The sequence below is a fragment of the Plecotus auritus genome (assembly GCF_963455305.1).
Source record: "Plecotus auritus genome assembly, chromosome: 6".
Classification (NCBI taxonomy): Eukaryota; Metazoa; Chordata; class Mammalia; order Chiroptera; family Vespertilionidae; genus Plecotus; species Plecotus auritus.
The window spans coordinates 77,901,202-78,189,559 of record NC_137773.1 but is presented as its reverse complement, the minus strand read 5'-3'; the positions used below and the strand labels follow the sequence as shown (position 1 = coordinate 78,189,559).

At 46.1% G+C, this 288,358-nt stretch overlaps 4 protein-coding genes and 2 pseudogenes across 9 annotated transcripts; 5 read left to right on the top strand and 1 right to left on the bottom strand.

Annotated features, from left to right (window-relative positions):
- Positions 1-121,129: 121,129 nt before the first annotated feature.
- Positions 121,130-180,683, top strand: GATA4 (GATA binding protein 4). 2 transcript variants are annotated; one of them, XM_080673944.1, is made up of 7 exons: positions 121,130-121,235; positions 124,786-125,858; positions 165,743-165,909; positions 168,094-168,219; positions 173,207-173,294; positions 177,420-177,568; positions 178,852-180,683. In XM_080673944.1, exons 2-7 carry the CDS (start codon positions 125,243-125,245, stop codon positions 179,032-179,034), a joined length of 1,329 nt encoding a protein of 442 aa, XP_080530070.1. In that variant the 5' UTR covers positions 121,130-121,235; positions 124,786-125,242; the 3' UTR covers positions 179,035-180,683. The 2 variants fall into 2 exon arrangements, with proteins under 2 accessions (XP_080530070.1, XP_080530069.1); XM_080673943.1 differs by having other exon boundaries at positions 165,740-165,909.
- Positions 180,684-187,788: 7,105 nt separating this feature from the next.
- On the top strand, positions 187,789-203,004 carry NEIL2 (nei like DNA glycosylase 2). Its single transcript, XM_080674315.1, has 5 exons — positions 187,789-187,925; positions 191,120-191,259; positions 192,255-192,595; positions 199,804-200,000; positions 202,037-203,004. The coding sequence occupies exons 2-5, from the start codon at positions 191,122-191,124 to the stop codon at positions 202,348-202,350; spliced, it is 990 nt and encodes a 329-aa protein (XP_080530441.1). The 5' UTR covers positions 187,789-187,925; positions 191,120-191,121; the 3' UTR covers positions 202,351-203,004.
- LOC308250581 (citrate synthase, mitochondrial-like) lies at positions 192,660-197,187 on the top strand (annotated as a pseudogene). The gene is made up of 2 exons: positions 192,660-192,671; positions 195,904-197,187. The product of its transcript is annotated as a citrate synthase, mitochondrial-like (transcript).
- Positions 203,005-205,762: 2,758 nt separating the features above from the next.
- On the top strand, positions 205,763-238,723 carry FDFT1 (farnesyl-diphosphate farnesyltransferase 1). 3 transcript variants are annotated; one of them, XM_080673167.1, is made up of 8 exons: positions 205,763-206,023; positions 218,169-218,266; positions 219,039-219,222; positions 222,254-222,382; positions 225,980-226,171; positions 231,569-231,745; positions 233,339-233,491; positions 238,178-238,723. In XM_080673167.1, exons 1-8 carry the CDS (start codon positions 205,925-205,927, stop codon positions 238,397-238,399), a joined length of 1,254 nt encoding a protein of 417 aa, XP_080529293.1. In that variant the 5' UTR covers positions 205,763-205,924; the 3' UTR covers positions 238,400-238,723. The 3 variants fall into 3 exon arrangements, with proteins under 3 accessions (XP_080529293.1, XP_080529294.1, XP_080529292.1); XM_080673168.1 differs by having other exon boundaries at positions 205,789-206,023; positions 233,339-233,519; positions 238,138-238,707; XM_080673166.1 differs by lacking the exon at positions 205,763-206,023 and having other exon boundaries at positions 217,236-218,266.
- A 3,067-nt stretch (positions 238,724-241,790) lies between these two features.
- Positions 241,791-269,235, bottom strand: CTSB (cathepsin B). Its single transcript, XM_080676537.1, has 10 exons — positions 268,946-269,235; positions 255,708-255,858; positions 254,669-254,754; positions 253,820-253,934; positions 246,996-247,114; positions 246,146-246,231; positions 245,693-245,839; positions 245,081-245,197; positions 243,201-243,329; positions 241,791-242,736 (listed from the first exon to the last, which is right to left on the bottom strand). Exons 2-10 carry the CDS (start codon positions 255,831-255,833, stop codon positions 242,639-242,641), a joined length of 1,023 nt encoding a protein of 340 aa, XP_080532663.1. The 5' UTR covers positions 255,834-255,858; positions 268,946-269,235; the 3' UTR covers positions 241,791-242,638.
- On the top strand, positions 258,406-258,878 carry LOC308250010 (large ribosomal subunit protein uL23-like; annotated as a pseudogene). Its single transcript has one exon. The product of its transcript is annotated as a large ribosomal subunit protein uL23-like (transcript).
- Positions 269,236-288,358: the final 19,123 nt, after the last annotated feature.

The window sequence follows — 288,358 nt, the reverse complement described above, 5'->3', positions numbered from 1 at the left end:
CTTATTTATAGCCCCCCAGTTCCAGCCCATTTCCTCTCCCGATAGCACCCCCCGACCGCCACCAGGTTATCAGCGGTCTCCAAGCACAGGGAGGCAGGGCCCTGCACCACGCCTTTAATGTGCCATCACGGGCTGGCTTATCGTCCCTGCGCTGAGGGAGGCTGGTGGGAGGTCTGGGACCTGGGATCACAAGCAGAGGTGACCAGCACTGGTTGAAAGTGACTAAGCTCCTCCCTTCAGCACAGGCCAGCATCCTAATGGGGTGGGGGTGGGGGATAACTTCTGAACGCCAGCATCTCCTCCCTCCACCACTGTGACATTCTTCAGATGGTCCTTTTTGCATAATAACAGGAATGGCAGCTAGCAGGGATTGCATGCCTACCACGTGCCAGCCACTGCACTCAGCAGTGAGTGTGCTGTTTTCTTCTGAATCTTTACACCATCCTAACAGGTAGGTACAGGGATGCCCACTTCACAGGTAAGGAAACACTAGAGGTTTTTTGTTTTTGTTGTTGCATCTACAGGCACATCATTGATGGCCCTGCCTCTTAGCAAATAATGTATCTATTCAGTCACCAAATAATGACCACTTAAAATGGTAACAAGGATACTATGAACACGTCTAGTACCTATTACAGATTCATTATTTGCTTCGAGCCAAACAATATGCTAAGTAGTTTTATATCCACTGTTACATTTAATTCTTCAAATTTCCCTATCACACAGATATCATTTTTACTAATTTTATAGATAAAAAGACTAAAACCAAGACTAACACCGAGTGTATATAGCTGAACACAGTCTCCCCCCTCGGTCAATGGTTGTAATCCCAGCTGTACGTTAGAATCATTCTGGAAACTTGAAAAAAAAAAAACCACAATGTTCCACCTCAAGAAATTTTGGTGTAATTAGCTGGCTCACTCACTGCACACAGTGGCATTTAAAATGTGCATTGTATTATGTATTGAGATGCTGGTTAAACAAAGACCAAGAGGGACTGGCTTCAAAGTGTTTTTAGCATCACAGAGGCAGGGGTGGACAGGCCCAATGGTAGAATATTACACACCCAGTAACAGTGACATGCAAGCACTTCACTGGGAGAGGGAGTGGAAATGTCATTTGAACAATTTATTTAAACTTGGTTTATTTTTTTTATCTGTAAATGAGGGTACAAATAGCTGCCTCCCCTCCCCCCCCCCCCACTGCAAGGTTATTGAGACCTATGTGAAGGGTCTTTAGTACTGCCCTTGGCACAGAGTACATGATAAGAGGGGATTCTCCTTTCCACAAAGTGCTATAGAGACCCCATCTGTGGCATGGTGGCCCTAATACCTACTTCACAGGCACCTCTAGGGATCAAACAAGATCCAGATCTGAGCTGGCAGACATGTCAGAGCCTTCTCCACACATCGGGTTCTCCTGCCATCCGGCCCCCTCCCGTGGCTGGCTTTGGGGTATCATGGAATTTTTAAAAACACTCTCTTTGAACTTTCCAGAACCATGTCTGTGCATTGGCTTCTTGTCCTGAAATATTTGTCTGTGGTCAAAATAAGGAACAGCAGGGCTGGACTGGATGCCGTCCCTTGGAGGACTGAGATAGTAAGTGACCAAGGTCACCAGTAAATACATGGCAGAACCAGGGATTTGGACCCAGGTTACTGCAGGGGGTCCCCGTGGAGCTCGTCAGCTCCATTCCTGGGTCCTCCCCAGGTGCCCCTCACTCCAGGGGAGACTCCTTCTGCCACCTTATTCATGGCAGGGGGTGAGGGACTGTCTCCATTGGGGGTGGCTCACACAAATGTCATTAAACTTGAGCCCCGCGCTAACTGAGAAGTTGTGTCTCCTGGGTTTTTCAGGGAGTATGTGGGTGGAAAGAGCACTTCACAGGGGCAGAGACCTGGCAGGCTTCCCTGAACCTCAGCCATGCCACTTCCCAGCCTCACTTTTCTCACCTGTAAAATAGGTACGGTAAAATTCCCTGTGGGAGTAAAGGCGGTGCCGATGTATGTCACACCCTTGGGTGTCAAGTAAATGGTGTCAGGAACTGTGCTATCATCCCTTGTGCCAATCTTTGGGTCTCAGTTTCCTCATTTGTAAAATCAAGTGGAAAAGTTGACAATCTTTCTGTCCAACTCTACCTTTAATCCTGATTAGCCAAGGTAAAGTATCCTTGGACCCCTCCCCAAGAGTCCAGAAAAAAACATCAAAGAGTGGTGGGTGTGTCATGGGGATAAGTGGGCTCTGCAGGAGTGGGGTGTCACAGAGGGATGGGTGTGTTGTGGGGTGGTTGTACCACGGGGATGCAGATGTCAGCGTGGGTGGGTCATGGCGTGGACATGATATAAGGGGTGGGTTTGGAGGAGGGGTGGGTGGATCATGGGGATGTATCTTACAGGATATGACTTGAGCCCAGGGCAGCTCAATACAGAGCCCCCCATCAGCAGGCTCCAGCGTGTTCGTGTGGTCTCTGCCAAACACGACCCAGGCGAGCTGGTAGAAAAGATGAAGCAGGCAAAGGAGCGAGATGGACAGGCGTGGCAGCCAGCCATGGCTTTTGGCACGTACAGGTGTCTGCAGCAGTAGAGCTGGGGTAGGGAAGGCTGATGCCCACGTGTCTGCTCTGGGGCTTGCATCTTTCTGGGGACGTTTCCTGAGCTGAACATTGCTCTTGGTGACTTAGATTCGCCAACTGTCTCCATGACTGAGTGTTCCGTGGCGCAGAGCAAGACACTCCAATGTATCATGGTGTTCAGTGGCATAAAACTGCGAGAAGGCACAGAGGAAGAAGCTGAGGCTCAGGGGAGTCGGGTGACCTGCACAGCACCGTTTCAACTGCTCTGCAGTTGGAGAGGTTGGCAGGACGGAAGACAGCTGCTCACACACTTGGCTCTGGAGACTGCGCCAGGAACAGTCAGCTGGGTGAGAAAGGAATCGGAGTCAAGCATGATTTCAGAGTTCCATCGGGAGCTTTCCAGCAAATTCTACTGGGTCAGTGTGACCCTCTCACGTATGAACTTGGACCAAATAAAACGGTCATCTTTGTTGGATGTTAGCAATAATTAGCAATGGATTAACCAAAAATTGAATATTAGCAATTTAGTATTCCTAACAGTATTTGAAAAAATCTATTTAAAAATATGATGGAGGTATGGTGCTGGGAGAAATGGCCTCTGTCCAGCTCAAGGATCCTACGATTTGTCCCTTGAATCTAATCGCAACTGTGATCATCCTTCCTGGGATGATGACAGGGAGTCAGGAGACACTACAACCACTACCCCCCCACCACCACCACCACCCCCAGGGGAGGTGCCCTATGGTTTTGGACGAGTGCCTTCTCTCCTGACTGGGAGGTAATGGTGCTCCCGTGGCAGTGGAGCTGGGAGGGGCTGGTGGTGGGCAATCTACCCACCAACACCGGAGCCCTCAGCCCTCTCCTCCCCTGTCTCTCCCAGTTCCTATGTCCCACCAGGACTCCGGGCCCCAGACACTTGGCATGATTCACATGGGATTCAGGCCAGGGCAGGAGAGTGAGGCCAGGGCTCTGAAGGCCGACACTCCTGGATTACAATACTGGTGCTGTCACATCTCAGGTGAGAGTGAACCCCAACAAGGGATTGACCCTCCCTCTGATGTGGGCCTCCGTTTCTTCTGCTGTAGAATCTGGATAACGAGGGTACTACCGTGGGGATTATTGCTAGAATAAGCAGGGTCATGTTTGTAAAGAGCGCAGTAGGTATGAGCCAGTGTTTGGATTACCGTCATTCAAGCAGCGGACATCTATTAAGCACCACGTAGAGCCAGGACTGGTCCAGGGGCCTGAGGGGTCCTCCCCTGCTTTTCCCTTTGCTCCACCCCTGCCCTTGTCTTTGCTGCGTTGTTGGTGGTCCTGGGCCCACCACAGTACTGTCTCCTGTGATGCCTCTAGGGTCACAGGGTCAGTCTGGGGCCAGCAGCTGGTCAGGCATCCGTGATCTCTCCTAGCTCCCTGTTGATGGAGAGCCGTGTTGGAGGCTCACAGCTCTCATCTCAAAGACAATGAGGTAAACACCGAGATGGCACGACAGCATCGGAAGGATGAGCCAGGAAGCACCTTTCCCTCCGCCAGGAGCCACAGGCCTGGGGAACAGAAGGGCCTGGCTGAGGATGGCAGCATCCCAGCATAGGAGGGCCTGACTCAAGGACCCAGTGCCCCACAGGTGTGCCCAAGGCACCTGGTGCATATGGTGGGTTAAGGGGTGATCTCTGAGGCTTCCTTTCCCAAAATACTGCCCTCTGGCTTACTTTCTCCTGGCATCCCCCCGCTGCTTTGAATTCCACAGGACAACTGTGGACTTTGGTCTCGTCTTCTGCAAGTGGAGGATAATTCCTCCTCTCTGGTTATCCAGGAACGGTGGTGAGCATTGGATTGTGTAGTGCCAGTACAGCGCCTGGGCAGAGAGAAGCATGCAGTACCAGTCAGCATCCCTCCTCCCCACCCCCACACTGTGAATTCTGCCCTTCACATTTCCTTCCTTAGACTGCCCCTTCCCCTGAACTTGAATGCTCCACCTCAGATGAGTTCAGGATCTGCCTTAGAGTATCTTACCTTCTATTCTTGTCTCTCAGAGCTGCCGGAATAAGGCTGCAACCACAGAAAAACACTTGCGCACAATTGACCTCCCTTTGACAAGTGACATCCTAACTTGGCTGGTGTGATTCAGCGATGCCACCTCCTCCCCCTTGTACTCCTGGAAATGATGCATGCCTATACGTCAAAGTAAAATTAAAGTTGGTTGTGCATCCATGTTCATAGCAACATTATTCACAATAGCCAAAAGGTGGAAATGACCCAAATGTCGAGCAACTGGTGAACGGATAAACAAAATGTGATATACACATACAGTGGAATATTATTTAGCCTGAAAAAGAAAGAAAATTCTGACACATGCTACAACATGGATGAACCTTCAGGACATTATGCTAAGTGGAATAAGCCAAACAGAAAAGGATAAATACTGTAGGATCCCATGTATAGTGGTCAAATCAACAGAGACTGGCAGCAGAATGGGTGTTGCCAGGGGCTGTGGGGAGGGGAATGGGGAGATGTTGCTTAGTGGGAACAGTTTCAGTTTGGGAAGATAAAAAGTTCTGCAGATGAACGATGGTGACGGTTCACAATAATGTGAACTGGGTGCTTAACAATGATTAAGGCAAATTTTAGGTTATGTATATTTTATCACAATATAAAAACTAAAAGTTGGCACCTAACTTGACATACAGTAGCCCTCAAAACTGCTGAACAAGTTATCTTTGTTTCAGAATTTAGAACAACCCTACAGGTGTTTGGAGATAGGGGGCCATATTGTTCACAGCTATATCCCCTGGGTCTTAATATTTGTTGAATGAATGAGTGAAGAAGCCCATAGTGGAAAACTTGCTGGCCTTTAGTCCCACCTCCCACTCTATCCCCCATTTCCCTTCCCCATCTTCATCAGAGAGTATTGGACAACCGAGTCAGTTCTGATTCCCATGTTCAAGGAGCCTTTGGGAGTCATTTTGCTCACACTCCTTCCCCCAGAATAAATGTTCCAGGTAATTGACACCTATGCTCTCAAAGGCCGCCAAAGAAGGGGTCCCTCTGATCCCCCAGGGTTATGTTTTTAACACTCTGATTGATGAGACATTCTTCCACGTCTTTTCTGCTCGGATTTAAGCCTCCCACACCCACCCACCCAATTCTTTTCCCCTGAGACATGTGAGAGGGAGCTCTGGGAGACAGGTGGGGGCTGCTACACAGGGCTGAGGGAGGGGGAAGGGGGCAAGAATAGGGCTCAGCCACCTCTTAAATACTATCAGCCAGACAAGATGTTAGGAGGATTAATGAGGCCTCGCCTGGAGCAGAGATGAATCATATGACCTCAGGAAGTCCCTTTACCAAGTCTTGGAATTCTCAGAGTCTGTGGGGCCAAATGAGGGTTGTAAGGACCCCAGGCTGTGTGAGCCACTATTCTGAAACCTCTTTCTTTTTGCTTTTTTAAAGATTTTTTTTAAATTGATTTTTAGAGAGAGAGGAAGGGAGAAGGAAAGAGAGGGAGAGAGAAAACATGTGAGACTGAAACATTCCTCAGCTGCTTCCTGCGTGGCCCCCAACCAGGGATCCAGCCTGCAACCCAGGTATGTGCCCTGACTGGGAATCGAACCAGCTACCTTTCAGTGCGTGGATCAACACCCCACCAACTGAGCCACACCAGCAGTGTGTTTCTAAGAGGCTAAGGGTGGCCAATTTGTGATGGCTGAGTCTCACTGAAACCCAGAGAAATAATTGTGCAGCAAAAAGACACATGTGAGAGGGAGCTCTGGGAGGCAGGTGGGGGATGCCATGCAGGACTTAGGGAGGGGGAAGTGGGTAAGAATAGGACTCAGCCACCTCTTAAATACTATCACCCTTTGGGGAAATATGAGCACATAATGTCAAAATTCACAAACTAGGCAAATGAAGGAAGAGGTTTCCTGTTTGGTTGAAAATATAAAGAAACTAGAGGCCCGGTGCACGGATTTGTGTACTGGTGGGGTCCCTCGGCCTGGCCTGCAGGGATTGGGCCGAAACCAGCTCTCTGACATTCCCCAAGGGGTCCTAGATTGCTAGAGAGTGGTTCTCGGGTGACACACCCCAGAATTGGGTTCCCTCCTCTCTGGTTCCGGGTGCGTCACCCAAGAACCGTAGCTGCCAAGTCACCACAGCTCGGCAGCTCCTGCGTTGAGCATCTGCCCCCTGGTGGTCAGTAACCATCATAGCTACTGGTCAGAGTGTCTGCCCCCTGGTGGTCATTACACATCATAGCTACCAGTTGGATGGTCGGACGGTCAGATGGTTGCTTAGGTTTTTATATATATAGATAGATGATGAGTTGGCTTTATCTCCCAATGTTCTGTTACTTCGTTTGAAGTTCAGTAAGTTTTCCACAGATCTTAAAGATTATGAATAACTAGTATTACTGGTATAAGAAGGCAGTATGTATAGCAGATGCATGGTTAACTAATCATATACACAGAATATATGTCACTATGACCATCACAACTTATTCCCACAAAAATGATCACACTGCTGCCTTCCCGCTAGTGTGCTGTGTATGAGAATTGATGAGGGAATTATATCAGAGTTTCCCACAGGATGAGCCCTGGAGCCCTCTGTAATCACGGACTCCTCAGAGACAGTAATACAGGTTAGTGTATTAAGAGATGTGAAAAATAATGTAATAAAGAAATCTGTTTTAGCTCTAGCTAGTTTTGCTCAGTGGTTAGAGTGTCAGCCTGTGGACTGAAGGGTCCCAAGTTCGATTCCGGCCAAGGGCATATGCCCGGGTTTCAGGCTCGATCCCCAGTAGGCAGTGTGCAGGAAGCAGCCGATCAATGATTCTCTCTCATCATTGATGTTTCTTTCTCCCTCTCCATTCCTCTCTGAAACCAATAAAAATGTATTTTTTAAAAAAGAAATCTGTTTTACTTTGCTTAACTAGCATTTCTCCAAATCAATCTTCTAAAAATCTTTGGCCAACAATATCTATTCTTCTGTGGAAATAGAATTTCTTTGAACATGCATAGGAAAATGCATTAGTATCTCACTCAAATACCCTTGGCTCATGCCACCCTTCATTCATAAAGACTGGCTGTGTTGTCCAGGCACTAGAAATGCAGAAATGTACGAGATCCATTCCCTGTCCACCAGAAAGTCACACCATGTAGGGGGCACTATGGGCAATTGGCTTAGTAGGGACTGTGTAAGCCCACAAAACAATTGAATGGGACCTGGAATCGAGGAAAGCATAGGGTGCTAGCGAGGCCCGGGAGAGGCCATTAGACACGCTGCCTGAGCTGAGCTTTGAAATCAAGGAACTAGCCAGGCTCATATTGGGAGAAGAATGTTCTAGAAAGAAGGAACATCTTATGGGGGACTCAGAAACACAAGCAAAAAGAGCCTCCACAGGGGATGACTAGAGGAAAGGGTGTGGGTAAAGGAATGTGGAGAGGGGAGACTGGAGAAGAAGGTGGGAACAGACCATGGAATCTACTGTCTTAAGGAGTGAGGACTTCATCTTGAAGGCAATGCAGCCTCGAGGGAGGCTCTAAGCATGTAGTTGTCTGGCCTCCTGATAGTGCCGGCATGAGAGGCTGAACTGCAATAGGGTGGGGACACCCCAGCACAGTGATGGAGAGACTTCAGACAGGACCTACCAACCTGGGCAAATGCAGCATCCAGATAAGCCGTGTTTGTCATGTAAGTCAGCCGTGGGAAATCCCACAGCGGATACCATACTCCACACAGTGAAGCGGTGATGATCAGGGAACTCCATCACCAGGGTGTGAGGCCTCTGGCACGAGGCTGGAGCACAAGACTCTAGTCCTGGGGACAGGGAGGAGAGAGGAGATGGAGAGACAAGGGCAATCTGTGGAAGCATTTCTTACAAGGGTGAGGAGTGGTTACAAGGTACAAGGGGGTAGTTGGAATTGAGGTACAAGTGAGAACCAGGTGTCAAGGACAAAAATCAAAAGCGTTTGTGATACAAAAAGCAGGTCAGAGGCTAAGCATGAACACCAGAGTTCCTCAAAACTGGTGGCTTGGAGAGAGGGTGCCGATTGGCCGGCCTTCGCTGAGATGTGGAGGAGCTTTATGAAAGCTGGAAACCAGGCAGGGCCAAACCAGAGCTGTACCTGCACCCCAAAGGTCTCACCCATCTGGAGATACACCACGGAAAGCAACAAAACTGTCCTGGTTCGGTGCTGCCATCTAGTGGCTGGTATTAAAAACTGGAAGACCCAGATCTCCAGGCTTGGCATCTCCCACTTCTTCTAGGAATTCCATCATACTCTGCCCTCACCTCTTTACAACTTCTGTGGTTCTCTGTCCAAAACTTAGTACCCTCCAGATCAGACACGTGCCCACATGCAGACTCATCCTCTCTTAACTCCGCATCTCTCCCTCAGCTCTCGCCCAGTTATCTCAGGAAAGCTCTCCCCTCCCCGATCTAGCTTTCCCGTGTGTTATTTTGGAACATGGGCAGGTTTTCTTAAATGACCCCAATCACGATTGATAAAAGTTAGCTAAGGATCTGTATTATTGAAAGGAAAATGTGTTCGGTTTGAAGCTAAGCACAATTTTTTAAAAAAGAACCATGTCATCAGTGTTGATCACACAGCACATATTGATGCCCGGGAGCCCTGGTTGGGTGAATACCCCGGTGTTCGTCTACCTCTCCAGCTTCCTCTGATCAAACCTATCTCTCCTCAAGAACCAGCATTTGGGGAAATAAATTATTGTTTTGTCAAATTTGTTATTTTGTTCATTTACATTGGGTTTGCAACCAGAGCTTTAAGGCTGAGACATGGTCTAGGGGAGAAACGGAGGTTAAAGAGGACAGCAGGCCCTGGCCGCTTCACTTTAAGAAGACAGAAAACTCACCGGTTGAACTTCTCTTTCTAGAACTGCTACGATGAGCCCTGTATTGGACGAAGGGGCCCAGGGCCAGAGGAGCAACGCCCGAGCAGTGGTGGGAACCACGGACTCTCAGCAGCTGTGCTGTCTTCGCCCCTGAGCAGAGCGCCTTTCGGAACTAAAGGCAGGGCCTCCCTGACAGTTTCACAGGTGGGGCTCCCACTGCCTGCACGCCGAGTGAGACTTCCGGCTTGCAGCCAGGTCTGATGAGCCAACAGAGACCATGCAGTTACCCCGAGGCTCCCTGAATGCACACAAGCCAGGAAAGCAGAATAATGTTTGCAGCCACCACTGCAGCTCAGCAGTTTCTAAACCTGTGTGACTGGGCTTGGGAGAGCACAGCAGGCTTGGCTCCTGGGTTCCAGTCTCTCTCTCTCTCTCTCTCTCTCTCTCTCTCTCTCTCTCTCTCTCTCTCTCTGTCCCCCCCCCCCCCCCCCTCACACACACACTCTCACCCAAGCCCTTTCCTTATTTGGGGAGGAACAGTGGAGAGCGAGCTTCGGGGACACTTTGCTCCTCCATTTGTAGAGTGACCCCCACCCCATTCCCACTCCAGGAAGCTGAAGGACATGGTCGGATTCCACTTGAGCAGAAACTTCTGGGAGGCCTTCTCCAGAGGGCTCACGCGTGCCCTGTAATGGGAGAATTGGGGTGCATGATGGCAGCCACGATGGTTCCGGTTGGAGGACAGGGGAACACTACACTCTTGTGAATTTTAAAAAAAGAGAATATTGAAGCGTCTTTTCTTGCCATTTTCTTTCTTGTCCCTCTTCTCTGCCCCTCCTCCTCTCGAGATTTTCCGTCCCTTGCCAAGCCTGTGGGTCCGCACAGAAGGGCCTCGGAGGTTTCAGACGGGCCTTTTGAACCTGCTTCTCCGCACAGCACTTTTCATAAGATTGAAAAAAACATCAATTGATCAGATCAAAGACTGGGAGGTGCCGAGGAAGATTGGGGGGCCGGAACCCCGGCTCGCCCTGGCCCCTGCCTCCCCAGTCCCTCTCCCATCCCGGCACCCAGGTCGCCTCCCCGGCTTCCCTCCACACAGCAATCCCGGCCCGCAGGGTGGCTATCTGGCTGCCCGTGAGCTGGACAAAGCATTTGTCAGCTTTAATGGATGTACAGCTCCCAGCCCTGACATGTTTTATGCCTCCCCGGGGGGGCTTTGATCTCCTTGTCTGCATACATAAATGAGAGGATTACCGCGACATCCAGAACAGGGCACCAAAAGCGTCTTTCACCGGGCGCTTTTCCTCCGCAGATAAGCGTAATAGGCTGCAGTGCTGGAGCCATTAGGGCCCTGAGCTTGAGGCAACTCCACTCAGGGCGCAGTGGGTTAGGAAGACGGGCCTAGAGGATCTCCCTGTCATGATTCCCCGATATTGTTTATATCTGGGTGATGTGGATAAAGAACCCGGTCGCTTCTGGCACCACCTCACCTCCCTGAAGATTACAAGCAACTGTGGCTGACATTTGACAAGGTTGCTTTGACTGACTTGGCGCTGGCATATGGTTACTGTCAGGGATTCCTGGACGTGGGGGCTGGGAGAGGGCGCGGGGGTGGGGACGGGTATTTTTAGGACACTCGGAGCCCTTGGCTGGATTTAGGCCAGCTCTCCAGACTGCTACGAAGCCGCAATGTCACCCCAGCTTTGTTCCGTATCCTGAGAGAGAAAGGAAGAACGGAAGGTTGTCTGGGGACTGTGGTCCTGACCACTTTGGGTCCAGGGCCAGTGTCTGGAGGTGGGGTTCTTTGAATGCACACCCAACGTTTCAAGATGGCAGGTAGATAGGGTCAGAAGCAGAGAGATCGGGGAGAAGGTAATCCACGGGGACGTGGGAAGGGCCTCATTAACCACCAGTCAGATGGGAGGGACTGTCGTAAGTTGCTCAGTTGAGCAAACAACAGCTCTCATCCAGTTCTCTGACTCCCACTTGTTGACTAAGGCGCCTACATCTAATGACATATTTATCACATGTGCCTATATGTTCTAGGAGCAGGTGAGTCAATGACAAAGAAGGCATATTTCTTCCTTCAATGAGCTCTAGATCTCATCATCATTTCCCTCTTAGTCAAATAATCGTATAGGCTCTCTGGGCTGGAAAAGATCCTGAAAGGCTAACCCAACCTCATCTAATGTTTGAGGACTTTCTGCAGTATCACTAAGAAAGAATCATCTGCCCAAGCTTGAATACATCTGGTGACGGGCACCTCGCTACCATACATTTTGGGCACCTTTGATTATGGTAAAGCTCTTTCTGGATCAGACCAAAACTGGCTTTCCCACGCATCTACTAGTACTCCTTGGTGTCTGTCCTTGTCTCTGGGGTCGAGTAGAATGAGTGTAACCTACTCCACAGGTCCTGTGTGGAGTAGAGTCTCTCACCCACTGGCAGGTCATACTCCACATCTGTCAAATGGCGAAGGAAAGTTAGGTAATGTCTAAATGATGCCCTTCACCTCCACCCCAGGCCACCCACTAGCCTACACAGGAGTTTTGTGTGAATTAGAAAATGGTGTCTTACAGCATGGTGATTATCAGAGGGGAAGGGGGGACAGGTAGAAGAGTGTAAAGGGGGGCTAAATGGTGATGGAAGGAGACCTGACTTGGGGTGGTGAACACACAATATACAGATGATCTATTATAGAATTATGCACCTGAAACCTATATAATTTTATTAACCAGTGTCACCCCAATAAATTCAATTTTAAACATTTTATTTTTAAAAGAAAGAAAATGGCCTTTCTCCAAGACACATTACCGCCACCTGCTGGAAGATTGCCACAATGCTCTGATGCAGTGCCCAGCCTGTGGACCAGTCCCTGGGGACTCTGGATCTTCCCAGGCCCCAGCACTGGGGTTCTTGACTTCCTTCTATTCACCATGGGACATGAGAAGAAGGAAAGCTCAGGCATCTCAACATTGGAAGGAGGTTCTGTTGTGCAATGTAAAGCCAAAAATTAACACTATTTTTTAAAGAGAAAACAAACAATTCTTAAGCATCTAGAGCAATTCTCTTAAATTTCAGAAAATATCTCACACTCCCAGATGCTTTTGGCCTCCATATCTACCTCTCTTATTTTCTTTGCTGCCTTCTTTCATGTTCTTTCCTGTGTTGGTGCCTCATTCCCAGGACCCCAGCCTCTTCTAACTCATTCAGGAGTGGATGGGATGATGGACGCTTGCTAAAGAGTAAACCAGTTTTACAATCTCCGCCCCCCCCCCTCCCCACTACCACGCACCGCAGCCACCAGGAGCTTTCAGGAGAGTCAAGCTCAGTCATCCTTGCTCCCTCAAGGTCTGGGGGCAAGAGACCCAGCCCTCCTCTCCAGTAGCTTCCAACCCAGTCAAGGGTCTAATTTGAACCTGACACAGACATTTTCTTCTTGGGAGAAACAGTCACTCTATCTGTCTGAACTATTCAGTTGTTTCCAACAAGTGATGTTCCTATTCAGTTGTTTCCAACAAGTGATGTTCCGTGCCAGGAACACAGTACCAAGCCCCGATTTGGCACAGGCTTTGGGCAACATGCAGACCTTTGCTCTCTGTCCTGTACAAGCCACCTGGGAATGCTGGCGTGGGAGAGGCTGCCTCCCCAGTGCAAGTTCCCAGGTGACTATGACCCTTCATTCCTGATGTACTCGGCACTATGTGCTACACCGGTTGTGGAGGAGGCGACATTTGAGCTGGGCCTTAAAAGGCAGGTAGATTTTGGACCCTGGCTGGTGTGGCTCCATTGGTTGGAGCATCGTCCCATGCACCATATGGTAGCGGGTTCAGTTCCGAGTTGGAGCACATACCCCAGTTGGATTCCCAGTCCTGGCATGGGGTAGAGGGGGGAGCTGATCCCTATTTCTCTCTTGCATGGGTATTTCTCTCTCTCTCTCTCTCTCTCTCTCTCTCTCTCTCTCTCTCTCTCTCTCTCCCCAATAATAAATAAATAAATAAATAAATGAATGAATAAGTGGCAGCCAGTTGTTGAACTCGTTAACTCTGGGATCAGCACTTTGTTAAATGATTCTTTTTAAAGGTAGGTAGATTTGGAAAGGCGGAAACAATCTAAGTTACTACCTATGGATCAACAGATAAACAAAAGGTGGGAGAGCCATACAATGAAGTATTATTCAGCCTTAAAAAGGAAGGAAATCCTGACACCTGCTACAACATGGTGAGCCTCGAGGACTTGGTGTTCAGTGAAAGAAGCCAGTCACCAAAGGACAAATGCTGCAGGGTTCCACTCATGTGAGCGACCTAACGAGTCAGATTCAGAGAGACAGAAAGTAGAATGGCTGCCAGGGGCTGGGGGAGGGGGAATGGGCAGTCAGTATTTAGCGGGGACAGAGTTCCCGCTGGGGATGGCAGGAACGTTCTAGAGGTGGATGGTGGTGATGGCTGCACAGCGCTGTGAACGTGCTCAATGCCACTGAGCCGTGTATTCAGAAAGAGTCAAAATGGTAGATTTTGTGTTAAGTATGTTGGGCCACAACTTTTTGAAAAGATAGGTGTATTTAGAGATTGGAGACGGGCGGGTCAGCGTTCCGTGTGGTGGGACAGCCTGAGCAAAGGCGGGGCATGACTGTATTTAGTCCCAGATGTGGAGCCTGCATTCCTCAGTGGGATCATTTCTAAAGAGAAAATCACCCCACATCTAAGTCACCCCACATCCTTTCCTTGGTAATGTGTGATAATATTAATCCCTGCTCAGTGTCTCTGGTAAAGGGTCGGTGAGGAGCAAATGGCCCGGCCTCGTCACTGAGCTTTAGAAAACGCAGGAGCGTGAGGTGGTCATGGTGACGCTGTTGCTGGCAGCTGTGATGAGAAGGACGTGGGCTACACTCAGACCCAGGTTCAAATCCCAACTTCTCCACAACTGGTTTTGTCATCAAGTCACTCAACGCCTCGTCTGGGTTCATCTCACCTGTAAAATGGGGTCCACATGACTGCCCCAGGAATGAGAAATCCACTGTGAAATGTAAAGCAGTGGGTTTCGATCGGAGGCCTTGGTTACTCAGGTGATGGAATGGCTGAGGAGCCTACCGAAGAGCAGTGAGGCCCCCAGAGAGGAACCGTGGCAGGGAGAGGCCCCCTGGGGCACAGGGATGAGGAGGAGGCTGTCACTCAAGTCCAGACACCAGACAGATCCAGAAGAAACGGGAACGAGGGTGGGCCTGCTCAGAGAAAGCACAGGGCTGGGTCTGAGGGACTTAAACCAGCACTGAAAGCGGCACCCACACACGCCTTTCAGCAGGTATTCGACTCACAAACAACTGCCTCACACAGCAACCTTCCCTGAGGGCCAAGGCCAGCCTGAAGCCTGAGGGCACAGGAGGCCTGCAATGTCCACTCAGCCTGGGCCTGGCTGGGGCGGGGAGGGGGAGGGGGCAGGCGGGCCAGGTGGAGAGGAGAGGAGGGGAGGGGGAAGGATCTTACATGTCATGCCCAGGAGAGTGCACTGGGCCCTGGAGCCTGCAGTGGAGGCTCGAACCCTCCAGGTCCTCTGTGTCCTCACTCTTTAGGTCAGGTCTGGGGACCATGAAGGTGAGACCAGGTGAGTCTGGTCCAACCCCTGGCATAGTCTGGGGCTGATGAACTTTCAGGCCATTCCTGGGCTCACTCAGGGCCTGGTGCGCCCTGCCCCGCCTCCACCCTGCCTGGGCGTCTGACTCCTGTTCAGTCCCACCCAGTGACACACCCTATGGGTCATTTCAGCCTCGGCCTCAGCCTGGCCACCTCTCTGGCACTCACCCAGCAGGACTCTCGGCCACCCTCCCCCACCTCTGGGTGCTTTCTGTACCACACAGAACCCAGCCGGGGACCTCTCCAGCTACTGCCCCTGCCTCTGGCTTGTCCCTGGTGTGGCTTCCCTGGGTGGGCGCTGTCACCCCGATGGGCAGTCCCTCCCACAGCACCACAGCGAGGCAGAGCACAGGCCCTTACAACTTCCCTATTCTCCTCAACCTGCCTAGCTTGCCAGCCCCTGCAGGGGGCACCAGGTAAGGAGAGGCTGTGACACTCAGTCTCACCCCCCTCACCCTCCCACTTCTCTCTCCCTACCCCAATCCTCCAGGAGCCTGGAAGCAGGCAGTGTTGGCTTCCTCCTGTTTGACCAGGACACTGCCTGGGGCCATACCCTCTCCCCTCCTGAGATGGCAGTGCCGCCCCGTCCCCCAGGCCTGGCGCTCCTGAGAGTGGGGGCAAGAGAGGTAGGCCAGCTGGCCAGTAAGCAACAGAATTCAGGAGGAGTTTGGAAAGGTGAATGGTGACTCAGGTGTTGGCACTTGTGCTGAGCTTGTCAGCTCTTCTGGGCTCAGGTGAGAGGGAGTAGCTCAGGTGAGGGCAGGCCAGAGGGCGAAGGCACGGGCCTCCCGGATGCCAGAAGCTGCCCGCTCAGCAGTGGGGGGATTCCGAAGGGGAGCAGCCTCCGTGCGAGGGCCTGGGAGCTTCAAAAAAGCAAACGGGGCCCAGCTGGGCATGGCTCAGTAGTTGAGTGTCAATCTATGAACCAGGAGGTCATGGTTCAATTCCTAGTCAGGGCACAAGCCAGGGTTGTGGGCTTGATCCCCGGTGTGGGGTGTGCAGGAGGCAGCCAATCGGTGGTTCTTTCTCATCATGGATGTTTCTACCTCTCTCTCCCTCTCCCTTCTTCTCTGAAATCAATAAAAATATTTTAGAAAGAGGAAGGAAGGAAGGAAGGAAAGAAGGAAGGAAGGAAGGAAGGAAAGAAGGAAGGAAGGAAGGAAGGAAGGAAGGAAGGAAGGAAGGAAGGAAGGAAGGGAGGGAGGGAGGGAGGGAGGAAGGGGGGGAAGGAGGGAGGGAGGGAAAAAAAGGAAGGAAGGAAGGAAGGAAGGAAGGAAGGAAGGAAGGAAGGAAGGAGGAGAGGAAGGGAGGGAGGGAGGGAGGGAGGAAGGAAGGAAGGAAGGAAGGAAGGAAGGAAGGAAGGAAGGAAGGAAGGAAGGAAAGGGGGTTTGTGTTCTTAGATTTATATTGGGTACTTGGGACCTAACCCTATGGAGGCCATGAATGGACAAGTTAGTCTGATGGGGTGGTCTCCTTGAAGGAAGATCGTGGAGGAACAGGAATTACAGGCAGCCTGCAGCTTCCCCAAGACCCTCGCCCACAAACACATGCGCCGGCCCTGCCAAATCTGCTTTCTTGGTTGCCTGAATACCCTGCTACTCCCCTGGACACCCCATCTTCCCCTCCCTGCCCTGCCCTCCTCATTCCCTCTCTGCACCAGCCAGGCCCCCAGGCATCCCACCCACCCTCGTCGGAGTCTCCTTCCTCCCACTGAGATGTGCTCTGAGCGGGAACTTGAACTGAGGGTCTGTTCCCTAGAAGTTGTGCCAACAACCACGGTTGGGGACCACCGCACACCAGACACCCACCCATGTAGCTCCTCCGTGGGGTGAACAGCTTTGGAGGCCAAACCCCGAATGCAGAATTAGAACCTGGATTTGAGTCCCAGCTGCGGTGCCGAGTGGCCTCCCGGAGCTGCCTGTCCTCGTCGGTGACACGGGAAAGGTGTGCCTAACTTGCCTCTCCAGCCAGGTTGTTTCTGAGGCCCAGGCGGGATACTAAATGCAACAGGGTGTGGCTGGTTCTGCGTCAGGCAGTAGGTGAGGGAATGCTGCTATTCTCTTGGGCACTTTAGCAGCGTCCATATTGTAGTTACGCAGGCAAGTCCTGAGTTCCACACCAACTCCCCGACTCTCTCCCTGTAGACACCTCTGGTCCCTGCTGGCTGCCAGGCTCCATCCACAGGCAATGGGATGAATTAAGAGGGTCTTCGGATGCCATGGATTCTTTAAAATATGTGTATTTCAGTCACTGCATATTATTCTTTTAAATTTCTGAAATGCCAAGAAAGCAAAAGCCACCTCTGGCTACGTGCTACTGCCTCCCTCCCACCCTGTCAACCTCCTGGGGAAGGGCAGGCCAGGGCCTCCTGCAGCCCACACTGCCGCCCGCCCGAAGCCTGGCGCTTGGACCAGGTCCAGCCCCAGGGCCAGGATAACAACGCAGTTCTCCTCGGAGCATTTGAGCCAATTAAAAAGACAAATGACTGCAGGCTTATCTTCCCTCCTCCCCTGCTCCTCTCTCCCTTTCCACCCCCACACTCTGGGCCCTCCCCTCCAAGGGAACGGGCGGGGCAAGGGACCTCCGGGCTGTGAATCCCTTCTGGAACAACTGTGTGCCCCCAGCCTCTCTCCCACCCTCCAAACCTGCCCTGGGGCCTTTCAAGCTCTTGATGGATGACAGATGGCGTGTTTCTGGCCTCCTCCTGGAGCTTCTGAGTGTCCCTGAGATCGCTGGCTGGTGGGAGAACCGTGGGGGCACAGGAGCAGATGGGAGAAAGCAAAGAAGAAAGACCACAGGCTCAAAAGATTTCTATTTTTCTTTCATGGAGAAGCTTTCAAGCTTAATTTTAAGCTCTGGCCTTGGGGCTCTATGTCTGGAGGGGCATTGCATTCATTTACTCCATGGTTAAGATGAACATGTCTGCTTTGAAAGAGAGCCAGGCTCCCCAGGAAAGAGCAGGAGCTTTGAAGGTAGAAAGCCCTTGGTTTAATCCAGCCTCTAGCCAATGAGGTCTGAGACCCCAAGCAAGTCGCAAAAGCCCTCTGAGCCTGCACTCGCATTTGTCAAAGGCCTATCTCACGGGAGGGTTAGAAGGAATAAATAAGACATCATGCATTAAGTGCCTGGCACAGCACTGAGCATATACAAGGCATACTATCACTCTGTCCATTTCCTTCCCTGTGTGACAACCTCAAGGCATTTATTCGAATTTCTGTATGGCTCACCCGTACACCTCCTGTCATAACTTATTTAAGGGTCTCGTAATTATCATCAATAGGAAGTTTATCCTGAAATGTAACTGAAGAAGGGAAAAAACCCTTTGTAACCTTCACTCCCTGATGAACTCCTCTTCATCCTTCAAAACCCAGTCCAATTGTCTCCTCTCTGGCTTTTATCTTCTCCACCATTGTCCCAGCACCTTGATCACACTTCCATTTTTACTTTGTAATTGTTGCAATTGTTTCATTAAGTTAATGAGTATTTTTTTTTGCCATGAAAAACAATATATTTTTTTATTATTTTTATTTTTTTTCTTTTATATATATTTTTTAAGGTATTATATGTGTACATATCTTACCATTGCCCCCCCCCACCCCACTCCCATACATGCCCTCACCCCCCAATGTTTTGCATCCATTGGTTACTCTTATATGCATGCATGTAAGTCCTTCGGTTAATCTCTTATTTCCCCCACCTCTCCCTAACCTTCCCGCTGTAATTTGACAGTCTGTTTGATGTTTTACTGCCTCTGTATCTATCTTTTTGTTCATTAGTTTATAATGTTTTTTATTATCCACAAATGAGTGAGATCATGTGGTATTTTTCTTTCATTGACTGGCTTATTTTACTTAGCATAATGTTCTCTAATTCCATCCAGGTGCCTACAAATGGTAATAATTCCTTCTTTTTTATGGCAGCATAGTATTCCATTGTGTAGATGTACCATAGTTTTCTGATCCAGTCATCTGCTGACGGGCACTTAGGCTTAATGAGTATTTATTTAGTGTCTGCCGCATGCCAGGCACACTGCCAGTTCCAGGGAACATCTTGGTGAATAGAACGAAGAAAATCTCCATTTTCCTGCCACTTATATTCAAGTTGGAGGAAACAGACATGAAAATTTTTCTGAAAAATGACTGGCCGGTGTGGTTCAGTGGTTGAGCATCGACCTATGAACCTGGAGGTCACGGTTTGATTCCGTGCCAGGGTTGCAGAATCCATCCCCAGGAGGGGGCATGCAGGAGGCAGCCAATCAGTGATTCTCTCTCATCATTAATGTTTCCAGCGCTGTCTCCCTCTCCCATCCTCTCTGAAATCAATAAAAATACATTTTGCTTTAAAATTTGCTGAAAAATAAGCAATATATCTGTCTCCTAGAGTGGACTCCGTGTCCTCTTCCCCTTTATGGTCTGAGGAACTGCATGGTGCCGACAGAGTGGAAGCCCAGCTGGTGGCATTTCTCCTCATCAGGCCAGGCTTGGTTCCCCACGTTTCTCACCTCTGGGAAGATGACGAAGGCCTGTTCATAGACCCCGCTGGCAATCACGGTCCACTGCACTTAGGTCTGCACGGCTCTGGGCGCCCTCTTTCATGGACGTCCCAGTAGACTCAACAGCCGGTGCTGCTAGAACAAGTGCCACCAGACTCTTGCTGCCTTTGAGGCAGAAAGCACAGCAGAGAGACTGGACCCACTTCTCCCCACGGGCTGGCACCTGGGCACAGGTAAGGGCTCGCTCCGTGGTTGTGTGTGCAGGCTGGAAGGAAGCCCCGCTGGCAGCCAGGAACCGCCTTCCGAGTCCTGCTCCGCTTCCCAGGGGACTGAGAGGCAGGAGCCGGCGGGAGCTGGTTTCCTTCCTGTTCCTGGTTGCAGCCAACTTTCTGGAGAGGAGCATTTTGGGAAATGTTAGGTTCAGCCAAGGTATGGAGTCATCAGGGACCTAGAATAATGAAACTAAAAAGGAATTCGGAGATCAGCCAGCCCAAGTCCCTCATGGATAGAGAAGACAGCTGGGACCCAAAGAGGGGACGAGTACTATTTTCAATGAATAGGGTCTTAGAGATTGTCTAAGGTGATCCGAGACAAGGCCTCCAATCCTTTCATGGACCTCCAGACACAGACTGGTGAGCCAGCCCATGAGATAATGATGATCATGATGGCTCATAGATATAAAACTTGTTTTGTGTTGAGTCTCCATAGGCATGGCCTCATTTGATTCTCAACACTGCGAAAAAGGGACGGTGAGTCCCAACCAAATGTTGTCGGTAGGTTCTGCAACTATAAGTGAAATAACATAACAACAACCAATTTAACCAGAGGCTAATTGATATAAACAAGAGTTAAGTCCTATGGCATCCCATCAACGTTACAACAAAACCATGTTGAACAAAACAACATTATTTGAGGACTTGCTGCACTTTTTTTTTTTTTTATCCTCACCAGAGGACACACTTAGAGAGAGGAAGGGAGAGAGAAAGAGAGAGAGAAAGAGAAACATCCATTGCCTTCCATATGCGCCCCGACCAGGAACGGAACCTGCAACCCAGGCATGTGCCCTGATCAGGAACTGAACTGGCAACCTTTCAGTACATAGATGACACTCAACCAACTGAGCCACTCCAACCAGGCAGACCTGTTGTATTTTTATTACCCGTCTTGCAGATGAGGAAAAGGAGACGTAGAGAGATAAGTAACTCACCCAAGATCCCACAGCTAATAACTCTAACTCTTGTACTGCCTTTGGCCCCAGGTTGGCAAGTAGAGAGGACAGGTATGCAGAGAGATGCACCATCAACCCAAGAGTTTTTCCGGGCCGTGGGCACCAACGCATTTTTCAGGACTGCACTCAGCCCACCATGCCCATCATCATAATATTAGCTGCCATTTACTAAGCACCTGCAAGTCAGGCACAGTGCTGGAGAATTGATTAGCATTGTCTCTTTTTTATCCCCAAGGCAGTGCTACAAAGCCCATTTTACAGATAGAACAACTGAAGCTAAGAGAAAGTAATCAGTTTCTCATCCATGGACACATAAGCATTTGAACTAGGATCTGCCTGACCCCCGAGCCCATGTTCTCTTTTTCTATGACATTGAGCCTCCTCCCTAGACTGTTCACCACAAGTAGAAGGTGTTGGTGGAAGTCAAGATGCCCCTATGTTTGTGGGCCCAAAAGCTGCTGCCAGCACAGTCCATGGCTCACAGAGGAGATGTGGCACCTGAAGCAGGGGATGGAGGACCCGGTCCCCTCGCCTGTGTACAGTCCCACCTGTGCTCCCATCCATCTCAAGCAGCCAGACTGTGAGCACAATGCATGCAGGGCTTTGTCCCAACCCTGCTGGGTCCCACCAGCCCCAGGTACAGTGGTGTGGGGAGGGAGAAGTGCCCCAGATCAGAAGGGAGGAGAGCTGGTTGAAGTCAGTGTGGCTAACAACAGGCTATGTGGTCTTGGGCACTCACATAACCCCCAGCCGTCAGCTTCACCTGAGAAATGAAATGTGTCAGATGGTGAGGGGATCCAATGAGCTCGAGCAGGCACAGGCACAGTCTCAGAAGCCAGGGGACTTGTTCTCAGAGGCAAATGCCATCACCTACCAGCCAAGCAACCCTGTGCCAGTCATTCCACTCTGCTGTGCCTCAGTTTCTTCACCTGCAGGATGGGGGTGTGGACAGTCAAATCTGCCTCACCTTTTCCTGTGCAGATCCAGTGGGGAGCTGTCTGTGAGGCAGCTCTGCAGACCACTGAGCCCCACGCAGATGGGACCTGGCACATGCTGGATAAATAACCCCCGCCTGACAAAAAGAACCCTTGTGTCCAAAGCAGCAATGTTGATGGCACAAAACCACAGTTATAAAATGTTGCCAGCTGCCCCGGGTCCTGCCAATGTCCTTGTGCTCCCCCAGGGTCCTAGATAATCGGCTGCAGTTTCCCGTGGCAGTTGTTAGGACATCCCCTTCAAAGCACAACAAGCAACCAGAACTTTCTGGGTCTCCCTGTGCAGCCGCAGCTGCTGCCTGAGACATCTCTGTGCCCTTGAAGGTAGCTGGCTGTTGCTAGTTTAGTCTGAAATTCCATTCTGGGGCCTCCCCCAGCCTGGGAGCAGGGAACGTGAGGCCTTGAAGATGCTGCGTGCTGTGTGGGCTGGACCAGGGGAAAGTAACTGTGTGAGAGAAAGGGGAGCAAGAGAGGGAGAGCCTGAGCGCAGTGATAGGGGGTCAAGGCCAGGAAGCACAGCACAGACCACAGGCTTCCAGGATCCCACTTCTGGTTGAAGCAGTTGTTCCTGGTGATAAATAAAAACAAGCCTTTTCTGTAGCAACTTCATCTCATGACCTCAGATCTTTTTGCAAATACCAGTTCCTCACTAGCACCCTTTGTCCTGGAATAGCACAAATACCTTTGTGACTCTATCACATTTCACCTGCATCTTGTAAAGGGTAGACCCTTGGGGTCATTCCCCGCCACCCTCCAATCCCACAGCCTTCCCTGGCATTGTTATGGGCTGAATTGTGTCCCCACCAAATTCCTGTGTTGAAGTCCTAACCCCCAGCCTCTCAGAGTGCAACTGCATTGGGAGATAGGATCTTTAAAGAGGTAATTAAGGCTAGGTCAGTGGTCGGCAAACCGCAGCTCGCGAGCCACATGCAGCTCGCGAGCCGCGGTTTGCCACTCTGTTGACTAATGAGTTTGCCGCCCACTGGACTAGACTAAATGTTACCGTGTAGTTGGAAGCTGTGAGGATTAGGCAATTGTGGCATATTGTGTGCAAAGAGGTAAAGGGTAGTATATGACAGTAGTCGGCAAATTCATTAGTCAACAGAGCGGCAAACCGCGGCTCGCGAGCCACATGTGGCTTGCGAGCCATGGTTTGCCGACCACTGGGCTAGGTCATTAGGGTGGTCCCTAATCCAAAGTGACTGGTGTCCTTATAAGAGGAGGTTATTGGGACACAGACACACACAGAGGGAAGGCCACCAGGTGAGGACACAAGGAGAAGATAGCCACTTACAAGCCAAGGTGAGAGACTTTAGAAGAAACCAACCCTGCCGCTACCTTGATCTTGGCCTTCCAGCCTCCAGACGGTGAGACAATAGATTTCTATTGTTTAAGCCACACAGCCTGTAGTAGTTTGTTGTGGCAGCCTGAGCAAATAACACTGATTTCATGTCAGCTACAGTGCAAGAGGTGCAGATTGCCCAGCCACTGTTTGCCAGGGACCAGGCCAGACAGGGCAGGTGCAAAGCTGAAAAAGACACAGTCCCAGCCCTCGAGGTGCTCATGGTCCAGGGAGGGCTCAGACAATGTCAAGGAGAGAATTCATGTTGAGGGGGTTTAGAAGGAGCGCTGAGTATGTATGGGATGATTAATTATGTGGAAATGTCAAGGAAGACTTCTCAGAGGAGGTGAAATCTGAGTGAGTTTTACAGGGACAGAAAGGCTGGACAAGTGACCAGGCAGAAAAGAAGAGGGAGGGTATGCTTGGCAGACACAGATGCACAGAGACGTGTGGTGAGTTTGTGAAATTATCCAGATTACAGGAGCAAATAAAGCACAAACTGGGGTGGGTAGTGGGAAACCACGTAACCTCTCTGAGCTTGGTTTGTCCAACTGTAAAACAGAAATATTCATATATCGTGCAGGGTGATGTAAGGGCCGACTATGAAAAAAGGCAAAGAATGCTTATGGCAAAGGACACAAATCTTACTTCAATTAAAATAATCAAAAACGCTTAAGTTTTTAATTCTATTCACCCCCACTATCACCTATAACCTCTTTTTCCTTTGGCCTGGGCATCAGTTAAACCAGGCCAGATCTGATTTTTCTTGTAATTAGAAAAATTAAAGCCCTGGCCTGTGTGGCTCAGTTGCCTGGAGCGCCATCCCATGCATTGGAAGGTTGCCAGTTCGATTCCCAGTTGGGGCACATACCTAGATTGTGGGTTTGACCCCAGTTGGGGCACATATGAGAGGCAGTCGATGTTTTTTTTTTTCTCTCTCTTTCCTTTCCCCTCTCTAAAAATAAATAAATAAATAAAAATATATCAATAAAAAAAATCCTCAGGTGAGAATTTAAAAAATAATAATAAAATGAATAAATGAAACATTCTTAAATTTATTTTTTAATTAAAATTTACAAATAGATTTAGGTTTGCAGAAAAGTTGCAAAGATATTACAGAGCATTCCCATATAACTCCACCCCATTTCCCTTATTGTTAACATCTCTATTAATATGATACACTTGGTACAATTAAAGAACCAACACTGATACATTCTTATCTGAAGTCCATAGTTTATTCAGACTCCCTTAGTTTTACCTTTTTCTGTTCCAGGATCCCACCTAAGATACCCCATTACATTTAGTCACCATGTCTCCATAGGCTCCTCATGGCTGTGACAGTTCTGGCCTGATTTTTTTATTTCAAAGATACAGCGTTTGCAAAGAAAAGTACTCATGCACAGAAGTAGAGAATGGGGGAAAGAGTGGGAGGATTTTCTGAGAAAAATGTGCTGTGTTTCAGCATTGTATCATTTGGCTTATCAACAGCCTACATTGGTTACAAGTGAGACTTTTCTGTTCACTGAAGGAGACCTAAAGGGACTGGGCTTGTTATATTCTCAGTTCATTTTATCCTTCGCACTGAATAATTATGACTAATTTAAATTAGTAAATGCACAATTTTAGAATTCTCCCCCAGGTCCTTTTCCCCTTCCCAACAGCCCTCTCTGGTCCCAGGTGTCTTGTACTCTTTAGACCACCTGAGTTCTCGTGCCCTTGTTTCTTGGAGGTGAAGGACTGCCTCCCTCTCTGAGCTCTGGGGACCAACGGGGTGGGGGGAGAAGACAAGGATAGCACATGCCCAGTGTGTCCATTCTCTCCGAAGACCTCCCCTGGAGCCCCAGTCCACACACACACACTGCACGGTCGGATAAGATGCTTCCACTCTAAACCTAGCTGGTGGCCTGGGCGGTGGGGTAGGCTGGGTGGGGCTGTTATTGGCTGTTCCTTATATGAGGGTGGGGGAATGTCAGTGCAGGCCCTGCCTCCAGGCTGCTGCAGGGAGCAGCTCCCCAGGTTGCCTGCAAGAGTGGCCGTAAAGGGAGAGTGTCCCCCTGGTTTGCCAGGACTGTCCTCTTTATCTGCAACGCTAGGTTCTAGGACTCTGTCCATGCTCAGGTTTCACATCAAGGCCCCCTGGAGGAACCAAAGAGGAGAACTCACAGTAAAAGCAACATGAGCCTGGACTGTCAGAGAAGTGCAAGTCCACCTCCCCACCCCCACCTTCTCCCACTCAGCTGGCTACAAGGCCACAAGAATACAACTCACACTCTTGGCTGAGCTCATTCCTTCTCATCTTTTTTTATTTAAACAAAGAAAACGTTTTTTAAGTCAAGTCATTCTAAAAAAATTCAGACAGGCAGATGAAATATCCTCTTGAACACTGCTCAGTCCCCATCCTGTCCCCAACGATAACTGATGCCATCAGCTGAGCATGTGTCCTTAGAAACCCCTTATGACTGATTTGCATGCTTACATTTACATGGCACATTTAGAAATAGAGTATATTTCTAACATGCTATATTAATATACTAGATATGTTAATACTAGTACACTGTTCTCATATACTAGAAATAGAGTAGAGACTTCTATATTGGGTCTCTAAAATAAGGATCTATATATATAAAAGGCTAAGCAACCGTCAGACTGCCTGACCATCCGACCAGTAGCTGACATGCACTGACCACCAGGGGGCAGATGCTCAATGCAGGAGCTGCCAAGCGACAGCAACTTTGCAGAGTGCCCTCTCACACTCTAGCACCCCTCAGGGGATGTGGGAGAGCCAGTTTTGGCTCCATCCCTGCAGGCCAGGCCGAGGGACCCCACCTGCTGGAGGGACCCTGCTCACTCCTCAGACGCCCTTCGAGCCATGGAGCCACCCCAGGTGTGGCTGGCTGGGGAGGACCGCGGGAGGTTGGCTCCAGGGAGTGTCCAGCCCATCTCACCCAGTCTGTCCCTCCAGCAACCTTCTAATTAATTTCCTTTCAATGTGCACAAATCTGTGCACCGGGGCACTAGTACAGTATAATTTATATAACTATTTACTTACAGAAATTCCTGTTCTTTCTTATTTTTTTCATGCTGTAATGAAAACGTGTGGTTTTTTTTAATTTGGTAGCCAAGGCTAGTGGGTGTCCATGTCCCCACCGAAGCTAGATGACCGTGCATCTTTCTGTTCCTCCTCAGAACAGCAAGAGAACACCCTTGTGCACAGTTGTCCAGTGCGACTTGCTTATGCAGCGTGGCCAACAGCACCTGATGTCCTTCCCCAGTTGCATTTACTTCTACAAACACGACTGATGGATCATTGAAAAGGTTGGTGTTGTTGAAAGGCATCTCTAGCCCTAACTCTTATTTAGGCTTCAGTCTTTAGGCCTGAAGATGACCATAGAGGTAATATCAAGATTGCATCCGTACACTGTGGCTGTCATAACAAAAGTCTGGCAGCTTCAAAGAACAGACACTTATTCTCTCACAGTAATGGAGGCCAGAAGTCTGAAATCCAGGTGTCTGCAGAGCCATGTTCCCTCCAAAGGCTCTAGGAGAGAATCCCTCCCAGCCCCTCCCAGCCTCTGCTGTCTCCAGGTGTCCCTTAGCTTGTGTCTGCATCACTCCTATCTCTGCCTCTGTCTTCACGTGGTCTTCTCCTTTGTGCCAATGTCTCTTCTTCTGTCTCTTATAAGGCCATTTGTCATTAGATTAGGGTCTACTCAGGTAATCCAGGATAACTTCATTTCAAGATTCTTAACTTAAGCACATCTGCAAAGACCCTTTTTCCAAATAAGATCACATTCACAGGTTCCAGGGGCTAGGACAGGGATACATCTTTGGGAGCCACCATTCAACCCACCACTGGGATCATTAGCTCAGACCCCTACTTCACAAATGAGAGTACCTTCTCTGACAAGGTGATAAGTGCTATGGAGAAAAATAAAGCAGAAGAGAGATGCAGGAAGGTTCCAAACTAGGGGTGGGGTTCCTATTTTAAATAGGGTGGTCAGGGAAGAACTCTCTGATAAGATGAAATTAACTAAAGGATTAAAGGAGTGAAAATGTGACTCAGACAAGTGTTGGAGGGGAAAGTCTTCCAAGCAGAGGACACAGCTAGTGCAGGTCTGGTCTCTGCATACCCTTGGCACTTTGATCCTATTGTTGTAATAATTTACCAGATTACTTTTATTTTAACTGGATTAGACTGTGAGTTCCTTGAAGACAGAAACTGTGTCTTTCTCCTTGGAGCATCCCCAGTACCTTACCTAGTGCGTGATGCATGCTCAGCAAATATGAATGACAGAAGCAAATGAATGACAGAAGATATGAAGGGATGCATGGCTTAAATTATTTGCCTGAGATCACACAGATGTTCAGGAGCAATGCCAAAACTAGGACACCAGAGCTCTGGTTCTCATGATAAATTAAGATAGTGCATTTCAATGGAAGCTCATTTTTTTACTCAATTCTCGCTAAAGAATCAATTTGCTGTGTTGACACACATGGAGTAGAAGTGACTACATGATGGGATAGAGCCACAGTCCTCCTCAAGTCATGGGCCTTATTGAATAAGAACATCTCCAATGCTCTAACCCCAGAAAACATTTCATAAATGGCTGGACATGGGGCCAGAAAAGAAGAATGAACAAAATCAATAAGTTGGGTATTTCTTGGGAGTCAACCAGATTCCAAGTAATAATCACCCATGAATCAGGTGGCTATGGCAGGAGGTGTGGGACAGAGTGCCATCAGTGCTGGGCAGTGGGTCAGCTGACAGAGATAATGATAGTTAAGAGTGAGCCCTGAAGGGACTAGGAGGCCCTCATGGACTGGGTCGAGTGAGCTCAGGTCAGTAGGACCTAGAAAGTAAGTAAAAGAGAAGAGTATTATAAGTCAGACAGGCATTATTAGTGAGATTTAAAGTCAGGAAAGGCCAGAAGGCCAAGGACACAGGTAGAAGAATGGAGGGTCCATTGGTAACACAAAACACAGGTCAAAGGACTTGCAGGACCTTGGATAGCTCCACAGAAGGCTCTACTGAGGGGCACTGGATGATTGAGCTTTCAGCCTCCAAGTCTCAAGGTGAACAAGGGGATCCACCTCTCAGAGGGAGCTCTGACACTTAAAGGACCTTGTACAATCCTGGTGGCTCCAACCCTTTGGTTGTAAGAGACAGAGGGCTACTACTCTCTGAACACATTTTCCAAACGTGGTGGCTTTTCAGCCTGTTTAAAGTGTTGTGGTGACATGACTGATGGTTGTTAAAGCCAGCATGAAGCGTGAGAGAGGTCAGAAACCGAAGGAGGCCTTAGCTGTGTTCTAGATCCCCGCCCTCAATGATGCCGACCCCACCCCTGGCATGGTTTGCCTGCTTCAAATGTTGGACCCTGGCTATGCCCTGTGCGAGGAGTAATGTCACCTATGCAGGGATCCCCAGGCAACTCCAGGCCATGCCAGTGCACCTACACTGTGTCAGAATGACTATGGACTTTGGAACCATTTAGCAGCAGAGCAAGTTACTTCTCTTCTTTGAGCCTCTATTTGCCACCTTTAAAGTGGGGGCAATAACCTCTTGCAGATGATTGTAAGATTAGTCCATCTATACACAGTGCCTGGCATGCAACAGAGGTTCCACAAGTAATCTCTGCAGTTAGAGCCACGCGCCCTCCTTCTTAGGGTCACACTGGAGGTCTAGTGCACACCTCTCAGAGGTGGCATCATCTTCTTCTCCATAGTTTTCATCCCCTGCCACATCTCACCCAAGTTTGAAGCTTGAGTCCAGGCAGGATATTAATACACTAGAGGCCCAGTGCATGAAAATTCATGCACTGGAGCGGGGTCCCTCAGCCCGGCCTGCCCCCTCTCACAGTCCGGGAGCCCTCAGGGGCGGGAAGTGACCCTGCGATCAGGGGAAGGAGACACCCCATCACATCTCTGCTGCTGCCACTGCCGGCAGCACAGCCTCAGCTGACCCTGGTTACTTGAGCTTCAGGTAGCCCTGCGCGTCTGGGCAGCCACCAACTGAGGCTTGCCTGTGCCTCAGGCCAGCCCTGGGCGGCTGGGGGGCTGAGGGGACTGGGTGCCGCCATCTTTGAGGGCGGGGCAGTCAATTAGCATATTTCCTCTTTAGATAGAATGAGATAAACAGATAGTCAGGAGACCAGAGTAGGATCTTGAAAAACCTGTAGAAGGAGTCAATTGCTTAACAGTCGCTTCATACACTAGCAAACATAGCATTTGTGGAGACTCCAGCTGCATAGCCATGGAGACTGGCTGGGAAGGAACGCAGTAACAGCACAACCAGGCCAGCCTCTCTGCCCCCAGAATCAGGCGGTGCCATTGCCCTGAGGCACCCACTTCTCACCAACATAAAACTGCTGCTGGGATTCTTTGTGATTTAAAACCTCATGCCCTATGAGGAAGAGAAGCCAGGATGCTGGGATCAGACATCTCTGGACTCAGGCCCTGTCTCTGGCTCTTGGTCTGTAACCTTGGGCAAGTTACAGAGCCTCATAGGCCCTGGCTTCCTTCTCTGGGGTGGAGGGTGAATGCCTACCTCAAAGAGCTACAGTGAATAGTAAAGGAGGAAACAAATAGTAAATGGGAATGTGTGTCTACAGTTCCTGGCAGATAGTAAGCACTCAGTAATTGTTAACTCCCTATCCTTCCTGCCATAGAACTGAACATCAAAATTTTGAGGGGAAAAGAAGTCTGGTTTTTTAGAGAATTGGACCGTGTTTCCTTGTTTTCCATAGGCAAAAATTAAATCACAGAATGGGAGAGCTTTAACAATCGCCTAGTACCGTGGTCGGCAAATTCGCGAGCCACATGTGGCTCTTTGGCCCCTTGAGTGTGGCTCTTCCACAAAATACCACGGCCTGGGTGAGTCTATTTTGAAGAAGTGGCGTTAGAAGAAGTTTAAGTTTAAAAAATTTGGCTCTCAAAAGAAATTTCAATCGTTGTACTGTTGATATTTGGCTCTGTTGACTAATGAGTTTGACGACCACTGACCTAGTACAATATCTTTTTTAAAACCTCACCTGAAAATATATTTTACTGATTTTAGAGAGAAGGGAAAGGGAGGGAGAAACATTGAGCAACTGTCTCCCGTTTGCACCCTGACTGGGAATCAAACCAGCAATGTTTCGATGCACAGGACAAAGCTCAACCAACTGAGTCACATGGGCCAGGTCGCAATATCTTTGTTTTAATGTATAAGTAACTTGGAGACACAAGATCATCCAGACTGCCTTCCATTTTATAGATGAAGAAGCTGAGGCACAGAGAGAACCAAGTTACTTCAGGACAGACATTTACAACAACATTTCTACAACATATATTGTTGTACAAAACATAGGCAATGCCAAGTGCTGGCCTGGGGGCAGGGCAGCCACCACAAACAGAACTTGGCAGCCACAGCGCATACTTGGACTTTCCATGTACGTCTCCCAGGCCACTCAAGTCCTGGGGTACAGTGGACCTGAAGTGCTTCTGTCTCACAAGGACCAGCACTGGGAGAGTTGGCTGGCCTGGAGGGAAGTCCCAGCAAAGTCCTGGTGTCTGGGGTCCCCTCTGCTCTGAGGGATCCCCTCCCACCCATTCCCCACACCAAACAAACTATTGGAGCACTCGGGATACCGGCCTGGACAGCTGTTCCATGTCTATCCCAGGAGCTGAAATTCTAATAGGGATGATTTATGAGTTTCTGAGAGAGGGAAATGGGAGCCGCACTTTCCCCTGACATAGAGCCTGGTCCCGCGGGTGCCAGATGAGTAATGCTCTCCCATGGGGCAAAGGGCTCCTGTCTGAGTCAAGGGATGATTTAACTCAGGGAGCCAGCATTCCCTCCAATAACTCACCCTCCTTGAGAAAGGGAGTGGCGTCCCCCTGTCCTGGCGGCGTCTGTGCCCACTCAGGGCCAGGAGGTGCCTCACAAGCACTCAGCAGGGAAACCCAGTGGTTAGCATCCTACAGGGTAGGTGGGGGTCAGCAGGCACCCAGGGAGCCAGTCAGTCGAGCTCAGGCAGTGGCTGCTGCGGGGACAACCAGGGGAAGAAGGCTGATTCCCTGGGCCTGGCCAGGACATTGTAATGTAAAGGATACAGGAGGATTTGAGCTCGGGATAAAAAGAACTTTCCAACAATCAGATTTGCATGCGCACCCCCCCCCCCCCCAATTAAAGCAATTGTTTCCTGAAGTGGTTGGCAAGGATGTGGAGAAACTAGAATCCTTGTGCGTTGCTGGTAGAATATAAAATTGTGCAGCTGCTGTGGAAAACAGTTTGGCCGTTCCTCGTAAAATTACCATTTGATCCAGCAGTCCCACTTCTAGGTATATACACAAAAGAAGTGAAAGCAGAAAGCCAAGCAGCTCTGAGTGCACCCATGTTCATAGCAGCATTATTCACAATAGTCCAAAGGTAGAAACAACCCAAGTGTCCATGGACAGATGAATGGATAAATAAAAGTGGCATGTCCATGCAATGGAACATTATTCAGTCTTAAAGAGGAAGGATATTCTGACAGTGTACAACATTCATGAACCTTGAGGACATTATGCTAAGTGAAAGAAGTCAAATATAACAAGACAAATACTGTAGGATTCCACTTACATGCGGTACCCTGATTAGTCAAATTCATAGGGACAGAAGATAGAATGGCGGTTGCCAGGGGCTAGGGAAGGAGGAATTGGAAAGTTGTTGTTTAATAGGGACAGAGTTTCAGTTTGGGAAGATGAAAAAGTTCAGTAGATGGATGATAGTTATGGTTACACAACAATGTGAATGTACTTACGGCCATTGAACTGTGCCCTTAGAATGGTTAAAATAGTAAGTATATGGTATGTGATGTGCATTTTATCACAATTTTTTTAAAGGAATAAATGGAGCTCAATAATTGTAAGAGAAGGGACTCTGGCTTCTTAAGAACCCAGGTGACTTAATAGGTTGAGCACTGAGGAAGCGATAGGAAATGGGAACACATATGTGGCCAGTGCAGAGCCGCTCAGTCTGAGATGAAGATGCCCAGGGCAAGCGTTGTGCAGTCCTTTGAAAACACAGGCAACACCTTCATCAACCCTGACAATCAGCTTCCTAAATCACTCTCCTGCAAAAGGCTTGCCCCTAATAACTTCCCTGCAGCAGAAATAAGAATTACAAAATCATTATAGCTAACATTTATGAAGAACATACTCTGTGCCAATCCCTGTGCTGAGCACATTATGCACACTGTTCCTTTAACACCCACAGCAGACCCAGGGGATAGGCACTGCCATCACCTCCTCTGGCAGGTGAGGAAAACTGAGACTCAGTGCAATTAAGCATCTTGAGCCAGAGGTTTCTCCAGAGCTCACTCCCCCACCAGCGCACTCCACAGACCAAAGAGCATGAGAGGCGGGGATGGAGATGGTAGGAAGGTGGCATTTGAGCTGAGCCTTCGGGGGGAAATGGGGCTCTGGCTATGACTCCCGGTGCTGGACTCGCTGGCCATTATTTAACATCTCTACGCCTCAGTCTGCAGAGTGGGAATGAGAATCACCCTGCCCCATGGGTTGGCTACAAGGACCAAATGAGGCAACTGTGGCGAGTGCCTAGCACCGTGCCTGGCACAGAGAAAATGCTGATCAGCATCAGCTCCCCTTGTTAGCATCCACCTCTCCCTCTGAACTCTCAGAGCGCTTGGTGTTCACTCCCCTTGCTGCACTTAGCAATTTCTGCCATGCATTAGATAGAGCGCTTTACCTCGGTCCAGGGACCTCCCCACACCCCACAAATTATACATTATTTGAGGGCAGAGGTCGCATTTTGCTCATCGCTGGGTCTCCAGCAGCAGCGTAGGAAGTGCGCAGTAATGTCTGAGTGGATGGTGACATAATAAATGGATGCATGATGCTCTTTGACCAAAAACAAAACCCTCCCGTGGCTATAATCAGAGCACAGCCACCCCTTTACTGAGGAAGGCCAGAGCACCGTCCCACCCCATCCTTGGCGCAGACAGCCAGACGGCCATGTCAGACCGGCTGATCTCAGAGAGGATAAGAGGGGGCAGGCGGGCTTTGTGAAGGGACAGCCTTGGGCCTCCTGGCAGACAGGCCGGGAGGAAGTGACAGCCCTGGCCCTCAGGCCTCGGCGCTCAGCGGCTCCTGAGGACAGCCTGCAGTGGAACAGTGGAGACTGAAATAATGAGAGTGGGAAATGGGAGTCAAGGAGCCAGGGGAAACGGCAGATCTGTTAACAGGCTGTTTTTGCTTTTGTCTCTGGAGAAGGAAGAGGATGGAGAGCAAAGACAGGAGAGTCGCAGGCGGCTTCCTGCCCGGCCTGGCCAGGGTGGGATTGCTCTAGATAATGGCTGATAGCAGTGGAAACTGGAGACAAGATAAAGGGGAGGCCTGTGGTAGCAGACCCACGGAGCCAGGGAGGGATGAGGAAGACGTGAGGAAGTGCAGAGGAAGTGCGAGCAGAGAGAGAGAAGAAAGACCTCCGTGAGGCACCAAGACTGACCAATAGCTACCAAACTGGCCCAGGGCCCTTAGAGATCAGACGCTGAGCTATCACTCAGGCCTGGGGCAAATGCCACTTTCTCCAGCAAGTTCCTAACCATCCTGAGTGTCCGTTCCTCAGTGGTAAAGATGGTGGCTATGGAGGTAGGTTCTTAGAAACCTAACTTCTCCCAAGGGTGTTTGCTAAGAGATTTGAGATGCCTCAAGTTAAGTGGCCAGTACAAAGTAAGTGCTCAATTAAAGGGTCTTTTCCTCTCTTTCCCTGAAAGTGGCTTCAGAGATGACTCAGTTCCTCCCTATAACTCTCCAACCTTGGGAGCAGGTATGGGAACGGGTCTTTGCCCCATTCCCTCTGTGCCAAGAAGTCTTGTTCAGTAGCCCCCTTGGTACCAGGGCTTCCTCTGGCTTTGGGTGTCAGCAGTGAGCTGGGAAGCCTGCGTCTCTGTGGGAACAGCTTCTTGGTGAGGTGTTTTCAGTTCTGCACATGCCGTTCTCCTCTCTACTTTCCCTCCTGAGAACTAGCCTAGTGCTGCTGGTCCATCCTGGGCACAGGCACTGTGTAGACATCTGAGCTTTCTGACTCAGTCACCTGGGAATGTGACACTCCCCCCACTGCTTCCTCCCAGAGCCAGGCGGGGCACTCAGAGAGACCTCAGCTTGGCCCTAAGAGACAGCACGGAGCCAGAGATGGGAAGAGCCCCCATAGGCATCTACACCTATACCTGCACCTATACTCAACCCTGGAAAATCCTTTCTCTTTTGAGTGTCAGCTTCCTGCTCTATTCTTCATGGTCTCCACATCTCCTCCGGCTCCTGAGCTAGGAGGCTGGAATGTGGGAGAGAAGCCATCTTGCTGCTTTGTCATCACAAGCCCATTTCCTCCGTCCAGAGAGGCCTCTCTGCTTGAACTCAAACCCTATCGTTTCTCAGGACACAGCCCGCTTTCCCCAGAGTCGCTGGTCTTTGCCGAGCACCCAGGCTTCGTCAGCTCATTCATTCATTCCACCCTTATTTACGGAACACCGTCTCTGTGTCAGCTCTGTGCTGAGATGTGGGACCCAGTGGGAACAAGAGTGACCTGCTCCCTGCCCCCATGGGGCTTGCGAACTAGAGGTGAAGACAAGAAATGAGCAAATGAAAATTACAAAGCACAGCAAGTGCTAGTAAAGGTCCTGTGAAATAGAAAGGTTGGGGAGGAGGTACTGATCAAGGAAAAAGATATATTTTCTCATCTAGGCCACAGGCTTCTTGAGTGAATTCTTATTTCTCTCTTGCAGAACAAGAGAGAGAGAGAGAGAGAGAGAGAGAGAGAGAGAGAGAGAGAGAGAGAGAGAGAAGAAGAAGAAGAAGAAGAAGAAGAAGAAGAAGGAGAAGGAGAAGGAGAAGGAGAAGGAGAAGGAGAAGGAGAAGGAGAAGGAGAAGGAGAAGGAGAAGGAGAAGGAGAAGGAGAAGGAGAAGGAGAAGGAGAAGGAGAAGGAGAAGGAGAAGGAGAAGGAGAAGGAGAAGGAGAAGGAGAAGGAGAAGGAGAAGGAGGAGGAGAAGGAGGAGGAGGAATGTGAAGGTCAAAGGCAGAAAGGGGACAAACTTAAAGGGATGATCTGGGCATTGTATGCTAATGCACTATTTGTAAAGCTCTGATTACTCTAAACTAAATTGTTTATCTGGGAAGGGAGGAGGCACTTCAATGTATATAAGAATTTTCCAAGAAAACCAGCTGGATTCTCTAACACTGAGATCATCAGAGCTTAAGCAGCACAAGTCATGGTTGAACAAAGCGACACCCAAGAAATGCTGCCTTAAACCAAGGGAACTGCAGGAAAACGTGCTCCAGTCATGAAACTGGAAAGGAAAGGCTAGCCCACCCCATGAAGAAATGTGACTAGTCTGGGAAAACTGTCACGGAGATGGCTTGTCTTCTGTCCTAAACCCCTTTCCTCTTGCTAGTGCCCCCTCCCCCTGCCCCCGCCCCCGGATTTTTAGTCCGCACCTAGCACTGTCAGAAGAGAGGGTGTGAGTTATTCATTCACACTAAGATATTCATGACTGTGTTGGCCCACTGGGAGATATTTGCACCTTACAATGAGGCAGTTGGAAGGTTCCTTGGTGGAATTTGACCTAATCTGTGGAAAAAAAAGATGTGAGATCTATAGGAGCCGTTCAAATCCTTCGGGGTAAGAGAATTTATTTCTTGAAGCTGCCCTTGAAAACGCCATCTCCCATCCACATGGCCCATTATTTCTGCCTCCCTCTCATTCTCAGTCTTTGACCTTTACAACTTCCAAACGAGAGTCCTCTCGGGAAGGAGAAGGTGGAAACCAGGTGCTCTGGAATCAGGACCACGGATGTGTGCCTGTGTCCTGGACTTCTGGTCTCGTGAGTCCTAGTCTCTGGGCCAAGATCCCCAAGGATGGCAGGGCTCATGGGAATCTGACAAGGCCCTGATGAATGAAGATCACGTGGTAACACAATGGCAAAGCAGACAGACCCTGCCCGGTTTTCTAAGCCTCTTTTCTCCCCAAGAAGATGTATTTGAGAGATGCCAAGTGCTTTATCTGCTGTCACTCGATGTCATGGGAAAGGGACTGGATGTGGACACACACAAAAGGTCCAGGTTTGACTTCTAGCTTCTGTGGGCCTGCTCCTTGGTGTAGCACACGTGCAGCGATTCACCCCTAGAGAGCCTCACAGGGTCTGGTGAGACCAAAGGGGATAAGATTCCTGTGGACCCTGACCCTTAGGGGCTGCATTTGTTATCAGCCTGGGGGTCTGGAGCTGTGGGAGGGGAGTGAATGGATGGGAAGGGGTGCAACAGCTGTGGTAACAGCTCCTCCATGAGCCGCGGGGAGGGTACTGGACTCCCAGAGACCATCAGCCCTGCTATGCTCTGGTGTCCTGGGCAGGCCCTGAGCCTCTCATACCCTTTCAGAGAGCAGGCCCTGCTTGCAGGGTGTGTGTGCGCGTGTGTGTGGATGAAGTTAGGTTAATATGTTGAGGCCACTTTGCACAGGTGAAAACTACCTTCCAAGGAGCGTCACAACCATGCTCCAAATGACATTTCCTCAGGAACACACTTCAAACCTAACCCCATTGTATATAAACATGGATTCCACGGAGACCAGAAGTTTCCACATGCTTACTATATGCGTTTATTTTCTTTTTAAAGCTGAGGCAAGAACTGGCGGCCCAGTGGGCTCCTTTTTCCTCTAGCAGCTCCACACAGGCTGGCCTGGCCCGCGGGCCCACCTCCTTCTGTCCGCCCAGCTCTCCAAGGAGCGGCCAGGAGAGTGGCCTCCACCCCCACTAGCACCTCTCCTCTGTCCTGCTCACCAGTCCCCACACCAGAAATAGCTCTACTGAGAAGAGCCACTGGTTGCTGAGGGCAGACTCTGCCAGGCCCCCAACTAAACACCTCCACTATTTCAACTCCGGCCTCAGGCCAGTCCCTTGAGAAGCTACCCGACAGCACCTGTTTAATGGATGAGTCTAGGAAAGGTTAAGTCATGTGCCCCCCAGCAAACTGCAGGGGGACCACTTTCTGTCTGAACCAGATTCTCTGAGGGGCTTTACAACAACGGTGCCCACCACACGCGGGCGCGCACACACACACACACACACACACACACACACACACACCAGTGTCCCCATCTCCTGTGCTCTGCTTTCCACTGTGACAAATGGGATCGGAGAAAAGCTGAGCAGCACAGAGGGGAGAGCACAGACCATATTTTGAGGACTTTCCTTAGGAGTTAGTACAGTTGTGGGGTGTGGGGGTGGGGGTGGGGATGGGGGATAGAGATGCAGTTGGTCATGAGTTTTCTCCCTGCTCTCAGACTAGACCTTCCCAGCTGGCTGCCCTGTGGTTCAATCCTGCATCTGTTTACTGAGTTTCTGCTAAGAACAGGCTCTGGTGGGGCCTTTAGGGGCATTAGGAGATTCAGAAAGGGAAGCGCCATGGCCCCTCTCCACCCAGAGCTCACCGGAGAGACAGGGCAGGTCCCCAAAAGCCCTGAGCCCAAAGCCCGAGAGGAGGAAAGCGGCCCCCATCACCCTCATCACCCTCCTCAGCATTCCAGCTCTGAGAGAGGCCAGCGGGTGGAGTCCCAGGGACAGAGAGAAAGGCCAGGAGTTGGGGCTGGGAACCCCACCCCACCCTGGCGCCCTCTGCGGCCCCATTGGAAGGAGGCAAGGGGTGAATTCTCATGAGAATTCTGATAAAGGGGCTCCTCCACCCCTCCCCCTCCCCCAATTAAAGCGGAGCTGTCCGAGCGCCGAGATGCAGAAACCACTTCCAAGCCAGGCATGACATCAACATTTCAGTGATAAGAGCTGGACAATGGGGTGTTAGACTAATAGAAAAACACCGCTGGATAAGGCCGGCTCCTGATATCCAGGCTGATGGGAAATACCATTGTCTGTCCGCTGTCAGCTGAGTCCCGAGGCGACAGGGATTCCAGTGGCTACAGGCAGCGGCAGGAGCGGGGGTGGGGCGGGCGGCGTGGGGCAGGCAGGGTGCCCCTGGAGGTGGTGCAGGCAGGGTGCAGCGGGGGAGGGGAGAGGGCTCTGAGCGCCCAGGATGCTGAGGGTGCTCTGAGATCGGGGTAGCCACCGGGTGTGACAAATAGAGAAAGACCACCCCTGCCCCCGCGAGTCCTTTGGTTTGAGTGTTTCTTTCCCTCGCCCTGCCTGCGGTTCCCTGACCCGCAACACCCAAGAGGAACCCACCCTTCACAAAGTCTTGGGCTCGCAGTAGCAAGAGAAACCGGAGGGTTAGGCCTCTATTGGGCCTTGAGCTGAAGATTGCCCAGCCCTTATCACTGAAATGTTTTTTGTTTGTTTTCAGTTACAGTTTGCTTTCGGTATTATTTTGTACGGGTTTCAGGTGTACGGCATAGTGGTCAGACAATCACATAGGAAGCTGAAGCCAGTTGAATTCACCAGGCGGGTGGTGTTCACTTTTGAAGGAAAACAGCACAATTAGAGAAAAAGGTGTCATTGGACAGTTTATCATCGTTTTTCGATCTCAAAGAATAGAATTCCTTTACAAGACATGAAACTATTGCTTCATTTTGCACATTTGGAAATGTCTGTAGTTGGTTTGATTTTGAATTGTTTGTTTTACTTGACTTATTTGAAGAGAGAAAGTGGATGAGACAATGGGATTGTTATGGTCTCGGTCCCTGAACATGCTCCCAGGATCAGCATTCCCCTCCACGCCCACCCAGCGTCAGCAGCTGGGCCCACACAAGCCCACGGAGAAAGTACTTATTACTTGGAAAGCACGTAAGTGCAAGCATCTGTCCTCTCGTCCAGGCCTCTGGACAGTTGGCTTCCCTCAAACTATGGTGCTTGGTGCTGTTTCAGAAGAGGGCTTCCCTGTGGAAACCACTGCCTATCTGGACCACCCACACTCCTGTGATCCAGGAAATCAGGGTGTGGTGGTTGGGGTCAGACCAGGAAAGGCAGCCTGGCCTCTTCCTAACCCCTACCCCATTCCTTCACCCTCCACAATATCCCAACAGTGTTCTCCAAGTCACTAAGCCGAGAGCCTGTAAGCCATCCTCACCCTCCAGCCTCCCACCCAAACTTTTGCTACATCCTGTCAATTTGACACCCAAAGCCTCCCTTGAAATCCCCACCGCTACTGCCCTGGTACAGGCCGCCACTGGGTCTCACCTGGGCTATTTCAGTCATCCCCAGCTGGTCTTCACTGCCAACTTGCCCAACTCTAGTCCATCATTCACCCTGTTGCTTAAGTGATCTTTCTAGAATACCACTCTGATCTCCTGAGATCCTCATTAAAACTTTTCCAGGCCTCTTTATTGTCAGAGTCCAGACTCCTTACAAAGCATTCGCCCCACCTGCCTCTCCAACCCTTTTTTCCACCTCCCACTCTATAAGCCCTTCCTATCCCTTCTCTGGAAGAATTAGTTGCTCCTTCCTCTGTTTCTACAACTCTTAAAAAGTATCTACTCTCTCTTTAAACAACCCAGTATTGTAATGATCGAATCACCTCTCTCCTTCACCATAATCTTCTCAAGACAATACAATGGCTTCCATCTTTCTATTTTTAGTGCCTAGTCTAGCCTTGGCACATAGTTGGCACCTAATGTTTATTGAATTTGTTTGGTTAGACTGAAGCTATGTAGCCCCTAACCAGGTATGGTTTCCTACTTAAAAAAGAAAAAAAGTGGTTAGAGAACTGTTTACATAGAATCAAAGATATGTTTCCAAATACCAAGACAAAGACATTGCTTTTAAAATAATTTATCAGCAGCAAGGGTGGGTGGCCACTCAATCACTGAACATCTGAGCAATAATGACTTCAGGCAAAGCTGAAATGTCAAACATTACCAAGCTGTTTGCCTCCCTCTCTCCATAGCCAGCCTTTGCTTGCCTCATACAGTAGTCCCGATTCTCACAAAAGACTCTCGATGTATTAAGAAATATGCCTATGGGAAATTCCCCCTGAGCCCATGTCCTCATAGCTCATGATACAAACGCAAAAAAAAAAAAAAAAAAAAAAAAGACTTCTCTGGAGTTCATGTGTCAAATCTCATGGAATTATTCTGATTGGTTCTGCTCAGGTCACATGTCCATGTCTGAACCAAACACTACGTGGAGGGGAGGTACATACTTAGAATTGGACCCGCCTAGGTCATATGCCATTCCCGAGGCCTCTGTGTTTGATACCCATCAGACCTATATGAGGGTCATACTGTGTTTCCTCCAATTAAAGCTTGCTGGTAGACACAACCTGCCCTCTATAGCCCTATGCATACAGTAGCCATCTCATGAGCACCCTCTCAGAATAAAGTACTATATTAGGCTTAGTCAGACTCCTACTAGCCATAAGAGATTTTGTTGTATACGTACATATCTACATATATATAGTAGAATGCAGTTGGGCCCTCAAGGTACAGAGTGCCCACAGATAGAAGGGAGATACCTGAAGTGTCACCTGTGGAAGCCAGTGCAGAAGAATAATCCAATAAATGTGGTGGTTAATTGGATGGTAGTTAAGGGTGGGGGAGCATCAACCCTGCTTACTCAGTCTGAGCATGACATTCTGATATCCTTCCAGGCATCCAAAATGCTGTTTTCTTCTGGGTCCAATCTCTCATTCTTCTTCCATTCACCATCATGTCCTGAGTCACTCAGCTCACCTGAGGCCCCTGATTCTGCCCTTTATAATATACAAAGCTGGTCCATCTAATGGCCACATACTTCCTGCTACTAATTCCTGAGCTCCGTTAGGGAACCTGGTTGGTGATGGTCTTTAGGTCACATTTGGCTTTGTTCTAAGGGCCTCTTCTACCAAATTCTTTAGCCTCTCACCACTGGACTTGTAACTGGTCCTCAGTCAGTTGAAATCTGCTGCCTGTGGAAGCTCAGTCCCTGGATATCACTCCCTTTTCGTTTCACTGTACCCCCAGCCCAGGATCCCATTTGAAGGTTGACTCTGTAAAAGAGAGAAAGTGGATGCGGCTAGATTGATGGGGAAAATGCTGCTTGGAGGCGGGGACACATCTGGTTTGAAGGGAAAACCCAAGCCAGCTCCCTAGATTGGCCTCTTGGGTTCAATCGGTTCATAATTTCAGTTTATTCAGTACATGTGTTTCACAACTCTGCATGCTCCAGAAAATACATGTGGTTTTTTCCCCATGCTGGCTGGCATGTGCAAAGTTGTCAGTCAAATAGTTATTTGCTCCATAAGAAGCACACAGTGGGCTGAAATATTTTCCTTTCTTAATGATTCTCTGAGTGAAATAACTTTTTTTATTGAGGTGAAATTTGCATAACAAAATTAACCACTTTAAGGTGCACACTCAGTAACATTTAGTACCGTGGTCGTCAAACTGCGGCTCGCAAGCCACATGCGGCTCTTTGGCCCCTTGAGTGTGGCTCTTCCACAAAATACCACGGCCTGGGCGAGTCTATTTTGAAGAAGTGGCATTAGAACAAGTTTAAGTTTAAAAAATGTGGCTCTCAAAAGAAATTTCAATCATTGTACTGTTGATATTTGGCTCTGTTGATGAATGAGTTTGCCGACTACTGATTTAGTACATTCACAATGTTACAAAGCAAAGACTATCACCACCATCATTTCAAAGCATTTCCCCAGCATCTTAAAAGAAAACTCCATACCCATTAAGCAGTCACTCATCATTCCCCCTTGCCTAAGCCCCTGGCAACCACCAACCAACTTTCTGTCTCTATCCTGGATATTTCATATAAATTGAATCATACATTATGTGACCTTTTGTGTCTGACTCATGTTTTACCTAGCATGATGTTTTCACGGTTCATTCATACTGTGGCATATATCAGTACTTCAATTCTGTTTCTGACTGAATAGTACTGAATTGTATGCATAACCACATTTTGTTTATTTGTCTGTTGATAGACATTTAGCTTGTTCCCTTTTTTTAGCTATTGTAAATAGTTCTACTATGAACATTTATGTGTAAGTATTTGTTTGCATACTTTTTAAAAAATTATTTGGGGGGGAGAAACCAAGATGGCGGCATAGGTAAACACCTAAACTGCTGCCTCGCACAACAATTTCAAAACTACAACTAAAAGACAGAACGGACACCATCCAGAACCACAGGAAAGCTGGCTGAGTGAAAATTCTACAACTAGAAGGAAGGAGAATAGCTCTCAGAGAATTGGAGGTACGGCAAAGGGGCTTTGTGCGCGCAGAGAGGAAGGGCGGCTGAGAGCCTGGCTGACTTTCTCTGGCGGAAGGGGAAAGGAAGCCTCCGACCGCACTGAACCCCAGTTCCGGGCGAACCCCTGGGGACCCATGCTCTTACGGGGGGAGTCTGGACTCTCGGGCGGAGACTCGAGCTGGGAAAGGCAGAAGTCTGAAGGCGCACGCGGGCCAGTGCGCACAAAGGCTGCGGAGGTTGCCACAGGCTTTCCCTAGTGGAAGGGAGTCAGAGGATCCTGACTCCACTGAGCCCCAGTTCTGACTGCAGTGAACCCCAGTTCCAGGCGAGCCCCTGAGGACCCATGCTCTTGTGGGGGGAGTCTGGACTCTCAGGCGGAGACTCGAGCTGGGGAAGGCGGAGGACTGAAAGCGCACATGCGCGCAAGGGCAAGGCTGACAGGAAGCCAAGACTGAGACTCCACCCCATCCAAGCTGAGCACAGAGGCTATTGCAATTTAGCAAGTCTAATCCTATAAGGCTGTCTCCAGCACCGAACTTCTCCCAGCATAGACACAGCTGATCCTTACAGCCAACTGGCCCGGAGGTCAATTCTTCCCAGAGATACCAACAACAATAAAGACTTAATTACAACAAGGCTGTACACACAGTCCACAAAGGGGTGCACCAAGAGTGTCCACCTCAGGTTAACTGGGGAAGCAGACCCACTGGGCCATATTGGAAACCTAGCACAAATATCTACCTTACCAACTCAGGGAATCAGTGAAAATGCGGGGTCAAAGAATCAGATCACAAACGAAAGAAATGGAGGAAAACAAACGACTGGATATAGAATTCAAAACCACGGTTATAAGACTTTTTAAGAATATCCTAGAAAAGGCCGATAAATATAACGAGACCCTCGAAGATATGAAAAAGGACCAACTAGAAATTAAACATACACTGACTGAAATAAAAAATATTATACAGAGACCCAGAAACAGAATAGAGGAACACAAAAATCAAGTCAAAGAATTGAAATACAAAGAAGCAAAAAACACTCAACCGAAAAAGCAAAAAGCAAAAAAAAAATCCAAAAAGTTGAAGATAATGTAAGAAGACTCTGGGACAACTTCAAGCGTACCAACATCAGAATTATGGGGGTGCCAGAAGAAGAGAGAGAGCAAGGTACTGAAAACCTATTGGAAGAAATAATGACCGAAAACTTCCCCCACCTGGTGAAAGAAATAGACTTACAAGTCCAGGAAGCCCACAGAACCCCAAACAAAAGGAATGCAAAGAGGACCACACCAAGACACATCATAATTAAAATGCCAAGAGCAAAAGACAAAGAGAGAATATTAAAAGCAGCAAGAGAAAAACAGTTAATTACCTACAAGGGAGCACCCATACGACTGTCAGCTGACTTCTCAACAGAAACTATGCAGGCCAGACGGGAGTGGCAAGAAATTTTCAATGTGATGAATAGCAAGAACCTACAACCAAGATTACTCTACCCAGCAAAGCTATCATTCAGAATTGAAGGGCAGATAAAGAGCTTCACAGATAAGAAAAAGCTGAAGGAGTTCATCACCACCAAACCAGTATTATATGAAATGCTGAAAGGTATTCTTAAAGAAGAGGAAGAAGAAAAAAGTAAAGAGAAAAATTATGAACAACAAATACATATCTATCAACAAGCGAACCTAAAAATCAAGTGAATTAAAAACCTGAGGAACAGAATAATCTGGTGAATATAATAGAATCAGGGGCATAGATAGGGAGTGGACTGATAATTCTCAGGGGGAAAGGGGTATGGGGGGTTCATGAAGAGAATGGACAAAAATCATACACCTATGGATGAGGACAGTGGGGGGGAGGTAAGGGCAGAAGGTGGGGTGGGAAATGGGTGGAGGGGAGCTATGGGGGGAAAAAGGAGAAATAATTGTAATAATCTGAATAAAGATTTATTTAAAAAAAATAAAATAAAATAAAATAAAAATAAAAAATTATTTGGGACATATACCTAGAAGTAGAATTTTTGGATCATATGGTAATTCTATGTTTCATTATTTTTGAAGAAGCACCATACCATCTTCCACAGCAGCTGAACCATTTTACATTCCCACCAGCAGTATACAATGAATTCAATTTCTCCGCACTCTCTCCAACACTTGTTATTTTCAGAGGGTTTTTTTTACAGCCATTTTTGTGGGTGTGAAGTGGTATCTCATTTTCTAAGTATTAATGATGTAAAGCATCTTTTCATGTGCTTATCGGCCATTTGTATATCTTCTGTGAAAAAAATGTATATTCAAGTCTTTTGCCTATTTTTAAGTTGCATTTTTTGTCTTTTGTTATTGGGTAGTAAGAGTTCTTCATCTATTCTGAATATTACCGTGTTTCCCCGAAAATAAGACAGCCTCCGAAAATAAGATCTACTTACAGGTTTCCTTCTGAGTGAAATATAAGGCATCCCCTGAAAATAAGGCCCCCAGGCTCTGTCTCAGAATGAAAATTAATTTACCGTAAACTGGTCGCTAGGGCCACCCCGACTGGCGTCTAGCAACCAGTGACGTTACGCGGAGTCCTGACATCACTGCTGTGTGGAGGCGGAGCGGAGGTCGGAGTGAGCGGTGAGCGCGGGGCAGGAGAGAGGAGGAGACTTTCGCAGATGCGTGTAGAAGAACAGGAGGATTAGAGCGGACAGGACGCGGCGAAGGTGGTGAGTGCTGGTCTGTCTCTGGTGACACTACCTGATGCTCGCGGCCGCCTTCATGATGACTGAAGGTTCTCAGTCAGTGGCAGACCCTGCTCCAGCCCAGATCCAGGCCCCAGCAAGCCCAGTGACAGTCCCCAGGCAGGCCCTAGGGGGTAAATGTCTGATAAAGGGGTAGGGGGGATGTCTGGTGAAGGTGTTCAGTGGCACAGGGGTAGGGGGAGGGGGATCACTTAAAATGACACAGGAGGATCAGAGGGGGCAATAAAAATGACACAGGAGGATCAGAGGGGACAATCAAAATGACACAGGAGGATCAAAAGGGGTTACTAAAATGGTAATCCCCCCTCTGATTCTCCTGTGCCATTTTGATTCCCCCCTCTGATCCCCCCTGTGTCATTTTGAGTGATCCCCCTCCCCCCACCTTGATACCCCAATTCCTTTTTTTTTACCCCTAGAAATGAGCGCAAAAAGAAAAAGCTACTCCGTGGAGTACAAGAAAGGAATCGTGGAAGACTCTTGGGGCAAAAATCTTACTGCTTTCTGCAAAGAGAAGATGTTGAGTATCCAATTGGTCCGAAAATGGCGAGCAGAGTATGGTAACCTCATTGAACAAGTGGACAAGGGAAATGCTAAAAAGCGCAAGTGTGGATCAGGTCGGCAACCATTATTTTCCGAGCTGGAAGACCTGATCTGTGAATGGGTTGTTGACAGGAGAGCAAAGACTTTGGTTGTGAATAGGGCTCAGATTCAAGAATTTGCCCTTGCAATGGCACCACAGTTTGACATAGCCCCCGAAGACTTCAAAGCATCACAACACTGGCTGGATAATTTCCTTCAGTGAAGTGAACTGTCTTTAAGAAGATCTACAACATTGTTTAGGTTGGAAGATACTCAAGTTATTAAGCGAGCACTTGCATTCAAGTCCTTTATTGATGATGCTGACTTCTCTAAATACAATCTTTCCAACATGATTGCTATGGCTGAAACTGCAGTGTTTATGGGCCAATCATCTCAAACAACAATTGAACAGCGGGGTGCCTCCTTAGCGTACATTCCCTCCACTGCTTACGAAAGTGCACGTGTTTCCTGTATTTTGGCAATTCGTCTGGATGGCACTAAAATCCCATCTTTAATCATTTCTAAGGGCAAGAAGGAAAAGATTGAACGTGTTTTGGGCGTTTTTATTCCTGAAACTGAAAAAGCCTGGGCCACACAAGCAGTTATAAGGAAGTGGGTCGATTTAATGCTGCCGCTTGTTATGCGAGGGAGCCAAAGAGGTCTGCTAGTCTGGGATGCAGCCAGCACTCACCGTGCTAAAGACATGAAGACATTTCTTCACCAAAGAAAAATAGATCAGATAATGATTCCCGCAGGAATGACGGCCTGTCTCCAGACTCTTGATATTGCAATAAACAAGCCATTCAAAGACAATTTGCACATGGAAATTAATGACTACATTGAAAATAGAATGGAGAGAAATCAGCGTGGAAACTTTGTGAAACCTAAACTGCAAGAAGTTGTGACTTGGGTGAAGAATTCATGGGAGAAAATCACTGACAGTTGCATTGCAAATGCACTGCGAGCAGGCTACCTTGACAAGAAGTACTCGTTTAAAGACAGTGCTATTGCTAAACATGAGAGATTTGGTCCACTGATTCTGAAAGAAATGGAGTCACAAAAAATTCACCAGGAAATTCAGGAATTGGATTGTTATGATGATGTTCCAGAAGATGATGACATGATTATCATTGAATAAATGAGTAAATTCTTGATACTGTAGGATTCACAGTTTGTCTGGTTTGTGTTGACAACTACCATACTACCGTACCGTATACAGGTAATAAATTTCCTTTATTTTCATTTAACAATAAATGTGTACCATATTCTTCTTCATGGAAAAATAAGACATCCCCTGAAAATAAGACCTAGCGTGTCTTTGGGGGCAAAAATTAATATAAGACACTGTCTTATTTTAGGGAAAACAGGTAGGTATTTATCAGATAGATGGTTTGCAAGTATTTTCTGCAATTCTGTAAACTGTATTCTCACTTTCTTAATGCATAAATTTTTATAAGATGTTATCAGTCTAACATCTTTTTGTTTGTTTGTTTTTTTGCTGCTCATGCTTTTGGTGTCAAAATCCAGGTTCATGATGATTTATCTGTCTCTTCTATAAGTTTTATAATTTTAGCTCATATACAGGGATAGGCAATTGTAGGTTTATAGTTGTAATACAAATTAATATAATAATTAATAAATAATAACATAAGAATAAACTTTTGTTTATTACTCAGAACTGTAAACCTATTTTTGCTCACCCTGTATATGAGTCATTGATTCATTTTGAGTTAATTATTATATATGGTGTGAGGAAGGGGTCTAACTTCATTCTTTGGCATGTAGATATCCAGTTGTCCCAATACCATTTGTTGAGAGACTATTCTTAACCCCATTGAATAATCTTGGCACCATTGTTGAAAATCAATTGGCCATGAACATGAGTTTATTTCTGGTTTATTTTAGTTCAATTCTATTCCATCGGTCTATATGTTTCTTTATACCAATACCACACTACTTTGATTGCAAGGTTTGGAGTAAGTTTTAAAATGGGGAAGTGTGAGCCCTACAACTCTTCTTTTAAAATTTTTGTTTGTTTCAACATTGTTTGGGTGAATTAACTCATTTTAATTACAGGAAGGCTTCTGTGATCTGGGAGACTCACCCAAGTTTCTCCAGGAGGCAACTTGGAGAACCTGGAGACCTGGGTTGTGGTTCTGGCTTTGCCACCAACTAACTCTCTAGGTGCCCTTTGCAAACCACAGTTCCACTTTAAGTCTTCCTTTACTCTTCTGCAAAATGGAAACAAGGGGGCTCAAATTTACATTTTCTACTTGGAGTGGGACCTGAACCTTTTTAATGAGTTCACCCTGAAAAATGCTTGAAATCCTCAAATTGAGATCCTTGGTACCAGAGAAGTGACTATCAGCTCTCCTTCTACAACCCCAACACCTGTACCTACCTGGTTTCCCCCTGTTCCTTTTTGGGTCATTAGTAAAGGTGCTGTTCAAACAAGCACTAAATTGGCAGAGGGGAGAGAGAAGTCTGGGCCAGGGAGAAAGTTAGAGATTGGGTCACCATTAGTTCCTCCTCTAACTGTCATCGAATTATGTTTGATATTTTTTTGCACTTGACTAATAGATGAAGTCTGATGTATTTTAGATGACAGGTTCATTTATTTAAAAATATGTATAGAGACTAGTATGTGCTAGGTATTATGTTGGGTACTATGATGATACAGAGATAAATTAGCTATGAATCCTACTATCTGGCAATCAGTTTCACATTTGAATAATATCAAGGAGAATTATAATTATTTTGAAAGGTCCTACTTTTTTTTTTTTACTTTTATTTGGGTATTGCTTTTAATTTTTTAAATTGATACTGCACGTGTAAATGGCCTTACAGGAAATCAAAGCCCTGAGCATAAAAGGTTATCTACATACACACCTGGATGCCACGTTCCATACTAAGTAATTTAGTACAAACTGCATTACATGGCTAAAATCAGGGTGTATTTGCTACCATGTGTTGTCTTTCTTAATTTGATGTAATTTTATAGATTTTTATGCAGAGATACAGTCCAAATTCTAGAATATGTGCTAGAATGCCATCACCTCAATAGTCAGTCTACATCTGTCTCATGTCCTTAGTTCTATTTTAACTGCCCTGTATCTCATGTTCTAATGTTGGAGTATGAATAGATCATCAGGAAGCTACAGAGGAGATGATGGTGGCTTGCACAAGGGTGGTGAGCTAGGTAGTGGATTGCATATGATGGGGGAGAAGGAGAAAGAGGTATCAAGAATGACTCCTAGATTTCTGACCTGCAATACTGTTTGGTTGGTCCTATTCAGTGAGTTCAGGAGCACAGAGAGGACCAGGTTTGGGGAGAAGAACAGGATGCCACTTTGCTCAATGGTGCCCAGAGGAGTTGTACAACACGGGAGTCCTAGAGAGGATCACAGGTGCAGTTTCAGATAAGTTAAGTTTGAGGTGTCCTTGAGGCATCCAAATGACATCAGTAAGGAGGCACTTGGAATGCAAAGAAGTCAGGGCTGGAGACATGTGGGTGATGGCAGAAATAGTGGGTCTGGAGGAGAGTGCAAAGGGAGAGGGTGTAGAGAGGGAAGAGAACCAAGACCTGAGCCTTGAGTAGCACCAACTTTCCTACCACTGGAGGGGAGATTTCCTGAAATGGAGACTATGAAGTGACCAGAGAATCAGAGGAAAACAGGGAGCATGTGGAAGCACAGAAGCAAAGAAAGAGAGTGCTTCAAAGTGGAGGAGGGAACTTTCAACAATGTCAGATGCTGCTAAGAGCTCAAGATGAAGAGAGAAAATGCCCCCCACACTTAGTGGCACTGGGATCGTGGGTGACCTTAAGAGCTGTTTCAGGTTGTGATGGGAACAGGCAAAATTGAAGTGGACCATGGAGCAAGTGAGGAAATAGAGAAAGTTGATCAAGGCAACTCCTTTGAGAACTTTGGTTCCCAAACATAGTCTATTCCCAGTCATTTGCCATCTTCACTGAGCCCTGTCATCGTAGGTAAATCTCTTCACCTTCTGGATCTGTTACTTCCCAAAGAAGCCGGGGGAGGGGCTATACTGTATCTCCAACTGCATGGATAATCTATTGCAAACCAAAATCAACATATACAGTCTGAGACAGAAAACTGGACAACAGTGGTATCATTTCTCTAGGGACCCCCCATTTTCTCTGACTAAGGAGGGGCACAGAGCACTCTAGGGAACAGAAAGCTTAGAAGGGTCAAGTGGGGAGTGAGTCTGCATAAGGAAGACTCAGGAAGTGGGGAATAAGGGGGCAAGAGAAGATCAGAGACAGACCTGATCCAAGAAGCCCTGGGGAAGGGATCCTAGTTTATTCAAAGGAGCGGGGAGGCCTGGCAGAACGGCTCCCTTGCATCCACTGCTGGCTTGAGAGAAGGCAGGGCTGGGCTGGGAAAGGATGAGGAAGGCAGAGAGGAAGGGCAGCAGGAATAATTACTTGAGTTGGCAGCGGGCCCCAGCTAGGGGGTGACCCCTGGGACTCCCGGGTGGAAAAGAGTGAGGGTTCCTTTAATGGCCACAGGTGTTGGAGTAGAAAATTTTCCATGAAAAGGGGGCTGTTCCACATGATTAAAATAACCACTTGGGCCCTCTTGGCAAGCTCAGGCCTTGTTTTTTTCACACTTTGCAGTGTGTCCTTCAACTTCTTTTGGAGGTTGTTCCAAGGATAAACGGCAAAAGAAATTCCTTTTCTTCTCACACACGCTAATAAGGAAGGAGTGGAAGAAAGTGGGCCCCCCAAGGGCAGTCTAGGGGGGCAGAGGCAGGGCCATTGGGATGAGGAGGGGCATATGGGGGTGAAACGCTTACTGTGGATCTGGGAAAACAGTCGGGGTGAGGTGGGGGTTGGTGAGGAGGGATTGTCTAGTTGGAGGCTGCTTGGCAGGAAAGCTAGAAATAGAGTGACAGGGACCGAAGCCCATCCAAGAGTGAGAGCTTAGGGCCTGGTCCCTCGTGGTGGTCTTGTGGGGAAGCTGCCCACAACAATGTGTCGTGAGAGGCTGGGAGAAGACAAATTTGTACCTTCTGGGGGTTTTGAGGCTGTCTTGCCCAGATGCAGTCTAAGGGCATGCTTGCACGCCACCTTCTACCATCTGAGCAGGTGATTGGGTGGCTAGCTCTTCTGGCTTCCCCTCCATAACATGGGGCTGCTTGAGGATTGAATATAATGTGAAGGAAGCACCAGGCACGTGAACAACAGATAATGTTAATGATAATGATGGTGATCATCTCTTAGTCCTCATTCAACCGGAGAACTCCAGGATTTACAACCATTCTGGTCTCCACCCCGGCCTTAATTGCGCTTGGTTTTCTTTGTTTCTTTAGGCCTGGATTAGTGATTAGGTACCACCCCCTCCCTCAGCACCATGGAAGGTCCATGTGGCTCCTAGGAATGAATGCAAAAGGTTACCCACTTCCACTGCAGCAAAGTACAAGGAACTTATTTATTACTGCTATTGGTGACATTATTATTATTATTATTATTATTATTGGGCAAAAGCCAACCATGGCCTTTTCCAGCCATTTTACTTTCCACAAAGTGCCGTCTGCCCCTGTGAGTATGCCTCTCACTATCACAGGAAGATGCTAGGCCCTTGCTGGGTCCTTCTCCACCTGCTTGTATACATTCCTCTCAGGCTCCCCAGGCCTTCTCAGCAGATGTCAGAGCACCTGGCCTTGACCCCATGTGGCCTTCCTGACCATCTTAGGCCTCACTAACCCTCTCCTCCTCAGAACAACACTCTCTAGGCAGCTGTTTTCCAGGATGCAATCTGAGAGTCACCTACAACAGACTCCCTTGGGGAACTTGGAAAAGCAGGTCCCTGCTTGTTTCCCTATTCTGAATTAGGATCCCTAAAATGGAGCCCAGGAAATCTGCACTTGTAATGGACCCTTCAGGGGAATCTTGAGAGACACACACAGCTTGACACCTGATCATCTGCTGTCCATTGTCTGGGCCAAATCGGCAGGACTGAACCACATTGTACTTGTACCTTGTACTGTGAAGGGCTTAATAATGGTAGATAGAAAGATAGATATAGCCCTAGCCGGTTTGGCTAGTGGATAGAGTGTCAGCCTGCGAACTGAAGGGTCCCAGTTTCCATTCCGGTCAAGGGCACATGCCTGGGTTGCAGGCTCAATCCCCAGTAGGGGGCATGCAGGAGGCAACTGATCAATGTTTCTCTCTCATCATTGATGTTTATATCTCTCTCTCCCTCTCCCTTCTTCTCTGAAATGAATAAAAATATTTAAAAGAAAAATCCATTCATCCATACATACATACATAGATGATGGATAGATAGGGATATAGGAAGATAGGTAGGTAGGTAGATACATACATAGATAATAGATGATAGATAGGAAGATGATAGATCAATGGATGGACAAATAAATAAGGATTTAAAAAGATAGATAATAGATGATAGATAGATAGATAGATAGATAGATAGATAGATAGATAGATAGATAGAGCAAAACCTTGATACAGCTTTGGTTTCAGTTCTGATGTCTCATGGAATTGAAGTATGGGATCCATAGAGCAGAGTCTCATAAAATGCAGGGCCTGAATCTATGAAGCTGTCAAGAGGAAAGGCAGCAGGAGGGTTCCCTTGGACTCAGCAATCCAGCAGGATGACATTCAAGTCCGCCTGTTACTGGTTGAGTGTGTTTTGGGGAGTTTCTGAATCTCTCAAAGACTGATTTTCCCTCATAAAGAGGACATAACAGTCCATGCTCTCAGGAGCATGGTGAACAGGCCTGGTAAAAGGGCTATGTGCTTCAGTTCCAGCCTCTGCACCTGGGCAGGCGCCCCCAGGTATCTACTGTGACTCCCCCAAAATAAACATCGTCCCCAACCCTAACCTCACGGCTGCCTTTCTCTCAAAGAGCCTGACTTCCACATCTTCCCGGGATAGACTGCTTCAGCGTCAGAGCTGCTCACCTCTACCCCTGATCCATCCCTGTTCCCTCAAGCCCTCCCCAACGTATAATCCTCCCAAAGCTACCTGTGTTCCCTCTACTGGGGTGGAGAGGTGTCCCAAAGTGTAAGCCCTACTCCTCAGAGTGCTGACAACCTAGTTGATGATTTGAAGCCAACACATACAAACTGATTGGAGAAGTGTCAGATACTAAGCCATGAACCATGCTCTGAGGGCACTAGGAATCCAGAGAAGGGAGAGTCCCACGTAGGCTGGAGTGATCAGGGAAAGCTTCCTGGAAGAGGATGAATCAAGGCAGGAGCTTAAAGGCTGTGGAGGTTGGAAAGAAACTGGAGGAATGGAAAAAGGCCTGCTGATAAGCGGGTGGCGGGAAGGACAGGGAGAGGAAGCCAGCTTGGCAGGTGCTGTAATTGTGGAGGGCCTCAGTTGGCCAAGCATGGGCCTTCAACTGCATGCTGCATGGGTGAGCCATGGCCTCTGTCCAACCCTGCTCAGGCAAGCTGGCCATCAGGCCTCCCACAGGTCCCGGGGCTGCCCCATTGATTGGCCTGTGAAAGGCCACTTGGTGGGCTGGTTGCCGAGAGACGGCCCCAGAGGCCAGGGCTGGGATTAGTGAGTGGCCCTGTTTGCTCTTCTTTCTGGGAGGCAAGAGGACTTTGGTCTCAGCTTATCAAACTGCCCTGGGTTTGAAAGCCCAGGAATGCAGCCTTGGGCAAATGTGCAGGTTCACAGGACACCCATTAATCAAACAGTTCCCTTCCCTCCACCCCTAATAACCTGACACCACTATACACACACACACACACACTCACTCATTTACGTTGACTGCACTTTTATGCGGTCTTCTGGAGGTGCAAGCCTAGCTAGCAGCTGAGCCAGGCCCCAGTGGAGGGACTGCAGGAGATGGGGCTGGCTCAGACACTGTGTCTTTCCCTAGTTTGCTGTGGGCCTACCAGAGGCAGCCTGAAGTCTAGTTGGAGACTTCCAGAAAGGTGAACGGATCAGGCTCCCCTTGGACCATGCATTACCATCTCTCTACTCCGCCCTATAGTCCCTGAGCTCAGGCACCCAGCACCTCTGGTCTAGATACCTCCAGCAGCCCCTCCTGGACTCTGCCCACGCCAGAGGACAGCCCCAAGAAATGCCTTCTCCACCTCGTAGACAGAGTGGGATCCCTAAAATCCACACCTTTCGTGCCTTTTCATCTTAAAACTCTTCCACCCACCTCCCCTGCCATCGTCTCAGGATAAGGTCCAACTGATGCCCTGCACATCCTGCAGCTGTCTGCGACCCACACAATCTGAATTACCTGCATTTTAGGGGTGCTATGTTGCGCCCCCACCTTTGCATGTCCTGCTTCCTCTGTCTGGAGTACTTACCGCCCCCACACCCTTGTCTGACTAACCCCTGCACGACCTCCAGCACTCAGCTTGCTGTCCTCTCCGCTGGGCAGTGCAGCCCCCACATGCTCCCCAGCCCCACAGGCTCGTTACCCTATGGCAGTGGTCGGCAAACTCATTAGTCAACAGAGCCAAATATCAACAGTACAACAATTGAAATTTCTTTTGAGAGCCACATTTTTTAAACTTAAACTTCTTCTAATGCCACTTCTTCAAAATAGACTCACCCAGGCCGTCGTATTTTGTGGAAGAGCCACACTCAAGGGGCCAAAGAGCCGCATGTGGCTCGCGAGCCGCAGTTTGCTGACCATGGCCCTATGGGGACTGCTCTCCTTTTCTCTCCGCCACTCCACTAGACCCCCACCCCCACCTCCAGCTCCCAGCAGTGGGCCTGGCGCCTAGCAGGCACCCTATCAATATTTGCTGAATGTATGAATGCCAGCTGTTTTCAAATATTTGAAAGGCTGTCATGTGAAAGGAGGGTTAGTCCTAACCTGAGTGGTTCAAGAGGCACAATCAGGACCAACAAGTGTAAGCGACAGAGAGGCAGGAACTGGGTGGGGTTCCCCTATAACATAGGCTGCTCTGGGAGGTAGTGAGTTCCCTGCCACTTGTAGTCATGGAATGGCACAGGATGGCCCCTCGAAGGGGGTGGCAATAGAAGGCATTCTGTTTGGATGCGATGACCTCCCAGGCCTTGTAGCTCAGGATGCTAAGGGTTAGTTTGACTTTGGGTTCTCCTCTGCATATACACACCCTTCACGGTGCAGACTTGAGCTTTCCCAGGCAGGGCCCAGCCAGGAATTCTGTCACCATACTGGGGAGGCCTACTTTGTGCTTTGGGATTGAAGTGTGACCATGAGGACATGGCCACTTCTCCACTCCAAACCTGCAGGAACAGCCCTCTGCCCCCACCCTCCTCCTTGAGAGCTGGGCAGTGTGTTCCTGCCCAATGCTGGGACCTGGCTCTTTGACATCAGAGCCAACCCAGGTGCAGCGGGGGAGGAGAAGTGACCTCAGCTCAGTCAGTGTGGCTCCTTGGCCTCAGCTGGGCTGTCCTCCCTCACCAGCAAGGTCACTGTTATCTGCTCCCTGAACGAGCAAGCTCGCCGGGCCTGGATGCCCTCCAAATATGTAGAGGGAGTTTTAACATAACCCAAGACTAGAAGGCCTCCCACGCCTGCCATTTTCCATGTGCTATAAACTCCAGGTAAAGACACAAAAGAAGGCTCATGGCAGCACTTCTGCAGCCACAGGCCATCAACGTTACCTGCACATGTGCACACGTGTCTGTGTGTGTCAGTGTTTGCCTATGTATCAATGTGTGTGTCTGTGTTTGTTGATGTGTGTCTGGGTCAATGTGTAAACATATACCGTGTGTGTATGTGTGCATGTGTGTTCATATGTCAATGGGTCCTTGGAGATACAAGCACACTATGATTAGTGGAAACTGATTGCTGACAGTCTAAAAGTGAGTTTACTAAACTTTAACCCAGGAAAAGCAGACCAATGTGATAATTTAGCTTAAGGGCAAATGGCTGTATACATCTCAATGGTCTTAGAGGACATCGCTATGTCATGATAAAGTACAAGAAATTATGCTTATCATGATGACTCTTTATCATCAAGAAAACATTTAGAGTATCCTTCATTTAGGGAACCAGGTACCAGTTTTAGGGTCATCATACATTATTAACATTTTTTAAAGTTTTGTTTACAAGGAGTGTCCTTTATCAGAATATCAGTACTACAGAGATCGCAGGTACAAATGCCACATAACTGAAGGTGACTATGATAGAATAACCTGAATGACTTGATTCCCAGGGTAAATCAAAGCTTTTAAGAATACATATTTTTTATGTTCCTACATTTCAATACCTTAGCAATTCTTGAATCCAAAGAAAACTAGGAAAAACATGAAGATATATTCTTTATCATTATCAGAAATTATTAATGACCACTCAGGTCCTTAGAGGTGTATTTAGTTGGTACCCAAGAGCCCACTAAAGACAGACACTTTTGAAAACTATGTACGTGTGGACTGAAGTACATTTTTCTGGAGAAGAACATATGTGTGTATTATCGGGGTTATTCTTGGAATAAGGAGTGGGGGTAGATGAGATGCTATCCATCCCATTTTATAAATGAGTTTTTGTGTCCATCCTGCCATCTCCAAATGCCTGGTGTGCTGAAGCCCATGATGTGGGCCTCGCCCTCTCTGAAAGCATTCCTTTCCAGATTTGCAAAGCTGTCTTCAACACCCTTCTCTAGATAGGGTGCAATGCATTTCCCCAGACATCCACCTGTAATCCAAGTGGGACACATGAGAAAGTTAGGACTCTAGGTTTCATCTTACAGAAATCAGCTGAGCTTAGGCAGAAGGAGAATTTATGATAAGAATCTCTCCCAGGGTCTCCAGACAGAAAAAAACAAAGGCAAGTATAAGAAAGGCCCTGGGGCTTATCCATCTCATGGTCCAGTTTTTCTAGATGAGTCCAATCACTCTTCTTTTGGGCTACAGCAAGCATGTCAAATTCAAAAGCTAACATGGGCCAAATAAACAAGGTTTAAGTTTATGTGGGCCGCAAAAAAACAAAAGCTTCAATTTTCATAGAAACATAGGTTTATTTCGATAGAGATACGCTGAATACAAAGGGCTGAAATAAATGAGTAATTGATAACATAAAATAATAGTACATTTTAATAAAAATTAATATTTTTTCTTGAACATTAACTTACCAGACACTGAATAACTGCACAAATTAATAAGCATAACACAAATAAACCTATTTTTCTTGTTCTCCAAAAGTGAAATATTTCCTGTTGCACACACCAAACAAGTCAGTACAAGACTAATGATGTGGCAATCGGCTGCTAAAATATTTGCTGCTAGTATTAGTGGAGAGAAATTAGTGGAGAGATGCAAATGTTGTTTTGCATCTCTAGAAAATATATTTTAATCTCTTTTTATGTCTTTCCTGTTGTGCTCACGTTTTTCTCTTTTTTATGTATATAATATATTTTAATAAGTATTTTAGTGTGCTTGTCTACTAATTCTATCACCTGTGTCATCTCTGGGTCTTTTTCTATTGATTAATAGTTCTCTTCATTATGGGTCATATGTTCCCACCTGTACATAAGGCGTGAAAGGGAAATGAATACAACACGATTAGTGAATGTTGTAGTTTGTTATTAATAATTATGTATAAGAGGATATTGTAAAAATTAAGTTACAAAATTTTTATTAAAACGTTTCTTACATACCGTTATATTGGCTGGGCCACAAAAATATTCATTGTGGGCCGCATGCGGCCTGCGGGCCACGTGTTTGACATACTTGGGCTACAGTGTCCCAAAAAAAGATGGGGTGAGAAAGATGGCTGTCCAAAATCACAGTTCCAGATCTACAGAAAAATGGACTCCCAATCTTGCAGAACTTAAAGGTGTCTAATCCTCCTTCTTCATAACAGCACTTCAAATACCCATGCCCAGAGTCCTGTGTCCTTTGAATCTTCTGCCAAAAATTTTTCAATCATTTGTTGCTTGACCTGGCTATGTGTCCCCTCCCCATCCTGACAGTTATCCAACAGTGCTTCAGTGATTGACAATGCAGGTATTTGTAGATACTTGACAAAATTACATTTTCCCCACATAATGCTTGTTCTCATGTGGCCCCAGGGAAAGTGAGCTGGTCTCTGGATTTCCACACCACCCAAGAGGCACCTCTCACCCAAGTGAGCTGTGGGGGAAAGGAGCACAAGTGACAGGAACCAATACAAACAGCTCAAATGTTCACCCTGGAAGGGCCCTTGAAGAATAATTTGTTCCAACATTCTTATATTGTAGGATGGAAACATAGTAGCCAGAGATAGGAAAAGATTTGCTATGTATACAAGTTAATTGAGAGATAAATCCAGGGATGTTCCCTGATTCCCACTCTTCTAGCTCAAATCATGTCCAGGGTCCAGGGTCTCCGCTTCTTGAAAAACTATGTAAATCCAATTGGGTCACCAAGATACTTGTCCCAGCTATAACTTCATGGCTTCATATGCCCATTTCCTCATCTGTAATATGAGGATAATGACCAATTTCATAGAGTTGTTGCAAGGGAAAAATAAAAGATTATACAAATTCTAGAGAGAGAAACATCAATGGGAGAGAGACACATTGGTTGCCTCCTGCTGGGGCAACCAAGGTATGTGCCCTTAACCGGAATCAAACCTGGGACCCTTCAGTCCACTGGCCGACACTCTATCCACTGAGCCAAACCAGCCAAGGCAACAATTGAGCATTTTTCATGCACAAGTCACTATCTACCTGGCTCTCCCTCAGCAACTCCAATTATATGTATATCTGGCCACTTGAAGTTGCCCCACAACTCACTGATGATCTAGGTGTTTCATATTGAACAGTTTCTAAAGATATTTCTTCAAGTTCACTAATATTTTCTCCTGCAAAGTCTAATCACTTAGTCTAGTTTTTATCTCAAATGTTGTTTTGCATCTCTAGAAAATATATTTTAATCTCTTTTTATGTCTTCCCTGTTGTGCTCACATTTTTCTCTTTTTTATGTATATAATATATTTTAATAAGTATTTTAGTGTGCTTGTCTACTAATTCTATCACCTGTGTCATCTCTGGGTCTTTTTCTATTGATTGATAGTTCTCTTCATTATGGGTCATATGTTCCTGCTTCTTTTCATGCTCGGTAATTTTAATTAGCTGAGTGACACTGAATTTTACCTTCTCAGGTACTAGATATTTTTGTATTCCTTTCAATGTTCTTGAGTTTTGTTCTGGGATTCAGTTAAACTGCTTGAGGGCAACTCCTTTAAAGGTACGATTGTAAGATTTTAAGTCAGGACCAGGTCAGCCTTAAGTATAGGGCTTAATCAGGCTTTGTGCAACTACAAAGGCCATAACTTTCAAGTACTCTACCAAACACTCCAGATATTAGTAGGCTTTCTACTCTGGCTGGTGGGAACACAAATTATTTCTGATCTGCATGAACTCTGAGGATGGTTATGCCTATTCCTTTAAGGAGTTCTTTCCCCTGCCTCCAGAAGTTTCCTTGTATGAATGCATCCATCAGTGCTCTGCTGAGTGTTTGAGGGGGGCCTTTTGCAGGTCTCCAAGGCCCTCTTCTCCTTTCCACTCCTCCAGCTGCCTTGTCCTCCTGGTGGAGACTGCCCAGACTCCACCTCAGTCTCCCCTCCCCGTGCTACATCCTAGAACTCTCTCCCGTTTCCCCTCTCTCACAGATCCCTGTCTACACTGCCTGTGAGTCATTGTCTAAATACCATTGATTCATAATGTTGTGCCCTGGTTTTTAATTGTTGAATCTGGTCCCTGCCACTCCATCGGGGCTGGAAGTGGAAGTCCTGCTTTGACTCTTAGAGAAAAGGGTTCTTCCTTGTTGAGTGTGAGCCTAGGAAGACACAGGGATTGCTGCTGCTTTTGTCATTGTCCCTCTTCAAGGAGCCTGACCCCAAAAGCCAACCCAGCAAAAGTCAGAGCCAAGAGATGGAGAGGAATGGTGGCATTGTTTGAGCCCTGAATCATGCTGGTGCGACAGACATCTTAGCTATATAAGAAAAGTAATCTCTTTGCTCAGACTGGTTGGGAGTCATGGTATTCTAGCATTTGAAGTGAACAGTTGTAGTAACTTGCTTCTCTATTTAAAAGCACAAGTGAATAATAATAACATGTACCTTTTAGAAGTGGGGCAAGGGTTAAAGAAAATATCCTGTATCAAAGGCTTGCCATCTTTGCACACAGTAGGTGCTCAGTCAATGCTGTTCCTCTGTCCTGTCCTCAGATAGCTGCTTCTTCCTTGTTACTATTAATCTGGCCTTCAAATTAATTCAGTTCTCTCTCTTGCCACCTCCCCAACTCCCCTTTCTTTCCAGTAAGTAGCCGGTCTGTTCCTGGGTTTTCCTCTGAGCAGAACAAGGGCTTTACAGTTAATATCCTGCCGCCTCTGATTGCAGCTTTAAGAGGTGTAACATTTGATAAGCTCCATTTAGCTTGGCTGTGCTGCATTGTTTAAATTATTCAAAGACAGATTGCTCCCCTGCCCTCCCCTCCCCCGCCCCAAGGATTTCTGCTCTACTGAGCCTGCCGCCTGCACGTTACCAGGAAATAAGGAAGGGGAATCAGCAGGGCAGTTTCTCACTGTAAGGCTGAAAATCAGTTCCAGCCGTTGTTCTACACCCATCACACCCCATTATTTCTTGCTAATTGCAAGCCTGGTATGCTGGTTAACTCTTTGCGAACAATACTGGCTTTGATTGCTAAGGAGGCACAGGGCTGCCCCTCCATCCCTCTGCCTCCCTCCCCTCCACCTCTCCCACCGTCCTCAGCTGACTCTGCTTGTCTGGGATTCCAAGGATCTCACTTTGAGGAAGAGGAAATCTAAAAGGGTCTATTCCCCAGGCATTCTGATGAAGGGTGGGGGCTGGGGGATGTCGGGGAAGGGGGCTAGGGGGTGGCAGGCAGGTGACAGTGGGGACAGAGCCTGAGCAGCCTCATATCTAAAGGATGGCTGGGAGCAGAAAACACTTACTCCTCCTGGCTCAAAACAAGGATGGAGAGCTCTCAGCCATAGTCCCAGGACATGTCTCAGTTGGTCATTCACCAGAAAAATTTGCTTAAAATACACTGAATAAATACAGATGGTTGTCAGGTACTTTGAATGAGGAAATACTATTTGGAGATTATTTATTTCATCTACAGAATCCATTGGCCTACATTGGGAGCTAACCATTTAGAACAAGTAAAAATAATTGTAAGAGAGGAGGCCCAGCGTACAAAGCCTAAAATATTTACTATCTGGTCGTTCACAGAAAAAGTTAGCTCACCCTTGACCTAGAATCCGGATTAAAAGAGATTAAGGAGACGTGGACACTAAATACAACCTATGAGTTTGTCTTGAGTTAGATCCTGGGCCAGAAAAAGGGCAATAGTGAAGCAATTGGCAAAATAACACCTGCCAATTAGAGGATAAAGCGCTTCAATGGCAGTTTCCTCGTTTTGATCACTGTTCCGTGGTTCTGTCAGATGATGACATTTGGGGAATCTGTGTATGTGGGAATTCTTTGTACAATTTTTGCACCTCTTTTATAAGTTTGAATCACTTTGAAAAAATAGAACTATGTCCCACTGGCGTGGCTCAGTGGTTGAGCGTTGACCTATGAACCAGGAGATCATGGTTCCATTCCCCGTCAGGGCACATGCCGGGTTGCAAGCTTGATCCCCAATGTGGGGCATGTAAGAGGCAGCTGATCAATGATTCTCTCTCATCATTGATGTCTCTGTCTCTCTCTCCCTCTCCCTTCCTCTCTGAAATCAATAAAAATATATTTTTTAAAGAAAAAAATGTAACTGCAAAAATGATCATAAGAAGATGGAGAGTCTTCTTCCCAGAATTCCAGGGCCTGGGGTAGGCAGCTCTAGAGAAGGGAGGGTGGGGGAAAAGGAATACTCAGAGCAGAGGACCCCTTCCCCGAAGGTCCTGCGTGTGAGCCAAGGGACCCAGACACTCGTCTAGAGGACACAGGTTTTTGGAAAGAACATGGAGTGAGGAGGGAGGGAGAAGCAAGGTGGCAGAAGAATCACCATGTGGTGACCACTCCCCATAAAACCTAAAGCTTTAGTAAATTCACTAACTTATGAAATATGTGTGATTAGAGTTCTCATTCATAAAGTGAAGAAGTACTGGCTGGCAGGAGGCTGCGTGGAGCTGGCACACCTGGAAGCAGGGGCAGAGACGAGGGCCATAAGGAAGTGAGGCTGGCCATTCACAGAAATATCAGGAGGTCACGGGGCTTACCCAGACTGGGAACAGGATCGGAGCCAACATCACCTAAATCACCAAGGAGCAGAGGTCCTCAGTGCTGGGTCACCGTCTCAGGCACCATGGAACACAACACGTGTGTTACTTCCTTGCAAGGGAGGTGACCCCTGATCTGCTCCCTTGAGAACATGCAGCCCAAGCTGATGATAAATGGGGCACCAGGAACGTCACCCCATTGGAACTCAATAATACTTTGGTCACACACAGCCCTCCCCATGCTATTTCCTTTCTCCAGCTATCAGAACCTGCTAACCAAACTCTGGAGGAGGTCTATTTGCTAGGTGGAAGCAACACAGTTGATCTGTGGGTTGTCCGCAGTTAGTAACTAATAACAAAACAGAAAGACCATTCCTACTGCAGAAGTATCCTTAAGAAGAGAGGCTGTGAAGAGGGCAGAAGATTACCTATCAAGTAGGTACAAAAACAGTCAGATCAGGCAGTGTGGCCATGAGAATGCACCTTGCAGACTCGCCACTTCAGAGAGCTTAAGTGATGGGGGTGGGCGGGGAGCGGGGGGGTGGGGGAGAAAACCTACTGTGCTCTGAAATCTATGGCAATGTTTCCAGGAAGGTCCGGATCCCCACTCCCAGGGGCTGCTCCCAGCCAATGACAGAGTGCAACAGGATGCAGGTCCATATTGCTGGGGCACCTGGGACCCCTCTGATGACCAGTGTGAGCTTTCCCAAACTTGCCTATGATTGCATATTGGTCTAGAAATGCCCAACCCACTTCTCTCCCTCTCTCCTTCACCCCATTTAGATTTGCTTTGCACATCTCTCCCAGCTTTCCTGGCTCCCTCCTGTTTTCTCTCCCACAGGCATTCATCCTATTTATTTATTTATTTATTTATTTATTTATTTATTTATGAATCACAGAGGATGGAGCTAACCCAGGTGGCTCTGGCATGGCCTGTTCTGTCTCATGAATGCCTTCTCTCAGATGCTACCTCTGAGATGCCATCACCCACCCAATCCAGAAGAAAGGGAGGGGGCAGGATGAAACGGGCCTTGGAGAGAGAGATTTTTTAATGCCATTTTGTTAGTAGATAAAAGCATAAAATTTCAGGAATACACTCCTTCCTGGGATTATAAGAAAGGATGGTAAAGTAATTCACTCTAGAAAAAAGCCACCAAGCAATTGATCTGGTTACTACCAGTTGAGGTGGTTATACTTACGTATTATTTGGTGGCTATGTCTTTAAATGGTTTGATAGACAATTACTAAAGGCAAGAAATTATCATCAACCCACCCCCATCCCCACCTCAAAAGAAGTGAGAAATGATTCCAGATGAATGAACCCCATATTTAGGGATCTGATTCATCATAAGAAGTCAAAAAGCACAGTGTAAGAACATCAGAGTGATGTGACCTCTATTTCAACAATTACATAATACTTACAGCATGCAATTATCAAAGCAATGCCATCTTACAGATTTTATTTACGTCTCTGCAAATGTTTTCTCCATAATAAAAATATACCAGCTAAGTCTGTTGACAAAGTAGGAAGCTGCTTCACAAACAGCATGACTAGATGGAAAGTAGAGGAAGAGTAGGAAGGGAAGTGAGAGATGAAGACAGAGAAGGGGAGAAGAAGGGAAGGGCCTCCACTCAGCTCTTACACCTGGGCCATGGAAGGACCACTGACGCTGTGGCTGGGGAGCCCCTTTGGAGGACAAAGTCAGAGACATCTGGGTTTGCCAATTCTGCCGCTGACGGAAGTCCCAGACAGAATTGTCCAAAATGTCCCCCACATTATTTGAAGCAATGAAAACTGTCAGCATAGAGGAAGAATCTTATTTTTTTGAGAAGCAGAGGGAAATATCTGGGAAACATCTCTAGCTCCGTGCACTGAGAGGATGTCGGAGGCACCGTTTGGGAGCCCCATAAGGAGGGAGTGGAAAGTGGTGATGTGGTAGGTGGTCGTCCCCAGACCAGGGGCCCTGAAGTGTGAGAAGACTCAGGTTTAGCTCCTTCCCACACCGAGGAAGCAAGCGCAAATGGTTCCTAAGAACAGAGAGGTAGCCCAACTGGCGTGGCTCAGTGGTGGAGCATCAACCTATGAACCAGGAAGTCCTGGTTCCATTTCCGGTCAGGGCACATGCCCAGGTTGCGGGCTCCATTCGCAGTGTGGAGCGTGCAGGAGGCAGCTGATCAATGATTCTCTCTCATCATGGATGTTTCTATCTCTCTCTCCCTCTCCTTTCCTCTCTGAAATCAATTAAAAAATGTATTTTTTAATATATTTTATTGATTTTTTACAGAGAGGAAGAGAGAGGGATAGAGAGTTAGAAATATCGATGAGAGAGAAACATCGATCAGCTGCCTCCTGCACACCTCCCACTGGGGATGTGCCCGCAACCAAGGTACATGCCCTTGACCCAAATCGAACCTGGGACCTTTCAGTCCACAGACCGACGCTCTATCCACTGAGCCAAACCAGTTAGGGCAATATATATATATATTTTTTAAAAGAACAGAGAGGTAATGAGCCCCAGAACATTAGCCCTGGAAAGGCCTTGGAGCTCATGGAAGCCAGCCCGCTGTGTGGAGGGCTAGGAAATGGCTCAGCGAGGCTTAGAGCTAGCTACTAAGTGAAGAGCTGGGATTAGAACCTGTCTGATGGCACAACACTGGTGTCATGACACCAGTCCTGTGACTCAAATCAAGAAGGCGTTTCTGGGCTCCTCGCCTCGGGGATTCTGTCAGCACTCACCGCCTTGGCTGGATTTTGGACTCAAAACTGTGCAAGTGATGAAATCATATTTGTCTTTGCTAAAAGAGCACTTCTGATTTTGTTAAAACACAGGAAGCAATATCTTCTTTATTGCAGTTTGCCATGTGTGTGTATAAAATATTTGAAACAAACGTTCCACAAACTGATACTCACCCTGACTATGTGCAATGCATTCCACTATTTTGTCTTCCTGTCCTTTCTTTTCTCTCTCATTGAAAAGAAATGCTGCTTGTCATCGAACAAACACTGGTTCAAGGGAAGACTGTGGTGACCTGAAGAAATAGCAGGTCACTAGAGCCACTGTACTCTCAGGTGTGGCTGAAAGTCATCATAAAGCCTTTCGGAGAAGATTGGAATGATGACCCGAAGAGGTCCCCATAGCCTCCGTGGGTCATCCCACTGCACTAGGTCCAACAGACATGCCTCAACTCAGATGCCCATACAGCCTCTGACTACAGTAACAGTGATTCATACTTCACTTACAAGTACTATCTCCCTAGGAATGATCTAACAGAATAGGTAATGTTATTCCCTTGTTTAACAGATGGGAAAAAGTAAAGATCAGACCACCTAAGTGACTTGCCCAAGGTCACTTGTGGTCAGGACTAAGGCCTGGGTCTTCTGATACTCTTTCTATCACAGCCCTCCCTCAACCCACCCCAGCATTTTTATGATCCTCTGTTAGGATTGGAGGAATTCTCTAATTCTGGGAACTCTCAGTCCTTCTCTCTCTACCCTTAGAAATCTCTTCTAGTTCTCAAGCTCTGTCTGGACTAGGAAGGCTCCTGAGTAGGAGGAATTTCCAGTAGTCACTCTACAGCAGTCTGTCCAACTGACAGCCCCTCCAACAAGGGCTTCCACCCAAGGTGGCTTCCACAAAGTGAGTGAGCAAATGTTTAAGATGTAGGCAGAGACGATGGATGGCTCGAGAAGAAATATGAAAAAACCACAGTGCTTTCAACTCTGCCTGGAAACTCTTTAAAACTGTTGAGGTCAGGAGCGAGTTGCAAAGCCCTACAAGGAACTTGACCGAAAGACACTGTGTGCTGGGGGTTAATGTTTTTATTAATTGATTATGTTTGCAGCTTCTTAAAAATATTGTATATCCACTGGCATCCCCCAACACCGCTGTAACAACCTCAACCCAGCCCTCCATTTATCAGTACAATTGCATCAAGGGTAGCCTCCCGGCCTCATCCATCAAACAGGCCACTGTCTGCAGACATTCCAGGGTTTGTTATATTTGGGATTAAATGTGGGGATGGAGGTAAAATTAACGGGGTTTCTATAAATATAACTTTTCTGGCTCTTGTTAGAACTGGGGGTGGGGGAGGTCACAGGAAATCTCTGGTTTCAAACAACTCCATGTGGAGTGATCCTGTTTACTTGAAATGTCTGGCCAAGATCTAATGATACCCCATTAATATTAAATAAATAATTTCCACAGAAGCTATTTTTTTGGTCATCTTTGCCAAATTTTTTGAGAAAGGGGGCCAACACAGAAGCCTTACATGCGTGTCTCATGTAAAAGCCTCAGGATTAGTGGAAACTAGGCTTCCTTATTTTTTTAAGCTGTTTCATGTCAGATAAAACTCAGCTGGTGAACCAATCTATCCATATAAAATGACCCAGCTGGGCTACCGTACTGGTGTTAAAGAAAACTAATCAATGACACTTGTTAAAGATGGTAAGGCAGACCTTATTCAGGACCAGGAGGATGGGTGCAAGGTCATACAATGGGGTTTTATAGTGGGGGTGGGGGAGAAATTTGGCTCAGCTCTGAGTACAGCAGGGGCAAGTGGGAGCTTACAGCCAAGGAGACTGGGGCAGGGGATCAGTGGATGGGAAATAACTCAGAGGAAACATCAAGGGTGAGAGGGGTCTCAGCTAAACAGACCTAATAAGATTCTTGCTCAAGACAGGCCAGGGTGAAGAGACACCAAATGGGGGTTGGTGGAGGATGAGGAACCTGATCGAATATCAAGGGTGATCAGATGTGGGGTAGAGGGAATGTTCTAATTAAACTGACTTAGCAAGGTTTTTGCTAAAACTAAATTTTACAAGGAAGTGCACAGATGGGCCTAGGAGAAGGTTCAGGAGCCTGACTAAAGGTTGGTCAAACCAAGAGTCTTTGTCACTGGTTACCACCAAGAGGTCATTCCATGGCATTCACATTCTCTTCCTGCCCAAACCAGCTTTCTGAAAAGCATCTAATAAATGGATTTACCCAAGATGTCAACAGCTAGGCAGTAGGGTTGTCAGATTTAGCATGTAAAAATACAGAACCCCCAGTTAAATTTGAATTTCTGATGAGCAATGAGTAATTTTTACCATAAGTATGTCCCGTGCAGTATTTGGAACGTACTCATGCTGAAAGTTATCTGTTGTTTATCTGAAATTCAAAGTAAATTCAGTATTTTATCTTGCAACCCCACTGGTAAGACCCAATATGCTACTCTTTCAGGGAAATGCAATTTTTAATAGGGATAAGAATGGACAGTGATGTGGTTAGAAGGGGAGATCTGGGAGCCCATACTAGTTTGCCAGGTAAAAGGCCTTCCTTTCCAAGAATTTGCTTTGTATCAGAAAGATCAGCATCTCCAGCTATCTTTTACCTTGTTGCTAAATAGGAAAGCTTGTGCCTTGGCCTGTAAAACTGATAAGAGCTGACATCATTACTCATACAACTTAACAAAAGGAAGATAAACAACCCAATCAAAAAATGAGCAACGGACCTAAATAGATACTTTTCGAAAGAAGACTTAAGGAAGACCAAGAGACATATGAAAACATGCTCAGAGTCACTAACCATATGAGAGATGCAAATCAAAATGACAAAGAGGTGTGATCTCACACCTGTCAGAATGGCTATCATCAACAAATCAACAAATGACAAGTGCTGGCGAGGATGCGGAGAAAAAGGAACCCTCGTGCACTGCTGGTGGCAATACAGACTGGTGTGGCCACTGTGGAGAACAGTATGGAGTTTCCTCAAAAAACTAAAAATGGAGCTCCCATTTGACCCAGTAATCCCACTTCTAGGGATATATCCCAAGAAACTAGAAACACCAATCAGAAAGGATATATGCACCCTTATGTTCATAGCAGCACAATTCACCATAGCTAAGATTTGGAAACAGCCTAAGTGCCCATCAGCAGATGAGTGAATTAAAAAACTGTGGTGCATCTACACAATGGAATACTACGCTGAGGTAAAAAAGGAGTTCTTACCATTTGCAACAGCATGAAGGGAACTGCAAAGCATTATGCTAAGTGAAATAAACAGTCAGAGAAAGATAAATATCACATGATCTCACTCATTTATGGAATATAATGAACAACATCCTATCTAATAAGAGAGTAATATGCAAATTAACCATCACTCCGCTACACCCACAAACCACACCCACAAGCCAATCAGGAGTGAATATGCAAATAAACCCAACCAAGATGGCTACCGCCACAGAGAGCAGGAGGGAGGCATGGGTTTCCTCGGCAATGGAGGAAGCCAAGCTTTCTGCCTGCCCTTGCCAGCCTAGGCCTCCACTCAAGGCTACAGAGTTTCAATGATAGAAGATACATGAATCCCAACAGAAATGGCTGCCGCCACAGAGCAAGCAGAAGGCTTGGCTCCGCTCCAGGCTACAAAGTTTCAATTGTAGAAGATAAATAAACTCCAGGCACCAGGGCCTCAGCTTGGGTTGCCAGGGGGTGTGGCCGGCCTGCAAACCACCAGAGGCCCCTCGCCCAGGCCTCCTCACGCCCCAAGGGAACCCCCACCCTGATCCAGGACACCCTTCAGGGCAAACCAGCTGGCCCCCACCCATGCACCAGGCCTCTATCCTATCTAATAAAAGATTAATATGCAGATTGACCATCACTCCAACACACAAGATGGCTGCCCCCATGTGGACACAAGATGGCCACCACAAGATGGCCAGCAGGGGAGGGCAGTTGGGAGGGACCATGTCTCCAAGGGAGGGCAGTTGTGGGTGATCAGGCCAGCAGGGGAGGGCAGTTAGGAGTGACCAGGCCTACAGGGGAGGGCAGTTAGGGGTAATCAGGCTGGCAGGGGAGCAGTTAGGCATCAATCAGGCTGGCAGGGGAGTGGTTAGGGGGTGATCAGGCTGGCAGGCAAGCGAGCAATTGGGAGCCAGCAGTCCTGGATTGTGAGAGGGATGTCCCAGATTGGAGAGGGTGCAGGCTGGGCTGAGGGACACCCCCCCCCCAAAAGGCACGAATTTTGTGCACCAGGCCTCTAGTAAACTGATGAGCAAAAACAGATCCAGAGACAGAGAAGCATCTATCAGACCATCAAACTTCAGAGGGTAGGTAGGGGAGGATGGGGGTAAGGGGGAGAGATCAACCAAAAGGACTTGTATGCGTGCATATAAGCCTAACCAATGGACACAGACATCAGGGGGGTGAGGGCATGAGTGGAGGGGGGGGTGTGATGGGGCAATGAGGACACATATGTAATACCTTAATCAATAAAGAAAATAAAAAGAGCTGACATCATTGGATGCTGACCACTTCACATTCACAGTGAGGTAGATATTATGACCTCATTGTTGCAAAAGAGGAACCTGAGTGTACGGAGACTACAGAACATGCCCCAGTTAAACACCAAGAAAGAGGCCACCAGACCAGGTTGGGGTCAAGTGGGAAGGGGACATGTTCTTCCTCGAGCCAACACATGGGCATGAAAGAGATAGAGATGGATGCAGAGATGCAGCTGTCAATGCCCAGGTGCTTGACGGATAAATCCAATAAAATGGGGCCTACACAAAGTGCTTGGAGGGCACTCATTGGTGTTACTGAGGGAGTTAAGAAAACTTCGGGACCCAAGTGGTTTTTGGAGGCTTAAAAAAAGAAATTTACTTTCTTGTAGTTTTGGAGGCTGGAAGTCTGAGATCGAGGTGTCAGGAGGGTCGGTTTCTTTTAAGGCCTTTCTCCTTGGCTGGTAGGTGGGCCTCTTCTCCGTTTCCTCCCCTGGCCTTCCCTCTGTGCCTGTCTGTGTCCTAACCTCCTCTTCTTGTAAAGACACTCGTCATATTGGATGAGGACCCACTCCAATCACCTCATTTTAATTTAATTGCCTCTTTAAAGACCCTGTCTTCAAACACAGTCACCTTCTGAGGTCCTGGGAATTAGGACTTCAACACGGGAATTTGAGGATTGGGGCCCACAATTCAGCCTATGACAAGAGAAGAATGAGCTCTGTCTCTTCTAACCATTGCCCAGGAGCCATCAGATTCTCACTATTAATACACACAGACTTGACGGCAGGAAGACTGAAGCAACTCCCACAGACCAGGCAGTTCTCTAGTTTAAAGGGGGATGGGGAGGATTTATTGAGCAACTACTGTGTGAAAAGTGCATTGCATGAAGCATGCCTTTCATTCTCACAGCAACCCTGCAGGCAGCTACTGCTATCCTTGCTGTACTGATTAGAAGACTGAGGTTCAGAGAGTTGAAAACACTTGCGAAAGTTCTCATAATTCACATGAGCAAAAATTAGCCTGACCTCTGCCCAGCCTTTTCCTGACCATCAGTGTGCCTGCCTGCAAAGCCCAGTCGCCCCTGAAGGACCTGGCACAGTGTCGCTTGGGGGGACACTTTGCCTGTGTTGCCCGTCTCTTGTCTGGCAGAGCCCAAACCAGACACATGTGTCCACACCGCGCCTGAGATGTGCCCGTGGAAACAACAGGTAGCTCCTGGGACACCGGAGCCTCGGGTCAATATTTACCCAGTAATTCAAGCAGGCAATAAACAGCTTACAGGTAGCCTCTCACACACACCACACAGGCTTCCTCAGCCCTTGGACAGGGCCCAGCTCCAGCAAGTCCGGGCTGGGGCCTCCTCTCCTCAGACTCAGGGAACAGCGGCTCCCAACCTGGCTGCACAGTAACACCCCTCTCCCAAGGGAGCTTTGAAAATCCTGGGACCCAGGCCACCCAGGTCAATGCAATCAGAGGCTGAGGTGGGACTCAGGCACCAGTATTCTATAACACTCCCCCGTGTGCAGCCAAGGTTGAAAAACACTGCTATCTCCAAACGTCGTAAAGACTCTATTGTCCCTGTCCCTGCGGAGTGTGACATGCAGCACATTACACCTCCCCTCCATATCTCCTCCTCCAGCCATGCCCCCTAGAGACAGAACATGCTCACACATAGATGCGCACACACAGTCAGGCACACGCCTGCACACTCATGCAGACACCGGGACCATTTGTCATAGGCCATAGGAAAAAGGCCCAGAAAATGCCACAGTTAAGGTTCTCCAGGTGGGGACACATGAGTCACAAAGCCTGGTTTACCCCACATGACCCAGCATTGACCATCTCAGCAGGGCCTGCCCAGCCCTCGCTGCCATCAGAACAGAAGGGTCAGGCCCAGCCCCGAGATTTTGGTTCCAGGTTCTAGGAGGGTGATTCTGATGGGCAGCCCACAGAGCGTCACAGTCAGGGGAGGAGAGGCACCTTGGCAGTGACCAGCCCTCTTTTCTGTGTGAGGAAACCGAGGCCCAGAAAGGTACAGGGATGTGCACGAGGCCAGAAAAGGGCTGCCCCTGAGCACTAGCTGGCCGATTGACATTAACAACCATCACAATTGTCATCTTCACTGACAGCTTGCTCCGGGCTGGCCACTTTTCTCAGCTGTTTGTGTGTTCACATGCTCAACCCTCACAACCTTGGAGGCTTTTGCCCAATTCTAGAAAGGAGAAACTCAAACTTAGCACTTTTCTCTCTCTCTTCTTTTAATTGTGGTAAAATACAACGTAAAACTTATCATCTTAACTAACCATTTTTCAATGTACAGTTTGGTGACAGTAAGTATATTATTGTACAACCATCACTTCCTTCCATTTCAGAACTTTTTCATCTTCCTAAACTGAAATTCTATACCCATTAAACACTAACCACCTCCCTCCATCCTCCCTCTCCCCAGCACCCAACAACCACCATTTTACTTTCTGTCTCTATGAATTTGACTCCTCTAGGTACCTCATAGAAGTGGAATCACACAGTATTTGTCCTTCAATGACTGGCTTACATCACTTAGCATACTGTCCTCAAGGTTCATCCATGATGTAGCAGGTGTCCGAATATCCTTCCTTTCTAAGGCTGAATAATATCCACTGTACATATTATACATTTTGTTTATTCATTCATCCATTGATGGATACTTGGGTTGTTCCTGCCTTTTGGCTGTTGTGAATAATGCTGCTATAAACATATGTATGCAAACATCTGTTTGAGTTTCTGCTTTCAGTTGTTTTGTGTATACACCCAGAAGTGGGATTGCTGGATCAAATGGTAATTTTCTGTTTAATTTTTGAAGGAAGCTCATACTGTTTTCTACAATGGCTGCACCATTCCCACCAGTGGTGCCCACATCCTCACCAATGTTGATTTTCTGTTTTTCTGATAGTAGCCATCCTACTAAGTGTGAGATAGTATGTCATTATGGTTTCAATTTGCATTTCCCTGTTGATTAGTGATGTGGAGCATCTTTTCACATGCTTGTTGGCCACTTGTATGTCTTCTTGGAAAAATGTGAAACTTAGGACTTTTAAGTAACTTACCCAAGGCTATGGAGTTAATGGTGGCAGGGTGAAGTTCACACCCAAACATGTAACTTCCTGAACTTGCTCTTAACCACTAGCGCTGAATAACAAGTGTAAAGCTCTTGAAACAGCACCTCAAATGGATTAACTGTTCAATAAGTGTTAGCTATTACTGCCATTAATATTACTACTACTGTTTACTACTACTATTACTGCCATTAATATTACTACTACTGTTTACTACTATTACTACCATTAATATCACTACCATTAATATCACTATTATTACTATTAATGTTACCATTACTATTATTGCCACTAGTATTATTGCTATTATTACTGCCATTCTACAATTATTATTACTATTACTACTACTGTTGCTACCAGTAATATTACTGCTGCAGCTGCTGCTACTGTCACAGGCTTCCCAAGATTGGATTCAGCCAGGTCTGCCTCACCACACAGCTGGGAGCCCATCACTATATCTGGGGTATTATTAGCATGGTTGGGGCCAAAGAAGAAAAGATCAAGGACCACCAGGGCTTTGTGATTCATTCTCTAGTTTAGCACTTCTCAGAAAGCAGACTGTGGACCACCTGGATCAGCGTAGTCTGGAAGGCTCACTTTAAATTCAGACTCTGGGCCTCCCTCTTAGACTTAGTGGACCAGAATCCCGGGGATGGGGGGCAGTTAGACATTTGCAGGACACAGCCCCTAAGTGACTCTCCACTCAGTATGACTAAGCATCTCGGCTCACTGGTGCTTGGACAGGAGCCTTGCTCACTGGTGAACCCAGGTACATCTTTTTGGTTTGGTAATAATGATCCCTACACCGAAAAAAAAAAAAAGGACAATGTATGATTTACTTTCCTGTTTGCTTTCATGAATATCTAAATTTCTCTGGTGATCCTATATTCATTTTGTACTGAAGAATCAACATTTTTAAAAGTGGCTATACTCTTTTTAACAGACTTATGGAAATATAACCCATATACAATATACGTTAAACTGCACTTAAGTGTGCAATTTGATAGGCTGACTTGTGTGTGTGTGTGTGTGTGTGTGTGTGTGTGTGTGTGACCCCTAAGTCTCCTTGTGTCCCTTTGCAGAGGTACCTGTATTCATATTGCATGCCTTCCCACCATTCCCTCTGCTCATGCAGACTGTCTCTATGAGTTTGTCTCCTCTAAGGACCTCATATAAGTGGAATCGTAGTAGTTGTCCATGGCTGCTTTTTTCACTGAGTATAATGTCTCCTAGGTTGAATTTAGGGATTTTTGAGACTCTTGCACAAAGTGTTGTGTCCTGGTGACTCACCCATCTCTGCTTAGGGATCAAATGCCAACTTCCCTGGGCTAGATATCCACCCACAAACCCACCCTGCCTCTCCCCCTGGGGAACACACCTCCAATAAAGTCAGGCTAGGGAATAGCCTTCCTCTTCATTTCTACCCATTTCCAGACCTTGCTAAAGTCCCTACATGTCCGGATGACTTTTCACTTGTTTATTTGGGGAGATGTTGCCTGGTAAGAGCTGCACAGGCCCCTGGATCTTATCAAGATTAAACACACCCCAACCTCCCGGGGTAGTTCCCTCAGGGAAGGCATTGGATTCAGCAGCTGCCTCCCGAACCTGGGGCTCTTGGTAGCTTCTTCCATCAACCTCGGCACTGGCTAGGGCTGGCCTTATCCTGTCTTCTGCTCATTTGCTCCCTCCACTCAACCTCTAACCCCTCTCTTTACTTCTATGAAATAAAGATGCCCTCTGGGCCTCTCCCTGCCTTGCTTCCCTCCACCCACTCCACCAGCCTGCCTGTGCCCACCTGCATCAGTGTGCTGTTTGTCCCCTCACTGCTGTGGGAAAAGACCTCCGTCAGTCATTCCTTGGGGGTCAAGGACACCTGTCCCTCCCAACCACCTTCTGGCTGCCCCAGGCTGCCAAGGGCAGCTCCACTCTGCCCTCCTGGGAACACGCAGCCACGGGATTGCATCATGCACACCTTTAGACTGCAAGTGCCACATGGGCAAGGACTCTGCTGTTTGTCTTGGCTACACCTTTTTCATTAATTCCCTGCTGTCCTCATTTACGGCCCCATAAAACTACAGGATTGGAAAGAAATAAATAAGCAATTGGCCGTTGGCGCTCCCTTTCCAGGGGAGAGGTTGGGAGGGGTCCTACTTTCCAAGTTCAGAAGTGAAAATATCACCTTTCACCTAAATAAGGAAAGGAACCCAAGAGGCCTTGCTGAGCTCAACAGCTCCCCTCTGAGCCCTGTCTTGTCTGATTCCTAAAGGACTTCCTCCTGCTTCGAATTCGTCAGTACTCCTCTACGGCGCCCATCTCATCCCATCTTCCATCCCACCTCCCACTTTCTCACTCCTGGCTGCCTTGTCACCTGCAACTGTCCAGAACTGTCACTAGTCCTCACCGAACCCTTCACCATCACCCCCATTTTCCTTCCCAGAACCCCAGACTGGTGAAGTGCTCCCTTCACCAGAACCCTCTCCCTGCTTCCCCAAGAAATCTCCTCTATAGGGCTTTCAACTTATGTGTAAGTGAAGGAGAATGAAGGAGAATAAAACTAAGGACTTCCTCATAAGCCTCCTCCCTACTTCCTCCCAAGCACCAGGTGGCACCATGGACCACCCACCCCTGCTGCTGCCAGAAAAACAACTCTGCAAGACAACACTGGAAGCCTCCTTCCTCCAAAGCCCTGAATGATCCCATATCATCTATAGAATCAGGCACTTGAAGCCCTGAGCGCTCTGAGCCCAGCCTCCCCTTCCAGAATCACCTCCCACAACCTCAATACAAGTACCTGACACGACAGCCTAAGGCCCCTGTCCTTTGTAGAATGTGCATGGTCTCTAGCCTTCTCTCAGGGGAATGGGGGATTAAATAAGGGAGAATTTTATTTTTTTAAAGAAGAAAGAGCCATGATGCTGTATTTGATGGTGGTGGGAATGATCCAGGAGAGAATGAGTGGATGAGTCGAAGAAGGGAGGGGAGGATTGTTGGAGCCACATCCTGAGCATCAGGAAGGAATGGGATCCTGTATACATGGAGAGGAGGGAATGGGCTTTTGTAAGATCAAGGACAGTACAGCTGTGCATGGTGGGAAGGGGGGTAGACAAGCCCAGAGAGAGATAGGTGGGCAAACACAGGGGTGGGAGCACATGGATGGCTTCTGTGTTCTCAATGTGAGAAGAAGCTGTGAGAGAAGAGGAGTTGCTGGAAATCTGGGGGGAAAGAAGGAATGAAATATAGGATGATATCAACTATGAAAATATGTACCTACATTGCTTGTCTCACTCTCTATCTGCGTACCAACCCTCCTCTCCCTCTACCAAGCCTGGAGAGAAATACATCAGAATAAATGTGAGGCTATGTCTGAACAAAGGTTTTATGGGTGGTTACTATTTTCTTCTTTGTATGTTTATATTTTCCAAAATTTGTTCAAAGAGTGTGAATTAATTTCCAAGTTAAAATAGAATTTTGTATAACAAAAAGTCAAATAGATAACACGCTGGTATCTGAAGTAGAGCAAGATGTGGCCACCTTAGAGTCAACCTTGAAGGGGAAAAGCCAGATTCTAACCCAGATATAAACAGAAAGTTTTGCCTCTTCCATGGGGGAAGAGACTAAGTAGTTTCTCTCTCTCTCTCTCTCTCTCTCTCTCTCTCTCTCTCTCTCTCTCTCTCTCTCTCTCTCTCTTTCTCTTTCTCTCTCTCTCGGATCAGGGAGAGAACAAGGCTGTAATGGTGTGCACTTCACACTGCCTGGGTACCGTGTTCATGGAAGTCCAATGTCCCCCAATGTCCCTGGCTCTCCAAGACCAGCCCACATCTCACAGTCTGTCCAGTTGACACCATAAGGACCCTGAAGCTGTCCACAAGTGTGGTCTCTGCATGTGTGCCTCTTGGGAAAGCAAGAGGTCACACAATGTGGAAAATTGTGGCCCGGGAAGAAAAATGACAGCATATCATTGCAATAAAACTGGGCTGGCTGAGCAGAAAGGAAATAAACACCAAGAATGAATCTCACATCTTGCCCATGGTTGCTGAGAGAGAACAACCTGACTTCAAGGTTGTTGCCATCTGGTCCCTCCATGTGTAGTGCAGGGCAGTAAATGTCACAAAGACACGTGACAGGAGGCCTCTCTTTCCAAGCTGGGCTAAGGTCCCAAGCCCTGGTTGCCTTCCAGACCAAAAAGAATGGGTTAAAACTGTGAAAGATAACACTGAAAGCACAGGCAACAAAAAAAATAGATAAATTAGACTACAGCAAACTTCAAAACTTCTGTGCATCTCAAAATACTGTCAGCAGAGTGAAAAGTCATCCCACAGAATGGGAGAAAATATTTACAAGTCCTATATCTGACAAGGGGTTCATATCCAGAATATATCAAGAATTCCTGCCATTCAACAACAACAAAAAGGAACCCCATTAGCAAATGGGCAAAGGACTTAAACAGATAGTTTTCCAAAGAAGATATACAAAGGGCCAACAAGCTCATGAAAAGATGTTCAACATCACTAATCATTAGGAAAATACTAAACAAAACCAAAGAAGAGAAGTAATATAACCAATATAAGATTTTGTACCAACTACATATAAAAAAATATTTTTTAAACTAAGGAATGAGCCCAGCCAGTGTGGCTCAGTGGTTGGGTGTTGACCTATAAACCAGGAGGTCATGGTTTGATTCCCCATCAGGGTACATGCCCAGGTTGCAGGTTCAGTCCCCAGTGTGTGGCCTGCAGGAGGCAGCCGACCGATGATTCTCTCTCATCATTGATGTTTGACTCTCTCCCTTTCCCTTCCTCTCTGAAATCAATAAAAATATATTTTAAAAATAACAAAACTGCCCTAGCTAGTTTGGCTCAGGGGATAGAGCATCTGCCTGCGGATTGTAGGGTCCTGGGCATTCTATTCCGATCAAGGCCGTGCAGGAGGCAGCCGATCAATGACTTCTTCTCCTCATTGATGTTTCTATCTCTCTCTCCCTCTCTGAAATCAATAAAAATATATTTTAAAAAAATAACAAAACTAAGGAACAAAGAGATAGTTAGGCTACATAGCTGAAGGGAAGACGTGGACAGGCCCGTGCAATACTGAAGCAGTGCACCCAGGAAGAGGAGGCCTCTGCTTCATTAGGGTGTACGAAATCAGACACTCCTTCAAGCAGAGATGCTGGAGATGATGTGCAAGTTCTCACAGGATGCTGAACTGGGTGACCTGGAGGCCACCCCCAGAACTGTCACTCTCCCCAGCTCGTTACTTGGGCCTAAAAACCAAGTGCATTAGGAGTGAGAGGAAAGGCAAATTCGTGTTAGGTGCGTGGAAAAGGCTCAGGGCAAGTTAGTGTTCACGCAATTCCCCACTCACCCCGTGTGAGTTCCAGACCATGCACCTTGAGTACGGGGACCCCCTGCACCTGTGGCCACGAGGCACCATGGAGCACACTCTCTATAGACCAGCTCTAAAGTCCTGAGATGGAGAGGGCCTGGTTCAAGGCCTCCCAGCAGGTTAGAAGCAGAGGTCTCTGACTCTACCACACTGAGTCCTCTGACCACCCGCAGCTGTCCCCCTGACACCAACAATCCTGGGAGGCCACCATCATTTCCGGGAAGCGGCACCAACATCTCAGCAACTTCCTCATGTCTAACAACCTAAGCCACTCTCCCTCCATCGACCCCCTTCACCTCTCTGTGGCAGTCCCCATCCTATTTTCTTTTTTTTTTTTTCCCAAAACTCAGACTTCCCGCTCTGCCCGAGGCTCCCCATCTCTCAGGATTGTTACATACAGGCTTTCTCTTTCCTGAACAAGTTCGCTGCCCATGTGCCCTAACAGCCTCCTTCTTCGAGTCTGCATTCTTTCCCACCACGGCCCTTGAAACTCACGTAGCAAGTGGACCAGTTCTTAAGTCTCCATCCAAATCCTAAAGACTTCTCCCATCAAGCGAGATGGTACCTGTTCTTTTCCCCTGGGACAGTCTAAACACGCATCTTAAGAAATAGACATTTATTGCCAAGACAATTGGAGATAAGGAAAGATCATCTGTCTGCCCAAATGGCTTGGGCTGGGCCTGAGTTGTGGCGTCGTCAGAGTGATTTTAGCACAGACCCTGCTAGGCATTAGGCTCTTACAAACTCCAGATAAGGCTCTCGTTTTTATAGGGCTCAGGGAGTGGAAGGGAAGACAAGGAATTGCATGATAGTTGCCACTGTAGATAAGGAGAATATATATTTTGTTTAACCCAACTTGTCCTTCGTCTAGAAACTCTAGTGAAGTAGCATCCATCAAACCCTTTTCTGATTTACACGAATACCTGATCCCCCGATAAGGAAAAGTGTAAGTCAACACTGCTCTGTTGTAATTAGGTGTTACCTGCCCAGATACTGGACTTTTTATCTACAGATCCTTTTGCAGGCTCCCTCCAGTTTATCTGCCTCATAGGTGTGACCAAATTGTCGTGTGTGTGTGTGTGTGTGTGTGTGTGTGTGTGTGTGTGGTGTGTGTGTGTGTGTGTGTGTGTGTGTGTGTTGGCTGGTTTCAAGGGTCCATTCATGAATATGTCCCAAATGCCTCAGAGAAGTAGTGACTTGGAATCCAAAGAGTAAAAAAGGGAGGTGGCAGGAAAATGATGGATCTATTTCATAATCATACCAAAGCCGCCTCCAATTGTCTGCTCTTGGAGATCTGGTCTGCTATCCATCAGCCATAACACGGGGCAGCCAAAACCCAGGGCTGCCCTGATAAGAGGCCAACGATGCAATAAATTATCCCACACCTCCGGCCTCAGTTTCTCCTTCTATGAAAGGAAAGGTTACATCCACCACCATGTAGCTATCATGAGGATAAATGAGCTGCATTACGCCAACTGATCTTAAAACAGGAAGCTTTACAAAAATAAAGATTTACAAAAAATTATGTCCAAATGATTATTTATGATGTGCTTCATGAAGCTAATAGATGATACGTGGAAGGGACTCCAGAGAGAACATACTTCCAGTGCCTCATATTCCAAATTTTAAAAAATAACAAGGAACCTCCCCCCTCTCCAACTCAGCTGTCAAGTCAGTACCCAGGGAAGACAAGTTCAGGCTGCAAGTCACTGGTCACTCCACGTCCACCCTTCTAGCCCTGAAAAGTGATGCTTAGAATTTTCAGCAATGCAGAGAAGTAACGGTGATAAAGCGTTAAGGAACATAGCAGTACTGGAAATATGGGAGGAACACTTTGTAAAGCCTTTTACTGTCTAACCACTATGCTATATACCTGAAACCAATACAAAATAATATTGAATGTAAAAATGAAAATTAGGCCTTGGCTGGTGTGGCTCAGTTGGTTGGAGCTTCATCCTGTGCACTGAAAGGTTGCAGGTTCGATCCCTGGTGGGGGCGCTTACTGAGTTTGGGAGGCAACTAGTCGATGACGTTTCATGCATCAATGATTGTCTCTCTCCCTCTCTCTCTTCCTTCCGCTCTCTCTAAAATCAGTAAACACACACACACACACACACACACACACACATCCTTAGACAAGAATTAATAAAAAATAAATTAATTAAATTAGATTTTAAAGTTAAATTATTTTAACTTCAAGAAAAACAAAAAATGTTGGCCTGGCCCATTTGGCTCAGTGGGTAGAGCATCGGCCTGTGGACTGAGGTGTCCCAGGTTCGATTCTGGTCAAGGGCATGTACCTTGGTTGCAGGCACATCCCCAGTAGGAGGTGTGCAGAAGGCAGCTCATCGATGTTTCTTTCTCATCAATGTTTCTAACTCTCTATCCATTTCCCTTCCTCTCTGTAAACAATCAATAAAATATATTTTTTAAAATGTTAGTAGAATACAAAGTAGTACACATCTTGTGACTGCAACTATGCTATATTGTGTGCATGGGAAAAGTAATATTTCAAAATGAATGAAAACAGTTGTGTTTGGGAGTGGTTTTTAGTTTAAAATTTGGTCTCCAGCGTTACTGCTTTGTTACTGGTTTAATAAAAAATTATTATGTTTTCTTTGCAAAGATCCACTCCCCCTGAAAGCAACACAGAAGTGCATAAAGTGCAAAAAAATGTAAGTTCCTCCCACACTCTCACTCCCCAATCTCCTAATCCCATTCTCTTAGGATAACCTTTCTTAGACACAAACCTAAACCTGAATGTTTGTATCTATGTGTGTGTGTTTTTCATTGGAGGTGGTGGGGTTGGGGTGGTGACTCTAAGGTATCAGTATTCAACAACCGGGAACAAATCGTTCTGTGACAAGCCATTGAAGGTGGGTGCACGCTCCATCAGGAGCCCTGAAAATATGACTTGTGGAGTGGGGTGAGAACAGAGTTCATTCACCTTCCTAAGGGGAGACTTTACTCCCAGAAAAACACTGACTCAGCCTGGCTCCTCATGGCACAGCCTTTCTGCCCGAAGGTATCAAGTGTGTTGGCCTGTGGACTCGGCCACCACTGGCTTAGTCAGAGGCCAGCTTGATGGGGGGAGGCCCTGGGACATCAGTGAGTCAGTGTACATGAGTGACTTGAGAAACAAAATCATAAAACTAGAATTATGGGAATAGAAGGTGGAGCAGGCAGGTATGTCCAACGTATTATTGTTATATGAATGAAAAATATTCCTAGGAAACCCACCATCCTTCATGACTCAATCTAAACACCATCTTTATAAAATATTCATTTATTCTCAACTCTGGGTTTTTATAAGGTACTGATCCAAACTTTGAACAGGGTACTTTCATGATATGGTGCCCAAGTACCACCCCACGTATGAGCAGTTCCTATTTACACATCATTTCCGTCAACACACACCACCATCCGTCAACCCAAACTCTTACACTTAGAGCAGGTTCTTCATATTTAGAGTTGCCAGATTTAGCAAACAAAACCACAGGCTACCCAGTGAAATTTGCATTTCAGATAAACAATAAATCATAAATGTTTCATTTAATACTTAGATATACTTATACTAAAATATGATTTGTTTTTTATCTAAAATTCAAATTCCATTGGGTTTCCTGAATTTTATCTGGCAACTCTATCCAAATGCTATATTACATCATCATTTTATCTGATAATTTTATTTGTTTACAAAAGTATAGCCTGGGTGGCACCAACTCAGAAATAGAAGCTTCCTTAGGAATATTTACTACAAATAACAAATGATCTCTTTTGAAACCTCCAAAATTTGTCATAATCTTAATACTACCCAACTTCTCCTAAAGCATCCAAAAAATCCCCGTCAAAATGTACAAACTCAAAATAATTCCTTTGCACAGTTAGTCAGGAAGATGCAGTGGTACCTCATTTAGTCCTTAAAATAAATGACATGGATATCTTACCAGGTATCTCTGTTTAAATATCTCAACCATGTGTTGTATAACTGTGGATAATACTAGGCATCATCATTGTAACTAATATATATATAGTTTGTAGTTTATAAAAACTTTCTAGTTGTGTTGTGCAATAGAATATAAGAATCTTATAAGGCAAGCATTTATTATCATCACCATTTTTAAGTGAGAAAACTTAGTTTATTTTTATTTTTATTCACAGGGACACTTTGCCTAACAGGAGGGGCTCAGAGGAACTGTGCACCTTATTCAACAGCAGCACAGCTAGTGAGAAAACCAGGTCTTAACCAGGGTCTTCTGATTGTAAATGCTGTGCCTTTGCATCTCCACACATCCCTGATTTAAAATAAAAAGTAGGTTAGTAATACACAATCTGTGCAGAAAAATCAGAAAATATGGATTAGGAAAAAGAAAAATTTATAAATCACCAAATATGTCATCACTCAAAACAACCACTGTTAATATGTTAGAATTAACTGTATCAATTTCCAGACATTTTCCAACATGAATAGATAACATGGGTATATACATACATATATGTGTGTGAGATCAATTATACATATTATATATACTGTATACTAGTAGCCCTGTGCACGAATCCATGCATGAGTAGCTTGCTGCTGCTTGCCTCAGTTGGCCACCTGCCCACCACCGCTGGTAGCTCTCCGCTGCTCATAGCTCGCTGCCCCACCCCCCTGAAGCTCCCCCTTCCTCCCCCCACCACCACCCCTCATAGCTTGCTGCCTCGCCCCCTCCTGTAGCTCTCCGCCCCCTGCTTGTAGCTCGCTGCCCCACCCTCCTGCTGATCCTTGATCCAGTCACTACGCTACATGGTTGGTCTTTACGCCTCAGGGCATAATGGATAATTAGCATATTCCTCTCTTATTATATAGGATATATATGTGTGTGTGTGTGTGTGTGTGTGTGTGTGTGTGTGTGTGTGTGTATATATATATATATACATATATATATATATATATATATATATATATATATATTTGATCTTCCTGCTTAGTCTATATTTACCACACCTTAGCTAAAGTGAGCTTTTCAAAATATCTGTCTGATCATGTGATTCTCTTGATTAAAACTCTTCAAAGACTTTTTATTTTTCTAGAGATAAAATCCAAAATCCTTACCATGGCTTACATGCCCATGAACTGGTCCAGTATTCTCTCTCCTGGCTCATTGTGACCCAATTCCCTCCCACCTTACACTACTTTTTAGCCACATTGACCATCTTTCATCTTTGTTAATCCAATTAACAAACATAGTATCTCATTTATGTTTTAATTTGCATTTATATAAAATATTAGTGAAATTTAACTTTTTTTACATGTTAATTGGCAATTTTATTTCTTTTTGTGTGTGTATGAAATGTCTATACATATCCTTCTATTGAAGTCTTGTCTTATTCTTATTTGTTTGTAAGAGCTTTTTATACATTTAAATGTTAACCCTTGTCTGATATGTAAGTTGCAAACAGTTTCTACCAGTGTCTCATGATAGCTTTTTGCCATAAAGAGTTTAAATTTTTTATCTAATTAAATCTATAAATTTTTTTTATAGTTTCTACCTTTGATGCCATGCATAGAATGGTTTTTCCTACCCTAAAATTATATAAATGTTCAGTATACTTTTTTTCTACAACTTTTATGGTTAAATTTTTCAGATTATATATTTGATCCAATTAAAATTTATTTATATATACAATATGAGGTAACATTAGTCACTATACTTTGTTTACAAATAGGTAGCCAATTGTCCAAACACCATTTGTTAAATAATCTGTTCTTTCTGAAATTCCATATATATTTTTTTTTCTAGACTACCTATTACTATTCCATTGATCTAGCTACATATTATTAAGTCGATGCCGCATTGCTCTCATTATAGCTTTTAGCTTTGTAATGCATTTTAATTTTTGGTGGTCAAGTCCCCTATGATTACTCTTTTCTCATGGCTATTTTCATCCATTTATTGTTTCACCTAAGCTTTAGGGTAAATTTGTGAATTTCTAAAAAATATCAATGTATCTTTCAATATTAAGTCTTTTCATCTAAGAACAATATGTTTCACCATTTATTCCACCTCTTTTTTCTCCCTTAATAGAATTTTAAAATTTTTACGAGGCCCCCACTCTGCATTGGCAATGAAGACCACACAGGAAGCCCAGACTCACAACCCCACCCAGTAGTAATGAGACAACCACACTTTCTGCTGGCATGGTGTCAGAGGAAGCTTAATGGAGTCAGGACTTTTACCACCGCACACTGATAACAAGGCCACTCCTCTTCTTGTGTGAGTGGAGGCCACATGGAGACCAGCAACAAGACACCTCTGATGACCCCAGACAGGGTTGCCTCAGCAGAGGGGTAGTGGGAAGCTGAACTCCCAGTGGTGTCAGAGACCTATAACAGGTGATTGAAATAAAATCCAGTGCTGTAATATAATATGCAAAATGGCCGGGTTTCAATTGAAAATCACTCATTATATCAAGAATCAGGAAAAACTCAACTTGATTAAAAAAACACACACAATCAACCAATATGACACAGGGAAATCAAACAGGAAATCAATAGCAGAAAAATAACTAGAAAATCTCTATATACTTGAAAACTAAATAATATACTCCAAATAATCCATGGCTCAAAGAGGAAGTCTCAAGGAAAACCACAAAACATATGGCTATTTTCATCCATTTATGGTTTCAAATAATTTTTTAGGATACTTTTGTGAATTTCTAAAAGCTATCCATGTATTACTCAATATTGAGTTTTCTAATCTAAGAACAGTTTGTTTCACCCTTTATTTCACCTGGGGACATAGCTAAAGCAGTGCTGAGAAGAAAATTTATAACATTAAATATTTACATGAGAAAAGAGGGGTAGGCTCAAATTAATAATTTAAGCTCCCACCTCAATAAGTTAGAAAAATCCAAAAGAAGTAGAGGAAATAATAAAAGCAAGAGCTTTATCAATGAAATTGAAAAAAAAAAGAAATGAAACAAAAAGCTGGGTGGTTGGGGTTTTTTTTAAGATCAATAAAATTAACAAAACTCCAGAAAAACTAAAAAAAAAATTTTTTTTAAAGAGAAAGCACCAATTACCACTATCAGGAATGAAACAAGGTATATAATTTCAGACATCAAATGATAATAAGGGAATCAATTCTACACATGTAAGTTTGACAACTTAGAGGAAATGGACCGATTCATCAACAAGTACAAACCATCACAATTTATTTAACATGAAATAGACCGTTTTAATAACTCTATAACTCTTAAGAAAATTGAATTTGTAATTTAAATTCCCCAAAAAGAAATATCCAGGACTTTATTTGAGAATTATACCAGGTGCTATAAATATGAAAAAATAACACAGTTCTGCACAATCTTTTCCAGAAAATAGAAATGAAGGGGGCATTTACCAATATATTTTATGATGCTAGTATTACCCTGATACCAAAATAAAACTAATAAATACACAAAGAGAACACTACAGACCAATATTCCTTATTTACATAGATTAAAAATCCTTACCAAAATACAGTATTAGCAAATAGAATACAGCAACATATAAAGAGAATTATACACTATGACTAGTGAGATTTACTCTCAGGCTGCAAAGCTAGGACAATACTTGAAAATCAGGGTAATCCACCACATCAATAGGCAAAAGAAGATTAATCATATGATAATATTAGTCAGTACAGAAAAAAGCTTTTGACAAAACTTGACCCGCATTCATGATGAAAACTCTCTGAAAATCTGAAATAGAGAAGTTTCTCAACTTGATAAAGAGCAGTTACTAAAGACATATGGCTAATGTTACACTTAATGACAAAACTCTAAATGCTTTCTCCCTAAGGTTGAGAATAAGATAAGGATTTCCACTCTCACCACATCTGATCAACATAGTTCTAGAAGTTCTGGCCAGAACATTAAGGCACATAAAGGAAATAAAAGGACTACAGATCACGAAGAACTATAAGTAAGCCTATTTGCAGATGGCATGAACAGCTAGGCATGATCCTTTTCTTTAAAAAAAAAAGTCACCCTAGCTCAGTTGTCGGCAAACTGCGGCTCGCGAGACGCGGTTTGCCGCTCTGTTGACTAATGAGTTTGCCGACCACTGCCCTAGCTGGTTTGGCTCAGTGAATAGAGTGTTGGCCCATGGATTGAAGGGTCCCCGGTCCCCGGTTCAATTCCAGTCAAGGGCAAGTAACTTGGTTGCAGTTTCCGCAGCCCTGGTTGGGATGCATGAAGGAGGCAACCAATCTATGTGATTCTCTCACGTCCATGTTTGTCTCTGTCTCTGTCGCTCCCTCTCCCTTCCATTCTCTCTAAACATCAATGGAAAAATATCCTCAGGTGAGGATTAACAACAACAACAAAAACAGTGTTTCCCTTAAGATCAATAACAAGACAGGGATGTCCATTTTTACCACTCTTATTCAACATAGTATTGGAAGTGCTAACCACAGCTATCAGAGAAGAGGAAGAAATAAAAGGCATCCAAATTAGAAATAATGAAGTAAAGCTCTCATTATTTGCAGATAATATGATAGTGTATATAGAAAACTCTAAGGACTCCAACAAAAAAACTCCCAGAACTGATAAATAAATTCAGTAAAGGAGCACGATACAATATTAATATTCAGAAATCAGTTAACATTTTTTTATACGAATAATGAAATATTAGGAAGGGAAACTAAGAAAATAATCCAATTTACAATTGCTCCCAAAAATATACATAGGAATAAATTTAACCAATGAGTTAAAAGACCTGTACTAGGAAAACTGTAAGTCACTGAAGAAAGAAATTGAAGAAGATGCAAATCAATAGAAGCATGTACTATGTTCATGGATAGGAAGAATTAACATCATTAAAATGTCCACACTGCTCAGCTGGTGTGGCTCAGTGGTTGAGCATCGACCTATGAACCAGGAGGTCACAGTTCAATTCCCAGTCAGAATACATGCCCAGGATGCGGGCTCAATGCCCAGTTGGGGGTGTACAGGAGGCAGCCGAGCAATGATTCTCTCTCATCATTGATGTTTCTATCTCCCTCTCCCTCTCCCTTCCTCTCTGAAATCAATAAAAATATATATATTTTTAAAAAAACTAAACATACATTTACCATATGACCCAGCAATCACACTCCTGGGCATTTGTCCCAGAGAAATGAAAATGTATATCCACCCAAAAACCTGGGCACAATTACTTTTAACAGCTTCATTTGTAATGGCCAAAAACTGAAAACAATCAAAATATCCCTCAATAGGTTAATGATTAAACCAACAGTGCACTCATACCCTGTGATTCTACTCAGCAATGAAAAGAAATGAACTAATGATACATGCTACAACTTGGATGGATCTCAAGGACATTGTGCTGATTTTTAAAAAGCCAATCTTATAAGGTCACACACTGCATGATTTTATTTATATAACATTTTCAAAATAACTCAATTAGAGACATGGAGAAAATTGGTGGTTGCCAGGGATTAGGGATGTTTCAGGGGAGGGGGTGGGTGTGACTATGAAGGAGTAGCACAAAGGGGTCTTTCTGATGATAGAATAGTTCTATATCTTGATTGAAGTGGTGGTTACATGAACCTACATGTGGTAAAATGGCATAGAACTATACACACACTGTACCATGTTAATTTCCTGGTTTTGATGCTGCACTCTAATTATGTAAGATGCAATCATTGAGAGAAACTGGGCAAAGAGTACATGGATGATCTCTGTACTGTCTTAGCATCTTCCTGTGACTATATCAGTGATTAATTAGCCATCAAGAGACTTTTCTATGAGTAAAGACTGTAAAGAAAGCATTTGGGCTGTGATGAGAATCTTTTCCTCACATTTTAATGAAATATGGATGACAGGCATGAGAACAATGATTAAACCTTCTTCTTCCATAAGAAGAAAGAAGATTCAGTTTCTCTGATTCAGGGTCACTAGGCTGAATGCAAGCCTCTTCTCATGCCCACAGCTAATTATATATATATATATATATAGATAGATAGATAGATAGATAGATAGATAGATAGATAATATATATATATGCCTAATATGCAAAGTGTCCCCTCGGGAGTTCGACTGACCAGAGTTCCATTGCTCGCTATGATGTGTGCTGACCACCAGGGGGTGGCAAGGAATGAAGGAAGGCCCTGGCCAGCAGCTGCTAGGGACCCTACCTGTGCATGAATTTCGTGCACTGGGCCTCTAGTATACATATATAACCAGGCATCACACTAAGTGATTCTCATATTATCATCTCATTTAACCTTCACAGGACACTATTAGATAAGAATTATTATTATTATGCCCAAGAAAGGCTTGTACAGGCCTTGCTGGATTAATAGAGCTTCAAACCAAACCCTCAGGACTCAAGTTTCAGGTTCCCCAAAATATATAAAACGTATGGAAAGTTTGAAATCACAGGGGCAAAAATGGGTTTCCCTCCACCTCACAAAAAAAAATCAGAAATGTAGGGAGAAATGAAAATAGTAAAGTCTCATTAACACTCCATGATTATTTTTATTTTTCTAATATATGAACATAAAGTTCATATATTGTTTCATTCCTTGACATTGCTGGTCCTGATAGTGATGCTGAGGCCCCCAGGTTCTTGTGGTCACATGGGGAAGACTGCGGCAAAAAGCATTCAGAGCTGAGATTCAAATACAGGTGCTTTTTAAATGCACTTTGATGCTAGAAGTTATCCCCTTTAATCATTTGGTAAAGAAGTGTGTGTTCTTTCTGCTCCAATGTAATTCTCAAGAGAACCTCATTTTCCACCTTCTTCCCTTTTGCAAAATCTGAGCAGGCAGAGCAATCTGCCCTTGGATAGAACCCCAGTCAGGATAAGTGGATATTGGTTCTCCCAGTTTTTTGCTACTTAGGAGGATGGAGATACCTCTTGAAAATGTAGATTAGAACTCCATAAGGGATGAAAAACAGTATGACAGCTCCTCAGAAAATTAAACATAGACTGATCCATATAATCCAGCAATTTCACTTCTGGGTATATATCCAAAAGAACTGAAAGCAGGAAATAGAACAGATGTTTGCATACTCGTGTTCATAACAGCATTATTCACAATTGCCAAAGTGGACATCCATGGATGAATGGGTAGACAAAGCTGGTATATCCATACAATGAAATATTATTCAGACTTAAAGAGGAAGTAAACTCTGACACATGCTACAGCATGAATGAACCTTGAAGATATTATAAGTGAAATAAACCAGTCATAAGAGAACAAATACTGTGGGCTTCCACTTAAGGTAGTCAAATTCATAGAGACAGAAAGTAGAATGGTGGTTGCTAGGGGCTGAGGGGAGGAGGGAATGGAGAGCTAGTTTTTAATGAGACAGAGTTTCAGTTTGGGAAGATAAAGAAGTTCTGGAGATGGGAGATGGATGGTGGTGATCGCTGCAGAACGATTTGAATGTACTTAGTGCCACTGAACTGTACACTTAAAAATAGTTAAGATGGTAAATGTAACATTATATACTAGAGGCCGGGTGCACAAAATTCATGCATGGGGGGCGTGTCCCTCAGCCCAGCCTGCACCCTCTCCAATCTGGGATCCCTCTTACAATCCAGGACTGCTGGCTCCCAACCGCTTGCCTGCCTGATTGCCTCTAACCGCTTCTGCCTGCCAGCCTGATCACCCTCTTACCACTCCCCTGCCAGCCTGATCAACACCTAACTGCTCCCCTGCCAGCCCGATTGCCCCTAACTGCCTTCCTCTGCCGGCCTGGTCACCCCTAAATGCCCTCCCCTGCTGGCCTGGTCACCCCCAATTGCCATCCTCTGCCAGCCTGGTCACCCCTGACTGCCCTCCCCTGCAGGCCTGATTGCCCACAACTGCCCTCCCCTGCTGGCCATCTTGTGGCGGCAGTCTTGTGTTCACATGGGGGTGGCCATCTTTGACCACATGGGGATGGCTATCTTGTGTGTTGGAGTGATGGGCAATTTGCATATTATTATATAGGCTATTTTACCATCATAATTTTCCCCCATTGATTTTTAGAGAGAGTGGAAGGGAGGGGGGAGAGACACAGAGAGAGAGACATTGATGTGAGAGAGACTGATTGGTTGCCTCCCACATGGGCCCCGACAAGGGCTAGGGATTGAGCCTGCAACTGAAGTATGTGTCCCTGACCAGAATCGAACCAGGGACCCTTCAATACACAGGCCAATGCTTTATCCACTGAGCCAAACCAGCTAGGGCAATCATCATAATTTTTTTAATTCCATAATGGGAAAAGAAATGGGAACAAGGCTGACCTCTGGTGAAAATAACAGACCCAGGAGAAAGGAGTGGCTCATGCTTCTGCATTTATGTCTTGTACCGTTCAGCTCACTCTTGAGGAATTTTAATGATCTGACACTACAAGGAGTTTTACACTAAAATCTTCCTGTGGCATAGTTTCTACAAGTTATTTGGCAGGGAAAGAGTGTAAAGGCAGATAACTATAATAGACATCTTATTCATCACTTGCAAAAATATTCATAACTAAAAATTGTTGGAAGGGGAAAATGAGTGTTTTCCCTTTTTTTCCCAGGCCTTCATCTCTCTGGTTCCTTTTCCAGAGAGATGAAGTTCTTTGATTTCTGGCAATCCACTTACCTTTTCTGTTTCCAGTTTCTTGTCTACAATTGGAAATGGAAATAATTTGTATGTTCTCTCCTTACCTTGCAGAGATTGTTGTAAAGATTCCAGGAGCCCTGGCCAGTGTGGCTCTTTTGGTTGTAGCATCATCCCATGGACCCAAGGGTTACAATTTGATTCCCAGTCAGGGCACATACCCAGGTTTCAGGTTCAATCCCTGGTTGGGGCATATATGGGAGATAACAAATCGATGTTTCTCTCTCTCTAAAACAAGTAATTAAAAAAAAAAAGATTCTAGGAGACTAGGAAATGGGAAATATATTAAAATATAAAGGCATTGTGTCTATTCTTCTTATTATTAAGAACTCCCTTTAGCCCCAGCCAGTTTGGCTCAGTGGATAGAGCATCAGTCTGTGGACTGAAAGGTCCTGGATTCAATTCTGGTTAAGAGCACATGCCCAGGTTGTGGGCTTGATCCCCAGTCGGTGGCGTGCAGGATGTTTCTATCTCTCTTTCCTTCTCCCTTCCTCTCTGACATCAATAAAAACATATATTAAAAAAAGAACTGCCTGTAGAAAACACTGACTCCACAGGCAGTCTTACCCTAAATAACACCAGGCATGAGAGGAGAGAATTCCACAGCAGCCCTGTCAAGAGAAATCTAGATTACCTGGTTCCTCAAGTCACACCCCAGCTGCCACTCTGTTTTATTCTGTGTGCCTGGCACAGTCCCCAAATCCTAGGTCATTTGGCGTGGGCGGGGGGGGGGGGAGTGCAGAGAAGTGAGATGACCAGTAGAACTGAACATTCATGCAGTGTAGAGCAATGAGCTGCCCATCACCGGGAGTATTCAAATAGAGTACAGCCGAAACCGGTTTGGCTCAGTGGATAGAGCATCGGCCTGCGGACTCAAGGGTCCCCGGTTCGATTCCGGTCAAGGGCATGTACCTTGGTTGCGGGCATATCCCCAGTGGGAGGTGTGCAGGAGGCAGCTGATCGATGTTTCTCTCTCATCAATGTTTCTGGCTCTCTATCCCTCTCCCTTCCTCTCTGTAAAATATCAATAAAATATATTTTTAAAAAAAATAGAGTACAGATAATCACATCTCAAGGGATTCCTGCTTTGAGTAGGAAATTGGAATTCTGAGGTCTCTTCCAATTCTAAGAACCCATTGATTTCTTTATTACTAGACTAGAGGCCCAATGCACGAAATTCATGCATGGGGGGGGTGTCCCTCAGCCAGGCCCATGCCCTCTCTTGCAATCCTGGTCCCCTCGCTCCTAACCACCTGCCTGCTCACTCATAACCACCCATCTGCTGGCTCCTTACTGCTTGGCTCACCGCTCCTTAGCGCTGCAGTGGAGGCGGGAGAGGCTCCCACCACCACCACTGTGCTCGCCAGCCATGAGCCCGGCTTCTGGCTGAGTGGCGCTCCCGCTGTGGGAGAATACTGACCATCAGGGGGCAGCTCCTGTGTTGAGCGACTGTCCCCTGGTGGTCAGTGCGCATCATAGCAACCGGTGGTTCTGGTCATCCGGTCATTCTGCTATAATGGTCGCTGGGCTTTTATTATATAGATAAATTAGGAAGCAATTGACCTGGAATCCAATAGGGGAGCTCTTCTTTGCTGTGTCCTCCATGGGCACATTACTCACTTCTCTGAGTTCAATTGTCTCAACTATCTCTTATTATTATATAATCTGCCTGCCCGTTCCTGTTGTGAGGAGCCCAGAAAAGACCACAAGCAAGCGCTTTGAAATCTGTCGTGTTTTAATGCCATACCAGGAAGAGCAGGACGGCTGTTATTATTATCTCTGCTTTCAGAGGACGACTGCATGACCTAAGCAAATACCACAAAGCAGCCCTCCCCACTGGTCAGAAAGGCAGGACTGGTGTCTGAGACACACTTGGGGTGGAGAAGCCACAAGCTGTGAAGTCAGCATTTCTCCCCTACAAATGCTGATTCCTTAGGTTTGTTTCCTGTCAATCCTGAGTCCTTCTGAGTGACCTTCCAGAAGCATCTCTGGAACCCTGTGAACATTGACTTTAAATATATATATATCCAGCCAGGGCTTCATTTCCTAACAGGGTTACTTCCACTTCTACATACACATACCAAAAAAAAAAGCTTGCTGAATTAATTAACCACTTCTGTTATCTATTTTCCTTGTTATCTAATTCTGAAGGGAAAGCTGGGAGCTCAGAGAGAGCTGGGAGAGGTGGCTCACACCGCCTCCCTCCCACCCTGCTGACAACAGCCTGGAATCCCCGACCCAAGGACCTAGACAGTCCCAGAGATCCTGCCTTGCGCCTAGCTGAGAGGAGCCAGAGCTGCAGGAACACCACTCCCATCATGGGTGAGTCCCCTCCAGACCCTCCTGTTGGCCTCTCCATCAAGGCAGAGGGGGAGATGCACCCAGGGAGCCGGGAGGAAGGCCCGGAGGCTCCCGGAGGGAGGGCCTGGAGCCGCGGGGCTGGAGGAACAAAGTCGGTGGGGAGCTTGCTGAATTATCAGACTGTGAGGAGAGGGAGGTGGAGAAAGAGGAGAGGGAAGGGACTCACTAGGCAGTGTGTGACTGAAGACCTGCAAGGGACCTTGGGGGACAGGAAGAAAGGATGAGATTCTTCACAGGCCTAGCCACAGAGGCAAGGCTTCCTTTCCCCGTTTCTCTGGCTGGTTTCTCTTTCTTACGATTGGGCAGCATTTTTGTTTCCCGGTTTAGCGTCCTGCTCCAACAATCAAATCAATGGGGATGGTCAGTGTCTCCAGAAAAAATAAATATATCTCACACACAAAAATCAAATAGATGCGACCAGGGGCCCTGGACCCTGTGCCCTTTCTCCCTCCAGCACACCCAGGTCACATGGTTTTCCCCTAGGGTCCTGGCTTCTGATGCTCCGTCTTGAGAACCCCTTGGAAAGCTTAGGAGAACCATGCCTGATCTGTGCCAGACCTGCCCAGGGTGCTTTCAAGGCAGAAGGTCTCACTGGCTTTCCTGTTGGCTTCATTGGTGAGGTAGTGAGTAGGCCTCAAGGCCTTCAGAATCTGATACTTTTCTTTGCCTATTCACAGGCCAAGGGTCAGCCAGGCTTGGTGTAGGGCTTAATTTTTTCGTTTATTCTGGAGTGAGACGTGATGGGAGAGACTGGTGGAGGCGGTTGTGAGTTTCTTCCCCAGCCCCCTTGTGCTTTTAAGGGCGTCGTTGCATCTGCTTTTGCATATAAATCAAAAGTACCTCTGCTACCTACCAATCCAGAGTTTTAGCAAATGAGCATTGACTCTTTTTTGTAGTTGAGAAAAGAGCTGAACCCAAAGAAAAAGAGGAACAAAGGGGAAGACAGAGGGGAAGCTTTGGGGTGGAGAATGAGCAGACCCAAGTTCAGAGTGAAACGGAGCTTAACTAAGGCTGTGGGAGAGTTTAAACCAACCGGGTTGTCTGAGCTTCCTCCCTCACCCAAAGGTTGGAAACAGGCAAAGGCATCTTTTAACTCTGTAACCTTAGGAGGACTAAGCAAGTGCCCTTCTGGAACCGTGTAGAATTTACTGCAACGCGTCTTAATGTCTGTGCGTTCACTACAAATATTAGCTTTGCAAAGCAGGGAATGGAAAATTATTCCTTCTGGTCCGTTTCCCTCCCCCCGAAGCGCTGCTGCTGGGTGAATTCGAAAAGTTTTCTCAAAACGTGCACTCATCTGCTTCACTTATCTTTCCCCTGCCCAGCGCTGGTTTCCGGCCCCCTCTTCATTTCCCCCCAGGACTGATATTCTCACTCCTCTGCACTTTGGAGACAAAATTGAGGGAAATTGAAAGGTTTTTCGCTGGGCAAAATCGGGGAAGTGCTGCTCTGATTTGCGGGGAGACTTCACTGTAGAAGGCTTCTATAGACGTCCACGATTTATCATCACAGAATTGGTTTAGTTTTATTAGAAGCAGTAGTGTTTTGTTTCTGCTAGTCTTATTTGGATAAACCAGCCTTGAGTAAAAGGATATTTAAAAGCTCATTTTATGGAACTTTTTTTTACAGAGTTTATTAGAATTCATTTTTAGCCACATAGACATTCCCTCTTTCTTCTAAAAAACTTTGTCGCTGACAGTGATTTTCATTCTCGAGTTCGATTGGAGGGGGGACAGTTTTGTGTGACTGGTATTGACGAAATGTTCATACGTTGTTCTTTATCACTTTTCTATTTCTCGAGCCCAATAAAATACCCATTTCAAATGACTTTCTAATGCTTTGTTATATTTGCCAAGAGATTTACAGGACAGAAAATTACAGTTTGCCCATGTAAGTCCAGAGATGTTTTAGGGCTGGGACAGCTGAGGGGAGGGGGTTTCGGGTTGGGGCAGCACAGAGACTGAAGAAATTCAAGCGATCAATCTCCACCTGTCTAAACACAGCACCAGGTGGAGAGTCGAGACAATTATCCGAATAATTGAGGGGAGGGAGGCACTTTCACCCGCATTATCTAGATAATAAAGGGGCAGCACCGGGGAAATGTCCGTGGCCCTGGAGGCCACGCCTCGGTTCACTCCGCGATCGCGCGAATTCGATCATCCGTATTCGGGCGATTTTTTCTGGAAGTTCTTTGAAAGGAGTCGGGGATGGGGCAGGAAGGAGAGGTTTCCAGAAAAACTTAAAAGGGTCTCCCGCCCCGCGCCGGTGGAGAGAGGGGGCGGTGCGCCGCGGGGCTCCCCCGCCGGGTCTGATAAAGCCCCAAAGCCGACCTAAGGTCAATAAACCTGGCGGCGTCTGGCTCCGGCGCAGGGTCCGAGAGGACTAGGGCGGGAAGGAAGGGAGCAGTCTTAAGGGTGTCGGTGAAAAGAAAATGACCGAGGACCTTGGCGCCCAAGGACCCGTGCGCCCCCGTCCACGGAGCCGGGCCGCTCAGCCCGGAGAGGGAGCCGGCCGCCAGCGGGGTGTGCTCCCCGCGGGGCCACCCAACAGTAGTAACGGCGAACTTAAAAATATCCCGGGTTCCCCCGATGGGCCGGGTCCTGGTGAACAGTCCTAACCCCGCTGAAGGTCAGCAAAGAGAACGAAAAGTAACTTTTTTTATTTTTTAGGAACAGAGGATAAGAATGGAGACTCAAATAAAGGGAGCATTCAATAAAGTTTCAGGGGCCCGTCAAAGAGGCAGAAATTTGTCCCAAAATAAGAAAACTTAGAATGAGGATAACCTTTTCGATCATTAACAATCCACTTTAATCCCGTGTGTATCGCGATTAAAAATTTGTGAATTCTTTTGATAGTGAGGTGTTGTTTCTCACACTCCCCGCATGACGGGGAGAATCAAGGCTTGGGAGAGGTTACTCTGCCCAGAATTACATCGCTGAGGTCCCCCGCCAAGGGGCTGGACCTGGTGGCTACACCGCTGGTCAGCCGGGAAGCGCTTCCCGGAGAGAGCCCCGATGCGGAGCTCGCAGCCCGCGCGCAGCGCTGGCAAAGGGGAGCCCGAAAGAACGTGCTGTCCCTTACGGGGCTGTGTGCTACGGGGCGAGTTAACGTCCCGAATCTCCTGTCCTGCCCTCGGCCGTTCCCCTCACCCCGCATCTCCAGCCGGCGGGCGCCGGAGCCGTCAGTGCAAAGCCTGGTGGCCCGCCGGAGGAGGCGGCAGTGGTAGTCGAGGGCTCCTTCAGCAAACTGGGGGCCGGGAGGACCCCCGCCGACACGCGCGGCCACGCGCCGAGCACCAGCGGATCTTAGCCAATAAACAAGCAGATCCCTCGAGTCCTTTGGTGCTTTCCCGCACAAGGCCCACGAACGCGCGGAGCTCCTCTCGTCGTTTCTGTTTCTGGCGAGACTGAGGCCGGGTTGATTTGAAATGCATTTCAACCCTTAGGGCGCCACGTGTGTCCGGTCACCTCGGGCGGGTGTGGCGCGCTGTGCGTCTCTGGCCTCTGGAACCCGGCGAGACCCAGCATCCCGAGCGCAGGGCTGATGGGCGGGAAAGCCCGGGCCGCAGGCATTAGGGTCTGGGCCTCGGTCTGTCGTGTGACCTTGGGCCTGGGCCTGGGCCTGGAGCTGCTCAAAAAGCGGCCCGGGTCGCCCTCTGCGCGGGAGATCCCTGTGGGGAAGCCCAAGACCAGGGCTCGGAGGAGAAGGTGGTCAGAGCTCCGCCGGCTGTTGTGCGCCCCTCTCCAGGTGCAGGGCTGTAGCCCGAACCTGAACCTGCTCGCCCCAACGCCCGCTGTACATCAAAACAGTTATTCTTACACACACACACACACACACACACACACACCACCCCGAGTTAGGCTGTTCTGCTCTCAGTATTCCCTTGTGGAGAGACACCCCTCACCCACCATCTAGCGAACCCCAGACTCTATGGGAAAAGCCGGGGATCAGTCCTTTCTTGGGCCGCATTTAGAGGGTTATTGAGGGGCATGGATGGCAGGCACCCCAGGCTCGAGGGCTTAGCGGCCACAGCGCCTGGTTCAGGGAGTTTCCCTCAGCTCGGTTTGAAGAGCCTTAATATTTCTGGCACTGTCACCGGCTGGAGCCGAAACTGGAGGTAGAGATTTCCCGAAGCTTCTGGACTTGGGGCTTGTGGAGGGGCAATCCGATTCCGATTCCAGTCCTGGGCACACAGAGGCTCTGCTAAAGGGCATTCATTGTCTTTTAACTACTTCCCAGCCCGCGCGCGCGCCCCGACTAAATTCGCCAATTCCCCAGCATGCCTCCTCCTGATCTTAGGAAAAATCCTGGCAGACCCTTCTAATACCACTTGTTGCTAAAAGCCCGGAACAGTAGTTATAATCCTCCCCCCCCGCCCCCCCCCCCCGCGCGCTCATGCCCACCCCGGGGGGCCGATGGCCAGGCGCCTCGGGCGGTGTTCGTGGGGACTGGCGGTCCTGAGGGATCGGTTGGCTGCTGCTTTTTAGATACCAGATACCAGACGTGTTTTGCCCTTGTGCACCGTACCCGCCGCCCGGTCTTAAGGATTTTCTTTATTCCTTTAGCATTAAATTTTCTTGTTTTCTCTTTTCTTTGTCTTTCCTCTCCCCCTTTTCTTCTAATTCATTTCCAGGGTTGCCCTTTCTTGCTGAATCAAAACCCCTCCCTTTGCTCTTTAGCTATATCATTTGCTCTTCTTTTCTCCCTGTGTGCCTTTCTGTTTTACCCCAGTTCTTGGCCGGCTGCAGCCCCGGCTGGTCTCAGTGACTGGGGGATACTCTCAGACATATGCTTCACCTTTAAAATTTTCCCATCCCAACTCAAGTCTCTTACCCCACATAATGCATTCGTTTGTATTAATTCGGGTGTACTGCTTGCGTGCAGAAGTTACTGGATGATGATGTCTTGTTGGGTGAATCAGAAGCCTTCTTCTTACTGAATTCCTGAATATTAAACTGCATAGTAGCTGGTTTGTTCGCCCTTAATGAATTTCTTCCATTTCCACCTCTAAATGAATAGCGCACTACAAAATCATTTTCCAAGGGCTAGGTGGGGTGTCTATGGAGATTGATTCACTCAAAAACATAGTGCAGGTTATTTTTAATATTGTGGAAACGTTTACTACTCAGCCAGATGACTTGTCCTGTCACACCATTCGTTATGGCTTCCCACTAACTCCAGAGGGGAAATGGATACGGTATACTGTAAATAGATAACTTTTCCTTGTTCACTATTCTCTCACTGCAGTTCTATCATTCCTAATAATAACAGAACGATTAGTCTCTCCTTGTAGATAAATAATGATTTGGGGCACTTGTTATTTATTTTACGTAGCATTTGTTAGAGCATGCGTGAACCTTTTATTCTCTATCGTGGTGCTGGGAGATAGTAGGTCTTTTTTGCTTTCAGAAAATTGCTGGAGACAAAAATACCCCATAAGAGAAAAATAAAACGTGTTGCGGTTTATTTCTTTAAGAAACGGAAGTAAAACTTTTAAAGAAACTTTCCTTTGAGAAACAGGATCACTAACAGGCAGACCCTTAACCATGGGGGATTCAGAAGGAGGTCAGAAAGTCAGCTATGCTTCTTCTGCGATGATTCTAGAACAGCAAACATCAGGAAAGTAATTCCCTACAGGTCGGGTGTGGAAGTCCCTGTTGGTGCAAAAGCATCTCTCTGGTATTGGGGAGGGAGTGGAGGGGGTGTTCTCAACGTGTTCCTAGCTTTTGGAAGGTTAACGTGCAGAACCAAGGAGTTCCTGTCTTAGAACCACCCCCCAGAATTCAGCAGATAACAGCCGCCGATCACGCGGATAGCGGGTTAAATGCTGTGGGAGTGGGGGTAGGATTTGGAGTTAGCGACCAGTTCTGAGAAGAGGGGCTCCCTGGAAACAGCCTGGGGCAGGGAGCAGGACCTGTCAGCAGCTCTCTGCTCTCTCCTGCCTTCTAGACTCCCCAGGCTTCGCGCCGGGCAGCCTTAGAAAGCTCTCAGCGTGGTGGCCGCTCGGGTTTGCTCCAGCCGAGATAACGGAGGGGCTCGCTATCTAATCTGGACAGCAGCATGAACAATCCATTAGACCTCGGTATTTCTCCGGGGAGAGGGAGGAGGGGGCGGGGACGGGGGCTGGAGTGCCCCACCCGGCCCTGGGTGGCACAGATCTGCCCCATCAGCGGCGGAGGGATTAATGAAATAGTTTTGTGTAGATTCAAAATGCACCATTATTAGAATGCTTACTGATGCTGGTAAATTATAATTCTACCCATTGTCGATGTCAGGGTGAATTAGAACCTTTTTGGGTTTGGGGGAATCCCATTTTCTTTTAAGTTCAATATACTTTACATCGTCTCACTCAAACTCCATACCAACCAAAAGGCTCTCTGTAAGATTCCAGTTTTCACCAGTATTCCTGGGGACAAGGGAGTCTTAAATCCACCTACCCACTCATTCATTCATTCATTCAGCAAACATTTACAAAGCTTTACTCTGCACCAGGCATTGTGCCTTGTACTGACAGGTTAAATTATTTGCCCAAGATGAGGACTAGGCTGACGACTGGGGCGGGCCCCTAAATCAACGATTCCAGTCCCATGACTGCTCACTTCTTTCCCCCAAGACATACAAATCAGAGATATTGGGAGTTGGAAGGGCCCCAGAGGTTATCTGGTGCAGACTTCCATTCAATGCAGGAATCCCCTCCCAAAAGGCGGGCAATGAGAGGCCCAGCCTCTACCCTCTACTTGCCCATGGGCTTCCCAATTGAATGTGGCTGGTGAATTGGAAGGTCTTTCCCTGGGAGAAGACAGTCTCCCCTGCCCACCTCTAAGCTCAGTGTGCTAAGCCCCTCATGCTGCTGCCCCCCCTCCCCAGGTGCCCCACTAACCTGGCTGTGCCGCTTCTCATTCAGATCTCCATCCCCAGGTGCTAGACACTGATCCCCATGAAACGTTAAGGTGCCATAGGCTTTAGTCAAGCCGGCCTTCCTCCCCTGCCCCTCGGGGATATTTGTGGCTGGTCAGAGGCAAGGCTGTATAGGCAGTAGTCTAAGTCACCAGAGCCTGGATTCTAGTCCCACCTGCAAGCTGGGTGACCTCCAACAAGTTATTTCACTTCTACTTCTGGCACATTCTGCAAATAAGATGTAGGAATGTGTTTCTCAATAGCTAAGGATGTCACCTTTTTAAAAAATATATATTTTATGGATTTTTTTTTTACAGAGAGGAAGGGAGAGGGATAGAGAGTTAGAAACATCGATGACAGAGAAACATCGATCAGCTGCCTCCTGCACACCCCGTACTGGGGATGTGCCCACAACCAAGGTACATGCTCTTGACCGGAATAGAACCTGGGACCCTTCAGTCCGCAGGCCAACTCTCCGTCCACTGAGCCAAGCCAATTAGGGCAAGGATGTCACCTATTCAAAGATTAAATTTGCCCTCAGAACTAATCTGAGATTATTCTCATTTGACAGTTAAAAACTTAAAAGCTATAAAAGCCAACTTCTGGACAATAAGCTCATCACAAAGAACATTCTGGAAACCTTAGAATCGATGAGATACTAAGTGTGCCTTGTCCTTGGGTCAGTATAAGAGTTTAGACTCCAGTGCTCCAATAATGTGATTTGAATCTATCTCCACAACGTAATGTCTATGTCTTGGGCACATTATTAGCATTTCTGTGCTTCAGTTTCTTTTTTTTAATATATATTTTTATTAAGGTATTATATGTGTACATATCTTACCATTGCCCCCCCCACCCCACTCCCATACATGACCTTACCCCCCAATGTTTTGTATCCGTTGGTTATTCTTATATGCATGCATGTAAGTCCTTCGGTTGATCTCTTATTTCCCCCACCTCTCCCTAACCTTCCCGCTGTAATTTGACAGTCTGTTTAATGCTTTACTGCCTCTGTAACTATCTTTTGGTTCATCAGTTTATAATGTTTTTTATTATCCCCAAATGAGTGAGATCATGTGGTATTTTTCTTTCATTGACTGGCTTATTTCACTTAGCATAATGTTCTCTAATGCCATCCAGGTTCCTACAAATGGTAATAATTCCTTCTTTTTTATGGCAGCATAGTATTCCATTGTGTAGATGTACCATAGTTTTCTGATCCAGTCATCTGCTGACGGGCACCTAGGCTGTTTCCAAATCTTAGCTATTGTAAATTGTGCTGCTATGAACATAGGGGTGCATATATCCTTTTCTGATTGGTGTTTCTAGTTTCTTAGGATATATTCCTAGGAGTGGGATCACTGGGTCAAATGGGAGCTCCATTTTCAGTTTTTTGAGGAAACTCCATACTGTTCTCTGTGCTTCAGTTTCTTATATTTTGAAATCCTCACAACCTCAGAGGACAGAGTCCTCTGAAATAATCTCCATCATGTCATTCCTCCAGCTGGGCATCAATGTACTTCTTGGTTTTATTTGGCTTTGTTTAGTTTTTGTTTTTTTTTTAACCTGTGGCTTCAAAACACTTCAGAAATTAGATTTATTTAATAAGAGGTAGAAATTGACCTGACAAATTTATAAATATATATTTAAACTAGAGGCCTGGTGCACAAAATTCGTGCACTCGGGGGGGGGGGTGGTCCCTCAGCCTGGCCTGTGCTCTCTCAGAGTCCGGAAGCCCTCGGGGAATGTCTGACTGTTGGCTTAGACCCGCTCCCCGCAGTCTCTATCCCTCTAAGCTGACAGTCAGACATCCTTAGTGCTGCTGCAGAGGTGGGAGAGGCTCCCACTGCTGCTACTGCACTCGCCTGCTGTGAGCCCCGCTTCTGGCTGAGCAGTGCTCCCGCTGTGGGAGCGCACTGACCACCAGGGGGCAGCTTCTGCATTGACCATCTGCCCCCAGGTGGTCAGTGCGTGTCATAGCAACTGGTCATTTCGTTGTCGGGCTGAAACTGGCTCTCCGAGGGGTCCTGGGTTGCAAGAGGACGCAGGCCAGGCTGAGGAACCCCACTGGTGCATAATTGGGGCCAGGGAGGGACGCGGGAGGTTGGCTAGCTAGGGAGGGACTGTGGGAGGGCTCCAGGGTGTGTTCGGCCTGTCTCACTCAGTCCCAATCGGCCGGACCCCAGCAGCAAGCTAACCTACTGGTCAGAGCGTCTCCCCCCTGGTGGTCAGTGCATGTCATAGCGAGCAGTTGAGTGGCCTTAGTATATCATTAGAATATTACACTTTGATTGGTTGAATGGCCGACCGGACACTTAGCATATTAGGCTTTTATTATATAGGATGATCTTACCCAAAATTGAGTGTTGCTGGTAGTGGGAATTTTGGATGCAACCTTTCTAGAAGACACTTTGGCAATGTGTACCCCAAACCCTACAAGTGTTCATATTCTCTGATCCACTTTTTCCAGTAGTAGAAATTGACCCTAAAGAAGTAAGTAGAGGTTTACAAGATGCTATACTTGTATGTGAATTTGACAAGTACACATCAAACATTTAAAAAATAATTTTTATTTATTGATGTTAGAGAGAGAGGAAGACAGAGAGAAACATTGAGTCCCTGTTCCACTTATTTATGCATTCATTGGTCACTTCTTGTATGTGCCCTGACTGGAGACTGAACCCACAACCCAGGCATATTGGGACGATGTCCTAACCAACTGAGCTACCCAGCCAGAGACAAACATCATTTATTGTAGTGAAAAATAGAAAATAACATACACTCTGAACAATAAATGTTTACTTGCATAAACTATGCAAAAATCCATAATGTAGCCAAAACCGGTTTGGCTCAGTGGATAGAGCGTCGGCCTGCGGACTGAAGGGTCCCAGGTTCGATTCCGGTCAAGGGCATGTACCTTGGTTGCGGGCACATCCCCAGTGGGGAGTGTGCAGGAGGCAGCTGATCGATGTTTCTCTCTCATCGATGTTTCTAACTCTCTATCCCTCTCCCTTCCTCTCTGTAAAAAATCAATAAAATATATATTTAAAAAAAAAATTAAAAAAAATCCATAATGTAGCATCAAACTGTTTCCTTAAAATGTTTAATGAAATAGAACCGTCTCATTTTATATATATATATATATATATATATATATATATATATATATATATATTAAGGTCAAGGTCAGCCTTTGTTTGGTTGGTTGGTTGTTGATAAAGAGATATGAATAAAATTTGGATATATGTGTGTGGGGTTTTTTTAAATGAAAAGATAGCAAAATACTCTACAGTGTGAAACTGGTGGTGGGCAGAGAAAGCAAGAGAACATTAATATTCTCTATGGTTAAAGATGGATTTTGTTTATCTTATTATACTTTCCTCTGTTTTCCAAATGAACTACAATGAGTTCTTATCTATTAGAAATGAGAAAAAAGAAATATTTTGAGAGGGTGGGAAGGACTGATTAGATTGAAGATATGTCTTACTTCCTAAGATTTCATGACTATCATGCTTATGACAAACAACCATTTTAGAGAAGTCAGCTTTAGAATTCTCAAAACTCAATGGACTCAAACTCCAAGAATAACTTTGGACTGTTGATTCCTGGCTAGAGACATTTAGAAGTGGTGGGAGTGATTTTTCTACAGAGGTCTCCCTCCCCCTGTAGAAAATGTTTCCACAACCATCCAGATTGTCTCAGAATTTCACTTGCAACCTTGAATGTTTCTGAAATTGAAAACAATAGTCAAGTTCTTGTAACCTTTTTCTCTCCTCAAAACTCCCTTTTCTGGCAGAAGGATGTGGTGGAATGTAAGGCCAGGTGCTGGTCCAGCTGCAACTAAAAGCTGATTATTCGGACCCCAGGAGAAGAGGAGGGAGCTTGGGCAGGGGAGGGAAGACAGTCCTTTAGTGGTGGCCAAAAAGCTGGAGAGGGTGTTCAGAAGAGAACACCATTGTAAAAGCAAGAAAGTCAACTCCTAAGAATTCAACTGATGACCAGATGAGTTGCAAGTATTAATGAAAGTCTGGTGCTATTTTTGAAACTGACATAGTTTTAATTTCTTGAGAAATAAGTAGCTGTTTATAAAAATAAAAAAGAGTGCCTTCCTCCCACTTTATAAACACAGTGTGGGATGGGGTTGGGGGAAGAGTGGTAACAAAAAGAAATAGAAACAAAATCCCACCATAAATTTAGGGCATTCTCATCTTGCACTGAGATTTTTAATTTAATGTAACACATTTCATCAACAAAAGATAAAAATAACATCGATGTCAGTTTCATTGTTATTAATTAGGAAATAAACATTTAGCAAATAAAAACTGTAATCTGAGTACAGTAAGGGATATGGACTTAAAAATCTCACTTTTATCTCTCTCTTAGCTCTGTACTTTTTTTTTAAGGTCAAGGTCAGCCTTTGTTTGTTTGTTTGGTTGGTTGTTGGTAAAAAGATATGAATAGAATTTGGATAGAACTGCACAATCTTAGTTTTTTGTAGACCTGAGTCAGCTCATCTCTGCAAGCAGGGTCTAGTCAGGCGTCATATTGATCTTTGAGCCACATCTGCCAGCCCCCTACACTGTACAGGCATGGGGGTAAGTACTATTCTGAAGAATGATTTTCACCGGGGCATGTTCCAGACACGTTGCTGACTGAATTCTCTACAACAAAAATCCCTTGCAACAACTGGTTTCTCTGCACATGTCTCTGAAGGAAATCAAACCCAAAGCCTTGAGCAGACCATAGGTACCCTTGACATGGCCAAGATGCATCCCAAAACAAGGAGTATGAGAAGTGAGGAAAGTTGGAACTGGGAAGGGTATGCATTTCCAACGCCTTCGAAAAATGCTTTGTTTTCGATCTAGCTAGGAGATCCTAGGTCTGCGGGCCAGTAAGATACTGACTAATTTTCTTATCACTGTGCCATTTAGCGTGCCAGAAATGTCTCATCAGGCACAGGTTTTTCTTGAACAACCATAGACCTCAGAGAAGCATCTTAAGTGCTTCATCTTTATATAGTTTTTAAATGATTTCCACATATAATCAAGATAGAATCAGAGAAGTCAAACAAGCCTGCTACAAATTGATTAACCAAAGAGTACTTCAATCAATGCCCTCATCTGTAAATTGAGGACAATGAAAAGCATTTCTCAAAGTGCTTTTCCAGATATATCACCTCCGATCCCCACATTTGATTGGTTTCTGGGGTAATCATTGTGAGTATTAGAGTATTATGTCCATTTTATAGATGAGGAAACTGAGACTCCGAGATGTCCTCTTGCCAAAGGTCACACCACTAGTAACAGAATAAAATTCAGAGCCCTGCTCTGACTACCACACACTGCTTCCCTCACCCTCCAGGGACTCGTGAGATCATCTATACCAACTGATTTGTCATTGCTTTAATAGGTATTATTAGGATCCTTTATTTCAGTCATCTGAAAATCATGGAATTAAGGAATGACAGGGCCATGAGCCTCTTAAAGCTGATCTAGCCCCGCCCCCTTTCATTTTTCAGGTGAGGCTCAGGAAGGTTAAGTGATTTGCCAAAGGTCACCCCGTGAGTTAGTGGGAAATGACCAGTGTCATTTTTAAAAATTAGTTAAAGCAACTGCCTACCAAGCCCATTTTTATGGCTTATTTTAAGCAGGTTAATAAGTATACCAGGCACAGCTTTAAACCCAACTGAGTAAATGCTGACACTAGTTTACAGATTCAGCAGATAAGTAGCAATAAGGAATTATTCATCTCTCATTTATCATCCAGCCTCTCCAAGGTGCAAGTTATAAAGGAACACAAATAGCAGTTTAAGAGCCCTCCCCCAACCCCCCCCCACACCATGAGATCAAAACAGTGAAAAACAAAGTGGCCTACAAGGCATACATTTAGAATGTGGCTGTGCCTGAGATCTTCTGAAAGGTAAAAAAAAAAAAAAAAAAAGATATTCAGGAAAACTATTTGCATTTTACAAATAGGTACATTTCTTACACAGAATTCCATATTTGGCCTCCAGATTTATTAATTCATTCTTTTGAGTATGTATTGAGCACCTACTATGTGCAGGGTATTGTGGGGAATATGGAGAATTATTAAATACCATTCTAGCCAGCCAGGATTTTTTTGAGCTTAACAAAGTGACAGAATAGAGTACACACACACACACACTGGAATCTGGCATAGTCACCCAGTGTAAAGGGAATGTGTGCTTGGGAATAGGAGGAGAGGGGAGACTTGCCTGACTGCTGCGGTAGCCACAACAAGAAGCTCACTGAGGAGGTGGCCTTGCCACAACCTTGTCCCCACCAACATTTCTCTATCTTGTGAATGGGGTTAGAAAACATCATAGGCAGGAGGGCGAGGGGGGCGGGGGGAAACTGGACAGTGAATTACTGGCCCTAATTAAGAACCCAATCCTTCATTTAGATGTTAAATACAAGCAAACTGGTGGGGAGATGGGAAAGGGAGTATTAGGATGCCAATAGCAGTTATACTATCTGTAACATATGCTAAAAATGAACAAAATTAACAGATGACTTGCTGATTTGGGAGATGAGCTCTAATAAATTCTCTTGTGTTATTCAGAAGAGCTTGTTTATTTTATTATTGTTATTATTATTTTAATCAAATCTGAGGCCCAAAGTTCAATGTCAATAACAGAGCAGTCACAAAACCATAAATGACTTTGCTCTCAGCTGCTCAGAGAAAAGAAGTTCCTCCATGAGTCCCACATTCATAAAATTGAAGCATTTTCCAGTGAAAAGAAAACTTGCAAGATATTTACTCAAAACCCTTTCCTTTGTAGATGAGGAAACCGAGGCTCAGAGAGTTCAAGTGACAAAGAATGACCATTTAACTCATGTGAAACTGTGAGTGAATGTGTGTACTCATCCTCACACAGGACACAGGACAGCAGGCATAAAGTGGACATAGGATCGCCCTACGAAACAATGAGTCAGAACAAGGACCAAGTTCAGAACTTTGCCCATTATGCACCCCTCCACACATACACTTCGTTGCCTTATTTTCTTTATTTTGAAGGTTAGCTATTTATGAGTCCTCAGAAAGGTTGGAAGAGTCTAGAAATGTAATATGTACTGAGTGCCCCTTTTAGATGGTCTATGAGGGGCGGGGCAGGGAATGACAGTTTTGAATGTCTATGACTCCTTGGACCTCATTACCGCATCCTCATGCTGCCACCCACCCCCACCCCAGAGTTGAGCCAGGGTCACTGTTTCCATCTTCCTGCAGAGGGTGGGGGCAGCAGCGGTAACCAGGTTCCCAGACTACCTCAGAGTTCACCTCTGCCTTATGGCCAATCCTCTGCCCCTGGTGATTGCATCAGGGTGAGGGAAGCTTGGCCTTGGGATGCAGATTTATAGATCTACAGCAGCATGTTGACATGGAAGAGCAGGGTACAACCAGGGTCCCAGGACACCTACTCCTAGCCCTGCCATTGAATAGCTGTGTGACTCCAGATAAATCTGTAGCCCTTTCTGGGTGGCATTGTCAGAGGGAGGCTCTCCTGTGACTGATACGTGGGCCAAAGGTACCTGGGGTGATGGTCACCCCACCAACAGAGGCACACAAGCTAAGGTGCTGGCGAGACATCACGTGGCATCTTCTGCACGTGAGCTTCTCTCTGTTTGCACACAGTGGAACGAACCATGGCACGTGTGTTTCAGCCACATCCCTGGTACTACATCTTCGGTCATAAAGGACAGATTTACACTGTGTAAGGACAAGTTGGAAACTCCAATTTTCTGAGTTCAACAAACTCTTAAAAACATCTACTACATGTTAGAAACTATGGAAAACACAAATATACCAAACATAGGATTTGTTCACTTAAGAGGATTGAAATTTGGGAGAGAGGGGTATGTAGAAGGGCAGACATGTGGATAATATACTTAAATACAAGGTGTTAAAGGCTATGGAATCAGAGTGGGAAAAGGGATTGATTGTGGGAATGGGAGTTTAAAAAATAAAAAGGATTTTTTAAAAAGGAGGATATGTGCCTTAGCCCGTTTGGCTCAGTGGATAGAGCATCAGCCTGCGGACCAACAGGTCCCAGGGTCAATTCTGGTCAAGGGTTGTAAGAGGTAATGATCGATGTGTTTCTCTCACATCGATGTTTCTTTCTGTCTTTCCCTCTTTCTTCCATTTTCCCTAAAAACCAATGGAAAAATATCCTTGGGTGAAGATTAACAAAGCATGCACACACACACACACACACATACACACACAGGAGGATATGTAAGAAGTAAGTCCTTGTTTTCCCCTCTTATATTGCTCACAGTACCAGTGCCTTGCTTGTAGTGGCAGTATTTGAGTTCTGGAATCAAACTACCTGTAAATCTTGACTCTGCCACCTAGAAAACGGGGCAAATCATTTAATAGTTTTGTGCCTCAGTTTCTTCATCTGAAAAGTGGGCGACATAGAGTAATTGTGTAGATAAATGAGATAATCCATGCAACGCACTTGTCACCATGTCTGGCATATCGTAAGTGCCCAGGGTTACCTGTTAATAACTGTTTGCCTAGAAAATGGATTGAAATTTTTATCTGCAGTCTAAGCTTTTAGCATACATATTCAGACTGGCCTGACATTTTTGGTTCCTCACTAGGGCTATGATTTGGTTCAGACTTAGAGGCCTGGCATTCCTGGGCTTCCACTGTACAGGACCAGGATTTGGTGATATCCATTTGGGAAACCTTAAAGCCACAAAATGTTGATGTAGGAAGGGATCCATCATCATACAGGCAGGAACTAAAGCTTAAGAAGTTACGTGATTTGCCTGTGGTGGCAGTGTCGGGATTAGAACCCAGGACTCCTGATTCCCAGATCAATGTGCTTGCATCATCCTCACCTGCTGCCTAGACCCTGACCCTCCTGGTACAGTGAGTGTCCTGGACACACCAACCTGGGATCTTTCCCTGCCCTCTCTCTACTCTGCTCCAGAGAAAAGACTACCCTGTTCTCCAGTTCTTAGGTCACATCTAATGTAGAATTAGGGCCCTTTACCTGTCCGGCTAGGCCTGGACTCAAAGTAGGGGAGGGACCCAAAACGTGAGCCCCTTAAAGGTCTGAATTAAGTTGTCACCAGTGTTGACTTAACACCTTGACTCTTTATGAGCTGAGAATGCTTTGCAGGTAATAGGTTCGTGATCCTGGCATTAGTGTCGCCCACAGAGAAGGTGGCCTTGGGGGCTTTCACGAGAAAGGCAGACAGAGGAGCTACCGCAACCTGCCCTCGTTCTGCAGTCGGTCAGGCGCGGAGATAATGGCGTGGCAGCCTTTCTTCTCCAGCTGGAATGGAAGGGCAATGGGAAGGAGGCAATGGAAAGGAAAAACGAGGCAAACACAAGATGGAGGGAGGCGAACTGGAGAAAGTCAGAGGGCAGGTGTAGAATGAGCTAAGCGATCCTATATTTTCAAAGAGAGCAAGTGACTTCGCTATTATGAAAGAATTCTTGCTCAATTCTAAAATTAAAACTGTACAAAATGAGAGGGGGGACACGCTGGAAACTTACCGTCTTTACATGTGGGTGTATTTACTTTTATTGACCTACTTAGCTTATCGATGGCTATTTTAAAATTCTAATGAGCTCAAGTGGAGTATTCACCTGCGTCCTGATTTTTCTCCTCGCACGTCTCGCGGGACTAATTCCGTGAAACCGACCGTCCTCCCTCTAAACTGCGCCGCCTTGGCTACGTTAGCGGCTGCGGAGTCCCGCCTCAAGGGCGCGCCCCACCCGTGGGGATGGCTCTGTTTCCCGGGGGAGCGCGGGCGGCCGCCGCGGCCTGGACGCCGGCACGGCCCTGGCGCCCCGGTAAGAGCGGAGTTGCGGGCGCGGGCGAGCGGGAGAGGGGGCTCCGCGAGGGAGGGACGGCTCCGGGACTAGGCTGCGGCCGCGAGGGCAGGGGCGCCGGGGGCGGGGAGCGAGGCGCCCGCGGAGAGGAAGCGGGGCCGCGCACGGGCGCCTGGCCCCGGACGCGCTTCCGCGCCCGCCGCCCCCGCCGCGGAGCCCGGCCGGGGCGCGCCGCAGGGGCGGGGGCGGCCGGCCGTGGCTGACCTCGAGCGCCGCCGAGTCTGCGCTCGCCCGCCTCCCCGCGCTCGCCTCCTGCCGCCTCGGGTTACGCGGCGGCCGTCAGCGCGCACCTCATCAATAAGGCCTGACAGGCCGCCGGCTCCGCGGCCATCCATCACGCCGGCGGGCGGCGGCGCGGGGCAGGGCGCGCGGGGGCGGGCGCGCGGGGCTCGGGAGCCGGTGGCCTCCGCGGGAGAGCCAGCCCCGGGGAGACGCCCGTGTGCACCACGCAGCCGGGCCGACTGTATGTAAGCCCGGGATAGACCCGTGTGGCTCCCAGACAGCATTTTTCTATCAACAAAGATTTGACTTTCTTCCACCTGTGAATCATAGTGTCTTTTAAGGATCCGTTCATTTGTTATTAAAGATCTGCAAGGGAGCTTAGAACCGATGGAGCACCACCTGAACATTTCACAGATGGGGAAACTGGGAGGCAGAGTGGGAGGCTGGACATGCCTGAGGTCACTGGACCAGGTGGAGATGGAAGCTGGAGCCCACATCTCAGACTCCCAGCCCGAGCGCGGCCACATTGGCACTCAGCGGGACCCAGGACCCATATGCATGTGTGCACGTTGTAGGTTGCGGGTGTGCCTGTCAGTGCATGAACCCTACATTTCCTGCCCCAAGTCTGGTCACCGCGAGTGTGTGTGTGTGTGTGTGCGCGCGCGCGCGCGGGCGGGCGATGAGGTCCAGAAAAAAGAATAGTAAATACGGCAAAAGTGTGTGTGTGTGGGGGGGGGGGAGGGGTGGCATCCGAGGGAGGATGCCACCCCAAGGAATTAACATGATTTCTCTTCGTGCACTTAATCTGCTCCAGCACTTGTTGTCAGGACTCTTCCTCATTGGTCCGAACAGTTTAAAGGCAGAAACGTGTGTTCATCCTTGTATCTCCAAAGTTTGCATGGTGCCTGGCACGTAGTAAGCATTCAATAAATGTTTACTATATGAATTGCAACACTTAGAAGGGAATTCAAATCATTCAGGTCCAGAGGACATTGAGGCTGAAAGAACTCTCAGAGCATGGTATCCGATTTCATTTCATTTCAGAAGAAGGAGACTGGCCCGCCTCTCTGGCTTTGATTTACCCAAAGCCACCCAGGGGGTAAGGTCAGATCTATGGTGGTCCCCAGTGTTTTCCACCCCCACCCCTAACGTTCCTGTTCCACCAAGCTCTCCCAGTGTGGATTCACTTCTTCCCTTCCCTTCCCTTCCCTTTCCTTCCCACCTTTTGGTTCTTCCACTGCTTAATTAGCAAGCTCTCCTAGGAGGGGATGAGAGTATTAGGGAAATTGACAAAACCAAACTGTTTGCTTTGTTCCTAACAGGAAACACAATATTTTGTGGGGGTTCTTTTTGTTGTTGATGGTGTTGTTTTATTAGTGTGGATTTTTTAAATCCAAGTGAAGAAGGTGAGATAAAACTGCTAACCATTGGGTGTCTGTCAACATTAATTTTTCCTCTATTACCACAGTGGTTTGACTGGAGTTAGAAACAATGATATCAGCAGCTCTGGGCAAGAGTAGAAATGATCACACACACAATCTCTCTCTCTCTCTCTCTCTCTCTCTCTCTCTCTCTCTCTCTCTCTCTCTCTCTCTCTCTCTCTCTCTCTCTCTCTCTCACACACACACACACACACACACACACACACACACACACACACACACATCCTATTTTTATTGAGCAGAAGAGGAGGTAGCAAAGCCGTCCTGTAGCCCAGGAGTCAATGGCTTTCGGGCTCCCTGTGATACCTATTAGATTATGATTTTTGTAAATACAGGTATGAAGTGTGGTTTTATCTGGCACAGCACACACTTTCTTCCAGTTACCAGTCACCTCCATGGTAGCCATGTGCACATCACAAGCTACAGCTGGGTAATATGAAAATTGATGTAAAAATCAGTTAAAGAACAACTTCTGCAGAACTGTTGTGAGGATTGAATAAGACCTCATACAGGAAAGGCAATGCTTCATCAAATGCTTTTCCCTTAGTCCATTCAGAAATAGTCTTACTCTCAGGGGCAAACTCATTCCTTCAGAGTCAGCCCTTGGCTTACTCTTGCCTCTTGGGACCAGCTAGACAAAACCCAGTCTCCCCTGACTGACTGGGTTCTGGCCAGCTGGGTCTCCCATTCTCCATCCTCCACCAACAGATTGCTTAGTGAATGGCAGCATTGTTGAAAGTGACTTAGCAATGGCTGGGCTAGCTGGCTAGCCGGCATGGCTCAGTGGTTGAACATCGACCTATGAACCAGAAGGTCACGGTTTGATTCCAGGTCAGGGCACATGCCCAGGGTTGTGGGGCTCCCTCCCCAGTGTGGGTCATGTAGGAAGCAGCTGATCCGTGATTCTCTCTCATCATTGATGTTTCTATCTCTCTCTCCCTCTCCCTTCCTCTCTGAAATCAATAAAAATATATATTTAAAATTAAATTTAAAAAAGAAAGAAACAATCCCTAGAGCCTGCAATCCCTAGAGCCTAGCAATCCCTAGAGCCTGCTGCCTGGCTTCAGGACTCTTAGGAGGAGAAACAGAAAAATCCTCCCTCGGATGCCACCTTCCCTACCTACAGCCCGCTATGAAATATGAATGTGTGTGTATCAAATTTACACTGAGCTATATCCATGGTTGTCTGCTGCAGCCATTCCTGCAGACCATGTGGAAGACCAACCTTGGAAACTGGATCCTTTTTATTTTTATTTTTAATATTTTTTATTTATTTCAGAGAGGAAGGGAGAGGGATAGAAACATCAATGCTGAGAGAGAATCATTGATCAGCTGCCTCCAGCAAGTCCCACACTGGGGATCAAGTCTGCAGCCTGGGCATGTGCCCTGGCTAGGGATCAAAGCCATGACCTTCTGGTTCATAGGTTGATGCTCAACCACTGAGCCACGCTGGCTGAGCTGGATCCTTTTTAAAGTGATGCAAAGATTTCTTTTGTAGATAAATCATTCTTCTGAAGTATTTTAGGTGGGAGTCAAACATGTACCAGGGATGTGGAGTCTCCCTAAAGACTGGGGATGGGCGTGTGTGTGTGTGTGTGTGTGTGTGTGTGTGTGTGTGTAGAGAGAGAGAGAGAGAGAGAGAGAGAGAAAGAGAACTGACTGAGGCTCTTATCTTGCCCCAGCCATACTTTCTTTCCCCCCTGCTTTTTCAGAAGTCTGATTTATAGAGGTGAAATTTACATACAGTAATTTCACCCTTTTTAGTGTACAGTTCTATGAGTTTTGACAAATATACAAATGGTGTAACCACCACCACAAGCAAGACATGGAATAGTTCCAATATTGCAAAAAATTTCCTCCTCCCTCCGTGCAGTTGCCTCGTCCCTAACCCTTTGCACCAGCAACCACTGATCTGTTTTCTGTTTTCTGTCCCTACATGAGAATGTCATATACCTGGGTTCCTTTAGAATTTTGAGTCTGGCCTCTTGCATGCAGCGTAATGCATATGAGATTCATTCATGTTGTTGGGTATATTTGTAGTTCTTTCTTTTTCGTTCCTGATTAGTGTTCTCCTGTATGGATGTACCTCATCTGGTTTTTCATTTTCCTGTTGAGGATCATATGTGTGGTTTGCAGTTTGGGGCCATTATGAATAAAACTGCAGAGTTTAAAGATACCTGACAAAAATGCTATGTGGAAGAGAGAGGGAGAGAGAGAGAGAAGAGAAAAAAGGGGGGAGAGGGATGAGAATTCAGGGCTTTTAAAGTGGAGCAGACAAATTTCTCACTTGGTGATTGAAAAAATGATCACTCTTCACTGATAAGGTGTCGTCTTATACTCTCTGCCCTGAGCGCTCCACCCCACCCTCAAGAGCCCACTCTGGGCTACTGGAACTGGGCACTGCAGAGGTTTCGTGGGTGAGTGGAGATCCTGCCTCTCACAGGGGAAAGGCCAGCCCCTGAGCTGAGGGGGCATGAGATGGGGGAGGAAGGACAGAACAAGGTTAGCCCACACCCCTGGGGCTAGCTCTGCACCTCCATAAGGGAAATCCTGCCAGCTCCCCGTCATCTAGGTGCTGATTATTCCATCTCGCTCAGACCCTTTGCTTCTTAGTTTTTCTCCTGTAGTTCCTTGCCCTTTGACAATTTGCTGTTCATTAGCATTTAGCTGAAGAGGGACTGGGGCTGCGGAAGAAAGCAGATTTTAAAGGTAGCACAACCCTGTCTTTCAACCAAACATACACATACAAGGTGATTGTGGAGAACAGTTGAATAGAGGGCCGGCTGAGTAGTCGTGGACCTGTGAACCAGGACGTCACTGTTTGATTCCTGGTCAGGGCACATGCCTGGGTTGCAGACGATCCCCAGTATGGGGCGTGCAGGAGGCAGCCGATCAATGATTCTCTCTCATCATTGATGTTTCTATCTCTCTCCCTCTCCCTTCCTCTCTGAAATCAATAAAAATATATTTTTTTAAAAGTTGAAAAGAGCTCAAAAGAAATGTAATGCCAGGGATCTTCCAGTCTTTTTATTCACTCAAATAGGTAGGTTTAGCCATGGGAAGCACCATGCCTCCTTCCTCCTCCCTCTACTGTTGCAAGAAACTAATTATTTCCAAACAATAACTACCTTCAAGCACGATGGGTGTTAGGGAAAAGGCAGCCCACTCTCTAGGGCCCCTGCTGTAACTGGGGGTGGGAGTGCATGTGAGGCGATGTTACTGTCCATTCCTGGGAAACCCAGGCCTGTCTGGAGTGGGCGCTCACTGCCTTGAAGGACCGCAGCTCCCGCAGCCTCCAGCAACCTCCTCCCGCCCGCCCGTAGTCCTTGTCTTTCCGCTCGCCCCCTCCCTCCCTCCCTGCAGGCGAGGCTTTCAGCGAGAGACGCTGTTTTCGCACTTGGGCTTCGCGCTTCCGTGACATTTTCCTGTCTCCCACTTGGCTGCGTCAAGACTCGGCGCCTGCCTGGGCGGCTTCTCCAGCGCCAGGTCACCTCGGCTCCGCGGCCAGGGGAAGGGTGCCGAGGCCGAGGGGGAGGTGGCGGCGGGTGCGGAAGCAGCCGTGTTGGCGCTGGGAACACCACGTCTCTGGTGGCCCCACAGGACCCCCCTCCCCCCATACACAATATGCACGTCGAGTCAGGAGACTGGCAGAGTTCCAACTGCCAGTGTCCCCATCCCGATCTCTGCCCTCCCCGGGAGCCTGGCAGTGGGGGCAGGGGAGCCTTCGACTCCGGATTGACCACGCCCTTGTCCAGTGCCCTCTACTCCAATCTGGCCCAGGCCCTTTACTTCCCATTTCTCTCGCTTGCTCTCCCCTGTCTCGGGGTCCAGATTCTCTATTTCCATCTCCAGGTCTCTTGACTCCTATCTCGTCTTCTTTCTCTGGGCCTGAGGTTCCTCTCTGCTCTCTCTGCCTGTCCATGCCTGATGTTTTTTGTGTTTTTTTTTCCCATAACATGCCACCATTTACTACTATATATTTGAATTGTTTACTGTTCATCTTCCTCTTATAAAATATAAGCTGCCCACGGCAGCCTTTTCCCTTTTTCCTCCTTACTGAATCTCAGCGTAAGTGTACAATAAATATAGAATGAATGAATAAGCGAATGAATGAGTCCTGTCCCTCTCTGGTATTCTCAGGCCTATCTCACTCTCCTTTGCTCCCAAGTATTTTCTCTGGCCTCCTCTCTGCCTGTCTTCCTCGGTCTCCTCCTTTTCTCTCCTTTCTGTCTCTTTCCATTGCCATCCCCCCTAGTGTTTTTGGTCCTGGTGTCTGACTGGGTGTCTCCATCTTTTCAGGATTTATGGGTCTGGGCCCTCCATGCCAGGGGAGACTGTGCACCTGGCGACTTTTGTCCATCTTTGTCCCCAAGGAGCCCTTCGGCCTCCCTCGCTGATTGCCACTGCCTGGATGCCAAACCGGATCCACTGAACATGACTTCCAAAACCCTGCACACTGGGCCCTGGATGATGTTGTTCAGTGGTTAGAGCATCGGACTGCTCACTGAAGGGCACATGCCTGGGTTTCGGGTTTGCTCTGGCCCCTGGTGGGGACACCTGCAGGAGGCATCCAATCCAGGTGGCTCTCTCAAATCCATGTTTCTCTCTCCTCCTCCCCTCTCCCTTTCACTCTCTCTGAAAAGCAGTGGAGAAAATATCCTTCTTCCTACAGAGCCCAGGGCTCCATGGTTTCCTTAGGGACAGCCAAAATTTAGGTGGGAGATTTGCAAGCTGGCCAAATGGCTGAACTGACACAGACTAGGACACTTTCTCGTATCTGTCCTGGGCCCCAGCATCCTACTTTGAGAAATGGTGGTGATGCTAGGCATCTACTATGCACCCGGGAACAGATTTCCTGTCGAGGGGATGTTCCATTCTCCAACTCTCTCCAACCCTAACAGATGCTATTAGCAATACCTTTTGTAATGTCAACCACTCAGCATACATTTATTGAGCATCTACTAGGTGCCAGCTTGGTGGCTGAACTCATAGAGCTTACCTTCTGTGGGGGGCTGGGGGGGAGGTTATGGGGGAGGAGATGTGTATAACCAACCACAGATAAATGTGTATAACCAGCCAAAGAACGTAAGGCCTATGAATAAAGCAAATTAATATTTTAATGGGATATTTTTTCCATGGATTTTTAGAGTGGAAGGGCAAAGGAGAGACAGAAACACCAATTTAAGAGAGACACATCAATTGGTTGCCTCCTGCATGACCCCGACCAGGGCAGGGAGCCTGCAACCAAGGTACATGCCCTTGACCAGAATCGAACCCAGGACTCTTCAGTCCATAGGCTGATGCTCTATCCAGTGGGCAAAACCAGCTAGGGTGCAAATTAACATTTTATATATTCCAAGAACATTTATCATGCTCTTTCTCAGGATGGGGCACCTTTAGCATTGCAACCAGGGGAAGTGGAAGGGAGAACCCCCAAGTGAAATAATTGGGGCCCACACCACTAAGATGATTCCCGAGTTGGCAGTTTCAGTCCCCTGAGTGTATGCCCCAGATGGACAGTGGGCAGTGGGTGCTGGAAGCTCCCGGTTGCCGTTTGTTCGAGGCCCTTGAATGGAGGAGCGGGACAGGGAGCCAAGCTGGGAGGAGTAAGAGGGGCATGTGAGCCGCAGTCAGCGGGCAGCAAGGCAAGGGGCCAGGGACGCTCTGAATTCCTGGACTTGGGGTGCCGGGACTAGGTTTCTGTTCTGGCCTCTGGTGCCTCGGAACCTCAGGCGCTTGGCTTGCCCTCCCCATTTAAAAGCCTCTGGCATCCTTCCCGAACTTAATGAAAATGTGGAAACTCCTTTTTGCTTTTCTTTCCCACGAGCTCATAGATTATGAGATCAACCTGTTTTATTTTTAAATTGATTTTAATGTTTAAATGCCAGACGTACTTCTTAAAGAAACTTTAGGAGTTTTTTTTTTTGAAAGGCAAACGAGGATTTAAAAAGTGTTTCATTATAGAAACTCGATATTAAATAGAATGGAAAAAAGAACTAAGACTCGGGAATCTAGATTCCAGACGTATTGTCAAGCGTCCCAGCGTTGTCACCTGGGCAAGAGTCTCCCTCTCTGGGTCTCCGAGTTGGAGTTCCGTTTGTATGAGGGCGGTAATGCCTCCTCTCCCTCCCGCTAGCGATGTTGTTGTTTCCTCGAGAAAATGGAATCTGAGCGTGTTCTGTAATCTGGAAATGACTATAAATGTGAAGAGGTGTGCCAGAAACTCTGGTCCTCAGGGCCGGAAACACCAGGAAGCATTTGCGGAGGTCTGTGTGTAAGAGCCTGGCTTCACTTTGCAACACAGGTTAGTGTTTTTAAAAGCTAGACAATTAAACAAGCGTCGCTGCCTTCTCTCCTCCAGGTAGCCGGCCAGGAGGGGGAGGGCTGGGGGGCGCTTATAGGGATGCTGAGCTAGGTTCCCGGGGCGAAGAGGAAGAGGCGAGGGTCTCTAAGCCTCCCCGCCCCCACAAAGAATTCCCGGTGTCCAAGGCTGCGTATTTCGTTCTCCGTTTTTCCACCAGCCCCACGGGCCTTGCTCAGCACTTTGGCTCTCTCTGCTCCGCCTGGGGGGAGTTGAACGGAGCGCAGGGCGGGCCACACGCGCGAGTGTCGTAGAGGGAGGAGGAATCGGGCCAGTGGTGCCCCTGCGTGTTTCGAGGATTCGAAGTTCATGGGGTCGGAGACAGGAGCGCGCATACGTTCAACGCGGGTCACTTAGCTTGTCTGAACTTGAGTCCTTGCGCACAAGCCCGCAAAGAAGCGTCTAGATCTCCGAAGGAATTCGTTACACAGGAAGAGAGGTGACTTCTGTAGTCCCCTCTGTGGTGCTCTGCCTGGGCGTCTTGTTCCCGATTATGACACTCTGGGGGCTGTGTTTTTAAGGCAACGTTGGTTTTCGGGTAGCGGGGGAGCCAAGGCTGATTTTCGCAGGGTGCCCAACGACCTCACCAGCTGGAACTTGAGGTTGTGGCACCTGACGTGGCACTTAAAGCAAGCCGCCCAGGTCCCATCAGGAAATCTAGGGAATACTGTGAGGGAGACCTTTGCTGGTGTCACTGTAAATTCCATGTTTATTAACTCCCCCCCCCCCAGGAAATTAGGGTACGGATTCCTCTGTACAATGTCCAGCCTGCAACTGCGCCTCGCCGAGGGCGTGGACTGGCTCAAGTCCCGAGGGCCTTAACGAAGTAAGGAAACACAACTTATTCTTGTGTCCTGGAGAGAATTTTTTTAAAAAGCTTACAGTACATCTAAGTAATTCTTACTTGTCTAAAAATCTCACGACTTGACTCTTCACTAGACCCAGGCCCTTAGTAAAAGGAGGTCAAAGATTTTGACAATATTAAAATTTCCCGGTGGGTCATGGGAAAGAAAAGCAGAAAGAACTTGAGTGGGGTTGGGCCACATCCCAGCCCAGCAGCCGAGGAACATCCTCCTTAAAAATAGCCTAAGACTTCGAACCTCAGAGCATCCCCTCCCCCTCCCAGCGGCCTCCTGAACAAGGGAGAAGCCTGGGAACCTACCGATAAACCTCCTCCAGGCTGGCGGGCCAACGAGGCCTTGAAATGCTCCCCGCTCCTGGCAACGCACGGCGGCCAAGGAGGCTCCTGCCTCCCCAAGGGAGGGAGGAGACCATGAAGGAAGGAGGGAGGGAGGGAGGGAAAATGAAACACCCCAAAGAGGCGGCTGCTCGCCAAACACCCTCTGGACTGTCCTTGAGCTGAGCCCTTTGGGGAGAAAATCGGGGCACTGGAACCAGCGAAAAACCCCACAGGAAACAGAACTTTCTCTGTCTCAGGGCGCCTTCCTCGAACCAACGAATCTTTCAAGGCTCCCAGGCTTCAGCCCACCTGGAGAGCGCCAGGGGGAGGTGTGGGGAAAGCTCTGTCTAGGGGCCTGGCCAGGAGTAGGGGTGGGTGCTATGAATACGGGGTTCATCACAAGCAATAGCTTAGAAAAAGCAAGCTCGTTCTTCAGGATTCTCATAACCAGGCCATGTAGAGAAGGGCCTGGTATTGCCCCCATCACTGTACAGAGGAGGAGACTGAAATTCCGAGAGCCTGGAGGGGGAGGGGGAGAGTGAAGGGAGGCTCCCTGCAGCTGATGCCAACCTCAGCACCCGCGCTCTAGGTCCTTGGTCCACGCTGCACTATTGGAAGATCTCGTGGGAGCGGCCTTTGTCCTTGGCTTAGGTGAGGACGCTCAGATGGCCGCTCCTACAGATGTTCTGCCCCAAGCTCCTGGCTTGTGGCTAATAAAATAAAATAAAATGAAATATTCACTGCCTAGTTCCCAGGGTCAGCCCATTTCGCCCTCTGAGGGTCGCAGCTCTGAGACCTTGGGCATCACTGGAGCCACAAATCTCCACGGAGAAGAGGGGCCGGGGCAGCTACCCGCTCTTCCAAGGACAGAGTTTCAACTCTCCAGAAAGCCTTTGTAGGCCCCAGACGCAGGGCTTTGGCTTCGATCCTTTCTCGCTCACCCGACCAGGATGAGGGGGGCCTTTTCAAACAGCGCAGGGAGCGAGTACCTTCTCCTCCGCTGCCTCTGAAAGTGTGCAGGTCTGAGTGTCCTCGCAAATCTGCCTTTCCCCAAGATCCCCTCAGGCCTGGGATCTGCAGCGCCAGATTTTGCAGAGGCGCTGGCGAGGAGTTGGGGGAGCTGGAGAAGGGGCCCTAAGCCCCCCGCCCTTAGCTTCCCGGGCAGCGGCTTGGGCTGCGGCGTTGGTGCGTGCATCCCCGGGCGCGCAGACCTTCTGCCGCTCCGCCCGGAGCCCCAGAGGGAGCTATCTCTCAGGCCCTTCTGGACCTCCGCACCTTGAGTTCAGGAAAGAGAATTCCCTGCGCAGCCGCGCTCAGTCCTTCCTCTGGGATTTTCCTAAGAATCCCGAGTTGGCTACGATTCCTTTGGGGGTTTCCTTCAATCAGCCCCCGTGTCCTAGCATCTTCCTCAGCGCGGGGGTTACTCTCGCGCAGGCAGGCAATCCGATCACCAATTGCGGAAGCGGGTGTCACTCCTACCCTTCCTTTGGAGCCGCGCAGGTTTCACGCAGGGTAGCATCCCGACCCCCTCACGACCCCTCTAATCTGGTATGAGAAGTCTGCGCTAGGGAAAGAAACGCGGCCTGGGGCGGGGTGGCGGGGGGGAGGTTTAACCGAAAGCGTGAGAGCCACCAGCGGCTGTTATCTGGAGCTGAAGGCTGCGGTAATCGATGGGTTATTTTTACGCAGTAATAGGGCCCTGTGATTGCTCTATTAACCTTTAGACCTGTCTGAGGGACTCTCCGGCTCACAGCCCCGCTGCGCTAGGGCCTCCAGGCACCGACGCTGACTCCAAACCTGGGCCAGCCACCTTCCCCTCCCCCGCTTGAGGGAGGAGGCTGAGGCTGTGGGGAGAGCCCTTTCGGCTGAGAAGTCCTGCTGGACTGTGGAGCACCCCAGCACACCCCCCCCCCCCCCCCCGCTGCCCCGCCACGTCCTTGGGATTAGTGTAGCGGCGCCGCAGGCTGCTCTGAAAACAGAAAGATCTGAAAGGAGAGTCCGCAGGAGATGGGAAGCTTCGCCAGGCTGGGGTGCACATTTTGCATAAATACATAAAATCGAGGGCTGGAGCCAGTGCCTTGCAACCTGGGGAGCTGGGGGAATGGAGGCTTCCGGTCTCCGAACTCAGATCTGAGTGGCCAATCCCAGGTGTGGTGTTTCTTACACCTATCCAGAATCCCGGGCCAGGCCGATTCCCCACCATCCACTACCCCCTGGAGACCTATAGCCGGCTGGGCACTCCTGGTGACCCAGTGCACTATACCCGCTTGGGGGTCACCTTCCTCTCCTGTCAGTCCTTCCCCTTGCCCACCGAGTCTAGGGCCGAGAGTAAAGGGCGAAGACGGATCTGGGTCACCGGGAGGCAGGACGGGGGAGGGGGAGAGAGGGGTTCATTAATAATGCTAACCCTGGGCAAAATTGCAAACCCAAACGACCTCTCCCAGGGCGGTGGGTGAAGCCACGCGCCCTGGCGGCAGCACTTTGGCAAGGAGATCTCTGCGCCTGGACTTTGCCTGCTGGGGGAGTTTTTAGAACAGCCCTGCAGCCGGACGCCCAGCGGAGGTATTGCAGGCTTGCCTCACCCCCGCCCCCCGCCCTTGCACGTGACTCCCACAGGCCAGTCAGCAGCGGCGAGCGGGAGCGCAGGGGCGAGGGGACCCAGGCGGCGAGCTAGGGACGCGGAGGCTGCTGGCACTGTGGCTGCGAGAACCGCCGCGGCCAAAGCTTCTGGGCCGGAGAGATCGCTCGCAGCTCTCCAGGAAGCTCCAGCCCCCGCAGGTACGGCTTTTTTTCGTTCCTGACCTTGCCCTTTCGCGCCGATCGCGACACTCCGAGCTCCCCGCGTTGGTGTGCCTGGGAACAGAGGTAATTATTAGGTAGAAAGGAGATGTTGGTCACTCTTCTTCCCCCAAATTAGCCAAAGCCTGCTCTGCCTTTGGTTTAGCAGCTTCTTTAAAACAAAGTAAGATTTGGGGGGAAGCAGAGAGAGAGGTTTGAAGCTGCTTTTGGATTCTTTTGGTATGAACTTGAGCGGTTTTAATCCCGCTCCGCGTGCAGTTTCTCCAGCCCTTGTTTGCACCTCGCAGGCCAGGGCCCGGGTGGTGATGATGGCCGTGAGAAATCACCCTGACCCACTGACCCCGGGGCAGGCACAAGGCAGCTTGAACGCGGAGGGGCTCCGACCAAGGAGTGTCGCCGCCGGTTGGCTCTCCCGGGACGCGCAGTGGCTGTGGGAGACAGAGGCCCCAGGGAGGCGCTCTGAAGTCGAAAACGACTGCTGAACGCCCAGACTTACTATGCCCTTCTGACCAGCGTCCTCGCCTTTCTGACCGGGAGCTAAACGCCCCCACAAAGCAACCAACCCTACGCAGCCACAGCGTTTCTGGGTGACACTAGCTGAGGGCCGGAACCTGGGCGGAGAGCAGTGATGTCCCTCTGCTGGCCACGGTTTGCTGAGGAGATCCAGGACCTTCTGTCTCTTGGCTTTCGGCAGGCGTGGGGGTGCAGGGTCATCCAAGGGAGAGGAGGTTGCCCCAGTGGTGAACTGCCGCCGCGTTGAGGGAATGAAGGGCCTTTCACTTGGGAGAACAGGGTGGTGAGGGACCCCAAGGCCTGGGGAGAATCGGGCAGCAAGGCTGCCGCTGCGGGGAAGGTTGGGGAAGCGCCAGGGGAAGTCTTTCCTGTGTTTCTCAGAAAAGGAATTGGCAGCCAGGAGCAGGTTTCAGGCTGTTGAAGACGAAAAGGTTTTATTGAGGGTGAGGAGGTGATGCCCCCACACTTCTGAATGCGTTCGCGTGTGACAGTTTTCCGCGCAGCAGGCCCAGAGCGAAGGTGCGAGCTGAGCCCAAAGCGCAGGAGTGACCTGTAAATGGACGCGAACATTCTGGCGCTCCGGATCCTCCGGCTCTCAAAAATAGATCGGAAAAGGGCTGTGGGTTACTCTCGCCCAGATAGATCGCATTTCCTGTCTGGCCTGTGAATTTGGGGTGAACTGGGATGAGTGATCAGAAATAGAGGGGAAACTGGGACATAGGCCTGGCCCCCACAGCGAGGCCAGATCTCTGCTATTCTCAAGGGCTCCCGAGGCTCCCTCCGCGGGCTGGACAGATGCCTGGACCAGGGCTGAATTACTGGAAAAAAGCAAGAGTCGTATTAAGGAAATAGTTAATTTATAGTGTGTGCTGTGTTTTTTTTTTCCAGGAAGCTATAGAGAGTTATTTTCTCCACTTTCTATTGTCCAGTAGTCCAACTCTGAGGCAATGCATGGGCCATATAAAAAGACAGAGAATGGAAGACAAATGTTAGATTTATGACATTTTTAGCGTTTACATTTTAAAACTTGTAAGTTAGCATCTATTAAAACTTGGATTACAAAAATTATAAACCTTCCTTTGCTGCAGTTATGTGAGAAAAAACTCACGATGTTATGTTTCAGAACTGCAGAAGTTGAGTATTACAGAAAATATAATGAAATAAGTCAACTACTTGACCTAAAAATTAAATAGTGGGTATTTTATGTATTTACTTACTCAAACCCAGAAATTTCTATGAGGTATTAGGTTTTTGGGTTTTTTTTAATTTTTTTGCCTTCATTTTCAAAGGGGAAAATTGTTGATCTCAGGTCAAAATTTTTGTATCCGCTCTCTAACCAAACTTCTTATTATAAAGAAATGTCCACCAAACCAATAATTTATTGTATAGTTTAGAAAGCAAATATTTAGGAGTCAGTAAGTGACTATATAATACAGTGCTATTTTCATTAATATTATTCGTGATGTTGCAGAAATGGTTAAAAGCACTTAGAAGATTTCATCTCCAAAATTTTTCATAATACTAAAGATAACCATTTATCTTTATCATTATATCTGAGGCACTTTCTTATGGCACATTAGAATTCTGTGGTAATAATAATAGCCAACAATTATGTAGAACTTTCTTGTGCTTGTTATAACAGTTTTGTAATAGACCTGGTATAAGTGGCTTTACATCTATTGATTTTTAATTCTTACCATGACTCTAAAGACAGATACCTTTAATATTTGCAGTTTTGCAAATGATGAAACGGAGGCTCTGAGAAAGAAGTTAAGTAATGTGTTTAAAGTCATTCATTCAGTCAGTGGTAAAGCCTAGATTTAGTAGATAGTTCAGTTAATATCTTTGTAAGTTTACTATTGCAATGAAAAAGAAACCACTGTTAGGGGTAGCTGCCTCCTCTTAAGGAGAAAAGGAGTGTAGTGGAGAGCCGCAAACCACTGGAGCCCTACAGATCCCCTTCCCCCACCCTCTTTCCCTGTACTTTGATCTTCCACAAGTTTCAAAACTTTCCGAGGCTTCAGTTCCCTCTTTTGTAAAATGAGGAGAGACACTTTTACTTAGTGGAGTTGTGGAGAAAGGGACCTAAACAGAACAGGTGCTTCAGAATGAGGAGCTCTGATGTTATCAGAAAAAGTGCCTGATAAAATCAAAACACAGGATATAAGAATATAATCAAGTCCTATGGACTGTTCTTTGCTGCTCTCTTTGGTGTTCTGATTCCAGACATGGGTGGACCAATGATATGAAAAATCCATTCAATGAAATTGGAATGGTCTAGTGATTAGTTCTGTACAGTGACAATTTATGTTCCTCTCACTTTCTTCATCTTACTATCCCATCTGCAGTATCTCTAAAATATGTAACTATTTGCAAGAAACATATATCTTGTCTGATTTGATGTCTACGTGGTATATAGTGTGAGATTTCACAATCCTTTTCACTGAGATGTAACAGACACTGGTCGTTTATTGAAATTAGATCCTACCTCTAGTTGAAAATTACTAACAAAAATGTCTTAGGTTGCTGGGTTTTAATAAAGTTGGTTTTTGTCTTGCATGGGCAATATAAAGTTCTTTCGTGGCTAGGTGAACGTAGGAATAGGTAGGGGGACAGAGAAGATAAGTGAAATTTCCTGGGTCCCAGGCACTCCAGGGAAACCTCAAGCTCTTGGATATATAAAATATGTATTGGGACAATGATATGGTTAAAAATAGGGTAAAATAAAATCCTTCCTGACAATCAATACAAAAATGTTGGCCTAGATCACAACCAATAATTCCATGTCCAATAATCGGGAAGCCCACATTACCAGGGGACCCTTCCCCAGGACTCGGTCAGAACCCCCATGGCCTCCGGAAAAACAAAGACTGCAGCTTCCTTGGGACCGCGTGGCTTCCAAAGGTGGGCCCAAGCGTGGCGATTGCGTTTGCAGTGTGGGAGAAGCAGCTAAGCCTGGGAAAAGTGGGCCCTGAAAGCTCAGGATGAACGTCTCTCCCTTTCGTCTTTCCTCTAGGACAGCGACTGCGGTGAGGAGGAAAGGAGCCAGCCTGAGCCCTGCGCCCCAGGCCGCGGCGACCTGAAGACTGAGCAGCGACGGCTCTGGCGTGACCTGAAGGCCCGTTTCCCACACCCCAGCCCAGACCCCCTGCCTGGCATCTCCCACCCCTAGGCGCTCCTGACCTCCGGGCCCTGGGGCGGATTCGGCCTCTCCTCCACCATCTCCGGGAAGAACCAAACATTTAATTTGGGGCTTTCTTGACTAAACAAGTCTTTTGCTCAATGATGGATTTAATGCGTATATATTTTTGAAGGATTTTAAGAAGCATTTGGTTTTTGATCTTCATTTTTGTGACAGTCCCTCCCTCACCTGTACATTATTATTTTTTGTGATTATTATTTTTCTTTCCGCTCATTGCTCCTCGACCCGCGAGTGAGAGGACTCAGAAGCCAAGAGCTCGCTCGCAGGGAGGATGTACCAGAGCCTGGCCATGGCCGCCAACCACGGCCCCCCTCCTGGGGCGTACGAGGCGGGCGGCCCCGGGGCCTTCATGCACAGTGCGGGCGCCGCGTCCTCGCCGGTCTACGTGCCCACGCCGCGGGTGCCCTCCTCGGTGCTGGGCCTGTCCTACCTCCAGGGTGGAGGCGGGGGCGCCGCGTCCGGAGCCACCTCCGGCGGCAGCACGGGTGCGGCCCCGTCGGGTGCGGGGCCCGGGACCCAGCAGGGCAGCCCTGTTTGGAGCCAGGCGGGAGCCGAGGGAGCCGCCTACACCCCGCCGCCCGTGTCGCCGCGCTTCTCCTTCCCGGGTACCACCGGGTCCCTGGCAGCTGCCGCCGCCGCCGCCGCGGCCCGGGAAGCCGCCGCCTACAGCACTGGCGGCGGGGCAGCGGGCGCGGGCCTGGCCGGCCGCGAGCAGTACGGACGCGCCGGCTTCGCAGGATCCTACTCCAGCCCGTACCCCGCCTACATGGCTGACGTGGGGGCGTCTTGGGCTGCGGCCGCCGCTGCCTCCGCGGGTCCCTTCGACAGCCCGGTCCTGCACAGCCTGCCCGGCCGCGCCAACCCCGCCGCTCGACACCCCAATCTTGGTGAGTACTGAGTGCGAATACCGGAGCCAGATGGGGACCAGAGCAGAGGCTGTCCAGAGCCCTGTTTTGGACATTTAATGTTCAGAGGGTGGGGAGGTGGGGTGGGAGGGTAGGGGGGGTATTACGCGTGAGTTTCTAAGCAGAGCAAACCCGAAAATTAGAAGCTGGTGGCGATGGTGGGGGTGAAGGTCACAGCCCCAAGGAACCCGAATTCTGTGAAGCGAGGACAGGCTTGCCCGGAGAGAAGACTGCAGGTGTCAGAGTCTGAAGGAGTCCCCCGACCAGCCCAGCCGTCGGGGCTGGCTGGGCCGCAGTGCGCCCGGGCAGCGCCCGTCACTGTGCCTGCGGGAGGCGGCCGGGCTCCGGAGAGGAGCAGCCGGGAGCCCTCCGGAGGACAGCGCTGGCGGTCGCCGGGTTTCTGCCCCATTTCCTCCGGGCCCTCGCTCGGCCCTCCGCAGGGAACTGATTGCATCGGGCTTGGCAGCCAAGATCTTCTGGGCCATTTGGCGGCCCAGTTGGGGTGGCAGATGATTCTCCTGCCGGGGCTTTCACACCCGGAACAAAGGCGGGACCGGAGCGATGAGGATGGGTTGAACTGGGGCCGGCTTTGTGTGGGGGCCTCGGGGCCAGAGCGTATTGTCGCATTGCCGGGACAGATGTGCCCAGGAGTGTATATTAAAGGCAGGCTGGTCAGTGTCCGGAAACAAGGGAAACTCAGGGAGGTTTCTTTAATAATACCCGCCTTGAACAGAGACTGACTGGAACGCAGACTGCCTCAGGATCCACGGGCTGCCGTTAGAACGAATAATCGTAATGGGCACAACTTAATATTTCATTTGAATGTCACACCTGGGAAAGACGCCAGACGTGTGCCACGGTGCCCTGATTTATAGATGAACAAAACGAAATCTGAGGAAGGGCCTCGGTGCTTTGGGCTGGTTGGGGAAGGGAAGTGGCAACTTCTAGTTAAAAATGCAAACGACCTCTGGGCCTGGATTGGGTGTGGGTGGCGTTGGCTCTTGTGGGGGAGGGGAAGCCCAGACTGGAGAAACAAAGTTAACATTTATTGACTACCTACTAAGTGCTAAATCCTTTCACATTTGTTCTCACTTTGAAGAGTAAAGCCTGTCCCTCCCAGGTTTCCAGTCTTGGGCTGGCTCAGGGAAGGACCTGTGCTTTGAAGAGCTTTTAAATTATTCTCTGACCCTGGGTGGCCAGGGGAGGTCCCCAGGGGAATCCAGCCAAATACACATCTCAGGTAAACTGATTAACCGTGGAAGTGGCGCCGGAGCTGGGTCTGTGGCTCCTAGTTTCCCCCTCCCCGTCGCGGGGGAGCCAGACGGCACACCCCAGGGGAGGAGGGCGACCTCCGGAGCCTTTGGGAGGACCTGCGAGAGATAGCGCCCCACATCTCCATACAATGGCCGCTCCCGTGGTTGTGTGGGTGGGGTGGGGCACTTCGCCCTGCATTCTTAGAACTCGTGCTTTCTCTCTAGAACTTCTGTTTTAAAAGAGGTCCCTGGCTGGGTGGCTCAGGGCATCATCCTGAAATGGCAAGGTTGCCGGTTCCATCCCCAGTTAGGGCACCTACAAGAATCAATCAATGAATGCATAAATAAGTGGAACAACAAATCAATGTTTCTCTCTTTCTCAACAAAATAAAAATAAACAAATAAAAGGGGTCCCATAGTTCCACTTCTTTTAACTTGGAGGTGGCGTGGGGAAGTTGATTCCTAACCCTTATAATCCTGGAGCAAGAATTTGGTGTTTGGTTGGGGAAAAAAAGAGAAGGTCAAAAGCCAAAAATGGAGGATACTTCCCGGTTGTCAGAATTACAACTGCAACCATGTAGAAAACAAAACAAAAACGGTGTGAGTGCAGGCAGTGAGTATTTAGATCCTAAAATGCAACCCGTACCATGCAGGAGGGTGCTGGAGAAGTAATGTTTCCCAAATTCCAGTTTCAATAGATGGCAAGCTGACCTCCAAGGAGTGCTCTCTTGCCAAGAAGTGCGGCTGTCTTCCCAGCACTCTGCTCTGTCCCACTAGCTCAGGAAGTCCCACCTGAAGACAGCCCTTGGGTCTGGTCTAACGGCTGGATTGTCTCTTCTGCACATAGCCAAGTGTTTTAAATGGGCCAGTCATGAAGGATTCCATGTTATCGTTGTGAGAGAACACGAGGCAGGTTGAATTTGTTGGCATTCACATCTTCAGATGGCACTGAGATATAAGCAAGTTAGGGTAAATGGGTGTTTTTAAAAATTATATATTTTTATTGATTTCAGAGAGGAAGGGAGAGGGAGATAGAAACATCAATATGAGAGAGAATCGTTGATTGGTTGCCTCCTGGAGACCCCCCCCCCCGGGGGGTGGAGCCTGCAACCTGGGCATGTGCCCTTGACCAGAATTGAACCGGGAACCTTCCAGGGGTCCTCAAACTATGGGCCTGCGGGTCACATGCGACCCCACCCCGCCAAGGACATTTATCCGGCCTGCCCGGTGCCGCTGCCTGTCCTGCTTAGCAGCCGATTCGTCCTGGGCCCGCAGTGTGCATAGGAATTTGTTCATAGTTTTTTTTTTAAACTATAGTCCGGCCCTTCAACGGTCTGAGGGACAATGAACTGGCCCCCTGTTTAAAAAGTTTGAGGACCCCTGCATAGGCCGGCGCTCTATCCACTGAGCCAAACCAGCTAGGGCATGGGTAAATGGGTTTTTATATGTTCCTCCTATCATGTGGATCCTCCTGAAAATGCCTGGTAGCTTTCTCAAGAACCAATCCTGGCACATTAGCTGGCAGTGATTGATAGAAGAATGATGATCAAGAAGTACTGATTCCGCAGTGTTTACTGAGAGCTTGCTGTGTAGAGTTGCTACCAGGCCCTAAGATGGCCATAGAGTGTGGCGGTGTGACTCGGGCAAACCTAGATTCAATTTCAGGTGTCCTGTGATCTGGGTTGGGCAAGTTACTTACCTCTCTCTGTCTCCTCTCTTTTTCTTTAGAAAAGGATAATGTAACTACTTTTATTGTTCTCTTAAATAAGAAAAATAAGGTAATGTTGTGAAGTACTTGGCCCCTCATAAACGACGGCTATTTCATTAAACAGTTTCACACTCTCATGTAGCATGACCAATTTTCCTGATTTGCTCAGGACTGAGGGGTTTTCCAGGACTTGGGAATTTTAATGTTAAAGCTAGGACAGTCCCAAATAAATGAGGATGGTTGGTCACCCTAAACAGACATGAAAATGGGTAAATGACCCAGCAGCATGGTACAGTAATGAGCTCAGAGCAAAGGAGAGAAGAAAGAGGTTGTTCTTCCCTTTGTCTAGGAATCTGGAAGCCTTCACCTAAGTGGTGCCATCTCCATTTGGCCTTGAAGGCTGAGTAGGAGTTTGCCAGGAAAAGTACCCGCAATTTGAAAAGACAAGCCCTGGCCGTGTGTCTGAGTGGTTAGAGTGTTGACCCGCACACTGAAGGGTCACCTATTTGATTCCAGTCAAGGGCACGTACCTGGGTTGCAGGTTCTATCCCTGGCCCCAGTTGGGCAAGTAAGTGCAGGAGGCAACCAATCATACGTCTCTCTCACATCTGTGGTTTTTTTTCCCCTCCCTCTCTCCCTCCCTCCACTTCCATCCTCTCTCTAAAAAAAAAAAGGAAAAATATCCTTGGGTGAGGATTTAAAAAAAAAAGAATAAAAAGAAAAAAAGTTATGCCCATTTGCTATCATACTGTAGTACCATGAATGATACAACACAGCTTGGTATTTATCACTATAGGTAAAACCACACAGACTAACTCACCCTTCACTCCAAAGCTGTTTGTAATTTTAATGAGGAGAAATAAGAACACACCTGTACTTTTCTATAATATTAATCACCTTAGTATTAACAATATCTTGCCAGAATAGTTATGTTGGATTTTTAATAAGGCAAAAATCAAAGTAATAAAAGCTACTAGGGGCCTCTGTAAAGCCCTGCACTTAGGTTGGAAGGAATTTTTCTACCTTGACTGCAATGTATATGAACTTAATTCATTCCAAGTTCAATATGAGCCTTGACCCTAAAACAACAGTTGAAATCGTAATTAGGCTGCATTAATGGAATTATGTGATCTTAGTGAGGGCAGGTACAGAGTCTTACTCATATTTAAGTGCCTGGCACATGCTGGGCACTTAGCAAATATTTGAGAAGAGATCTAGGAGGCAATTGCCTCAGTCCCCTGCCCAGGTCAAACTGCACACAATGGCCACTTAGGAGGCCAACTGGGGAGCCTCAGAAAAGAGTGAGGAGTGTGGGAGAAGGTTCTGGAAACTTTGGGAAACCACTGGAACTGTTGAGATTGCAGAAGTCACGGGGTGGATAAGTGAGGGTGAGAGTGACTGTGTACACAGATATCTAAAAGGCAAACGTCTGTGGCCTTCTAACCTGTGCTGCTCCAGGTGAGCTGGTATTAAGTTTGAGAACACTTTCTCACACTTGATTGTAGTTGTTGAAATGGAATAGGGGACATGGTTGGTCTTCATAATAAACCCCTGGGCACTGAAAGTGCTTAAGGAGAGACTGCGTTGCCATTGGCTGGTGGAGCTGTGCAAGGAATTCATGCATTTTATGGTTGCAGGTCTGTGTTTGTGTTCATGTGAAATAGCTGTAGTAGGGTAATGTATCTGTCTTCTTTTAAAGAAACCAATCACAGTGGTTATACAAGTAGTGCAATTTGTCAAAACTAGTGGAAAGGTACTATTAAAACAGGAGTATTGTAGTGCATGTACATTACAACACAGTTGATTTTTGTACCAATTAATGCTTATAAATACTTAAGGCTGAAAAAGGGACAACGGAAATTATATGTAAATATGCCTTGAAGGAAATGGCATTTTGGTAGATGTTACTGGAAACACTATTAAAATATATTTTATTATAGAATGACAGTTCTTTTGTTTCATGGAGAAACAATCAGTTATAATATTTTCAAAGGATCTCAAAATGTTTGAATCATTTAAGGGGTAGGTTAAAAAAATTAACAACACAGCGAAATGCATGTGTATGACTGTGTTACCCAGATGATTTCTTTAAAAGCTTTGCCTCATTCACTGTATTCTGAGTTTATGGTGTAGGTCAGAGAAAAATTCTGAGGTGTTCTCTTGATCTTTTGGGGACTGCTTATCAATGAGGCCAGTTGCTTTCAGAGCCGGTTCATTTATATAAGAAACTGTATAAGATCAACCTTTTTTTTTTTTTCCGACTCTTAAAGTAATGTGTTTGGCTAGAGAATGATTTGCCAGTCTTTGAGAAAACCAAAGTTGTTTAACTTTCCGGTTTCCACCCTGAGCAGGTCAGTCAGCCTTGGGCTGGTCTGTGGTGCTCAGCTGAGAACCAATTAAATGGGAAAGGTGTGTGGGGACCTGTCACCTGCCCAATTGTGTCTCATCAAAAGGTCAGGCCACATTTGCTAGGCACTTTCTAAGCACTCGGTGGAATGATGCATGCACAGGAGACAGTTTTCGATAACACTTTCTTCTGTATCCCTCCCCATTTTTTTTTTTTAGCTTAAATTCCCTAAGAAAACAAACATATGCTGATGTGCGAGGAAACAGGAACTCTGATACCTGTGGGTGGGAGTGTAAATTGGTCCAACCATTATGAGAGCCCTTGGTGATAGCCAACAAATTATGAAGTAGGTTACTATTGACCCAGAAATTCAACTTCTAGGAATTTATTCTAGAAATAAACTGGCACATATTAGTTAGAGCACTCATTGTAGTAAAAAAAAAAAAAGAAAGAAAGAAAATTGGAAATAACCTAAGTGAGCATTAAGGGGCTGTTTGTATACATATGGCACAGGCAAACAGTAGGATATCCTGAAAGCATGAACATTCAGAAGTTCATTATGTTAGTGTATGGAGTCCTCTGAATATTGTAAGTGCAGGATGTGTGTGTGGCACGATATTTGTGTAAAAAACAACAAAAAAAGAAAAGGTTATATGTCTTTGAAAAGACTTAATTTATCTCTGGAAATAGTATGCACAAGGAATTTGTAACCTTGATTGCTCAGGGTGGGTGTTGGGGGGTGGGGATAGCAAGGCTGGTGAAGCATAAGGGTGGAAATGAATTTTCACCATCTATACCTTGGAACTTTTTGAATTTTTAAAATTTCTTAACCATTTTTAGTAGTAACTTTGTGCTTTATTTTTAATTCCTTAAATAACAAGAAAATACATGTAGAATACAGGGAGGTTAAAGTTAAGTTTTATTTTATTTTACCCCCTTAAGCATTTTGTGTAGGTCAGCAGTGTTAAGTATATTCACATTGTTGTGAAACAGATTTTCAGAACTTTTTCCTCTTGCAAAACCGAAACTGTGCCCATTAAACATCTGCTCATTTCCCAGTCTCTTACGAATTGGCAACCACCAGTCTACTTTCTGTCGCTATGAATTTGACTAGTCTAAGTATCTCATATAAGTGGAATTGTACACTATTTGTCCTTTTGTGACTGGCTTATTTCCCTGAGCATACTGTCCTCAGTGTTCATCTCTATTTTAGCATGTCAGAGTTTCCTTCCTTTTTAACACCGAATAATAGTCCATTGTATGTATTTTGTGTATTCCTTCATCCATCTTGGACACTTGAGTTGTTTCCACCTCTTGCGAATAATGCTGCTGTGAACATGAATGTGCAAATGCAACCTTTTCAATTTTGAACCATGTGAGTATATTACCAATTTTAAAAGTTAAACCAATAAAGTTTTTGTTTTTAAAGATCACCTCACCCCAGCTGGTTTGGCTCAGTGAATAGAGTGGACTGAACCTGGTTCAATTCTGGTCAAGGGCACATGCCTAGGTTATGGGCTCGATCCCCAGTAGGGGGCATGCAGGAGGCAGCCTATCAGTGATTCCCTCTCATCATTGATGTTCTCTCTCTCTCTCTCTCTCTCTCTCTCTCTCTCTCTCTCTCTCTCTCCCTCCCTCCCTCCCTCCCTTTCTCCCTCTCCCTCTCCCCCTCTCCCTTCCTCTCTGAAATCAATAAAAATATTAAAAATAAATAAATAAAAATAAAGACCACATTTATTTATTTATTTATTTATTTATTTATTTATTTATTTATTTCCTCGCCAGAGGATATTTTTCCATTGATTTTTCAGAAAAAGTGGAAGAAAGAGGGTAAGACAGAGAGAAATATCGATGTGAGAGAAACACATCGATTGGTTGCTTTCTGCAAGCAGGCAACCAGGGCCCTGGCTAGGAGGAGCGTGCAACTGAGGTAACATGCCTTTGATGGGAATCGAACCCGGGACCCTTTGGTCTGCAGGCTGAGGCTCTATCCACTGAGCCAAACTGACTAGGGCTAAACCAGTTAAGTTTTTAAAGGGACATACAGTAGTCATGAATTAACTTCCTGAAAGTCTCTCCCCATTTTTTTAGTGGGGTTCTATATTTAGTTTATGGATGCGTAGGAAAAATACTTCAAAACAAATGTTTATTGAATTTGGCTTTTGATTTTTGCTATCCAACAGATTGCTTTACTGAAGGGACAAAAACTCTTCCTACTCTCAATATCTATGGGGTAGCAGATCTTAGGCAGCAATTGTCGATTGCCCCCGCCCCCACACTGACATGGCTCCCCTCAAGGGCTCATTCACAGGTGTGAGCACTTCTCCCTCCCTCGGGTTATATGGAGGCTAGATTCCCCCAAACCACTAACCTAGGGCAGTGATGGGATTGTGTTAGAAAACAAATTACCGTTTTCCAGGGCAAGGTAAATCTTTTAGCCAATTCCTTTCAGCCTGTTCTTCTAAGACAATTGAGTTGTATGCAATTTAGAGCTGAAGCGAGTTGCAAATGTTGCTGCTTTTGTCTGCATAAGAAAGAGGCAGGATCACTGGTTTTATCATTCTTTTGCTCCAGAAGAGGGCAATTCTTGAAGACCCAGAATGCTGCTGCTGCTTCAAGAACTTGAAGGGGCCTTTTTGACATCTAAAAGTGTTTTTCTGCTGGTGCCTTTTTGGCCTGCACATTCTGAATAAGGGGTAATAATGCTCTCTCATGGTTTGGGAATGAGTGTCTCTGTTGTATTGACCTTGGTCTCATGTAACACATTCCATGAAGAATTATTTAAACATTTTATTGGCTACCTATAGAGCTACTCCTTTGTCTCCTTCTAAAGAAAGAAGGTAGGAAAGAGAATATGAATGGGATTATAATAGGAATAACCTCTGGTCTGTTTTAAGTTGTATGAAATAAAAGTGCAAGGCTGGGTACATTAATGTTTGGAAACTAGTAACATTTTAAAAATAAACTTTGTTATTGACTTCTGAGAGGAAGGGGGAGGGAGAGAGATAGAAACATCAATGATGAGAATCATTGATTGGCTGCCTCCTGTATGCCCCACACTGGGGATCAAGCCCGAAACTGGGCATATGCCTTGACCAGGAATCAACCGTGACCTCCTGGTTCATAGGTCAACACTCAACGCTGAGCCACACCGGCTGGGCTAGCTAATAACTTTTTAGGGATAATGGCCTATATCGTGTGCATTATATATGTGCAATTTCTATATAGGAAGTTGGATCCTTTATTAAGTGTCAATGAGGAAGTTGTCAAGGACTTTTAAGTCCTTCCTGAGAGGTAGATATTATCTCCATTTTGCTGGGTAGGAAACGGATGCGCAGAAAGATTAAGTAATCTGCCCCAGCTCCCACTGGTAGAACACGGCAGCTCTGGTTTAGAACCCACATAAATCCAACTTCCAGAACCGTGTTTTCCCCCATTTACCACACTTTTCATTAGCACTTATCCCTGCAGAAACAGAAGTGCGTGTTGGTGGAAGGACTAAAACCCTAGGCTTTTCTATTACTTGGCTCTCCACCTGCTCCCTCTCCCCAATGTAGTTTCTCTTCTGTGTTTTCCTGCTTCCCCCAATGTCTCTCCAGTTCAATGTCTTCCCGAGTGACTGTCCATCTCATTCTGATACTGCAGAACTTGCAATGTTAGGAATCCCTGCCTTGCACAAACTTCCTTCTCAGACTCCTGATTCTGGTGTGCAGAGAATTACAGAGAGATTTCCCAGAATTCAGACCCTCCACACTAGAGGATTCTCACTGAGGGGAGACGGAGGGGGGATATTGGCTGCATAAGAGCAAAACCATATGGCTCTCAAATCCCTTTCCTAAACAAAAATGAAAACCATCTTTTCTATAGATTCAAATGTGTTTGTGGGAGGAGCAGAGAAGTGGGGGGGACACAGTAATTATGTTTTTAATGAAAGTGGGAGTAGGGGCATGAATCAAGAAAGTGAATAAAACCGCAACCAGAAGAACCCAAGTGGCATTGCTCTGAGCTGAACACAGAAGCCTTCGGTGGAAGCTTTCTCGTTTCTGGCAGGAGGCCTATGGTTTTATCTATTACTGCTTTGTAATCAGAATTGAACTGGGATATTCAAGCCTCTTATCTGAATGAAGGGAATTTGCTTTTCTGGCCTTAAGCATTTTGCAGAGTCTCCCAAATTGACTTCATTTCTTTAAATATCTTCTTTTTCCCCAAAGGAGGAATATAATCCAGGCAGGTAAGTCATTCCATATGTTTAAAGTCATTGAGAGGCCTCTGCAGGTGTGGAATGCCAGGCTGTCTTTTGCTCTGTGTTGAATAATCATAGATGTACTTTATTTTGGAGGACAGTAAATCAAGGAGTCACTACCAGAATTTGGTGGGAAATTTTTGAGGATTAGTAAACCAATCACAGACCCAGCTTGGCTTCTTAAAATTGAATTTAGTCCTTAAATTATTTTCTTAATCTTCCTTTTTTCTTCCCGGTTCCAATCTTCGTTTCTACTTCTAGCAATCCAGTCAAACTTTATCACCTCCATTCAGAATCGATTGACAGCAACTGGTGAGCAGGTTAATTATAATCACAGAATAAACGCTGAAGTCTCAAAGTTCACCACTTTCTCGATGTTTCCAAACCCCTCCGGGACCATGCCAAGAGACGCTCATTGACCCATTCAAGCAGGTGTGGGAGTTTGAACCGGGGGCAGACAATCGGATCTGATTCAAGACAACACAGTTTGGCTTCTTATCTGCAGCTTTTCCTATCTTATGATGTCTGTCATTTCAGATAAAAAAGTTCAGTCAATTGAGCTGGGAAATGGCAAGTTACATTTTCTTCTGATAAAAGTTTTCTAGTTGCTGTTTTATCAGATTGGCTTGAAATTGTATGTGTTTCTGTCAAGGTCTGCAATGACCTTTTCAGATATTTTATCAGGTATTAGGTGGGGAAACCTTCTTTTTTTTTCTTTTTTCTTTGACCTAGCAAAGAATAACCTGACTTCCAAGACCATAAATCAAACCAGGTAAAGAGAGGCAATAATACAGGTTACCCTCAAAATTGAGTAGGTGGGGAAAACAAACAACAAATAAAACCTTTCCCTGGCATATGGAGAGAACTTAACTTGACCCTAAAGAAGGAATGTGTTTCTCACAGAGTGCACACTTAATAGGAAAAGACTACTTATTTGAAAAAAGAAAATGTTTTCCAGGTCAAAGATGCCTTCAGTAAGAAACATATTTTTCCAATGGTATCAGAAAAAGTTAATTCTTTTATTAAACTCGATCTATGTTTAATATGGAAAAATGAAAAACTCATATAAACCAATACACAAATATTTGATAATCTTACCATCCGAAGATAACCACTGTTAAGCATTAATCTTTTGACTTTTTAGTTACTATACATATGCAGGCATGTGTATACATATATGTTTAAACAACCATAAAAGTTACTGTTTAGTTATTTCATCATTGAAGAAAGTTTTAATAAGATTAGTGACCAAGTCTGGCTCCTGCAGATGATCCCTTAAATCAGGGATGGGAATGTCCAGCCTATGGGCTGTATAATGCCTGAGAAATTATTTGGTCTGGCCCTGCCAACGCATTAGGGGTAAGTTAATGAAATGTTTAACTAAATATAGGAGGTTAACTTTTTTAAAATATATTTTTATTGATTTCAGAGAAGAAGGGAGAGAGAGGAACATCAATGATGAGAGAGAATCATTGATCGGCTGCCTCCTGCACGCCCCCTACTAGGGACTGAGTCTGCAACCAGAATCAAACCAGGGACCCTTCAGTCCGCAGGTCAACGCTCTATCCACTGAGCCAAACCAGCTAGGGCCAGGCTAATTTTTTTTGAGGTATTTATTTATTTATTATTGTCTAAAGTTTTACATGTCTTCTTTTTCCCCAATTGACCCCCCGCCACCCCCAGCCATTCCCACCCCAGGCAAGCCCCCACCGCCCCAGTGCCTGTGAGGGCCAGGCTAATTTTTAAGTTGATAATTTTATATAGCCCTCAAATGATGTTATAAATACGAAAATGGCCCTTGGCAGAAAAAAGATTTCTCCACCCCTGCCTTAAATAGAGCAAAAATGGGAATTGATTGAAAGAACTGCCAATAATAAATAGCCAATCAAATGGGAGAGTTATATGTGAAAACATGGTTTTTTTAATCTTACAGTATATTATATAGATCCAGTTTAAAGCTTGAGCATATTTGTAAGTTCTCAACAGTTGCCCCCTTGAAGTGATTTGTGAAGCTCTGATTTGCTGGGAAATGTGAGCAGTGGCTCCCAACCCATTTTTTAGGGGAGATCATTGAGGTGAAACCACAAGGGTCCGGCACCAAAGGCCCCAAGAATCATGTCCTGTACTCTCATTTTTGTGCTGGATGACTCTGGACCACTTATATGCCTCTCTTAGCTTGAGTGTCTGCATTTATAAGGTTAAGAAATCAGCCAGGAGCAGAAATGCTAAAAAGAGCTGCTCGAGGGCCCTTTGGGAGATTAAAAATCCAGGGTCTTATGGCATCCCCATGATAATAGCAGATGTGGGCTATCCTTCCCCATACCAAAGCTACCATAGTAACACATAACCTTTATGAGCTTGCATCAAACTCAAATTCATGCAGTCTGTGTAAAGCAGGTTTCCAAGGCAACCTGCCTCATTTTAAGCAACAGTATCTGAAATTTTGTGTTTGATGGCCCAGTTTTCTTTTTAATTTTTTTGTTTGTTTTTAATATATTTTTATTGATTTCAGAGAGGAAGGGAGAGGGAGAAAGAGATAGACACATCAATGATGAGAGAGAATCATCAATCTGCTGCCTCCTGCACGTCCCTCACTGGGGATCAAACCCGCAACCCTGGCATGTGCCTTTGACCGGAATCGAACCTGGGACCCCTCAGTCTGCAGGCTGACACTCTGTCCACTGAGCCAAACCAGCTAGGGCTATTTTTTCTTATAATCTATATATATAAAAACCTAAGCAACCATTACGACCAAACGAATGAACCACCAAACAACCGGTTGCTATAATGCACACTGACCACCAGGGGGCAGATGCTCAATGCAGGAGCTGCCCCCTGGTGGTCAGTGAGCTCCCGCGGCCCCTCACCTCCTGGCCGGCTGGCCCCAATAGCCCAATCCAGGCCTGCCGGCCAATCTCCCACAGTCCCGTCCCCCCCCCCCCCCCCTCGCCAGCCATTGCATGAATTCGTAGCTACTGAAATGTAAAAATAACTTTAGGAAGCCAGGGTTAAGTGACCTCAGAATTGGTCTCAGTTTATTGTTCCTTTGCTTTTTGGTTATAACTAAACCCATTCCGTGTCTGAGCTCCTGGGAGGCCGTAGAGATCCACAGAGGGTACACACACCAGTATCAGACACATTTGCTCCATCCAACAACCAACCAGCAAATACTAGTAGTTCTTCCTGCTTCCTGTGGGCAGGGCACTTGTTAGACTTCGGAGATCAGAAATGAATAAGATGGTCTCTGCATGCCAGCAGCTCGCTGTCTGATGGGGTGGATATAAGTGAATGTGCAGTCTCAGTGTATGGAGAGCTGTAACAGGGTCAGTCTGGGTTCCACGGGAGCCCCTAGGATTCTTAAACTGGCCTTGGAACCGGAAGTTCAGACCAGGTTTCCTGGAGGAAGGGATTCCTGCGTTGAGTCCTAAATGATGATTAGGAGTTTGCTGCATGGAGGGAAGGATGTTTCAGGGTGAGGATGTCTCGAGTCTGGCTAGTCCACGGTGTAGGGTGGGAGGGCATCAGGCTGGAAAGGAAGCAGAGGCATCTAAAGGCTTTGGACTTGGCCTCAGGGAGAGAAGACATGAAAGGAGAACAGTGGGATGGCAGAATTGGAGTAGCATTCCGGATATAACTTTGGTTAGCATGTAGACAGGCAAAAAATAGTGGCCTTCCATTTTTTTTTTGTTCTTGCCTCAATCTTGCAAGGCCATGACTGCCTTTCCTGTGCATTTCTGCACTCATCCCCAATTAGAGAAAGAGCTCTGATGGAAAGAAAGTGGCATGCTACAAGGATGTTTGGAGGAGTTCAAGTGTATGTGCTTCAGCAGTAGGACCCACGCAGTGTGTGGTTTGTGTCCATGCCGAGATGGGAAGAAGGGGCAAAAATTGAGGTTGATCCTAGTTCCCAAACCAGATCCTACCTTCCCTGTCCTGGGAAGGAAGAGGGGCGTAGCTAATCTGATCTCCAAGGCTGGGTCCCACCCTCTTATAATCCCACCTTCTTTTTTTTTTTTAATATATATATATATATATATATATATATATATATATATATTATTGATTTTTTACAGAGAGAAAAGGAGAGGGATAGAAAGTTAGAAACATCGATGAGAGAGAAACATCGATCAGCTGTCTCCTGCACACCCCCTACTGAGGATGTGCCCACAACCAAGGTACATGCCCTTGACTGGAATCGAACCTGGGACCCTTCAGTCCACAGGCCGACACTCTATCCACTGAGCCAAACCGGTTAGGGCATCCCACCTTCTTTTGTGATAATAGTGAGGTAAGTGATGGGAGTGGCCTTGAATAGAATATTGATAATTACTGGGGAAAGTACTATTTATGCAGGTAAGCACCACTAGACACCTTAGGATGGATTAGCCAGAGCACCAAGAGGTATAGAGGTGAAGATGAAGATTTTAAGTTCAATTCTTGCCTTTTAAACAAATTTTAAATATGTTAAATTTCAAATATATGCAGAAGTAGAGAGTAACTCTTCATCCCTCAGCTTTAAACAAATATCAACTCATTACCAGCTGTATTTCATCTACATTCCTCCTCCCCCCCGCCCCCACCACCAAATGATGGTATTCTGAAGGGCATTCCAGACAACTTACTGTTTTATCTATAAATATTTATACTAGTATCTCTAAAAGATATAAGGGCATGTATTACAAATATAGCCCCAGTGCAAGTATCACTCTGATACAAATTAGCTATCACTCATTAATATCATTAAATATACAGTCAGTGTTCAAATTCCCCATTTGTCTAGTTTTCTTTAACATTTGTTCAAATTAGGATGTAAATAATAAATAAGGTCTATATGTTGCCTCTTAAGTTTCTTTTAAGCTATTGGTTCCCCTTTCATCCTTTCTTCTTTTTCTTTCAATATATTTGTTAAAGATACTAGGTTTTTCCTGTAGAGTTTCCTATAGCCTGGATTTTGTTGATTGTTTTCTTTGTGACATTTAATGTTTCTCTGTCCCTTAATCTCATGTAAATCTGTGACTGGAATAATAGACTTGATCACATTCAGCAGCCTTTGATGATCACTGCCTAGATCCACTGTTTCATTAGGGGGTTACAAATGGTGACATTCTAATGCTCTCATTCCTTTCTCATTTATTATCTGGAATACATCTATAACAATAAAAAAAAAACTTAGTTTATGGAATATTTGCCCTAACCTGTTTTGCTCAGTGGATAGAGCGCCGGGTCCTGGGTTCAATTCCTGTCAAAGGCATGTACCTTGGTTGTGGGGCTCAATCCCCAGTAGGGGGTGTGCAGGAGGCAGCTAGTCAATGTTTCTCTCTCTTTGATGTTTCTAACTCTCCATCCCTTTCCCTTCCTTACTGTAAAATCAATAGTATATATATATAATATATATATATTTGGTAACTCTGAGATACAGTTTGTAATGAAAAGCAGGAGAAATGCTTCTTTTGCTTTACTTTTCCGCATTTAAAATAATAACTTCCCTTAGCATCCTTCAAAAATTACCAATGAAATGAATTTTTTTGTCTCTTAATCCATGTAGGTATTATTCTAATTGATGCTCAGATTGTTCCGTCTTTGCCAGTGGGAGCATGTTCAAATTGATTCATGAATTTTTTTTTATTTTTATTTTTTACAAAATCTTAGTTTGACCTTTTCCTGCTTTCCATACTACAAAATGTTCCTGGCTCTTAACGCATTTTCTCCTCCCAGACCTGGATTCGGCCACTTCTCCAGAAGCCCTGACTCCTTTTAATGAGGAATAGTATTTGGACACCACTCTTAGAGCTAGCTCTGCTAGTGAGCTTTTAGATATTGGGTTAGTCGTTCAGTATAGAGGTTAGGAAGTACTTCCCCCACCCCACCCAAAGATAAGATAAAATTTATCATGTGTTGATACCAATACTTTCAATTCAAATTTAGGTCTAAAAGGGTTTTACTGCCGAAACCGGTTTGGCTTAGTGGATAGAGCGTAGGCCTGCGGACTGAAGGGTCCCGGGTTCGATTCCGGTCAAGGGCACGTACCTTGGTTGCGGGCACATCCCCGGTGGGAGGTGTGCAGGAGGCAGCTGATCGATGTTTCTCTCTCATCGATGTTTCTGACTCTCTATTCCTCTCTGTAAAAAATCAATAAAATATATTTTAAAAAATAAATAAATAAAAGGGTTTTACTTCCCATTATGAATTAAAAAAAAAAACACCTGATAAAATATACACAACATAAAATTGACCATTTTAACCATTTTTAAGTGTACAGTTCAGTGGTTTTAAGTGTCCACATTGTTGTGCAACCATCACTGCCATCCATATCCAGAACTTTTTCATCTTCCCAAACTGGGACTCTGTTTCTATCCCCGCTTCCCCAGCCTCTGAAAAACACCCTTCTCCCTCTATCTCTATGAGTTTGACTACTCTGAATATCCCATATAAGTGGAATCATAAAGGATTTATCCTGCCCAGCTGGCATGGCTCAGTGGCTGAGCATCAACCTATGAACCAGGAGGTCACAGTTTGATTCTCAGTCAGGGCACATGCCCCTGTTTCGGGCTTGATTCCCCAGTAGGGGGCAGGCAGGAGGCAGCTGATCAGTGATTCTCATCATTGATGTTTCTCTCTCTCCTTCCTTCCTCTCTGAAATCAATAAAAAAATATTTTTTAAAAATAATAAATTTGTCCTTTTGTGTCTGGATTATTTCACTTGTCCTAATATTCTCCAGATTCATACATGTTGTACCCTCCGTCCAGATTTTCTTCCTTTTAAAGGCTGAAAATATTCCATTGTATGTATCTACCACATTTTATTTGTCTATTCATCTGGGGTGCTTCTGCCTTTTAGTTATTGTGAATAATGCTTGTTGAGGTAAGGACATTAAAACCTGTAGAACATTTTTATAAAAACTTGAGTCAAACAGAGGATGTGCCTAGAAGCAAGATCTCAAGAATCTGAGAAAAAAATGCCTCCCAAAATGATAGTTGGCAGTTTCTTTTATGCATTTGGAATTAGGGAGGGAACATAGGAAGATTACATGAAGGTGGGAGGAAGCAAGGCAGGAATTGAATTAGAGGATGGTTAACAAGACTCAGTGCTTGCTCTCTTCAGGTTGGTTTCCCTTTCGAGGTGTCCAAAAGGAGGTGTTTCAAAGACGTGTTAGACTAGACACAGAAACAATGGACAGAGCTTGCTTAAGGCAAAAATAAACCTTTTACTAAAGAAGTTACATGCCTGGAGCATGATTACCCACTATGACCTGCCCAGTTTATGACAAATCACCCTGTGACATTACTTCCTGTACAACCTCTTTTTCTGTCCACATGTTGTTTCTCGTGGGTGTACAAATCTCTGTTGAATCCCTGCTTTCATTCTTTTGGGTATTTACCCAGAAGTGTAATTGCTGGATTGTATGGTAATTATGTGAGGTTCTGAGAAACTACAATACTATTTTCAATGGCAGTTTCTCCATTTTATATCTTTTATGCTTCTTAACATCTATAAATCTTTCATCCACACCAAAAATCCATTCTCAGCAACACCACATAATTCCTCACTTTATGCCATAGCATCCATAGAGTCTCATCAAAACAATATCAGCACTTTCACTAACAGTCGATTATTGGAACCAGTTTTGTCGGTTTTAGTCATTCCTTGCCTTTGACTTTGGATTTACCACCAGTGTTTCTAGCTCTTAGCTTTGAACTCCTGGTACACATGCAGGGTTGCTCACAGTGGACTCTCTCTACTTCTCACCTCTCCATGAAGTGCTCCACCCCAGATGGCCACCTATGTCGGGCCTTTTCCCAGCATTCCAGCAGCTTGGTTCCCCTGGAGGGACTGGCAAGGTTGACACAGTTGGGACCAGATATGGAGGGCCTTGAAAATCAGCTGAGGTGTTTGGGGGCTTTATGCATAGAGGGCAAACATGATTGAATCAGTAGATTGGGAATATATATATACACTGTGTGTGTGTGTGTGTGTGTGTGTGTGTGTGAGAGAGAGAGAGAGAGAGAGAGAGAGAGAGAGAGAGAGAGAGAGAGAGAGGAGATATGGCTGTCATGGAGACAGATGGCAGGTGACTCAAAGAGAGGCTGTCAGCAGCATTCTTTAGCCTGAACAATGAGTGAGTGATGGCAGAGGACATGGAAGAAAAGTCAAGGGGAAATCACCAGGCCAAACTGGCCAAGAAAGAGCATGGGTGAAGACAGTGGTCATTATCTTTCTATTGAGCCCCTACAGCCACAGTTTGAAGAGAAAAGCGCTGTGGGAAGTTATGTGTAAGACAACTTCCATGCACCTCTCATCCCCCCATTTACATGGCCTGGGGAACGGGTCATTCTGAAGTTGCCCACCCAGAGCTGGCATTCGAGTTTACATCATTTCTTTTGGATACTAAGCTGTTCTTCCGTGTTGTCATGGAGAATCTCTCCTTAAACTTTGTGGCCCTCCTGCTTAGTTGATAATTTCCTTGGGGTGGAGATGAGGAAAAGGAGGAACACTTGGTAGCAAATGAGACACTGGATCAAGGCAGGAATCCCAGATTTGATGCCTCATATCACTGACCAGTCATGTGGACCAGGCCAATAACATTTCTTCACTTCTGTGGGATTCCACTTTCCCATCAGGAATTCGTACCCCGCCGCCACCACCCACCTTAATTTGCTGGATTGAAAAAGTCTGGAGGAACTTTTGAATAGAAAGTTGAGTCAATTGTTGAGTAGAATTTCTCACCCCAGATTTCCTTTTAAGCCTCCCCCATTGTCCAAGGGCTGGGGAATCTGATTAATCACTTCCCCCTTCTGCCTGGCAGCCACTGATTGCTGGACAGCCTGGGAAGTAAGTGGCACTTCTAGGGAGGAACCGTGCAGGAACTGGGAGGCTCTTATTTGACTTCTTTCTATGGAGAGAGGAGCACATTCTACTGCATTTCTGGAGTCCCTTGCGTTTTACCACTTAGGCTTGGTGAGTCTTGTTCTCTGATGGGACGGCCAGGGTAGTTAGATCGTCTGAGTCTAGCTGTTGACTAGAGAGACTTTCTCTCCATCATCATGGTGGTGAACAGCATGGATGCTGGAGCCCTGGGAACTGGAAGTGCTGCACGATGTTAGCCATCATGGCTCAGCACCTTGGCAATCCATCTGGTACCCGATGGTCTCGTTTTTTCTTTCTACCCTAATAATTCCATAATGCTGTATACACAGACAACTTTTGTTTCTTGTTCTGACTCACCTGACTTTGGAATAACTAGAAACAAACAAGGAAGAATCAGAGAAAACAGATCACACTGCCTCTTGATGGCAGAGAGGGAGCAGAGCTGGCTCTTGTTGTGAATTACATGAAAGCTCGGTGGGATCTCATGGGGATCTCTCTGTGGGCATCTGCAGCCTCTGAGAAGGCTCCAGGCAGAATTCCCAAGAATCGGACATGGCCAGTGTTTTCACTGTAACTTAGGGTGCAATCCTTGCAGTTGGATTATAGTTCCAATAGACTGGAAGTGTTTCCAGGGCAAGAATTATACCTCATTGCCTGGCCGGTGTGGCTCAGTAGTTGAGTGTCCACCATAAGGGCACATGCCCTGGTTGTGGGCTCAATCCCCAGTAGGGGGCGTGCAGGAGGCAACTGATCAATGATTCTCTCTCATCATTGAAGTTTCTATCTGTCTCCCTCTCCCTTCCTCATTTCATACATATTTCAGAGTATATGTATACGCAAAAAGAAGTATACCTCATTCATTTTGGGGTCTGTGATACGATTGCATGCTAAATACAAAAGTTCATTTTCTGAAAAGGTAAAGTCTGGAATTCACCCTAAGATGTACAACCCCTTTGGCTCCATATTCATGCTGCAGTCCAACACTGTTGAGACTGACCTGAGAGGCAGAGGTCAGGATTGGTTATGTCTCCACCCAAGATCAGGTTTATAGAGAGGGGGGACCTTGTAGGGCTCTGGTGCAGGGCTGGGTAAGTGAGGAGGTTGAGGAGCTGTAAGAATCATGCAGAGGCAGCTAGAGCCTAGAAGGCCAGGAGAAGAGAGAAGAGCATAGAAAACTCCAATGGTATTCTCAGAGGTAATAACAAAGAAACAGGGCACTTAGAGGTGGGACCAACATTTTGGATATGGTGGGTCTGAAGCATGGAGGAGGGACATGCAAGTGAGATGTCCAGGAGGCTCACCACTGTGTTTGAAGCCATCACTTGAAAACAGGACAGAGCCTCCAGGGTAGAGAGTGACGTGGGGCAGGGAGCTCTGAGAGCTGCCTCTGATGAAAGTGGGAGGGGAGAGTGGTGCAGGGCAGGGTAACAGATGCTGGATATGAGGAGCCAAGCAAGGAAGCTGAGAAAATGGATAATGGTGTGCCCTCATGTTTTACCTTGTAAAAGCCACCTGGACTTATTCCTTGATCCTGTGCTGTTCTGCTGGGCTCTGATGGTGTGTGCCCCTTGGGATTCTAAGGCCCCCAAAGTTTTCACATCCTATCAGTGTAATGAACCTGGAGCCAGATCCATTGCAGTCATCCTCTGCCAGTTTATAGAGACTTGCAGAATTCACTCATCAGGTTTGTCCTTTCCCACCCGTTGAGTGCCTAAGTCCACTATTTTCCCTCCTCCCCACCTTGCAGAGATTCCCTGAGATCCTTCTTAGAGAGCCTCTTGAGGCACCAGAGGGAGTTTGGGGCATGCACAACCGCAACCACCTCTCAACTCATCATAACAAACGGGCTCAGGAACTCTAAAGATTCTCTGTAGAAACAAACTCTCCCATCAGATTCTGTTTAAAGGGCGTAAGTGCCTGTTGATTTGGGAGGCTGGACTCTGCCGGCCTGAAGTGCTTCACAGAAGTGACAGGACACTCTCCTTCAGGGAATGTTGATATTAAGTTTCCTGCCCTGTGTAAACACATCTCCAGGAATGGCATTAATAAAGGGGACCCTTTTCCCAGGACAAAGCAGAAGGGGCAGTGGGGGAGAGAAGGACGTAGTGGACGGATGCTGGGGAGGGGAGAGCTGGCCAAATGGACCATCTAACCAGTTGACATGGTGAAGGCAGAGCCCATTAGCCAGACTTTTTTCCATCATTTTCAGAACTTTTGCTTATATTCCTTGTTGGGACCTCCAACATTTTACTATTTGGCAGCTGATAAAAGAGAAGCACGAGAGTCTTGTAATTAAGGGAGCGGGATGAAGTCAGACACCTGATTTCAAATTCTAGCTCTTCCCCTTACAATGTTCCCCAGCTTTCACGTTCGTAAAATTGAATAGCAGCTACTTCATAGGGTTGTTTCGAGTAATAGGAAATGATGTTCATGAAGCATAGTTCTTGACACGCAGTAAACACCTTTCAATGTTAGCCATTAGACACCCATTTATAAATGTTCACCTTGGCTATTACCATTAAAGAATATATTATTTCTTTTTTTAAATATATTTTTTTATTGATTTCTTACAGAGAGGAAGGGAGAGGTATAGAGAGTTAGAAACATCGATGAGAGAGAAACATCGATCAGCCGCCTCCTGCACACCCCCTACTGGGGATGTGCACGCAACCAAGGTACATGCCCTTGACCGGAATCGAACCTGGGAACCTTCAGTCTGCAGGCCGTCGCTCTATCCACTGAGCCAAACCAGTTAGGGCAAAGATATTATTTCAAATGGAATTTTTTCAGTTCCACTAATAAAGGGTTAGGTAGCACAGGAGGCTGCCAAGTTGAGTGAAAGGAGGGTGTGGTTTTCTTTTTTTTATTAGTTAGGATTCACCTTCTTTCTTAGTATTAACCTACATTTAGAAACATAGATTCCATATCCAACTTAATGTTTATAATTCCTTCTACATGGGGGGCGGGGGGCACATTTACATAAGCAGAGGCTAATTAGGGTTGTAGATACCTAAGAAGTGACATTTGTCATAGCTTTAGAATGTTTAAAAATCCCCCTAGGGGAGTTGGAACCAGTTGTCTACCTCCAGCGGGATCTGAACAAAAGGAAAAAATGAAGAAACCACTTGGTTGCATTCAGAAAGGAACGATTGTGTGGGGCAGCTGTGGAGGAAGCCCCGGCAGGTCCGTCTCTGGGACTCTGAGAACAAGTGAGACACTCTTTCCCCTTGAATTGCTTCAGTTGAGTCCAGTCTTTCCCAGGGTCTGAATCACACATTGCTGTGGTTAGCATTATCATGGTGCTAAATTGTGTTTATTGAAAAGCAGGGGGCAAATCAACTGCCTTGTGGATTTCTACCAAGAAATTCACCTAACCCATGGTGGCTGCTGGATTCTCAGTGGATTTGGAGATGGATGTGAAGAAATGGAGGAGTTGTTTATTCGTTGTTGGCTTTTAAAATAACCCAATCTATGCACCTCCCTGTGCATTCCTATCTGAGTGGTTTTATGGGATACAACCAGGATCCAGGTTTCTTTGTGCTTCTCTCTCTACTTCAGGAGTGATGTGGACTTGGTGTCTGTCCTAGAGGAAGCAATCGGGCTATCTTTTAAGGAGTGTTGATGGAAACTGCATGTCCACATGGGCTTTCCCAGGCTTCCGATTCCTTTATTAAAATGAATAAATTGGCAGCAGACACCTCTGGTATCTATGTGCCCTTCCAGCTCTGACCATCTGAAAAACAGGAACAAGTGGAGGATGAGTACTTGTGCTGTTACCTTCAGGAGCAGGGGCCTTTGCCTGGCCCCTCCAGTAGGTTCTGAGGACAGTATTGGGCAGAGGTAGTACAGACAGCCAAGAGCATGAAGCCTGGGACCCCACCCACAAGGAAGCTGAGAAAATGGATAATTGGGTACCCACAGCCACATCCAGCCTGCCTAGCTGGTGAGCAGTTTAGAAGAAAGTTGTGACATTTGGTGGTGGCATCGAAGCTCAGCAAACACTCTTCTCTGAAATGTTTTATTGATTCCAACAACTGTCCTGCGCACAGGAGTTGCAATATCCATTGGAAGATGAAGAAACTGAGGTTACAGGGTGCTCAGGGCCGCAGGGGGCTGAGGCTGGCAGGACTCAGGTCAGCCTAACTTCCTGGGTAGGTGCTCTTCCCATTCCCTAATGCCAGCTGCACTGATGGTACACACCCTCCCATTTCAGGGAACTATGGAGGCTGAGGCCACCACACATGTGCATAAACCGCTCTGTGGGAGCTGGGTTCTGGGGCTTCTTCTTTCCCTCAGAGTCTTGCTGCCAGAGATTTCCTCTTTGTCCTGGCTTTTCTGCAACTACCGCTACCTCTGAGCCTCTTTCTGGAAGATTGAGTCTAATGAGGACCCTGCCCTGTGCAGTCTCCCCAGCCCAGTCAGCAAATGGGAGCCATAGTGGTCAAGGTCTGATTGATTGATTTTGCTGTGCAGTGCACAGCCTCGCATTTGTTCCTGCTTTTTTATTTTTTGTAAAGATGAATACATTGTTGATGAAAAAGAGAGCACCACAGTAGCCAAAAGGCTTTGTATTAGTTAGAATTCACCTTCTTTTTCAATATAAATCTACATTTAGGGACATAGACGCAGTATCTTATTTAATGTCTATATTTCCTTCTATATAGGGGGTACATTTACATACACAACCCAAGTGTCCACAGAAAGATGAATGGATAAACAGAATGTGGTTTAATATATACAATGGAATATTTATTCAGCCTTAAAAAGGAGGAAATTCTGACACATGTACAACATGGATGAACCCTGAGGACATCATGCTAAGTGAAATAAGCCAGACACAAAGAGACAATTTCTGTAGGATTCCACTTCTATGAGGTACCTAGAGCAGTCAAATTCATAGGCAGGAAGTAGAATGGTGGTTGCCAGGGCCTGGGGAAGGAGGGTACAGAGTTTCAGTTTAACAAGATGAAAAGAATTCTGGGATGGATTGCACAACAATATGAATATACTTAACACTACTGAATTGTACACATAAAAATGGTTAAATGGTAATTTCATGTTATGTGGATTTTTCCACAATTGATCGTAATGAAAATAGAGAAACCATGCAAAAGCTTATTAGTAAGAAGAGAGTAAACTGCAAAAATCCTCCCTCCTGACACCACATTGTTTTCCTCCCCAAAGCTGTGATGAGCCCTATTAATGTGAGAGTTGGTAGTACTAATTCTGCCTGAATTTGTCCTATCAGATTGCTTTTCTGTAGCAGCTCAAACTTTTCCTAAAACGGGAAAGGATGTCCTGTGTGTAAAAGGATGGATGGAACTATGAGACTGTTGCCATCAAATATGCTCCAGGGGCCCTGGGTTCCGCTGTGGTGCTTCAGGGGGAGGAAGAGGCTGAGAGCTGGGCTCTGTGTGGCCCCAGTGCCCAGGAGCTCCATTTCTGTGTGTGTATAATTTGTAAATATCTGCTTGGCTACAGAGTTCTGAGGCTAGAATGAAAAAAAGAGAAATAAAATAAAACTAACCCCATAAACAAGGTATAAAATATACTCTGATCTCATTTGTGCTTATAATTTGGCTTAGGAAGAAAATATGGTTTGGGAGAAAAGGATGAAATAACACCCAAAGATCTAAATGATATTAGAAGACAAGGATAAAATAGGTAATTCAAGACCGATGAGATTAATTGCCTAATAAACCATGGAAAATTTAGGGTAGTCTGGGCAGGCTAGTGATAGGACGAGAAAGAATAGGCGATAGGTTTTGAGGGGATGTATGTATTGTGAAGAAGGGGTGGAGACATTCTTGTGAGAGACAGCATAGCAAAGGTATGCTTTCTCCCATTCCTTCCTGAACACCAAGTCAGATGAGAAGAACCCCCAATATAAGGTAAAATTTTCATCATCAGTGGAAGTGGGAAACAAATCATACCCCAATTACATAAATACTGTGAAATGTAATAGAAATTCAGACCACATTGAAGGGAAAACTTTTGAGAGCCGAACTATACCTGTCAGATCTCCAGCCAGGTGTAAATTTCCTGGTAATAAAATAAATGAGATTAGAAAGGAAGAAGCAATGTTTCATTATTTGCAGGTGAAAGAATGGTTAACTTTGGTAAACAAATATGTCTCATCTCTATGGAGAAAGCTATAAAACGTTAATGAAGGACATAAAAGAAGACATGAATAAATGGGAAAAGACAGTGTTCTTAGATTGGAAAATTTAGCGATATCTTTTCTTCCAAATACCCCCAAACAGATCTACAAATTTAGTGCAGTCCCAGGAAACATCCCAGAAGGATTTCTTAAATACAACTTGTCAAGCTGATGATCCTATAATAAAAGGCTAATATGCAAATTGTCCCCTCAACTGGGAGTTCGACCAGGGAGCAGGGCTGGCTGGCCAACTGCCCATGGCTCCTCTCCCCAGCCGGCCCAGTCTGATCCGCCTGATCCGGCTGAACCCCACCCATGCACAAATTCGTGCACCGGGTCTCTAGTAATATTCACATGGAAGAGTTACTGTGCAAAAATAGCCAAGATAATTTTTAGAAAGAAGACTTAAGCATTGGATCCTTTCAAATATCAAAGTGCAGCTACACAACTGTGGGAATCATGGAATAAAATGTAAACGTTGCCCTAGTTGGTTTGGCTCAGTGGATGGAGCCTCGGCCTATGGACTGAAAAGTCCCGGGTTCGATTCCCAGTCAGGGTACATGCCTGCATTGCAGGCTTAATCCCCAGTGAGGCAGCCAATCAATGATTCTCTCTCATCATTGGTGTTTCTCTCTCTCTCTCTCCCTTCTCTCTCACATCAATAAAAATACATTTAAATAAATAAATACGCCCTGAGCTGGCAGCTGGGAATGGATGGCAATCAGAAAAAAAGAAAAAAAAGAATGTAAATGTTATGTACCTTTACCTTGTAAAACTAATAAATCTTCTTAAAACAGTGAGGTAGATCTGTACAGATATTGGAAATGTCCAAATAAATGTGCTTCCATGAAGAAACCAAGCAGTGAAGAGGGTCTGATCCCAGTTGTGTTCAAGGCAGATGGCACTGTTCTTCACAATTTCCCCTTCTCCAGGGAGGATTCTACTCCTCACCTGATAACATGGGCTTGCCTGTAAGACTTGCTTTGATCAATGACATGAGATAGAAGTCACTTGTGCAACTGCCAAGAACAGGCTTTAAGAGCCATAATGTGGTCTGACATCACTTTCTGATGTCCGCTGCTACGAGGCTGGTATGACTCAGATAGATAGAGGTGGCGCCTTCAACCTGGGTCCCAGAGTGAAGCACATACATGTAACAGAACTTCAACCAACTTGCAACTGATGTGTAATATGAAGAGCAGAAAATAACTCTTTAATATAGCAAGGCACTGAGATTTGGGGATTGTTTGTTATAGTGTAACCTAGCAAAAACTGACAGATGCATTGCTAAACAGCACCAAAACCAAACATTTGTTTTATGAATATATTTTTTAACACGTCTATAATGTGTAACATGTCCTAGAAAAACTTTTCTCCTGTGTATAAGCAGATATGTGCAAGGATGCCTGTTGCAGCATTTATTATAGCAAAAATTAGAAACAACCTGAATATACATCAATGAGGAAATAAACAAATTAAATATATGTCAATATAATAGAAAACTATAAAGCAACTCAAAGTAGCTCCACGTGTATGAGCATAATTAAAGCTCAAAAAATAGAACTTGAAAGAGCATACATATAGCATGTTATTTCTATGAAGTTTAAAATGTGAAAAAATATGTATTGTTTCTGAAAAAATATATACATATTGCAAGAGGAAAACATTTGAATCAAACATCACATTCAGGATAGAGGGAAGGAGGAGACTGGGATGGCAAGATACACAGAAGAATCAGTTGTTTCTGCAATTTCTCATTTCTTTAGAAATATCTGAAGCAAATATAGCAAAATGCAGTCTGGCAAAGCTAGGTGGTGGGTGCAAGAGTGTTTTTATTTTTATTTTTTAAAATTGATTTCAGAGAGGAAAGGAGAGGGAGAGATAGAAACATCAATGATGAGAAAGTGTCATTGATTGGCTGCCTCCTGCACGCCCCACACGGGGGATAGAACCCAGGCATGTGCCCTGACCAGTAATCGAACCATGACCTCCTGGTTCATAGGTTGATGCTCAAACACTGAGGCATGCCAGCCAGGCAAGAGTGTTTTTATATTCTTTTTTTCCCCCCAGTTACTGAACCATTTCATAGTAAAAAGTAAATTTGTAAATGTGATGTATAGTATGATGGCATTAAAGTAAATTTTAAAAGCACAAAAATCATATGGTGTTCAGAGGTTATCTAAAAATATGAAAATGGATTGGAAGGTTGTACACCAAATTTAGAATAGTAGCTGCATAAGAGATGGTGACAGGGAATAAAAGGGATTGCTCTATTGCTCTTAATACTTTTTTATAATTTCTAAATTTCTAAAAATAAAAATTATAATAAAGTAGGAAATGTCTAGAAAAATAGAAAACTTGTTAGTCACTTTTTCCTTAAGGGCATGGGATAATTGTAATTTTTAAATCTGATATCCTTCTGTACTGTTTGAATATTTATAGCAATTATGAATTACACAGTTTAAACATAATTAGGGGGAAACTTTTTTAGATATGTGAATGACAAGAGTTATAACATAGTGCCAAGTTGGATGATTCCAAAATCATCTTATTCTTCAAATACTTCACTTTTGATTTGTAGAGACCACAGCAAGAGAGGTAAAATTAATGTTGGCGAACATTTCTACCTCATTAATTCTGGAATTGGATCTTATTAATCCCAGCCTTTAATCTGATAAATGTAGTCTTTGATATTGAAGCAGTGAACGAGCCACATTAATATTATTGGTTGAGTCCTGAGTAACATTCCTGTATTTGCGCTCCTGCACCCTCTAGCGGTTGGAGGACCTTGCTCAAGGACACCACTATGTGGACATAATGTCCAGGGGATTTGGAAAGGGCCTGGGTTATCCTTTCACCCAATCAGCTTCACTTCTCTGTCTTTTTATGTCAGGCTTCCTCAAATAAGATTTCCTTTGAAGAAAGGATTCAGAAAAAAACATTGGTGCAGAGTAATTTATACATTTGATCTGATATTAATCTGGGGGTCATTTTCAAACTAGGAAGAACCTCTGGTCGGACACCCTCATTTTACAAAGAAGATGCTGAGCATCGATAAGTCAAATGTGAACTGCCCAGGTCCATTGCTAGGAGGGGCAAAGCCTCCTGGCCCCTCCTTATATAGTCTTCATCTTTACTTTTTGTTTTGTTTTGTGTTAACTGAACTCAAAGCTAAGCAGAGCCCTCCCAGCTCTCTTTAGACCACATTTTGTGCAAAAAGCTTGCAGGGTAACTGTGGATTAGTAGGGGAAGATGTAAAGTGCTGGCGATTGAGCTTAACCTTGATTTGATTAAGTAATCCCCAAGAAACCCCCAGAGGGGAAAACAGTCTCGTGCTTAGTGCTTATGTTTTTCTACACCCTTGCTCCCCTCCCCTTCTAAAAGGCGTAAATCTCCCCTGAAATGCCTCCTTAGCATTCAGGGCAATAAAGAGGTCACATTATATCTCCATAAATCTCCCCTGCTGGCTGGCTGGCTGCTGCCATTCCAGGAGGTGAAAGGGAAGTTGTTTCCTCTTGACGGCTGCCGGGCTGGAAGGAAAGGCCTTTTCCCTCCAGACCCATTGTCTTGGTCCCTGAGGGAGCTGGTCTGGCAATTTGTTCAGAATTTCCTTTCCATCCTGCCAGCTTGTAACAAGCTGGAGAGGGGGGTGCAGACTGGCCTGGTTTAAGTCTCCTGTACTGGCGCTGATAGAGGGCCTGCCCAAAGCTCCCTCTCGGTTTTCCTCATTAGTAAAAGGAACAAGGTCTGAATAGGCAGTGTGCATGTGTAGAACTGAGCACTAGAAGCCATGCCAGATCCGCTGGGAACTGAGTCTGCCTGTGAAGGCTGGGCTGGGGGCTTCTGGGGACAGGATAGGAACTAGGGCACTATGAGAGATGACAGTGGGTGGGTGAGGCTAAGCATCTGCTTAGAAAATGTTGGAGACAAGATGCTCTTTGGGAAATCAGAAAATGGAACCTGTCCTAAATGAAGCCTGCTGTAAATTAAAATTAATATGAAACAGTGTATGCCACTGTATATGAAACAGTGGCAATGATAGTTCGTGTATATTTATTTACTTTATTTAACATATAACATTTATTTCTTGCCTGGCTGGTGAGGCTCAGTGGTTGAGTGTCAACCTGTGAACTAGGAGGTCCTGGTTTGATTCACTGTCAAGGCACATGCCCGAGTTATAGGCTCAATCCCCAGTGGGGGGCATACAGGAGTAGCTGATCAATGGTTCTCTCTCATCGATGATGTGTTTTTTTTTTCTCTCTCTCTCTTCCTTCCTCTCTGAAATCAATTAAAAATATATTTCTCAAAAATAGGTAATAAATTAGCATAGTTGAGTAGTCAGAATGTTCACAAGCGCTTACAGTGAAAGCATCCCTGAGTCTCCACATGTCTCCCTGGAAGCAATCAATATTGTCAGTTTCCTTTCTATCCTCGCAGAGATATTTAACATATGCAAACAAATCTGTGTATATAGACTCTTCTCCCCTTCTTTTTGTGGAGACTATCAGGTATACTGTTCTGTACCTTGCTCCTAATATTTCACAGCATATTTTGGAAAGAATTTCCTATTAGTATATAGAAGATCTTCATTCTTTGTGACTATGTAGTGTACTCTAATTGAGTTAACCAGTTCCATATTGATAAACATGTAAGTTGTTTTTCTACTCCTCTGCTTTGGCACACAAAAAATAACGGCAGTGAATATTCTTGTACATGAACCAATCATTTTACACAAGTGCCAGTGCATTCATTGTAGGATAAATTCCAGGAAGCAGAATTTCTAGATCAAATGGCATGTGCATTTATATATACTTTTGTTAAGATATTGCCACATGGCCCTCCCAGATGTACCGTGTCACACTCTCCATTAAGGCCCAGAACACTTGTTTCCCCACATTTCCCATTCCCAGGGCACGTGGAGATGACTGAGTCAGGCTGGCAGGATGCCTGGAGAGGGATAGTGACTCACCCCCATGACTTGGAAGAGCCAGGACTAGCACTGGACTTTGTGATTGATAGGTGGCTTTTGATTAGCTGATCATGTACATCCTATTTGCTGGTCTTACGCTGTAGAGAGGGCCTTTCTCTTTCTTTCTGTGGGATGGCAAGAGTAGTCAGTGCTATCTAGGACACTTGAACCCAGAGAGGGCTACTCCTATGGAAGGGGAGGTACCTGGGTCCAAGGTGGAGAAGGCATGTTGCTTGTTTTGGAATGAGGGGATCCCAGGAAGTTGAAGAAATAAAGTAGATATCTCCAATCTTCCAACTCCTAAGCAGAGATGCTTTTTAAAATTTAATTTAGCCCTAACCGGTTTGGCTCAGTGGATAGAGCGTCAGCCTGCGGACTCAAGGGTCCCAGGTTCGATTCCAGTCAAGGGCATGTACCTTGGTTGCAGGCACATCCCCAGTAGGGAGTGTGCAGGAGGCAGCTGATCGATGTTTCTCTCTCATCGATGTTTCTAACTCTCTATCCCTCTCCCTTCCTCTCCGTAAAAAATCAATAAAATATATTTTAAAAAAATTTAATTTAATTTCTTGTTAGTTGTTTTGTAACAGCATCATTAATATGTAATTTACATTCTGTAAAGTTCACTCATGTAAAGTGTGTATAATTAGTGGATTTTAGAACATTCCAGAGTTGTGTATCCAGATCACTATTTTATTTTTTAAATATATTTTTATTGATTTCAGAGAGAGAGAGAGAGAAAGAGAGAGAAACATCAATGATGAGAGAGAATCATTGATTGGCTGCCTACTGCATGCCCCACACTGGGGATAGAGCCCAGGCATGTGCCCTGACCAGGAATCGAACTGTGACTTCCTGGTTCATAGGTCGACATTCAACCACTGAGCCATGCCAGCGAGGCCAGCTCATAATTTTAGAACAATTTCTTTTACCACTCCCAAAAGAATCTCATACCCATTTACAATCATTCCAATTTCCCTCTCCCTTCACTCCTTGCAACCACAAATCGACTTTCTGTCTCCAGGGATTTGCCCATTCTGGACAAAAGACATCCAGTGATCTTTTGTGACTGGCTTCTCTCATGTTGCATGATGTTATTATTAACTGTTCATTTCCCTGAAGCTCAAAGTCTTTACAATGCTGTTCCCTCTGCCTTCAGCACTCTTCCCCAGATATAGAAATGCTACTTTATTGACTGCTTCTTTAATGAATTTAAACCATGTTACAGGAAGAGGAAATCTTAACATAGTCCATGTAGTTGTCATTTAAAAAAACAAATGTTCATATATTTTTTATTACAACTTAGTTTTCTTATTCCCTATCAGTATATATTTGGATTGTTTCCAGTATTTTTCCATGAATATCTTAAAAATAAACATTTCTGTCTTCCTCTTTTGGGGGGGAGGGTGTATCTTTTTGATGTAGTCCCATGAATAATTAGGGCAGTTTTATCACTAGCAAGAGTGGGCTGGTTTTTAATGCATCAGGGAGTACTTTTCCATATCCACCCATCCATCTGTTACATATAATTATATACACACACATTATGTATATATGAAAACCGCTGGGCCTGCGTAAATAATTCTCTCAAAGAATTATTATGTGTGTCCGGGAACATGGCATCTCAGTGGCCAGCAGTCCAATGGGCCGGGAGCAGAGCCCTCAGATGTACACCATCCTGCTGGCATTACTGATGCTTCATTAGACACTTTACGTCTCTGGCTTTTGTTGAAATCTGATGGGTCAATGGGCATGGGGTTTCTGGTGTGTGCTGACTACTGTAGGAGTGGCCCAGCCTGAGAGCAGCATGGTGAGGATCAGGTTGAACAGCGATTTTCAACTGGTGTACCGAAAACATTTTAAAACATGCAATACCTGAGTCACAATTATACCTTTTTTTCAGTCAGATTGGCAAAAAATATTTTTTTTGGTGTGCCACAAAAATTTTAGTAAATAGTTTATGTGTGCCACGAGATGAAAAAGATTGAAAATCACTATCTAGCCGAAACCGGTTTGGCTCAGCGGATAGAGCGTCGGCCTGTGGACTGAAGGGTCCCGGGTTCGATTCCGGTCAAGGGCATGTACCTTGGTTGCGGGCACATCCCCGGTGTGGGGTGTGCAGGAGGCAGCTGATCGATGTTTCTCTCTCATCGATGTTTCTAGCTCTCTATCCCTCTCCCTTCCTATCTGTAAAAATATCAATAAAATATATTTAAAAAAAAAAAAAAGATTCTTTAAATTCACTCATTACCTCCTTTAAAAAAAAAAAAAAAGAAAAGAAAATCACTATCTAGAAGCGTAGGTGAGTCATTCACCTTCTCTGAATCTTGGTTTCTTCCATTGAATGTTCATGGAATCATCCAAACATCACTTCCAGTGTTTTGTTTTGTTAATCCTCATCCAAGGATATTTTTCCATTGGTTTTTGGAGTGAGCGGAAGGTGTGTGTGTGAGGGGAGAGAAACATCGATGTGAGAGACATATTGATTGGTTGCCTCTGGGGTCTGGGATGAAACCTGCAACCCAGGTTCATGCCCTTGACCCAGAATCGAACCCGAGACCCTTTGGTGTGCTGGCCTACTCTCTAACCATTGTGCAACACTGGCCAGGGCATCACTTCCAATTTTGCTTCCTGCCCTCCAAGAGCCTTAAAGTTTTAATTGAGATAAGCCAGTACTGGGGGAGCAGTGATTAGGGGATAGCGGATGGTCATAGTCACTGAATAAGGTAGGGTCCAGTGACTAGGAGGGCACAGTTTAAACTTAGTACCCAGAGTCTAGGAAGTGGCAAACATTTTCAATTGCTGATGCTCAGTCAGGAATCCCATGACTAAAGCAGAGGCTAAGGCTGAACCAGGAGGTTGTGAGATGTCAGTGGCCAACTAAGCATGGGCATTTAGAGTCATTTCATGCACCTCTTTCCTTGCATTCTGCATGCACCTTGTCTGGGAGGTGGTGACTCAGCCCACTTAGTCAGATGCTGATGTTGGGGAGAAGGCAGTGTGTAGGGAAATACAGAGGGAGTAAGCATGTCAGGTATGTGGACCTCACACCCTGAGTGCTGCTGAGAGTGGCCACACATCCGTATTTTAAGCCTTTTGTCCCAGAATAATCCTACATAATAAAAGGCTAATATGCAAACTGTCCCCTCGACTGGGAGTTCGACCAGGAGTTTGACCAGGGGGTGGATGGACGGCCAACTGCCAACGGCCCCTCCCCCTAGCTGGCCCCACCCCTTATTGCCCCACCCCTTATCAGGGGCAGAGCCGGCTGGCCAACCTCCCATGTCCCCTCCCCCTGCAGGCCCAGCCCTATCCGCCCTATCAGGGCGGGCTGGCTGGACCCCACCCGTGCACGAATTCGTGCACCGGGCCTCTAGTTAGTAATAAGCCCCTTTCCTCAGAAGTGTCCCGTTCTGGATGATGAGTTGTGTGGCATCCTTCTCAGCACCAAGGAGTGGCAGAAAAGGGGAAGCTGGCGAGGCCAGGTTTGGGAGGTTGGGGCAGTAGGACAGGTGTCCTCTGGATGCAGCAGCCTGTCCAGCTCCTCCTGAGGTCCAGGCAGCTCTTTCACTGATCAGTGGTGGATGGGAGGTGAGGAGAAAGCCCACAGAGGACAAGGAGACAGCTGGGGGAAACAGTGCGCGCAAAAATACCGAGGACAAAATACCAGCGTAAGGGAAAGTTTTAAATATAGAAATTATGACATTTCAGTCATTGAGTAGTCCCTCTTTCCTCTCCCTCCCTCCATCCCTCCCTGTTTTTTGGTGCTTTTTCTCTTCCTTTCAGAATGTCCTTGCTTCTTTGTGATTTTTTTTTTTAAACCTGAATGTCACATTCTTTAACTCTTACCTTAAGTCCTAACCCAGGCTCTTAGATCAGCATCAGTGTGTGTGTGTGTGTGTGTGTGTGTGTGGTGGGGGGGTCATATTTTCCAGTGGCTATTAAGAAATGTAGTGTGCTATGCCTGGTCCGCATAGATCAGTGGTTGAGCTCCGACCTATAACCAGGAAGTCACAGTTGCATTCTCTGTCAAGGCACATGGCCGGGGTGTGGGCTCAGTCCCCAGTGGAGGACATGTAGGAGGCAGCCGATCAGTGATTCTCTCTCATCATTGATGTTTCTATCGCTCTCTCCCTCTCCCTTCCTCTCTGAAATCAATAAAAATATATTTAAAAAAAAGAAATGTAGTGTGCTAAAAATTTCATATAGACTATCCTCAGTGTCCTTGTTTGTAAAATTGTAAAAATGTTCTACATCTCATGAAACCGCAGTCAGAATTGTACGGGATAATCTCTATGAACCGCCAGCATTTTGTTCTTTAGCGCTGAGACGCAGAGGCCCCAAACTCCACAGGGCAACCCTGGCCCAGCCTGTGGCAAGAACCGCTTCTGCTCAGCGGCTGTGGGAGCTTCCAAAATAGGTGCTCTGATCCCCGCCAGCCTGGACGCTGCTTGAGCTGTGTCTGCCCTCCCCTCGGCAGCCTCCTGTCACAGGCCAAGCCTGACAAAGCCCAGAAGACCAAAGGCTCCGGAGCTGCCAGAAAAACCTCAGGATTTGTTTGCTCCCCATGCCCCAGACCCAGGCGCCAGCCCCGGGGACGGATCTGGGCCTGTCAGGAAATCCATGCACAATCTCTGGTGAACTTTGGATGGGACTCGGGACTAGGGTTCAGCAAGGGACATATGGGTGGGGCTAGAGACTTTGTTCCTAAAGCCCCTTTGGCTCCTGAGGAGGTCTTTGGGCAGGCCCCTCCCCTCTCATTGCCCAGGCTTTGGATCCTCTCTGGCCTCTATTTTGTAGCATTGAATAGCTAGCTGCCCTGGGTATGGGTACTTTCCATTGTGTTTAGGTATCTTGCCTCTCCAACTGGATTGCACAGTGATCCAGGACAGCTGGGGCGGGGCTAGTGATACAGCCCAGGCACCATTGCAACTTATCACATTGAATATAATTATTTGTTTTGAGGTGTGTATCCCCATCTAGACCAAAACAACTCTGGGCAGGGATTTAAAATATATATATATATATATATATATATATATATATATATATATATATATATATATATATATATATTGAACCGTGACCTCCTGGTTCATAGGTTGACACTCAACCACTGAGCCACGACCCACTGGGCTGGGCAGGGATTTTGCCCCAAGTTTGTCTAATATATATCTATGTCCAGAACTTTCGCAGGGTCAAGCGGAGCAGACACGTTTGGGCTTCAGTGCCCCACACCCAGAAACAGTAGATGGCCTACGACCAGATACCCCCAGCCTCTGAGGGTGAACAGAGGAAGGTTGCTCCACCATGAGCTCTGACTCAAGACCCAGCTTTTCCCGGTAGCAAGAGGAAGCCCCTCAAAAGAGGGAGGGCTTGAGGGGACCTCTGCCACGGAGCTGAGCCAGGCTCTGGGGCACTGGCCCAGCGGGCTGGCGCACACACGGCAGCATCTCAGCCTGAGCTTCCTCTCCAGCAGTTGGGAGACAAGTCCAGCCTTTGGGCAGTGCCCGTGGGTGTTGCCAACCCTGGCCCTGGCCTCTGATTTCTCTCTCATCTTCCTCCTCCTTCCCCCCTCTTCTTCCTGACCTTTCCTTCTTCCAGCCCTACTGGCTTACCCTGCCTGTGGGTGGTTCCCCAAGATGGATGGGGCAGGTCAGGGGAGAGGTCGGAGTCCTTGCCTTGATTGCGTCAGTTCTCTGTAGGGAAGTCAGGGGTGGGATCCTTCTACCTCCAGGCTCACATTTTTCTTTCAGGCACTTGTGTGAGAGTGGTTTGCCTTAATTCCCGGGAAGATTAATTCTAAATTGGATGCCTAAGAAATCAGGCTGAGTTTGTTTCCCTCTTTGAAAAAAAATCTGCTTTAATGGGGCATGGATGGAAGTGAGGCGTTAGAGCCCCATTCTTGGGGTTAGGGCTCAATTCTTTTTGTGCTTTTGTTTGCTGAAATAATCATGAATTAATATTTCCCATGAGCAGCAGCTGTGAGACCTCTTACGTATATACTGTCTACCTTGCTGCCAGTCATTCCCTGCCTGCAGTCTCAAACTTGGACGAGCGTGAGAGCGATAGAGTTCTGAGCATGGCCCCAGTGGTTTGAGAAAAAGCCAGATCCCCTCATCTAGCTCTTTTGCTTGTCCCCTCTCTCCCCCCATAACGCAGCACACCAAAGTTTGTCCCTGGTCTTCCCCGCTCCCTCTCAACCCCTCCAACCCTAACAATAATCCATCATTGTTATCTCATTTGGTGTTTGCAAAGCACTTTACAGCCATTGTTGTGAGTTTTTCCTTTTATTTGCAAAGTACTTCACAATTATTATTACAAGTCTTTCCTCTGGATGTGGCGTGATGCTGACCCACTTCCCAGAGCTGGCTTCCCCCTGCCTTCTAAGTGGCAGGGCTAATTCCCATGGTGCCCAGCACCCGGTGGGTGGGGCTTTCCTAAGTTAAGGCCATTAGCTGTGCCCTTCTGCCTTAGAAATCAGGCTTAGAAATTGGCTTCAGGCTGCCCACTGCCCTCAGGAAGTTCCACCCTACCCATTTCTAATGAAGGAATAAGAGGTAGTTGTTACCAGGGTACACACCTCCATATATTAGTGCTGGTTTGGGGCTCATAGCCTGTCACCTCCCGTTTCCCCAGAGTGGGTGCTAAGCAGCAGGGTTTGAACTTCTTTCTCTCCGTTCTTCAGTCCAAGGGGTGGGGGTGCAGGAGAGATATGTGACAAATGTAAGAGAATGAAATAGTTCCTTCCTCCATAGTGGACTGGGAGTTGCTTGAGGCAATCTGATCAAAATTATTTTTGTTTCATTTTTATTTTTTTTTATCAAACAGGCAATTATGACATTACAGAATGGTGGTTTTGTTGTTGTTATAAAGATAAGTTTATACAATCTAAGTAGCCTAACAAAAGTTCCTTACATGGCATTTTATGTTCTGCATTTTTTTATTTAACATGTCGGATAAGCATTTTCCTCTATTGTCACGTGGTCTTTATAATAATCACTTAAAATGATATAATATAACAGCTCATTGGGTAAGTTGGATGGCAATTTTCTGGTACAAAATATGGACACTTGTGCAGATTTGAAGATGTAGTGGTTGTGGGGAAGACATGTGTCTGATGGGGGTTGGGGGGTGAGGGGAGTGCCTTTAGGAAGAATGGACTTGCCCTCCCATTCAGTTCTTTCCTTTGGCTGCTGGTGTGACCCCCAGCCTGTCAATCTGAGTCAGACTTCTGCACTTTCCACCCTAGACAAGAAGTTTCTGCCACCCAAAGCCCCAGCTTGGTTAAGGTATGTTCTGAAAATGAGTTGAGTAACGTTGTTAACTCGAAATGGGTGTTCTGGCTCAATTTCCCAAGTTAGGTCATTAGCATTCTGAGAGTAAGACTCCCCCTTAGCCCCTATGAGATCTGTACAAGTGCTTAAATAGCCGATGCTCAGTAAATCGTTGTACGTATTTACCAGCCTCCAATGCCTTTCCCTGGCCAGTAAGATAGTTGCTTGGCTGTGTAACCCATTCTGGGAGGCAAGCTTGGAGGAGTTCATAAGGCAAACCATTGTGTTGGCTTCTCAAAGCCGCAAAAGGCCAGGAACCAGCAGAGGGTTGTTAGGGCAGCCTCTTCGATGAGTCTGCCCCAACTATAGAACAGTAAGTGTGAAGGGAAAAGAACGGATTACTCGATTTTTGTCTCCGGAACATAGGGAAGAAGCCAGATTGTTTATCTTTAAAAAGAAGATGATCATCTCCCTTGAGAACTCCATACTGAAGTATTTGTGAATGAAATGGTAGAATGCGTGGGATTTTCTCCAGTTCTACAGGACGGGGGAAGTGGGGGGAGGTATATGAGACAAAAGTGGGCACCAGTTGTTGGGAGCTGAATAATGATTAAATAGAGTTTATTTTGCCCAGCCGGTGTGTGGCTCAGTGATTGAGCATCGACTTATGAACCAAGGAGTCGCCAGTTCAATTCCTGGTCAGGGCATATGCGCAATCCCCGGTGGGTGGGAATGCACGAGACAGCTGATTGATGTTTCTATCTCTCTATCCCTCTCCTTTCCTCTCTCTGAAATCAATAAAAACATAATTTTTAAAAAAAGAGTTTGTTTATATTCTGTTCACTTTTGAATATGTTTAAATTTTTTCATCATAATAAAAAAAGAGTAAGAGGGTTGTCCTAGGTTGGGACTGGTGAGACTGGTCCTCCCTTCCCAAGCCTGATTTTATACCAGAAGGCAGTGTCTTGGTTCAACTTTGAGGCTGTAGTGCCACCTAGCGTTTACTGCAAACACTCAACAAAATGATGACATTGCAAGGGTCCCTCTGTCTTCTAAGGCCCTTCTGTGAACTCTCCTGGCCTTTCCAGTTCCCTCAGGGAAGGCCTGGGCTGAGGGAGCAGGGCTAACAGCCCAGGCAAGGGCAGGTACAAGCCCGCCTGGAAGCGAAGGTGGAGGTGGCCTTGATGGTGGTGAGGGTGGTGGCAGGTTGCTCTTCGCTCCACGCCTCCCCCAGGCTTGGGAAGCAAGCTGTGGAACGGAGTCTCCTTTTCCTGTGCGGCTGTGCAGGCCGGTGACCTTGCTGCAGGGTTCTCAGTGTGACCCAGGTACAAAAATAGCCTCTCTTGTGACCAGTGTGTGCTCAGCTCCCTGGCCTGAGCAAACAGCCCCTCACACCTGCACATTGTTGACTCCGTGTACACATACAGCTACTTGTTTGCAGGTGCGAATGACTGTTTGTGTACCCAGAATTGAGGGGAGGGCCATCCTCTTCTTCAGCCCACTGTTTCCTTAGAGCAGGTATCATGGGGTCACAGAAATAGCAGAATGTGCAGCCTTACACCCCAGGGCTGGGTCCTGATGGAGAGAGAGTTCTTAAAAACCCTCCCTTCCAAATATCGCGGCCCCCCTCCCCCGCCCCTTTACTAGAGAAGAATCCACTCTTGCCTCTGATAGTAGGACAAGGACAATCTGGACACCACGGTAGCTATATTTAGGGACAGAGAACATTTGGAAAAGATATAAACATCTTTCAAAATAAGAAGTCATGTTTGCAGAGTCAGAGAGACTTCTGGAAGTTCCGAGCCAGGCTTTGTAGATCATAGGGGATAACAAAAGTGGCCCAGCCGATTTCACCAGGGCAACTGAAATGGACATGAGTGGAATTTACCAATTGCATAATTCTATAGACGTGGAAGGTAAAGGAAATGGGGCGGGGGGGGGGGGGGCAGGGCAGTTTGAAAATTTTAAAAACTTTCAGAAAATGTAGTCCCTTTTGGTTCATTAATTCTACTTCTAGGGGAGTATCCTAAGAAATAACCAGAAATGCTAACATTTGTGTACAAAATGAGCCATGTTTACAAAACGAAAGTGAAAAACTGGGTAATGGTTAAATAAAGGTCAATGATGGTAATTAAAGGATGGGATCTTATACTGCACTTAAAATGAGCTTATGAAGATTTTCTAATGTGGGAAAGGCTTTGGCATTAAGTGAAAAGACAGGCTCAAAATTACATAGCTTGACCTCAACCAGGTAAAAATGTATGTCAGTATATATAAAGTATTCCAAAGGCTATAATAGAACAAAATGCTAACAATGGTGATCTTCGAGTTATAGGATTATGTGTAATTTATATTTCTTTTTTTTTTTAATATATTTTATTGATTTTTTACAGAGAGAAAGAGAGAGGGATAGAAAGTTAGAAACATCGATGAGAGAGAGACATCGATCAGCTGCCTCCTGCACGCCCCCCACTGGGGATGTGCCCGCAACCCAGGTACATGCCCTTGACCGGAATCGAACCCGGGACCCTTTAGTCCGCAGGCCGACGCTCTATCCACTGAGCCAAACCAGTTAGGGCTGTAATTTATATTTCTTTACACATTTCAGTGTTTTCTAATTTTACTGAAGTAAATATTTATAATTTTTATTCAAAGGAATCTTAATTTTGAAAGGAAAAAAGAGAGAGACAGAAGGTCAGAGTGGACCTGAGTGTTAGATAAAAACCTCAGGGTTACAGGCTCAGAAGGAGAGATGAGGGACTAAAATCAGGTTGCTGGTGGTTGCTGCCAGACTTTCTTCCTGTCTCCTGACTGGGGAGAGCCCTGCTGTGTCTGGGATGTCTGAGAGTAAACATGTCCACTTCCCATGATAGTCCCTTGAGCAGATAGATCCCCAGGGGTTAAGGTCAAAGTGAGGCCCCAAAGCTATCCATCCTGCACTCCCTGCAAGGAAAGGGCATTATTTCTTTGGTCTCTAGATTTTCTGACATGAGGTTAATATGAATAAACAAATAATTAATCCTCTGTGTTATTTCCCACCCAGTAGATATGTTTGATGACTTCTCGGAAGGCAGAGAGTGTGTCAACTGTGGGGCCATGTCTACCCCACTCTGGAGGCGGGATGGGACAGGGCACTACCTCTGCAACGCCTGTGGCCTTTACCACAAGATGAACGGCATCAACCGGCCCCTTATCAAGCCCCAGCGCCGACTGGTAAGCAAATACCCAGACCACAGAATCCAACAGCCTGGGGCGGGGTTGGGGCACATTTCGCTCTTCTCAGCACCTGGCTTCAAGGCTCCTACTTGGTGGGACATTTCCTGGTTTTGAATTTTGAATTTCAAGTCATCTTTAGAAGAAGGTATAGTGTGAGGGGTTGTGTCAGTGGGTGGAGGCTACATAGTAATTTCTCACACCTTTAGAGTTAAGTTAGCTTGAGCTACAAGGTTTTCCAGACTTGACCTTGAGCAAAGAGCCAGATATTTCTCTGGCAAAATGGGTTTATTCTGCAACAACAAAGATTTGTAATTCAGGGCATGTGGTCCACTGGTGAACCATGCCAAGTCCAGATGACAAAGGAGGGGAACATTCTTACATAGAGGAAGGAGGAGCTGTTGTAAACAAAGAGTCCATTGGAGGAAACTGGGAGTTAGAAGTATAGTGGCTTTTCATTGGCTGAGCTGTAAGTGTTGTGGGGGGAGAAGACCCTCCTTCTACCTGCTGGAGTAGTAGAGTAGAAAAACATCTTCCTGTTGGAGATGGAAAATATGTCTCTTGTTTGGAGTAATAATGATGAGTGTACCACATGAGACTCCCCTGACAGCCCCTCCCAACTTCAATTTAAATGAGGTTTCTATTTATTAATCTTCATAAAAACATCTAATTCAAGCCCTTAATTATGCAGAAGTAAAAAGTGAGGCTCAGAAAAGCTAGTGGCTTGCCTGGGGTCACATATGAATGAGTCCAGACTTCCTTGTTCCCAGTCTAGTGTTCTCTTGTACGTCTCCTGTGTTCCCATCAACCCCATGAGGAGGGTCAACTCTTCCTTTAGTCATTGTTACTTACCCATTTTTCAATTGATCAACCCAAATCCCATGGAGGTTAAGCAGTGTGTACTGGACCTGTGGCTGAGGAAAAATTTGAGTTTTGGTTCTTTGTTTTGTGGACTTATCTTACTACTAGAGGCCTGGTGCACGAAATTTGTGCACGGGGAGGGGGTCCCCTCAGCCTAGCCTGCACCCTCTCCAATCCGGGACCCCCTTGGGGGATGTCCGACTGCCGGTTCCTAAACCGGCAGTCGGACATCCCTCTCTCAATCCTGGCCCACTGGCTCCTAACCGCTCACCTGCCTGCTGGCCTGGTCGCCCCTAACTGCCCCCCCCCCATTGGCCTGGTTGCCCCCAACTGCCCCCCCCCGCCAGCCTAGTCGCCCTCACTGCCCCCCCCCCCCGCCAGCCTAATTGCCCCCAACTGCCCCTGCCAGCCTGGTCACCCCCAACTGCACCCCCCTCGCCAGCCTGGTCGCCTCTTACTGCCCCCCTCTACTGGCCTGGTCGCGCCTAACTGCCCCCCCCTGCTGGCCTGGTTGCCCCCAACTGCCCCCCCTGCCAGCCTGGTCGCCCCCAACTGCCCGCCCCGCCCCCCCCCCCCCCCCCCCCCCCCGCTGGCCTGGTCACCCCTCACAGCCCCCCCGCCAGCCTGGTCACCCCATGCAGCCTGCTTGTTCAGTCATTTGGTCGTCCCTCACTAACCCCCCTGCCAGCCTGGTCGCCCCACGCAGCCTGCTTGTTCAGTTGTTTGGTCGTCCCTCACTAACCCCCCTGCTGGCCTGGTCATAGGCAGCCATCTTGTGAGGGCGTGGTAGTCAATTTGCTTATTACCTCTTTATTATATAGGATAATTTGATTTTGACCAATACATACTGGCTTTCATGTATATTAGGGAGGGAAGAACAGAGATCAACCCTGATGTTTCCCTTTCTTGAGGTCCCACAGCCCATCTAGTCTCTGATGACACTTAGACACAATAAATCCTCACCCATTACTTGAAAACCATATTAATTCTACTTTTCTGCCTCCAGTGCCCAGTCAGTGCTCATTGGACTTCCCATCTAACAATGAATGACTAATAACATCACTAGCCACAGTCAGGACTAGCATTCAGTCTTCTCCCAGGGCAGAAGTTTCCCCACCCCACCCGCCCCAGGAGCGGCTCGGCTCGGGTGAAGGGAGGCCCTGGTGCTCTGGCTGGCCTGAGATGCTCACACAGGATTATGATCGCCTGCTCCCGCCACCCACATAGGGGAGGCCCAGCCCTGCAGCACTCCCTCCCTGTGAGGCAGAAGCAGCAGCGCCTGCCTTTTACTTGGACTTGAAGGGTTTGTCTCGTGTATTGCAGTCTGCTTCCCGCCGAGTGGGCCTCTCCTGTGCCAACTGCCAGACCACCACCACCACGCTGTGGCGCCGCAACGCGGAGGGCGAGCCCGTGTGCAACGCCTGTGGCCTGTACATGAAGCTCCACGGTGTAAGTAGTCCCACCCCCCATGCAGGACCACCACCTAGACCAGCATCCATGTTCTTTCATACCCATCACTCAGTCCTCACGTGTCTTTCTCCCTTCAGACTATAATTTATTTTTTCCTTCTTAACAGAGATATTTAGATATGGAAGGAACCATACAGACTACATTAGTCCATTCAGGCTGTTCCAACAGAATACCACAGACCGGGTGATGTCTCCATAGAAATTTATTTATCTCAATGTGGAGGTTAGGAGTTGGAGATCAGGGTACCAGCATAGTGGAGTGAGGGTCCTCTTCTAGGTCACAGACTTTTCCTCACATGCAGGGCATGAGGGAGCTCTCTGTAGTCTCTTTTATGAGGCTATTAATCCCATTCATGAGGGCTCCACCCCCATGACCTAATCAGTTCCCAAAGGCCCCAGCTCCTGACACCATACCCTCCAGGGATGGGTTTCTAACATGAATTTTGGGGAGACACAGAATTTCATACCATAGCAGAAACATTGCCACTCACTTCATCTTTAACATTATATAAGTCTAATTCCCATTTACAGATGAGGAGACTCAGAGTAGTCTCTATATATGGTTAGTATGAAAAAACGAAGGTAACAATTCAATGGATAAAGGATAGCTTAAGAATAATTGTATTGATAAAACCTGGGAAACACAAGCAAAGCTTGACCTCCACCTCCTACCAAAACCAAAAATAAGCTTGGGTGAATTAAAGATATGAAATGTAAAATACCTTTAAATAGAGGCAATAAAAATACTAGAAGAAAATGTAGGTGATATTTGTATACCCTTGTGGGTGAGAGAAGAACTTGTTAGACAAGTTTTCAGAACTCTTAAGGCATAAGATAAAAGTCAGGTATATTTGATTCTAGAACATTTAATATTAGTGTACAGAAAAAAGATACCTCAGGAAAGTAAAAACCAATACACATATCAGAAAAAGGGTTCATATTTTCAGAATACAGGGAGCTTTAAAAAGCTCTTCATGTTCTGATTTGCAACAATCTTCCATTATACAGTGCTATTAAAAAGTCAGTGTAGAATGTTGTACACAGTATGGCACCATTTTCATGAAGAAAGAGAAAGAGCGTAATTTATATGTCACTGCTTATTTACACAGAGAACACCTGGAAGAATACATAAGAAACTGGTGGCATGTAGCATGGGTTGCTCTAGGAGAAGTAACAGGAGAGTTGGAGGGACCCTTTTTTCACTGTGTACCCCCTTTGTCACTTTTAGATGGTGCATGTCTTAGTTGTTCAAATATAAGTTAAACTAAAACAACACAAGCAAAACAAACAAAAAAAGAGATCCTACAGAATAATAAGAAAATAACAATCCATCTTCCCCCATTTCCCCAAATGGGCAAAAGAAGTAAACATATAATTCACAGAAGCCGCTCAGGTTAGCCCCTGAACATGTGCAGAGAGGCTGGACCTCACTAAAAATCAGGGAAATGCGCTCTGACCGGTTTGGCTCAGTGGATAGAGTGTCGACCTGCGGACTGAAGGGTCCCAGGTTCGATTCTGGTCAAGGGCATGTACTTTGGTTGTGGGCACATCCCCAGTAGGGAGTGTGCAGGAGGCAGCTGATCGATGTTTCCAACTCTCTAGCCCTTTCCCTTCCTCTCTGTTAAAAAAATCAATAAAATATATTTTTAAAAAATCAGGGAAATGTCAATTAACACAACCTTGAGGTTCCCTGTGTTGCCCATGTGTTTGGCAAAAATTAAAATGCGTGATAATATAGCTGTGGTGTGGATTTGGGAAAACAAATACTCTCATACTGTATATTGCTGATTTGTATGTCAGTTATTACAGATATTCTTTCAGGAAATTAACCTGGCAGTACTTAAACTAAAGTTAAAAACACATACCTTTTGATGTAGCAGCTCTACTTTTGAGAAACTAGCCTATAAAACAATAAAAGAATCAATACGTAATGATGTTTGAAGTATTTATTGCTGCAGTGTTTGTGTTGGCAAAAACTAGAAACAATCTTCAAGCCTCATAAAGAAATGGTTGAGTAAATTATGGCACATCCTATAATGTACACTGTTGCACAGAAATTAAAAAAGAATGTGTATTGACCTAGAAACATTGCAAAGAAATATATACATAGTATGACCCTATACTATGGAGGTGAGGATACATTAGACATACACACAGATGGAAGGATAGATGAGTACACACATACATACATGTATAGATATGCATAAGTGCATACAAGTTTGAGAATTTTAAAAAATGTAAGGAACATAGGCTATTTCTCCAATTGCCTCATGGGGACAGGATTGATGGTAGTGGGCTGGGAGGGGTGTTATGAACTTAATCTCATTCGTGTTTTCATCTTAATGAGCAAAAAGTGGCTAAAATATAGTTAAGAACATTCATAAGATAATATACTTCTGTATTCTTCAAGGAGTGTATACAAGGATCACTGTAATAGTAAAAATGGAGAAAAAGCTCCAGGAGGAAAATGGTTAAAGAAAATTGTTCTCCAATTGGGGCGGGGGGACTTATAGAGGAATATTATGCTGGTATTAAAAAATAAAAGTAGAATTACCTTATGACCCAGCAGTCCCACCTCTGGGTATATATCCAAAAAGAATTGAAAGCAATGTACACTCATGTTCATGATAGCATTATTCATAGTAGCCCAAAGGTGGAAGCAACCCATATGTCCATTGGTAGGTGGTGGATAAACAAAATGTATGTATTCTACATACAATAGAATATTATTCAGCCTTTAAAAGGAAGAAAATTCTGACACATGCTACAACATGGATTATTAACCTTGAAGTCATTATGCTGAGTGAAATAAATCAGTCACAAAAGGTCAAATTCAGAGCAGGAAGTAGAATGGTGGTTGCCAGGGGCAAGGGTAGAGGGGTATTGGGAGTTATTTAATGGGGACAGAGTTTCAGTTTTGCAAGATGAAAGAGTTCTGGAGATGATGGTGGTGATGGTTGCACAACATTGTGACTGTGCTTATTAACACCACTGACTTGTATACTTTAAAATGGTTAAGATGGTACCCGACCAGTGTGGCTCAGTGGTTGAACATCAACCTATGAACCAGCAGTTCACGGTTCAATTCCCCGTCAGGGCACATGCCCGGGTTGTGGGCTGGATCCCCAGTGTGGGGCCTGCAGGAGGCAGCCAATCGACAATTCTCTCTCATCTTTGATGTTTCTCTCTCTCTCCCCCACCACCTCCTCTCTGAAATCAATTTAAAAAATGGTTAAGATGGTAAATTTTATGTTATGTGTATTTGGTGTTGTTTTTTTAATCCTCACCTGAGGATATTTTTTCCATTAATTTTTAGAGAGAGAGAGAGAGAGAAAGAGAGAGAGAGGAACATCAATGTGAAAGAGTGAAAGAGACACATCGACTGGTTGCCTCCTGCATGTGCCCCAACCAGGGCCAGGGGTCAAACCCGTGACTGAGGCACATGCCCTTGACCAGGAATGGAACCTGCGACCCTTCAGTTTTCGGGCTGATGCTCTCTAACCACTGAGAAAACTGGTCAGGGCTGTTACGTGTATTTTACCACAATTAAAAAAAAATAAGTACTGAGGTGGGTGGGGATAAAGAAGAGGGCAAGATTCCTCTGAAGCTGGGATGGGCTTTACCAGGGCCTGAGTACACTTTCCCCCAAAGTTGGGAGTGCTAGCTCATCGGACCCTCAGTTGACTAGAAGGCAAGTTCAAGTTCATGGACGCTGGTGCACTTCTCTTAACGGTTCTGTGTTGACATCTCTGAAGTGGTGATTGCTCTTCTTTCAGTGTTTGCAGGTGTGGCCTTTATTAATCCCATATGGGAGACAAACGTAGACCAGGGACTAGTAGGCTGTTGTGGGCCGGGCCTAGAAGAAACCAGATGTGGGGAAGGCACAGTATTGGAAAACACTAGAAAGATGCAGGCTTGCTCCCAGGCACTGGTTTAGGCCTCTGTGAGTGACACCTGCCAGTCACTGCGTGTTTATGAGAAGTCAGATGCGATAAAAGTATTGTCCGCGGAGAGTTTATCTCAGCACCTGGCCACAGGTCCGTCTCTCCAGCATAATCGCTTGCTGCTCCCACGGAAACCCCGCCGTTGGCTGCGGTCAGATTCAGTGCAGTGAGGAGCCGCTGTAGGCAGTGTCTTTACATCTCCACTCCCTGGAACTGTCCCAGTTTATGCCTGTTTTCTTGGCATCCTCACTGAGAAGAGCACCGCCCTTTCACGCTCACGGTTTCCTGACGGGGCTGATGAATGAAAGGCCTTGGCATGCACTGTGCCTGCTGCCCGAAATACCTGCCCCTGTCTGCTCCACAGCCTCCGGCAACTCAGACGTCACCTCTTCAGGGAAGCCTTCCTTGATGTGCTCCTGTGCCATTCCCTCCCCACCCCAACCCAGGACAGAGTTCGTCCCCATCACCGATGAGTCTGGTTATTATCTAGTTGTCTGTCCTTCCCACTAAACGTGAACCTCTGGAGGGAAGGATCTGTGCACTCCAGTGTCTGTTTCTTCAGGGTCTAGTATAATACCCAGGATGTCATAAAGGAGCTCAATACATTTTTAAAAAGAATAGAATTGGCCCTGACCGGTTTGGCTCAGTGGATGGAGCATCGGCCTGCGGACTCAAGGGTCCCGGGTTCAATTCCGGTCAAGGGCATGTGCCCTGGTTGTGGGCGCATCCCCAGTGGGGGGTGTGCAGGAGGCAGCTGATGGATGTTTCTCTCTCATCTGTGTTTCTAGCTCTCTATCCCTCTCCCTTCCTCTCTGTAAAAAAATCAATAAAATTTATTTTTTTTAAAAAAGAATAGAATTGATTTCTCTTTTGGCAGAAGTTCCAGGGGTTGATTTCCTTAGTCTCAGCGCCAAGGTTTACAGAGGAATTGCTTAGATGTTGTCTTCCCATAGTGTGGGTATTGAAATATTGTAGCTGATCATGTACAAATGGAAAACCATATCTATCGACTTATAATCTCAGGTTCCCAGGCCTCTTGCGATGCGGAAAGAGGGGATTCAAACCAGAAAACGGAAGCCCAAGAACCTTAATAAATCTAAGACACCAGCAGGTGAGGAAAGAGCTGCATGTAATTACATGAATAAGTGTGAAGTCCTTGGAGTGTGTGGGAATGTGTTCTTGGTAAGGTGAGCCGGCCCGGGGAGTCAAGGTGTAACGTTGGCATCATCCATCCCTAGCTTTTCAGGACACAATGAGGAACCCAGTAGGACATCACCATGGGACATATTGGAGCTTTGGAAGCAGGCTCTAGTCAAGTTGTGGCCTGATCATTGCCAGTCGCAAAGGCCGCAGTGGGCCGGCTGGACTGGTCAAGGGCCTGAAGGAAGAAGGAACATTCCTCGGTCCCCCCTCCTTTGGGATCTAGTCATGGTCACGACAGACTGGTTTGTAAGCCAGTGTATAATTAACATCACATAGTACTTTGTACTTTAGAAAGTTTCTTCACAAATATTCTCTCGTTGATCTTTAAAGACCCCCGTGAGACCCCACTTACTATCTCCTTTTTACGAACAAGAAGCTGAGGCTCAGAGAGGGCAGTGGTGTAACCAGAATCACACAGCTGTGGATGGGTAGTCAGACCCATGTTTTTACACGTCAGGGTCCAGTGCTGTTTAAGGCACCAACCTGCCTTCCCAGTTTCTTTTTTTTTTTTTTTTTTTTTTTTTTTTCTTTTTTTTTTTTTATTTTTATTTTTATTTTTTTAAAATAAATCTTTATTCAGATTATTACAATTATTTCTCCTTTTTTCCCCCATAGTTCCCCTCCAGCCATTTCCCACCCCACCTTCTGCCCTTACCTACCCCCCACTGTCCTCATCCATAGGTGTATGATTTTTGTCCAGTCTCTTTATGAACCCCCCCATACCCCTTTCCCCCTGAGAATTATCAGTCCACTCCCTTTCTATGCCCCTGATTCTATTGTATTCACCAGATTATTCTGTTCCTCAGGTTTTTAATTCACTTGATTTTTAGGTTCACTTGTTGATAGATATGTATTTGTTGTTCATAATTTTTATCTTTCCTTTTTTCTTCTTCCTCTTCTTTAAGAATACCTTTCAGCATTTCATATAATACTGGTTTGGTGGTGATGAACTCCTTTAGCTTTTTCTTGTCTGTGAAACTCTTTATCTGCCCTTCAATTCTGAATGATAGCTTTGCTGGGTAGAGTAATCTTGGTTGTAGGTTCTTGCTATTCATCACATTGAAAATTTCTTGCCACTCCCGTCTGGCCTGCATAGTTTCCGTTGAAAAGTCAGCTGACAGTCGTATGGGTGCTCCCCTGTAGGTAACTAACTGTTTTTCTCTTGCTGCTTTTAATATTCTCTCTTTGTCTTTTGCTCTTGGCATTTTAATTATGATATGTCTTGGTGTAGTCCTCTTTGGATTCCTTTTGTTTGGGGTTCTGTGGGCTTCCTGGACTTGTAAGTCTATTTCTTTCACCAGGTGGGGGAAGTTTTCTGTCATTATTTCTTCAAATAGGTTTTCAGTATTTTGCTCTCTCTCTTCTTCTGGCACCCCCATAATTCTGATGTTGGTACGCTTGAAGTTGTCCCAGAGTCTTCTTACATTATCTTCAACTTTTTGGATTTTTTTTTTTGCTTTTTGCTTTTTCGGTTGAGTGTTTTTTGCTTCTTTGTATTTCAATTCTTTGACTTGATTTTTGTGTTCCTCTTGTCTGTTTTTGGGTCTCTGTATAATATTTTTTATTTCAGTCAGTGTATGTTTAATTTCTAGTTGGTCCTTTTTCATCTCTTCGAGGGTCTCGTTATATTTATCGGCCTTTTCTAGGATATTCTTAAAAAGCCTTATAACCGTGGTTTTGAATTCTATATCCAGTCGTTTGTTTTCCTCCATTTCTTTCGTTTGTGATCTGATTCTTAGACGCCGCATTTTCACTGCTTCCCTGAGTTGGTAGATTTGTGTGCTAGGTTTCCAATTTGGCCCAGTGGGTCTGCCTCCCCAGTTAACCTGGGGTGGACACTCTTGGTGCACCCCTTTGTGGACTGTGTGTACAGCCTTGTTGTAATTAAGTCTTTATTGTTGTTGGTATCACTGGGACGAATTGACCTCCAGGCCAGTTGGCTGTAAGGATCAGCTGTGTCTATGCTGGGAGAAGTCCGGTGCTGGAGACAGCCTTATAGGATTAGACTTGCCAAATTGCAATAGCCTCTGTGCTCTGCTTGGATGGGGTGGAGTCTCAGTCTTGGCTTCCCATCAGCCTTGCCCTTGCTAGCACGTGTGTGCCTTCAGTCCTCTGCCTTCCCGGCTCCCGATTCTCTGCCCGAGAGTCCAGACTCCCCCCACAAGAGCGTGGGTCCCCGGGGGCTCGCCTGGAACTGGGGTTCGCTGCAGTCAGAACTGGGGCTCACTTCAGTCAGAACTGGGGTTTTGTGCCGTCAGGAGCCTCTCACTCCCTTCCGCTAGGGAAAGCCTGTGGCAGCCTCCCGCAGCCTTTGTGCGCACTGGCGCGAGCGGACTTTCAGTCTTCCGCCTTCCCCGGCTCCCGAGTCTCCGCCCGAGATTCCAGACTCCCCCCACAAGAGCGTGGGTCCCCGGGGGCTCGCCTGGAACTGGGGTTCGCTGCAGTCAGAACTGGGGCTCACTTCAGTCAGAACTGGGGTTTTGTGCCGTCAGGAGCCTCTCACTCCCTTCCGCTAGGGAAAGCCTGTGGCAGCCTCCCGCAGCCTTTGTGCGCACTGGCGCGAGCGGACTTTCAGTCTTCCGCCTTCCCCGGCTCCCGAGTCTCCGCCCGAGAGTCCAGACTCCCCCCACAAGAGCGTGGGTCCCCGGGGGTTCGCCTGGAACCGGGGTTCACTGCAGTCAGAACTGGGGCTCACTTCAGTCAGAACTGGGGTTTTGTGCCGTCAGGAGCCTCTCACTCCCTTCCGCTAGGGAAAGCCTGTGGCAGCCTCCCGCAGCCTTTGTGCGCACTGGCGCGAGCGGACTTTCAGTCTTCCGCCTTCCCCGGCTCCCGAGTCTCCGCCCGAGAGTCCAGACTCCCCCCACAAGAGCGTGGGTCCCCAGGGGCTCGCCCGGAATAGGTGTTCAGTGCAGTCAGAACTGGGGTTCAATGCGGTCGGGGGCTCCCTTCCCCCTTCCGCCAGAGAAAGCCAGCCAGGCACTCCGCCGCCCTTCCTCTCTGCGCGCACAAAGACCCTTTGCCGTACCTCCAATTCTCTGTGAGCTTTTCTCCTTCCTTCTAGTTGTAGAATTTTCACTCAGTCAGCTTTCCTGCGGTTCTGGATGGTGTCCGTTCTGTCTTTTAGTTGTAGTTTTGAAATTGTTGTGCGAGGCAGCAGTTTAGGTGTTTACCTATGCCGCCATCTTGGTTTCTCTCCTTCCCAGTTTCTAGATGAAGGCTGAGGACTACTTCTGTTCCCTCCCAGAGCCCTTCCTCCTCGGTGCTGCTACCAAAGGAAAGATCTCACTGGGAATGCCATAGCCCCAGCAAAATAAACCAGCTGATCTGATGCGAAGTTGGCCCTGCAGAGTCAGATAATCTCCCCTTTCCACTCCCAAGAACACGACCACAGTTGTCCTTTCCCAGATTCAGCAGTGCTCACCCCTGCAGCAGCCGTGTCTCATTAGACCTTCCAGTGTCTCTCCCCTGTGGTCCCCTTCCTTTCTCCTGGTTCCACACTGTTCATAAGTAACCCCGCCCTGGCCCAGAGAGCAGGTTTTTGGTTCAGGTGGACAATGCCCTATCTGAAATTCAAAGTCCAGGGGGCTAGATTTGGCAGCAAAACCCAATCTGAACCAACGCAGGCTGTGCATTGCCTTTTATTTGCCCCATTTGTGACTATTCCCATGTTTTGCTGTAGAACTATTCATGCATTTCAATGTGGGTGTTGTCCCAGACCCCACTGGAGTTGTCCCCTAATGTACAGTATATGCCCTTTTAAAAATAAAAATTAAAAAAGTGTTGAATCCTGAAACACCTGTGGCCTCAAGGGGGTTGGGATAAGGTGTGATGCCCCTGTCATTTTAAAAGAAAGTTCTCTTGAAAATCTCATTTTGGGAACCGATGCCCTCCCCCCATGAAGGACCCCTGCTTCTCGTCCCAGCAAATATAAATAAGCCATTAGCATGGACCTACCCCGGCTGTCTCAAAGGACGGCCACCCCTTTGTCCTTGCCTCTGCTCTGCTCGGGTGTCCTGACTCTGCCTTGTTCCAGGTCCCTCGAGCAGCGAGAGCCTCCCTCCCACCAGCAGCGTTTCCAGCAACTCCAGCAACGCGACCACCAGCAGCAACGAAGAGATGCGCCCCATCAAGACAGAGCCGGGGCTGGGGTCCCATTATGGCCACAGCAGCTCCATGTCCCAGGTGCGCCCCTGGGTGGGGAACAGGACTGCCCATGGGGAAGTAGGTTCCAGAGTATCAGGTGGCCAGGCTGGCACTGGGGTCTGGAGCACGTGACCGAGGGACTTGTCCTCTGCCCGCTGCCCTCAGGGCCCCACTTGAGGCTAGGGCAGGGGTGGGCAAACTTTTTGACTTGAGGGCCACAATGGGTTCTTAAACTGGACCGGAGGGCCGGAACAAAAGCATGGATGGAGTGTTTGTGTGAACTAATATAAATTCAAAGTAAAGGAGCGGAGGGGAGAGCAAGAGAACCGGATAGAACAGCCGGATCCGGCCCGCGGGCCGTAGTTTGCCCAAGGCTGGGCTAGGGGCTGCCGGTACATCCGATCAAGCCACAATGATCTGGACACACCTGTGAGAGACAAATGTTTGGCAGCTCCTCTGTCTTCTAAGGGAGGGGTGATTTGACTTTGGCCTTGAAGGATGCGTAGATGTTAGGAGGAAGAAGGGAAGGAGGAGGACCCTCCTGGCCTGGGCAGAGGCATAGACCTGTAGAGGGCCAGGTGGGTGGGTTGGGGGTGGTGAGGAGGTCACAGGCAGCCTGGGCAGAGGCATAGACCTGTAGAGGGCCAGGTGGGTGGGTTGGGGATGGTGAGGAGGTCACAGGCAGCATGTCGTTTTCATGAGGGCTAGCTGCAGGGCCATCTTTCTTGTGTGCCCAGAAGATGGACCAGCAGTCCCCTCATTTTCTTTTGGAAATGATGGCATCCCTGCTCCTGAACCCCCTTCTCTCTGTGGCTCCCCTCATTTGGGATCCGGATGTTCTTGGTCACAGTCTCCTATTAATGCTGACCTCTTCCCCGCCCATCCTTGAGGGAGGCCATGTCTAACCAGCTCTTTGCTGTCGGGGTGAAGAACAGCTGGCTCTGTAGAACCAGCAGAGCCAGGAGCCCCTTCCAGATGGGAACACGGCTACTGTTTGAAAGTGGGGTGCTGATGGTGATGAGATTGTAGCAAATGTCTCGGGTAACTATCAGAGCCTTCAGAGAAACCAGAGTAGTCGCAACCTATTGGTCATTGTGCTCAGTGGCAGCTGATGAATCACACCGACCCTCTGCACCCACAGCACAGGGTGGAGGAAACGGAAGTGTTGCTGGGTCCTGGGTCCTGCCTTTGTCCTTTAGCCGCTCCTCTGGTCCCTCTTCTAGGCGTGGGAGCCAGCCTGGGCACCTCACCTAATGGGGTTCCCCCTCCTGAGCCCTCAGGAGTGACCCCACTGACCTCACCTTGCCCTTTTTGCTTTGCAGACATTCTCGGTCAGCGCCATGTCCGGCCACGGGCCCTCCATCCACCCGGTCCTCTCGTCCCTGAAGCTCTCCCCACAAGGCTACGCAGCTTCTGTCAGCCAGTCACCGCAGGCCAGCTCCAAGCAGGACCCTTGGAACAGCCTGGCCTTGGCCGACAGTCACGGGGACATAATCACTGCATAATGTCACCTTCCTCCCTCCTCAGATTCCTGCACAGACTTGGGACTTAGAGAACCGCGGAGGCGAGGACCGGCTCCTAGCGGCCAGCCTGCTCTGTCTGGGAATGACTCCAGAACAACTGGGAAGAAACTTGAAGTCAATGATTTGGTTAGGGGAGTGGGTGTAGGGTTTCATCAGATGCCTCTTCAAGACGAGGGGCCGGGACGAGCCCAGACTCTGATCTGGATGCACCCATCCTTCGCGAGGAGCATACTCAAGTCCCTTCCATGGAGCTGGAGACTTCTTTCTCGTTCTCTGCCCCACTCCACCCTGACAAGAGATGAGCTGTCCTTCTCTACCCTTCCATCACTGTGGCCTGAGACGGTGGTTTTCCTGTGGTGATCCCGGCACCAGGATCTGAGGGTGGGGAGAGGGGCAGGTGCTGGGACCCTGCTCCAGCCTGAGCCAGGGCATCCATGTGCCTTTCAATGTGACAGGCCCCTCCAGGCAGCTCCTGCCTATGCCCAACACTCCCCTTCGGGCTCAGCACACCCCTGCACCCCTCAGTACTGAATCCTGGCTCCAGGAATGCTGGGCGTCGCCCGTGTTACTGGGTGCTCTGTGGGGAGATGGAGGAGAGGCTGCCTCACCCACCATGCAGTATGGCTTTGCAAAATCTCAACTTGGCAATGTCGCCTCCCCCACGTTCCTTTCCCGGCTCACGGCCTCATCCCTTCGCTCCTTCTCTTCACCCCAAAGCCTATGAAAAGAAAAATCCCTTCCACTGCTCTGTGCGATTCAGCCTGCCTTCAGCTTGGCCGTGTCTCTCCCTTAGCAAAACAAGAGCTCAGCAGTTTAGCTGAACAGCAGCCCCCTAAATTTGCCCCCAAAAATCCTTCCTCCGCCCCATCATGCACAGGGAGTTCTGAGTGAGAACAAAAAAGGTTCTGCTGCTAAAGCGAGTTTGACTGACACTTACCTAAGACTTGAGATCCTTCTGGAGAGGCTGTCCGGACACCCTGGGGCTGGGCCGGCGCTGAATGGGGAGCAGGGTTTTCCTTGGATTCTGACTCGCTTGCACTTGGATCTTGCTGATGCCACTTCTGTTCTGAGGAGCTGGGCCTCTGGGCCAGGCAGCGAATCCACCCAAGGGGTGCAGAGTACCCACCTGGCATCCTTCTCCAGCAGAAATCTCTTGTCCAAGAGGTGAAAAGCTAGCGGTTTTGCAACATAAATTCAAAGTAAACACAACAAAACTCATGAAAAGAAAGAGGACGACGGCCAAGAGAAGACACTGTGTTGGGCCTTGAGGGCTCTCCGGTGCTGGACTGGAATTGGCCTTTTTCTTAGCTCCACGTTGCTGTTTCTGCCTGTGATGCCGGAGCTCACAGACTCCTCCCTCTGTGTCCTCCTTATCCACAGAGCTGTCACAGACGGTGGCCTTACTGCGTCCTACCCTGAACACCCAGCCTCCCCACCCCCAAATCCTACAGGCTGTAGCAGAGAATATCTCTAAACCAAGATTCTGCTTTAATCATCATTTACATTGCTTTCTTTCCTGAAGGCCACCCTCCTATACTTTCCCTAACCCACAAACGCGTTAACATTGTCTTAAGGTGAAATGGCTGTAAAATCAGTATTTAACTAATAAATTTATCTGTATTCCTCTTTCCCTTCTCCTCCTCCCTCAGATGTCTTTCCTCGGAGCTTTTATGATGCCCTTTGCAAGGCAATCTTGAGTCACAGCGGCCCCTTCATCGATCCACTCACAGGCGGCACCTGAAATCATCTCCTTCCTTCTCTGTCTGCAGTTGGCCAGGTCCTCTGAGTGTGGCCGTGGCTGCTGAAAGGAACGCTCAGCCTGGCCCTGCCACTGACTAGTCTGCGACCCTGGCAGCTCAACTCTAGGCTTTGGTTTCCTGGGAGAGGGTTGGCTCAACTGTCAGTTAACTAAGGTTCCTGTGATCCATCAGCTGATGCCCAGTGGCCATTTTTAGAGCTCCCCTCAGGGATCACAGGCCGGAACATGAGGCAAAGCTTGGGGGCAGTGATCGCTCCAGCCACCTGAGTTAGGTGTGTACCGAGGGTCACCCTGAGGTGCCCTTCCATCTTCCGCTTCTCCTATATGGTGCCCTTCGAGGGGCAAGTGATGCTCCACACCACTGGGAGAGGAGAGAAATGTCTCCTTTATCCATTTGTCTTCACCTTCTTAGGCTCCAGAATTGCTTCATTTTAAAAGTGAAGAGGGGCGGGGGGAGGGGAGGGACCCAGACCAAAAAATCCATCCTGACTCAGTACTGTCTCCGGTGGCTTCCTGCCTCGCAGTTGGCTTATGCCAAACCCAGTGGGCAACTGGTGGGCATTGACTTTTCATAGCACCCCTGTTATTTTTGAGCAGCTCAGAAGAAAAAAGCAACAACACTCTAACCACCATGCTTTGTCAAATCAGAAAAGCTTTTAAGTAGGCTCAGGAACAGCTAGACCTATGGAATGTAGGGACCATCCAGAGGGAGAACTCTAGCAACTACGAGGAAAAAAGAGCTTCAAAACCAAAAATAAACCGCCCCAGGATTTATGTTGGCCTTGCGAGGCGCATGTTCCCTGATGATGAAGTCCTTGCTGAAAACGTTCTGCCACTTCCCTTTAGGAATGGCTTCCAGAACCAAATCATATACGATACCAGAAGACCTTATATAGTCATGACTGCTCCACTCCAGAGGGGCTATCCAGCTTGTCTCAGCCTCCGAGCTCACCAGACTTGGTTGCTTTCCCAGATGAAATGTATCCTCAGAGGAGGTCGATTTTGATATTCTAAAGGACGCAGTTCCCAGATGGTTGGGAAGTGGCTGGGGGGAAGGGTACAGGGCGGCGGGGGGGGGGGGGGGGATGCAGGGAGGGGGGAAGGCTAGCAATCCTGGCATCTTTAGGATAAATGAGGGGCCTAATATGGTGTGTGAAGCAGCGAGGGAGCATGTGTCCAGATAAATCCCTCACATCCCCTTAGTCTCACCTCTGGCCATGAGAAAACCTTTTGAAGCACAGGTCAAGTTATTGTGACAGTTGGAGAGCGTTACTCCTGCATATTTGACTTTTGAATGTTTTTAGGGGGTGAGTAGAGCAGATTTAGCTGTGATTATGTTTGGCTTGGGGTTGACAGCCGTGCAAGTTAAGTTTATATTGACTGAACATTCACTAAATGGAGCTGAGCAGGGGAGGGAGGGGTTGGATGACCCCACCCCTAGCCCCGAGTCCCTGGAACATGACATACTGACTAGGATACTGAGTGCATGAGAAGCAGCCATTTGGAAAGCTGCTTTTGGAGTGGAAGTGGTTGGTTTTTGTTTATTTAAGTCATTTTATGACATTGAACTCTATTCAGATTGTATCCTTGCCCTGCTTGAAGCTAGAACACAAAAATGCCATCATCCCGTGACCAAGGACCAGCCTTCAAGCTTCAAGGCTTAGCCTGGGAAGTAGGACCTCCAGGTCTCCCTGCCCCTGGACACTTGCTTTGGTTTCTGACCCGTAGCCTCCTGGGAGTACTGCTGTTCTGTACTACTCTGGGTCTAGGGCAGCCGTGGGCAAACTATGGCCCGCGGGCAGAATCCGGCCCATTCGGCTGTTCTATCCGGCCCGCGGAGCCGAAAGAGCGGAGGGTTCTCTTGCTCTCCCATCTGCTCCTTTACTTTGAATTTATATTAGTTCACACAAACACTCCATCCACGCTTTTGTTCCGGCCCTCCGGTCCAGTTTAAGAACCCATTGTGGCCCTCGAGTCAAAAAGTTTGCCCACCCCTGGCTCTAGGGTGACTCTTATCTCCCCTCCAGTGGCTGTGGCAGGGGCATTTGCAAAAAGACTGACTGTTCACTAACAAGGAGAACGAAATAACCCAAGTGAAGGTGACATTAAAATAGACCTAGTCTTTCAAAGTCCAGGTTTCTTGGGGTTTGTGCGTTGCTAGTTCACTCTTCTGACTGAAGCCTGAGGTTTTGTAGAGAGGTGACCAAGAAGAGAGGAATCAGACAAAGCCTGCGAGGCACCCATTGCTCTTGGGCCCAGGAGGTTCCCCTATGCAGGGAGGTTTTCCTCTCGAGGGAAGGAAACACACACACACACACACACACACACACACACACACACACACCTGTTCTCGTGACTGCCTTCAGTCCTCCAGTGTGGTGGCCCTGCTTCACCTGAGAAATAAACATGTGACTGCCCCCTCTCCCCGACTGGGTTTATAAGAGGTTTTTACTAATCACTGGGCAGTTACGAATTCCTAATCAGTGAATCTGATTTCAAGACGTTAATTCTAGTTAGTCAATACTAAAACTCCTCTTACAATGGTTGTAGTCATTTGTGCTGCCTCTTCTTGAAAATGGATGTGCTCATATGTAATGAATTACAATTACATGTAAACCATGTAGATGTAGCATTCTACCTCATTAGGGTCACATTGAATTGGGTCTGGCATCCCCGACTTTGGACCAGCAGCTCTGAAATCTTGAGTTGGAAGAAAGTGGCTCTGGTCTCACTGGGTCTTATGCATTCTTGTTGGTAAAAATGAAGCCTTGGGGCCCCCAAATGTTCCTCCTGGAGACTCCAGATTGATGTTCTCTGAGTGGAAAACAGTACCTTTATTGTGACCCGAGTAATGAGGCTTAAAAATGGTTTGGAAGCTACACATCCAAATGAGCACTGTGTCTCAAAGTAGCCACCTAGGAATTCATGTTCCAATATTGCAGGCATGCTGGGACTCCGTGTAGACGCTGTCCAGAACCTGCTCCTATTGGCCTAGGCTTCTTAACCACATTTAGTTTGGAATCCCAAATAATTACATCACCTGACCAATTTTTTGTCACTGTTCTTAATTCTAAATGCCCCTTCAAAGTATAGACAGTTGCCACCAGTGAAGAGCTATTGAAGAATGCACTGTAGGCTCTGAAAGCTAGTCCCAGCGAAGGAAGCAGAAGTGATGGGAAACATTTTCAGGTCTTCTGTGGCTGCCACACTGAAGGGGACAGCATGTTTTAGTTCTGGTGTGTTTTCCTACATCCACCCAACGACCTTGGTGTCTCCCCTCACTGCCCAACTGTGTTGAGATTTGAGCGGGACTGCGGGTTATGGGACTGGAACACACTTCCAAGGCTTCCTGCAGGATCCTGTATAGAGAATGCTTGGAGTAAGTCATCCCTGTCATGTGGGGCAATGGCTTTTTAACTTTTGGGGTCATAAGACGGCTTTAAAAATGTAACAAAAGCTGTGCCCACTGTCCCAGAAAGGTGCACATAGCCTGAGATGTTGCACACCACTGGGACTCTGAAAACTTCTCCGTATCCCCAGGTTAAGACTCCTGCTCTTGGGCTCTGGTTTAGTCCCATGCTACAAGTCTGTGTTGATCAAACTGACTAGGTCAGCTCCATCTAGGGTGGCCTAGAACTTAACGGGGCAACTAAATCCTGTTTAGCCATGAAAGTCAAGCAGTCGAACAGTCCCAGGGCAGCTGTCAAGGTCCTGGAGTTGTCCCAGGCTCCTGGAAGGTACTGCAGCTTAAAATCTAGTTGTCCACACAAGGACAGGGCTGAGGAATCCCTGGTAGTCCATTCCTTACAAGAGGGTATGGGGCTGGAGTCTATAAGAGTACGATGAGGTTACAGGACACCAGTTGCTAAGGATTTTGGGATGTTAGTATTGGTAAGATTTCCAATAACTGTTCTGGGAGAATGAAACGGGAAGAAAACGGAACCACACCCTCTAGGAAAAAGGCTGCCTGGATTGGGTGCCTGACACATTTGGAGATCATGAGAGGGTCCCAGAGATTATCTAGTCCAAACCCTCTTGTCCCATCATCATGGAGGGAACTCGCCCAAGGCCACAGAGCTGGTGTGAGGGAGAGCTGCACTTACTGAGCACGTACCCCTCACTAGGCTCTGAGTTTGGAATAAAGGTACTGCCCTTGCAGTTAATGCACTCACCACACGGGGGCGCCTGTGTCCTCCTACTACCTTGTTTCCTTCATAATGTTAGCCTGATTTTCAAGCAACTTGAGATCAGCCCAGAAATTCTGCTTTAAAAAAAAAAAAAGGTACCTACTGCTTATGAGCACTGCTGCACATCAGACGCTTCTAGTAGCTTTATATGCACATAAAACATTCATATATCATCACAATCACAGTTTGCACACAAAGAAGATACTGGCCCACAGATTTTAAGTAACTCAGTGAAGATCACAGAACTAGTTTGTGCAGAATTAGCATTCAAACCATGCCTATTTGACTCCAGAATTGGGGCTTTTACACTCCACAAGTACCTCTCCCAAAGAGCTGGAAAACCCCGCGCAGCCTGGGTCTAGGTCCCACTCCAAAACAAAGTCAACATTTTTCTAGAAGTTGGGGAGGATCCTTGGTTCCAAATTCTCCAATCCCCCCAATTTAGACACAATGAAAGAAGGAACTAGAACCATTTGGGGAATAGGGCTTACTGTCCACAGTCACATGCCCAAAAGACGGCCAACTGGAATAGACACAGGAGCCACACTCTCAGCCCTTGGTGCTCCCAATGGTCTCTACAGACATATGAACCCTCCTTGATGTGGTTCAGAATCCCCAAACTCGTTCCTTGGCAATTTAATTCCTACTGCTTTTCTCCTTCACTTCCTTTCTTGCTGTCTTGGAGGTGGCTGTATTTTAATAGACTTTATGAGCATTATAACTTTAACCCTGTTAGAGAAATCAGGGGCACAAATGAGAGAGAAATTGGCTCCATGGCCCTTAGAAGGCTGGGTGCTGACCACCCCCTCCCCCCCAGGCTCCTGTGGGATTTGGGGCAAATAGTAATAATAACTAAAACATATAGAGCTATTTATTACTCTTTGCCAGGCCCGGTGCTAAGAGATTGATGTATCATCTCAATAAATCCCACAGGAGCCCAGTGAGGTAGGCATTTCACCACATTATTACAGATGAAGAAATTGAGGTACAAAAAGGTTAAATTATTTGCCCAAGCTCTGCCGGCTGAGTGATGGGATTTGGGCCCAGATACCCTGATGTAGAAATAATGTTCTAAGTGCCATTCTATAGTTATTCTTCTAGGAGTTTGCCCTTTTCCAGGCAGATTTCCCAGCCTTACTGTCCTAGAATGATGGTTCTATACACCTGCACAGCACTTTACAACTTGTGGATGTTTCCCATCTAATAATCTCATTTAATCATTCATTTAAAGAATATTTATTGAGTGCCTACCAACTGCCAAGTACTGTGCTCTAAGTCCTTGCTTCTCCAAATGTGGTCCCTGAACCAGCAGCAGCTGCAGCACCTTGCAGCTTGTAGGAAAGGCAAAATCTTGGGCCTTGCTCCTAACCTGAGTCAGAATTTGCATTTAAACAAGATTCCAGGCTGGCTCATATGCACATTAAAGTTTGAGAATCCCTGCTTTCTAATATTTCCATGAAAACATCATGAAATAGATATCCCACTTTAATACATGGATAGATTGAGGTATTGTGACTTGCTTGTCTTCCCACAACTAATAATGAGGCAATCTATGTAAAGAGCTTAGAAGAGTGCCTTGCACATAATATGTGCTCAACAAACAACTGTTATTATAAATGACAGTCAAGCTGTGAACCGTTGCTTTTCTCAACTCTGTAGCCCTTTGGCCTCAGCAGAGACCTCTTAAGAGCCAGGCATTCATTCCAAGAGGTGAGCCAAAGATTGTAGCTCCTTCCCAGCTCAGCCAGAGTCTACAGAATGGGGGATTAGGGGCTCTGAAAGCTATTGTTGGGTGTGCCTGATCCTATAGCAGGGGCCATTCTGTGGTGAGAATGTTAGTCTCCAGAAGAGGCCAGATATAGAAAGAGGCTGGATACCTCCTGGAAACTGCATGCCTGCAAACCTCATCCAGTCTGTCTCCAGGGCTCCTCTGTACTGAGCTCCCTTTGGATCCCAAGCCATCCCAGCCTTTCTCTCCTCACCTCCTGCCCAATCCCCTTCAAGGCCATCTATACTATATGGCTCCCTCCCAATCAGCAGGACACCACCTAAGGAGGGACTGGGCCTGTCTTCCTGTGCTGGCCCAGACCCCCCCAGGGCCCTCTCAGCTAGGGCCTGCTTTCCTGTGCAGGTTCCCCATGCTCTCTGGAGAACTAACAACACGGAACATAATTATGTTTAAATAGTCTACTATTTTATCTTTTTATTCTTTGAAATTAAACTTTAATATACAAATATGATCTTTAAGGTAACATTTGTTTATGGTAAAAATTTCAATTATAATATTCAAGTTATACTAGTATAAAGTTAAAGATCCCATCCTTTGAAGATGTCATGAGAATTTCTTGACAACTTGTTTCCTTTTCACAATGACCTCGCTTCGGCTCGGAAGCTGAGCAAAATCAACTTAAAGGCTTGCCTTTGCCTGAACCACCCAAAGTCCTCCTGTTTAGTCACTTAACTTTTCCCTATAACCCTCGGTCTCATGAGACAATAAACGTTCCAAAGGCGCTGCGTTTCTTCTCCATCGTCCGCTCATTCTCAGTCTCTGACTGCCCTTCCACGCCCGCTTTTTATCCCCAACCTTGGTTCCTTCGGGACCTCGGGGACACCCACGGGAGCCTCCCACTCTCCCCACCAAAGGCGGCCCCGCCCCGCGCTAGACCCCGCCCCGCCCGGGGCCGAGCTCCCACAGAGCCTCGCGCCCCCGACTGACGCATAGCCCCGCCCACCCACTGAGACGAGCCCCTCCTCCTGCGCACACCCCGGTGTGTGGAGCCCCGCTGTACGCCCGCCCCAAACGGTCACGTGTCCATACAAGCGTGAGGACCCTTGCGCTGCACCCACTTCCCCACCTTGAGCTGGAGCCCGGCTCCCCGCTCCCAGGACAGCGTTCGCCCCCGCCCCGGGGCTGCGGGCCGGAGCCGGTGAGTGCAGCCGCCCGCCCTCCGCGTGGGCCGGGAGAGGCGGCGGCTCCCTCCTCGGAGGTGCGCGGAGTGCCCCCTGTCCCGAGCTTTGCCGCCGCCTGCGCGCGTTGTCGTCACTTCGTTATCAGCGGGAAAACACAAATTACGAAAATTTTAGAAGCGTCTCCATGGAACCCGCACCCCTGGCCGAATTTCTTTTTTCCGGGGGCTTCTTGCCACTGTGCCTCCCTGCATTTCCTCCTAGGAGACTCCTCAGGGCCTTTCAGTCTTGTCTCTGCGCCCACCTCTCACCCCCCTCACCTCGAGAAAGTTGGGGAGAGCATCCTTTTTCACTCTCCCGTCGGGAGTGAGTGATTTTCCTTGAAAAGAGGATGACGGTGACGCCCCTCTCCCCTGCTTTCAGAGTGGTCTGCTGCGAGCCGTTAGCCGCCGGAGAGGGCTTGAGGGCAGGCGTGGTTTCCCTGTCAAATCTGCGTCCCGCCCTGGCAGCTTGGGCTCAGTGGACAGGGCGTGGGCCCTCGGACTGAAGGGTCGCTGGTTCTGGTTAGTTCCGGTCAAGGGCACATACCTGAGTTGCAAGCTCGTTGGACCCCAGTGGAGGGCGTGCTGGAGGCAACTTATCCTTGTGTGTCTCTCCCATCAATGTTTCTCTCTTCCTCCCTCCCTTCCACTCTCTAAAAATCAGTGGAAAAATATCCTCCAGTGAGGGTTAAAAAAAATGTGCCCCTTCTCGTTTTAATCTTTTAAGGCTATGGTAGAGGCAATTTGCTGCTCAGTTTTCCATCTCCAAAAATATACTTAAACATGCCATGGGTCTAGGGTACTTTAAGGATTAGGTGCATTTCAGAGGGAGGCTTTTCCAGAAGCTTCCTCCTTTGGAGATGACCTGGGCACAGAGAGCTGGCAGAGGTTAAGATCAGCTGCAAGTATCGAGTTTTTGTTTTTTGTTTTTTTTGTTTGTTTGAAATATATTTTATTGATTTCAGGAAGGGAGAGAGAGAGAGACATCAATGATGAGAGAGAATAATTGATTGGCTGCCTCCTGCACATCCCCTACTGGGGATCGAGCCCACATCCCAGGCGTGTGCCCTGATGGGAATCGAACCTGGGACCCTTCAGTCCGCAGGCCAACGCTCTATCCACTGAGCCAAACCAGCTAGGGCAAGTCTCTAGTTTTGTCCCTATAGACTCTTGAGCAGGGGTCCTCAAACTTTTTAAACAGGGGGCCAGTTCACTGTCCCTCAGACTGTTGGAGGGCCGGACTATAGTTTAAAAAAAACAAACTATGAACAAATTTCTATGCGCACTGCGGGCCTGGGACGAGTCGGCTGCTAAGCAGGACAGGCAGCGGCACCCGGCGGGCCGCATGTGGCCCGTGGGCCGTAGTTTGAGGACGCCTGCTCTTGAGTGTCTTGAAAGTCTGATTAGGGGAATATTGCTACATTTTAGTGACTCTCAGACACCATCAAATTTAAAATAAACATTATTGAATGCGCTACTAATTAAGCTATGAGAAAGCATGACTTGTAAGAGGCATCCTCATTTCAGGGATTTTAAAATGTTTTTTAGAATTGCTGAAATACACTAGCTACCGCTATGCCAGGTGCCCACTTAGAGTTTTGGTTTTCTTCCTTACTTATTGAGTCCCTGTGCAGGTGAGGAAACAGGTAGTTAAATAGTGTGTCCTGGGTAAGGGCGAGAGGGGGTGGTACTCCTGTGTCTGAGAAGCTGGGATGCAGACCTCTCAGACTCAAACATCTGAATGCCTACACAAGGTCTCAGTGAACTTGGGTGATTTTGGGCAGGGATTTGATTCAGGGTTAAAATGGAACTCCAGCTGTTTATCCATTACCAGGGATAAATATTTGTAGTTAAGCTGGAATTGACCTCTCCCTGTTCTGAACCCACATGACCCTGTGTCTGCACTTGTCATGAATCTGAGCTCTGCACTGTTGTTGTCACATACACTGTTGCAGAAGACCAAAGAAAAACCAAGTGATGCCTTAAAGAAGAGGAGGGACACTGTTTAATACACTGGCGGACTCAGGGAATAGCTTTCCAAATCTGAGTGCAGAAACATGCATGGGGCTTCTTTTTATATCTCCCTGTGGTCTTTGTCCCGAAAATATGGATTATGCTTCCGGTCCTTTTCATGGGCCTTGCAAGAAGGCCTCCAGGTGTTGGGGGTCTCCAGGCCATATCTGATGGTCTGGCCTGGCCCAGCGTTAATAACCCTCCCTCCGGGGCAGTGCACTGTTCGTAGTTTTATGGCCTCTGTAACAGGTTTTGCAAGACCAGTATTTGGGAAGGAGGTAGTGACTTAATTATAGGTTATCAAGAATGTACACTGAGCTTGCTGGCATGGATTCAGATCACTAGCCCCCAAATATCAGGGTTACATTGGAATTAGCCCTTTTTAGCCTTCTCAACACAGCACCCTTAATTGTGAGGGGATTCTGGGAGGGCTCGATCCACATCTGTGTCTTTGTGTCCCTTATAGCTTTCCCTACAGTGATCATCTCTTTCCAGAAAAAAAGGAGGGGGGAATAAATCAGCAGCAGTGGGTTGGATTGGTTTTGGGGGAGGAGGGAAGAGGACAGAGAAAGTGTGGAGATGAGTTAGAGGCCACAGTCCAGGCAAAAGGTAACGAGAGTCCGCTCCTGTTCAAGCTGCCACAGGATCAAAATAGAGGGTGCCCTGAGATGCTGTCTAGCACTCTGTAGGTGCTTAATTGTTTGCCACATGAAGAAGGGTGAGAGGAGCTGGAAGGGGAAACCCTCCCTGGGAAGCTGGCTCAGCTGGTTCCGCTCTTTGATCTGACCCTCCTCCCAAGCCACACTCCCTTTTTGGTCATATGTACCGTTAAATGTTGGTGGCAAAAAATAGCTGCTTGAGCCCTAACCGGTTTGGCTCAGTGGATAGAGCGTCGGCCTGTAGACTAAAGGGTCCCAGGTTCGATTCCGGTCAAGGGCATGTACCTTGGTTGCGGGCATATCCCCAGTGGGGGATGTGCAGGAGGCAGCTGATCGATGTTTCTCTCTCATCGATGTTTCTAACTCTCTATCCCTCTCCCTTCCTCTCTGTAAAAAATCCATAAAATATATATTTTTAAAAAAATAGCTGCTTGAAAGCTCAGAGCTTGACACTCAGCAGAGATGCTAGAGAGAAACTAGCTACATCATTTCCGCCTGCAGGGATGCCAGAAGGGCCGTCAGTGAGGAAGTTTCACCATTTGACCTCCCCCTTTGTGGGGCAGCAGGTGGTCAAGACAGGGGGCAGCAGTAAGAAGCTAAACCCTGCCAGCTTCCAGTCCCTGTGGTTCCAGGACACCCAGGTGAGTCCATCATCTTCTGGTGGTCATGCCTCCCACAGGTGGGCCTGCTCCCTGAGCATATCCTATGCCTCCCCTAGAATTTATCTCAGCACTTTCCATGCCATCACTTCCTTGAGCCCAAGACAACCATGCTAGGACTCCATGCAGCTCCTCTTTCAGTCTGATACTTCTCAGCCAGAAGTGGGCGTTACAGTGGCCCATGGAACTGTAAAAAATACACATGCACAAGCTGCAGATTCTGATCACTTCAGCTGACTGAGGTGCACCTTTGGTTGGGAACCATGTTTAGCCCCACGGGGCCAGCAAGGACGTAAGCAAAGAGCATAGCCTTCTGATAGAGTTTCCAACCTGCCTCACCTTTGCCCTGAGTGTAAGTCAGAATTCCCTCAAGTGCCTCCCTCTCTAGCACACTTCTGACCCTGCCCCAGATCTCTCTTCCAATCATATTGAACATTCTGGAGCTCCTCTAACAGTCCTCCTCGCCCATGGCTTTGCCATGCTGCTCCCCTGCGTGAGCAAGTCTTCCTTTATCTTCCAACTCTGCCCCCATTCTTGTCAGCTCATGTTACCATGGCTCATACACCTCTTCTAGTCTTCCCCTTTCTAGGTCTGTAAGCCTCTATCTGTCTGTGCTGCTATAATAGAATACTACAGACTGGGTGGCTTACAAATCCAGAAATTTATTTCTCAGTTCTGGAGGCTGGAAATTCAAGATCAAGGTGCTGGTAGATTAAGCTTCCTGGCTCATAGATGGTCATCTCCCTGTGTTCTCACATGGTGGAAGGGACAAGGGAACTCTCTGGGGACTCCTTTATAAGGGCACTAATCCCATTCATGAAGGCTTCACCCTCAAGACCTAATCACCTTCCAGAGGCTTCACCTTCAGATACTGTCCCATTGCAAGTTATGGTTTGAACATATGAATTTTGGGGTTTGGGGGGTGGTGTACAAACATATCTATAAGCAAAGGCTTAGGTCATGTTATTTTTTTCTAGGTCCACGGAAAGAAATTATTCCTTAGATTTGATCCAGATGAAGAAACCAAGTCTCCCGGCAACAACCCACTGCCAGAACCTCTACAAAAAGGAGAGAGGAAGAAAGAGGCTGGGGACCAAAAGCAGACCTTGGGTCCTGACAGCCAGAAGATTTCAGACCAGTCTTCCCAGTCTGACAGTGGAGACAATGGTTCTGAGTGTTTGGGGGGAGACAGCCCAGCAGTAGGTGCTCAGAGGTGGCTGCAGGTCAGCTTTGGTCTGTTTGGCAGCATTTGGGTGAACGAATTCTCCAGAGCAAAGAAAGCAAACAAGAGGGGTGACTGGAGGGACCCCATTCCGAGGTAATGGTGTGGTGGAGTGGGCTGTGGGCTGTGTCTGCATCTCTGTGAGGTCTGACATATTAACATGGCCCCCAGGGTGTGGCACACTCAGGTGGCTATCCAACCTGCTCTCCGGCAGTCCGCATCCAAGGAGAGAGAAGACATTTCTCTGTCTATTGTCATAGACAGTAGACTGTGGTCTGCACCCAGAGAGGAAGGGTGACATCCTGGGTCAGCTTAGCAAAGGGGGAGATCTTCCCAACGAACGTGGTCCTGGTGGGTGGATGTCTCTGAAGAACATTGGACAACTTGATGAGTGCCCTCTGAATTTAGGGACAGAATTGTCCCAGTTTTTAATCTATTAATGTTGAGTCTACCTTAGTTCGTAAAACTCTATCCATGTTCAGGGTTATTTCCTTACTGTACACATCCAGAGGAGTCATTGCTGGCCAAAGAGAATGAGCATTCTTCCTGTGGACCATTCTTAAGGCCTTGCAAAGGTGCTTGCTTGCTTCTTACTAGCATTGGATTGTTTGTGTGCTTTTGATCACTTTGTAGGAGCTTTTGGATCTTGTGTATTACCCTTTGTGATGTGTGGTCCCAATATGGTTTCCTGTGTGTGTCCTTTGACACAATGTGCCTGTTGGCATTCAGGATTTTTAATTTTTATGTAGTCAATGTCAGTATTTTTTAAAATGCTTTTTCATTTTTCAATTACAGTTGACATCGAATATTATACTAGTTTCTGGTTTACAACATAGTGATCTGACATTTCTATAACTTACCAAGTGATCACCTCGATAAGTCCATATTTTTCTTGATAACTCTTAAGTTGACCCTTCTTGCTAAAGAAGGCCTCTTCTACCCGAGTCACACTGCTTTTCTATTTTCTAAAGTCTCTCTCTTTTTTTGTTTATGCTCAGAGCTATAGTCCTTTTTTATGGTATGATGTCGGGCCAGTAGGATCTTTGGACTGTAAAAATAACTCAGGCTGGCTTAAAGTGGGAGGAGATTTTTTTGGTTCACATAATTGGAATTTCAGCGGGAGGGTGGGCCTTGGTGTTGTCTCAGTTCCCAGCTTTTGGCTTGAGGTTCTTGTGATTCTCCTGTCTTAGCACTTCTCCACATGTTGGTTTTGTCCTTCAACCAGCAGCAAGAGGCTCTGCAGTTCCAGACCTTATGTCCACACAAAGAAAGAGGAAAGAGGAAGAGAGAGGGTCCTTTCTGAACGTCCTGACAAGAGAGTCCTTTCTGAATGTCCAGCAAACCTCTCATTGCCTGAAGCTGGCTCCGGGGCTGGCTAGGGGAATTTAAATGCTCTTCCACTAACAGAGCTCACCCCTCGGTTTTCAGATTTGTCATGGAGTTAACACATACCATTCTCTTACTTTTCAAGTCTTGTCAAGTTATGTCTCCCTTCTCATTTTTCATGTTTTATACATTACTTTGTCTCCCCATCCCTTTTTTCTTAATTAGGCTTGCCAGAATTTTATCTACATTGTTGGTCTTTCAAATAAATAATGTTAGTTTTATATACTCTATATGTAAGAGTATTTCCTGCTCTAGCCAGTTTGGTTCAGTGGATAGAGCATCAGCTCGCAGACTGAGTGGTCCTGGGTTCGATTCTGGTCAAAGGCAGGTATCTAAGTTGCAGGCTCCATCCCAGGTCAGGGTGCATGTGGGAGGCAACCAATCGATGTGACACATTGATGTTTCTCTCTCTCTGTCTCTCCCCCTCCCTTCTGCTCTCTCTGAAAATCACCTTCTAGAGGCTTCACCTCCAGATATGAAATAGAAAAATATCCTTGGGTGAGGATTAACTGCGGTTCCCCTCCCCACCCAAGAAAGTGTTTCCTAATTGTCCAAATGGTTGAATGTTTGGTCATCATTTTTATTGGATTATACTTTTGGCATTGAGATTTGCAGCTGAACACACAATTGACCTTTGCTTATACTTTATGTACATAAATGAAGATAGTATGTTCATTCAAAGTCAAACAATCTTTAAATGTTAAGAACAGGTTTATAGCTTTGATAACCCAACTTCTCTCTGTCCTTGCTTATTTTTTGTTTACTATACTTAATATGCCAACGTGGGAAGAGGAGCGTTCCAGTCCCCCAGGGTAGTCGTGGTTTTATAAAGTTTCTTCTTATCTTTCTAAGCATTTTTGTGTGTGTGTTTTGCTCACCTGTGGTCCCAGGCAGCAGGGCTTCCTGACTCGTAGGTTCTTTACAGCTTCATTCTTTCTTCTTTTTTTTTTTTTTAATATATTTTATTGATTTTTTACAGAGAGGAAGGGAGAGGCATAAAGAGTTAGAAACATTGATGAGAGAGAAACATCGATCAGCTGCCTCCTGCACACTCCCTACTGGGTATGTGCCCGCAACTAAGGTACATGCCCTTGACCGGAATCGAACCCGGGACTCGAGTCCGCAGGCCGACGCTCTATCCACTGAACCAAACCGGTTAGGGCTACAGCTTCATTCTTAAACAGCCTTTGGTCTTGAATTCTGCTTTTCTTCTTCTTTCTTTTCATTCCTTTTTTTCCCCTCCTGTATTCCCCCATTCAATCTTGTTTGCCACAGTCAGACAGACAGAAAGGGCAAGGATACTCTTGCATCTGGAATTCTGCTTTTCTTGATGTTAATAGTGCCACTCTGTTCCCTCGGCCCACCCCACGTGGTCTTTTCTCACTTAGTTGTATGTATGTCTCCTATGAACTGCGAGGCAGGCTTTTGTATCTCTTTAAACTCAAACTGAAACTTTGTTTTCAGATGGTTTAACTGTGATATTTGGATTTTCTTCTACTTGCCATTTCATTATACCTTGTTCCTTTTCTTTTGTGGCATTTATTGTCTCTTTTCTGCCTTTTCCCCCTGTTAATTTGGAAATATTGCTATTTATCTCCATTCTGTTGGTAATAATTTTATCTTTAAATTATACCTATATTTTTTTTCTGAGTTTATAACCAGCAACTTAAAATTTTTTAAATTTATTTTTCAATTACATTTGACATTTAACCATAAATTTTTTGAAATAGCATTACATTAGTAACTCTTCTCCCTTATTATTGAAACTGGCATTTTGGTCACTCTCCTCCACCCCTCTGAGATGAGACTTTAACATATTTCTACTTCCCTTACTTTTTTCTGTCATATCCACCCCATTTCCTGCATTTGCTAAAGTAGTTTAGAATTTTAGTTCCAGGTTGTTAATTAACTAAATTATGTAGTTAATTATATATAATTAAACTAATTAAGAACCTTGTCCACCAGCAGCTGCTCTCATTCCTGCAGCAGCTCTCTCCCCCTCACTGCCTGGAACCCAGAATACATCCTGTCTTGTTCTTGCTGCAAGGCATGAATTTGAAAGATGTATTGGCTGTTCTGATACCTAAGGAACAAGCCAGACAGTGGTGGTCAGATCACTGTGGACAGGATGTCTGGTGGCATGAGAGGCATGAAGGAATTGGTATAGGAAACATCACTTCTTGATCCTGATGAGGGCATCCTTTTCCGAGGCTACAGTATCCCTGAATGCCAGAAACAGCTGCCCGAGGCTAAGGGTGGGGAAGAACCCCTGCAGGAGGGCTTATTTTGGCTGCTGGTCACTGGGCCAATCCCAGCAGAGGAGCAGGTATCTTGGCTCTCAAAAGAGTGGACAAAGAGGGCAGCTCAGCCTCCTCATGTGGTCACCATGCTGGACGCCTTTTCCATCAATCTACACCCCATGTCTCAGCTCCGTGCAACCATTACAGCCCTCAACAGTGGGAAGTAACAGCATATGCAGAGGGTGTCAATAGAACCAAGTATTGATTCTGATTTACAAAAACTGTGTGGATCTGATTGCAAAGCTACCTTGTGTTGCTGCAAAGATCTGCTGAAATCTGTACTGGAGGGCAGCAGTACTGGGCCATTGACTAAGCTGGACTGGTCCCACAATTTCACCAACATGTTAGGCTATGCCTATGCTCAGTTTACTGAGCTCATGTGCTTTGTACCTCACCACCCACAGTGACCATGGAGGTGGCAGTGTAGGTGCTCAGAGCAGCCACTTATGGGCAGTACCCTTTCAGACCCCTACCTGTCCTTTGCAGCAGAGCCCCTACATGGACTGGCAGATAAGGAAGTGCTTGTTTGGCTAACGCATCCACAGAAGGAAGTTGGCAAAGGTGTGTCAGATGAGAAGTTACTAGACTACATCTGGAACACACTCAGTTCAGGGTGGGTTGTCCCAGGGTATGGCCATGCACTACTAAGGAAGACTGATCCTGATACATGTGTCAGCAAAAGTTTGCTCTGAAACACCTGCCTCATGACCCCATGTTTAAGTTGCTTGCTCAGCTGTCCAAGATTGTGCCCATTGTCCTCTTAGAGCAGGTCAAGGCCAAGAATCCTTGGCCCAATGTAGATGCTGCTCTAGTACGATGACATGACAGAAAAGAGTTACTACACAGTCCTGTTTGGGGTGTTATGAGCATTGGGTGCACTGGATCCAATCTCTAGGCTTCCCTCCAAAGAGGCCCAAGTCCATGAGCACTGATGGTTTGATGAAGTTTGTGGATTCTAAGCCAGGGCAAAACTGGGAACTGAAGGAAAACTATCGGAAGTGAAGGAACTTTGAAAAAAAGTATGGTTTTTGTTTCAGGGAGCTTTTAAAGACTTAAGATTAAATTGAATCTGAGACACTGATAATACATTTGAGGTTAAAATATAAATGAGGATTTTAAAAGATGAAAAGTGACCCCTTTTTCCCTAACTAGCTCCTTTCCCCTGATGGGAATGAGTTGCCCATCAGCTGTAGGATGACCAGGACTAATGCATGTGGTGTGGGTTAGCTCTGGCCCCCCCACCATCTCTAGAGTGAGAATCTGGCTCCTCGTTCCCTGTGTCAAAGCTGATTTCAGAGAATCTGTAGTCACTCCGGAGCTTTTGGTTCTACTCTGCCCAGCCCTCAGTAGGCCAGCAAACCAGAACTCTGCCCCTTCTGTTTCCATAGGAATCCTATTGGATTGTCAGCTCTACCAAGTCCCATTGCCCTCTCCCACGTGCACAGACACTTCCTAGTTAGCTGGACATGCTTTGGACATTTTTTTATGCTTCCAGGTGACCATAATGGTTATGAAATTCGTTGTTACTGGCACCCAGTATTTGATTTTTATCTTTCTCTTTTTTTAATCCTCACCTGAGGATATTTTTTTCCATTGATTTCTAGAGAGAGTGGAAGGGTGGGAGGAGGGAAGAGAGAGAGAGGGTAAGAGAAACATCAGTGTGAGAGACACACACCGACTGGTTGCCTCCTGCATGTGCCCCTACTGGGGCTGGGGAACCTGCAACTGAAGTACGTACCTATGACTTGTAATTGAACCCTAGACCCTTCTGTCCTGGAGCTGACACTCTAACCACTGAGCAAACTGGTCAGAATTTATTTCTCTTTTTAAAATAATCCCATAAAAAGTAAGATCTGGAAATGTTCTAGTCCCCATTACTTTAATGCCTCCTTTGAGATTTTCTTTACATGCTGAGCCTCAAGCTGAGAATGCTCTGGACCTCCCTGCCTCGGTCCCTACTAGAGACCTCATTCAGTAGGTTGTAGAAACCACTGTCTGATGATGGGTCTTTCCCGTCATTTGGCTTTATCAGTGCTTAACATGAACTGGCCATTACTCTCTGACCTTTCCCCCCTTTATTTCAGTATGTGTGGGCCTTAGAATAGGGACGTGGGAATGACCATCATGTCTTCATGGTCTGGTCCCAGGGGTACTAGCACCTTTTTTGAGCAGGGAAATGACCTAAGTTTGACATGCTCTCCTTTGAATATCAGGTCCTAGGGCTGAGGGATTAAGAATGGTAAGCCTCCTTCCTCATCCCCTGCCACAAGGAAGTATCCCTTTATGTATCAAGGTCCTTATCCCGCCTGCCCCATCCCTAAGGGCTCAGGGTATAGTGTTGGTTGTAGAAGCCCCATCTGCACAGGTTTTCAGTGACTCAGAATGCTCTACTGCCTTTTCTCCAAGAAAGAATCAAAACACACTCCTGTGGTGTCCCCCTTCCTACCTCACAACTCCTGCCCGTGTTTGTGTGGCTCCCCAACCCCCAGAACCACACTGTTCAGGTAGATACATTGTCTATAAACCCCTGGGTCAAGTCATGTTGCAGACTCCAGGTTGTTCTGTATAAAATGCAAAATAAATGTTTTTATTCACAAAAAAACCCCAAACTAATAAATATTAAAAACATATTGCCTGGCCAGTGTGGCTTAGTAGCTGAGCATTGACCTAGGAATTCCCGGTCAGGGCACATGCCCGGGGTTGCAGGCTCAATTCCCAGTAGGGGGCGTGCAAGAAGCCACCGATCAATGATTCTCATCATTGATGTCTCTCTCCCACACCCTTCCTCTCTAAAATCAATAAAAAATATATATTTTTTAAAAACATATTAAAATAGGTATATTTTGTTTCAAATAATTCTTTCCTAACACTTGTGTTGTAGTTTTCAGTTATACTATCATAATTAATCCATTTTAGATTTCACAAGAAATATTACAAAACCCAGTGTTGCTTATTATGCCTGCCCTTTTCATCTTTCCCTGTCTTGAGATCCTGCTGATTTAATTAATCACATCAGATACTATGCATAGATGTTTCTAAGTTCCTGTTCCTTTAAAGTCACACTTTTACTTTTACAGAAGAGTATCATCCAGGTCAGCTGCATGAATAGCACTCTCCTTCCAATGTGGAGTCCAGTTCCAGCCCCATTATCTTCCCTTACAGAGTAACCCATTATTTCTTTATCAAAGTTCATAAGGTTTCTCCTCTGTCCTTGGGGTTCAGGAAGCCCATGCGAGTATGTTTGGGTGTGTCTTTCTCGGTAAATCTTGCCTGAAACTAGGAGTGATGCCTCTTTCACATCTGTCTGTCTTTCTTTCCAATAAACCCTGTTTTGTGCAGGTAGCCATAGCTCCTGAACTCTAGGCCTTTCTGTTCACCCCGAGTTGTCTTCAGTGAACATATATTGTTACCAGAAAAACGAAGAGCTATGTGTCTGTTTTCTTTTCATTACTCCACTTAGCCCTGAAATTTTTATGATTCTGGCATATAAGAGCCCTTTTCTCTTCGGGGACCTTAGCTTCCCCGGGTTAACCCTAATGGGAGGTGGGAGCTGTATGGACATGTGACCTGACAATATTGTGGGCACTCCATGTGCTTATGATCTTTTCTTCTTCCCAGGTTGGTCCTGCACTTTGGCAGTGGCGGCTTCCTGGCATTTTATAATTGTCAGATGTCTTGGAGCTCTTCCCCAGTGGTCCAGCCCACCTCTGACATCTTATCTGAAAAGTTCCATCGAGGACAAGCCTTGGAAGCTCTGGGCCAGGAGCAGCCTGTCTGCTATACACTGTTGGACCAAAGATGCTTCTCAGGCTTAGGTATGACTGATGCGAAAGGGATGAGATGAGATCCCCACAGTTATTTAATAGCAAAGTCCCTTATCTGGGAGACACAAAATGAAGACCTACCCCACGTGTGAGCACTACTGATCTTGCAGTGATCACTTACCCTCTTTAGCTTCATTTCCCTCATGTTTAAACTGAGTCACTTAGATTAGGCAGTTTCTGACTTCTTTCCTGGCTTCTGAATTCATATCTCAATTCTGTTATCAGTAGTGGTCTGCCTGACAGCAAAGTGTGTGACCTCCTAAAGGGCAGAGTCATGTCTCATCTGCCCTTAAGTCCTCCCCTGCCTAGCACTGTACCAGGGACACAGGGGTGCTTGATAGGTGTCTGTTAGGAACCCAAAGCCATGCAATTTGCTAATGGAGAGTGGTGCATTTGCTAATGGGGGCTGCTCTCAGGCAGATGGAGCTGCCTGCTAGTCAAAGCAGAGATGTCTCAGTTCTACATTAGGATCTTATAAGACACGAGTGAAGAGGCAAGTTCCCACTCTGTTCCTGTGCAGTGAAACTGAGCATTTTGAGGAGGAGGGAAGAGTTGAGAAATTAAAACTAGGACAGCTAATTAGCTGGACTACCTGACAACTAGAACAGCTAATTAGCTGGACTATTTCCAGCAGTGGGGCACCTATGATTGGCTGCTGAGGCAATAGGGTGAGCTGATGATGACAGAGTCACCTCTGTATCCAAGGCATCATTTTCTCTGCTGCAGGTGCAGCTCACCTCCTGAGGGGGGACGAGGCCCACTGGTTTGGTTCACCAGACAGTGGCCTTGCATTTTTATGTTAGGACCATGGGAGTCCCTGCACCTTGAGAAGCAAAGGGTCTTCCAGAGTGGCCTTTAGAGTATATATAGTAAGAGCTAGTGCTCTACTAACAGGTCGTTATTATGAACAATAGTAATAAGCGCCAACATTTTTCAAGTGACTTAACATGCCAGGCACATGGTTTCATCCTTATTGCTATTCTGTAGGGTGGTAATTTGCTAGTGTTCCCTTTCTCCCAGTGAGGAAATTAAAGCAAAGGACATATTGCTAGTAAGTGGTACAGTGAGACAGGAATCCAGGTAGTCTGCCAGTGAATTTTAGAGAGAAGTGTTGTGTGTAGCCATGAGTGTGATTATGAAGCTCTTGGAAAGAACAGTGATTTCATTCATCCATTCACTCCACACGTGCTGAACGCTTGCCTTCTACCGAGCCCAACCTTTGCTGCTTAAGGAGATTATTGTTTAATGGCCCAGCAAGCATGGACTTCAGTTCACCGTAACTTGAGATAGACAGAAATAAATACCTGGTAGAGATTAAAGAAAGTGCATTGTTGGAACATTATGAAGAGAATTATTGACTCTGGAAGGAGGGATCAAGGCTGGCTTTATAGGGAATGAAGCAGGAGTAGAAATATAATAATACCTCTTAAACACTTTTATATCTTAGGCATTATGTTTGACATTGTAAACAATAGTAACAGCTGTTACTTATTGAGTACTCTATATACCAGCCACTGTGCTCAGCATTTGTGTGTGTAAATTCTCTTTACTGCTCACAAAAGCTAGGTAGCATCCCATTTTACAGATAAGGAAACTGAAGCCTAAAGGAGCTGAGAAACTTGCCAGGGCCACATAGCTAGGATCTGGATGAACTGGGATTTAAACAATGACGAGAGAGCATTGATCGACTGCCTCCTGCACGCCCGCCATTGGAGATGGAGTCCACAACCCAGAAATGTGCCCTTGATCAGATTCGAACCTGGGACCCTTCAGTCCACAGGCCGATGCTCTATCCACTGACCCAAACCAGCTAGGAACCAAACCCATTTTATAGACAGGGACATCAACTCGAGGATTACGAGACTTACCCAAGAGCCTCCAAATACGGCAGAGCTGGTTCCCGTCTTCCTCAGGCTCTCCCCTGCTGCTCTCACACCAGCTTCAGTCTGCTTCATTAACTTTGTGGGCTGGCTTCATTATAGACGTGTCCTTGATTCTTCCCTTGTCCTCTCCCTGCTTTCTTTCAGGGAACATCATTAAGAATGAAGCCTTGTACAGAGCTGGGATCCATCCCCTTTCTCTCGGTTCACTCCTCAGTCCTCGGCAACTTGAGATCCTCGTGGATCATGTGGTGGAGTTCAGTACAGACTGGCTTCAGGGCAAGTTCCAGGGCAGACAGAATCACACACAGATCTACCAGAAAGAGCAGTGCCCTGCCGGGCACCAGGTCAGGAAGGAGGCCTTTGGGCCTCCAGGTGGCTTCCAGAGGCTTACCTGGTGGTGCCCCCAGTGCCAGCCCAGGCTGCCACCCGATGAGCCAGAGCAAGTCCAGCTTTGCTAGGGCCCTTGGGCCCCTTCTTTACAAAACCTTGCCCTTCAGGGAGCTTGATGCTTGAGTGTAGAAAAAGGGGGTGTGAGCAGGGATTGGGACTAGGGGCAGGAGTTAGAGGTGAGGGTGGGTCAGGAGGGTATCAGTCCTGTTGATATTCATCTCACTGAAGTTGAGTTTTCACGGGGTTAGATTCTTTTTTAAGTGTTGTTTAATTCTTCCTAATTCTGCCATTGTAAAAGATGAGAAAAGTTATGTTGACAGTTACGGGAAAGAAAATATAAGTCTGTGGAAAATAGCTGTGCCCCACCATTGCTCTGTTTGGTTTGGTTTGGGTTTTGAAACTTTGGTTGTTTTAAGGCCCTCCATTTGAGAATCAGGAACATGGAATTATCTTTCTTCATCCCCCTGGAGAGATCCAGGGATGAGGATGGAGTAGCATGAGGGTCATGCTTGGGGGCGGGGAAGGGGTGCGGGAGCTGGCCACCTTTCTGATGTGCCCAGTGGGCTTTAGAACAAAGTTACTTGTTTCCTCCTAAGGTGATATATTTGTGACCATTGCTATGTGGAACTAGCAGGAATCAAGGTTGTGGAGTCACAGTGTAAAGGTGTTAGCAACAACTGGAAGAAACTAGGACATTTAAATAAAGCTCTTGGATATTTCCTGTTGTCATCTTTATTTGGCAGGAATAGTCCTTAAAATATAAGTAACTGAGTTCTTTGGCTGCATAGGACTTGTTGAAGTGGCCTGATGGATCCACTTTAAAGGAACAGGGCAGGGGGTAGGGGAGGTGGAGGAAGGTAAAGGGGGCATAAATGGTGATGGAAGGATACTTGACTTGGGATGGTGAACACACAGTATAGTGTACAAATGATGTGTTGTGGAATTGTGCACCTGAAACCTGTATAATTTTGCTAACCAGTGCCACCTAATAAATTCAATTAAAAAAGGAAAGAAAAAAAAGCAGGGGGCAGGGGGTGGGGGAGAGGGAAGGGGTGAGCACACACCTGCCCTTCTGCCCCTCGGTCACTGCAGTGGCAGGAGAGCTGGTGAAGCAGAGATGGATTTCACTTCTGTGGCCCCAGTCGGTGGCATGTAGAAGACAGTGATTTGCGAGTGAATTAAAAACAGTGGCCGATATGTCTGGCTTTCCTTTTCTCTCCTCTGTCTAGGTATTGAGAGTTGTCAACAGTGGGGAAGCCTCTTCATGGCAGACCTATAACCTGTATAATAGTTCATATGTACTGATTGCTTACCATGTAAAGCATTTAGCCTAGTTCTTACGTAAGCTGCAATAAAACTCCACAACAACAAAACACATGAAGATAGGTATTCACGCTTACTGTCTTTGTTTTATAGATGAGGAAACTGAAGTCTAGACAGGCTGAGGAACTTGCTAGAGTCACACTGTTAACAAGGGCCAATGGCACACACATTGTAGCCTCCTCTCTGTCAGGCTTAGACAGCAGCGCTATTCAGTAAGTATTCATTGTGCACCTAGTATGTGCCAGGCATGATTCTAGATACTTGGAGGTAAGTTCATGAACAAAACAAAGATGTGTTATCATTGAACTTACATTCTAGTAAGGAAAAACAGCCACTAAACATCATAAGTAAATTAGAATGTGATAAATATTCCCGGAAAATTTTAGAGTAGGATGGAGGATCAGCAGAGGTGGTGATAGGATGACCGGTATGGGCTTAAATGAGAAGGTAAGATTTCAGCAAAGACTTGAGGAGGTGAAGGAATTAGCCAATTGGATATCTTGGGGGGAAAATATCACAGGGAGAGTGGAGTAAACCAAGCATGTCAAACTCGTGGCTGTAAGGCCACATGCCTCGTTTATTTAAAGACAGACAGGCTCCGTTAAGGTACAGGTTGACCTTGTCAGTGAAGATACTGGCCTAGGACGTAACTACCCACCATAACTGCTTTTAGTTGAAGTTTAATTTCAGAGCATTTTTTGTGGTTACTTTAGGTCTCTGAGTTTGCAAGACTGTCATGCAGGCCTTCCCTGAGCTTGTGAGGTTAGCATGTGACCCCTTTTGTCCACACTTCAAATCCTTTTTTGGGGGTACTAAGTGGGTCCAAAATAAACACTTAGAAGAGAGTAGCTGAAACTCTAGTGGATGTGGTAGGCAGTTAGACATGAGCAGAGCAAGGATGATGGGCCAGTTACAGAAAGTCACCCAGGCAGACGGCCCTGGACACTTAGCAATGGAAAAAAAAAACTGGTAGAGCAGGTACTGGAGATATTCAAGATCTTGCCCCTAAAATGATGTCCTCTCCACCCCTGATTAGCAGGTATTGGAGATAAGTGTTGTTCTTCAAGAACTTGCCCCTAATACCCATCTCCACTCTAGAATGCCTTGGGTCATGCAGGTCAGATTCTCCTGATCTTTCATCAACCCTACTCCACCCTAGAATGCCTTGGGTCATGCAGGTCAGATTCTCCTGATCTTTCTTCCCCGGCATGTGGTTGGTCATGTGGTTGGTCATGTGGTAGACCCCCACCCTTAGAGAAGAGCTAGGGGTATGAAGGAAAGCTCCATCTAACTTGCGATGCAAGGACTGTTAGACCATTGACAGGACAGGCCCTAATAGGTCAGTTGCAAGAAGAAAGCAGTTAACTCCCCTGGGAGGTATTAAGAGGAGCCCTACCCCACTCTCCAGGGCTGCTCTTTGAGGACCCCCGCTGGAAGTTTCTTTCCAGTGTGCTTTCTCTTTGCTTGCCCCCAAAAAATCTAGCGAGTTTGAGTCTTGGCTCTCATTTCTTTTCTGGGCCAAAAACTCCCGAGTACTGAGGTTGCTGAACCCAGGATTGGTCTGATCCCACTGGCCAGACACCTGGGGCCTTTCTGCCGCCTACCACAGAGCGATTGACAGAGAAGTGAAAGCGCTTTTCGGGACAAACGGGGGAGTCTGTCTGACAGGTGAGTTTGCCAAGCTGTTGCTCGCGTGTTGTTGACAAAAGACCCGACAACTTGTGGATGGGCTCATCTGCCTTTTAATGTTGGGCAGTCGGGCGCGACCGCCCACACAGCGCGCCCCGCCAGGAAAGAGCTAGTCTGGCCAGCAGGACAAACAAGACACATGGAGGCCTTATTGACAAAAATTGTGGCGGACTCTTGCCGGGTCCGCTCGTCTACGCTGAGCCTCACCGGACGCCGAGGGGGCAATGCGAAGTGCGCGCCCCCAGCCCGGGGGAGGGCAGCGGAGGAAAACAAAGCCCCGCCCCCAGGAGGAGCACCAATCCGGTTCGTTTGCCTCTTTCTCACCGTTCAGTTAGCTTCCAGCCCATCTTCATCACGCCAGACCGATCCTGCCGCCGATTGGTCGGCATCTTCCTGGTGCGAACCGCCCTGGCCAATCAGCGCTTGTCAGTCCACCTCACAAGCCCACCGGAAGCGGCTCGAGAGCCCGAGGCCCGTTAAGATGGGCGGGAAGTGGGCGTGGTGGCCCCGCGCTGGGCCCGCCTCCGTTCCTGCCCCGCCCGCCGCGCCTCCCGTGCCTGATCCTGGTGTCGGGTGCTGTCCGGAGGTATTAGCCAGGTGATCACCGAGGCCCGGCATCCTACCGTCAACATGGAGTTCGTGAAGTGCTTGGGGCACCCGGAGGAGTTTTACAACCTGCTGCGCTTCCGGATAGGGGGCCGGTATAAGATGATACACAAGATGGACCAGGTGGGTTGAACATCCCTGCATCCCTGCCCCACAGAAACGCTGCGCGCGGCGCCCGCCCTTCGGGCCTGGCCCGGCGGACCCAAAATCGGGGGCGAGGGACGCGGCGAGGCGAGCGGGTGCGAGACGCCTCAAGCCCCCGCCTGCCCTCCGGGAGCAGACCCCCGCCCAGGCAGGTGGTCCCACCCGCCCGGCCAGGTTCCTCTCCTTAACTCCACATCGCGCCCAGCCAGGCTCGGTCTCCCACGCAGGCCTCCTCGCCCCGACCCTCCCCAGATGTCCTAATGCTAAAAATGTTTCTACTCGGTCAAGACATTGGTTTTCAGGTAGTTTTGCTTCAAATTTTATTCTTCACATTGATGTTTATCTGTGTTCTAATCCTGGGTTTACCAAACAGGTTGTGTGGGTAATTTCAGTGGGAGAGGACCTGGGATAGGACTGTGTGAACAAAATGTACTGTGTTGATACTGTCAATACATTTTCTAGATTCAAATCTGACTCATCGTTCCTGTTTTCTGTCCTGCCAGCTCTTGCAGAAGCTTCCCTCACTTTCCTGCAGTCTGGTCAATCCCTTCTTCCCCAGTGCTTCCTAGGTTTTTGATAACCCTTATCATTTATGTCTGCTGATTCACTACATTGTTGGCTTCTTGAAGGTTAGACCTGGTTTTATTTATATTTATTCTGCCTCATTCCTGTACCCTTTGTTAAATAAATGCTTACAAAGGTATTTATTCCAACAAGAAAACTATTCTAAAGTGATTATTGAATGAATAAACACCTTCAGCTGAATTAGTCGGTTATATCAAAAGTTTTATTTATTTATTTTTAAAAAAATATATTTTATTGACTTTTTACAGAGAGGAAAGGAGAGGGATAGAGAGTTAGAAATGAGAGAAACATCGATCAGCTGCCTCCTGCACACCTCCTACTGGGGATGTGCCCGCAACCAAGGTACATGCCCTTGACCGGACTCGAACCCTGGACCTTTCAGTCCACAGGCTGACGCTCTATCCACTGAGCCAAACTGGTTTCGGCCGGTTATATCAAAAGTTTTAAATTCTTTTCCCCAATGGCAGTATCACAGTGAAATACTGTTACTTGTTTAAATTGGTGTCCTTCATTAAAACACTTTAATTTTCCATCAGAACATTTTTTCCCCCATTTGTCTCATAACTTAGAATCCTCATCTTTGAAGGTCTAGCTTCAGTGAGTGCCACCTCTATTAACCATTCAGCAGTCATTTATTAAACACCTGTTCTGTGCTAGGCATAGAGGGTGCAGCATGGCAGGCTGGTGTGTATAGACAAATACGACACTCAAAGAACTCACCATCTCGTCAGGTCAATAAAATATTATAAAATTGTTCACAGAAAACTTAGGAAGGCACCATCATGAGGTGCCTTTTCATGTCACCTGTGAATGTCCCTTAACCATTTTCTCTGACTATTTTACCTTCTATCAATCCCATAGTCTTGCATTGTGGTTATTTGTGTATTATTCTGGATTTTAATCAGTTTGAAAATATGAATCTTGTTTGATGTACCTTAGTGAATTAATGAACAAAAGGTAGGTTTACTGCCCTCAAGAAACATCTAGCTTTTTAAACAATATAAACCTAAGTAAATGTAACAGATAATAGTAAAAGCCATAAGGAAATTCACAGAAGTAAAAACTCACTTTTGGCTGGGATAGGGGATTAATCTGAGGAATGCCTAAATGAAATGCAGCTTTAAATTACTCTTGTGCCTTGCTCAATAGATATTTAATTAGAGCTTCTTATTAAGAGTGTTTATTTGGCCGAAACCAGTTTGGCTCAGTGGATAGAGCGTCAGCCTGCAGACTGAAAGGTCCCAGGTTCGATTCTGGTCAAGGGCATGTACCTTGGTTGCGGGCATGTCCCCAGTGGGGGGTGTGCAGGAGGCAGCTGATCAATGTTTCTAACTCTCTATTCCTCTCCCTTCCTCTCTGTAAAAAATCAATAAAATATATTTAAAAAAAAAAAAAAAGAGTGTTTATTTGGAGCTTTCCTGAAGTTGTTTGCGAATATTTATGTTATTGTAAATTTGTGTGTTTGGGGTTGGGGGGAGAATGGTGTGCACTATTATCAGATTCTCCCAGGGATCTGTGACATAAAACAAATAAATAGTCACTGCTTTACAATCCAGGTTGTACAATCTCCTGAACACCTCCTGTGACAGATAATTCGCTACCTCTGTAGTCGTCTACCCACTCCATCTCCAGATAGTTCTGGCTTTTAGGCAGTGTTCCTTTTAAGTGAGCTGAACTTCTCTTCTTTGTTCTCTCTCTGGAGCCAGATAGTCTAATCCTTGTTTTGTAATACAGTACTTGAAGTGTTTTAAGAGAAGTCTCATATCTCTCTAAGAATAGTGATATACAAGCCAAATGTTCTGTCTTCTTCCACTTGATATCTACTGCTCTTTCCAGGTCATTTACTATCCTGGCCTCTCTCTCTCTTTAAAATCTACTATTCAAAATTGAACAGTACTTTAGGGCTGGTCTGGTTATTTTAGACTTTAAAATTTCTTTTTTATGGATGCTGTAATTTTTTTTAAAGTTAAAATCTTATTTATGACCCCAGTAACATAAAAGATTTGTTGTCCATGCTCAAAAAGAAGAAAAAGGTCTTAAGCAGGTCCGTGGTTTATCTCATTCCTTAGACTTTCAACCTTATGTTTCTTGTTTTTTCTCTACACCTGTGAGGAGCTTCAGTGCCATCAGTGGGGGTGTATCATAGTGCTTGACAAGAAATGTCACAAAGCTCTAGCTGGTTTGGCTCAGTAGATAAGCATCGGCCTGCAGACTGAAGGGTCTCTGCCAACTGAAGGGTCCCGGGTTCGATTCCAGTCAAGGGCACGCACCTTGGTTGCAGGCTCAATCCCCAGCCCTGGTCAGGGTGCGTGCGGGAGGCAACCAGTTGATGTGTCTATCATCCATGTTTCATGTTTCTCTCTGTCTCTCCCCTCCCTTCCACTCTCTCTCCTAAATAAAAAGACATATCACATAAAAATAGGCAGCCTTGCCCTAGCGGGTTTGGCTCCGTGGATAGAGCGTTAGCCTGCGGACTGAAGAGTCCCAGGTTTGATTCCAATCAGGGGCACATGCCTGGGTTGTGGGCACATCCCCGGTGGGGGGTGTGCAGGAGGCAGCTGATCGATGTTTCTCTCTCATCGATGTTTCTAACTCTCTATCCCTCTCCCTTCCTCTCTGTAAAAAATCAATAAAATATATTTAAAAAAAAAAAAAAAAAGGCAGCCTTGCCCTGGCTGGTGTGCTCAATGGTTAGAGCATTGGTTTGCTTACCAAAGGGTCTCGGGTTCAATTCCCAGTGAAGGGCATGTATCTGGGTTGCAGGTTCAAAGCTGGACTGGTTAGGGAGTGTGTAGGAGGCAACCAATGGATCGGTGTGTCTTTCTCACATCAATGTTTCTGTGTCTCTCTGTCTCTGTCTCTCTCTCTCTCTCTCTCTTTCTCCCGCTCCATCTCTCTCATCTACTCTCTCTAAAAATCAATGAGGAGCCCTGACCAGTTTGACTCAGTGGATAGAGCGTTGGCTGAAGGGTCACAGGTTCAATTCCGGTCAAGGGCATATACCTTGGTTGCGGGCAGCTGATCGACATTTCTAACTTTCTATCCCTCTCTCTCCCTTCCTCTCTGTAAAAAATCAATAAAAAATATATTTTTAAAAATCAATGAGGAAAAATATCCTTGGATGAGGATTAACAACAACAAAATATATACAGGCAGCCTTGGATGTTGTATTTCTAATTAATGTACGCTAAGATTGCTTTAATTTTAAAAATGTGTTTAATTATAAAATATTTCAAACAAATAGAAAAGTACTAAAAATACTACAATAAACCATTTGTGTCTCCTAAGATTAACTATATATTAAATTTTTTTGCTGTATTTGCTTCATCTTGTGTACTTAGATTTGTGGTCAGTGCAGATCCTAATTATACTTGTTTAAGACCTATTCTCCCATTTTTTAAAAAATATTTTAATTGATTTCAGAGAGGAAGGGAAAGGGAGAGAAACATCAATGAGGAAAGGGAATCATTGATTGGCTGCCTCCTGCTCGTCCCCTACTGGGCATGGAACCTGCAACCTGGGCATATGCCCTTGGCCAGAATCTAACCCGGGACCCTTCAATCCGCAGGCCGATGCTCTGTCCACTGAGCCAACCAGCTAGGGCCTTATTCTCCCGTTTTGATGATCATAATAATGGCTAACATTTATTGACCTATTGCTATATGTGCCAAGCACTATTTTAAACACCTCCTTGCATCTATTATTTAAACCTTCCAGTGACCCTATGAGAAAGCTACTAAACGTTTTTGTGTTTTATAGGTGAAGAAGGCACAAAGAGATTAATTAATTGCCTGAGGTCCAACAGTATTCAGTAGTGGAGCCTGTCTTTGACCCTGGAAGTCTGACTGAGAGCTCACTCTGTTAATGCCACCATGCTGCTTACCATTAAGGTGATGCAGCATGGAGACATTAAACAGAGAATTGTCCAGATTCAGCTAAAAGGTGAATCTTTTGTGTGATGGACACAAAGTGGAAAATACCTACCCTAAACACAATCACAGTCTAATGGAGAACAGGTGTAAAAAAAGTAAGATAACCTAGGAAGTGCCAAATAATCTTAAGGTTATTTTGATTTCAGGAAATTTTAGTGAAGCTTGAGTGACAAGTTATCAGAAAAAAAACAGGAAAAGTGCTTTGGAAGGTATAGGGCCTTGAAGAGGTATTAGATTTAGATTAGTAGGGAGGATCCTCAGTGGAAAAAGTCAGCATGAGCCAAGTCATGCAGGTAGGATGGAGCATGAAGTGTGTGGGATGATAATGAAACCAACCTGGCTGGAATTGAAGAATGTGAACTAGATGGATTAAGTTGAGTAAGTTTGGGTGGGAATACAAAAGCTGAGCTGTATTCGGTAAAACAGGTAATGATTAACAGCAGAACTATGTCATGATGAAAGCAATATTTTGGAATACTCATCTGGCAGGTGAGTGGGATTAGGAGATTATATTGTGAGTTAGAGTGACCAAATTAATGATAATAATAGCTAGTATTTATTGAGTTCCTATGTTTGCCAGGAACTGTGCTAAGCTTTTTAAGTCTGTTACCTCAGTGCATCAGTTAGCTTTCATTGAATAAGAAACCCCAAAACTTTAGGGCTTGAAGTTCATAATAATGGTTAACATTTATTGATGGTGACTCAGTTCTGGAGATTGGTTGCAGGACAATGTGACTATACTTAATATTATTAAACTGCACACTTTAAAAAATGTTTAAATAATAAATTTTATATTACATATACTTACCACAATTAACTAAAAATAATCAGTGACTTAAAATAACAACCGTAATTAAGCTCACTATTCTCTAGGGCAGTGGTCCGCAAACTCATTAGTCAACAGAGCCAAATATCAACTGTACAACGATTGAAATTTCTTTTGGGAGCCAAATTTTTAAACTTAAACTTCTTCTAATGCCACTTCTTCAAAATAGACTCGCCCAGGCCATGGTATTTTGTGGAAGAGCCACACTCAAGGGGCCAAAGAGCTGCATGTGGCTTGCGAGCCGCAGTTTGCCGACCACTGCTCTAGGGGACCTGGGGAGTTCTTCTGGTCTGAGCCAGCTTGGTTGATTTCTACTGGGTTTGCTCAGCTGAACTATTTGGCTTGTGGCTGGATAATCCAGTGGTTCGAAGACTGTAGGCTGGAGTGTCAAGGGGAGATTGGGCCATATATGTCTCATCATCCAACAGGCTAGCCCCAGGACTCCACATGGCGACTAGAAGAGTGCAAAGCCCAGTGTGCATGCACTTTTCAAGTCTCTGCTTGAGTCGCATTTGCTACTTGTTGGCCAAAAAAAAGTCACAGGAGGAGCCCAGGGATGTGGAGAAAGATCCCATTTCCTAATTGAAAGAGCCACAAAATTGTGCAGCCATTTTATTTTCCACACCTAGTCAATCTCAACCACAACCCTAAAGAGATAGGCCTATTGTTACTTACGTTCTATAGATTAGGAAATGGTAGCTTAAAGTAATTAAATAACTTGTTGGTCACACAGCTCCTAAGTGGTGGTTGCAGGATGCCGACTGAGGTGTGTCTGAAGACCACCCTGTTTCTAGTTTGGAGGCCACGTGGGTGGGATAAAGAGCATAGGCTTTGACTGGTCCCAAACAGCTGATCAGATGCCAGCGCTGTCACATGTGCTCCCAGCACATAGTAGGCACTTCACGATTCCTAGTTGCTTGCTTCCCTTTCCATTTCTGTTGTGTATTAGCTTTCTTGCTCCCTCTCTTCCTTCCTTTAACAAATATGTGGCTACCAGTTTTATGCCAGATATTGTTCTGGTGCTGGAGATAGCAATCGTGAACAAGATTGGTGAAGACCTTTCTGTTATGAAACTTAGATTCTAGTGGAAGAGAGAATGGGGAAAAAGCAAATATACAATATTTCAGATGGAGATAAATACTATAAAGAAAAATAGTAGGTCAAGGGATCTGAGAGTCTGAAGTCAGGGAACACAATTTGTAGGGTTCATATTTGGGTCCAGAGAGTGGACTGTGTCTCATTTTCTTCTCTATAAAATGAGACTATTGGGAAAAATGGTGGCATTGATTACCTCTAGAGAGGAGAATGAGTGGCCGTGATAAAAGGGTAGGAGAAAAACTTTTCATAGTATCATCTTTCAAAATATATATGTGTGATACACACATATATATTTAAAATATATTTTTATTTTAGAGAGGAAAGAAGAGGGAGAGATAGAAACATCAATGATGAGAGAGAATAATTGATTGGCTGCCTCCTGCACACCACCTAACTGGGAATCAGCCCACAACCCAGGCATGTGCCCTGACCTGGAATGGAACTGTGACCTGGTTCAGAGGTCGATCAACCATTGAACCACACCAGCCAGACTCTGTAGAGGTGTTCTCTCTTTTCCACATCAGCACGGAAAAGGAACGGGACCGATTCTGAGTGGAGGAGCTGGGGATTAAGAAATAAAAGAAAGAGCCGAAACCGGTTTGGCTCAGTGGATAGAGCGTCGGCCTGCGGACTGAAAGGTCCCGGGTTCGATTCCGGTCAAGGGCACGTAACTTGGTTGCGGGCACATCCAGGTGTGCAGGAGGCAGCTGATCGGTGTTTCTCTCTCATCGATGTTTCTAACTCTCTATCCCTCTCCTTTCCTCTCTGCAAAAAATCAGTAAAATATATTTAAAAAAAAAAAAAGAAATAAAAGAAAGAAAGAGACCAGATAGAAAGATAGTAACAAAGCTGGGAGCCAGGTGGGACACCATCCTCTCTGATGAAGAGGCAGGGACCCCGGAGCCCACGCAGCACATTTATTTTATACCCCCAAATACCAGGAAGTAACACCAAAACTTAGGATCAAAGGAGCTTATTTGCATTCTTGAGTAGGCCCTAGTAATCCTGGTGCTTGCCTGGATTTACATCTCAAAGCCCGCTCCCCGGCACCTGGACATAGGTAAAAAGTCAGTACTGATAACACCACCGCTCCCGGCCCCCGCCCCGCCCCGCCCCGCCTTCTTGGGGAGGGCGTAACCTAGACGCAGCTCTGCTAGTCGCCTCGCCTCGGGCTCAGCTGACAATTTAAAGAAATGCCCATGTGCCTTCCCAGGCGGCCCTCTACAGACCCTAAAGTCTGGAAGAGTGTGGAAGAGTGTGGAGAGGGTTAGCTGTTCATTCACTGTGGGACTGTCTCTCAGCTTGAGACTGGAGCCCCAGTCCTGGGAGTTCAGTCTTGCACCTCTTGCCCACAGCACACGCTTCCTCTGAATGCCTTTCATCCCTGTTTGCTCTCATTTGAAAGTTCTTGGGAGTGCACTTAATCTCAGCAGTGGTGAACATCAGGAGGCTCTGGGGACAGGCAGCAGGAGCTTTAGCATGGTTTCCTCCTCAAAGGAATCAATCAGTGGAAATTTTTAGTGGCTCGGGTTTTCCACAGACTGTTTAAAAGTTATAACTCCCTGTATCTTGGTAATTTTAGGAAATTCATTGTTATAGGGTGAGGTACTGAAACAGAGATGGGAGAAGGAAATAGGGATATTGACCTCGATCCCCTTTTGAGAGTGCAGGAGGTGTGTTGGAAAGGAGGTGTAGTGTGTTCTTTAAGAGTGTTGCTCTTCAGAACCAGTGCGACTGCACCATTGTGTTTATTGAAACTTGAGTTTAGACATCAGCCCCAAACCATTAGATATAGCAGAGGATTAAACATCTGGCAATGCAGAAGGGAATCATTGCAGTCTGATAACACCAATTTACATGAAGAACTGGCATGGAGCTTAGTAAGTAGCTCTTTTTTTTTTTTAATCTCTTTTTTTAAGTCATTTTTCACAGTTTATTTATTTTATTTATTACTATTGGCCCGGTGCATGAAATTTGTGCACATTAGCCAAAACCGGTTTGGCTCAGTGGATAGAGCGTCGGCCTGCGGACTGAAAGGTCCCAGGTTGGATTCCGGTCAGGGGTGTGTGCCTTGGTTGCAGGCACATCCTCAGTGGGGGGTGTGCAGGAGGCAGCTGATTGATGTTTCTCTCTCATCGATGTTTCTGGCTCTCTGTCCCTCTCCCTTCCTCTCTGTGAAATATCAATAAAATAAAAAATAAAAATAAAGTTTATAAAAAAAAAAAGAAATTTGTGCACATTAAAAGGGAATTAATGAGAGGAAATATTTTAATATTGCTATTTGCCCTTTTTCTATAATAGCAGTGTCAGAAATGAAAGAAAATTAGTAAAATATATATGAAAATCTCCCTCCTGTCAGAGTCTGGGGCACACCACGGGACCCAGAGTCAAGTCCCGGCCCACCTGCACGCGCCTCGAAATCACGTGAGACTAAGACCTGCCCCCCCACCCCCCCCCCCCGTCAAGCCCCGCAGGGCAGGGGGGCGCAGCCTCAGGTCCCCTGTCCTGGCCTCAGGTCCCCTGGCTCCCAGCATGACAACCATTTGCATATTAGCTCTTTGTTATATAGGATTTTTTAAAATTGATTTCAGAGAGGAAGGGAGAGGGAGAGATAGATAGAAACATCAATGATGAGAGAGAATCATTGACTGGCTGCCTCCTGCACATCCCACACTGGGGATTGAGCCTGCAACCCAGGCAGGTGCCCTTGGCTGGAATCGAACCTGGGATGCTTCAATCCGCACGCCAACACTCTATCCACTGAGCCAAACCAGCTAGGGCAGTAAGTAGCTCTTCTTCCTCTTTTACTATGAAATCTTGGGAAGGAGTTTGTGAATCGTTTTTAAATATTCTATGAATGTATTTATTTACTAATCAAACCTTCACTGTGTATTTGATTTTACTAAAATAAGGTGCCCAGTGTATATTTTTACTAATAATTGTGTTGTTAATCCTCACTGTGTTGTATCGTAAATCAGTGAATGAGATACAAGATGCCATAATAAGCCAATTAATTAGGGAGGTGTCTCTTCCAAATCTCTGAGCCCCGACATAGAGTAAGTGTCTTGTATTTATACCTTTTGAGCTTCTTTGTCTGCAGATATTACAAAGGGCTCGGTGTGAGTTATTGTTACAGACAGTTGTAACCTTGAATACATAATGAGTTTGTACTTGGCTTAAGAATATGGGAATTATTATCAGTACTAGAGGCCCAGTGCACAAAATTCATGCACAGGGGGAGGGGGTGGTGTGTGTTCCTCAGCCTAGCCTGCACCCTCTCCAATCTGGGACATCCCTCTCACAATCCAGGACTGCTGGCTCCCAACTGCTCGCCTGCCTGATTGCCCCTAACCACTTCTGGCTGCCAGCCTGATCACCCCCTAACCACTCCCCTGCCAGCCTGATCGACGCCTAACTGCTCCCCTGCCGACCCGATTGCCCCCAACTGCCCTCCCCTGCAGGCCTGGGTCCCCCCCAACTGTCCTCCCCTATAGGCCTGGTTGCCCCCAACTGCCCTCCCCTGCAGGCCTGATCCCTCCCAACTGTCCTCCCCTGCAGACCTGGTTCCTCCCAACTGCCCTCCCCTGCTGGCCATCTTGTGGTGGCCATCTTGTGTCCACAGGGGGGTGGCCATCTTGTTTGTTGGAGTGATGGTCAATTTGCATATTACCTCTTTATCATATAGGATTAGTCTAGTACATTGGATGGCTAGCTTGCAAGGTCAGACAGTTAAGTTTATCTTTTTCTATTATTTGAACTGAAAACAAAGTCATTTTACAGAATAACAGACTGTCTTAAAGTGACAGAGTTTATAATGACAGAGTTTACAGGACTAGGAACTATCTAACAATAGCAGAGTTTCAAACAGCAGTTTTTTATACAAGATGGAGGTTACTGTGCTTCAACTGGAGGATATTTTTTCCATAGATTTTTAGAGTGGGAGGGAGGGAAAGAGAGAAAAACATCCATGTGAAAGAGGCACATTGAGGGAAGAAAAAAAAGAAAAGAAAAAGAAAAAAGAGACACATCGATTGGTTGCTTCCCTCTCCCACAAGCGCCCTAGTGGGGGCCCACGTTCTAACCACTAACACCAGCCAGGGCTTTAATAATATTTTTTTTATTGAACATGGCAATAAAATTAAATTCTCCTGGTTGTGTGATTTATTTTTTTAAAAGCTTTACTCTTTAATAATGTGCATTCATTTTAGGAAGTAATATACAAATAAGAACATAGTTGACCTAGATCCCCCCAGGGTCTAGTGTTTAATGTTAACATTTCAAAGTGACTATGGGATATCCAGTGGATATGTGGATATGACGTATGTATTTTTTAACCTCTCCTGTTGTTAGATACTTCAAATATTTTCCATTTCTCTTTTTAAAAGAGAGTGGGGGAGATTGTGGGCATGTAGGAATGTATATGGGAACTCTACACTTTCAATTTTCCTATAATAATAAAACTACTCTAAAATATAATCTCTATAAAACAGACACACATACACAGCAGTTCTTTCTTTTATGCTTGCATATCAGAATATGGTTTGTTGTGTTTTTGTTTTGTTTTGTTCTGGAAAAACAATACTTGTTTTCCTTAAGAAAGAATAAAGTTCACAAAGCAGCTCGTTACAGCTCACTGATTTGAAAGGGAAAAGACGATTATACATCTTAAAAGGAATAACTAGTTTTCCAGAGACTAGTATACGATTACCAGGTGTTAAAGAAAAAACAGCTGAACAAGTAGTTAAAGTGGTGAAAACAGATTTTATTTAAAAAAGCAGTATAGAACTGGGCTCAATTCTGAATACAAGGAAAAGTGGACATTTATAGTCAAGGAGCAGGCAGAGTGGAAGGGTCGTTGGAGGGAAATTTTCTCAGAGGAAACATCTGGGACAAGGGCTTTCTGGCACAACGACTTAATGGGAATCTTGCTGGGGGATGGCGGGGGAGGAGCCCGGTCAGACCAAGGCTGATCTGGTACCCAGGTTTGGGAAGTTTGGCCAAAGCAGTTTAGCAGGATTTTTGCAAAAATTGGGCGATGCAAAGATAGACACACAAGTGCAAATGTGGAGGATTCAAGGGAGTCTGACTAAAGTTTGCCCACGGAGAGATGCTGTCACGGAGGGAAAAAAAGCAAGCTACTTAAAAATGGGTTGTTTCGTTAGCAGCCTGTGGGTTCTGGGGAGAAGGGGAATGCGATAGAAGGGATTACAAGCCAGAAGCCGAGGGGCGTGGCCAACTGTGGGCGGGGCCGGCCTCGGGGCGCGGGGCGGGATTCGCGCTTAGTGTGGGGGGAGGGGCGGGCGGACGCCCACTCCCAGCTCGGCCAGCCCCCAGCCTATTGAGGTGGAGGGAGAGCCCGCCCCGCTCCCTCGGTGGGCTCCTCCCAGCTCCGCTGGGGTCTATAGAAGGAAAACTTGGCGCAGGCTGCACAATTCTGATGGCCGCAGCCGCCTGTGGCACCAAGGCCATGTCCCTCTTCAAGCGGACCTTGGTGCTGAGCCCCGCCGCGGCGCCTAAGGGCGCGGGCACCCCCTCGCGCTGTTGTCCCTGGCCTTCCAAGGACTGGACTCGGGGAGAGGGCGTCTGCGCTTGGCTACGGCGTCCAGCGGCTGCTGGCTTCCTGCCTCAGTCCCACTCCTGCTCCTCGACAACTGCTACCTCCGTGTGTCTTCTCTGCCCGCAGGACTCGCTCAGCAGCAGCTTGAAAACTTGTTACAAGTACCTGCATCAGACCAGTCGCAGTTTTGCAGCTGTTATCCAGGCGCTGGATGAAGAAATGCGGTGAGTGGCTCCTAGAGGGCTTGGAGTCATTACAAGCAACTTGTTGACATAGCCCCTAGCATTGCACTGTTTGCTGGTGGTTGGTTAATCTGTGCCACTTCAGTAAAGGAAATGTTCCCTGTCGAAATGCCCATGTGTTTATTTACGTTAGGCTGCCCTTCCAGGCACCTCGCCATCTAATACTGTTCCTGCAGGCCCAGCTCTTTCAAGGGAGGGGTGTGGGGAATGTTTATTAACCTTTCTTAGCCCTGGCCAGCGAACTTGTTTCTGAGCAGGCCATGCATTTTTCTTGGCTTCACTTAGGCTTCTCTATATTTCTAGTTTACAGGGTTAATTCTTTTCAAGTTGCCTCTGCACGTTACATATATACATGAATTTAAACCAATTGCCTTTATGGATGATAGTATTTATATTAAGAAGTTGTGTCTTTTGACTTTTTTTTATCTGAAAAATATTAGTTCCATCTAAACATTTGGTTTTTTGGCCTTTATACAATTCTACATTAGTTAATAGTAACTCATTCTGGGAGTAGTAATGACATCCAGCTGATAAGTTTATTTTGTTTTATTTTTATAAATAAACTATAGAAGTCCATTGCTACCATCTAAGAAAAGAAAACTAAGATATCTCAAGTATGAAAGGCTGGATATTCTTTCAGAGTTCGGCAGAGTTAAGTGTTTAGAAAATGGCCTGCTATAAATGAGTTATTATTTCAAAATAAATATCTTTGGAAGTTAGTTCCAATACATTAATAGTTCTTCCTTTTTTACAGCCATGCAGTATGCATATTTTATCTGGTTCTCCGAGCTCTGGACACTTTGGAAGATGACATGACCATCAGTATAGAAAAAAAAGTCCCACTGCTACACAACTTTCACTCTTATCTTTATGAACCCGACTGGCGATTCACGGAGAGCAAGGAGAAGGATCGACAAGTACTAGAGGACTTCCCAACGGTAGTGGAATTACAGATCTCTTCTGCCTATGGTTATTTTATAATTGATGATGCAATGTCAGCAGCCTGCATACCTGTAGAGAATGGTTAAGCAATCAGAGGGCAACGTAATATAATGTGATTGCTAAGCTAGACTGCCTGGGTTAGAGCCCCAACTCTCCCACTTACTAACTGGTGCTTAGTTACAAAGCCTGACTGGTCCTCACTTTTTAAAATCTGTAACAGAGAGATAATAATAGTACCTACTTCATAGTATTGTGAAGATTAAAAGAGTTAATATCAATAAAGCTCTTAGAATGGTGTTAGCTACTGTTATTATTGGTAGAGTGTTTGGAAGTCCCATGTTTACTCCTGTGGAAAGATGCATTCGAGTTCCAGTGTCATAAAAGATGGATTCTCAAGCTAACCCACAAAACCTGTTCGCTATAATGCAGTCTACATGTGTAGCGCTACTGACTTGGGTACTCTAAGCCTGATAGCATGGGCGTGCTGCTCAAGATGGGTAGCAGCTGTGGTGTAGGGAGCAGACTCGCAGCAGCTGGGGTGAGGACTGAGAAGCAAGAGATCCTCTGTGGCTTATAGCGCTGTGATGCTGCATAAGTTCCTTAACTTCTTGGTGTCTCAGTTTTCTCATTTGTAACGTTAAAGCTAGCAGGATTGAATAAGCTCATATGTCTAAATTACTTAGAATAGTCCCTGCCACATACTGAGTATTCTGGAAATAATTAGGTGTTCAGTCCATTCTTTTGGAGTAAAGTGGGTTATAATTAAAACTTGAGCTTTGCCCTGACTAGTTTGGCTCAGTGGACAGAGCGTCGGCCTGCAGACTGAAGGGTCCCAGGTTCGATTCCGGTCAAGGGCATGTACCTTGGTTGCGGGCACATCCCCAGTGGGAGGTGTGCAGGAGGCAGCTGATGGATGTTTCTAGCTCTCTATCCCTCTCCCTTCCTCTGTAAAAAATCAATAAAATATATTTTAAAAAAACAAAACAAAACTTGAGCTTTAGGAAATCCCACAAGTTTATGTGATACATGGGACAAGGTCCTGCTTTTCTGGATTTGCATGTCTTATCACACAAATAAGTGATTTTCTCATATCTTATGAAGTTTTGATTTAGCAAAATCTCATGTTCCCTAATAGCCCAAAGAAGCCCTTCTGTATGTACATAGTTGCCAGAATTTTGGGGGAAGAATGATTCTTATGTGGCTCTTGCTATTGAAAGAAATCTATATTCCTGAGTGAGAGGGGAGGAATCCACCCATTACTAAAGAATGTTTGAGAAAGACTCCTTTGGAGCAAGGGCTGGTTCAGATTACTGAGATCATGTCTTCAGTGTCAAAACCAAATATATTATACAAAATAAGAAAAAAGTCTGAAGAATAATGAGAGTTGACACAGTGCAATACAATATAAAAGAAGAAGAAAGGAAAAGAATCTGAAAAATAATTAGGTGAGGAATTAGAGTTCACACCTTTATCCGTTATACTAGTGGGCTTTCCTAGTATCCTTTCTTCATGCACTTGGGATAACCCCAAGGACCTGCGAATCTGTAGTAGTTGTGAAACAGAATCACCTGGAGGGCAAACAAATAAATAAATAAAAATATAAATAAATAAATAAATAAATAGTCCTGGCTCACTTCATTGGGCATAACTTGTTAATATTAGAGAATATGTGAAATGGGCTCGGAGTCTGGAGCGAGTCAGCAATGCTTTCTCCTTCCCTCAAGTTTTGGGAAAACACAAAGCTCTTCATTGCCACTCTTGCCTAGATATTTTTGTTTTCATTTATGGAATGTATAATTATGTAACAAGTACCAAAGAGTTGTTGGAGGGGATGGCTCAAATTCAGCAGTAAAATGTTTATTTTGGAGTGTTTGTTTTTAAGTCTGAGCTGCTGCTCCTCCCCCACCCCACTGGCCTTTCCTCTCTTATAAATAGAACTGGCCTGGCCAAGAATCTGTTGAAAGAACCCGCCTTAGGGAGATTCAGGGATCCAAATAACCTTTGGTAGACTTGCTCATTTGTTTCAGTCCACAACAGGAATTGCCTTTGGTTTTGCTTGGAACAGCTGTTCTGGAAAGAAAGTTCTGGAGAGAGTGGGTTGATTTTTATGGAATGGGGGGGGTGGTTAACAGTTGATGTTCATAGAGTAATCCTAAAGTATCTTAGGCTTCTGAATCCCTTTGGTGCCCTGCAACCAGCTGGTTTTCCCCCAGGTCCTTAAATTGAGGAATTTCCTGAGGAAGTTTTTCTAACCTTTCTGTGAACACAGACGAGGTATTTCTCACTTTCGACGCAGATTAAAATAACTTTTAAACACTTCTTTTAACTTAAGGTATTTATGCAGTAGCAATGAATTTTAAAAACATCAATAGTATTTTTCTACATAAGAGCTTGGGCTATGGAAAAAAATGTTGGGTAGCATGTCTCAGAATGAACTAAATTGAGTTGTGTGAAAGTTAAAAAGTGTGGCCTTATAGTGGAGGAGACACTAGCTTTGTGATACAAATTTGGGAACTGATGATAGAATATGGTTGGCTGATCACTGGAATATAAACTCCGCAGGATATGAGTTTCTGGTCATTTCTGGCTAGTTGTCCCATGTCTAGACAAGTGCTTATTACATAGAAAGTACTAAATACATTAGCACAAATGAATCTTCACTATTATGAGGTTTGTCTGAAATGAGGCATTCTTCCTAAAATTACATTTATGCTCAGTTTTATGTTGAAGCATTTCATTTATTAAATATTAGAAAGATGAGTGTATAGTGAGACTATGAATCTTCTTTTGAGTCTAGAAACTAGCATTTTTAGACCCTTCTATTTTAATATTTTTTAAATTTGCTGGGTTTATTATTCAATATGTAGGAATGTTGATGTTAGTTAGGCATAATGTAGATGTTAGGCTTATAGATGAATCATTTGGGCGCCTTTATAAGTTTACTATTGCTTTGCTTTATGATCTATAGGTACCATGTTGGTTCCCATTGTAAATATGTATTTTCTGTTTTTCATATCTCCCTTTCAGATCTCCCTTGAGTTTAGAAATCTGGCTGTGAAATATCAAACAGTGATTGTCGACATTTGCCGGAAAATGGGATTTGGTATGGCGGAGTTTTTGGATAAGCACGTGACCTCTGAAGAGGAGTGGGACAAGGTTAGTGTCCCTATAAAGCGGTGTTGGGGGCATAAGACAGAGCTAGCAGTCCTCATCATGAAGTTTAGAAGGAGAAAGTGGCCCACTAGTTCCAGGTTTTCTGGTTTTACAATCCATCAGTTTATTTTGCAATTAAAAAAAAAGTTACTTATTGATAATTAGAGAGAGAGAGAGACATTGATTTGTTGTTCCACTTATTTATGCCCATAGATTCATGCACTGGTGGGGTCCCTCGACCTGGCCTGTACTGCGCCCTCTCACAATCCGGGACCCATCAGGGCATGTTGGAGAGCCTATTTCAGCCAGATCCCACAGGCCAGGCCGAGGGACCCCACCGGTGCACAAATGCATGCACTGGGTCTCTAGTATGCATATAAGATCTTTGGTTAATCTCTTCCCACCCTCCTTCCTCCCTACTCCCCTCTGAGATTCATCAGTCTGTTCCACGTTTCCATGCCTGTGGTTTCCCCTCCTGCATTGAGCGTCTGTCCTCTGGTGGTCATTGCACGTCATAGCTACTGGCTGGTCGGCAGGTTGGCTGGTCACGTAGGCTTTTATATATATTCCTTGGTTTATTCCTGTATGTGCCCTGACCGGGCATTGAATCCACAATCTTGGTGCATCAGGACAATGCTCTAACCGCTCTAACCAACTGAGCAACCCGGCCAGGGCCGAAACCCATCTGTTTAGCTTGACTGTCTCATCATAAACACTTAATAAGGACTTATAGTTTAATACTTGAAATAATTCATGCTATAGTTTACCATTAAATTAGGCCAAAGTAGATATAACTTATCCCAGAGGTACAGACATTAAGCTTATAAAAGCGTCTCTGACTTGCTGTGAAATTTTAGGTAAATGGCCAGATTACTTCATGTAGTATAGAGATATTAGTATTCAGATCTTAAAAATGTATTTTTTGTTATTTTCTTCTTTTCATTATGGACTGTGTGTGTGTGTGTATCTTAGTATCTGAGTCATTTCAAGTTCCATCTTCATACAAGATTACTTCTAAACTGTTAGATTATGTATGTTTCCTCAGAAATAAAAGTAGTTCATGAAAATTTATAAGTATTAACTTTGGATTATTGATGCTAAGGGGTGAGCACCTCTCTAGTACTTCTTTCCCATCATCTCCTTACAGAAATAAGACAATATGAGATATTCCAAGTTTCTTGACATCCCCCAGTTTGTATTGTGGTTATAAACAAATATGTGTGGGAATGGCTTTTCTTCCTGACGCTCAGCTGTGAAGGATGTTGACCAGGGTAGGAGTTAGGCGCTGGGAGAGTGCTTACCTAGACAAAGTGACCTAATTGACTATGGGGACTAAACTAAATATCAAAACACAAGGTAGGAGGAAGGAGGCTTGCCCATTGTTCATGGAGTGGTGCTTGTGAGACTTAATTTGTCACCCCAGTGGAAGCAAAGAGGTTTCAAACATCTAAACTGTGTACATATTTTGTATCTTTAATAGTGCTTAGATTAGGATCACAAATAGATGCTACTACATATTCATTGAGTGAGTGCAAGTCCAAGGTCTGGCATCTTAATTTTCAAGCTTCAGAACTCGATGGCAACATCTTTGAAACTGCTGGTCGATGCTTCCCAAGTTAGCAAGTGTGTGATTGCTGCTGGAATATCAGTTTATGAATTTAAAGTTAAAGCTAAAACTCCTGGCCAAGAATCAGCACTTGTTATCTGCACAGTAACTTCCTTTTCTGCTGTGCAAATCTGTCAGGAAACTGAATTATAGGTTGTTAAATAGAAGTTCTGATCAGATAAAATTGAGTACTTTAAAAGGACTTTATTTTGCCAAAACCGGTTTGGCTCAGTGGATAGAGCGTCAGCCTGCGGACTGAAAGGTCCCGGGTTCGATTCCGGTCAAGGGCATGTACCTTGGTTGCGGGCACATCCCCAGTGGGAGATGTGCAGGAGGCAGCTGATCGATGTTTCTCTCTCATCGATGTTTCTAGCTCTCTATCCCTCTCCCTTCCTCTCTGTGAAATATCAATAAAATATATTTTAAAAAAATAAAATAAAATAAAATAAAAGGACTTTATTTTTTCATTCAATTTTGGAGAACAATGAATACTTCAATTCTAGGAGTATTTCTTTCCAAAGAACTATTATCTTAAAATAAAATATACTTCTCCTTGGACAGCATTATGCATGTACTAATGTTTTTAATTTCTAGTAATTCTTATAAAATTTTTTGTAGTTGCCCACAGCTCATTTCTGGCTCTCTAATTCCTGCATATCTTTACTCTTTCCAGAGTCTTCCTTTCCTGGAACATATTTCAAGTGCTTTCTCCTTCCCATTTCAATGGTCCTTGACTAGTATCTGGCTTTGTATTACTTTCAACCAGAGATACTTTACTCTTTGCATAACTCTCTCCAGAGGGTCCTTCTCTAACTACTCTTCACTTCTGATTGTCTAGTGCAGTGGTCGGCAAACTGCGGCTTGTGAGCCACATGCGGCTCGCGAGCCGCGGTTTGCCGCTCTGTTGACTAATGAGTTTGCCGACCACTGGGATAGGGGCTTAATCACAAGGAACAACAACAGCCTGTAATTATTGGAATCGAGAGTCTAGGTCAGTGGTCGGCAAACTCATTAGTCAACAGAGCGGCAAACCGTGGCTCGCGAGCGCAATTTGCTGACCACTGGTCTAGTGGACATTCATTTTAGAAAAGCATTGCATTAAGTTGCTTTGGAGAATACTCTTCAGGGGAGGATAGCTTTGACAAACCACTTTTATGGGTAAATATTTTGATAATTATTAGCTTACTAAGACCCCTTTAGAGAATAGCAGTTTTAGGAAAGTTGTTAAGCCTGCCTCTTAAGCCAGACTACTTGGCTTTGAATCCTTGGCCTCTGCCTTCCAAGATGTGTGGCTTTAACTTCCCAGATGAGTGATCTTGGGCAAGTTAATCAACTTCTTTGCCTCAGTTTCCACTGTAAAAGTGATAATAGTATGTACTGCATATAGTGTTTGTGAGGATTGTATATACAGGATGGGGCAAAAGTAGGTCTACAGTTGTTTGTATGGAAATAGTACAATAATTAATAAATAATACTTTGTGTTTTGAGTATTCACAACAGTAAACCTATTTTGCCCCACCCTGTACAGAGTGCTTAAAACAGTTTAAGAACATCCTGTACTACTTTGTTTTTCTGTATAATGAGGATTTTGAGATACTGCATAATCTTGAAATGCCTTCAAGATTAGACTCCGTATTCAAGTTTCTATTAGAATATATTTTATTCCCTCATTGCCTTCACTCCCACTTTTGGATATAAAAAGTTTACTGGTTTATTTTTTAAATAACCTTTTATTCTAGAAATAAAGAAAATGCAAGTAATAAAAAAAGAAAACACCAGCCAGAGGTTACTTTTGTTAAATCTTTTGTGCACATCCTTCTTGGATGTTTTCTAGTCCTTACATGTACATAGTGTATATTTGTTTTTGTTTTTTAATCAAAATGAGATCTTATACATTCTGTTTGGAGCCTGTAGTTTTGTAGCTAGTGATCTCTAGCATTTTCATTTTAGTAAAAAATTTATTATTAAAGTTTTTTAAAACTAATCTTTTACAGTACTGTCACTATGTTGCTGGGCTGGTGGGAATTGGCCTTTCTCGTCTGTTCTCGGCCTCAGAATTAGAAGACCCCTTAGTTGGTGAAGACATTGAGTGTGCCAACTCCATGGGCCTGTTTCTGCAGAAAACAAACATCATTCGTGATTATCTGGAAGATCAGCAAGAAGGAAGAGAGTTCTGGCCTCAAGAGGTAACAAATTCAGGGGACTTGGGGGAAAATAATTTAAAACACTTTCTAAAATAAATAAATAATAAATAAATAAATAAATAAATAAATAAATAAATAAATAAATAAATAAAACAGTTTCTGAAAACAAACCCCATTAAACCCTTTTGGTTGCAAGTGACAGAAATGCAAATCAAAGTACCTTAAGCAACATAAGAGAATGTATAAAGTAGGTTAAGATTTAGTTTGCTTCTTGTAGATAGATTGGCTGAATCCCAAGGTTCAGACTATGTAATCAGGCTCTGTGCCCTTTCTCTTGGCAGGCATTCTCCAAGTGGTGGCTATAACAACCCATGACTCACAACCTACTAGCTTAAAAAAAGTTCTTAGGAAGGTCTGATTCACAGGGCATGGTTCCCTCAATCAGTTACTAGAACCAGAGGGCTAAGTACTCTGTCCAGACCCAGATTATATCTTCCCAACACACACAGAATGGATTCCTGCCCGCCTCCACCCCCCTAAGCAAGAAGGATTCTAGAGCCAGAAGAGGGAAAGATGGACACAGATAGTAGGATGCTAAAGGCCTGGGGTGGGGGTTAGGGTTAGAATGGAGGGGGTCAGTGGCGGAAAAGAGGGGGACATTTGTAATACTTTCAACAATAAATATTTATTTAAAAAATAGAGGGAAAATATGCTAGATAGGCAAAAACTACAGATGCTCATTTAACAGACAAGAATTGATCTTTAACAATTAAAAAATAGACAGGAAAAGGAAAGGCTTTGACAAATTGATTTTTATTCAGAAGGAAAGCTAGAAAATCTTATAGCTATTTGCTGATTTTATTCCAGCATTCACCTTTTGCTTTCCATAAAGTAGTTTCCTAAGACGAAGTGCTTTTATTTATTTTTTAATTTTATTTTTCAATTACAGTTTACATTCAATTTTTTAAAATATATTTTTATTGATTTCAGAGAGGAAGAGAGAGAGAGAAACATCAGTGATGAGAGAGAATCATTGATTGGCTGCCTCCTGCATGCTCCCTCCTGGGCATCAAGCCTGCAACCCAGGCATGTGCCCTTGACCAGAATTGAACCCGAGACCTTCAGTCCTTATACTTGATGCTCTATCCACTGAGCCAAACCTGTTAGGTCTACATTCACTTTTATTTTGTAATAGTTTCAGGTGTATAGCATAGTGGTTAGACAATCATACTTTACAAAGTGGGCCACCGTTATTGCAATACACCTCTGGCACTATACATAGTTATTACAATATACTAGAGGCCCAGTGCACGAAATTCGTGCCTGGGGAGGGGGATCTCCTCAGCCCAGCCTGCACCCTCTCCAATCCGGGACCCCCAGGGGATATCTGATTGCCGGTTTAGGCCTGATCCCCAGGGCCTAAACCGGCAGTCAGACATCCCTCTCACAATCCGGGACCACTGGCTCCTAACTGCTCACCTGCCTGCCTGCCTAATTGCCCCTAACTGCCTCCCCTGCTGGCCTGGTCTCACCCAGCTGCACCCCCGCCCCCCCTCCCCCCCCCACTGGCCTGGTTGCCCCACGCAGCCTGCTGCTCAGTCATTTGGTCATCCCTCACTAACCCCCACCCCCCTGCCAGCCTGGATGCCCCACACAGCCTGTTCAGTCGTCCGTTTGGTTGTTTCGGATGTGACGGTCGCTTAGCCTTTTATATATATAGATTCCGTATGGTGTATTTTAAATACCCATGACTGTTTTGTTACTACCAGTTTGTACTTCTTAATCACTTCACCCAGTCTCCCAACCTTCCTTCCCTCTGGCAATCATCAATCTGATCCCTGTATCTATGCGTCTGTAAAACCAAGTGCTTTTAAAGTGAAAAAGGCAGGTGGCAAAGTGGGAAAATATTTGCAACTTAAATTGGAAATAAAGGGTTAATATTCCTAATATTTTTAAAAGACTGCTAAGAGTTAAGAATAAGTCCAAGTGTCCTGTAGAAAAATGGGCAAAGAGATAAGAACAGCTCATAAAGAGAAAGATGCAAATGATCCTTAAACATCTGAGAAGATGATCAGTCCTACCCTTAAGAGAAAAATTTACATTAAACCTACTCCAAACTCAGACATCATAGTTTTTCAAGCTTCCCAGGTGACTCTAACATGCAGCCAGGGTTGAGAAATAGCTCTTGAGCACCCCTTCTTTGACACCATGGCTCAGAGAAGGGAAAAGGGTCCTAAGGACCTTGAGTGAGTTAGTGGTTGCCCTGGAAGGGAAGCCTCAGTGTCCTGGGTCAGCCCAGTACCTACCCAGCATACCACACTGCCTCTCAGAGGAGCACCAGCTTTGCAGTCCTGCATACATTTTGCCTCCCTCTTCTGTAAAATAGAAACACAAAAAGAACTGTTGACCCTTGAACAACATGGGTTTGGACTGCACAGATCTGATTATACGCTGATTTTTTTTTTTTTTTTCAATAAAAATATGGTTGGTCTTCCATATTCTTGGATTTCTCCAGCATTCAACCAACAGTATTTTCAATCTGCGTTTGGGAATCCATGTATGTGGAGGGCTGAGTGTATGCATTATTCTGTATCATTTTATACAAGGGACTTGAGCATCTTTAAATTTTGGTATCCACTGGGGTTCTGGAACCAATCTCCTGTAAATACCAAGGGATGACTGTATTTCAATTTTGGGGGAGTCAAAAGTTATATGTAGATTTTCAACCAAGTATGATTATTGACAACAACTGAAAACTTTTTTACATACGCTAGCCTAATACCCTATTTTTTATGGTTGTATTTGTATCTAAACTGTCAGATTAGATAGCTATTACCTACTATATCTCCTTTTCCTCACTTATTTAGTCATAGCTTTATGCTCACCATCCATCTTTATGTTGGTGTCTAATCATTTGGGTTTACCAGAGCTTGTGCTTGGGTAGACAGGAAAGACCCAACAGAACATAATTCCCTATGTTTATACGTATTGGTTATGTGTCCTTTATATTTGACGGTCAGTTTCTTTGGATGTAAAGCTTTGAGCTCACATTTTTTAGTATCCTAAATATGTTTCTCCAGATTTGTTCTGCTTTAAAGAAGCAGATTTTTCAGCTGGCTGTAGAAAAATCTAAGGATAACTTGATTTTCTTTTCCTTATAAAGTCATGGATTCTTTCTCTTTTTCTTGGTGGTCACTGTCTAGATCCATTATCATTGCACATGCCAAGTGGTGCCATCTTAATTCTGTTATCCTTCCTGCATTTACTAGCTGGAATTTTAAATTTTGCAAAAATGATGATCATGATGGCAGCTTAGTGTTTGGATTTTTCCAAATTTTCACAGAAAGTTATGAAAGCAGCTCGACAAAAACCCCAGAATCTAGCCCAAGGATAACATGTTCAAAAGCACTAAGTAATACAGCATCCCCAGGAACTCCAAGTGGGTACAGAAAAAATACCAACACCACAAACAAAACCTGTCCTGCCACCTGCACAGGAGAGAGCAAGAGTTGGCTGCATGGTGTCTAACATTTGAAAGCAGGGGAGGCCTCAGAAGAGCTGGCAAGTTGAGACAGTGGGATAATTTGAACAGTAGGAATTTTGTTTATTTGTTTTCATATATATTTTTATTGATTTCAGAGAAGAAGGGAGAGAGAGATAGAAACATCAATGATGAGAGAGAATCATTGATTGGCTGCCTCCTGCACACCCTAGGAATCAAACTGGTGGTCTCTTGGTTCATAGGTTAACATTCAATCACTGAGCCATGCCAGCTGGGCCAGATATCTTATATTCTGTATTCTGTATTCATTGTTAATTTGTAGGTGTGATAAGATGTGTACAGGAAAGTTTCCTAGTCTTTTAGAAATTCATAATAAAATAATTGTGAATGAATTGATATATCAGGGCTTTAATTTAAAATAATCCCAGGGCTGGGGTAGGGGAACAAGTTTGGCCAGGTGTCAATAATTGCTGAACTTGGTAAATGGAGACATAGAACCTATTTCTCCAGTACCATCAATCTTAGCGGGTTTAGATGCAGGTTAAGAATGGATAACACTTTAGACTTTCCATAGAATTTCTTAGTCTTTTTAGGCCTAATCATTGATTTTGGGGAGTGTGTTCTTTAGGAAGCTTGAGAATCCTATATAATAAAAGGCTAATGTGCAAATTGTCCCCTCGGGAGTTCGACCACTCGCTATGACATGTGCTGACCACCAGGGGGCACCGTCAAATGAAGGAAGGCCCTGGCCAGCAGCTGGGGAAAGGCTCCAATCAATCGTCGGCTAGGCCCAGGGACCCTACCCATGCAAGAATTTTGTGTTCTGGGCCTCTAGTTACCAATAAAAGTGAGTTATTTGCTGGCTTCGGAGAATCCTTTAAATAACATTATTAAAAACTAGAGGCCTAGTGCACAAAATTTGTGCACAGTTAGGGTTCCTAGGCCTGGCCAGCTATCAGGACCAATCTGTGGTGAGACCAGCAGGGTAATCGGCCCCCCCCCCCCCCCCCCCCCCGCTGGCACCCACCTTGGCTGACCTGGGGCCTGCAGGCTGGCGACAGCGTCTGCCCCCTGTTGGTCAGTGCGCGTCATTGTGGCCAGTCATTCTGCAGTTCGATCTATTTGCATATTAGGCTTTTATTATATAGGATTATCAAGCAAATCCCAAATTGAGGCTGTTATTTAACTTTTTCAGGAAAAATATGTTTTATTGATTTTAAAGAGAGGGAAAAAGAGAGATAGAAACATCAATCCATCAACATCAATCAACTGCCTCCTGCATGCCCCTTTTGGGGATTGAGCACACAATCCCGGCATGTGCCCTGCCAGAAATTAAACTGGCAACCTCTTGGTGCATGGGATGACATTCAGTCACTGAGCCACACTGGACAGGCTGTTATTTCACTTTCAGGTTACTAAGATTCAAGGAGGTGTAATGTTCTTAGAGTAGAGACCCAGCTCTCCCCCACATATGCTTGTTCAGTAGCATTCTTATGAAAATTGGGAATGTAGTGTTAAACATTAATTATTTTGAGGCCTGGCAATCTTGAGAATGTTTAGCTTGTACCATTGTAGTTGACTTTGTATCTGGTTATTTTTTCAGGAATAGACTAATAATGCCTTATGGATAACAGGAGGCCTCTTTAGTCTGAGGCCATCAAGGTATTGCTTAATACATGCTGTACTAATTGTCCCAAAGGGACACTTTCCCAAGTACTTTATGTTCTCTTAGGTTGTGATTAGTCCTTGACTTGTAGTTATAAATAGCCATTGGGTGTAGCTTAAAACGGACTAAATCTTGGTGAAAGATGAGGCATCAGCTAAAGAAGATTCAACTGTGTATCAATAGTTCTTATTCACAAAGATCCTTTCATATTGCTTGTACATTTTCCCTCTATGCACTTCTTGATTTGTTTTTGATCTTTTTATCTGTCTAGGTTTGGAGCAAGTATGTTAAGAAGTTGGGTGATTTTGCTAAGCCGGAGAATATTGACTTGGCCGTACAGTGTCTGAATGAACTTATAACCAATGCTCTACACCACATTCCAGATGTCATCACCTACCTTTCCAGACTTAGAAACCAAAGTGTTTTTAACTTTTGTGCTATTCCTCAGGTATGGAATAGGGCTGTGCTTGTTGTATATGGGAGATAGAGGTTAAAGGGAGTGGGGTGGTGGTAGTGATGGGGGTGGGTAGAATGCATCTACTATTTTGGTCTGCTTTATTCAGGAATATGGTTCTTTAAAAAGATGACTCTAGTTTATTTTCTTTGGCTGGGGCAGTCTGTGTTTCGAAAACACCTCCCCCTGGCCTTACAACCACCACACTCAGCTAAGCCTCAAGGTGAAGTCTGCTCCTTCCCTAGATTTATGGGGAATGCTGAGTAGGGGAAGCTATTATCATGAAAAAGTCTTAATTAAGCACCTAAAATTTGCTGTCCCATTTTTAAGACTCAGGCTAACAGAAACTGATCCTATGGGTCTAGCCCCTTAATGTTGTAGGAGCTTACACTGAAAATGCCTTTACTAGCCCAGCTGGTGTGGCTCAGTGGATTGAGTGTCATCCCATGGACCAAGAGGTCTTGGGTTTGATTCCTGGTCAGGGCACATGCCTGGGTTTCAGGCTCCATCCAGTAGGGATGTGGGTGTGCAGGAGGCAGTCGATCAATGTGTCTCTCATTGATGTTTCTATCTCTCTCTCCCTCTCCCTCTCCTTTCCTCTCTGAAATCAATAAAAAAAAATGCCTTTACCAGTTTCATTTATTTTTTATTTTTTTAATCCTCACCTGAGGATGTTTCTCCATTGATTTTCAGACAGAGTGGAGGTGGGGTGGGGGGGAGAGAGAGAGAGACAGACAGACAGACAGACAGACATCAATGTGAGATCAAGAGAGAGGGAGAGAGAAACATCGATGTGAGATCAATTGGTTTGTCTCCTGGGAGCCTGCAAACGTGCCCTTGACTTGGAATGGAACCCAGGACCCTTCAGTCCACAGGGCAGTGCTCTAACCATTGAGCAAAACAGGCCAGGGCAGTTTCAGTTTTTAACTAAACTAAGTGAAGAAAGTTAGAGGATTTAACTGATTTGGAAACTTGCTTTACTCTTGTTCTGATAGCCAATCTTGAATGGTTCTTGGAACTAAGACCTGTGTGCCTGATTTAGGTTTTCATTTATCCTAAAATTGACGTTTGAGCATGGAAAACTACCTTTGGTTTTCTTTTGTCTCCCTCCCCCCGCTATGATTTTTTAAACATATAATGATTATGTTCATTATAGGAAAAACAGGATGAAAAACAAAATGGAAAAATCGTATTAGATTTTTTTTTTTTGGAGATTATTTTTTAGATCTAATAACTAGCATGGAAAATGTTACATTCGTTTGTATTTGTTTTATTTTTTTCCAAATAAAAAAAAGGACTTTCATGACTAAACTATGGAATCATTTAATACTGCAAAGACCACTTAATTATGCTGTGTGTTGTTGAGAAAGGGGGGAGTGGGAAAGTTAAAAGTCTTGACATGCTTTCTTCATGGGAATTTTTTCTTGGTTAGTTATTAGTTACATATTAGCTCTTTGGCAGCTCTTTCTATAGAAGATTTTCTTGCCTTCTCATGATGATGAATGCCTACAGAGCCACTTCTTTCTTTTGTTTTAGGAAATGAAATGAATTAATTAGTGTTTTTGTCCTCTTGTTTATTATCTGTAGGTAATGGCCATTGCTACTTTGGCTGCCTGTTATAATAATCAGCAGGTGTTCAAAGGGGTAGTGAAGATTCGAAAAGGACAAGCAGTAACCCTGATGATGGATGCCACCAACATGCCAGCTGTCAAAGCTATAATATACCAATATATGGAAGAGGTGGGCTATTGAACTACTTGGATAAATTGTAGCTATTTTTATGATTTAAATAGTGTTCACTTTTTTAAACATGTCATTTGGGTATTCGATGACCCTAACAGCTCACTGTGTTATGTAGTAAAGAAGTAGGAGTTGGTGGCCTTTAGCGGGGGGGAGAAGTGCACACAGGGAGGGAGCTGGTTGTTGACTCTGGTGAGAGGAGTTAAATGAAGCAAGGCTGGAACTCCTATGTAGAATCCTGTTTTTCGAGCTAGGAGATGATGTTAGAGGCCAACTGAGCTGGTTTACAGGTGAGGCATGTGAAGCTGAGGCCTGTGTATGCCAATGCATTGTCTGACTGAGTGGTTCTTGGACCACAGACCTTATTTTCTGACACCCCTCAGTACTTGCCATTACATCATGGGCCTCAATTGAAAAACCACAGTAGGGAATTTTGGCAAAGGAAAACCATCAAGTTGTAATTATTTCTAAGTTTTCAAATACAAATCCCATTTCAAATGCCAAAACCATCCTATAAAACAAAACATGCTGGTTTAAATTCAAATCTCTAATAAAATATGACTAGGTTCAAAAGAACTTTTTTCGAGGCTAAAACTTTAATCGCGAGGCCCTAGAATGGTGGTCCTCAAATGCAGTGGTTTTGCTTCCACCAGGGGACCTTTGGCAATATCTGGAGACATTTTTGATTGTCAACTGAGCCGGGGGTAGCTACTGCCAGCTGGAGAATGGAGGCCTTAATATGTTCTTTTGAAGATTGAAATACTACAGAAGTATTTGAAAACATAAAATGACCTGTTTCACTCCTCCCTTCCCAGAGATCACCTCTGTCAATAGTTTTCTACATCCTTCTGGTCCCCTGGTTACACCTTTATAGGGATGTGATTTATAACAGCAGGATCATCCAAAACAGAATTCTACAAACTGTTATTTCTTCTGATATCTATTGCACATTGCACATACTCCTTGTATTTCCTCTCTGTCTTTTATCTGACAAGTTTTGGACCCCAGCATTTATACCAGAGGCACCTGTAGAAGGTACAAGAGAAAACCAAATTTTTTAAAAATCCAAAAATTCTGCCGAAACCGGTTTGGCTCAGTGGATAGAGCGTCGGCCTGCGGACTGAAGGGTCCCGGGTTCGATTCCGATCAAGGGCATGTACCTTGGTTGCGGGCACATCCCCAGTGGGAGGTGTGCAGGAGGCAGCTGATCAATGTTTCTCTCTCATCGATGTTCTAGCTCTCTATCCCTCTCCCTTCCTCTGTGAAATATCAATAAAATATATTTTTAAAAAAATAATAAAAATAAAAATCCTAAAATTCTTTTAGTGACTGGATGACCAAAATATTGCTGCCGACGATACTTGCGACAGTCCAGTTCACCAAATGGGCAGCACTTATTTGGGGTTTGCTATGTGCCTGGCATAGCAACTGAATAGGTTGATAGTATTAAGGTGAAGGAAACCTGAGGCCCTAACCCCTATGGAGCCATAATTTGGGCCCAGGCCTTCCTGACTTCAGAACCTATTCTGTCCATGATGGTCATGATGCTCAGGGGTTGAATTAACCTTTCAACACTGGATACAGTTGGCCCTCCGTATTCTGTTTCCACATCTGGGATTTAACCAACCACAGATCAAAAGTAATTACGGCCCTAGCTGGTTTGACTCGGTTAATAGAGCATTGGCCTGTGGACTGAAGGGTCCTGGGTTAAATTCCAGTCAAGGGCACATGCCTGGGTTGTGGGCTCGAGCCCCAGTAGGGGACGTGCAGGAGGCAGCTCATCAGTGATTCTCATCATTGACATTTCTTTTTCTCTCCCTTCCTCTCTGAAATTAATAAAAATATATATTTTTTAAAAAGTAATTAGGGAAAAAAGGTTGTTGCTGACATGTACTGTATAGTTAAATCTATGGTGGGTGTGTCTATATTGAAGATGTACAGGCCTTTTCTCATTATTATTACCTAAACAATTCCCTAACAACTATTTACATGATATTTACATTATATTAGAGGTTATAAGTAATCTAGAGATGATTTAAAGTATACACAGGAGGATGTGCTTAGGTTATGTGCAAATACTATTCCATCCTATATAATAAAAGGCTAATATGCAAATTTACCAAACTGTGGAACGACCAGTTGCTATGATGCGCACTGACCACCAGGGGGCAGACACTCAACGCAGGAGCTGCCGCCTGGTGGTCAGTGCACTCCTACAGGGGAGTACTGCTCAGCCAGAAGCCAGGTTCATGGCTGGCAAGCACAGCGGTGGTGGTGAGGATGTCCGACTGCCCGCTTAGGCCCATTGTGGACATCCCCCAAGCACTCCAGGACTACAAGAGGGCACAGGCTGGGCTGAGGGGACTCCCCCTCCCCACCACCAAGTGCATGAATTTTGTGCACTGGGCCTCTAGTTTTATATAAGGGACTTGAATGTCCTTGGAATTTGGTCTCTTTGCAGGGTCCTGGAACCAATCCACTGCATATACCAAGGGACGACTATAATGCATTCTGGGCACTATTTCTTCATTTTATATGAATTAGAAACATTTTCTGTAGTACGAAGTTCAGGGAATGTTTTAGTTTCACAGTTTTATTTATCACCGATTTTAGAAAACTATTTCTTAAAATGCTGTAGGCAGTTCTATATTAAAATTCAATTTTATTTGGTATTTTCCTTAACTATTGGAATGAAATTCTAGGTGTGATTTACAGTTGGATTTAGGGTAACAGTGGGCCAGCCATGGCTGGCTGACCTCATTTTTGTAAATAACTTTGTTTTAGATTAAAGCCACACCTGTTGCTTTACATATTGTCCACTACTGGTAACACAGTGGCAGAATGGAGTAGCTGCAGCAGGGCAAATAGTTTTTGGTTCTCTAAGAAAAAATTTGCTGGCCTCTGATTTTGGGCATCACATATTTTGTTTAAAAGAATCCGTCTGAGTATTGTTAACATACATGATATTTTATGCATTCTAATATATAGAGGCTTATAAGGGCATAGCGAGAGTAGGTGTAAAAGTAACTATTCTAGCCCATGGCTGAGGAGGAGGAATATAAGGGGATTTTGACCTTTTATTTAATTTTTGTATTCCTTGTTCTTATAGGTATAATTCCATCATCTGAATTTTGTTTTGAAGAATTGTAGTTTCATCCCCATCTCTCTTTATTCTCTGTAGTTGTCCTTTGTAACATAATATTAGATATTAGACAAAACTAGCATATTCCTGTAGGCGTATTCTTTTATTTCTTTGTTATATGAAATTGCAGCTGTGCTTTTGGGTGGGGAAGAAGAAAGATGGCAAGAAAAAATATTTTTGAGAAAAAATACCCATTATATAATGAAAAATTTGGAAAACAATTATTTTTTAAAATTCCTGCTCTGTGCTCTTCACCCACTGCCTACCCCTCAGCTCAGATAATCACTTCCCATCTTATTAACCTCCTAACTGGTTTGTCAGTTTGAGTCAGTAAACATTTGTGGAGGGCCTACTGTGTGCCAGGCACAGCGCTAGGTTGGAGGTAAGAAGATGAATAAGAGGAAGTGCCTTTGAGCTTGCAGTCTAGTTAGGGAGCAACTAGATGATTTCAATGTAAGAGATAAGGTAGGACTATGTACAGGAGAGTGGCACTAGGACCAACGGGGAGGGGGTGGGTGTCAAAGCAAGTTTTCTAGAACATCGGTCACCAACCTTTCAGACCTCACCGACCACCAGTTGGCGACAACTGTTCTGGAAGACATAATGGCAAAATTAAGTCTTGGGCAATAGGTAAGAGCCAGGTAAAGGAAATGTGGGAGCAGCATTCCAGCAAAGGGAGTGGTGTGAGCAAAGAAAGGAACAGTGTGCAATAGTAGCACGTGTAAAACAACACAGGCCTCTGTTTCTCAGGTGTGAAGAAGGGAGGGTGTGGCGGGCCCAGGTAATTGCGGCCTTGTGCTCTACATCAGGAGCTCAGACCTTACTCAGCTGGCAATAGGGAGCCACTGAGGTTGTCAAAGTGGAGGTTTTAGGTCTCTGACTGTGGAGAACAGATGAGTGGGTTTTGGTAGTCCAGCATAGAGGCAGGAGCTCAGTTTGGAGGCTGGTGTTACCCAGAGGAGAGTCACTGGGGGCCGAACCAGGGGCTGTAATTGGAGGCATGTGGAGAAGGAGTGGGTTCAGCAGACATTTCGGAGGTTTGCAGAGGAGGTAGGTGTGGAGGTGCAGGGAGGACTTTAGGATGACTCAGGTGACCTGTTTCTGTTCTTGCCTTTCTTCATCCAGTCTGTTGCCCATCCCACAGATTCAGTCTTGTCCTAAGCTGTGTCTGCTAGTCTTTCTGGTATTGCTTCCCCTTCGTCATATGCTGCTTCAGCCTAGAAACTATGTTGACGTTACCAAGCACCTACTGTGCTCCTGGCTTTGGGAGGTGGGGGGATGGATGACCATTGAGGACCAGTAGCTCCTGGTGCAGCATGGCTCAGGCCTCGCTGCTTACTCCGTAAGGCAGGCTTTGGGATTAGACAGGCCTGTGTTGATATCCTGCCCTATTAGGGGAGTGACCTGGGGTTATTACTTTATGTTCTGTTTGGTAAAAGGGCATAAAATCCTTACCTGTTTGGAGTTGTAAGAAGTCAACACACTACGTTTATATAGGTCCTAGGACTCAGTAAGTAGCACTTACTGTCTTTTCCTTTTAACAGATCTATCACAGAATCCCCAACTCAGATTCATCTTCCAGTAAAACAAGGCAGATCATCTCCACCATCAGAACACAGAATCTTCCCAGTTGTCAGCTGACCTCCCGAAGCCACTACTCCCCCATTTACCTGTCGTTTCTCATGCTCCTGGCTGCCCTGAGCTGGCAGTATGTGAGTACCCTGTCTCAGGTCACAGAAGACTATGTCCAGACCGGAGAACACTGATTTGTTGACCATGAAATAGACTGACCTTTTTTCAAGGATGGATATTGGTGTCCCCTTTTCTCCCTTCCTGCTTTAATCCTGTAATTCTGTGGGCTTGGACCCTGGAAAACGGTGACATGCAGCTGAGATGAGAATAAAAGAGGGCACCTCACCCCTCAGCACCTGGGACCTGGGGGTTGTGCTCACCTGTGCATGGTGGCCGAGGTGAGCACTCAGTGGTGCGGGTCGGGAAGTGGTTGCGCTGGGACTGCTGACAGATCTGTGTGCATCCTGACTAGAGTTATAATTAAATGTATTTAATTTGAAGCAACCTTTGAACTCTTTATGTTCGTTTCTTATTTTTCTCATTTTTTCTTCGGTTGATTTGAAGGTAATAGCTGTGAAGTTTACAGCTCTAGGTAATTTTTCTGTTTTCTAAAAATGCAGACGATGTTCTGCACATGAAGACTGGGAATTAACTTCTGGGTGTTCTGGTAGTATTTTCTTCTTTGAAGAGATTAACTTTCAGAAAGATTGCCTTAGCCCCATTGTTGAAGATTGGTCTCGTTAAGGCTGTTTTTGAGATTTTGTAAAATAATGAATTACTCTGCAGTGGTCAAATGCAGTTCACTTGAAAGCTTGGGTGAGTGTGGCAGATAAAGGAACTCAAGGATGGCATTAGTGCTTGAGGGACAGATGGCACCACGATACCACCTGGCACAGTACCAATAAGGACACAGCTGCCTGGCCCCTGCATGATGGCCCGCTGGGAGCTGGGAAAGGGGCCCGTGACAGCTGCCCCGCCGCTCCAGCTGGTAGCCTGATTAGCTGCCAGCCTTCTCTGCTTTTGACCAGTTCCCTTAGCTGCATTCAGGGTTTTAAATTCAGCTTTGGTTTCTTTTCGTTACCAGTTTATACACTGAAGTCTCAAGAAAGGCAAAAGCCATGTTCAGGTGATTGGCTTGAAAAGCTGAATGGTACAGCCGATTCTCCTAGCGCCGTGTTCACCTTCCTCCTCACCTGGCCCAGCCGTTTTGTGACATGTTCTCACCCACAGTGCCTCGCTGAGCTCTCAGCTTGGACTAGGGAGGGACCTGGCCCCACTAGGGGTGCCTGAAGCCCCTCAGCCTGAGAATCACTTGTAGGGCATTCCAGTGCTTTGTAGAAGCCAGTAGTGCTTTGGGTGTATATAGCATATAGCCTACTCTTTGCTGCAGTCCTTTATGAAGTGACTTAGTGAATTTGAGGTTTTTCCAGCAGTGGTGTTTGATTTTCATTGTTGTACACATGCCCACACTGATTTTCCTCCTGTGACAGCCGCCACTGGACAGTTGGCTTAGTTTTTCAGTTCAGGGAAGCTTCAGATAATTGGTTCATTTGAGGCTCAGCCCTGGACAAACTAGTAACTTGCCATGTACCCGCCATTCAGCTGTGAACCAGACTCAATAGTAATCTTCCAAGAGGTTTAAAGCATCAAAACTTGGTTTGAGATTCCAGGACAGGAATTTGTGTGAAGTCTAAGGTGAGTTCTGAAGTTCCAGGTGGACATCGTGGAAGCTTCTCCCGTGGCTCAGCCACGACCTGTGGGACTTCCTGAGCTTGTGTGGTTTGGTGACCTTAGGTCCCTCTCAGCTGGAAAGCAGTGTAATTTTTACTGTCACTGACTTGTGCAGAGGTCTTAGATCTCAGGCCCACACCTATGCTCCCTTTCTTGAGACTTCTGATGTTTCCCTTTTAAATGTCTTTCTTCTAAAATTGCCAGATGAAATGCAAGGTAAAACCCAGTTAAAACTCAGATAAACTTAGTATAATTAAATCCCAAATATCGCATGAGACAATACTCATTTGTTCGCTTTGGCAGCACACATACTAAAAAAAATTGTCTGAAATTCAAATCAAATTGGGCATCCTATGTTTTTATTTGCTGAACCTGGTAACCCTGCCCTTTATATCACACTTTAATCCTATATAAAAGGGAATACGCAAATTAACCCTCACACCATCACAAAATGGTTGCGCCCACAGGGAGGTGGGGTTCCCGTAACACAAGATGTCTGCGCCCACAGCAGAAGTGGGGTTCCCATAATGAGTGATCAGCAGGGACCTGAGGCTGCGTGGCCCCGGGCTGAGGTGGGAGACCTGAGGCTGTGCCCCCCTGCCTGGCAGGGCTTGTCGGTTGACCTCAGGCCACTCCCCCTGCCCCAGCGCTGGGGGACCTGAGGCTGCACCCCCCTGCCCAGCAGGGCTTGATGGGGGTGGGGCCAGTCGGGTATGGGTCTCGCACGATTTCTAGGTGGGTGAGCGGGGACTTGACTCTGGGTTCCGCAGTGCACCCCAGACTCTTGACAGGAGGAAGATTTTCATACACATTTTACTAATTTTCTTTCATCTCTGACACTTCTATTATAAAGGGCCTATGGCAATATTCAAATATTTCCTCTAATAATTCCCTTTTAATGTGCACTAATTTCATGTACCGGGCCACTAGTGTAATTAATAAAATGTATAGCATTCCTGGCATGCAATCTACTGATTCCTCCTCACAGTGGTAGCTAAGGTTAACGATCAATAATAACTTGAGGTTTATTGATGCTGATCCCTATATTTTTTTTCTAACAAAAACTCAAGCCAAGTGTGAAGATGACCTGCAATTCATCTTGTTACATCATTTTGCACATCCCTCCTGGCTTCTGGGATGAGGATGGAGTTGTAGGGAACACTGGAGGTAGGAGAAAGTGTGTAAAAATGGAATTATTCAACTCAGTTTGGTTGTAGGTAGAATAACTTCATTGAGGTTATGAATATATTCTCATCTAAATGTTAATAAAATGTTATGAATTTATAGCTTTTCCTACAGTGTTCACTGGGTGTTTAAGAAGTTATTTTAGGAGCTTCTGATTCTTCGGAGTCACATCAGAAGTCAAACTTTGCATGATTTTGGGAAGAGCTAGTCCAACTCTCAGTTGGGGAAGGGAAATAAGATATTGACAGGCCAGTGGGATGGGTATTGATTCTTCAAGTTTCCTCTGTTCCCCTCAAGAACTGGTGTACCTCATGGCTTATGATTTTTAGCTAGACCTATCAATAATATTTAAAGTCACAGGGAACTTGCAAAATAGCGCACCAGGCTCTGCCTCCACCCCATTCCAGCAGTGGGGGATGCCAGGGAAAGCTGGTCCTCCAGCAGGACATGGGCTGCGACAGGGACTAAAAAGACAGAAGCTGTGGTCTGAAAGGATGCTGGAGCGGAGAGAAGCTAAAATTAGGAATTTACTTTGTTCCCCTCAACTGACAGCCCTGGTAGAGTTTAAAGATCCATAAGCCCATGATTCTTTCTGGGGGATAAGGATAGACAGCAGCCACACATCTACAGACAGTGACAAATGATCTTTGAGGTCCCACCAGAACAGCATTGAAGGAGAAACCTTTTATTGGCACAGTATTCCTTCTTTAATAGGGCACAGCAGTGATTTTTAAACAATAAAGGCTGGTTTCTCTCTATTTTCATTGTATGTATTAAGAGGTCGGTAAGTCAGTCAAATCAAGACCACCCAGTTTGTTTTAAGGAGACAGTTGGTAAAACTAGTACAGCTCTTCCAACATTAGGCTTTCATTCTCATGATCAGCTGAGGTACACACAAAAAATAAAACTTCTGTTTAAAAAGAATCATGCCAAGATCAGAGCAGGTTAGCAACACTGCAAAGCTCGACAGATGCAGGGGCCCCGGGAGAGTGGCTTTTTTCAAAGGGCTGCCCCACTATTTCTCTTCTCAACCTATTTCCAAATCTAGAAAGCTGCTTGCTCGGAGGTGCTGCTGATGGTGGGATGCGTGGGAAGCTATCATTAGGAAATCCACCTTTCATTCCTTTGGAAAAACTCTGAACCCTGTAGGCCTATCATGCTCCCTGGTGATGCACAGATGGAGACGGATGAAGGATGTGGAGTTGGTTGCAGGAAGAACCGAGCAGCACTAGTCTAAGGGGGAAGGACTTGCTTTGCTTGTAGCAGTGGTTTAAATGCATTGTGACAACAGTCCACTGAGTGGCCTGGGAGGTAGCCAGGCCTTGGATGTGTCTCCTTGGAAGACTGCTCTCATGGTAGACACAAGGTTTGGCCCAATCCAGTCCTTCAGGCCCTGTCTAAAACCCATTTGTACTCAAAGAATAAAAGACATTCCTATCCCTCATCTCACCCCCAGCCCCACTGGCTATATTTCAGAAAACACTGCCCCAGGGCTGGCTGGAAGGGCCCACAGCAGGTTAGATCCTCTTCCAGTACTGGTCCGTGCAGGGGAGTCCAGCCACGATCTCCGACTCAATTCCACAGTGATCCTGTCCTCTGAGGATTTTAAAGAAGCCTGGAAAGCAAAAGTAAGATGCCTTTAAAGTGTGCCTTGGGTTTGGAGCCTTGCCAACATATTCAGACTCATCCCTGAAAGACCGAGGAGCGAAAGTCACCTAACAGGCACCAAACCAGCATCAGGGTGCTCTTATCAGCTTCCACTGTTTGCACAGCAGCCCCGCTCCACATCAACCCCATGTCACCTGTCACTGCACCTGGTGCAAGGGCGGGGGGGGGGGGGGGAGGTATGGCAGGCACAGCATTCTGAAGCTGGGCCCTGCTCCCTACCACCCTCTCTCGGGATCAGAAGCTGCCCTTGGGGCAGAGGGAAACCAGCCCACTAGCACCTGGATACCTGGAAGGTCACAGTTAAGCCTAGGGTTTGGAGCTGTGCAGTGAGGAGAGCAGAGGAAGATAAGATGACAACTGTGTTCTGGCTCGTAACACCCTCTTCTTAGCAGGAAGGGAGCGGCCACTCACCATTGTCACCCCAGTCGGTGTTCCAGGAGTTGCCTACCAGCCAGTAGGGGGTGTCATTCTCCACCCCCCAGCCCAGAATGCGGACTGCATGGCCTCCCACCATTTCTCCAGTGACATGTTGGTACACGCCTGAGAAAGGAAAACACCAGTCAGGCTGAGACCCAGCCACTGCCCCACCCCTCACAGCACCCCTCTATGTCAGCTGGCTCCCCAGGCAGCAAAATCGGGGCCCAAAAGGCCTACTCTTGTCTTCAAACGGGGTTCTATATTGGGGAGTTATTTGAATATATTTTTGAAAACCCAACACACAATTATGTTGAGTAAACATTAAAATGGGAGTCCAATGAACATGCCTGTTGGTTGCCTTTAAAACTACAGTTATTAGAATTTAAGAAGTAATTTAACGGCCCTAACCGGTTTGGCTCAGTGGATGGAGTGTCGGCCTACGGACTGGGGGGTCCCGGGTTCGATTCCGGTCAAGGGCATGTAACTTGGTTGCGGGCACATCCCCAGTGGGGGGTGTGCAGGAGGCAGCTGATTGATGTTTCTAACTCTCTCCCTTCCTCTCTGTAAAAAATCAATAAAATATTAAAAAAAAAAAAGTAATTTAACATTTAAATACCAATGGTCTGTTTCACATACTAGGACTCCATGTAATGATTTGTCAAAAGCAGAGCGTTCACCTGCTGCTCTGGGGTCACCAGAGAGGAGATGCAGAAGAGGGTTGAGCTGGTGGAGCGTGTCAATCAGTGGGAGAGAAAAAGTGCTCAGGGAGCTGGCCAGCCAGCTGTACCCTAGTGAGTAACTTTGCTGGAAATGTATTCTTTTATAACATGGGGGCTGTGCTAAGAACTACCAGCTTTAGCCTAGCTCCGTGGTCGGCAAACTGCAGCTCGCGAGCCACATGCGGCTCTTTGGCCCCTTGAGTGTGGCTCTTCCACAAAATACCACGGCCTGAGCGAGTCTATTTTGAAGAAGTGGCGTTAGAAGTTTAAGTTTAAAAAATTTGGCTCTCAAAAGAAATTTCAATCGTTGTACTGTTGATATTTGGCTCTGTTGACTAATGAGTTTGCCGACCACTGGCCTAGCTGGTTTGGCTCAGTGGATAGAGCGTGGGCCTGCGGACTGAAGGGTCCCAGGTTCAATTCAGGTCAAGGGCACACGCCTGGGTTGCAGGCTCGATCCTTAGTAGGGAGTGTGCAGGAGGCAGCCAATCAATGGTTCTCCCGCATCATTGATGTTTATCTCACTCCCTCTCTGAAATCAATAAAAATACATTTTAAAAAAATTTACCAGCTTTATAGTATTTTTTTCTTGCCAGAAGCATCTTCTTTTGTCTAATCCTTGCTTTCTAAGAGTTGAGAGCTGTGGAGCTTTCAATTTAGCAGCATGTACATGAGACAGAAGTGGTCAGCACAGACTGTTCATCGGGGATGGGGGGTTTCTAAGACAGCTCTTGGGCCGAAGGCTGGCCAGGTCCCTGTTTCCTTGTACATGGGGGATGGTAGTCATGAAGCTAGGGCTTTGCCAAGAAAAGATGAATAAAGAAGGTCACTCAACCCAGACACAAAATCCATCCAGGGAGGGGAGGCAAGGCTCCCCACTGGGAGATCTTCAAGCTGGCTATTAAGGGATGAATGGAATGAGCAGGAACTAGCCATATAAAAACACTGCAGCGGGGATCCGAATAGCATGTGCAGAAGAGGCCAACAGGTGCAAGAAAGCAGAGCAGGGGCAGCTGCTGAGAGCAGTGATTATGAGTGTCGGGGAGCCTGGCACCGCCCTTCTGGACGGTGCCTTCCTATTCTGATCAGGTCCTGTCGGCCCCTCTGAACCCAGACCTCCCCTCCCTGCTGAGGCCATCTGGGGCCAATACACACCAGACTTGTACATCAGGAAGTCTGAATACACGGAGAAGGCTGCCTCCACTGGCCCATTCTTGTAGATCTCTGCCATGATCTCCTTCTCGCTACTGGGGACGCTGTACGACTTGCATCCTAGCAAAGGAACCAGCAGGTGGGGTGAGACATGCCTCCAGAGGCTCCTCCAACCAATTCACTGATTTACAGGGAGCCACCAGGTGAAGACTGAGCATCTAGGGGACTTGCCCAGTCTGGGGAGGGGGAGGGGGGGGGGACGGGAGGGGTGACGGTGGTCAGGAACCCCCTTAGGGAGGAGTGATTGGGCTGGATCTGGAAGTTGAGAAGTGGGAGAATGTGGCCCTGAGGGCAGAGTGGGACTGGACCAGGAAGACTAGACCAGGTCACTCCCCTGTATAAGAGGTTTGGTCCCCTCCAACTCTGAGGGTCTGACTCCTAAGACCACATCCCTGAGATGGAATTCGGGTGGAGACAGAAAACACAGCAGGCAGACAAGAGGCATTAGTGCCCTTCCTTGCTCCACCCTGTGTTCCTGACTCAAGACTCAGTTGCCCTGGCCTCTTCCTTTGGCTTGGGAAGGCTGTCAGTGGGTCTCAGGCCCAGTGTGCTTACCGTAGTGTTTATCTTCTTTGTAGGATGGGGTGTAGCCTGGCTCACAGATCTTGCTGCACTCAGGGGTTTCCCCCCCTTCCCCTGAGCAGGAGGGCCGAGAGCCATTCACGTGGTGCTCACAGGGAGGGATGGAGTAGGGTCTGCAACCTGGGGGGACCAAGTAGAAAGGAAGGTCTTGGCCAACAGCCCCTACAGAGGCCTTTTGAGGCCAGAAAGAATTGGGATGATGACTTGCAGGAACAGTAGATACCCCCAAGTCTGCAACCTGGGTCTGTTCTCCCCGCTATTGCTAATTTTGCCATTGAGAAGATTGGCTTGCCTTTCTACCCTGTCTTCCAGCTCAGTATTCTCGCCCTCAACCCTCAATCTTCTTTATAGTGGAAATTGAGACCATCATTAGTTATTGCTTATAAAATCCATCTGGCTAGATAGGGACTCAAGGCAGACACTCACCTACGTGGGAGTCATAGAGGCCACCAGACACCAGGCCTTTTTTTGTCCAGAAGTTCCAAGCGCCAGAGGGAAAGCCCCCATTACAGCTAAGAAAAGAGCCATTCATTGAAAGTCATCGTGAGAGAGGTGCCAGCTGCTCCCAGACCACTGCCTGGTGGAGCCACCACTGCCTTCAGCAAGTGGCCCAACAGTTCTCCCAGGTCCCAACACGCCCCCAATTCATCCTCCCCTGGATTGTCCCTTCCAGGGAATCACCCAAGCTCTCCACCCCAACCACCAAGACCCTCAAGAAGACAGAAGGACACTCAGATTCCTGTCTACACCAAACCAGGTTGTCCTTTCTACAACAGGGATTCTCAATGAGAGAGCACACCGAATTCCCCGGAGTACTAACCAAAACACCAGTGCCAGAAATTCAAACTTAACTGGTGTGGACACACCTTTTTCTTTTTAGAGGGCAGCCCACTAGGCAGTGTGACCAATCTGGGAAACCATTATCATTAACTACAGATAAGGAAACAGGTCCTGAGGCTATTACATTGCCTTGAGCAGAAAAATCAGACCTGAGATCAGAAATTTAACCACAAATCCTGAGCCCATCTGTTTTGCCCAGACCCCATCACCCACAGCCAGCCCTGTGGGGCCAGCCTGGGTTTAGGAGCCTTCCAGGAAGCAGCAGCCATACTAGGGCCTGCTTCCAGACTCCCCAGATTCCCACAGTGTCTCGACCACATCTGTCCTCAATGTACCACAACCCCCCAGGGAGCCTCAGTCACCCTCCATGTGAGGAGGCCTCAGCCCAGGTCTCCCAGGTGCCATTCCCTCATGGAAGGTGCTGCCTCAGACTCACCCTTCTCCACACTGGAAGCCACAGCAGGTGAGCAGGTCCTCGGCAGACACCTCCACATTGACATGCCCATTGGTAAGGATGCAGATCCGGTCAGAAATGGCTTCCACAGCTCCAAATGCCTGCAGAAACAATCCCTACCCAGGTAAGCCCCACCCATGGATCTTGGGAGGCCGCAGTGGGCACCTCAGACCTCCTTGGTGACTAGTCTTTTTCAGCGTCAGGCGAGGGTCCTGGCACTCAAACTTAGCTTTAAAGCTCCTTTAATCTTTAATCCTCCCCGAACCCTCTACCTGGGTACTCAGTTCATTTCTGAAATATGTAGTTTTGATTTTTAACATAAAAAAATCAGCTTACACTTGTCCAGATGGAGTGGCTAAGTGGTTGAGCACTGACCTATGAACCAGGAGATCACAGTTCGATTCCAGGTCAGGGCACATGTCTAGGTTGTGGACTCCATCCTCAGTAGGGGACATGCAGGAGGCAGCCGATCGATGATGCTCTCTCCTCACTATCTCTATCTCCTTTCCCCTTCCTCTCTAAAGTCAATTTAAATATATTTTTAAAAATAATAATCCATATTATTATCTTTGTAAAAAATCCAGCAAGGCTATCTCAAGATGGGGAAATAAAGAGCTTCCCAGACAAAAAAAAAGGCTAAAGGAGTTTTTCACCACCAAACCAGCATTGGAAGAAACACTAAAGGGACTGCTATAATGAGAAGAAGAAACAGAGAGAAACATAGGCATAAAGAATTAAAATGGCAATAAATACTTATCAGTAAAAACCTTAAAGGTAAATGGATTAAATGCTCCAATCAATAGACACAGGGTAGTTGAATGGATAAAAAAACATGGCCCAAATATATGCTGTCTACAAGAGACTTCAGAAAAAAGACTCACAAAGGATGAGAGTGAAGGAATGGAAAAAAATTTCCATGCAAATGGAAACAAAAAAAAAAAGCTGGGGTGGCAATACTCACATCTGACAAGTAAGACTTCAAAATGAAGGCCATTACAAGAGACAATAAAGGTCACTTCATAATACTAAAAGGATTGATCCAACAAGAGGATATAACACTGGTCAACATATATGTACCCAGTATATGAGCACCTAAATATTCTGGAGGACCCTAAGAGAGATTGACAGCAACATAGTCATAGTAGCGGACTTTAACACCCTGCTAACTTCACTGGATAGATCTTCCAGACAAAATCAAGGAAACAGTGACTCTAAATGACACATTGGATCAGATAGATTTAATTGACATTTATAGAACATTTCACCCCAAAGCTGCAAAATATACCTTCTTCTCAAGTGCACTTGGGTTATTCTCAAAAATAGACCACATGTTAGAACACAAAACAAGTCTCTACAAGTTCAAGAAGACTGAAATCATTATCAAGCATATTCTCAGATTGTAATGGAATGAAATTAGAAATTAACTACAGCCCAGCTGGTATGGGTCAATGGTTGAGCGTCGACCTATGAACCAGGAGGTCACAGTTCAATTCCTGGTCAGGACACATGCCCGGGTTGCAGCATCAACCCCCAAGAGGAGGTGTGCAGAAGGCAGCCAGTCAGTGATTCTCTCTGATCAAAGATGTTTCTATCTCTCCCTCCTTCTCCCTTCCTCTCTGAAATCAATAAAAAATATATATATATATATATATATATTTAAAAAGAAATCAACTACAGTATAAACATTCATAAACATTCAAACATATGGAGACTAAATAGCATGTTATTAAACAATGAATGGGTTACCAGTGAGATCAAGAAAGAAATAAAAAACTTCCTGGAAACAAATGAAAATAAACACAAAACAACCCAAAATCTCCGGGACACAGCAAAAATTCTGAGAGGGAAGTTCAGAGCACTACAGGCCTACCTCAAAAAAGAAGAAAAATTAATAATAAACTATTTAACCCAACAACTTAAAAGAATTAGAAAAAGAACAAGAAAAGCCCAGAGTAAGTAGAAGGAAGGAAACAATAAAGGAGAGCAGAAATAAATGACATAGAGACTAAAAAATCAATACAAAAGATCAATGAAACCAGCAGCTGGTTCTTTGAAAAGATAAACAAGATTGATGAACTGTTAGCCAGACTCAGAAAGAAACGAAGAGAAGGGGCCCAAATAAATAAAATCAGAAATAAAAGCGAAGAAGTAACCACTGACACCACAGAAATAGAAAGAATTGTAAGAAAATACTATGAGTAAATTATATGCCAACAAGCTGGACAAATGTGGATGAAATGGGCAAATTCCTAGAAAAATACAATCTTCCAAACTGTATCAGGAATAATCAGAAAATCTGAGTAGGCCATAACAACTGATGAAATAGAAGCAGTAATAATAATCATCATCATCATCATCAATTCCACCAAACAAAAGCTCTGGTCTGGACAGCTTCACAGGGGAGTTTTGCCAAACATTCAAACAACAACAACAACAAAAACAAAAACTACCATCTCTCCTCCTCAAACTATTCCAAAAAATTCAAGAGGAAGGAACACTTCCAAGCTCTTTTTTGAAGCCAGCATTATCCTAATTCCAAAACCAGATAAAGACGCTACAAAGAAAGAGAACTACAGGCCAATATCCCCGATGAACATAGATGCTAAAATCCTCAACAAAATTCTAGCAAATTAAAAAGATCATACACCATGACCAAGTGGGATTTATTCCAGCGGTGCAAGGCTGGTACAATATTTGCAATCAATAAATGTGATACATCACATAAACAAATTGAAAGACAAAAATCACATGACCTTATCAATAGACACAGAAAAAGCATTTGACAAAATCCAACACCCATTTTTGATAAAAGAACTCTCAGCAAAGTGGGAATAGAGGGATCTTACCTCAACATAATAAAGACCATATATGACAAAATTATAACCAACATCATATTCAATAGGTGAAAACTAAAACCATTTCCCCTAAGACAAGAAACAAGACGGGTGTCCACTTTCACCACACTTATTCAAACTAGAGGCCTGATGCACGAAATTCGTGTAAGAGTAGGCCTTCCTTCCTCTGGCTGCCGGCACCCGGGACCTGGGCTTCACTGGCAGAGGGAGGCCCCGCCCACCCACCACAGCCCGCTGGTCGGTTGCAGCCACAGCAGCTTGCCTTGACCCTCGCAGCCCCGGCTTCATCTGGAAGGTCCTCTGGAAGGACGTCCGGTCTAATTAGCATATTATGCTTTTATTATTATAGATAGTATTGCAAGTCCTAGCCACAGCAATCAGACAAGAAGAAAAAATAAAGGGCATCCAAATTGAAAAGGAGGAAGCAAAATTCTCATTATTTGTAGATGACATGATATTGTATATAGAAAACCCTAAAGACTCCACCAAAATACTACTAGATACAATAAAGCAATTTGGCAATGTAGCAAGGTACAAAAAATTAACACTGAAAAATTGATGGCATTTTTATATACCAACAAGGAATTCTCAAAAGAGAAACTAAACAATCCCATTTGCCATAGCAACAACAAAAAAAATAAGATACCTAGGAATAAATGTAACCAAGGAGGTAAAAGATTTGTACTCTGAAAACTATAGGATGTTGAAAAGAGACAGAGGAAGATATAAACAAGTGGAAGAATATACCATGTTCATGGATTGCTAGAATCAACATTAAAATGTCCATACTACCCAAAGCAATCTATAGATTCAATGCAATCCCTATTAAATTACCCACAGCATTATTTCACAGATCTAGGAACAAATACTCCAAAAATGCATATGGAACCTAAAAAGACACTGAACAGCCACAGCAATCTTGAGAAAAAACAAAGTTGGAGGAATCACAATACCAGATCAGATATCAAGTTATACTACAAAGCCACTATAATCAAAACAACCTGGTACTGGCACAAGAACAGACATATAAATCGATGGAATTGAACAGAGACCCCAGAACTCAACCCAAGCCATTATGCTCAATTAATATTTGACAAAGGAGGCAAAAGCATGTAATGGAGTCAAGACAGTCTCTTCAATAAATGTTGGGAAAATTGAATAGATACATGCAAAAAAAAAAAAAAATGAAACTAGACCACCAACTTACACCATACACAAAAATAAACTCAAAATGGATAAAAGACTTAAATGTAAGACAGGAAACCATAAAAATCTTAGAAGAAACAATAAGCAGCAAAATCTCTCATAGCAATATGTTTGCAGATACATCCCCTAGGGCAGTGGTCGGCAAACTGCGGCTCACGAGCCACGGTTTGCCGCTCTGTTGACTAATGAGTTTGCCAACCACTGGGCTAGACTAAATGTTACTGTGTAGTTGGAAGCTGTGAGGATTAGGCAATTGTGGCATATTGTGTGCAAAGAGGTAAAGGGTAGTATATGACAGCGGTCGGCAAACTCTTTAGTCAACAGAGCGGCAAACCGCGGCTCACGAGCCGCATGTGGCTCGTGAGCCGCGGTTTGCCGACCACTGTCCTAGGGCAAAGAAAACTAAGAAGAAAATAACCAAATGGAAATACATCAAAACAAAAAGCTTCTGCACAGCAAAAGAAACCATCAACAAAATGAAGAGGGGACCCACTATATGGGAGAACATTTTTGGCAAGGATACATGTGATAAAGGGTTAATGTCCAAAATATATAAGGAACTCATACTACTTTTAACAAAAGGAAGACAAACAATCCAATTAAAAAATGGGTAAAGGACCTAAATAGCCACTTTTCCAAAGGGGATGTAGAGATGGCCAAGAGTCATATGAAAAAATGCTCATGTCACTGATCATCCACAATAAGGTATCACCTCACACCTGTTAGAATGGCTACCATCAACAAATCAACAAATGACAAGTGCTGTCGAGGATGTGGAGAAAAGGGAACCCTAGTTAGTACACTGCTGATGGGAATGCAGAATCGTGCAGCCATTATGGAAAACAGTATAGAGTTTCCTAAAAAAATTAAATATGGAACTGCCATTTGACACAGTAATCCCACTTCTAGGAATATCCTAAGAAACCCAAAACATCAATCAGAAGGAATGTATGCAACCCTATGTTCATAGCAGTGCAATTTACAATAGCTAAGATCTGGAAACAGCCCAAGTGCCCATCAGGAGATGAGTGGATAAAAACAGCTGTGGTACATTTATACCGTGGAAAAGAAGAATCTCTTAACCCTTTGAGACAGCATGGAGGGACCTGGAGAATATTAGTCTGAGCGAAATAAGCCAGCCAGAGAAAGACAAGTATCACATGATCTCACTCACATGTGTAATCTAATGAACAGAGTAAACTGTTGAACAAAGAAGATCCAGAGACACAGAAGCATGGAACACTGTCAGATCTCAGATGGATGGTGGGGCTCAGTGGGTAGGTGGGAAGCGATCAACCAAAGAACTTGTATGCATGTATGCATAGCCCATGGACACAGACAGTAAGAGTGGTGGAGGCTTCAGGCAGGGGGTGGGGGTGGGCTATAAGGGGGAAAAAGGGGACACATACAATAGTTTCAACCACAAAGATTTAAGTAAATAATAATAAATAAGCACAGCTCAAAGGTCAAACATTCTATGATTTCACTTCTATGAGGTATCCAGACTAGTCATAATCATAGTAGAAAGTAGAAAGGTGGTTGCTGGGGGCTGAGGGAAGGGAGGATAGGGATTGTTAGTGTTTAATGGGGACAGAGTTTCCGTTTTACAAGATGACAAGAGCTGTGAGGATGGATGGTGGTGATGGCCACACAATGTGAACATACTTAATGCCACTGAACTATATACTTAAGAACGATTAAGTCCTGGCCTGTGTGGCTCAGCTGGCTGAAGCATCGTCCCATGCATCAAGAGGTGGCAGGTTTGATTACCAGTCAGGGCACAAACCCAGGTTGTGATTTCAATTCCTGGTCAGGGCGAGTGCGGGAGCAATTGATGGATGTTTCTCATATTGATGTTGCTCCCTCTCTCTCAAAGCATGTCCACGGGTGAGGATTAAAAAAAAGTCCTAGCTGGTTTGGCTCAGTGGATAGAGCATTGGCCTGTGGACTGAAGAGTTCCAGGTTTCATTCCGGTCAAGGGCACATGCCCGTGTTGTTGTTGATCCTAAGTGGGGGCGTGCAGGAGGCAGCCAATCAACGATTCTCTCTCATCGTTGATGTTTCTCTCTCTCCCCCTCTCCCTTACTCTCTGAAATCAATAAAAATATATTTAAAAAAAAGAATGATTAAGATGGTTACATTTATATTGTGTATTTTACCACAGTTAAAAAAAAAATTAAGACAGCTCACTGGTTCTTCATGACAGAGTGGAGGTCAAAACTAATGGTATTGCTGATGGCTCAGGACAGCATGTCAAACAGAAATAAAAACACTTCACAACCCACACATGGCCGTGGCCTGTGCATAGGGCTTTATACATTTTTTATTTTTTTTAAATTTATTTTTATTGATTTCAGAGAGGAAGGGAGAGGGAGAGAGAGAGAGAGAAACATCAATGATGAGAATCATTTGACTGGCTGCCTTCTGCATGCCCCCTATTGGGGGGTCAAGCTGCAACCTAGGCATATGCCCTGACTAGGAAGTGAACTGACATCTCCTGGTTCATAGGTTAACACTCAACCACTGAGCCACACAGGCTGGGCTATACATTCTTCCACCTAGCCTCTGTAATAACTCATGATCATAGGGGTTTTAATTATGTTTATACTGCTGGAGAGTGAGACTCAGGAAAGTTATGTAACGTGCCCAATCACAGCTGGTCCAACTCCAACTTCCCTGGTCACTCCCAGGGCCCCCCTCCACCATCCACCCCTGCTCTAGCCACTCAGGACAGCAGGGCCTCACCCAGCAGGAGCCACAGGAACCCTGGTCTCTGATCTCCTTAATGGTTGGGCAGTTTGGCCACTGTTCCCGGGCATCGAAGTTTTCAGGCAGAGTTATGTCCTCAGCAAGCCACACTCTGGATAAAGGAAGATCTCCATTACAAACTTGCATCTTACCACCTGTGCTGCTCATCCCACCATAGCTATCCCTGCAAAGGCCAGCTGCCTGCGGGCCGTCCCCGAGAAAGGGAGTGAGGCACACAACATACAGAAGAGGGATGTCCTCTTGGCAGTTTAGAAAGTAAATCCTGATTCTACTGCTTAACACAACTTACCACCCCACAGCCTTCTTTCTCGACTTATTTTGTGGATGTTTTAGCCACAGGATCCAGATAATTGTGTTTCTTGCTTCCCCGCCCCCTTTCACCCCCAATCATACATCTGCCCTGGCTCCTCACATCATCATTTTTAATATCTTTGCCACTGTGTGATGTCCCATAACTTCATAACTTCACTAACCCACCCTCACTGTCAAGATTTATTTAATGCTTTCTACAAGAGTAATAATGCCTAAATGAAACTGTCCAGAATTTTCTAGAAAAGTAAAACATCAAGGGCAGATCACATGGCTTTTCCCAGAATTTCCTTATTCAAGATTGGGCCCACCTAGCTTGTGGAGACCCCGACGTGGGGCCTTTCCCACCCGGAGAAGCACGTGGGAAACACTGGCATTTGGGGCCGAGCCCTGCCCTCAAGTAGAGTCTCTGGGAGATGTGAGACCTGCGGACGCCAGGGAGGCCTTCTCTCTTCCCTCTTTCCCACTGTCCCAAACGAACGCCTGCTACTCATGCCCCAGGGAGCAGATACTCACTTCTCGGGCAGCTTGGGCCCGCCCAGTTTGGTGCCACACAGAGTCCTCACGTAGCTCATGTCCACGTTGCGGAAGTTGTGTCCGGCCTGGAAGACAGCCCATCCCAACAGTCACCCACCAACAGAGGGGGTGTTTCCGGGGACAAGGGGGATGAGAATAGGACGCTGATCACATTCAAGGTCGGACAAGGCCAGGGGTCCCTCCCAACTCAGCGGAGGATGGGGGCTGCTCTATCGCTATAGACCCAATTTCCCCAAAATTCATGCTGAAACCTAACCTGCAATGTGCCAATATCTGGAGGTGAGCCTCTGGAAGGTGCTCAGGTCATGAGGGTGGAGTCCTTATGCGGGGGATTAGTGCCCAGATAAAGGAACAACCAGAGGCCTCCCTGCCCCGCCCACCATGTGAAGGTACCGAGAGAAGCCAGCCATCTACAAGCTGGAAGAGAGCCCTCACTAGAACCTGACCCTGCTGGCACCTTGATCCTGTACTTCCAGCCTCCAGAACTATGAGCAATGAATTTGTTTATAAGCCACCCACCGTGTGGCATTTGTAGCAGCCTGAATAGTCTAAGATAGGCCCCCTGCAGAGCAGGCCAGGACCAGCCCAGAGGGACCTCGTGGGCAGCATGCAGCTCTCAGACCAGTGGGGGTCTCCTCTTTTTTGCTCATGTCAAGAGAGATGCCCATAGCTCTGAACATGACCTATTCCTCATTTCTTTGTTCCCAAAGTTCCAGGCCTCAGGGCTGGGCAGAACCAAGGAGCTGTTAGTACTGATGAGCCACAACACCTACCACAATGGAGCTCAGTTAGGAACACTTCCAAAGCCTGTTTACCTCCCCATGCACCTCCAACAAGCTCACATATGCCCCCCCCCGCCACACACACATGGAAGGGGGCAGGGAGGAGGTGGGCATGGTCTTGAGCGGCCATGACTCTAAATCAGATTTTCAACTGTCCTGTGGGCCACCCCTGCTGGGGTGCCCAGACCGACCACCCTCGGGAGGGACAGGTGCAGGAAGCGGCCCCCACAGCCCACCTTCCATGTAGAGTTCCGCTTATTAAGATAGTGGACCAGCTCATCTGACAGGGGCTGGAGACTGAGCCTGCTCCGCGCACTGGTCAGCACCACCAGGCAGCTGAGGGTGGCCAAGAGCCGCCACATTTTGGAAGCTGGATCCTAGATTCACCTAGAAAGGAAAGGACACAAGACATCAGAGACTGCTCCTTCTCCACCCAGGTCCACACACAGCACGGTTCTGGGGCCAGGAATAACCCGGTAGATAAAAGACCCATGTTTTTGCCCTGGCTGCCACGTGTCCCCTTCTGTTCCTGTTTCCTCTTTTGTCAAGCCTGGGTGGGCAGCAGAGAACTCTCAAGGACCCACAGTGCCTGTGGGCTCCTGGGTCTGGTCTCAAGGTCCCGACCTGCGCCTGTAGCACACAAGACCGTGCTATGGTCTGACTGTTTGTGTCACCCCCAAATTCTGACCCCCTATGTGGTGGTATTAGGACACGGGGCCTTTGGTAGGTGATTAGGTCATGAGTGTGGAGCCCTCATAAATGGGATCAGTGCCTTTATAAGAGAGACCCCAGAGAGATCTCTTGCTCCTGCTGAAATGTGAAGACACAGCGAGAAGTCTGTGACCTGGAAGTGTGCCCTCATAACCATGCTGGTGCCCTGAACTTGGACTTTCAGCCTCCAGACTGTGAGGAATAAATGTCTGTGTAGAAGTCGCCCAGTCTGTCATCTTCTGTTGGAGCAGCCTGAATGGGCTAAGACAGACCACGTGCGCTTCTCCTCCAGGTGGCTGGAGCCAGGATAGAGAAAGCGGAGGGGCTGTGATGCCTGCAGTGAGGCTCCGGGGCAGCTGAGGGCTGGGATGTGTGCTGCTTGTGTCTCCAGGGCTATCAGTTAGAGCAAGGACCAAGCTCACAGTCTGAAATGGTGCTGTTCACTAGATGGTTTGTGGCCCAGACTATCTTGTGAGCTGTGAGGACAGGGCTGACCCGCTGTTCTCTCAAAACCCCAGGGCCCAGGCAACAAGCAGGATCAACGAGTCTGTCCTACACGAATGAATACATCTACATCTTCAGGCTAAATTGAGTCCAGTGCCCTCCCTGCTACCTGTCTCGCCATGGATTTGCAGGACAAAGTTGAGACCTTTTCCCAAGTTAGTGCTCTGAAAGAGTAAACAGTCTGTGTGATTATGTCACAAGTGGATAAAAAAAAAAAAAGCAAAACAAAACAAATTTCATGAGCCACAATCTGGATACAAAACAAGCAAAACATAAGCCAAGCTATGGCCGGTGTGTGCCAATCTCCGGAGAACCGGGAAGCAGGGCTGGTTTGGCCAGTGGCACCAGTCTCCCGGGATTTTCTCCGGGTTTTCTAGTCAGCCAAGGCCTCTGCTTCCGGTGCCAGAGATGGGTTTCCAGGAAGGGAATCCTCCACACCACCACCTCGGCCCTTAGTCCTGGGACTGGCTGGTGCGTCAGGAGACAGCGATTTCCAGCTCAGCCTCTGCATCATGCTGTCCGGCCAGCAGCACCATGAAAACAAGAAATGCATCCTGATGCCACACCACCTCCAGGCCTGTGAGATGCCCACACAGCGGGGACTGAGTGTGTTTGTGTGTGCACTGGGGGATTTCCTGTCCCCAAAATGACCCACCTCCTCACAGGTCACAGGTCACTGTGAGGGTTACATGAAGATGACATGTCTTAGGCGACAGCCCTTAAAACACTGCCTCCCACACAGTGAGTTGTATTTGAGGGATATTTAAACTTAACTGTTGCTTAAGCAACAATTCATCTGGAAGAATAAATGCATAAGAATAGCAAGGCGGGGAGAAAAAAGGATAGCATGACATTTGTGGGAAAAAAAGCAAGAATGAAGGCCTGGCCCTCGTGGTAGCAGATGTATTATAACCTCCAGGTGATGCTGGCCCAGGACCAATCTGATCAACAAAACTGACAGACCATGCAGAAGCATATCCTGTGTGAGAATTTCATGCATGTGGTAGAGGAGAGTGAGAAAATTGCATATCTCAGTAGATGATGCTTATACAACTGGCTATGCACTTTGAGGGGGGAAAAAAAAGGTAAGGCTGAATCTTTACACTTGATTTCTTACACACAAAAAGTGCTACATGGAACAAAGACATTGAATAAAAACACTGAAGCTGTAGGAAGAAAATAAATGCACTTGAAAAAATGTAATATTGGAGTGAGGAATGCCTAAGATTGACATAAAACAGAACCTTAAAAGGGAAAATGTTTAATTACATGAAAATATTCTTCTAGGAAAACAAAAAGTGGCAAGCGAACATAAATTAGTGCTTATATATACTTAAGACTTCGTTTTCTTATTTTCCAAAGGGCTCTTAAAATCAGAATAGAAACAATGTAATAGAGAAATGGTGGAAGAACATACACAGTGAATTTACAGAAAAAGAACTACAGCCCAGCCGGTGTGGCTCAGTGGTTGAGTGTCGACCTATGAACCAGGAGGTCACAGTTCAATTCCCGGTCAGGGCACATACCCAGGTTGTGGGCTCAATCCCCATTGTGGGGTGTGCAGAAGGCAACCGGATCAATGATTCTCTCTCATCATGGATGTTTCCATCTCTCTCTCCCTCTCCCTTCCTCTTTGAAATTAATAAAATATATACTTTTTTAAAAAGGAAAGAACTACAAATGACCAACACATATTAAAAGATGCTCAACTACCTTTTTACAAAGATGGCGCTGAAAGCTAAGAGGGGAGCCCCTGCCCCTCCCAAAGCTGAAGCCAAAGCAAAGGATTTGAAGGCAAAGAAAGCAGTGTTGAAAGGCGTCCACAGCCACACAAAAAAAAAAAAAAGAAGAAGAAGATCCGATGGCCAAAGACACTAAGGCTCCGGAAGCAGCCTAAATATCCTCGAAAGAGCGCACCCAGGAGAAACAAGCTTGACCACTATGCCATCATCAAGCTCCCCCTGACTACCGAGTCAGCCATGAAGAAGAGAGAAGACAATAATACACTGGTGTTCATTGTGGATGTCAAGGCCAACAAGCACCAGATCAAACAGGCTGTGAAGAAGCTCTGTGACATTGATGTGGCCAAGGTCAACACCCTGATCAGGCCTGATGGCGAGAAGAAGGCATATGTTCGACTGGCTCCTGACTATGATGCTTTGGATGTTGCCAACAAAATTGGGATCATCTAAACTGAGTCCAGCTGCCTAATTCTAAATATAAAAATTTTACACTGTAAAAAAAAAAAAAAAAAGATGCTCAACCACAGGCAGCTACAGATAAAATTAAGGAGATATTTATCTTCAACCAGAGTGGCAAAGGCAGGACAGTCTAAGACAGTGGTTCTCAACCTTTCTAATGCCGCGACCCTTTAATACAGTTCCTCATGTTGTGGTGACCCCAACCATAAAATTATTTTCGTTGCTACTTCATAATTGTAATTTTGCTACTGTTAATAAATCGTAATGTAAATATCTGTGTTTTCCGATGGTCTTAGGCGACCCTGCTAGCGGTTCTCAACCTGTGGGTTGCGACCCACAGATTGAGAACCACTGCTGTAGAGCCTAAGACAGCCGTGGGCAAACTACGGCCCGCGGGCTGGATCCGCCCATTCAGCTGTTCTATCCGGCCCGCGGAGCCGAAAGAGCAGAGGGTTCTCTTGCTCTCCCCTCCGCTCCTTTACTTTGAATTTATATTAGTTCACACAAACACTCCATCCATGCTTTTGTTCCGGTCCTCTGGTCCAGTTTAAGAACCCATTGTGGCCCTCAAGTCAAAAAGTTTGCCCACCCCTGGCCTAAGACCATCGGAAAACACAGATATTACATTACGATTCATTAACAGTAGCAAAATTACAGTTATGAAGTAGCAACGAAAATAATTTTATGGTTGGGGTCACCACAACATGAGGAACTGTATTAAAGGGTCGCGGCATTAGAAAGGTTGAGAACCACTGGTAATAGTTCTCATGGGGGCAAGATGTGTGTTAGATGTGGGGAAGCAGAGATGTCACACTGCCCTGTGGTAGGGACCGTCTCTATCAACCTTTTCATTTGCATGCCCTCTGACTCAGCAATCTGACATTGAGATTTATACCAGCCTCAAAACACAAAGATACAGGTATATAGATGTTTCCAACATATTTTTTGTATTAGCAGAAGACCAGAAACCAAGCAAAGCACTTGTTAAGTTACAGTAAATAGTGAAATAATAGAATACAAAGCAGCCTTTAAGAGATGAGTTAGTTGAAGTGAATCATACTGTACCGATAAAGTAAATATGCCCAAGATACTCACCACAGGTGAGTCATGGTAATGTAAGCGCATGAACCCATTAAGCAATGTCCAAGTATATTCCTGCCACTACACGTTAAACATCAAGAAAAACACACAAAAGTAGTAACTAACTGCAAAGGGAGAACTTATTTTTCACTATACATCCTTTAAAAAAAAAAAAATATATATATATATATATATATATATATATATATATATATATATATATATATATTTGAAACTTTGCTCTTTTAGGAAGAATGGTTAGGGTGACCAAAGACCCCATGCCACTAAACTGAGGAAAGAACACTTATTTATTTTTTAAATCTATATTTTTAATTTATTTCAGAGAGGAAGGGAGAGGGAGAGAGAAACAGAAACATCAGTGATGAGAGAGAATCACTGATTGGCTGCTTCCTGCATGTCCCCTACTGGAGATTGAGCCCGCAACCTGGACATGTGCCCTGACCGGGAAACAAACTGGTGACCTCTCCGTGCATAGACTAAGGCTCAACCAACTGAGCTACCCCAGCCAGGGCAAGAACACTGGTCTCAATGAGCCCCCAGGTGCACTTACAGTCATCTCCCCAGACACCAATGGGGCTTCCTCCCTAGGGACTTCCTGCTCAAAACACTTGACTTTCCCATTTTCATTGACTCATGGGAAGGCTGCCACTCACATGACCCCATGTCAGGGACCCACGCAATCTCCAAACTCTTAGGTAAACATCTCGCTGTGGCCTCACATGGCGAAGGGGGCAAAGAGCAATCTGGGGAGCAAAGCAGTCGGGTTAGAGGAGAACCTAGGGCAGGAGGCAGTCCCAGGGGAAGGCTCTCTAAATGACAACAGGAGTGTCCCCAGGTGCCCCCTGGGGCTCAGCCATCTGCAGAGATGTTAACTCATAAGCAAGTGGAGAATGGGAGCAACTCAGATTTTAAAGCAGTATTTCTCCCGTGTCTGTGGTAGGAGGCACCTCCCACCTTCCAGATGGTTCTCAGCTCCTGCACTGACAACTGCCATGGCCGTCCCCAGCCTGAGTCGGGAGTCCTGCCAGGCCCCAGAGCTCCTGCATCACATGTCTTTCATGCACTCACCCTGCTTAGTCCTTTGGTTCCATATTTCCTGCCAACTTTATTCTCCTCCCTTATAACCTCAGTGGAGAACCAGGGTCCCTTCCCGTGAACTAAGGACCTCTGACCACCGACTCCCAGCCCATCCTTTCAGCCCAGCACCCCAGGCACAGCGCCAAGGCATTAGAGAAGAATCTGGGCTGGGGATCCAGTGGTCAACAGCCACTCTCGCCAGCAGTGAGGGTGGGCACGAGCTTGGAGTCAGGGGACCTGGATTCTAAACTTGGCTTTTCCACTCACTAGCTGTGCAGCCTGGAGCACCAACCTTCACTGAGCCTGTCTCACCGCCTGTAACATGGAGCTCATGGCCACTGACTTCTCCGGGTGCAAGTCCAGAGTGTAATGAGGTGGGCCGAGGACCCTGGCACAGTGGCTGCCCTACGGCGAGAAGGAAACACGGGGCTGCTCCTTTGGGCACTTTCAGTTCCCAGGTCAGAAACACCACCCTCTGCCTTCCCTCCCTCTTTCTTCTTTCCTCCACCTATAGCCTGTGCCGGAGAATCCCAGTCCACTCCAAACCCGTCCACAATCCCTCCACATCACAAAGAAGAGTCTGAATTAAAAGTGAGGCTTTAACCTCAATCAACCTCCAAATAGTCTTCCGTTCTGAGGGTCCTAGGACTGTTGAGCCCAAAGAATATGGAGTTTCTCCTCTCAGAGGGAAAACAAAGATCCCCAGAGCAGTGGTGATTCATTTAGTGAGCACCAGACAGCTTTCTTTCTCCCCACATCCACTCAAATCATGAACACTGGACACACTACACGCAAATGGTTAAAACAGGCTGTGCTGTTTGTCGTGGGTCCTGTGGCCTTAGCACGAAACAACAGCTTTCACTTCCCGTTTGGCAAACACTTCCCTTTTATCTCTCAATTCTGTGCATTCCCCCCCTTGATTACAGGAGAGAATGAACAGAAAGTGCTTATTTCTTGAGGGAGAGGGACCCAACAGTCACCACCCTGCCTTTCAGGGTGTGGGCTGGTGGAGGGAAGTGTGCTGGGCAGAGATGTTAGTTCTGTCCTCGTCAGCTGGACTCCCTGAATAGACCTGGGTTTCCACTACACCCTCCTTCCCTTTTTCAAGCTAGTATCTAGCTAAAAAATGAAGGGGGGGGGGGGGTGTTCTCTCATTTCTTTGTTCTCCAAACCCCTATAGCACTTACTGGTTTATATGAAAGCACATCCCACTACAGTTCTGAGAATATCATGTGAAAATAAAGGGCCTCTGCCAGGTGATCCTACCTCTGCCTCCCTCCCCTCACTGCAGAACCGTTCCCCAGACTTCCCTGAAGCCATTCCTGGGACTAACACGGACCTTGGGGCTCTGGAAAGAGATCGAATGAACACAGGAGAGGAGCTGACGCCTGAGAGACTTCAAACCCTGAGATCTCTAAAGACACTGAATCAGTTTTGGCTGCCACCAGCCTTGATTTTTTTTTCAAAAGGGTGTTTATAGAGCCCTCAGGTAGACTGGAATCCAAATCTGTATTGAATCTGATGAGACAGGGCATATATACTTGAACTTTCCAAATAAGCCAGCTGCCACCTCCTGGCTAATACAGAAAAAGATGAATGAATGAATGTCCAGCAAGTCTTTCACACCCAGCAGTTTGCTCTTCCATGTCCCCTGCTGCTGCCCACCACTGCTCACCTCTTTCACAGATGGCTCTAAAGAATAAAAAAATTGAGTGCCTGCATTCTGCCAATAGTCACAAATTTTTTTTTTAAAATATATTTTATTGATATTTTACAGAGAGGAAGGAAGAGGGATAGAGAGTTAGAAACATCGATGAGAGAGAAACATCGATCAGCTGCCTCCTGCACACCTCCACCTGGGGATGTGCCCGCAACCAAGGTACGTGCCCCTGACCGGAATCGAACCTGGGACCTTTCAGTCCACAGGCCGACGCTCTATCCACTGAGCCAAACCGGTTTCGGCAATAGTCACAAATTTTAAGTTGTGCCATACAAACACAAACACACACACACACACACACACATACACACACAGCTGCCTTTCCACCTACACATATATATGTAGGTGGAAAGGCAGGAGGGGTGTGAAGATTGAGTGTGACTTGCTAAAGAACTCTGTCCATTTCTTTCTCTTCCACAAAGACTTGTCTTGCCTCGGGCTGTTGTTAATGACAGTTATTCCTAGACTTTTGATCACTTTCATACAAACAAAAGGAGGCGAACCTTCATCTCCCCTAAATTTCAGTTTGCTCAGCTCCACCTCAGTGTCGGGCAGCACTGTGGTGAAAGCGTAAATAGGCTCTGCTCAACCTGAAGGAAACCCCAGGCCTTTCCTTTCTGACTCAGAATCTCAGCCTTTGATCTGGTCTTTTCTGTTTCATGGCTTTGCTTCTAAGGCAAACTTGGTTAACTGCCTCTTGGCTTATAATCTTTAAAAACAAAAAAAAAACCCATCAAGGATGAAGAAGCACCAGGTTGGCTATCCATCCCCTAGAGCAGGGGTGGGCAAACTTTTTGACTGAGGGCCACAAGGGGTTCTTAAACTGGACCGGAGGGCCGGAACAAAAGCATGGATGGAGTGTTTGTGTGAACTAATATAAATTCAAAGTAAAGGAGAGGAGGGGAGAGCAAGAGAACCCTCTGCTCTTTCAGCTCCGCGGGCCGGATAGAACAGCCGAATGGGCCGGATCCGGCCCGCAGACCGTAGTTTGCCCACGGCTGCCCTAGAGCCTGACTCCCTGCAGCTGAAATGTCCCCACCTCCCCCACCTCCCCGCCCCCAAGCAATTGCTGTGTGACCCAGAAAAAGGCATCCACTAAGGTGGCCACCAGCATCGCGCTTCATCAGCCCTGCAGGTTCCAAGGGAACCAGGAGAGCCAGTGAGAAGGCCCCGCTTGCCTTGGCCACTTCCCCTGCTGCCCACCTGTCAGTCATCTCTCCAAAATAAGTGACTAATCCCCACCATGTTGCCTGCAAACCATGGGGCTACAGAACCCACAAATGGAAAATTGCTTAAGATCAGCCACAACAGCCCACATGCTGCAAACAGGAGCAAATGACTACCTCAGCCTTAAAACAATGAACCCCAGGAAGGTCTCAATGAGTCGAAAAAGTTTCTATTGTTGAGAAACAAGACACAGTTTGGACAAAGTTCTGGAAAGTTCTGGAAGCTTTTGCTCACCAACTGATGTGGCCTTACTGAGATGCTGCATGGGGCTCGGCATCCCCTTGTCTCAGTTTCGAAAATGGGTATACTGCCAGGATTCTGAAGGACCTTGCAACCACTTTATAAAAATCCTTAGAGATTTGAATGAGATTATGCCCCACGGTTCTCCAGCTCACAGGAACACTCGAATCCCTAATCCAATCACAGGCTAGATTACATCTCCCTGCCAGATGGATACCAGTGTGACCGAGATGTTGGAAACCACAGAAGCAAGTAACAGAAAGGCTTCGTCTCTCTGGCTTGGTCTTGGTTTCCTCTCCTGGGGCCCCAGGAAAAGATACTCACCTCACTAGGCTGTGGGGAGACAGAAGATGTTCTTTTTCAAAAAGCCTTTCATGCTGTTTGTCTCTGAGCAGCAGCCCTTATAATGAACTGCCACTGGGACAGTCTCTCGCTCACTAGTGCAGTGTTCTGCCTCTCCCTACCCACAGGCCAGCTGATGTCTCGGGGTAATTCTTTTTATTCTCCAAAGTACCCCAGTGTGGGTGAAAAATTATGATCTTCCCAACTTTAGTGACAAGTACTCAAATGATGGTTTGTTCTGCTATCCTGAACTCCAGAACCAAGTACCTCCCGAACACCTGCAGGGTTAAGCGGATCTAGAATGTGGCAGATGGCTCCCAACGGATGTTGGACAATGCCTCAACCTTGGAGTGACTGAAGCCCTTAGCTGGCACCACCTGCCCAGGTCTTGTGCAAGCCCCGAAGCCATGTGACTTTGGTGTGTGTGAGCACATGCTGCCCAAGTCCAGGTCAGCCCGTCAGAGGGTCACAGAGAAGCCCAGCCTCCGCTGGGTCTCTTGGCAGAATATCCAGGTGTTTCCAGAATGCTCTGTACCAGGGGTCCTCAAACTTTTTAAACAGAAGGCCAGTTCACTGTCCCTCAGACCGTTGGGGGGCCGGACTATAGTTTTAAAAAAAACTATGAACAAATTCCCATGCGCACTGCGGGCCCGGAACGAGTCGGCTGCTAAGCAGGACAGGCAGCGGCACCCGGCCGGCCGGATAAATATCCTCGGCGGGGCCGCATGTGGCCCGCGGGCCGTAGTTTGAGGACCCCTGCGAGTCTGTACTGAGCCAGTGCACCCTCTTGGTGGTATCTGCCCCATCCTCCTCTCCCCGTCCTTGCTGCTAACTCTAGTCTAGGTGATCTTGATGACCAGGCTAAATGAGTTCTTGGCCTGGTAGAGACAGATAACACTGTCAAGAATGCAGGAAGGCCTTCTTCCTGGCACCCAGCATTCATCAAACAGTAACACTGGAAGAGTCTTGTGTAAGCTTATGTTTTACAGGTGAGGGAAAGTGGTGCTTAAGAAAAATCAAAGTCTGATAATATCTGGTGTTGGGAAACACGAGGAACAGAAACCCTTGCTGGGAGTATAGGTAGGTAAAACCTCACTTTACCTCCAAGCACACTGTCTGTATCTAGCCACATAGATGACCCAGCAATTCACTTAACTTCTGCTTTTGATCTAGAGAAACTCTTGCAAAGCGTCTGAGAGATCCAAAGATATTTAGTATCCCTGTGAGCAACAGTGAAAACGCAGGAACAACCTAACTGTCCCTCTGTACATTAAGATGAATGAACTAGAACTGTATGGATCAACATAAATAACTCACAAACACCAGTGGGGAAGGGTACATGCATTACAATTAAACTTCTATCAATTGTAAGAACTGTTCATGGATTAAATGTAGGAAAAAAAGTATTGTAGAACTATATAGAGAAAAGCGGAAAGCAGAAAGGGGCTACAATGTCCCTCAGGAAGATCAGAAGCAAGTAGTAATGATTTGCAGAACAAAGAAAGTGAAACGTGCTCCCTGCAAAGGGGAGCTGTGGAAAGGGAATGGGGATGAGGCTTGAGGTTAAAAATGGGACCAGTTAAAGTCTAGATATGTAAGGGTGTTTGATCCCTAAACCCCCCTCCCTAGCCAAACTAGGGCAGAATATGAACAGTAACAACCAAGGAAGGACTCAGGATCCATCTCCCTCTCTTAGGCAGCTCCTGGAGTATGTGTAGAGAGCTTAAACCAAAGAGATGATGATACGGGACCGGGTGCAGACTGCTGACTGCCTCCTAATATCCGGTGAGTACAATCACATCTGTTATGTGCCTCAACCTGATCCATCAACTTACTGGCAACCCCCATCATCTCTCTACGCATGAGGTTGGACCCTATGAAAATGACCAATTTCCATCCTTGACATTCACAATGTCCCATTTCATCCAGTCCAACCTCACATATCTCTAATACTTTCCTTATGCCAGACTCTCAAACACAGGCGGCAGACATGGTGAGTCTTTACCCCCCGATTTTTCAGTGCTCTCCCAAAGGCAGGGAATCTACACAGCCACCACTCACATTTAAGAAAGTCACTCAACAGACATTTCAAGGCTCCCCTGACATATGCTCTCCCTTTCACTTCTCAATCCAGCTGCCCGTAGTAACACAAAATCTCTCTCCCCACTAAAATGTGAGCAACTTCCTACTCTGACTCCCTAGTTCAGCAGGTGGAGAAAGGAAGAACCAGGCCTCAGTGCAAGATGCGGAGTCAGCAGCACAGGGGCAGGCTTTTCCTGGAGCCAAAAAGCTTCCACTCTCACCTTCTGACCAGTTGGGAAATAGGGCTGTCCAGACCTAATATCAAGGGAGTTACTGGAGCCAGGCTGTGTCAGGCCTGTGTTGCCACCCTCTGGGCCTGAGGAGCCCCCAGATGACAGATCTGTACCTCTTCACTGGGCAGTACCCAGTTCTGGGACAAATGCCCAAAAAGGTTTGTGCAGAACCTCTCTCCAGGGAACATTCAACTCTCTTTGGGAAAGCCACACAGGGTGGGAACAACTCAGCCTCTTCCTTTATTTTTTTTAATATATTTTTATTGATTTCAGAGAGGAAGGAAGGAGAGAAAGATAGAAACATCCATGATGAGAGAGAATCATGGATTGGCTGCCTCCTGCAAGTCCCCCACTGGGGATCAAGCCCACAACCTGCGCATGTGCCCTTGACCAGAATCAACCTGGGACCTTTCAGTTCGCAGGCCAATGCTCTATCTATTGAGCCAAACCGGCTAGGGCCGCTTTCTTTTTAAAAAAAAAATAAATAAATTTATCGATTTATTTTGTTAATCCTGCCCTGAGGATATTTTTCCCATTGATTTTTCTAGAGAGTGGAAGGGCGGGGGAGAGACGCCCACCCAAGAAACATCGATGTGAGAGAGACACATTGATTGGATGCCTCCCGAACATGCCCGGACCAGGAATCCAGCCTGCAAGGGAGGTACATGCCCTTGCAGGAATTGAACCCGAGACCCTTCATGTGTGGGCTGATGCTCTAACCACTGAGCAAAGCAGCTAGGGCCCAGCCTCTTTTTCTATGCTCAAGGACCCTTGGTCACTGTCACCAGTGCCAACAGAAAACAACTCTCCATTAAGGAAAGGACTTTAAGGAAGAAAAGGAAAGTAGCCTTGGCTAAGCCCTTCTTTCATCGTCTCCTCCCTCGCTCTGCATTGATAGATTCATCTAGATTCTAGATGAATGAATCTCAGCTGCACTCACCTAGGAGTGGAGGAACTTGGGAATCAGGTTTTCCAAGGTAATAAAAGGTGCTAGGCCTCCCTTTGAACCCACTACCTACCCTCCACTGGGTGAGGGTTTCTATTAGGTCAGGCACTACATGGGGACTGGGCTTTTGTCCTTCTCCCTGTGCCTGTTGGCTTCCTCAGTGGCCAGGGAAGGGGGTTGGCCTAAGCCCACTAAGGGGGCAAATCCAGCTCATAGCTATCTGGACCGCCTGCGGCTGAGCCCAACAAACCCAGTTACCCCACATTGCTCCCTAAATGCTCCCTCTCCCAGGCCCTCAGGGTCTGAGGGAAGGGTGTTGCCCCAGGACTCCACCCTGCTTTCCCCCTTCCCACAGCACCCCGGGCCTGAGGCACCGTCTCCCTCTGTTTCGTTTTCCTTCCCATCTGTGCATTTAACTTTCTCTGTGGGTTTCAGCTGAATCCACCCAGCCCCAGATTCCTGTTTTCTCATTTCTGTCTTCTGGGGTTCCTGGAATCGTGTGTGATTGTGTGCAGAAAGTTGCCCAGGCAAACACTCTGGAATAAGAAAACACCTAAAATAGATGCAGGTAGATACTGTTATTTCAGCAGTTTGCTGTGAAAACGGAAGCCCAGAAATCGACGCAGGGGCGGGGAGCCAGATTCTAGCCGAAAGTCACCGGGTTCTGGGCCAAGCCATTCCCCGCAGGCTCCTCCCTAGGATCATCCCAGCAAACTGCCCGGCTCCGCCTGGGCTGCCTCCTGGGCCAGCCCCGGGTCACGGGGTCGGGATGACCCGGCCCGGGACACAGCCCCGGAGGAGGAACCGGCGGGCGCGAGCTTCCCGGTCCAGTGGGGGCAGGGAGCCCGGCTGCCCGCGAGCGGGTTGTTTACTGCTTTTCTCACCAGGGCGACGTTTCAGGAGTGTGCGCCTGCCACCCCCGCTGCCGGCTGTGACTGCCAGAGAGTCCCCCCAACCCGCCGGTCCCCGGAAACGCCTCCAGGGCCTGGCGGGGGGCGCACAGGGCCCCAGCCTCCTCTTCCGCCGCCAAGGTCATTCCACCGCGTGGCGCTGCGCCCGCGCCCGGCCCGCCGCCCTCCTGCCGACTCACCTCGCTCCACCGCCGAGACTGGGCCTGCAGCCGGCGAGGTACCGTGTCGCTGCCCGAGCAGCCGCCGTAGGTAGCTTCCCCTGGGCCGCCCTCGCTCCTATTTACCACGCCCGGCCCCGCCCCGAGCCGGGCCCCACCCCGCGCCCGGCTGATTCCTCACGTGACCGCTGTGGACGCGCGGCCCCACCCCCGGCCTCAACCAGCCCGGTACACCCCCATCTCTCCCCCTGCCCTTCCCGTTGGCTGCACCCCATCCCCACCTCCGGTTCCCCGTTGAGCCGGGCACTCCTACCCTCCCCCTCCTTCTGCTGGCCGCACCGCCACCCCATCCGCCTCTCCCCTGCGCGCCCCGCGCCCGCCTGAGCTTCTGGCGATCCCCTTGTGGGTGGGCGCACCGGCCGGGGAAGAGGGCTCTGAGCTCCGCCGGCTTCTAACCCTGCAGATTGGGAACTGTGGGGAGCAGAATGGAACTGAAGGTGTCCTTACGTGCCTCCACCCAGCCTAGCAAAATTACCCAGGGGCCGCCGCAGCCTGAACGCAGCGCATTCAAAGCCACCGATCCCTGCTTGGGGGAGGGGATTACTGTCCGGTGTTTCATTCATTAGGAAACCAGAGTTGGGGGTATCAAGACAGCAGGACTACCAGAAGAACTTTAAAAGGCTCATTAAACGTTAATATAATGAAAACGGGAGCTAATACCATTGAGTACTAATTGCAGGATCTGCGTCAGGATTTCTGTAGAGAAGGACCTTAGGAGCAGAAATCTCAACGTCCAGCTCCAAGACTGTGCTTCTCCAGTCCCTGCATCACTCTTTTCCACCAGGAGGTAGACAGAGTTTGGAACTGTGAGACTTTGAATAAATGACTTAATCCCTCTCTTCTGCAGATTACTCATCTGACGAATGAGGGTGTTGTATTTACCTCACACAGTTGTGAGCACTAAACGGATGGGGCTCCATTCATTCTGTTCTTCTCCATTTGTATCCCAAACCCTAGCTCTGACACGGTCGCTCAGATAAATCCAGGTGCTCTCCCGGGGACAGATTTCCGCTCTCTTTGGGTCAAACTGCTCATATTACTCAGCCAAGCAGAACTGTATTGAGATTTTAGTTACAACTAATCCCCCTTAGCCCCAGAGGTTCCTTCCCTCCTTCCCTCGAATGCTTAGGGCACAGCATTCTTGTGCTGCCATCTTCTACACATGGTCCCCGCCAAGGGAATGGGGAAACCGTCCATGTTCTCTTCCCCTCCCTGTCCTATGAGCGGTATATAAAACTTTCACATACATTCCACTGAAGAAAGCTCTCTGGATGTAATAGAGCTGGGAAACGAGGTTTAGCTCTTTGCCCGGGAATAAGAAATGGTTTAGGTGAGCTCTGGCTGGTCTCTGCTGTGCATTCATAATGCTGGTTCCACCGCTTGGGCAAGTTCATTAAACTCTATGGGCTTCTTTTTTCTCATCTGTAGAATGGCAGTAATGACAGGGCTGATCTTGTAGGGATGTTAGGAGATCAAGGGAGTGCCTTAGTCAGCTCAGACTTCAGTAATAAAACACTAAAGACTGAGTGGCTTAACAACAGGACTTTAGTTCTCACAGTCCTGGAGGCTGGAAGTCTAAACTCAAGGTGCCTGCAGGCTTGGTGTCTGATAAAGGCTCTCTCTTTGGGTTGCAAATGGCCACCTTCCGGCTGTGGCTGTGGCTGTGCCTGTACATGGTCTTTCCTCCGTGTGGCGGGGAGAGGAGAGGAGAGGAGAGGAGAAGAGAGGAGAGGGAGAGAGAGAGAGAGAGAGAGAGAGAGAGAGAGAGAGAGAGAGAGAGAGAGAGCTCTTTGGTGTCTCTTATTAGGGCACTCTCATGACTTCATCTAAACCTAATTACTAAAAAATAATAAATAAATAAACAAACAAACCTAATTACTTCCCCAAAACCCTGTCTCCAAATTGGGGGAACACAATTCAGTCCATGGCAGGGAGGTAATACCTGTGAGGCACCGAGTGCCCAGCACAGAGCGAGCTCAATAAGCATGATCTATCATTCTGCCTGCTCCGAATCAGAAGTCCTGACAATGCATGTGAGCTTGTTTGCACTCATATAGCTCCTGAGAGTTTACAAGACTCTCTCACTCTCATAAACTTTTCTACTTGGAGCCTCTTAACCTCCCTATGAGGGAGGCTTTTTCTAGATGAGAAAACTGAGAAGAGGCCGGGCGATTCACCAAAGTCACGTGCACTTAAGCAGCTCAGCCTCCTGACTCGGTCCAGTGTGCTTCCCGTCTCCTTTTCTGAGATCACACTCATCACCTTTAGCACAGTGTGGGCCTCTGGACCCACTCCAAGGCGCTGAGAAGCTTGTAAAAAGGGTCTGAGTTACAGAGAACCGGGGAGTCTATTTCGGTTCCCATATTTTAAGGTGTTGTGGAATGTTTCAGAGTATTGTTGTCCCAGGTACTGAATTTCCCTGGGCGACAGACCCATGGACTTAGCTTTCTGTGCAAAAGCAGCTCCCTGCCATCAGCGGTGAATACTGAGCATCCTGTCAGCAAAGTTGTCAGGAGGAGTGACGATAGGAAAGTACCCCAACTCGGGATTTCTCAATCACTCCTGGCCCAGTCTGTTGTCCAAATGGGAGGAAAGTTTAATACTATGCGCCAGCAGAAATAGTTTCAGCATCTGAGATTCTTTTTGCTAAGGAATGGGAAAGAGTTAATTGTTCCCGTGTAAATGCACAACCATTGCTTTAACCTGTTTTCCATCGCAGTAGATCAGCCATGGAGGATGGACTAATATCTCTATTGATTTTGGAAACGTTGGCTCATTTGCTATTAGTGGCCAGTAAGTAATTTTCAAAAATCAGTTAACCTTCCAGGAAGTGTCAATGTTTTGTGAGTTCTGCTTTTGCTTGAGGATGACTTCGGCTTTCAGAAACCCATCCTGAGACATGAACTCCCAGGCTTCCTCCAGATGTTTACCTGTGTGAGCTTCCATCCCTATTTGTTTGCCTAGGGTTCTGTGTAGGTGAGAGGCCCTCCTCTACTTGGTATGTGTGTCTGTGACTGATTGTATAAAGCATTTTTCGATTGTTAATCATCTTATTTGTGTGAAGGGAAGCCATGGAACAGTCCTCAGGGAACAGGTGCGGGGTGTTGGTGAATTTTGCAACAAGAGCTGAAAAGGGCTTGAACGTTCAATGAGGGCCAGGTCCAGCCTTAATTCCAGCTCAGTTTACTGCCTTTCATTCAACCAGAACGTGGCCTTCGATTTTGGAAGGGGAGCTTCAGGGAGTTAAGGGCTCATGAACCTGTAAAAGAATGTAGCTTCCTGCCAACAGAGGAAGATGATGGATGGAAGGCAGGGTTCCAGCATAAGCAGGCCTGTCCTCAGAGTTTGCTATTAGCACTGAGCCAGATACAGGTCAGAAAGCCAAGAAGGAATATCTACTTTAGCCTGCGGCCAGGCTTGGTATAAAAGAGTGCATGAGCTCAGGACCAGGGGCAGGAGAAGAACCAGGGTCTAAGACAACCTGAATTCATTAAAGCAAAAATATCTGTACTGCCCAACTGACATGGCTCAGTGGTTGAGCATCAACCTATGAACCAGGAGGTCACCGTTCAATTCCTGGTCAGGGCACATACCAAGGTTTCGGGCTTGATCCCCATTGGGGGGTGTGCAGGAGGCAGCCAATCAAATGATTCCCATTGATGTTTCTGTCTCTCTCTCCCTCTCCCTTCCTCACTGAAATAAAAATATTTTTTACAAAGTATCTATGCTCTGGTCACTTTTCCTCTTTATTCACTTGTTCTTGCATTCACTTCAGGTTTTCAGTTGGGGCTTCCCCTCCCTTGAGATCCAGATAGCATGGATGGAGACCTTCCATTTTCACACTGCCAGATGTTTAAAGCTGTCCCTAAGATGCTTGCAAATCTCAGGTGCCGGAGGAGTCCTGGGGGAGGAGGGAGTGTTTGCTTTCTGCACACATAAAACTCCGTCCCTGGTTTGATTTCCTAATGCATCGCATCTGAAGCTCACACAAATCCTGATGAGTGTAGCTGACCCGCCTGGAGGTTTGGGAGTAGACAGTGAGGATGGGCAGGCGGTGACCAAGAGGTGGGAAGGATTTTACCTTGCAAAAATACATCCAGAACATAGGGCATCTCCTTTCAGAACATGTTCTTTGCTGACTTCCCAGGGCTGGATTTCATTTAATCCCGAGCTCTCCATCCTTGGGGCCCCTCCCCCCTCCACATGTCTCCCCCTTTCCCTTTCAGTGGCAAAACAGCCCTGTCCTTCCCTGTCTCCTCCTTCTCTGAAGTCTGAGTTCCTGGTGACATCATCCCAGGAGGTCTCATTTACCCCGACCTCATCTCTCCAGGCTAAATATAGTCCCTGCACCAGTTAGAGTTCTGGGGCCAGCTGTGCTTTCTCTTTTAAATTTCACTTCTCTAGAAATTTCCTTTTGGAAATTTCAACCTTACTCAGGTGAATTGAGGGGGTCAGGATGAAACCAGAGGCCAACCGAGTCTGGGGCTTGTGCTACCTGTCACCACCCAGCCCAGGAGCCGAGATGGGAATTGGATTATAAGTGTGTGTTTAATAACATCAGGTGCCTAACATCCACATTCCCCTTAAGCTCTCTAAGAGAAAGCTTATTCAAGGGAATCAGGGAAAAGGAATGTGGGTAATTCCTCAAGGGGGTTTTGGTGATTTGCAGGCCTGGAATCTGAGTCCCTGTGGGTCTTGATGAATGTCTTCCTTACTGGTCCCCGGAACATGATTGTCAGCGTTCTGAAACGGGTCAAGCAGTGTGCGTCATCCCCGTGTTTCTGAGATCTAATCGATCACCTGATCACCTTCCGCATTCCTGGTGGCCGGGCATGGAAGTTCAGGGCTGAGTTAAAAGTATCTTTATTCTTGCCTGGTCAACTGAGAACTGCAGCAAGTCTTAGCCAGAACATACCGTTAAACATATATAGGTAATTAATCAATTACATATTCTGTTAGTAAAAAGAGAGGGAGCCCTGGCCGGTTTGGCTCAGTGTATAGAGCGTCGGCCTGCGGACTGAGGGGTCCCAGGTTCGATTCCGGTCCAAGGGCACGTACCTTGGTTGCAGGCACATACCCGGTACGGGGTGTGCAGGAGGCAGCTGATCGATGTTTCTCTCATCTATGTTTCTAACTCTATCTCTCTCCCTTCCTCTCTGTAAAAAATCAATAAACTATATATAAAAAAAAAAAAAAGAGAGAGAGGGAAAGGTAGGAAACAGGAATGAAAGAGGAGAAAAACAAAAATCATATATATATTTGTTACTCCTCACCCAAAGACATTTTTCCATTGATTTTTAGGGAAAGTGGAAGAGAGGTAAGGACAGAGAAAACAACAATGGTGCACACCAGGCCAGGGAGGTGCCCTTGGCTGGAATCCAACCTGGAACCCTTTGGTCCACAGGCCGACACTCTATCCACTGAGCCAAACCAGCTAGGCCCAAAAGTCACGTTTTCATTCTATCCTCATACCCCTATGAGGACTGCTGGTTGTGTGTGCCTGGAGACCAGACCTTGTCCTGGCCTCCCCAGTGCTGGGCTGCGCCCATGGAAGGCAGATGAGCCCGCCGGCAGGGAAACAAAGCAGCAGCTGGCTTAGGTGTTAGGTGGGGATGCCGTTCGCATAATCACTGCTCTGGTGTTTCAGAAGCTCCCCCAGGAGCTTGTACCCAGACACATGTACCCAGAAAGAAAACTTGCCCTGAAGTTTTTTAATAGTTGGTGTGTTTTTTAAAAAATATATTTTCATTGATTTCAGAGAGAAAGGGAGAGGGAGAGAGATAGAAACATCAATGATGAGAATCATTGATCAGCTGCCTCCTGCATGCCCCTACTGGGGATCGAGCTAGAAACCAGGGCATGTGCCCCGACCTCCTGGTTCATAGGTCGGTGGACACTCACCATTGAGCAACACTGGCCTGGCTTATCTGTGTGTGTTCTTTAATATATTTTATTTTTAGAGTAGTTTTAGTTTCACAGCAAAATTGAGAGGAAGGCACAGAAATTTTCCATTTATCCCTTGCTCCCTCCGCAACCTCCTCCATGATCTATCTCCCCCACCAGAGCAGTACATTTGTTACAATTGCTGAACCTATATTGACACATCATTATCACCCAAAGTCCGCAGCTTAAATTAGGGCTCACTCTTGGTGTTGTACATTCTATGGATTTGGACAAATGTATAATGACATGTATTCACCGATATACAATATTATACAGAGTATTTTTAAAATGTAAATCATTTTGCATTTTTCAATTACAGTGGACATACAGTATTATATTAGTTTCAGGTGTACACCCAAATAATTAGGCATTATACAACTTACCAAGTGATCACACCGATAAATCTAGTACCCATCTGACACTATACATAGTTATTAGAATGTGACTGACTATATCCCTTTGGCTGTACTTTACATGCATATGACTATTCAGCCAGATTTCAGATGGTTCTGAATGATGGTTGTCCTTTTTAGTTGTAATTTTGATGTATTTGTGCGAGGATGCCAGTGCCATGTTTACTTGTGCAGCCATCTTGACCAACTATTAGTATACAGAGTAGTTTTATTGCTCTAAAAGTCCTCTGGGCTGCAATTATTCATCCCTCCCTCATGTCTGCCCCAAAGTTTTCATCTTAAAAATGAATGTGAAGCCCTAACCGGTTTGGCTCAGTGGATAGAGCGTCGACCTGCGGACTGAAGGGTCCCAGGTTCGATTCTGGTCAAGGGCAAGTACCTTGGTTGCAGGCACATCCCCAGTGTGTGTGTGGGGGGGGTGGGAATGCAGGAGGCAGCTGATTGATGTTTCTCTCTCATTGATGTTTCTAACTCTCTCTCCCTCTCCCTTCCTCTCTGTAAAATATCAATAAAATATATTTAAAATAAATAAATAAAAATGAATGTGAAGCTCGACTTTCACTCATAATACAGTCATACAGTCATGGTGTAACAATAGTGTGTTCTTCAGCCTACCTCTGTGCCAGGCACTATACTAAGCTTTGGGAATTGAGTGGTAAGCATGATTGATATGGAAGTTAGGATCTAGGTGGACAGACAGATGGTAATCAGCCAGCCCAACCAATGAAAACACCATGGCCATGAGATTTATCTGGAGGCTGCATCCCTTCATGGGTCTGGTAAGCAGGGTTGTTAGGAGCTCTCTTACCCTTTCAAGATGCTCTGTGGCTTTCCCAAGATTTGGCTCACTGCAGAGACTGAGTAGACATAGTGTGAATGACTGAGCAAAGTGGTAAATGTCTGAACTCTCAAGTTTGACTTGGGTTCTCATCTTGGAGTGTGATAGTTAATGTTATGTGTAAACTTGACTCTCCTAAGAGCGGAGGAGGGAGCAGGTAGCTGGTAAACGTTATTTCTGTGTGTATCTGTGAGGGTGTTTCTGGAAGAGATTAGCATTTGATCCAATAGACTGAGTAAAGAGGATCCCCCTCACCAACGTGGGTGGGTATCATCCAGTCCATTGGGGGCCCGAATGGAACAAAAAGGCAAAGGAAGGATGGATTCTTTCTCTTTTCTTGAGTCGGTACCATCTTCTGCCTCCCAGACATTGGAACTCCTGCTTTTCAAGTCTTTGGACTTTAGGACTGACACTGATACCCCGAATGGCAAGCTGGAACTCTAGTGCAGGTTCTTGTCTCATGAAGTTTGAAGAATGAATTTCAAGGACAAAGGATTTTAAGCAAAAGTATGGAAGTTTATGGCAAGCATATACAAACTCCCATGTGGGGAGGGGTCCCCAAATGGGGAACCCCCTGTGGAGGGGTTCCGAAAATGGGAAAAACCTGCTCTCTCCCCAAAATAGGAAGAAACCTGTGAGTCTCTTTGTCTAAGAGTTTAAAAATGCTGGCAGCTTCTTTGTACCTGCTACCTCCTAATTGGAACCTTCCCCATTGTATGCCCTCCCGTGCTTTTCCTAATTGGCCACTTTCCCCCTTTTCCATGCATGGTATCAGTTTCACAGCTCACCTGGGGCCCCCTCTTCTTTCCCTTATCTTTTCTGTCCTCTGTGTATATAGGATAAACTATCTGGTGACTTGGAGCTGTCTCTTCCCAGCATGTGTGCTGTATGCATTCCTCTCCCATGGACCTTCCCTGCCCTAACTGCCTCTCCTGTCTCTAAAATCCTCTCAACACCAGTGACCTCCTGGTTCTCGGGCCTTTGACCTAAGACTGGGACTTACACCTTCAGCTCCCTCTGGTCCCCAGGCCTTTGAATATGAATTATGCTAACAACTTTTCCTGGGTCTCCAGCTTGCGGACCGCAGATCATGGGACTCCTCAGCCTCCATAGCCATGTGAGCCAATTCCTGTAATAAATCTCCTCATTTCTCTCTATAGATAGATATGTAGATAGAGATATAGATACATCCTATTGGTTCTGTGTCTCTGGAGAACCCTGCCTATTATAAGAAACTTGGTACAGCCACTCTGGGTTATTGATGCAATCTGGGGATTGGATCCAAAACACTGATGCTCTAAAGATCTTCAAAGATGATTGAGCTTAACCCTTTGTTAATGTAAAAACATTCAAACCTGGGGGTGGGAGTGGCCAGGGGGAGGTCAATGGGGGGGAAAAGGAGACATATGTAATACTTTAAACAATAAAGAATTTTAAAAAAAGAAGGAAAATGTAAAAAAATAATATTAAATGGAGCCACTTTAAAATGGATCCAGAACTGCCATGCCAGAGAAACTTTGCATGTCATATGCCTTAAAACTTGGGAATGTTAAAACAGGGTGAAATAACCTTTGGACTGGGCCTAGGGCAGTTACTGTGAACTGTGTGCAAACATAACAAGAAAGCAGTTATGGCTCCTGGACTGATGACTAGTGAACCCCAAATTAAAAACATTCTTTAGAATTCATATCACTATGTTATATTATATGCACAAATAGAAATGCCTTCCTTCTATTGATGTAATTGTTCCCCTTCTCTTTCTCATATTCTTTTCCTTTGTCTTCTAATGGGAACAGTATTTGGGCTTCTGCTGCATCCAGAACAGCTATTTTTATTATTCACAAATAACTGCTTGTTGCCTCTAAAACAACAACATCCAAACCTGTAAAGAATGTTTTTAGTTTATTTGAGCCAAACTGTCGACAATTGCCAGGAAGCAGAATCTCAACGAATTGGGATAATGCTCCAGAGAATGGCAGTTTTCAACTTCTTTTATACATTACAACTAAAGGGGGAAATCCAATGGTGATAGATTAGGGAGGCAGGAGAAAGAAAAGCAGAGAAACCTCTGGGATTGGGTAAAAAGTAAAATAGTAGACACATGCTTCTTTTACTTAGGTGGGTACAGGATAGTTAACAGTCACAATTAACATGATAACAATGAAGGAATTTGTGGTATCAGTCCTGGTGCCCAGGGCATTTAGTTGTGCCCTGAGGTGTCAGGACAAAGGTAAATTACAAGTTACCCTGACATTTTAAAGGCTCAGTTAAGGTAAAGATTGACCTTCGTCAGGGAAGATACCGACCTAGGACGCCTGGGACGTGACTACCCATTATAACTACTTTTACTTAAAGTTTTAATTTCAGACCATCCTTTGTGGTTACTTTAGGTCTCTAAAGTTTGCAAGGCCTCCATGCTCTGTCCTCTGTGTATATAGAATAAACAATGCTTGTCCACACCTTTAATAAAGAGTTGAGGAGGCTGAGTCCTAGAAAAATAACTTGGACATACAACTAACTCATTCAAACTAATGTGGACGAAAGGGGCCACATACTGACCTGACAAACTCAGGGAAGGCCTGTGTGGCAGCCTTGCAAACTCTAGAGACCTAAAGTAACCAACCACAAAGGATGGTCTGAAGTTAAAACTTTTTAACTAAAAGCAGTTTATGGCAGGTAGTCACGTCCTAGGCTAGATTCTTCCCTGACAAAACTCAATCTTTACCTTAACTAAGCCTGTCTGTTGTCTTTTGCATCTATGATAACATATCATTGGAATGTCAGGGTGACTTGTAACATCCCTTCTTCCTGACCAGTTCGGGCACAACCAATGCTCCAAGGCGCTAGGACAGAGACCACAAATTCCTTCATGTCATCATGTTAATTCTGAGTGTTAATTATCCTGTACTCACCTAAGTAAAAGAAGCATGTGTCTATCATTTTACTTTTTATTGATTCCAGAGGTTTCCCTGCTTTGCCTTCTCCCACCTCCCTAACCTATTACCAATGGATTTCATGTAACCCACTTAGGTCTCTCCTTTGATTGTAATGTACAAAACAAGGTAAAAAAAAAAAAAAAAAACAACCACATCATTCTACAGAGCATTATCCCAATATGTTGAGATTCTGCTTCCTGGCAATTATTGACCGTTTGACACAAATAAACTCACAACATGGGGAAGGGGCACGGGAAAGAGAGACTCGGGCTTCTGTTCTGAACAATTTCCACATAGACTCTTCACAGCCACACCTTTGACATTTGTTTGTGCTGTGCCCTTGTCTTCAAATGCTCTTTCCTCTCCATCTCCAGCTCAGAGTTCCAGGCTGACAATAAATGCATTTCTTCTCTGAAGAGGTTATTGATCCCTTGACAGGAAGTGCACTCTCCCTCTCTGAGGCTGCTGGACTGGGTTCTCAGGTCACTTTGCCAGTCTCCTTGTGGTTGTTTGAGCATCAGTGCCCTGGGAAACCCTGGGGCGGGGCGGTGGGGGGGGGGGGAAGGGGAGGAGAGATGATGCCCTGCTTCTGTCCACTGCGTGTTTCTGGCCCTGCATGTGGGCACTCGGCACCAATCCTGCTTCCTTTCTCAGTCCAGCCTTCCCAGCCCCCTGCTGCTAAATTAGTCCCTGAACTTGCCATGGGAGCCCCTCTGCCAATCCCCCATGAGCCCAAGAGACTTTGGTACTCACTGTGCAACAGATTCGTTATTCGCTGGGGAGTAGGTAGAACTAAGCGGTGACTGCTATCTGGTCTTGAGACCCCCTCATCAAGGCTGGTATTCACCTTTCCCAGAAAATATGCCAGGCAAAGGAAGGAGAAAGCCTCCTGCCTGCAGAATCTCTCGCAGAAGCCCCTCTGAATCTCCAAAATAGCCTTGCTTTAAAAAAACAAACAAACATATATTTTTATTGATTTCAAAGAGGAAGGGAGAGGGAGAGAGAGAGACAGAAATGTCAATGATGAGAGAGAATCATCAATCAGCTGCCTCCTGCACACCCCACACTGGGGATCGAGCCCGCAACCCAGCCATGTGCCCTGACTGAGAATCGAACCTCAACCTCCTGGTTCATGGGTTGTTTTTAACCACTGGGCCATGCTGGCTGGGCAAGTAGCCTTGCTTTTTAATGTTTCAGTTGGACAATTAAAAAAAGAAACACTTGCCGAAACCGGTTTGGCTCAGTGGATAGAGCGTCAGCCTGCGGACTGAAAGGTCCCAGGTTCGATTCCGGTCAAGGGCACGTACCTTGGTTGCGGGCACATCCCCAGTAGGAGGTGTGCAGGAGGCAGCTGATCGATGTTTCTCTCTCATCGATGTTTCTAACTCTCTATCCCTCTCCCTTCCTCTCTGTAAAAAATCAATAAAATATATTAAAAAAAAATAATAAAAAAGAAACACTTGCCCTTCATTATTACAAATGTGGTCTTAGAATTATGACGGCATGACTTCATGAGCCCCCTTTCTGCCTAAGGGAAAGGGGAAAAGAGGTTTAAAGCTACCAGCTGTAGACTCCCCTGGAGCTTGGCTGCAGGACCCAGGCACCCATCAAGATCCGCCCTGTGGCCAAGGGAAAGCCTGGTGGTCAGGAAATAAAGGGAACACAGAACATTGTGTCTGGATTCTGTCTCATAGCTTCCTTTTTACTATGATGGAAAACATCAAGGTGGGGCCTGACCCAGAGAGGCCAGTTATGCCTCTGTGTTCCTGAGTCCAGACTCCTCTGCAAGCTCCAGCTTCCAGCCAGTGCCAACAAGGGCAAGGTGCAGGTCGCTAACCTTGGATTTCAGAGGCCTCCTGATGGGTGCTTTGCTCTCTCCCTTTTGAGAACCACGTGCTCTAGTGAAAATGAAAGCAGAAAGAATTAAGTGCATTCATTTTCTTCTGTGGTCTGACATCACAATCCCAGCCTTCCTCATTTATTTTCTTTCTTCCAGTTTTGTTGGCCTGAGTGTGCTCTCCTGGCCCCATGGGGGGCCATAGCCTGCCCACCCTGCTCTCACGGTTCTGTATCTTCCTTGTGCCTCCAGAATGCACTTATCAGCTATGCAAATTGTTCACTGCACTACTCTAGGGGGCGCCATTCACAGGAGTGATGAAGAAAATTGCACAATGGTACACAATGGCCCCGTGGGCCTCCTTCCATACTTCATACACTATCTTAGTCATGTGGATGTCCATCAGAGTTGCTGACTCTGAGTTCCTTTTTCCATTTTTGAGAGAAACATTTAATAGAGAAACATTTCTCTATTAAAGGAGAAAAAAGTTCACAATGACAAGTGTAGTCTCAGCATTGAGGAGAAACTAAGGGAGTGTGAGGAGAGGGAGCAATGGAGCATGTAGGCCTTAAATGAAGAGAGAACTTCTACTCAATTCTAGCAGATTTTAAAAATATACATATATATTTTTATTGAGTTCAGAGAGGAAGGGGAAGGGAGAGAGATAGAAACATCAAGGATGAGAGAGAATCATTGATCGGCTGCCTCGAGCAAGTCCCACACTGGGGATCCAGCCTGCAACCCAGGCCTGTGCCCTGACCAGGAATCAAATTGTGAACTCCTGGTTCATTGGTAGATGCTCAACTACTGAGCCACACTGGCTGGGTTCAACTCTAGCAGATTCTTGCCATATTTTCTGGTTGATTTAACAGAAGTAGAAATCTGTATTTTGAGATGAAGCCTCCTGCTTTTTAAACATTGGTCAAATGAAAAACAAATGGACAAATAACAGACGGGACCAAACAAAACAGTTGTGAACTGTTTTTGCCTTCTTAGTTGTAGTGATTCCTGCTTCATACCTGGATGGCAAAATGGTCAGAGAGCAAGAAAACAGTCATTAGAGGTTCTGCCTCACGTGACAGAGACTTTCTTTGGGGCACCTTCCTGAAGTTTTGAAGGCTGCCTGGCCAGGTGGTACCTGCAGAACCTGCCAGATTTTCCTATTATCGTGGCACCTTTCTTCCTTCTTGGTATCATAATTTCTTTTCATTAAATAATTTTTTTCCCATTGCAATTGACATACAATATTATATTAGTTTCAGGTGTATAACCCAGTGACTAGTCATTGTATAACTTGCTAAGTGATCACCCAATAAATCTAGTACCCACCTGACACCATACCGGTACATAGTTATTACAATATTATTGACTATATTTTCTATGCTATACTTTAGATCCCCATGACTATTTTTTCAAATATGGTTTTATTGATTTCTGATAGGAAGGGAGAGGGAGAGAGAGAAACATAACTGATGAGAGAGAGAATCATTGATCGGCTGCCTCCTACATGCCCCACACTGGGCATCAAGCCTGTAACCCGGGCACGTGCCCTGACCAGGAATCGAACCTGTAACCTCCTGGTTCATAGGTTGACGCTCAACCACTGAGCCACACCGGCCTACCCCCCTGATTATTCTTGCTTTGAAAAAATATATTGTTATTGATTTCACAGAGGAAGGGAGAGAGAGAGAGAGATAGAAACATCAATGATGAGAAAGAACCGCTGATCGGCTGCCTCCTGCATGCCCCCCACTGGGGATGGAGCCCGCAACCCGGGCATGTGCCCTGACTGGAATGGAATCCGGGACCCTTCAGTCAGTAGGCCAATGCTCTATCCACTGAGCCAAGCCAGCCAGGGCTCTTTTTTAAAAAAATATTAATTAATTATTTATTTATTTATTTATTTATTTCAGAGAAGAAGGTTGAGGGAGAGATAGAAATATCAATGATGAGGGAGAATCATTGATCGGCTGCCCTCTGCACACCCCCTACTGGGGATCGAGCCTGCAACCTTGGCATGTGCCCTTGACCGGAATCAAACCCGGGGCCCCTCAGTCTGAAGGCTGATGCTCTCTCCACTGAGCCAAACCAGCTAGGGCTGACTATTCTTGATAAACATATCTTTATCCTCACAGCAAGATTAGGACATTTGAGCTTCAGGGGTAACTGTCAGTTTGTATGCAGTCATGTGCCCTTTCTAGTCATAAAAGAGTGATATAATTTTGTAGTGGTAAAGAACTCCTGAGTGCCCTCTCCACCACTGTCCCCTCCCCAGCTTTCAACACCTCCTTGGGTCCCTCTGAACTAACTGGAATAAGATAATATCTAGCACAGCAATAAGCCTCCAGGCACCAAACTGGTTGTCAAATCCATTTAATATTATCCACATGGTTTCCATTTTTAGAAAAAAAAAAAAATCTAGAGATTTTTCTCAGTTTTGCCCAGAACATCCTGCCTGGTTCATGGTAGAACTGGACCTTAAACTCAAGTTTTACTTTGGCTCTTTTTATGAGATTTTCAGATATTTAACAGCTCTGAGTGTTGCACTTTTAAGACCGTCATAGGTCCGTCCCTATGTCTTCATAAGAGGTAAGGGAACGCAGGTAGGAAGGAGCACAGTGTCTCCATAAGCAGGGCCATCAAAAGTAGAGGACACTGGTTAAGAACATGCCCTTGGGCGTCTTGCCCTTTCAGCCTGGGCCTCCAAACAAATATGGAGCTCACCTGAATACACATGCAAGTCGCTGAGCTAAGTCCAGTCTAGATCTGCCAAATCACAGTCTACCTGAAAACCCATAAGTAGAAGACCAAAATTCCTATTGTTAGAAGCCACCAAGTTTTTTTGTTTTTTGTTTTTTTTTGCGGGGGGGTGGGGGGGGTGGGGTGGGGGGAGGGGTTATTGTGCAGCATCATTGTGCATATAACTGACATAAAACATGGACATCAGACTTAAGTTTGGCTTGGCTTATGCCACTATCTGTATGATCCTGACCAAGTTACTTAATTTGTACCACCATAGTATCATGTTTATTTTTGTGAAGATTAAATAAGATTATACATATAATTTGTTTAGAATACTATCTGGCACATAGTAGGTTCTGGATATTCTAATTAATCATGAATGTGGCTTCTGGTCAAGATGATGGCACAGGGAAATGCAGTACTTGCATTCTCCCACAACCATATCAAAAATACAACTAATTGCAGCTGGTTTGGCTCAGTGGATGGAGCGTCAGCCTGCAGACTGCAGGGTCCCGGGTTCGATTCCAGTCAGAGGCACATGCCCAGGTTTCAGGCTCAGTCCCTGGTGGGGGGCATGTAGGAGGCAGCCAATCAATGGTTCTCTCTCATCATTGATGTTTCTCCCTCTCTCCCTTCCTCTCTGAAATCAATAAAAATATTTTAAAAAATACAACTAATCTGCAGAATAACCATCCTTCAGAACCACGTGAAATCTAGCTGAATGAAAGTCCAACTAAGTATAAAAAGAAGAAGCCTATTGAGACTAGTAGGAGGGGTGGAGATGCAGAATGGGCTAGTCTCACATGGTGGGTAAAAATTGGGAGGGATATCTTAACTATGGAGGTCTCTCCTGAGAAGCAAGGGGTCCCAGTCCCATACCAAGGTTCCAGCGCTGAGAAGTTCCCATAACTTCTGGCTGTAAAAACCAGTGGGGATTGCAGCTGAGTGAAACAGAGGGCTGTTGGAGCCCCAGGCAGTTCCTCTTAAAGTGCCCATACTCATACTTACTCAGAATCACTTCCTCTGAATTTCAGTGCTGGGATAGCAGCTCAAAAAGCACCAGGGACATATGGGGAGGAAATGAAGTGGGCAGCTTTCTCCCAGACAATGGGAATTATAGCCCACCCCACAATTCTTTTGACATTGTTTCTATAAATGCTGACGTTGACTAATAATGAAGCTTGTAGATAAATAGCATCTATAATAATAAAAACGTAATATGCTAATTAGACTGAACAGCCAAACGACCTTCTGGATGTCATTCCAGATGTCCTTCCAGGCAAAGCCGCAGTGGCAGGGGCTGAGGCAGAGGAGGTTGGGGCAATCAGGCAGGCAGGCGAGCAGTTAGAGGTGATGAGGCAGGCAAGCAGAGTGGTTAGGGGTGATCAGGCAGGCAGGCAGAGTGGTTAGGGGTGATCAGGCAGGCAGGTGAGTGGTTAGGGGTTATCAGGAAGGCAGGTGAGTGATTAGGGGCAATCAGGCAGGCAGGCAAGCGTTTAGGGGTGATCAGGCAGGCAGGTAGTGTGGTTAGGGGTGATCAGGCAGGCAGGCAAGCGTTTAGGGGTGATCAGGCAGGCAGGTAGTGTGGTTAGGGGTGATCAGGCAGGCAGGCAGGTAGAGTGGTTAGGGGCGATGAGGCAAGCAGGCAGAGGTGGTTAGGGGAAATCAGGCAGGCAGGTGAGTGGTTAGGGTTTTTCAGGAAGGCAGGTGAATGGTTAGAGGCAATCAGGCAGGCAGAGTGGTTAGGGTTTTTCAGGCAGGCAGGTGAGCAGTTAGGGGTGATCAGGCAGGCAGGTAGACCAGTGGTCCCAGATTGCGAGAGGGTGCAGGCCAGGCTGAGGGACACCGCCGCCCCCCTTGCCCCATACACGAATTTTATGCACCAGGCTGCTAGTATTTGTATAAGAATTTTAGGAACTAACCCGAAGATACAGATTCTGATCTTCAGTCATCCCAGTTCCAGGAGATTTGCTGACCTTCAATCATAGAACCAGGATGACGTAGAACCAGAATGACAAAGATCAGGATGATGTACAGCAGACCATTTGGCCTATTTTGAGATCCTTATTGGAATGGACTGTGTTGGTCTGCACATAGAGAAATTGTCAACCTTCTTTCCCTTGGTCTCTTTGTTCTGCTTTCCCTCTCCCTTTTTATAAAATCCTCTGCCTACACTGAGGGCTCATGAGTTGGGTTTCTGTGGTGGAAGGCAGCCAAACCTGGATTTCAGTTACAGGCAGAGGCCATTGTTCCTTTTTTGAGCCCTTCTTGCACAAAGCTGACTGGCAGGTGCCATATCTAAGTCTCACTCAACCTGTCTCACACTGTTCACCCCACCCTGGTGATTCCTTAATACCTCACACCATGGACTTACAGATCCACCCAAGATGTTTCCAGTGGCTTTTTAATACAAATGGCCTATATTGGGTTATGCTTCGTACTTTCCTAAAATCTCTCCAACAAGGAACATCTGGTCCCAGTGTGCAAAACAGGAAGTCTCATAGATACAGAAAACATTTTGAAGGTTACTAGATGGAAGGCTGATTGAGGGGTTGGGTGAAAATGGTGAAGAGATTTAGAAGTACAAATTGGTTGTAACAGAATAGTCATGGGGATGTAAAGTGTAACATAGGGAATATAGTCAATAATATTCTAATAACTATGTATTGTGTCAGATGGGTACAAGACTTACCGAAGTGATCACTTAGTAAGTTATACATAATGTTTAATGACTGGAGTGTACACCTAAAACTAATATAGTATTGTATGTCAACTGTAATTGAAAAAAATTAAATCTTAAAAAGAATAAAACAATAATTTATTTCTAAGACAAAATGTACTCTGGTTATCCTAACTATTCTCATTTTGTACATTTTTTTCCCATTCTTGTCCACATGAATAAATATTTTAGGTCCTTGCAATAATAATGTACATAGCCATCTCCACTTTGATTGTAAACATTTCTCTTCATTTTTATACTAGAGGCCTGGTGCACGGATTCACGCACTGGTGGGGTCCCCTGGCCTGACCTGCACCCTCTCCCAATCCAGGACCCCTCGGGGGATATTAGACTGCTGGTTTCGGCCTGATTCCAGTGGGCCAGGTCGAGGGACCCCACCGGTGCACATATCCGTGCACTGGGCTGGTTTCAGGTGAGGCTAAGGGACCCCACCAGTGCACTGGGCCTCTAGTATGCATATAAGATTTTTGGTTAATCTCCCCCCACCCTCGTCCCTTCCCCCTTTTCTCTGAGATTCATCAGTCTGTTCCATGTTTCCATGCTTGTACATTGAGCGTCTGCCCCCTGGTGGTCAGTGCATGTCATAGCTTCTGGTTGAATGGTCAAACAGTCCCTTAGGCTTTTATATACATAGAAATCTTTCATGATCTCACTTTTTTTTTTTTTACTGTTTGCAGATTTGTATAGGAAGACCATAATTTTGTCGTGAATTGATAATATTTCTAGTTGAGAAAAATATCACCACTGCCACAATAAATACTAATTCAAAAATTTTGTTGGGTATCTACGGTGTGGCTAGGTCCTGTTCTAGGAACTGGGGATGCAGCAGTAAATAAAGCAGATAAAAATCTCAACTCGAAAAAAACAAGATGGTGGCATAGGTAAACACCTAAACTGCTGCCTCGCACAACAATTTCAAAACTACAACTAAAGACAAAACAGACATCATCCAGAACCACAGAAAGGCTGGTTGAGTGGAAATTCTACAACTAGAAGGAAAGAGAAAACCACACTGAGACTCAGAGTGGTTAGGGGTGATCAGGCAGGCAGGTGAGTGGTTAGGGGTTATCAGGAAGGCAGGTGAGTGATTAGAGGCAATCAGGCAGGCAGGCAAGCATTTAGGGGTGATCAGGCAGGCAGGTAGTGTGGTTAGGGGTGATCAGCAAGGCAGGGATTGGATTATAGGATAGTTAAGATTATGTGCTCTCTTGAGGGAGGCAGAGGTACTGAGGCTCGCGTGCGAAGAGGACTGGAAACTGAGTGCGCAGCTGGCTTTCTCAAGCGGGAGGGAGACAAAAGCTCCCGACTGTGCTGAACTCCAGTTCCGGGTGAGACTCTGGGAACCCAGACTCATTCAGGGAGAAACTGGGCTGTCTGGCAGCGTGCAGAACTCGAGGGTGGCTTTCTCTCAGAGGTGCTTGCAGCGATTACCACAGGACACTGAGACACAGGGGCCTATTAAGGCAGGGCTGATGGGAAAACAAGGCTGTCTGCTCCGCCCTGAGACTCTGTCCCATCCAAGGTGAGCATAGAGGCTTTTGCAAGTCTTGTCTCATAAGGGTGTCTCCAGCACAGACGTTCTCCCAGCATAGACACAGCTGATCCTCACAGCCAATTGGCCTGGAGGTCAATTCCTCCCAGTGATACCAACAACAATCAAGGCTTAACTACAACAAGGCTGTGCACACAGCCCACAAAGGGGTGCACCAAGAGTGTCCACCTCAAGTAACTGGGGAGGCTGAGCCACTGGGCCCTATAGGACACCTAGCACACAAAGCCACTCTATCAACTCAGGGAAGCAGCCAAAATGCGGAGACAAAGAAACAGAAAGAAATGGAGGAAAGCAAACGACTGGATATAGAGTTCAAAACCACGGTTATAAGGTTTTCCAAGAATTTTCTGGAAAAGGTCGATAAATATAGCGA

Coding starts and splice junctions, on each gene's coding strand:
- NEIL2 (XM_080674315.1), top strand. CDS start 191,122: ATGCCAGAAGGGCCGTCAGTGAGGAAGTTTCACCATTTGACCTCCCCC. Junction 192,596..199,803: donor TGGAGGGACCCCATTCCGAG/GTAATGGTGTGG, acceptor TCTTCTTCCCAG/GTTGGTCCTGCACTTTGGCA. Junction 200,001..202,036: donor AAGATGCTTCTCAGGCTTAG/GTATGACTGATG, acceptor GCTTTCTTTCAG/GGAACATCATTAAGAATGAA.
- FDFT1 (XM_080673166.1), top strand. CDS start 217,923: ATGGCCGCAGCCGCCTGTGGCACCAAGGCCATGTCCCTCTTCAAGCGG. Junction 231,746..233,338: donor ACTTTTGTGCTATTCCTCAG/GTATGGAATAGG, acceptor TATTATCTGTAG/GTAATGGCCATTGCTACTTT. Junction 233,492..238,177: donor TATACCAATATATGGAAGAG/GTGGGCTATTGA, acceptor TCCTTTTAACAG/ATCTATCACAGAATCCCCAA.
- CTSB (XM_080676537.1), bottom strand. CDS start 255,833: ATGTGGCGGCTCTTGGCCACCCTCAGCTGCCTGGTGGTGCTGACCAGT. Junction 245,840..246,145: donor CCTCTATGACTCCCACGTAG/GTGAGTGTCTGC, acceptor TGGTCCCCCCAG/GTTGCAGACCCTACTCCATC. Junction 242,737..243,200: donor CACCGACTGGGGTGACAATG/GTGAGTGGCCGC, acceptor TTTGCTTTCCAG/GCTTCTTTAAAATCCTCAGA.
- GATA4 (XM_080673943.1), top strand. CDS start 125,243: ATGTACCAGAGCCTGGCCATGGCCGCCAACCACGGCCCCCCTCCTGGG. Junction 165,910..168,093: donor TCAAGCCCCAGCGCCGACTG/GTAAGCAAATAC, acceptor CGTGTATTGCAG/TCTGCTTCCCGCCGAGTGGG. Junction 168,220..173,206: donor TGTACATGAAGCTCCACGGT/GTAAGTAGTCCC, acceptor TTATAATCTCAG/GTTCCCAGGCCTCTTGCGAT.